At 38.6% G+C, this 223,268-nt stretch overlaps 2 protein-coding genes across 3 annotated transcripts; both read left to right on the top strand.

Annotated features, from left to right (window-relative positions):
• Positions 1 to 330: 330 nt before the first annotated feature.
• On the top strand, positions 331 to 151,057 carry ST8SIA1 (ST8 alpha-N-acetyl-neuraminide alpha-2,8-sialyltransferase 1). Of its 2 annotated transcripts, XM_045467235.1 has the most exons (5): positions 331 to 1,264; positions 50,297 to 50,441; positions 91,793 to 91,902; positions 102,816 to 102,908; positions 150,012 to 151,057. In XM_045467235.1, exons 1-5 carry the CDS (start codon positions 1,029 to 1,031, stop codon positions 150,496 to 150,498), a joined length of 1,071 nt encoding a protein of 356 aa, XP_045323191.1. In that variant the 5' UTR covers positions 331 to 1,028; the 3' UTR covers positions 150,499 to 151,057. The 2 variants fall into 2 exon arrangements, with proteins under 2 accessions (XP_045323191.1, XP_045323193.1); XM_045467237.1 differs by lacking the exons at positions 50,297 to 50,441; positions 91,793 to 91,902 and having other exon boundaries at positions 333 to 1,264.
• A 36,721-nt stretch (positions 151,058 to 187,778) lies between these two features.
• LOC123591094 (sulfotransferase 6B1-like) lies at positions 187,779 to 202,487 on the top strand. The gene is made up of 6 exons (XM_045464865.1): positions 187,779 to 188,166; positions 190,493 to 190,677; positions 192,908 to 193,034; positions 198,577 to 198,671; positions 198,819 to 199,005; positions 201,942 to 202,487. The coding sequence occupies exons 1-6, from the start codon at positions 188,022 to 188,024 to the stop codon at positions 202,058 to 202,060; spliced, it is 858 nt and encodes a 285-aa protein (XP_045320821.1). The 5' UTR covers positions 187,779 to 188,021; the 3' UTR covers positions 202,061 to 202,487.
• The last annotated feature ends 20,781 nt before the right edge of the window (positions 202,488 to 223,268 follow it).

Below are 223,268 nucleotides of genomic sequence, written 5' to 3'. Positions count from 1 at the left end.
GGGTGGGGGCCCAGGAAGGAATAAATCTCCGCCGGCCTCCTCGCGCCTCACTGCGGGTTAATAACCAACCGGTTGTAGAGAGACGAGGGTGACGGTGGCGGAGTGATAGCCCCGGCGCGCCGGCCGCGTGCCGAAGGGTCAGGTTATCAGCCAGTCTCTGCCACACTCAAATATATACATACATTGGGAGAGGGGGGTTATTTTTTATTGTTTGCCTCTATCTCCAGAGAACAAGGGAGGGAGGGAGAGGCGCGCGCTCCAGGCGAGCGTCGCGGATCTGAACGGGTCGAAGGAGGCAAATTTGCGGGTGGGGGAGGGCGGGGGAGACCTTGATTTCCACCAATCCCCGGGCGTTTGTCTGCGAAGTCCGGGGCGCAGCGGAAGGCTGCGGCGCGCCGCTGAATTAACTGATGAGAGCGAGTTCTTTTCTTCTCCGGGAGGGGTGGGGAGCGAGGGTCCTGGCGGGCAAGGCGGAGAAGCCCGGGGCAGGATAGCGGTCCCGGGCCGCGGTGGAAATTTCCAAGGACTTGGCGCGGCGCGGGGAGCGTGTCTGGGGGGTGCCTGGCGGTGAAGCAGCACGGGAGGCGGGGAGAGGCGGCGAAGGGCGCCAGAGCATCTCTCAGAAGCGGACGCCGCGGGCCAGTAGTCTGGGAGGGAGCCGAGCCTCTCCCCGGACCCGCGCCGAGGGCGACAGTGATGCTGCAGAACCGGCGGGAGCGACTCGCCGCGGCCGCTCTCTGCGCTCTCGGAGACCCCAGCGCCCGCCTTCTGCAGGGGAAGCGACCATGACCGTAGCTCGTGATTCGCCCCCCGGCCACTTCCCCTAGAAAGAAACCATTGAAAAAGTTGCATTTAAAAAAATCCTTGCGCTGACCTTTGGGGCCGTGGGGGCCGAAGAAACGTGCGTGCCAGTGCAAGCCAGAAAGCGGAAGGTGTGTGTGCATGGGGGGCCGGCGGTGGGGGGACCCTCTGCTGCCACTTTGCCTAACGCTGTGCTGAAACCGCCCCCTGGGGACCCCGGGGCTGCGATGAGCCCCTGCGGGCGGGCCCGGCGACACACGTCCAGAGGGGCCATGGCAGTACTGGCGTGGAAGTTCCCGAGGACCCGGCTGCCGGTGGGAGCCAGTGCCCTTTGCGTCGTGGTCCTCTGTTGGCTCTACGTCTTCCCAGTCTACCGACTGCCCAACGAGAAGGAGATCGTACAAGGGGTGCTGCAACAGGGCACGGCGTGGAGAAGGAACCAGACAGCAGCGAGAGTCTTCAGGTACTCCTCCCCTTGCAGCTCCTCCCCGCTCGTGTCCTTTACTCCCGGTGCGCCGAGGACAGGGTCACTGGCTAGGACTGCCTTGCAGAGGCATCTCTTTCATCCAGTCCTTCTTGTCCTACCCCCTTTCTTTGCCATTTCTAAACCTGAAGACTTTAGTCAGGGGTCCTTACACCCCTGACCCCAAGAGATGTGCAGACACCTGCTTTGCCCATGTAAAGCCTGAAGCGTTTCTTCCCCAGCCTGAGTTATAGTCAACGATTTGCAGATAACTGGTGGGAAGGAGAATCCAGGCTAACTTTGTCCTTTGTACTTAATGAGAATTTAGCTCTTGGGCGCTGCAGATGTTTGAAACTATACATAACTAGAAGCAGCTAAGAGGCATCTTCCTGAGGTTAGGTGAGTGGTTGGTAACAAATCACTAATGAGGGAGTGATGGACAAATCTTGGGCAGGAAAAACATGGACACCAAGCCAGGATCCCGCTGCTTTGTGCAGTGTGCCAGTGACAAAACACAGAGCCCTTACTGATGCCCTATTAAGAGCTGGGTACTGTGCAATTTTTATTGAAACCTCAACAACTTTCTAATAACAGATATTATTATTCCCATCTTACAAACTACAAACTGAGTCTTCAGAAGGAGGAGTTACTTCCCCAAGGTCATGTCCCTTTGATGTGTGGGAGCTGGAATTTTCATCACATAAGGCTCTACAGCTCTCAGCTCTATTTTTTTTTTCTTTTTCTTATGACTTAGACATCTTGTGGATGCCTTCTGGAGGATGGGAGTTGGGCGTTAGGTAGAGACTTGAAGTCAGAAAACAAACAAAAAAATGCAAGCCAGGTTGGAAATCAGAACTCTGAAGATCGCTCAGAGGTTGTAGTTTCCCTTCCTTTCTGGGAATTTCAGCTGAAGTGTCTAAAAATAAGTCCTTGGCAGCAGGGGTTGTGTAGTTAGATTGGAGGGAAGGCAGTGCGGCTTCCCCTTCCTCTCCACATTTCTGGGTGTGTTGAGGGGACACACCACTGTCAAGAGCCCCTTTCCCCTTCAGTCCCCAGGGCTGAGAAGGCTGAAGCTCTTCCTGAGAGTGTAGTGGTCTGGCTGGAGAGTACTTTCCTTTGATCTGCCTAAGATTTTTCCAAAGCAGTATATGGGCAGCCTAGAGCCAACTGAAACATTTTCACTACCGTTGGTTACAAATGTTCAGAAACATCTATAAATTTCAAAAAACTTTTTAAACATATGGTTTCTTTCTTCTCTGGCCTGCTTCTGGAAAGAAGGTCAAAGAGATAATAGCCAATTCTTTTAGAGGAAGGCAGCTGAATTCTTTAAACTGGGAGGGAAGACTTTCCTTCCCTCTCTTTAGAATTCAGCTATCATTAAGTTTAAAAATAACCTTACACCCCTGAAAAGTTTATAAGGGCTAATTTTCTCTTGCCTTCACAGTATTGATTGTTCGACTCAAAGGCACCCAAAGGGTATAGCATCCGGCAACTCTTTTCTCCAAAGACAGAAAGCACTTTCATTCCAAGAAATATAAGGAAATGAGTTAAGAACTTCCCATTGGTTTGCAATGAAAGAATCCATTTTTTTTTGGATAGGAGGAGGAATAATGAAGCTCTTTTAGAGAATACATTTCTTTTGCAGGACATACTCAAGTGGAAAATGCTTCATATTCTGAGAAACACAGGCTGATCAATTCTGAGACGCATTTGTCCCTTGCTGTCAGTAGCCTGGGGTAATCTTCAGTGTGTTTAGCTGTCATTGAGTCCAGTCTCTGTGTGCCGAGAATTACTAATTGAAGTCCATACACTGTAAAAAATTGCTTTAACACATATCCCTCAAGATGAATGTCTGTAAAACTGTGTAAGAGGCCCCGTTGCTTATTGAAAAGAGTTTGGGCTATGGAGTAGAATTCTACACTAGTAGAATTTCTAGACTGAGTATGCCATGACTAGATAGATAAGCAGCAGAGTATCCTTGGCAAGCTGCTCTCTTTGAGTCTTAGTTTCCTTATTTATAAAAGGGGATAATAACATTTACTCTGCAGGGTTGGTATAGGTTTAAATAAAAAAAACCCTGATGCACATTTACCCAGTCAATGGAATTATTATAATTGTCATGAATTACACCTTTTTGTATATGTTACAACTTAAATAAAGACTGCTGGGAAGCTCATAAGAATTTGAAGCGTTTCACCTGCCAAATTTGCAGAGAAACATTACTGGTCAATATTTTGCTCCTACTGCCTTCTTCTTTACACTGAAGCTAATAATTAGGGACAAGGAGTTTTGAAATATAAAGGTATCCTGGTTTGTTAGGTCAAAAAATTTTTTGTACTCTGCATGCTTAATAAAATCCATTAAAAAAATGGGTGGTTAGTATGTGGGCAGTACTGTATGTTTTTAAAATATTAGATAGGTAAGCCAGAGGCCTTTATGATGTTAAGAAGACACAATTTTTGCAAACAGGTGTCTGTGTTTTCCAGTCTAAAACATCTTCTGCACGGATAGAAATATATGTACAGAAATGTACTGTATGCACTTATGTATGGAGATATGTATATTTATTTACGAACCGTGGAATGTTATGTATACGTATAAAGTCATACACATATTCATATATACATATATACAAAACATTGCAATCAGTCAGTTGACCAACATTTAATGAATGACTACTGTGCACCAGATATCAGGCCCCGGAGGATAGCAGTGAACAGGATTGCTTTCTCTGAGACAGCTTACCTCCTACTAGGGGTTGATTGACAAAAACGAATGAGTAAAGCAATAGGATGATTTAAAGTTCTGTTAAATGCTATGAGGACAAAGGAAAGTGTTTCATTATGCTCTAATTAGAGCATTTCATTAAGCATTAGAATTTCACATTACATTTTGTCCTCTGCGCTTTCATTTACTTTTGTGATTTTCTTCTCTTGGCTCAGACTTCAAGTATGACTTCTTAGCGGGTGTGGGGGAGGGAGCCTTGGCAGATCGCATAGGTCAAGGCAGGAAGAAAGTAACAAAGCTGCAAGAGTTTTGAACTAGATGGGACGTTTTTGTAACCTCCACATGGTAACAGAAAGTTTAAGGGATCAATTGGCCCTATCATAGAAATATTGGAGACTTTCTTTGCAACTCTTGTTGCTTCTGGATGAGTAGCCAAGTAGTAGCCAAAGTGGCATTTGTCTCTTCCATCAGGGCCTTACCCACTTGATTTGCTTCTCAGAAAGAAACTTCAGCTCACAATTTACGTGACAGACTTTATCCTTGGCATCAGACATGGTAACGACGACAACAACAGTAAAACCAACAAATTATTAGGAGCTTATAATGTGCATTGCACTGTGCAATGTGCTTTAAATGTACTGTCTCATTTAATTCTCCTAACAGTCTTGTATAAATGGATACATTATCATCCACATTTATAAAGAGGAACATGCCCACGTCCCTGGCATCAAGGAATTTGCCATAATCCTAGGGACAGGCATATTTGTGTATAGTTAATTAACCAACTGGACATAGGGACATCAAAGAGAGGCAGCATAGTGGAGAGAAAAATTTACGGATTCGGGAGCTGAAAGAACGTGGTTGGAATTCCAGCTGATTTCCTTTTTGGTTGTTCGATCATTGGTAAATTCAACTTAAAGAGCTTCAGACTCCCCATTGTAAAATAGGTTTGTAATACTTTCTTACAAGTTTGCAGTGAAAATTACATGGTCGCATTTAGAAAGTACCTAGAATGCTGCTTGCCACATACCTCTGTTTGTACATGGTTGTTATAACAATCAAGCAAAGTACTGGGGAAGTTCATGGAAACATGGCTTTTAATTCTGCTGGAAGGAGGGAAATCAGAGAAGAGATGGTGTTTGCACTAAGCCTTGAAGGATGGTGAAATAGGGTAAGAGTAAGAGGTGAGGGCAGAAGGATATTCTAGGCAGGGAAGCAGCAAAGGCCGAAGCAGGGAGGTGTAGAAATGCTTGCTGTGCTTCCTGTATAAAAAGCTATTAATTTTCCCACAGAGAACGTAGTAGGAAGGTAGACAGGGAGGCGGGTGGAAGCCAGGTCACAATCTCTGAATGGGCTTAAGGTGTGGTTTATGAAAAATGAACAAACATGCGGTATCCAAGAGCATTGGATGTGTCAGCTCTGAGCAGAGTTGGCACATCACTGTTACTGGTGGATTGGGGGATAGAGGATAATACACGCACGAGCCTTGAACATTCTGTGTATTCACTGGGTGCTAACCATTACTCTAAGCCATGATGTTCCTCTTTCCTTTCCCAAATTCTGAACCAAATACTACTCTAAGCACGTCTAGCTTTATGTGCCAACTTTTCTGTCTGTATTTTTGAATCTGTGTATCCCAGAAGCTTCAGATATTTCTACAGCTGCCCTGGTGGCCACAGAACAGCACTGGGGGTGGAGGGGGTGGGAGGCAGGTACAGCCATCTGTATATATGGGATGTAAGGTTTATGTTTGTTAAATGGGACATTTATGGAATTCACTTTATTTTTTTAAAAAAAAATTAATGTTTATATTTAAGAGAAAGAGAGAAAGAGAGAGAGAATGTGTGCATGAGCAGGAGAGGGGCAGAGAGAGAGAAAGAGAGAGAGAGAATCCGAAGTAGGTTTCGTGCTGTCAATGCAAAGCCCAACACCGAACATGGGGCTTGAACCTACCAACCATGAAATCATGACCTTAGCCAAAGTCGGACACTCAACTGACTGAGCCACCCAGGTGCCCTGGGATTCACTTTAAAAGTAGTTTAAGAAAAAGATAGTTTGGGGCACCAACTTCGGCTCATGTAACGATCTCACAGTTTGTGAGTTCAAGTCCTGCTCTGTACTGACAGCTTCAAGCCTGGAGCCTCCTTTGGATTCTGTGTCTCCCTCTCTCTCTGCCCCTCCCCTGCTCAGGCTCTGTGTCTCTCAGTCTCTCTCTCTGTCTCTGTCTCTCAAAAATAAATAAAACACTAAAAATAAAAAGAAAGAAAACGATAGTTTAATAAATTTTGGTGCTTAAAATAGGCTTCAATTATGTTGTGGATTTACAAATGTGAAAAAAAGTCATTAGCAATAACTTGCGATAGCAAAAATAAATCATGAACTCTGACTGGACGCATACAATGTACCAGGCCTAGTTCTCAGGGCTTATATTTCTTATCTTTTGTTCTCGGAGCTACTTTACAAAGTAGGTATTTGTATGTTCTTTGTGCTATGGATGAGGAAACACAGATTCAGATAGATCCATTCACGAAATGATGGGTCAGTTTTCCAACCCAGAGCTATCTGACTCTAAGCCTTATGCTCGTTCCCTGACAATGTTAGGTAAATGGGGCACTGCTACCCATATCCCTTATGATCTGGCCATGCTTACTTCTCCAACATCATGTTTCATCAACGTTCCTCTTATAGTAGAGTAATGCTGGTAAGGGGTATGGTTCCTTGTAACAAGTCAGGCTATGTTGATCTTACTGGTGTCATTCACTCTGACACTCTGTGGCCTTTCCTTCAAGGCCACGACTCCTTGTCCTTCATCTGACCAATCCTTACTCACTTCTTGACAGTGCATTTACTGGTTAACAGCAAAGGTCCCAAAGTGACCTTTGTGCTGAAATTCTGATTCCACCATTTGCCGTGTTCCTGAGCAAGCCCACCCTCATTGTTCGTTTCCTTATCTGTACAGTGTGGCTTCTTGTAAAATTGCTGTGAGCATTAGGATAGATAATGCATTGAAAAATGCTTTTGGCATATAATTAGTGCTTAGTCCATATTAGCTCTCATCAAGGTAGCCTCTCTTACTCCTTTTTTCCTCTCCAGTTTGTGTTAAAGCTTCTCATTTCTGTTTTTTTTAAATGCCTTGTACATATTATTGCATTTCTTTCATTTTTCAAAAAATATTTACTACGATGTGTCTACCATTATTACCATATAAGATGCTGGAACCATAACTATAGTTCTATAGGTATAGAACTATAAGAATTTCAAGAAATACTTTCTTGAAGTTTATGAGCTACTGAGGGGAGACATAATTAATAAATAGATATACAAGTATCTGGTAGTGACAGGTGCATTTTAGTGTGCTGTATTAGAAGTATCAGTTTGTTTGTCTTCCATTTCTGCTTGCTCATTGATATTTGCATTCCTAGAGCTGAACACAGTTCCTGGCTAGTGAGCTCAATTTTCATTGAGTTATTGTGTGAATGAACGTTTCAGCAAGGTGTGAGACCAGATAGCTAATCAGTCAGTCAGTTAACAAATACTTAATGAGGTCCAATATTCTGCTTGGCTGTGTGGGGATCAAAGGAGGAAATGACATCCTCTCTATTCTGAAAGAGTTCTTACTCTAGAGTAGAGTTTTCTAGTCTCAGCACTACTCACATTTTGGGCTAGATAATTCTTTGTTGCAGAGGGCTGTCCTGTACATTGCAGAACACATAGCAACATCCATGGCCTCTGTCCACTAAATGAAACAGCTAGATATGTCTCCAGATTTAGCAAAATGTCTCTTGGGGGGAGAAATTGCCCCTGCGTGAGAATTACTGCTTTAGAGAAACAAAACCAACCTAGTTCATAGGACTTTTAAAAATCCCAGAAAACATGCAACGAATAGCTAAATCTGGAAACTGCAAACCATAAACACTTTGGCTACTGGAAAAGGAGTGGATGAATTGTACTTTGGTGGATGTCTAGGTCTTGGTTAAAGGAGGGGAGTGAGAGGGGATGCCTTTGGGGAAGCTTGCTTTAAGTAGCTGTCTCTATTGAAAGCTATGTGAGAGCTGGCTAGGGTTCTCACTAGTGCCCCGCTTAGACTCTGGCAGGAGGAGCCACGGGGGTCTCACTCTGTTCCTCCTTTGGTCTCAGCCCTTTGCAAAGGGGCAAGGCCAGAGGGGGACTTTGTCGACCCCGTGATTTACATTTGAGGCAGGAATTCCCTGCCCAAATGACCGAAGCCCACTTCTACAGCCTGCCTGCCTGCTTGGGTTGTTTCTCCATCCCTCATCCTCAGGGTGGCTTTTTCCATTGCTGTGTGCACTCCTAGGCCCAAGGGATGGCCAAGGAGCAGCTCCTTGTGGGAGGCAGAGGCTGTGGAAGGAACTTGGAAATGGGACTGGGGGTTTGCATGTCCCAGTATCAAACTTCCTGGAGTTTGAGAAGTCTAAATTTACACCTGGCATTCCAGTTGGTTATGTGGGTATATTTGTTCAGGGCAAAGGATAGGATAGAACATATTTTTTATCTGTTTGTTGATTTTATTATAGCTTTTAAATATTTAGATACATTTGTGCTTTTGTCCTCTGCCTTGCAAATTGATGTGTTTTTTTTTCAACTTGGAAGTCTGTTAGTCTTCATTTCAGAGAGAAGTATCTAGAGAGCTAGTTGGATCAATTGAATAGTTGTATATGTTAGTGTAGGCTGTGGCCAGTTTGTCTTTTGACAAAGTTGGGTTAGGAAGCCAGAGCTGGTGCATTGAATTAAGAACATACAGATTCTAACCTACTGAATGAGAACGTACAAGCCACCCATGTGGGGGGCGGAGGGCAGCAGGTAGCTCCCTTGGCATCCCAGCTCCCACTCTGGGAAAAGAAAACCCATTCAGGGTCATTTTGATTGAGTATGCAGTTTCAACTCCCCCCCCCCCCCCCCCCCCCGCAAAGGAAGTAGAGTCACAATGTTGATCAGATCCTAGAATGGAGGGGGTAGAATGAGCTGGGGGAAGGGCAGTCCTCTGTCCCAGGGCTTGAATGAGCTGGAGATTGTGAGTAGGATAGCGAGCACGTATTACTTGTAAGGTGGCTGGAACAGAGGTCACTAACATTTTCTGGGCTTAACTCTAAGTGGTTATTTTTAAAGGTTCCCCAGGAAAAAGTAAAGCAGGAACTTATGGCGGGAATTCTAAACTTAAGTTCTTATCTAAATGTCCAGACTGTGGGTGTTAAGCAGGGTTATCGTACTGTAAAATGCTCAGGCAGGAACTCAGAAAAACAAATTTTTTTTCTCATCATAGTTGTAAGTCATCTGGGAAATGATGTTGACTATGTATAATTAATGCATTTTCTCTGATTGAGTTGATAGATTCCTAGTAAACTATAGTACTTTTTAGTTCTTCATTCTATTTTGGCTCTATCAGGAGTTGTGTGACCTTGTGCAAGCTGCTTAACCTCTCTGTCCCTTTGTTTTGTTATCTGAAAAGTGGTATATGATGTGCTCATCTACTTCATAGGTTTATGAGGATAATTGAAGTAATGAGTGTAGAATCCATAACCCTCCTCACCTGCCTGGGTGAGATGACAGGATGCTTATTCCCACCTAGAAAGAGTCCAGACTTTGGGGCCCCAGAGAATCAGGATTTGATCCTAGTTCTGTCATTTATTTCTTAGCTTTGTGACCTTGAAAAATTTACCTGGCCTCTCTCAGCCTTAGCTGTGGATGGCAGTACTTACCTTAAGAGGATTAGGTGTTGAATTATTGCTAATTATTAAGCCATAATAATGAGAAAAGCTGCTTCCTGGGACATATCTTATGCCTATTACTTGCACTTTCAGTAATGGAATATCTAATGAAATGTGACCCTATGACACAGAGTCTTCTTTCATAGAATTAGCGCTAAGGATGCTGTAACATGGCCAGTAGAATTTTAAGGAATAGCACAGAGCCCAGCCATAAATCCCCTATTCATTCATTCATTCATTCATTCATTCATTCACTCATCCACATTTACTAAATGCCTGTTGTGCACCACATTGGTGTTGAGAAACAGTGGTTAAAGTTAAGACATGGTTCCTGATTTTATAAAATTTAGTCTGGTCTAGTGTCATTAGTCAAGTTAGTAAGAAATTGAGTAACGTGGTGTTCCAAGGGTTATGGTTGGTCTGTTTCAGATATTTATGCTGAGTTTCAAAGTGATTGATTTTTCTCCCTTTCTGTTGGACTGTCTTCTAGCTATGGCATTGTGAGAAAGGGAAGCAGCCAAGACCAGGGGAGCTGTGTCACTCCTTTAATTAGGTGCCAGGAGGAAGCTGCAGTGAATTCAGAGTTACACATTCTTTATTATTCAGGGCTTACGTAGCAGAGTACCAGAGCTTTCCAAGTGAGTGTAATGAGAACAGGCTTTTTGGGAACAAATTACTTATTTCAATTATTGGTACAGCAAATATATACAGGACTTTATGTACTCTGTGCTTATTTAAAAAACGTGTAGTGTTCCTTATTTGTCTGATTTTGGAAGTAATAGATACGTACTGTAGAAAAATTTTAAGTGTAGTAAAAAGGAGAAAAAAACCACTCACAATTCCCTCCCTCAGAAGTACTTCATTATGAACCCAGTTTCTTTTGTGCATAGTTGTTTGCATATGTGTATTACATAATTGTGTATGCTTTGTATATTTAGTTTTATATTCCCCTTTATCCACTCAGTGTTATATCTTTGACATTTTCTCATATAATTAAAAGCTTGTGAGAAAATTGCTTTATGATTTTCATTTTGGGCAAACATTATTTACCGTGAGTTTCTTATTTTTTAAATTAATTAATTAATTTTTGGAAAGAGAATTCATGCACACGCTGAGGAAGGACAGAGATGGAGAGAGAAAATCTTTTTTTTTAATTAAAAATATATTTGTTTTAACGTTTATTAATTTTTGAGAGGCAGAGAGAGAGGGGGACACAAAATCCAAAGCACGCCCCAGGTTCTGAGCGGTCAGCACAGAGCCTGACGCAGGGCTTGAACCCACTAATGCAGCTCGAACCCACTAACCGCGAGATCATGACCTGAGCTGAAGTCAGACACTCAACCCACTGAGCCACCCAGGTGCTTCCAGAGAGAGAAAAATTTTAAGCAGGTGCCATGCTGGGCATGGAGCCCAACGTGGGCTCCTCACAACTGTGAGGTTATGACCTGAGCCATGACCTGAGCTGAAATCAAGTCAGATACTTAAGGAGCTGAACCACCCAGGCGCCCCTGCTGTGAGCTTTTTAAATGTTACCATATCGGAAGAAATTACTTTCTTCAAAAGGATCCTTTTCAAGGATATCAAATTTGCATGTTAGATTTTTTCTTTAAATATTTCTTCATATAGATTGGGTAAATCCTGAGCATGTGAAATAAAAAAGCTTCTTTAAACAGTTCCGCTTTCTCAAGTTTGACATTTAAATGATAAAAGCAACAATATTTTCATTTGTAAAAGTGATTGACATTTAATCACCTAGGGACACACATTGCTAATATTTTCATGTGTATTTTCCTAGACTATTCAATGCTTCTCTGTGTGTTTATAAAACAGGAATATAATGAGGGGTGCCTGGTTGGCTCAGTTGGTTAAGCATCCAACGTCAGTTCAGGTCATGATCTCATGGTTTGTAGATTCAAGCCCTGCATTGGGCTCTGTACTGACTTCTCGGAGCCTGAAGCCTGCTTTGGATTCTGTGTTCTCTCCCTCTCTCTCTCTCTGCTCCTCCCCAGCTTGGACTCTGTCTCTCTTTCTCAAAAATAAATAAAAACATTAAAAAATATATAATGAATCTGACAGTGTGTTGTGAATTTTTTAAATAGCAATATATGTAGAGCTACAGCATCTCTTTTTGATGGCTGAGATTTTCTTTTGTTAGGATAGTTAAGATTTATTTAATCCACTGTTACTGTATATTTATGTTGTTGCAATTTCTCACCTTTGTATATAATGCTGTGATGAACATTCTTGTGTATACATCTTAAACATTTAATGTTTATTTTCTTAGTATAAATTTCTAAAAGTAGTTTCTTGACTTCCCCCCACCACCCCGACATCAATTCTTATAACTGGCTTCTTTGGTTGTTCATAGAAAATCTTCAACTTTGGCTAAGGGCAGATTTGAGTTTTCCTCCATTTCAATGTGGACGGTTATTGCATCAATAGAAAGTGTACAATGATTGTGAACATTTAGGGATGCAGTTCTCCTTAGGGAATTTTCAAGAGGTGAAGGCAACTAGGGAAGATTCCCATATAACTGGGTATGAATGGTGGCAGTCCACTCATCGAGCACTATGGAGACCTCTCTATGAGGAATTATTTAGTGCACCGGAACATGTGCTTTCCTCTGTCACAGTTATTCTCTTCAGGACCGTACAGTTGATAACTAGCTCTGTGTTTCATTTTTGTTTAAAAAATGCCTTTATGGGACAATTTATACTATTTTCCTAGGGTTTAAGCAGTTGAAAACTGTAATTGAGAAAGGAAAATTAATTTTTCCTTATGATGAGGTAGAGATTTCAAGGAAAAGGATTGATGTCTTAAATAAAAAAATAAAACAGATGTTATGACTTATTTTAAGAGTCATTTTCCTATTTACTAAAATTGAAAGTCTTGGGCTTGAAATTGGAGCAGATTGTATCCCCCCGGGATATGAGGAATAAGGGTGCAGTAAAAAGGCACAAAAACCCCATGATGATATTTTGTTGGGTTGGTTTTGGAAGTTGAGTGTTGGCAATCGATTGTGTTGACATTGGACTAAATCATCTCTGTCCTCTGTCCTTCTCCTCTCTTGCACCTATTTGAAGCGGCTATACAGACTGTTGCTTTGGTGCTTTAGGGTCAGAGACGGAGTCTTGTTTATATTCGTTGGTCTCTGATCCTTCCTCACATTCTTTACTGTCTAACCAGTATTTCTTTTATGAATGAAAACGTTAGATTGCTTGCAAGGCCTGTAGATGGCTGTACGAATACCTTTAAAAGGAGTTTCATTTATTGCCTAATATTGAGACTCCATGCTCCATTTATTCACTACCAATCATTAATTAACTCCTTTACTCATTCCTTTGTTCAACAAATAACTATTTAGTGCCTTCTTTATGCCTGGCACTGCAGCTAGATGCTGAGAATAAAGTAGTTAGCCAGGAAGACAGGGGCCTTCCCCTCCTAGAATGTGTAAGCACACAGCATACATTATAGAAAGAACAATGATATTCTCCAAAAAATCTCTCAACTCCTTTTTATGGAGGAAAAACAAGCCCAGGTTTAACTTCACTTTCAGAATTTAGCTGTGTCTGTATTTGGGCCAAAGTCCCTCTTCTCGTCCACTCTGGCTTTGGCCTGCATCATGATTGTGAGGTCAGAGGCCTCTGTACAGTTATGATATCTGTATAATATCTTTTGATTCTGGTTAACCTATGCAGCATGTGACATGTAAAGAGAGAAAAAGCCCTTTAAAAAATTGCTAAAAGATACACAAGTCCATGGGGGAAAGCAAAGCTCAATTACTGGGAGAATGAGGCTGGCTGACTTGGCTGGGGATTGTTCACTTTGTTAGCAACTGATCTTGACTAAGGAGCCAGCCTACCATAACAAAGAAGAAGAGAGGGAGTTTGACAGGAAGGGAAGGGGCTGGAAATAGAATTTGGGGTAAAAACACGGTCATTTTATTTTTTCCTAATAACTGCTCCAACCATGCCGTGGTAGGCCTAACTCCTGACCCCACTCCCTGCCCCGCTTAGCTGGCTCTAATGAGTCTTTGGCCAACATGGCCAAATTTTATCAATTTTTATTCATCCCGACTATTGGGACAGTCCATTCTGGTACTTAGCTCAGTTTTGCTTAGTTTAAAGCACAATGAAAACTCTTGTGTCTGCCATCTTTGCCTGCTTTGGCTTTTCCTGAACCTGGAACAGGTGTAGTAGAAGTGTGAAGGGCATTTTCTGAAGCAGAGTCCCACTCTTCCCCATTGGGCAGGGAGGACATGAATAGTCACAGTCCTTTTTCTGTTGATTATTGTGGCTTCTCAGGTGAACCCTGACAGGCTGCCCACATCTCTTCTAAGGGAAAACTGGCCTGGTTCCTTCACCTGGTGCGCAGCCTTCATAGGTGAAATACTGGTAAACACTCCATCCTCTAGCAGCTCCCCATTCTTGCCACACCAAAGGGATTTTTACAGCCCACCGCCTCTCAGCCTAACCATCTCTTTCCATTTCTGTTTCCTTTTTTCCAGCATTGATCTTTTTTTAAATTTATTTTTTTTATGTTTTATTTATTTTTGAGACAAAGAGAGACAGAGTATGAATGGGGAGAGGCAGAGAGAGAGGGAGACACAGAATCTGAAGCAGACTCCAGCCTCTGAGCTGTCAGCACAGAGCCTGATGCGGGGCTTGAACCCACGAACCGTGAGATCATGACCTGAGCTGAAGTCAGGCGCTCAACTAACCGAGCCACCCAGGTGCCCCTCCAGCATTGATCTTAAAAATAAAAGTTATTTTACTAGCAAAAATGGGTTTATTCAGGAATAATGAAGAATTGCAATTTGGGGAAAGAAAGGTGTGGCTAAAACCATAGGCTAGGCCAACCAAGGAGAGGAACATTATTTTATGGAGAAGGAGAAAGTTGAGAGGGTTGTTCTGAAGGAAAGCCCATTGGAGAAAGGCAGGCATTCAGGGTGATGATGATTTCTCATTGGTTGAGTTGCAAGGGTAGTTGATTTCTTGTAAGAGATGCAATGTACATCTTTTCTTGTTGGGGACTGTCATTGATGATTCTTCCCTCTTGATCATTCTTCTGTTTGGGCTGGGGGGGTAGGGGGTAGGGGGGTGGGGGGTGGGGAGGGGGAGGGTGGTCTGTAGTTGAGAATTCCTGAGGTAGAGTAGTATGGTGTGAGGGCTCCCCCTTCTGGCCCCTCGACTCCATTGTAGTGAGGTTTCCCTTTGTTAATTTTCACACTAATAGTGCAGGGCGAGGACAGCATGAGAGCAAGGGTGCAGTAATCAATTCAAGAGTAAAATGCCTGTTTCTCTTTAATGCATATTCTCATTATCTTTACAAGTGATTATTTTTGAGCTCCTCACCCCTCTTCTTCCTTTGTTGGCAAGGAGGGAAAGCACATCCACAGGGGTGGAGAGGCAATAGTGGCATGAAAAAACATGGCCCATACTCCCAAGTTTGTGCCTTTCTCCTGGTCTTTCCCCAGTTTGAGTCAGCTGTGTGCTTCTTGGTCTGGTATCATTTAGAAAACCTGTAGAGAGGTGGCTGGCTTCAACTTCTGGCAGTTTTCTGAACCTAAAACATAGAGTAATTAGCACATGTTGGTCTTAGTTTTGGCTTCTGACCATAATCCCCAGATAAGAAAGAAAAAGCTCATATTTTGTTATACTTATTTCCTGGATAAGTTTTCGTGTCCTCACAAAATTCAGTCATGCAGTTTCTTAAAGGATCCCTGTGGGCTCCAGAAATAGGGAAATGCTCGGTTGGGTCAGGTCTTTCATCTTGAGCAGGTGATCAAGATTTCTTATCACAAACAAGGCGCTCAAGACCCTCCAACCCCCTGTTTTGGGGTCTTGCCACAAATGTCTCCAATTGTCACCATGCCATTTAGAGTCACTCTTCTGCCAATTCTTCCTCATTTCATTTTCTCTCTGCTCAGAAAGCTTGGGGGCAGAATGCCTAGTATGCTGGCTAAGCAGACTCCAGCTGGGGATGGTCAGGTACTCCCAGTCTTGATTTTCTTGGGTGCTTCCTCCTCTTTAGAAAAGGAGAGAAGCCCCACTCCTCAACAGATTCCTCTCACTCCCAGTTTCTCTCTCTGTTGACCAGGGTTGGGGTGTGGTTGTGGTGGTGGGGCTGGATTCAAATCACCACCACCACCACCGCCCCCCCCCCTGCCCAAACTCTGCTAGGGGGCCGACCACAACCACGTTTCCAGTGGCCCTCTGAACTCAAGGCGGGGTTCTTAGCAGCTGTGTCTCAAGTTTTGGACTTCAACTCTGATTGCAGCATACAATCCCACTGAACATTCTGTTACAAAATGAAAGAACCAATAAGGAAGCCAGAAGATTGCTCCTAGTGTATCAGATTTCAAGATTTGTAACTTTTAAGCAGTCTAAAACAATTCTCTGGGCTTTAGAATAGAGATGAACTATGGAAACTTAAGTTCATATTTAATGAACATTTGTCAAGCACCAATGATGTACAAGTACAATGCTAGATGCTTTCATGTACAATATGTCAGTCCATCTAACTCTGGATTTTAAAATCAGATCCATTTTTTTAGGCAATAATGATGATATTTTTAATGGTATAGTTGTTATTTGTTTTGTATCTGCCATATGCCAGGCACTATTTTAAGCATTTTACAGTCTTATCGTTTAGCTTCACAAATACTCTATGAGGGAGATATTATTATCCTGATTTTACAAAGAATCAGTCTGTGAGTAATTATTTCCTTAAGGCCATTTAGATTGTAGGTGGTGCTGACAGCTAGCATTTAATGAGTGCTTTCTATGTGTCAGACCCTCTTTTAAGTACTTTATGTATGTTAACATCATGATAGTAGCCCTGTAAGATAATCCTTTCCCCCCAAAACCACACAAATGTATTATCTTGTATTTCTGTAGGATTGAAGTTTGCCATAAGTCTCAGAGGGTTAAAATCAAAGTGTAAGCAAGCTTCATTCCTTTCTGGAGGCTCTAGAAGAGGATCCATTTCCTTCCTCATCCAGCTTATTGGCAGAGCTCACTTCCTTGGGATTGTATGACAGAGGTGGCCGTCTTCTGGCCAGCTGCTAATTGAAGGCTGGCCTCAGCTTCTAGAGGCCACCCTCATTTCTTGGCTCATGTTTCCTTTCCTCCTCCTTATATGCCTTCAAGAGCAAGTTGGGTCTTTTTCCCCCCCCCCCCCTTTTTTTTAAAGACTTAATTTTTCTAGAGGAGTTTAGGTTCACAGAAAAATTAAGAAGAAGATATGGGGATTTCTTGTATACTCCTAGTCCCACGCATGCGTGGCCACCCCCATTATCAACACCTCCTCCAGAATGCTACCTTTGATACAACTGATGAACCTACATTGACACATTGTAATCACCCAAAGTCTATAGTTCATCTTAGTGTTCACTCTTTCTTTGTGTTGTTCATTCTGAGGGTTTGAACAAATGTGTAATGACATGCATCCATAATTACAGTAACATACAAAATGGTTGCATTGCCCTAAAAATCCACCGTGCCCCACCTTTTTATTCCTCCTTTCTCTCTCAACTCCGGCAACTACTGATCTTTTTACTGTTGCCATGGTTTTGCCTTTTCCAGAACATCATATAGTATGTAGCCTTTTCAGATTGGCTTTTTTCTCTTAGATTGGCTTTTTTTTTCTCTTAGCATTTATATTTCCTCCATGTTTTCTCATGGTTTGATAACTCACTTCTTTTTAGTGATGAATAATAATCCATTGTTTGTATGTACCACAGTTTCTTTATCCATTCAACTACTGAAGGGTGTGTTGGTTGCTTCCAAGTTTTGGAAGTTATGAATTACAAAAACGACCACAAATGGTTTGGCCCCACAGACTTACAGCATTGGCACACTGACTCAATAAATGTTAAATAGCTGGATACATGTCTGAGTGAATATATAGCTGAATAAACAGTTGAGGTTGGTTCCTTGGAGGAGGGAAAATAGATGGTAATAATCTTTGTGTCAATGGTGTGATACTTGGCCCAACTGAATTCCTTACAGAAAGAGTAGGAATGTCTACCCCTAGGCCTCAAGAGTTTCTGACAAGTCTTTTGTATGTGTGCCTCCAATGGATGGTTCAGAAGAATCATTGAAGTAGATTAGGTATGGAAAGGAAGGAGGAAGGAAATAAGTAATGGGGGAGAAGAAGGAAAGGGTGAAGGTGAAGGAAGAGGTTTAGAAAAGGAAGGAAGAGCAATTCACATTCTTTTGATGGTAAAGTCTTCCACTTGTCTGTGATATTTTCTGTGATCTGTTTCTGATATATGGTATCTGTTAGGCAATCGCTGATATCTATGATTAAAAAAAAGCTACTATGGGGGCACCTGGGTGGCTCAGTCCATTAAGTGCCTGACTCTTGGTTTTGGCTCAGTTCATGGTCTCATAGTTTGTGAGTTTGACCCTGTATCTGGGCTGTGTCAGTGCAGAGCCCGCTTGGGATTCTCTCTCTCCCTCTCTCCTCCTCCCCTGCTCACTTTCTCTCTCCCTCTTTCTCTCTCAAAATAAATAAATAAACTTAAAAAAAGTTACTATGAACCTGCGTGTGCATGTTTTTTATGGACATGTTTTCAACTCCTTTAGGTAAATACCACAGAGCATGACTGTGGATTGTATGATAACAGTATGTTTAATTTTGTAAGCAATTGCCAAACTGTCTTCCAGAGTAGCATACCATTTTGCATTCCCACCAGCAATGAATGAGAGTTCCTGTTGCTCCTTGCCAGCATTTAGTGTTGTCAGTGTTCTGGATTCTGGCAATTCTAATAGATGTGTAGTTGTATCTTATTGTTTTAATTTGCATTTCCTCGATGACATATGATATGGAGCATCTTTTCACATGCTTATTTGCCCTCTGGTGAGGTGTCTGTTAAGGCCTTTAGCCCATTTAAAGAAAATGAGATATAGTTGACATACAATGTTATATTATTTTCAGGTGTACAACATAATGATTTGATATTTGTATATTTTGCAAAATGATCACTAAGGTTAAGTCCAGTTAATATCTGTCACCACACAGTTACAAAAAAATTTTTTTTTTTTTTACTTGTAATGAAACCTTTAAGATTTACTCTCTTAGCAACTTTTCAACATACAATGCAGTATTAGGAACTACAGTCATGGTGTTGTATATCGCATCCCCAGACTTATTTATTTTATGACTGCAGGTTTGTACCTTTTGAACATGTCCACTCATTTTGCATACCCCTCACTTCTGTTCTTTGTATATATGATTTTGGTGGGTTTTTTTTGGGGGAGGGCCCATTTTTAAACTGGATTGTTTGTTTTCTTATTGTTGAATTTTAAGTGTTCTTTGTATATTTTGAATAACAATCCTTTATCTTCTTTGCAGATATTTTCTCCCAGGCTGTGGCTTGTCCTCTCATCCTCTTAACATTGTCTTTCATAGAGCAGAAGTTATACATTTTAATAGAGTCCAGTTTAGCACTTAGTTCTTTCATAGATTGTGCCTTTGCTGTTGCATCTAAAATGTCATTGCCATACCTGAGGTCATTTAGGTTTTCTCCTGTGTTGTCTTTTAGGAGTTTTATAGTTTCTGTATTTTACATTTAGGTCTATGATCCATTTTGAGTTAATTCTTGTGAAGGGTGTAAGATCTGTGTCTAGATTAATTTTTTTTTTTTTTTTTGCATGTGGATGTCCAGTTGTTCTAGCACCATTTGTTGAAAAGACTGAAGTAGTCCTATTTTATTGATGGAGAAATGGAAACAAAAAGAACTTAAGGACGTCACTAAAGATTATGCAGTTAGGAAACGGTCTTTCTGGCTCTTGGGCTCATGGGCTTTAAGTAAAGCTCCAGGGCTTCTTACTATACCAGACTGTCCCTTTGCAGTCACACCAACATTGACATGCAGGGCTTCAGTTTAAAGCCTGATGCCTCCTTATATTGCAGTGTCTTAATACAAAGGAAAGAGTCCCAAATAGGAAAATTTCAGTTTATGAAGGTAAATTAATGCTTTGTTTGACTATTGTTAATATCCAAGACTGTTTTTTCTACTCCTCAAGGATCCTGCAAATAAAGCAGTGGGCTCAAGTCATGGGCAAGGTGTTTCTTTCTTCTTCTCTCTGCCTGGCATCTCTGATTCATCCCAGTGGCTTAGTTGTAGAATTTTTTTTTTCTTTTTTCTTTTTTGGCTCTCCTATCTAGCTGTCATAGCCTACTTGGTTATCTCCCATTTATATCTGTGAGATGGATGCCAAGAAACATATCAACTATGCCATCGTTGGGGGGACTAAAATCTATTCAACTGTGAGAAACAGGAGTGGAATAGCCACTGTGTGGAGACTTATCTGTGTCACCTAAAAAAGGAAGTATTCTTTCTTTTCTCTCCATTGCTGAAATCCCCAGAGACTTTTCTTTTGAACTCAGTCACTGTCACTGAAATGGAATTTATGTGACAATATTTTGAGTTATTATGAAAGATAATCTAGAGGTCTGATTTCTGTTTTTTGAAAATTCTTTATAAGGTAATGCATTTTTATTGTCAACATTGAAACTTTATATAAGTATATATTAAGCAAGCATAAAAGTCTTCTCAATCCCATTCCCTATAGGCAAACAGTGTTAATGTTTTGATACTGTCATTATTCCAGGACAATAGGCATAAGCTAGGACTATTTCAAACAAACCAGGGCATATAATTCCCCTCCTGCATATGAATTTTTATATCTTTATCTATAGAAACATCTGGTTACACTCCATGTATGTATTACATAGAGTGATAGCTTCTAATATGGCTCCTAACAATCCCCACCTCCTGGTATTCACATGTCATCCTCTTCCCTTTGAGTGTAAGCTAGGTTTAGTGACTTCTAGAATAGAATAGAATACTGTGGAAGTGATGGTATGTCACTTCTGAGATTAGATTATAAAAATGGTGGCTTCCATTTTGGGTGCTCTCTTTCTCTGTTGGGTCATTTGTTCTGGCCTGCTGCCATGTTGTGAGGACACTCAGGCAATATATGGAACTGAGGCAAGGCACTGGTAAGGAACATGTGGTAAGGAACTGAGGTATTTGGTCAATAGCCAACAAGGAACCAAGGCCATAACCAACCACATCAATGAACTGAAAAGTGGATCGTTCAGCTTTAGTTGACTCTAGCCCCCAATCAACAGCCTGACTACAAGTTTATGACAGACCCTGAGTCAGAACCACCTAGCTAAGACACTCCTGATCCTTAGAAACTGTTTTAAAAAGTAAGTGTTGCTTGAAGCTGCTGAATTTTGGAGTAATTTATTAGATAGTAATAGATAACTAACATTTATTAAGTAATAAATCACGTAAAAATCATTTGTGACAATATTCTCTTTTTCCTACCCACAACATTTGGGTCAATGGATACCTCCTTTAGTATGTGTGGTACAAAGTAAAATTATTTCATTTAAAAAATGTGGAGAAAATATGAAATTCCAGTTTAGGGTTGACCATCATATTTTTTTTTCCTTTTCTTTAAATGAAAAATGACTTAACAAACATCCTGGAAGTATGTTTTTCTGCTTCTGCAATTATCTCTACAGGATAGCTTCTTAAAGGGAAAACTTCAGGGTCATGAAGCAACACATTTAATTTTAAATTGATATTTATGAATTGTCTTTTGTTTGAAGTCATCTGTTTTGTGACTAAGAGCCTACTGGCCTTTCCAGTACTGAGTATAATTAACCTTAAAATGTTTTGTTAATGTATAGGTGAAAAATTGTAATTTTAATTTGTGAGACTGAGATTCATTTTACTTTTTTATTATTATTCCTGACAATTTCCTCTCCTATGAAGGGTACCTCTAGGTCTTTTGCCTATTTTCTTCTTGACTTGCTCATCTCATCCTTTTTGGGTTTCAACCCAATGTGTCTTTGTTAAAACACTGTAGATCTTTGCCATATCTGTTGCACATATTTTTCCCAGTTTGTCTTTTGGCTTACTTATGTTTATGTTTAAAATTTTTTCCTGTGGAAATTTTAAAAATAATCAGGTAATCAACTTCATCATTTTTTTTTCTTTTTTGGCTTTTGAACCTTTATGTCATGATTCCTGTAGCCCAAGGTATTTTCATCTAGTATTTTTATGATTTAGCTTTTTTGTGTGTGTGTTAAAATTTCTGACCTATCTTTGATTTATTTTAGTATAATGAAGTAGAGATCAAGTATTTTCCCTATATGTTCTAGCCTCATTACCCAACAACAAAAACAAAAATCTTACCTCCTTCCACCGATTTGAAATGTCAAGTTTATCCATTCTAGATAATCCTATCTGTATGGGTCTGTTTTGGAAATCCCACTTTTCTTCCATAGCTTTATCTGATTAGTTTTGTTCTACAGCCATACTGTATCAATTACTGTAGCTTTATGGTATATTTTAACATCTCATAAATCATTTTTTTTTTGCCAGAGTTTTCTTTGTACTTCTTTCATATTTTTCTCCTAGGAACAATTGAGATTGCTCTTCAAGTTAAAATGATTTCTGTTGATATTTTTATTTGAATTTCATTAATTGATACATTATTACAAAATTAAAACTTTCTATCCAAGAACAAGATATATTTACTTATATGTTCAATCCTTATTTTATTTCCCTAAACAGAGTATATAGTTTTTTCTTTTAGATTCTGCACATTTCTTTTATTTACTTATTTGTTTATTTATTTACATCCAAGTTAGTTAGCGTATAGTGCCGTAATGATTTCAGGAGTAGATTCCAGTGATTCATCCCCTATGTATAATACCCAGTGTTCATCCCAACAAGTGTCTTCCTTAATGCCCCTTACCCATTTAACGCATCCCCCTACCCATAGCCCCTCCAGGAATCTTCAGTTTGTTCTCTGTACTTAAGAGTCTCTTATGTTTTGTCCCCCTCCCTATTTTTATATTATTTTTGCTTCCCTTCCCTTATCATCTGTTTTATATCTTAAATTCCACATATGAGTGAAGTCTTTCTTCATATGATATTTGTCTTTCTCTGGCTGATTTCACTTAGCATAATACCCTCTAGTTCCATCCACATAGTATTCTGCACATTTCTTATTGCAATTACTCCTAGATATTTTGTTTTTGATGCTTCTATTTTTGTACCAAGAAGCATCTTGTTTTCAGAATTATTTTTGTGATTATTTTTTATATATAGGAATATTACTAATTTTTGTTCATAGCAACTCATCTTATTTAAATTTCTTAGTGTGTTTTTTTCCAGTTTATTCTCTTGGGTTTTCCAAATATGCACTTTCATATTTATGTATCTCACACATAACAATAATCTGTTCTGTTTTCTAGTATTTACTTCTTGAGTCTTGTAGTCTTTAATGGGCATGATTTCAGTGTTTCCTCAATGATTTCAATACTGGGTTTCTTTTGCCTTCCTCTTCTCTGTCTCTCTTCTGTTGAATCTTCAGTTTCTGGTTCTGTGTCTTGGGCAAGTTACTGACATGAAGAAAAGTGGAGCTTGGAAAGGTAGAGAGTGACTGAGCCAGTATGCGGACTTAGGAGTCACTAACTTCAGGGCTCATACTCATCTATTTTCTTTCCTTCCTTCCTTCCTTCGTTCATTCGTTCCTTCGTTCCTTCGTTCCTTCGTTCCTTCCTTCCTTCCTTCCTTCCTTCCTTCCTTCCTTCCTTCTCTTTTCCCTTCCTTCCTTTTCTCCTCCCTATCTTTTTCCTTCTTTCTTTTTCTTCCTTCCTTCCTTCCTTCCTTCCTTCCTTCCTTCCTTCCTTCATTCCTTCCTTCCATCCTTTTCTCCTCCCTACCTCTTTCTTTCTTTCTTTCTTTCTTTCTTTCTTTCTTTCTTCCCCTTTTCCTTCCCACTCCCTCCTTTTATTCTTCCTTCTCTTTCTCCTTCCCTCCTTATTCCCTCCCTCTCTTCCTTTCTCTCCTTGCTTATTATTTATGGATCCTCTAAATCTAGTCACCAAATCTCATCCCAGAGTTTTAGTAGTTGTGGTAGAAATCCCATTCTATTTTAGTAGTTGTGGTAGAAATCTGCAATTGATATAATAAGCATTCAGATATACCATTTTGGCGATTGGAAACAAGGTATGATGGATGTCTGACTTTAAGAACAATGGATTCCATCATATAACTGCCTGTCTGTGAGAGAATTTTTTTTGTGGAGGTGAGGGTCTGCTTGAATTGGTTTGTTTGTTTGCCCTAACTGCTTTCATGTTTTCCACATTGTTCAGACTTCTTAATTTCTCTCATTGCTTCAAGAACTCTTGCTGCATATTCTCTTGTCCTTCACTACTCTAAGGTCCTCAGTTTGACAGGAAACACAGCTCACTGTGAGAGGCTTAAGTCAAATGAAATAGTTTCTGGAAATGTCATCATTTTAGGAAGGAGCACAGGAGGAAGGGAAGGAAAATAGTTTAGATTCTTGTGGGGAAAAAAAGAAAGCAAAAGTTAAAGGAAAAGTTCTCTTCACAAGAGAGGAAACGGTGATAGGTTTAAAAAACTGGTATGTGTTAATTTTGTTATATTTTCTCTGCATGAATCTTTCTTCAGAGAAAGATTGGCTATTCTAAACTAAGTCTTGTTAGTGGGGCATAGGTCTTTCTTGAGTGGTTGGGATGGGGATGTACAAAAAGTAAGAAAAATGACAAAAATAGAAACCTCTTACTTGCAAGTGATAGAATTTACAACTCTGCTTAGCACATCCTTTTTTATTCAAGAAAGCATTGTTAAGTTCCTACTGTGTTGATAGCTTTGAGAAGAGGATACAAAGAAAGGGTAAGGCATTGTCTCTGACCTTCAGGTGCTTTTAGCCAGTGGGTCAGATGAGTAATGGTACTTGGGAGTAGAGAAGAGCTCTCTGCTAGTTCCTGAGGGATGGGTGGGGTTTGAATCAGCTAAGAAACAATGATGGCACATTCTGAGCCTGGGAAAGAGAGCATGAGAAATGGTTTTGTTTGTATGTTGGCGCAGAATGGCTGGCTTCAGCAGATTTATGCCAGTGTGAGAACGAAAGAAAAGATTGAGCAGTTAGGATGAGGTTCAGTGATAGTTCGCGAACTACTGGAAGTTCTTTTGCATGGAAGTAACTGTGATTAGGGGCACAGATCTGATAGTGGCGTGGGGCAGATTGGCAGAGGCAGAAAAGGGGGTTGGGACACAGTCATGCCAAGAGTCCCATCTAAGCACAGACAATGGGACTCGCATACACCGGGCAGATCTAAGAGACTCAACAGAAAACCCTCCAGATTAAAAATGAGTTAGTAGAGTTAATGGTAAAGAAGGAAGATACATAATAAATACGGTTTGAGCCTCAAGTGCTACTATTCAAAACTGGACTGACGGGCAAATTTGACATTATCTATGGATTCTCGTCCTGAGTCATAGAATCTGGGCTGAACTTTTTTTTTCCTGCCAGTTGAGAAAGTTACCATTTTATTTTTTATCCTTAAAGTTTTTTTTCCTGTTGCTAGATGGGATTCTTGATGTGTTCCCATAGCACTTTTGTCTCTTACGTGTTGAGTTATCTTCAAGTGATCCCTCCGGTAAGATGGTCCAGTGAGTGAAAAACCAAAGCTATCACCATGATGGCATAAACTGTGGAAGAGGTTAAAAGCCGGTCAGAAGACATACTGGCTGGCTTCCTTCTCTCTCTTTGATAAATGGGATAACCCTATTTGAGGGTTCTTTGATGACTGAAGATCTATAATGAATGCTAGTAGGAATGAGCATGGAGGAGGGAAAGGCAGGGTGTAAGTCTAGGCTACTTTGTCAATTCCTCTGTTTTGCAGTGGATGTTTGTGCACCTGGTGGGATTGAGCTAGTAGGTGTCTGGTTAGATGGCAGAGGCATACTCCCTAACATACATATTCTCTTCCTTTATTCTTCCTCAGATAAACTAACTCAGTGCTGTGAGGACCACAAAGTGGCCTGCAATGAACTCAAACACAGACACATAGACACATGGAGCAAATACAACCAGAATTTATTTTCAATAGACAAACATTTAAAAAAAATGAAAATCTCTAAATTTGCATTCTAAGCAAATACTAAGATGTACACAGAGCATATCTGCTCATGCCAGGTTATCTGCTTGCCAACTGATCAGCCCATATGGCCCAGGACACCTTCCCACTGGCACCACATGCCTTTGGCTCCGTGGACATCCTAACATATTCTAGATATAAAAGCACCTGTGTGAGAGCTCAAAGTATACTTACCATAAAAATGGTCAAATTGAGCATATGCATAAATCTTTTAATTTTGGTACAAAACTGGTATAATTTTGTGTATATTCCAGTGATTCTATTTTGTTGTTGAACATTAAGGGTATTTATTTGGCTTAGTTGTCTAAGTTCACTGAAATAGGATGACATTTATGGACAAGTGGTTACTCAAACCCTTTGGCACAGGCTGGAATTCTCTTCTTATTTTCAGCTTCCTTGGATATTATCCCATTTCTATCCTGATGCTTTCTGTGTAGAAATAACTCCCCCAGCATGTGTTCTGTGCTTTGACTATTTTCTTTGTGGACAACCTCAAGCGTGTTTACTTGATGGCTTTAATGCACTGAGTTTTCTTGTCCTTCTGTATCACCTAGTGTTACTTTATGTTGGAAAATGAATTCCAATAAAATAATAATAATAATAATAATAATAATAATAATAATAATAATGGCTAACTTTGAGCAATGTGACAGGTTCTATACAAAGGAACTTGTATACATGGTTTTATTTAATTTTCTCTGCTAACCTATGAGACAGATACTATCTTACTCTTATTTCCAGTTGAGAAAACTGAAGCTTAAAGAGTTTATGGGAACCTACCCAAGGTCTCTTATGTATTAAGAGATAGGACCAGAATTCAAAATCAGGGTAGCGTGCTTCCAAAGCTTACTAATCATGGGCTATTACTCTACCAGCACATTTATGTATGACTCATATTTTAACTGTAAGTAATGCAGCTAGGTCTCAAATATAATAGTTGTTTGAAATTTATAGCATAAAAAATTGTCAATGTAAATACTCATCTCTACATGCCAAATGATTCGTCCAGTGATGCACAGGAAACTAAAGCTGTTTGCTAAATCAATTAAAAGTGGTGATTAAAACTCTTAGAGAACCTAAGCAGTGCAACGAATATGGGATGCTCGGTTTAGCAAAGTTTTTTGAATTTGCCCATATTGACTACAGCGCTTTTGAGAAATTCAAGTATCGGGGGTGCCTGGGTGGCTCAGTCAGTTAAGCTTCTGACTGTTTTGGCTCAGGTCATGTCACCATTCGTGAGTTTGACTCCCACATCAGGGTCTGTGCTGACAGTGCAGAGGCTGCTTGGCATTTTCTCTCTCTCACTCTCTGTCTCTCTGCCGCTCCCGTGTTCTGTCTCTGTCTCTCTGTCTCTGTCTCTCAAAATAAATAAATAAATAAGCTTAAAAAAGGAAATTCAAATATCAAAAAAAATTCTTTTTTAATTTGCTTTTTTTCCTCCCATTTCCATGATGCCCTTACACCAGATACAAACATAGTCTGCCTTTTGGTTAATTCCACAATGACTAAGGTAATTTATATTTACAAACAAGAGCAGTAGCAATTGAAAATTACAGCCAATTCCCCACAACACTGATGATGTACTGATAAAACATGTCCTTCATAACAATTGTGGGAATTTCAAAACTGCATGTGTCAGGCACAAAGGAAGCATTGTTACACAGCCAAGTGTTGCACTGCGGCCAGGCTTCTTTGTAGAATGTTGAATGACATCCTTGGTAAACTCTAAAAATGTGGTGAATCTGGTTCTTGAATACTAAGTTTTAATAGCTCTTAAAAATGAATGTAGTAGATTGTTGGTAGTCAGTCTTTTGTCACAAATAAACATCAAATCTGAGAGCCGTGCCATTCATCGATTATAACTCAAGAAGTGTCTGACTGTCTTCATCCCTTCATGTCCTGTCAGTAGGACCTGTTGGTCCAGTATCCTGGCCAGAAGCAATCAGGAAAATAGAGCAGGATGGGGGATTTTAAACTGGTTGGTTATATTTATTTAGAGGAAAAGGAGGATCTTATTAACATTCACCCATTACCTTTAGAGTGTACATTGTAATTTATGGAATATTTCCTCAACTGATCTTGATTTTCATTTAAGGACTTAAAAGTAGGTGTCAGGTGGTTACCTGCATCAGTATTTTACAAACAAGCACCAGAGAAAGAGGGTAAGTGACTTGCCCGGCATCACACTTGCTAACTCCTCACTCTTGAATGTCACTCTCTTGCCATTTTGCCTATGGGATAAAGTCTAACCTTCTTAACTAGCCATATAAAGCCCTTCATAATCTGTTCCTTGCCTACTTTCTAAATTTAATCTCTTGTGCAAACTATGGCGTATTTATTTGCCACATGTATTCTGCATTTCTAATCATGCCAAGTACTTGTGGCTCTGTTAATTGTGTTCGGGATTTCCCACATTTAGGATTTAATGGGCTAGAAAATCACCAAATGAATTAATAAATGGACAGTTCTGATAATTTGATATTTGGCAATTAAGGAAATTATAAAATACCACAGTTTCATTAAAGACTTTACGTGTTAACCTCAAAATATAGAAAGCACACAATCTCAGGGAAATAAAAGGGCTGCTAATTAAAAATAAAATATACAAGCCTCACTGACTGCTTATGTTTTCCCCTTTTTGCCAGAGACTACTGAAAAAATTGTTCGGGACTGGCACTGGCCTGTGGTGTTTGGGAACTTTGTGCCTTTGTACATACAGGCTGTTTTCTCTGTCAGGAATTCTCTACTTTTCCCACGCCACTAGCCTTTGGCCTGTCTGACTAAATCCTCTTAGGCCTTCAATTCTCAGTTTACATGTTGACCTTAGAAAATCTTTTCCCATCTCCCTCCACCTGTTCTCTCCCACCCCACCCCACCCACCCCTCCAGTTACCTCTTCGTAGTGGCATTCTCTGCATCTTCTTCCATGCCCTGAGAAACTGTGCTGGGTTTATTTACTGCTCTTTTGCCACAAGACATGAGATTCTAGAAGGCAGAGGCTGCATCTTATTCAACCCCATTCCTAAAGTTTAGCACATGGTCTTTTGTACACATTCAGTGTGTAATAAGTACTTAACAGATGAATTAATGAATGAGGGAATGAATGAATAACACCTGCGTACCCTTCATGCCATTTGTTTGTGTCTTGTACATCTCCTGTGGCCTGCAGTTTTAAGTGTAGAGGATTTCTTCAAACAAACACAAACACTCATTGAATTGAATTAATTTATGGGTTTTGACCTCACCAGTTCTTTTATTTTTCTTTGTCAAGGAAAACTAATTATGTTCTCCATTATCAGAGTGTCTGGGAACAGTCTGCAGCTGCTGTCTGAAATATCTTCATGGGCATTAATGCTTCTCTCAGCTCTTCTGGTCAGTTTGTGTTTTTCTTTTCGTCTGTTCACTTCTACTTCATGATGTTGATGATCACATTTAAATTTATTATTATGGCAAAGGAATGTTGTGTCATGCTATAAAGTATATATGGAGAATATTCAGCATTTTTTGTAGTCTGATTTTTCTAAATCTACAGAGGTTTAGATGCTTTGCCTTGTCATTGTTGTTGTTTTTATCCTTCTCCTTCTCCATAATCTATACACCCAACATGGGGCTTGAACTCACCAACCTGAGATCAAGAGTCACATGCTCTACTGACTGAGCCAGCCGGGCACCCCTTTATTATTGTTATTTAAAAAAATTGTTTCAAAACAGCTTTTTTTTTTGCCTTTTAAAAAGTTTTGTCAAACAACTTACCCAGAAAAGATAGCAATAGCTTATCGTAAGATTCAGTAGTGATACGAGCACTCTCATTTCAGGGCATGTGATCTCTAAGCAATATAAGTTATCAGGTTGAGCATTTTCCAGCTCACAAGATAACTGTGATTTACATTATTTCACTGACACTCAGTCACAGGGGAACTACTTTTTTGCCTTTCTCACAGAGATGCCTCCTGTAGACAGGGAAGGGCTGAGATCTCTTCTCTAAGGTTGTGCAGCCATGAGAAGCCTAAGCTTCAGTCTGGGCTTGGATCTATACCTTGGAAGAAATATTAGCTTCTCTTCTTGAAGCTCACTGTTCCTTTGCCTTCCCTAACATTCCCTTTTTTAAATGAAAATAAGTCATGTTTATAATAATAATAATAATAATAACCACAAGTACTTATGAACACTTCTATGTACGAGGTACTTTATACACTTTATTTACAATACTTTCAACTTACTTTGTCCCCATTTTATAAATGAGAAAGCTGAAAACCAAAAGGTTAAGAGGTTTGGCCTAAGCCATACAGCATTAAGTGGCAGAGTTAAAGCTGTGTGACCCTAAAGTCTCTGGTCTTTCTGTTATACCATGCTGCCTTACTCATCAGGTGACCTGGATCATAGCTATACGGTTTTGTGCTGCTGCTTAACTCCTGTAAAGAGAAATAAAATACCTGACTCATGGGACTGTTTTGAGAACTAAATGGGATAGCATATATATGAAAGGTCCTGGGATAGTGTCTTGTGTATTATAAGAACTAAGTATTTTTCTTAATTTTTTCTTTTTCCTCTGTGTTGTTCTTTCTCCATCGACCCAACCCTATTCTCCAACCCCAAATTTAGCTATCTCCTGATGGTCCATCATACATCTATTCTCTTTTGTATTTCTCTGGAGATGTTAGTTCTCTTGGGTTAAGTATAAGGAAGGTGGCTGTGACTCAATCTTTCATTATTATTAGAATAAAAAATGTTGGGAACTAAAGTTTGAGCCTTGGCACATAACCACATTTAGGCAAGGGGAAGAAGTGCTGTTTTGTTAGGAAATAGAGAAAAGGCAAATGGAGAGGAGGTGGTTGGGTATGTTGATACACTGCCATAGATATCCAGGGAGGAAAAGTTTGTAGGAAGGAAGGATTTGATCAACAATGTCAAACGCCAGAGTGTTCAGGATGAATAAGAAGTGAGGAAAGGCCATTTGATTTGATTTGGTCATTTGGATGTATTTGAAGTCCTTGGAAAGGGCAATTTCAGGATGGGAGATAGGAAAATGAAAATGTTGATGAAGAAATACAGGCAGTAGTGTTTTGATGTGTTTGGTTTGTAAGAATTCTCAGAGAAAATGTAGCATATTTAAAGATGTAGCATATTTGAGGGAATTTTTCTTTAACTTAGGATAAATATGAGTATTTTTATGAACAGAAGTTAAGGATTCAGTTAAGAAGAAGACTTGGAAGACTCCATCTCCTCCTGAGGCACTGCTTCTAGTAATTCATTTAAACTGCCTTTCTGCTTCTGGGAAACCCTGCCTAAGATAATTGATGATGCAAAAGGATCTTTCTTTTCATTCTGGCTTTTCCATGTCCAAAGATGGCAGTGTATGAACTTGCCTCCTCTCATGGACACACCAAATCTACAGATATGTATGGATCATTTCTCTCTGAAAAAGATCTGAAAAGAGATGAACTGTTTCTCCATAACGAAAATAAAAAGACCAGTAAGACAGGTCTTGGCACACCCTTAAAATGGGGATATATCAAGAATTTCAGGTGGTTTAGACAATCACAAAGGTTTGAGAGACAAGTAGGAGCTAGGGCAAGGTTGAATGAGAAAGTTCATCACTTACACAGGTCCACTTCAAGAATGAGAGAGGTAGCTGTTTTACTTAATACATAGAAGCAAACACAGAGAATCGAGTAAAATGAGGAAAAAGAGAAGTATGTTCCCAATGAAAGAATAAGATCAAAACTTCAGAAAAATACCTTAATGATGTGGAGATAAGTAGATAATTCAAAGTAATAGTGATAAAGATGCTCACCAACCATTCAAGAGAATGGATACACATGGTGAAAATTTCAACACACATAGAAAATATAAGAAAGTATCAAGCAGAAGTCACAGAGCATAAGAATAAAGTAACTAAACTAAAAAAATACACTCAAAGGGTTCAATTGCAGACTGGACAAGACGAATGGGTAAGTTAGCTAGAAGACAAAGCAATGGAACTTATCCAGAGGGAGCAGCAAAAAGAAAAAGAATTTAAAAAAATGAAGCTAACTTAAGGGACCTCTGGGATAATATCAAGTAGAATAACATTCACATTATAGGGGGTCCCTGAAGGAGAAGAAAGAGAAAGAGGAGAAAACTTATCTGAAGAAACAATGGATGAAAACATCTCTAATCTAAGAAAGGAAACAGATGTGTAGGCCCAGGAATACCAGAGAATTCCAAATAAGATGAACTCAAAGAGATCCATATCAAGACACATTATAATTAATGTGTCAGACATTAAAGATAGAGAATCTTAAAAGCAGCAAGAGAAAAATAAGTTGTTACTTATAAGGGGAACTCCATAAGGCTATCAGCACATTATTTAGTAGAAATTTTGCAGGCTAGAAGGGAGTGGCATGACATATTCAAAGTGCTGAAAGGAAAAAAAACCTTCTAACCAAGAATACTCTACCCAGCTGTATTATTATTCAGAATTGAAGGAGAAATAGTTTTTCAGACAGGTAAAAGCTAAAGTCATTCATAACTGCTTTGGTTCATAAACCAACCTTACAAGAAATGTTAACACACCCACAACTAGCATCATACTCAATGGTGAAAAGCCAAAAGATTTTCTAAGATCAGAAACAGACAAGGATGCCCATGTTTGCCACTTATATTCAACATAGTATTGGAAGTCTTAGCTGCAGCAATTAGGCAAGAAAAGGAAAAGTCAACCAAAAAAAAAAAAAAAAAAAAAAGGAAAAGAAAAGAAAACAGCATCCAATTTTGAGAGGAAGTAAAACTGTCACTATTTGCAGATGACATGATACTATATACAGAGAACCCTAAAGACTTCATGAAAAACTGTTAGAGCTAATAAATGAAAGTCAGGATAAAAGATTACTATATGAGGGGCGCCTGGTGGCGCAGTCGGTTAAGCGTCCGACTTCAGCCAGGTCACAATCTCGCAGTCCGTGAGTTCGAGCCCTGCGTCGGGCTCTGGGCTGATGGCTCAGAGCCTGGAGCTTGTTTCCGATTCTGTGTCTCCCTCTCTCTCTGCCCCTCCCCCATTCATGCTCTGTCTCTCTCTGTCCCAAAAATAAATAAACGTTGAAAAAAAAAAAAGATTACTATATGAAAGTCTGTTGTATTTGTGTACACAAATAATGAACTATCAGAAAGAGAAATTAAGGAAACAAATCCATTTACAATCACTTAAAAAAGAATAAAATACCTAAGAATAAAATTTAACCAAGGAGGTGAAAGAACTGTGTATTTAAAACTATAAGACAGTGATGAAGGAAGTAGAAGACACATCTAAATGAAAATATATTTCATGCTAATGCATTGTAAGACTTACTATTATTAAAATGTCCATATTGTTCAAAGCAAGCTACAGATTCAGTGCAATCTCTATCAACATTACAGTGACATTTTTTTTTCACAGAAGTAGAACAAAGAATTCTGAAATTTACATGGAACCACTAAAGACTCTGAACAGCCAAAACAATCTTGAGAAAGAAGAACAAAACCAAAAGTATCATGCTCCCTGATTTCAAACTATATTACACAGCTCTGATATTAGCATAAAAAGAGACACATAAATCAATGGAACAGAATAGAGAACTCAGAAATAAACCACACATTTTTGTTCAAGTAATTTAAGACAAAGGAGGCAAGAATTATACAATGGGGAAAGGACAATCTCTCCAATAAATGGTGCTGGAAAAACTGAACAGCTACATGCAAAAGAATGAAACTGGACTACTGTCTTGCACCACACACAAAAATTAACTTGAAATGGATTAAAAATTTGAATATAAGACCTGAAACCATAAAATTCTTACCCAAAAACCATAGGCAGTGAGCTCCTTGACATCAGTCTTAGTAGTGCTTTTTGGATCTGACTCCAAAGGCAAGGGAAACAAAAGCAAAAATAAGCAAATAGAACTACATCAAACTAAAAAGCTTCTGCACAGTGAAGGAAACCATCAAGAAAATGAAAAGGCAGTCTACTGAATAGGAGAAGATATTTGCAAATCACATATCCAACAAGTGGTTAATATCCAAAATATATTAAGAATGCATACAACTCAGTAAAGAAAAAACTGATGAAAAAAAGGGCAGAGAACCTGAATATACATTTTTCCAAAGAATACACACAGATGGCTAACAGGCCCTTGAAAAGATGTTCAACATCACTAATCATCAGGGAAATGCTAATCAAACAGTAATGAGATATCACCTTACACTTGTCAGAATGGCTATTGTCAACAAGACAAGAAATAACAAGTGTTGGTGAAGATGTAGAGAAAAGAGAACCTTCATGCACTGTTAATGGAATGTAAATTGGTACAGCCACTGTGGAAAACAGTCTGGAGGTTCCACAGAAAGTTAAAAGTAGAACTATACTATGATCTAGCAGTTTCCCTATTGGGTGTCTATCAGAAGAAATGAAAACACTAATTCAAAAAGGTATATGCACTCCTTTGTTCATTGCAGCATTTTCACAACAGCCAAGATATGGAAATAACCTGTGTCCATTGATGGATGAGTGGATAAAGAAGATATGGTATATATTTATGACAGAATAAAACTCAGGCATAAAAAAAAATGATATCTTTCCATTTGTGACAACATGGATAGACCTTGAGGGTATATGCTAAGTGACATGTCAGATAGAGAAAAATAAATACTGCATGATTCCACTTATATGTAGAAATAAAGAACCAAAACAAACAAAACAAAACAAAACCCAGACTTGTAGATGCAGAGAACAGATTGGTGGTTGCTAAAATGTAGGGTGGTTGGAGGTGGGAGGGCAAAATGGGTGAAGGGGATCAAGAGGTCTGAATTTACAGGGATGCCTGGGTGGCTCAGTTGGTTAAGTGTCCGACTTCAGCTCAGGTCATGATCTCATGGTTTGTGAGTTTGAGCCCCACGTTGGGCTCTGTGCTAACAGCTCAGAGCCTGGAGCCTGCTGCGGATTCTGTGTCTCCTCCTCTCTCTGCCCTTCCCATGCTCATGTTCTGTCTCTCTCAATAATAAATGTTAAAAAAAAATTAAAGAAAAAGAAGTCCAAATTTACAGATACAAAATAATAAGCCATGGGGTTATAATGTACAGCATGGGGGAATATGGTCAATAATCTCATATTAACTTTGCTGACAGATGTTAACTAGACTTACTATGTTGATCATTTCACAGTGTATACGAATGTCGAATTACTCTGATATACAACTGAAACTAATATAATATTGTATGTAATTATACCTCGGTAAAAGAGAAGAAAAAGGAGACTCAAAGGTGGTGGAAAGGAGGGATAATTTTAATGTATATAAATTTTGAAGAAATCCTGAGAATATAACATCAAGATCACAAGGAGAAAAATCACATTAATTACATTTTTCTCTATGTGGTTTTATTTTTTGTTAAGTTTTAATTTCATCTTTATGCTTTTTAATATTTTTCAGATTTTCTATACCAAGTATCTATTACTTTTTATTTTTAATAGCTCTTAAATATCAGATTTAAAATGATAAAGTAAAATAAGTTCACAGCATTAAAAAGTTATAGAAATACATAAGATGAAAAAATAAGATGAAAATAAAAGTCCCCACATACCCTAATTCTCCATTTCCATTCTTTAAAGCAACCATCATCACAATGACTCTTGGTAGTACACGTATGTTTTAAAATCAGAAAACATTATCAAACAATCAGTTAAAGAAGTTAAATTTGAAAAAAAAAGGATAATACTGCCTGGCTTCTGATTTCCTGACCCCTCTTGAAAAACTAATAAAATTGTAAGAGAGGACTATAAATAAGAATAAGCTTGTAAAAATGAAGAGAGTGGAAGAGAAGACAATAGCAGAGAAAAGACATCAACAAAATTTTAGGAGATAAAAAGCAGATGTCTCAGTGATATCTGACCAGGAGAGTGCTGAAATCTAAAACTTGAGTGCCTGCAGCTGGGGAAGCCAGCAAGCAGGAAGCCAGTTCATGTTGCAGAATTCCCGAAAGACTCAGCAATTACAGGTGAGTGCTGATGACACTAAAAATGGGAGGATTGGTTGGAAGTGTTCCAGATCTCCTTTTAACCCCAAACACAAGAAGTTGCCCTTGCCCATCTGTGAGAAGACTGGGGATGAAACAGAGACTCTGGACTTGGGACATTGGATGAAAACAAGGGAATTAAGAGAAAGGTTGTGTTACAAAGAGTGAGATCTCAGCTGTACCTTTTCACTTAGCTCCCAGAATGTTATCACCTCAGCTTATACCTAAACAAGAAATTGGCAAGTTCCTCTCTAGGGAAACAGAAAAAGCTGGATACTGACATTTGGGGTTCCTCCCATGAAGTGTCTAGGTCGCAGCCGGATCACACTCTGATGAGGCCTAGCAGTTGGTAATCACTACCCAAGTATAAAGAACTTTCATTCAGTTGAATGTACCTCATTCTTAAATGTAACCAGGCAGCTATGGATCTGTATATATTTCTAGAAAGCCTCTAACATGAAAGAGAGCAAAATGAACCAATAGAAAAAACATACACCAAAAGATGATTGCAGGAAGCAAATAAACACATAACAAATGTTCTAGCTTTGACTCCCACAAAAAAATACATTGCATTTACAAAGATTAAAAAACTATGAAATAAAACTTTTTGAAGATAAAAAAGAACTTTTTTATATTAAAAATGTGGTGATTAAAAGATCAGTAGATGAATTTGTAATACAGTGTTTAGGAAATCATTCCCCCAAAAGTAGAAAAGAAAAATAAGGAAGTGAAAAATGGAAAAAATAAAGATGAGAAGTCTGAATAATAGGAATTCCAGGAAGAGAAATATAAAAGAAAGGGAGGGTAGACGTTATTAAAGAAATAACAGAAGGCTGTTTCCAGAACTGAAGGATCTATTCGTGGTTGCAAGGGACCACCAAGTGTCCGGCAAAATAAATGCAAAAAGACCTATCTAAATGCATATCATTGTGAAATTTCAGAATCCCTCATTTAAGGTCTTAAAATCTTTCCAAGACGAGAAATGATTACAATAAAATGATTACATATGAATGATACTAGATTTCTCAACTAAAATAGTGGAAGCTAGGAAACAATGGGTAACACCTTCAAATCTGAAAAAAAAAATTATTTCTGAACTATGATTTTGTACCCAGCCAAACTAAGAATTGTTTTCAATATTCAAAGGCTCATAAAATGTATTTTGCTTTCACATTTTCTCAAGAGGGAAAGAGAGTATATGCTACACTACAGTGAGGAAGTAACAACAAAGGGAAAAAAATGGATAAAGGAAACTGGGTAATAGAAGGCAGAGAAGAGGTGAATGCAATTCCCAAGATGACCAGTGTTTATCCATGCTGGAGAGGAAATGGCACAAGGCTCTGGAAGAGATGTTTCCAAGAAAAAAAATGGAACAGATTGATTTCCTGATGTATTTGACCACGCTGAGAAAATGTTATAGTTCTTTGAAGAATTAGAAGGGGAATTATTGGAAGGTACATGATACATGAAGCAAATGAAAAAAGTTAGGCAATCACTAACTCCAGGAAGAGCAAATTTTAAAAAGCCTGCAAGAAAGAAAATTGAGTGATCGTATACTGCAGGACTCAGCTCTTAAATTATACTTAGAGATTCATAATGCTATAATAATACTGCTTTAACTGAAAATTTTTATGTAATTCTGTAAGGAATGTGGGGTGAAGAAAAGTCTGCGTATGTCCATTTGGGGTAGGATTAGAAAGTGATATCTTCATCTTCCCTAGTAGTAAGCCATATGATAGTATAAAAAATTGGAAAATAAAAATAGTATTTGAATAATAATCAAAATATGAAAACTATAGCCTTTGTGGTCTAGATATGGGGGTGGGGAATATCAAAGAGAACTCTTGTTTTTGTTGCCTTAGAGTACTTTAAACTCTGTACATACTTTGCTTTGCTAAAAATAAAGATTTTTAAAAAGATGGTGTGTAACATCTTTTTTGAGCAAGAGAACGCTATTAGTATATACCCTTTAATTCAGGAAATACTTTAAAAAATTTATCCCAGGAAAACAATTGTGGGTGTGTCCACAAATCTAAGCATGAGAATATTTACCACAGAGTTGTTTGTAGCATCAATAAACTACAAATAGATTAAATTCCCACTTTAAGAGGGTGAGCACTGAACCCATCTTGTTTAGTGCTGTATCTTGTTTAGTATCTTGGGTTTCTGGGATTGTATCTGACATATACTAGGTACTCAATAAATATTTGTTGAATATTTACTAAGGAAATAGTTGAATTAATTCATAGGAAAAATGCACAAAAAACAATCTGTTAACACTGGTTACCTCTGTGTGGAGGAATTATCTGTTATATTTATTTTTGCCTATTTTTCTAATTTGTATTTTTGAAAATTTCTAAAATAACATTTTAAAGTTATAAATTTCTAAAATAAAAAAAAGATACACTAAAATTTCAAAAGTAACCATTTATAAAGAGGAAAAGGTTGACAGTCCATGGAGTTCAGGCTGAGATAGTCTTAAAACTGAACATTCTGATGATTCAGACCAAAGTACCTCTTAATGGGTCAAAATAACTCTCATTCTTTGGTAAGTGGAAGCATACATTTAAAAATTTTTTTAAATGTTTATTTATTTTTGACAGAGAGAGAGAGACAGAGCACAAGCTGGGGAGGGGCAGAGAGAGGGAGACAAAGAATCCGAAGCAGGCTCCAGACTCTGAGTGGTCATCACAGAGTCCAACGTGGGGCTCGAACTCACAAACTGCAAGATCATGACCCGAGCTGAAGTCGGACATTTAACCAACTGAACCACCCAGGCGCCCCAAATTTACTTTAATTTTAATTTTATTATTTATTTGAGAGAGAGAGAGAGAGGGAGAGAGAGAGAATCCTAAGCAGGCCCTGCACTGTCAGAGCAGAGCCCAATGTGGGGCTCGAACTCTGGAACCACGAGATCATGACCTGAGCTGAAATCAAGAGTCAGATGCTCAACTGACTGAGCCACCCACGCACCCCTGGAAGCATACATTTTTATGTAATTAGAAAAAAAATCTTCCTGACACTAAATTCAAGGAAGAAGTTATGTAGATGAACAAGATCATAGGAACGTAATAGACGTTATCTTCAACTTCAGTTTTACAGAAAATCAAATGTTATTCTTGATGTAGCTCTTTCTTATATTGACCCTCGAAAAAAGGAATAACTTTGTAATGTAACTTGGTGAAGGTATTTCTGCAGAATGGTTAAGTGAGAGATGTCTCAATTTTCACATGGATTACAGTTCCAAAAGTGTTTTTAAGTCCAAAATGACCAGTTTTTAACCCTTTGTTCCCCAGTACATTTCTACCAAATACAGTGTTGGTCTGTCCCTCTGCTTTTTGTTTTATAGCCAATTCAGTACATTTTCTCCAAATGTATTGGAGAAATTTGTATTCATTGAAGGATTTTGAGGCCCCAAGCACTTTCCTTCACGATCTCCTCAGACATTGTGAAGGAGTCCTTAGTAGGTCATCCCTAAACACTTGCCCTGGTACCCTCTAATGGGTAGGTTCAGAGTGGTCTTGAACGAAGGCAAGCATCCCTGGCTTGCGGCACATTTTCATCAGCAGCAGTTGAACATCTCCTTTAAATTTTTTTCAGAATGCCTTACTATTACCCTAAACTATCATGGGGTTAGTAGACATTTGACATCTGTGCTTCTTCTTTGGCATTGAGTCACACATTTCTGACTTTGCCAGTTGGATGCACTCTTGTTAACCCCTAAGCCCTGAATATATCATAGTAGGTTTATTTGGTCTCTACTTTTCAGCCCCTGCTTATCCTTTATCCACAAACTAAAAAAAATTCCATTTCATCTATTATTTTCTTTCTCTTTTGCCAATTGTTGTTTCTTTCTTTATTCGCTCTTTGTCAAATGACTCATCTCATCTATACTTGTAATATCCTTTATTCTCTCATTGCTTTCAGTTTTAAAAAAATCATCTCTACTTTTGTTTCCATTTCCAAGCCTACGCTTCTCTTGAATTGTTGCTGTCACCTCTCTCAATACCTCTGTACTTTTCTGTCCTGATGGGGGTCAATGATATTCACAAAACAATAGAAAACTAAATACAAATGTAGTGAACATAGCAACAAGGTGAGGAGTAATGGATGGATGCGATGAAAATGCCTGCCTGATTGTTTTCACAATATGCTGGTGGTGAGGAGACAACGTTTGATCTGGAAAATCTCTTTGTCCTCATTTATGAAAGGTTACAGGATATTTGAAAATAGTTACTTTATGTAATGCGAATAGCTGACTTTCACGTCACTTGACTTGATATAGAGAAAGAATATAAAGAATCTAGCTCCTTGTAGAAAATCAGTTAACAAACATATCCTTTCATCTCTCTCAAATACTCATTCTTTTTACAGCATAGTTGATGGGAACTAGATGACAGTCAAAGGTTGTTGACAACCTGAAATGCTTATATTCTGTGCTGAGCAAAGTAAGACCCATATGTTTTAGAGAAGGAGGTGGCACCGTTAATATTCTGTTAAGAAAATTGAGAATCCCTGGCTTGTGTTGTTACACAAACTTCCATCCTGTGGAAATGGGTCATAGCACAAAGCCAAAATTTTTCTCAGAAAATAAATTTGAATCTGTTCAAATACTGGCACAGTTACTCAGAGAAATAACAGAAGTGTGTGCCATAAGTCATAAAAAGAGACAATTACAGTCTAGAAAAATGTCAGGACAAATGCTCCAGTCCTGCATCTAGTAGGCAAGCAGAGCTGAGGTGAATTCAGAGAGCTTGACTCCTGAACTTCACCCTCTAGAGTTTACTGTTCCCCTGGTTATCTTAACATTTGTTGATTTCATTCCCAAGTTTAGAAAACTCTGTATAATTTAGTAAACTTATAAGCAGTTTCTGTTGCCTGTGTCTCCTTTTCATTTGCTTTGCCTTCCAATAATGTCTGCTCATCTTTCACAGAAATAATAACTTAGGTGTCATTAGAACAAGAAAAGATGTTTCTGAATAGAGTTCTTATATTTAATACATAATGTCTGGCTTCCTAGTGCAGTTGAGGAGCACCATTGACCATGATTACATAAAGAAATCCCTGCTGCATTCCACCCTGCTGTGTAAACCTGTACATTAGAGATACAGACCAATTATAAATCAGTTTAATCTGTAATTTGGGACATTTGCTCCTTGCGCAAGTTTAAAACTCAGTGAGTATAGAGGTTTATGTGTGGACTGGCATCTCTGATCTGAACCTCATTTTCAGAACCCTGTGGTCTTCTGGACAACTGCCCAGCTACCATCCTGAGTGGACACACACCTGTCCCTTCCTATGCTCCTTCCCAGCCCCCCAAAAGTGAATCATTATATTTCTCCTTTTAGACTTCAGGCCACTGAAAACATACCATCCAAATTTGGTGCATATTCACTTAGCTATTTTGCTGTGATCCTGTTAATAGAGTAAGAGAGAAATAATTTTATTCATAAAGATTAAACATATATAACAAGAAAATATCTTTGTCTTTCAAATCTCTACATTTTTCAAAAGAGGAAAAATATCTGAAAAGGGTATGTATAATGGTTTGTGTAGTGTATAATGTATAATGATTAGAGGGGAGTGAAAACTGAAGAGCCCACAGGTGAAATTGCTCTGGGTAAGAGAGAGATGTGATGGAGAGAGGGTGGCTGGGGCATGGTGAGAGGGAGGGATAGGATTGTGTCTGGGGAGAGACAGGCATCCACTGGAAAATATATGAAGTTTCTGTGGTGTGGTGACCCTGCCCCCTCCATGACAACTTCAGTAAAATCCAAATGTCTTTGTATGGTTTTGGAATTGGATTTATTCTCAAGGATCTGTGCTCAGTGCCACAAGAAGGTTGGTGGTGAGGGTGAAAACCACAGAGACACAACCTTACATGATCCTCTCCCCCTGACGTGTCAGCCCCATGCTCTCTTCCAGCTTCACTGGTTTCCTCCATGTTGTTTGAATATACCAGGTACTCCTGCCTGAAGACCTTTGTACTTGCTGTTGGCTCTACCTGAATGCTCTTTCCCCACATATCCACATGGCTTACATCCTCACCTCCTTCTGGTCTTTACTCAGTTGTCACCTAGTGAGGACTTACTCAGCCTCCTGTTGATAAGACATATTTTATCTTGTTTGTCTGACTTCTTCATTAGAATTTGAGAGGGCAAGGTATTCCTTGTCCCCACTCCCCAATCTGTCCTTAGTGCCTAGAATAACACTGGACACATAGAAAGTACTCAGTAAATATTTGTTGAGTGAATCAAATAATGCCTGCTATCCAAAGGAGCCCAGTTACTTCAGTAAGCAGCAAACAGATGATTCTCAAAATATATTAGAATCTTTCTAGCTATATAGACAAGTAAGCATAAGTAGGAAGACTGACGAAAAGCATTTATTGAAATCTTCCTGGAAAAAATTGATGTTTTTTTAATTCAAATAATGATGTGTACATGTTAAGTACATTACAGAACAAACATATCAGGGAAAACCAGATCATCTTTGATATATTTGTTTTAAAAGTTCTTCCTTTAAGTGTGCTCTTCCTGTTTTAGAGAAATGCAAATTACACATGGCAGTAATCTGACTTTCTTTGGAACACTTTTCTTTTATCACGCAGTCATTTCAAATGTGAAGAATAAAATGCTGCTAAATAAAAGATTATTTGCTGTCTTAAGTGGTACACAAGAACTGTTTTTCTCTGTTTTTGTCACCCTGGCAAATTATCTACAAGATTGGTCTTTGAAGAGACTTTTTATTATATCGGTAGAAAACATTATTTTAAGCAATAACCTAATGAAAGTATTTCTCCTCCACACCATTCAAGACAATTCTTACAGAAAAATAAGATGAATACAAATCTCTTCCATATATTGAGTGTGTTTTTTGAATCTCTTAGGTCAATGATAACAGCTGTTGCAGGGACCATGCTGTGAACATGCCTTTGTCCCAGAGAGGGGGCTGTCCACACTTGCTTCCCCCCTCCTGATGTGGGCAAGGCTCTGCTGCTTGTCCACTTCAGAGCAGCTGACTGCTACAGGTTCTTGTTCCGTGTCCTGGACCCTTCCGTCACAGTGACTCCTGACTTTTAAATTTGGTTCAAAACAGATAATTTAAGACAAAGATTCCTTTAATTTGGGGGGTGGGGGATAGTTTTATGATGGCTCAAACCCTCCTTTCCATAATCGTTGTGAAATCTGCCATTTACTTACTTAGAATACCAGATTTCTGTAGGTCACCAGATTTTTCACTTAAAGAAAAGCTCTGTTTTTATTTGATGCTGTTTAGCTTCTAGACTTTAAAATTTTTTTTTAAATGTTTATCTATTTTTGAGAGAGAGAGAGAGGGAGAGAGAGAGCACAAGTGGGGGAGAGGCAGAGAGAGAGGGAGACCACAGAATCTGAAGCAGGCTCCAGGCTCTGAGCTGTCAGCACAGAGCCTGACACGAGGCTCAGATCCACGAGCTGTGAGATCATGACCTGAGCTGAAGTTGGACACTTAACCGACTGAGCCACCCAGGCACCCCTAGCTTCTAGTCTTAATAGAGTGAACATATAACTTATCATCCAAATATGGACATGCTAAGAATGGAAGGGAGGTAACCATAAATAATTATATCTGGAAAACAATCAACCTAAGATTGTGTGAGGCAAGCTGAGTATTATGGTTCCTAACTATGAAGGATAATAAAATGAATACTTATTGAAACCATGAAATGTGCTAAGTGCTATATACATTTAAGTATATGAAATATATATATATATATACACAAAAATGTATATAATCTCAATTTTTGTTTTTGAGAGAGAGGTGAGAGTGTGAGCAGGGGAGGAACAGAAGGAGAGGGAGCAAGAACATTTTAAGCTGGCTCCACACCCAGTGCAGAGCGCAATATGGGGCTCGATCTCACGACCTTGAGATCATGAGCTTGATATATCAAAATGAAGAGTCGGTTGCTTAATCAACTGAGCCACCCAGCTGCCCCTATAATCTCAATTTCAAAACCATCCTCTGATGTGGAACTTGAGCACATATTCAACCAAGAATCTGAGGCTCTGTGACACTAACGCAAAGAGTTAACATATAATAGTCTAAAAGGAATTTTAGGAACCCGACTCAGGACAGTTTACAATAAGGACTATTGATTTAGCTGTCTGAAGAAAATGCATTGGATACATTTTTGGCCAAAAGCCAGATGTTAAAATCAATAATTGGCTGAAATCAGATAGCACTAGAACAGAAGGCACTTTCTGAAGACAAGATTAAATCGGAAACCTTATCAAATATTTTAAAAGTCAAATTTTGAAAGTTCGACACTATCATGAAGGAAAACAGAATTTATCAGCACCATCAACTGGTGTGCTGCTCTTGTGGTCCCTGTGTGGCGGGTCAGCAATCCTAAAGGGATGCTTAATTTAATCAGACTAACATTTAGTGCACAGTGTAAGGAACTTGGGATTCACCACTCAGCACATCTCAGAAATACTGGACCTGTTATTATTGAGAAATGTTTACCAGTCTATAGCAATTATTTTGACAAGCTTTTGTTTTTTCGGTCTCCATAGACTAAAACCATAAGGAATTGATTTCAATTTGAATTTTGGCTAGTGAGAACAAAACGTGCATTGAGATTCTCTAGTATCTCTAACATTTTCTTCTTCTCTCCCTACTTTTTTTTTATTCATTCAATCAACATTTATTAAGCATCTTTTCAGTGTATTAGCCATCATTTCAGAGATGGGGATACAACATCATGAAGATGATAGTCTCCCCCACCTCCCCCATGGAGTTTACATTCTGGGACTTGGGGAGACAGACAATCAAAACTTTAAACATATAACATATAAATAGTGTTATGTATTTATATGTAATAGAAGAAAACGGTAAGAGGGATATGAAGAATTCTCTGTCATGACTGGGTCATGATGATTTCTCATGATGTTAGTTTGGACTTTTTCTTTCTCATGGAATTTTATAGGGGCAGATTTGACATTTAATACCTCATAATAAGATACAAAGAGTTCCCAACTAGGATTTTTTTCTTGAATAACTCATTTTTGAAGTGGAATTAACTGAAAATTACATGTAGCTCTTAAAGATTAGTTTAATTATTTTGAATGTTAGCACATCAACTATTCTACAAAGATTTGAATTATCATGTAATCTCAACTGTTACTCTGCATTACATTATTATTTAAAATTTCATCAAGATTTGTTGGCTGAAAAATGGTATAGTATTTTTCCTGAAGTTATCTTCCAAACATACTTTCTCTTAACATATCCTTTCACTGACAGTTTGCTCTCCTATGTAGTCAATAATCCTTCATAATTTCAAAGTGCATAAATTAATAACTTTCACAATTAATTTATTATCACAGCATTTTATTCTTACAGTAATAAAGATACATTTAAATTTCACCTGACTGATAGAATTTCAACTTTTAAAGCAAATAAAGAGGGGTGCCTGGGCGGCTCATTTGGTTAAGCATCTGACTTCGGTTCGGTAATGATCTCATGGTTTGTGAGTTTGAGCTCCGCATCAGGCTCTGTGCTGACAACTCAGAGCCTGGAGCCTGCTTCAGATTCTGTGTCTCCCTCTCTCTCTCTGACCCTCCCCCCCACATGCTCTGTCTCTCTCTGTCTGTCAAAAAATAAATAAATGTTAAAAAAAATTTTTAAAACAAATAAAGAGATTTTCACTCTGGTTACTACTAAATTGCTCATTAGAATTTTATTTACTATATATTTTTTTTATTTTTTTTAGAGAGAGGGGGAGAGAGCATGACCAGGGTAAGAGCAGAGGGAGAAGGGAAGAGAGAATCTTAGGTAGGCTCCATGCCCATCTTGGAGCCTGAAGTGGAGCTTGATCTCAGGATTGTGACATCATGACATGAGCTGAAATCAAGAGTTGGACACTTAACTCATTGAGCCACCCAGGGGCCCCTTGTTTTTATTTTTTTATTTCAGTATAATTGACATGCAACGTTACATTAGTTTTGGGTGTACAACGTGGCGATTCAGCAACTCTGTATGTTATGGTATGATCACCACAAGTGTAGCTACCGTCTCTTGTCAATTGTATGCTATTATACCATTGACTATATTCCCTCAGCTGTACCTTTTGCTTATCAGAATTTTAAATTGCATATTTATTTATAAACAATAAACTCTAATGACACTTCTGTGTGTGTTGCTCACATCAATACCCTGTTTAGGTACGATGGTGATGCCACACACACACATTCAGGGATGCCAAAATGGCATTGAATTGGATGCTTGACTACTTGACTATTCAGCCTTTGAATAGCTAGCTGAATATAAAGCTGAAGTGTAGCAGCAGATTTTAGCCAAACAGTGAAACAGTAGTAGAACTCTCATCCCTACTTTCTCAAATGCAGTCACTCTTTGGAAGGGGCCTAATAGGGACAGTCATTGGAGTGACAGCTTCCCAGCCTTCTTATCTCTGGTGACTAAAGTGTTAAATGTGGCATCTGAGAGAGTCTCAGCAAGGTTCATTTTGGTACTGGGCATTATTAACTGAGTGGGTGGGTTTTCACCCTTATTCTTCTGTTGAGTTTCCCCAGAACCGCAGTCTTCCTGCTCGATAGACACAATAAGTGAATGTGGTCTTCTTGGTGTAGTTGATATGCATGGCTTTCATGAGGAGGCATGAGAACCTGAGTGAGTTTTTAGCAGGTGGTTCCCGGGCTTCATATTTACCTTCATGATGCAACTTGGAATCATTTGCTATGAACTCAGCTGAAGCTTGAGCAAGAATAATAAAAAGCATTTAAATTTTGGCTGCACTACTCAACTTACACTCAACCAAAACTTAATAATCTGCAAATTTAAACTTGAACATAAAAATGGATTTACTTTTGCTTTTTTGTCCCTGTGACTTTATTGTCTGTGGCAAAACAGAAGCAAATACTAAGGAGCATCCATGCAAAACATGAGAAAGGGGATGGGAACCAAATTTGCTAAAAATTCTAGAAGCTGGTGTATGTCTTCTTTTCAGGATCACCTGCAGGTTGGATGGAGGTAAAATTCAATATTCAACTGTCAACAATTTCTTAGAGGTAGTGGACTTAATGTTTGTGTTATATACTCTGATGAAGGAATGCATCTTGCTGTCTCATAGCTCTATAGCAGCTCCCCTGCTCAGACGAGTTGCTTCCTTCTTCTTCCTGCCAGCTGCTCCAGGGCTGGAAATCTCAGAGCAGGAAATTCGTTCTGGAACTCTGAGTGTGACTTCATGCTCTTCTCTTTTTTTATTAGAATTTTTTTATGTTTATTTATTTGTTTATTTAGAGAGAGACAGAGAGAGAGAGAGAGAGAGAGAGAGAGAGAGAGAGAGGAGGGGCAGAGAGAGAAAAGGAGAGAGAATCCCAAGCAGGCTCCATGCTGTTAGCACAGAGCCTGACACGAGGATTGAACTCACGAACTGCGAGATCATGACCTGCAGTGGAATCAAGAGTCAGATGCTTAACTGACTGAGCCACCCAGGTGCCCCCAGGTCCTCCTCCTTCTGAACAGCCTCAGCCATCTGTGCACATCTGTAGTGGTGCCAGTTACACCCACCTGCCTTCATAAGTAGTGACTTGCTTGTTGGTTGCCACCTCTTGTGCATGTTCTCTGAAGATGGGTCTGATTTTTAATTCAATTTTATATCCCGAGCACTCAGCACAGTGTTACATGAGAACTCTGTAAAAGTCATTACTACTGTGGCTACTATTACTACTGCTGGTTGTACTTACTGTTTCTACCACTGTTGTTGCTGCAGCTGCTGTTATAACCAGTGTTAGCTGGTGAGCTAGTGGCACCCTCTCAGGCCTGGAGAGTGCATGCACTTTCACATTTTGATCTCTTTTTGTCCACCCTCCAGAGACAGGCATGGCAAGGGAGGAAGATAGGGAGGCTTTCTGAATGAAGGGAAAAGTCTGAAAGTTCATGATAGGAAAACCACTCCCATATTGCAAATGGCAATATGAATATTACAAATTTACTATAGCTCTTGGATTTTTAAAAATATTTGTGCACTTGTGACACTTTCATTTTCTGTTGAGTATTTGGTTCTCCCACGGAAGGTATGATTGCTCTGACCATGGTGATGCTGTAGGAGGAGATGTAAATTTGAGCCCATCTAACACACATTTTATCAACAATGAAGCAAACATTTATTCACCTGATGAACTTGAACAAGTCTTTTGGCCTGAGCTTCAGTTTCATTAGAAATTTAAGATAATGTAATCAACTCTGTCTTGGTGTTTTTGAGGATGAAAAGAGGAAACCCATGTGAAAGGGAAATATAAACTGCCAGGTTCTAGACATAATGAGGTGTTATTATATGGCTGTGGCTGATCTTTCCTCTGAATTTCCAGTAGCACTTTGTACTGAATGGCAAGTTTAGTTGGTTTGGAGGGGAGAGCTATGGTCTGGTTGGACGTACCAGATATGAGGTTAAAACAAAACAAAACAAAACAAAAAACAAAACAAAACAAAACTGGGAGCAAACCATCCCTACCATTCCACTAGTTATGTGGCCCGGGATAGATACCTGAAAAAAGGATCTTAAGGCTTTTTAGCTCAAGGTCATTCACTGTGAGGATGAAGTGGAAAAATACTCTAAAGACACTGGGTACATTGAAGGTGGTTGGCTGGTGTTTACAAAGTATTCCTTCAGGGCAGTGAAAAGTAAAGGTGAATCAAAAAAGTTCTGAGCAGACAGCACACAGAGGGAAAAGCCTAACTCGGACTACTGGTGTGACCTGAGCAAGTCCTGTTCTGGCCATAATCCCATTTCCTCAGATATGAATTGGGTGTGATAATAATAGTTTCCTTAATTATCTCTTAGGGTTATTGTAAAAACTAAAAGTGGCAATATAACACTAGACTCAAAGGTTTAGTTTATTCACCCCACAAAGTTTAGAGTTATGCCTATGATAATTCTCCTTATTTCCAAAAATAATCTTAACCCATCTAGTTTATGTTGACTGAATATAACGCCTAGGATGCTCTTTTGGCAAAATGCTGGCAAGTCACCACGCACTTGACTGCCTCCATTCAGGCCACCTTTTGGGTGGTGAAACATTGATAAAAATTAATGATGATGGAGGAGGAAAGGAAAGAGGCACAGCTGGTGAGACAAATTCTAGCAACTTTGCTAAGATGAAGGCTTTGTTCCTGAGCCCCTCTCCATTATCTTTTCTATGGAAACCTTGGTGAGGAAGAAGCCAACAAGAGTGCTGGAGAAAGCACCATGTGGTAGGGAGAGCATCATGGCCCTGGCTGAGGAGGCCGGCCACGGACACCGACTCTGTGTATTCATTTCTACAATGAAGTTGGGACTGTGTAATAACAACATGTATTGAAATTGTACTGTGTGTGCCACAGGGACATTCTCAGTGAATTCTCAGAAACAATCTCTGAGGCCAGTTGCGAATCCCAGGATGTTCTCCAGTAGACTAAGTAGGTGGCAGAGCTGGGATTTGAACCCAAGTACTCCACATTACCTTCCCCTTTCAGCTCTAAGCTTCTATACGGTGGTGGCCAAAGATGTTTGAGCAAGCAGGTCTGTGTGGGAGCACCACTCAGAAGTGGTTTATGTTAGCAGTTTGTTTTACTGGTCCTTCCAAAGGTAGGGCTGGGGAATCAGCTCTTTTACTCCTGAGAGCTCAGGGAGTAAACGGAGTTGGTTTCTGTCAGGTTTTTAAGCAGAGGGAAGTAAATATTGGCTTGTAGAGTGGTAACAGGGCTTCCATCTGAGGGGCCAGCAGAGGAGCAGCCTGCGAACCAGCCCAGAAAAATGAGGTGACCCAGGAGACCCTGGTGTTGCAGATGCTAAGGGAGTAGGGATCCCTTCCCAAAGGCCACACAGCGCTCCACTGTGTCCAGTACTGCTAAGCTGTCAGACCAGACAAGAGCTGAAACGACCAACAAGATTTTCTGGTTAGAACACAGGTGGCTTTGCCAGCATTTGAAACATATCTTTCATCTCATTCTGTTTCTATTTAGAAGGGTTTTTCCTGCAGGGGTTGTTCTTTTATTTTGCCTCCAGTTTTGGGGAGTGTACCCTCTTTGGGGCCACTGTGTGCATCCCCTACTTCATATAGCACACGTAAAGTCCCTTGTTGCTGAACTCAATCCCCCGAATGTCAAGTCACCATAAAGATGCATTTCTACTCCAGATCCATAGCCCAACAGTCTCCAAAAGACCATCCAGATCTTTTCTGGACCTGGATGTTTAAGTCAGTCAACAAATCTGCAATTACAATGATCATTTTTGCCTTCAGACATATTTTAGCTGCATCTGAAAGCTAATGGATTTTCTTTCTTAAACTTTTTTTTTTTTTTTTTTTTTTTTTTTGTATTTTGAAATATTCCAGTCATGCATTTTGATGGCTGGAAGAGTGAAGTAATAGTAATCTAATCACCCTGGAGACACAGATGCTTTTGTGAGCTGGCACCGAGGTAAGGCTGCACATCTCTGTGGGAATGACAAGTGAATGAGTCTGCCGCTCACTGAACCTGCTGTTCTTTTCTCTCTCTGTTTTCTCTCCTAGGAAACAGATGGAAGACTGCTGTGACCCCGCCCATCTCTTTGCTATGACTAAAATGAATTCCCCCATGGGGAAGAGCATGTGGTATGATGGGGAGTTTTTATACTCATTCACCATTGACAATTCAACTTATTCTCTCTTCCCCCAGGTTAGTATAGAGTTTGTTGCCTTTTAATATAGTTTCCTGTGTGTCTTGATATCATAGGGAAAAGATCGTTGAGTTTGCCTCACTTATCGGATCTCCTTCTTTTCAGCCCCTTTCTTCTCTTCTTCGTTATAAATGTTTTTCTTTATAGCTGTCACGTTTTTCGTGAAGAAATCACAAAACATTTTCATGCAAGGGTAGAAGTAGGCTATTACAGAGTAATAGTTTTCCTAGCCCTTCTGCTTTGGGTCATATGAGACTGAAGAAAGCAAGCAGAGAAGGAAGCAAAGTCAGGAATTGTGGAATTCTAGTGTTTTGAGGTTGGCTGTGGAATGATCTTGAAGATTTGCAATATTGGAATGTTTTCTTAGGACTGGCATTATTCTCAGGGACTGGGGACCATATGCTCCCCAGCAGAAGGAGTCTGCTTCTTAGAGCTCTTGGATCTTAACCCTGTGGTCAGACGCTGCTCTGAAGTGGAGGTGGTGGAAATGGAGAGAAGGAATTCAACCACGTTTGAAGTGGTCTAAATGAAGCCTTGTTTATGTAAGGTTTTTCTTCTTTGTTTCCTGAGCATTCCAATCAAATGCTTTACTAAAATGTATCAGTGAAAGGGAAAAATAGAGAAATCTTTATTTCTAGGGAGCCCTAGTTGGAGGAGGGGGGCGGTGGTTCTTAGGTGAAACCACCATTAGGGAGAAATCGAGAAATGAAGCTTGGCCCCCCCCAAGTCTTCAATCCATTCTTGGTTTGGCCAGATGATTATGCAGAAAGGGAATTCACCATGAGAATTGGAAAACAGGGCTGAAACTTTCATGTATCTGTATTAATAGCAAAGAGTCTTCAAAGGAGGGATCCCATAAAGCTGAGGCACAGGCTCTACCAGACCCAAAGACACACTCTCTATGAAATAGCCCATCTCTGCTAGCTCATCTGTAGGTGTTTTATTCTAACTTAATGGTTTCAGTGTCTAATGATAAGTTTTTTTTAAATGTTTTTTTAAAGTAGGAAATAGAAAGTTGAATATGTTGCCATCATCCACGTGCTTTCTTTCTCTTCTTTATTTGCCTTTGGGAGTCTTCTTAGGGTCAAAGGAAATGACTAAGAGTCGTAAAATGTGATGTTGAATTTCTTCTCCATTTCTAACTACCTAAAGGCCTTGCTAAGTCACCCAACTCTTCTGAGACTCAGCTTTCTCATCCGTACAGTGGGAAGAGCAGTACCTATCCTAACACCTCAGAGTTGGGGTCAGGATCAGTTTAGATAATGCATGTCCATGTCCTTGGAAACCACAAAGCACATGTAAACATTAGGTGTTAATGTTGTCCTGGTTCATATCATTGCATCTTCAGACTGCGAAATGAAGGATATAATTGCATTAGTCAGGGTTTAAGGCAGGGAATGGAAATCTTCCTAGGTATTTTTAGCAGAAAGATATTTCTTATTGGAAATTAGGTGCTTAAAAAAGCATCAGAAGAATGGAGAAGTGGGAGTCAAGAGGTGGGTCCTGGAATTACTTAGTTCAAGAATTTACCACCATAACTGTGGTTTAGAGATTAGAAGGTCCCAGCTGCCGCTGCCATTGCCATTAACATGGTCACAACTGTCTGTGACAGAAACAGTAAAATGGGTTCTGATTCATCTTCTCTTTCCAAATATCCCTCAAGTGCATCTAATGGGTAAGATTAGTTTGCATCTGGAACATTAGTTGCAACAAAGTCCAGGAGAGGCAGTTTTTAAAACAATCAAGCTTCAGCCAGAAGCTAGAAGAAAGATGGAAGAGGGGTGAAGAAGCCAATCCACAGTATCCTTTATGTACAAAACCTGATATCAGCTTGCCATGAATTGAAAAAGATAAGGAAGCAATCTTCTTTAACAGCTCATCAAATAGAAAAATTTTAAAAGAAATCCAAAATAGTCTTTTTATACATGAGGGCTTTCAGTCATCCCAACTGACTTCTAACTTTGTGCTAGCAAATAGATTAGAAGAAAGGAGATGATTAAAGAAATACAAACTAGCCTCCCATCTTATCTGTCAATTGCAGCAGGAAGATAGCAGGAAACATTTGCTTTTTAAAGTGTGTGCACATGAATTCTGTGCCTCTTTATGCTGGTTGCAAGACCAAGAAACCATCCCTGAATAATAAGGAAAAATGGTTTTTTTTTTAGGAAGCAGACGTCATTACATCATTGTGTGTTTGCACAGTCATTACAAAGGGCTAAACTAATTCAACGAGAAGATTTTTTTTAAGTTACTGAGATTCTCAAATTACTAATTTATAGAAATCCTGGAAGATCAGTTTGCATCAATAAAAAGGATGATGTATATCCCTGTGCCCTCACTGCATTATTATTTCTTAGTGAAATTGTTCTACTTTGTTATCAGGAAGCTAAGTTACCAGTTAATTGATAAGCTTCATTCATATTCCAGTGGGAAGAAAGTTGCGTGTGCTGGTTAAGCAGAAATGCAGCTGAGTGGGCTCAGCTCGATTTGTCAGTTGAACGAAGCATTGCTTCTTTCCCTGAATTTCAGCAAAATAATGCCAAATCACTCACTCTCTAACTCAGATGTATAATTTTATATCAATATGCTAATTTTTTAAAAAGTTTATTTATTTTAAGAGAGAGAGAACAAGCAGGGGAGGGGCAGAGAGAGAGAGAGAGAGAGAGAAAGAGAGAAAGAGGAAGAGAGAGAGTCCCAAGCAGGCTCTGTACCATCAGCGCAGAGCCCAATGCTGGGCTCGAACTCACAAACCATGAGATCATGACCTGAGCCAAAATCAAGAGTCAGACCCTTAACTGACTGAGCCACCTCTGCTCCCCTTAATGTGCTAATTTCAATTATATATTATACTTTTCTCCTAAATGCTCATATGTGTTATCCATCATAATTGTTATTATTCCTTCGCCTACCTTTATCCACTGTTTTTTTGCTGTTGCTGTGGTTGTTGCCAAGATGCACTACAAGATCTTATGTGTGGTATGCAAAGTTAGCAGGTCCTGAATCAAGGCTGGAGGATCCAGGGAGCGTCTTATTGAGATCCAGTGTGCTTTGAGACGCCATATTGAATCTTCTTGATTACAATTAGTTGTTTCTTTTTTAAAAATTTTATTTATTTATTTATTTATTTATTTATTTATTTATTTATTTTGAAAGAGAGAGAGAGAGCAAGCAGGAGAGGGGCAGAGAGAGGGAGGGACAACCCAAGCAGGGTTCGCACTGTCAGTGCAGAGCCCAGTGTGGGCTCGATCTCTTGAACTGTGAGATCATGACCTGAGCCAAAATCTAGAGTTGGATTCTTAACCAACTGAGACACCCAGGTGCCCCATACAATTAGTTGTTTCTTATTTGGATCTCCCACAACTTCCTGTAGTTTTATTATCAAATTCATTCAAATCCACCTCATGCTTGTCTACATAACTGTATATCTATATATTGCAGTTTTCTAAAAGCCCTTATCTGCTGATTTCAATACCATCTTGTGAGCTTTTGAGTAGCAAGAGTAGTTTTTTAGTTTTGGGCCTAGTGTGGTGCTTCCCACTTGATATAGATACTCATTTCCAGCTCCTCGTGTTTGCCTAGGACTCTTTGCCTTTGTCCCACCTGGGGTGATTCACTGCAGTGCCCTTGCTTGAACAATTGGAGACCAAGCAGGACATTTCGATGCAGCTATTTCCAAATGACTCTATAATTGTATTTTGGTGAAATGTTTGTTGAATATTATTAGGCTTAAAGGGCTTAATTTTAACCCTTACATAGGTTTTTCTAGAATATTCTGTGTCTTTGTGTGTGTGTGTGTGTGTGTGTGTGTGTGTGTGTGTGTGTGTTTGGAGGGGACAGTGTGATGGTAAGTGTTCCCACTTTGAGAATACCCATATCCCTTGGGTCCCCATTTCCTTCCTGCTTTGCCAAACATTTTCTCTTTTAAGCATGCATGGTCCCATGTGTGTAAATATTGCCTAAATAAATACTATTTTGACCCAAAACATATTTATGCCCAGAAAAAAGCATAAATTTCCTTGGAAATGAGCAAAGGAGCAGCAGGAATGTTAGAAACCACAACTGTGCAGTTATAATCTGAAAAATATTTCCTTTTGGTATAATAAAAACATGGTCAGCTCACCATTCTCTTATATCGTGCTGAATAGTCATGTGATATAAATCACAAACCAGACTGGCCATTTTTTTCTTAGAATATCCACCCAAGGCCATTTGTAAAGAATCACAAAGCATCATTAATACACCCCAACAGACACTCATTTCCAGCTCTTCTGGTTGCCATAAGCTCTCTGACATGTTCCATTCAGCCTGGACCCACATTGCCCTTGGCCCGTGGGAAACTCAGCAGGACATTCTGAAGTAGTTTTGTCCAAATGGCTTTGTATTTGTTAAAATGAAAATACACATTTTCCCCCTCTTCACAGTAATGTGCTTAATAGAATTATCTAAGCTCCTGGATATCCCTGACTCTCACAGTACTATTTTTTCCTCCTAATGAAATTTGGATTATACTGTATAATCTACAGCATTTGGTAACTTGATTTTTCTACTTATCAATATTATTGTGATAATTTTCCAAACACATACCTTTTGACTGGAAGGAAACTAAGGAGACTAATATTTGGTGGGCATAGATCTTTGCCAAGTCTGTGTTGGGTTCCTGTTGTCAGGCTTACATTTGGCTCCTTTATAACAGAAATCTGACACAGAGGCTTAATTGAATAGGTGTTCATTTATCTCCAAAAATAAGGAATTAGCAGATGAGTAGTTGAGGGCCAAGTGATGGCTGTCCGATGCCATTGAGCTCCCAGGCTCCTATCTTGATGCTTGAACATCCTTAGCTGATAGCCAAGGGACCTTCCAGTTTTGGTCCAGGATCCCAGTAGGAAGAAGGAGGAAAGAGAAGAGGAAATATGGACATACCCTGCTGATGTGTCAGTGGTCAGTATTAAATCATGTGGGCATGTCTAGTTGCAAGAGAGGCTGCTGGGAATTTCAGTATTTCAGCTCTAGGCAAATGCCCTACATGTGCTGACCTATCCTGTCTCATGTTATCTCATGCTATCCTAATAGAAGCTCTGTATGGATGTTATTATTATCTGTGTTTCATGGGTGAAACAGACTGAAAAGGGTTAATAAACTTACTGAAGTTTCCAGACCTGGTACGTGGAAAAACCAGGATCTGGAACCTGGCCTATATGATCTCAAACCTTTCATCATTTATCATCTTGCTTGTTTGTTTTTATTTTCTTAAAAAGACATCGGTTCTAGTGAATTAGTTGTTCATTTTTATCACCCAGCCACCTTGAAACCATTTAATGGTTTTTCACTTCTGTTGTATGAACACTCTTAGAGGAAATGGAGAACTTTCTTTTGCGGGTATTTGAGAGAAGAAAATAGAGTGTAGATATGCAGACTGCGAGGTCCTATATGGTACTCTACATTCTTAAATTTTTTTTTTTCAACGTTTATTTATTTTTGGGACAGAGAGAGACAAAGCATGAACGGGGGAGGGGCAGAGAGAGAGGGAGACACAGAATCGGAAACAGGCTCCAGGCTCTGAGCCATCAGCCCAGAGCCTGACGCGGGGCTCGAACTCACGGACCGCGAGATCGTGACCTGGCTGAAGTCGGACGCTTAACCGACTGCGCCACCCAGGCGCCCCTCTATATGGTACTCTAGCTTCCCTCTGAAACTAGTTTCCACTCTAGAACTGTAGTTTCCTTTTGACTTTGAGCTCCCTAGTGCTCTACAAAGAAAGGAGAAATAAGACCAGTTTCATTATTTTTATTTCTATGAAGTGGTTTCCTGGACTCAACTCCAACATGTGTATGTGGGGGCTTCCCACATTACCAGGCAATTCTCAGACACCAGCTGGGTGTCTTCCAATTTGGATCAATTCTGACATGATCTGCCCAGACATAACATCACGTTCCACAGACAAAGGTCTCAGTCCCACAAGACCAGCCTGTCCTTCAGACCCCAATTTCCAAGTCCAAATTGTTACCTGTGCCTCTGACTGAATGGCTACAAATCACACTTTCCCACGACCCCCTCCCTGAGTTTGATTAATTTGCCAGAACAGCTCACAGAACTCAGAAAATCAGTTTACTCACTAGATTACCTGTTTACTACAAAGGATATTAAAGGGTACTAATCAACTAACTGCCATATGAAGAGATACATAGGGTGGTGTCTCCAACAAAGGAGCTTCTCTTCTTGTGACACTTGGGGCCCTGCCTGGTGGCAGGTGGAGGAGTTCTAGTTCATCAACCAGAAGCTCTCTGAACCCCATCCTTTTGGGGTTTAGTAGAGGCTTCATTACATAGACATGATTGATGAAATGATTGACCATTGGTGACTGATCCAACCTCTAGCCTCTCTCCCTTCCCCAGAAATCTGGGCGTGGGTCTGAAAGTTCCAGTCCTCTCTTCATGGTTGGTTCTCTGGCAGCCATCCGTCATCCTTAGGTGCTTTCTAAAAGTCACCTCATTAACATAAACACAGTTGTGGTGGAAAGGGGCTTGTTATGAATAACAAGCAATCCATTCATCTTTATGGCTCTGAAAGGATTTCGGGAACTGAGGGCAAGAGACCAAATATTTAAGGTAACAGGTGCTGCCAATGCTCTTACCACTCAGGAGACTCCAAACTTTTTGGGAACTGTGAGTTAGGACCTGTAGATAAAGAAATATGTATGAGAAATATTTTTGGTCATCTGAATGATGAAATATATATATTTCTCATAAATCACAATATCGCATCTGTAATAGAGAAATCCAGGTTCTCAAAGGGAAGCAAGTTATTCCTTGCACAATCCTGCTTTATTACAGGAATCCAGAACTTGATCCCACTACCATTAAATAGTTCAGATCATTTATTCTGTTGCTCCTGGCCGAGTGCCAGCATTACAGAACTGTGTAAGGGAATGGAATTCAAAGATCTGGGTTCTAGACCTGGCTTTTATATGATATTTATGATTCCAGACAAGTCATGTAACTGTTGCCAGCCTCCATTTTGTTCAGTTCAAGACATAAATAATACCTGGTCTTCATACATCAGTGTGATTACGAAAAGGTTAAAATGAGATTATGGCTGTAAAAGTGCTTTGTAATGAGGGCTCTCTACAAACATATGATAATGTTACTGTTACTATCTGCTAGAGCATTTATGGCATGCAAGCATTTCTTTGGCATTTTGGTAATACTGGAAGCCAATGGAAGGAAAAAAAACACAACTAGAAAAGGAGTCAAGTCAATTTTCCAGTCTGGTGAGTAGTTAGAAGAGATAAATCTGTTGCATTGGGGATTTAGAGATATACAAAGTAGTAATGGAGATTGCTACAGACTCTACGTGTTGTACATCTGCATCATTATATTTGGATACTAATTATGATAAGCAGTGTGAGATAAATGATTACTTTTTAGTGAGTTAAGGTTGGATATCTAAACAATGGGTTCATATCCAGTGTTCCTCCAATTGCTCTGTAATTGAGGAGATAAGGAGAGTGAAGAGTCATGGGACTTCCGAGTAGCTCTTACCTTTGTAGGGAAGGAAAGCAAATGATTAGAAGTGAGGTCATGGAGTTGCCCCACAGCATAGCTTGAAGGTAAACTCTAAGTTTCCTTGTTTTTCAAATGTAGAAATAATTACAAATTTAGACCTTTATTCAATGACAATTCACAGGCTGTCTATGGTTGAGAACAAAATGAAAATTAAATGTAAGGAATGGTCTATTGTGCCAGGGTGCAGGCCTTTCTAAAATATTTGCCAGTGTGCACAGTTTAGCACAGTGACTGATTATGGCTCAGTCTTCTAGCTTCCTGGGAACAACTGAAAAGGATGCATGACACCAATTACCACTGAGTCAAATCTCATTCAGTAGGTCTGATGGGAGTGATAACTTTTTCCAGGAGGTGTTAATATTCCCTATAACATTTTCTTCTTAGGTTTGGTGACGTGACAGAGTGTTTTCCTGCAGAAAAAGCTTGTATATCCTTTTTTTTTTTTCCAGTTGGTTTCTTCATCTTGGTCCTTCTTATAGGCAAAGGTCCAGCTGTAGAAGGGAATTTCCATCCTATTTTGGTTTAGTTCTGAGCATCTGCATACCAGTAGGCCTCTGTTTCATTTCTACTATTGATATGTTTATTTGTACTTCTTAATTATATTTAAGTCATCTCTTAAATGCATAAAGATACATTTGATTAACTTATCGAGAGGTATTGTATCAACACTGACCTTCTCTGGCTTAATTAATTTGGTCAGGGAATGACAAGACACCAGTGAGTACAGAGAACATTTTCTTAATGTTTGTATCTGTTCAATTCACTCTCTCTTTTGCTAATTGGCCTGTAATTTTCACATGGGAGATAGCACAATATTGTCATCATCCCTCATGGCCTGACTAATAATATTCTGTGATCTGCATGGTTCTGGACTTCTGGGTAGACTTGCTAACCAGGATGGGAGAAGAGGCGGGGGTGAGGATAGCAATGGACTTGAAGTTCCCACCTTCTAGGCTGGAGGTTTTGGTAACTGGCAGCTTCTAAGAGGTAATCGCCAGAAGAAGGCAGGACCCACCCTTCTAGAGGCTTTGGAATGGATCACTTAGTCAAGGCAGCCACTCAAGGGAATAAGCTGGGGATCCCCAGCATTGGGGTCAAAATTAGGGACTATTTTTTGAGAACAGGCTGAAACATGGTTCTGGGACTGCACATGAGCTGGGCCCTGATAATCTGGAAAGGCAACCTGAGGCAGTGTTTTGAAAATAAGACAGAAGCCGAGTTCCCAGAGCCACACCTCAAAGTCTAGGTTTGAAGACCACAAGCATAACTTAATGGAGATTTCCACAGCTGTGTCTGACCACTTTGCCAAACCATTCCCCTAATGGCCAGGATTGACCCGCATTTCCCTGGGCTCAGGCTAAATCTACAGATTTGCTGTTTTCTGATTTTCTGTCTGTTTTCAGACAGAAACATTAAGTTGTCTCCCATGCTTAGCTCTTTGGAGACTGCAGAATGGAGGGAGCAGGAGCTAAGTGAAGGAGAGAATCTGGGCAGATTGTCAATTAAGACATTATGTCCGCAGCTTGTTAGAAAAATAGGTGGGCAGATAAGCGTGGTGGAGACATGTAGTAGGTGAGATGGGGTGTGGCTCATTTCTGCTTTCTGTAAAGGAAACAGTGTGCTTTTGGGGGATAACCAACATTTTATATCTGAAAACTATTGCGTCTAGGACTTTTCCCCCTAAATATTTTTTTCTATCTACCCAGCCTTGGGAGTTTTAGCTCTTTGCTAAGAAAAAAAGAAAAGGTGCTGAGAAAAAGCCAATTGCAAATCAAATGTATTTAAAAATCCTTTTTTTTTTAAAGTTTTTATTTATTTATTTTATGAGAAACAGAGACAGTGTGAGTGGGGCAGAAAGAGAGAGAGAGAGAGAGGGAGAGAATCCTAGGCCGATGCCACACTGTCAGTGCAGAGCCTGATGTGGGGTTCAAACTCATGAAACCATGAGATCATGACCTGAGCAGAAACCAAGAGTTGGACACTTAGCCCACTGAGCCACCCAGGCACCCCTAAAAATCTTTTTATCTGAGGTGTTTTGCTACTACTAAAGCACTGGCTAACAGCTTCTTATAAAATATGCATAATCTAATTATTTTGCTTAAATTTTTCTTTCCCTAGGGTTCAGTCTAATCCGATTTTATATACATTTTGCATCTAATCACCTGTTAAAATGATAGCCTATTCACAAAGTATTGGAATTCTGAAATCATAATTTAAATTTACCAATTATTTCTTTTTGTTATAGCCCGACTTAAACTTTGAGGGCAGCACACAAGGTCAATAGGAGCTGAAATACCGACAGTTGTCAGGTACTTCCAGATACCTGAAATGAGGATTGTTGGAGGGTTTCTTCAAATACAAAGGCCTGTGATATTAAGGGACCCAGGAAAAAATATAGTACTTCTGTATGACCCATTACATGTAGAACAAATCAGGAATCTACAAAATAAAGTCAGGGTTGAAATTTAATGTAAAATAAGGCTTTGATGCATCAGAAATTTCCTTTCACATTGGACTTACCACCTTCATGAAAATGGAGACCAGCAAAACTATGCTTTCCTAAAATTTTGATAATTCTCTATAAAATAAATTTTCAACCATTCCTCCAGGTATTTATTGAGCAACTACTGCTGGGTGCTAAAGGCTGTGCTAGTTCCTGGGGAAATAATGGTAAAATGGAGTAAAAACAGACTCAATTCCTTCTCCCACTGGGTATTATCTTCAGTGGCCTAGAGCGTCCCTACCTGTCACATGGTCAGAATTCAACTCCAGCCCTCCCCATCCTGCTTTTTTTCTCTATTGTCTGTCCCAGATAATGACACTATAACCCACTCAGTCACTTAAGCTGGACACCTGGGGCTTAAGTTTGAATCTATCCTCTGTACTAAACCACTATTCAGATCCAATTTTATTTTATAAATATTTCTTGAATTTTCTCCTTCGTTTCTTATCTCTCTACCACCATGTTTGTTTGAGGTTTATCAACATTATATGGACTAATTCAAGAATTCTCTAATAGTTTCACTGTTATGAACTTGCCTCACTGCAGCATCCTTCACCCTACTGCCAACATTGTGGTTATAAAATGTAAGTCTGTTTACCTCTGTTGTGTCACTCCTCAATGTCCACCATGGATGCAAGAGCACGTGGCCAAACAACACACTCCCCAAACCTGCCGGAACAGTCTTTACTGGAGAAAACTCATGGAGAAGGTGAAGTAGCAGCTAGCAGATACTCTGTTGCCTTTTTATGATTAGAAATGATGAAATTCTAGGTGTTCTAGACTCCAGGAAAGGGAACCTGAAACAGGGTTGGGCTTTTTAGTTGTCCAATTAGGAAAGGATGCACTAACCCCTCCGCTGGTGTAATTCAAAGACTGGTGTGATACAATAGTACTGAGATATGGTGGAACCTTGGCTTTCACCTGATTTATCAGCTCAGTGTCCATGGGTAATGAATGGAAAGCTGTCTGGAGCCATGACTGGCAGTATGGGAGCAAACCTTGCAGATGCAGCTTGAGCAGAAGAGGATGTATCAATCAGCTCATGGTTGGACAAGATCTATCCTCTTTCCTGGCATGATAGGAATGCTGAGATCCCAGCCTTGCTGTTGGCCAGGATTGTGGGACTTCAGCACCGGGCCACTGCTGGTTTCCATAGAATTTTACTGGAGGCCACTTCCTTTTCTGGACTGTAGCCAATCAGTCTTGGGCAAGTTAACCTTCTTGTTTAGCACATACAGCACGAAGTTCAAACTTTGTAGGATGGCACATAGGACCTTCACGATCTGAACTCTCAGAGAATGTAAGATAATTTAAATTTATTAATTGCCACCACCTTCTTTCTCCTGCTCCTCATTACTTTATACTCTGTAATTACCAAGTGACTTACATTTCCCAGAACAAGTTGTGCTTTTTCAATTCTTTTTCACATTTGCACATGCTGTTTCCCCCGTGCAGAATGCCCTTCCTTTCCTTGTCTATCTGATGAATTCTTATTTATCTTCTAAGATCCAGCTAAAGCATCTTAATGTACATAAAACCTTCCAAGTTCTCTCTCCTAAATCTCTCATGCCTTGATTAAAAATCTGTTCTTTTTAACCCCCATAATTTGTATATATCTCTGTGACTGTACTACCAAATAACAATTATTTGTTCACATTCTTTCTGCTCAGCCGACTGTGAGCCCCTTGAGGACAGAACCTTGACAGTGCCTGGCACATAGCATAGCAGGTGGTAAACGAAAACGTGCTGAATGAACAATAGAATGGATGGCTAATCTTTCAAAACTTTTTCTACCACACGCATCAGTCTATTTCTTTGGGAGGGAGGTGCTCCTGGCCAAAATGACCCAGGACCAGTTGCTCACAGGCAACAGCATTAGAAGAGGGGGAGGGTCTGGTATTAATAGTAATGCAGGGTGTTGGATGGCGTGTCAAAATGACAGTTCTGTTGGTGCTCAGAACTTCATCCTAATCTTGATATGACAAGTTCATACAGTTTTAAAGTTAAGCTACAGCTTTGGTGTTAGATATGTAGTTACTTTGTTTTTGTTTTGTTATTCTTATACACTGTAAAAACATATTTTTTATTATTTATTTTTATGATGAGGGTTTGTCTCTATCATCTATCTATCTATCTATCTATCTATCTATCTATCATCTATCTATCTATATTGAGAAAGAGAACACCAGCAGGGTAGGGGCAGAAAGAGAGGGAGAGAGAATTCCAAACAGGCTCCACACTGTCAACACAGAGCCCTCCTGACGCAGGACTTGAACTCACGAACAGTGAGATCATGACCTAAGCTGAGATTGAGATCAAGAGTCAGACACTTAACTGACTGAGCCAACCAGGCGCCCCTATTTTATCTATCTATCTATCTATCTATCTATTTATTTACTTAGGTGGTTTCAAGTTTTTATTTAAATTCCAGTTAGTTAACATATAGTGTAATATTGGTTTCAGGAGTAGAATTTACTGATTCATTACTTATCATATAATGCCTAGTGCTCATCACAAGTGCTCTCCTTAATAGTCATCACCTATTTCAGCCATCCCCCACCCACCTCCCCTCCGTCAACCCTCAGTTTGTTCTCTATAGTTAAGAGTCTGTTTTATGGCTTTCCCCCCTTTATGTTCATCTGTTTTATTTCTTAAATTCCACATACGAGTGAAATCATTTGGTATTTGTCTTCCTCTGACTGACTTATTTTACTTAGAATAATACTCTAGCTCAGTCCACATCATTGCAAATGGCAAGATTTATTTTTTTATGGCTAATATTTCATTATATAAATATACCACATTTTCTTTATCCATTCATCAGTTGATAGACATTTGGGCTCTTTTCCATAATTTGGCTACTGTTGATAATGCTACTATAAACACTGGGGTGCATGTATCCCTTCGAATTAGTATTTTTGTATCCTTTGGGTAAATATCTAGTAGTGTAATTGCTGGATCATTGGGAAAACGTATATTATTAAGAAATTGTTACTGAATAAAGCTGAAGGACATTTTGAAGTTTGTGAAGATCATTTCTTTCTCTTTCTTGTATCTATTGTTATTTTCCCCCATTGCCTCTACCATCCTATTTTAGGTGACAATGACCTCTTATAATTTTGCAATAGACTCTTATTGGCCTTCTTGTATCTAATCTGGCTTCCTCTCCAGTCCATTTCCACACTGTAGCCTTTGCATTTTAAAATACAAATCAGATAATGCCATCACTTTGCTCAAAACCCTTGATTAGCTTCCCATTGATTTCAGAATGAGACTATCTCCTCAAGGCCCACGAGGCTCTTCCTGATCTGGTCCCTGCCTGCAGCTCCAGCATGCAATTCCACAGTGTTCCCTGTCACTCTTTACACTTTGTCTTGATTCAGCTCCTTATAAACACTAGACTCTTTTTCTCTAGAGCTTTTCAACACACTGTCTCTTTTTTTCTGGGAGATGCTTGTCTCCTTCTACCTGGTTCACTTATGTTAATCCCTTAGATCTCTTTGAGTATAATTTGCTCAGAGGGACATTCCTCCTAAGCACCAGATGCCTCTCATTTGTAACTTTATATTCAGTTTAAGTATTTGATTCAAGGTTCTCTCTTTCTTTCTCTCTCTCACTAGCTGGGAAGCTCCCCAAGAACAGTGTTTAATTTGGGGGGATAGGGAGCTGTCAGATTTCAATTATTAACCTAATACCTGGGGCATAATGGAGATTGTAAGGAATGAATGAATGAATGATTGAATGGGCTGATTGGTTTTGCTATATAAAATCACTAGCTGTAATTCTGATAGATGTTTTGGTATAAATATAGAGGCTTGGAGTGCATTATCGGAGAGTGGAGTGGAAAATCCCACGTTGTAAGCAATCTGCTCTGGGAAACCTTAGAATAACTGTCTTAGACTGGACCTTAAGAGAAGACTGTAGAGATGGTCCAACAGGGTTACAGTGAGCCCCTTTTATTACTGCAGTTGTTTTGCCCTTGTGTAGTTATTTATCAATGCAGGGTCCCAGGTATGAGACACCACAGCGGAGAAATTGCTGCTCTTTCTGGAGATTTAAAATCACTATCAGAGATTTCAACTTGGCCAGTCTCTGCCCTGTCTAGTTGGAACTAAATGGTGGAAGCAGTGATGGAGCTGAGAGCTGGGGTGACTTCTGGGTCTCCTCCCTGTCATGAGTTGGCACCCCCAGACTCCAGGCCCTGTATTGAAGCCATGGTGCTCTCTGTATTCCTCAGTCTTTTACCCATCAGATACCCCTGCACTAATTTCCCCACAAAATGAATGTGTGGGATTTGTATTTTGAAATCATGGCTATTATAATACCACCATCTTTTAAATTAATATACTGCTTCCCTGCTTGTTTTTAAGTTATCTTGGCTCAGCTACCAAAGGAAAACATTTTTTAGTTTTCGTAGCACTATGGGAGCCAATAGGTTTAGGAAACAAGCCAATTAATATGGCTTCCAAACAACCTCTTGCCAGAGGCAGTAATAGTTTTTTAACCTCTTAGAAATCTAAAGAGGAAAAAAATTTCAGACAGATTATAGCCGCTAGATTACTATGCAGTGTAGGCAGTTGGAACAATCATCCTTTGACTTAAAAACTCCATGACTTTTCTGGAAATTAGTAAAGGATATAAATTAATTCTCTAAGACTTCTTTTTTTCACATCATAATCACGTTTCGTGGAAATGGCCTTGTAATAACAGAAGTAGTGAAATGTTGTGCAATATTCAGAAGGAAGAATGGAACAGGTCAAAAATTAAAAGTAAATGACAATCATAAATTATTTATTTATTTATTTATTTATTTATTTATTTATTTATTTAAAAAAAAGAGAGCACAAACAGGGGAGGGGCAGAGGGAGAGGGAGAGAGAGAATCTTAAGCAGTCTCCATGCCCAATGCAGAGCCTAACTTGGGGCTCGATCTCACAACTATAAGATTGTGACCTGAGTCAAAATCAAGAGTCTGATGCTTAACCAACTGACTCACCCTGGAGCACAGACAATCATTACATTCTTAAGACATTTTGTAACTTTATTGCTGACCATTTCCATAATGGACAAGTAAAGGCAAGGAAAGAATTAGAAGATTAAAATGATTTATGTTTAGGGAAATAAATAGTGGTAAGGATTTTTAAGATGTGAGACGCATGAAGTAAGGGCTGGGAAATTTTGTTGGAAAAAGGCAAACTATTAACATATTAATAAAAATAGTTGTAATAAAGTGTCATAGATAGTGTCATGTCCTTAAAAAGAGTGTCTGAAGGAAACACAAATTTTGTGTTTTAAGTTGTGTTGAACCATGGGAATCTTGGTGAATCACGTTTCCATATGATTGAGAGCAGCTGTGAGTGGAACAGGGGAGGTGGGTATATACTGAATGGGGGCAGGATGGGCAGATGTGGGAAGAGGGAACTGGAAAAATAACAGAAAACAAGGAAGAGAGTAGAGCAATCTGGTTATTGGAGTTTTCATGCTTTAAAGTATACTGATTAGCTATGTCAGTAGCTAATATTTACTGAATGATTTCTAAATGCTGGGCTTGAGATTTTTTATAATTATCCCTTATTTAATTCTCTTAATACCTCCATGGAGGTAGTTTCTTGTATTTACCCTCATTATAATGAAGAGAAATCTGAGGCTAAAAGAGGTTCAGTAACCATCTTAAGGTCACCTGGTTAGTAAGTGGCAGAATATCTGACTATATAATTTGTATGCTTCACTGATATGTCCTCCATGACTTGAGAGCTCTTTCCACGACCTGGGCACTTAGAGGATGATTGACAAATGATTTGATGTATTATGTTATGTGTATAAATATGGAGTCTATATTGTTATTGTTCCATCTGCAAAGTGCTTGAGAAGTGTTGAAGATTAAATTGGCCAACCCCGAACTTTCTATTGCCAGTTCCTCCTTGGGGCTTGGCGTTACACTTAGTACACTTGAAAGGAAATCATTCTAGCCTCCAAAATCACCCTGTGAATGTACATTTTTTTTCTCACTGCGTCAATTATGGGATATGTGAGCCAAATGGTCCATCAAAGCTACTGCCGTCAGAACAATGAAAGCCTCATTTACTTGAGAATCCTACTGGTAAGTGCAAAAGAGAAAAAAGAAATCTATGTATCTACGGGAAATGTAGACATCATGAACTTATGTCCATGTGAAAGGCTACCAAAATTCAAGAGAGACAGGGTGGCTACAAAGAATGGATGCAAATGAATATGGCCAAAAAAATAGAAAAAAAGATATTTAAAAAATTTTAATTAGGTTTTTAATTTTAATTCCAGTATAGGTAACATACAGTGTTATATTGGTCTCAGATATACAACAATTCTTACTCAGTGCTCATCAAGCTAAGAGTACTGTTAACCCCCTTCACCTATTTTACCCCTCACCCCAACCCACCTGCTCTCTGGTAACTCTATAATTAAGTCTGTTTTCTGTTCTTTTTTTTCCCTTTTTTTTTGGTTTGTTTCTTAAGTTGCACATATTAGTGAAATCATATGGTATTTGTGGGTTTTTTTGACTAGCTTACTTCACTTAACATTATATTCTCTAGCTCCGTCCATGTTATTTCAAATGGCAAGATTTCATTCTCTTTTATGGATGAATAATATTCCCTTACGTATATATACCACATGTTCTTCATCTATTCATCTGTTGATAGACACTTGGGCTGCTTCCATAATTTGCCTACTATAAATAATGCACAATATATGTAGGGGTGTATATATCCTTTTGAATTAGTGTTTTTGTATTCTTTGGTAAATACTCAGTAGTGCAATTACTGAATCTAGGGTAGTTTTATCTTTATTTTAATTTATTTTAGAAACCTCCATACTGTTTTCAAGAGTGGGTGCACCAGTTTGCATTTCCACCAACAGTGCATGAGGAGGGTTCCTTTTTCTCCACATCATTGTCAACATTTGCTGTTTCTTGTGTGTGTGTGTGTGTGTGTGTGTGTGTGTGTGTGTGTGTTTTATTTCAGACATTCTGACAGGTGTGAGGTGATATCTCATTGTAGTTGTGATTTGTATTTCCCTGATGATGAGTGATGTTGAGCATCTTTTCATGTGTCTGTTGGCCATCTGTATATCTTCTTTGGAAATATATCTATTCCTGTCTTCTATTTTTCAATTGGATCATTTGTTTTTCGGTGTTAAGTTTTATAAGATTTTTATATATTTTGGATACTAACCCTTTATTGGATATGTCATTTCCAAATATCTTCTCCTGTTCCATAGATTGTCTGTTAGTTTTGTTGATTGTTCCCTTCACTGTGCAGAAGCTTTTTATTTTGATGTAGTCCCAATAGTTTATTTTTGCTTTTATTTCCCTTACCTCAGGAGACACATTTAGAGAAATATTACTATGGCCAGTGTCATAGATATCACTGCCTGTGCTCTTTTCTAGAATTTTTATGGTTTCAGGTCTCACATTTAGGTTCTTAATCTATTTTGAGTTTATTTTTGTGTATGGTGTAAGAAAGTGGTCCCATTTCATTCTTTTGCATGTAGCTCTCCAGTTTTCCCAACACCATTTGTTGAAGAGACAGTCTTTTATCTCTTGCATATTCCTGCCTGTTTTGTCAAAGAGATATTTTAATGACCTTTCAAAGATGTTTCAATTACTAATTATTGTCTTATGACAAGCACATATATGAATGGATATAAACTGCTTGAAACTATTATGCTAAGCAAAGTAAGTCAGTCAGAGAAAGACAAGTACCATATAATTTCCCTCATATGTAGAATTCAAGAAACAAAGCATTTTATTTATTTATTTATTATTTTATATTTTATTTTATTTTTATTTTTAGAGAGAGAGAGAGGGAGAGAGTATGAGTGGAGGAGGGACAGAGGGGAGAGGGAGAGAGAATCCCAAATAAGCTCCACACTCAGTGTGGAGCCCGACACTGGGCCAGGTCCCATGACCCTGGGATCATGACCTGAGCTGAAATCAAGAATCAGATGCTCAACCAACTGAACCACCCAGGCACCCCAAAGCATTTTTATTTTAAGTTAGAAATAATAAAGTTCATTTAATAGTTAATTCAGTTTCTAAATATGTAACATTATAGGTAAGATGTCTAAGAAATATTAATAAAAATCAAATATATCAGAGAAAATTAAATTAAAGAGGGGGTTCATTACATTTTTGTAATTTCTTAGGTTGTGTGGGTATACTCTAAAGCTATAGTTTTTCTATAGTTTGCCAAGGACTTACTATGTGCCAGAATTTTTGCTATATGTTGTGCATGTATTATCATAGAAGGCTTGTATTATTGCCCCCATTTTGCATGTAGAAACTGAGGCTGTGACGTGTTAAGTGACTTGTTCAGATCTCCCAGCTAAAAATTGGTTCTAAACTGTGATTCCAAGCTGAGTCAGAATTTGTGCTCAGACCTGTTGAAGCCAAACTCTGAATTTACCCATTGAAACCACACTGCCTTTCCTCTCAGATTAAATAATACATCATAGAATGATTACAACACAATAAAGTTTCTCCCCTGTATGTCTGAAATAGCTGTGCGAGTATATAAGGAGATTTCCATTGTTTTTCTTATGTACTTACTTGCTAACTTTTATTGATATGACCCAGGTTGTTCAAGGTAGCCAGATATAGAGGTTGAGACAAACATGCTCTCAGGCACAGTGGGGCCAGTGAACCTGGTACAGTTTTTCTGGTAAGTAATTTAGTTAGGTGTATCAAAGGACTTAAATATGTGCTTATTATCTGACCCAGCAATTCTGCATTTAAGGATTTATCTTAAGGATATAATTGGACAAGTGCTCAAGGTTATATGTGTCAGATCAGTGACAGCATGAGGAATCCTATGTGGAATGGGCTAGGAAAAAACAATTTCATGGAAAGGTGGACTTGAAGAGGCTCTTGCAAGCAAGCTTTATTGTCCCGACCAAAGGAAAAAATAGAGTGGGCTGGTCCTGCCTTCCATCTTCACCCTCCTGGATTTGCCACAATTCAAAGATGTTTATAGCAGCATTATTTAACATGGTGAAAAATTAGAAACAACCTAAACTTTTTACAGTAAGGAATTGGTTAAGTTTTGAACCATCTATCCGGTCAAATAGTACACTGGCATTAAAATAAGAATAATGGAAAGATGTCCGTAATACTTTATTAAACAGCATAAGTAAGTTGATCCCATTTTGGCTAAAAAACAACTGTTGTGGCGTCTGGGTGACTCGGTTGGTCAACTGTCCGACTCTTGATTTCGGCTCAGGTCGTGATGTCTCGGTTTGTGAGCTCGACCCCCACATCCGGCTCTGTGCCAACAGCAGGGAGCCTGCTTGGGATTCTCTGTCTTCCTCTCTCTCTGTCCCTCCCCCATTTGTGCGCACGCTCTCTCTCTCTCTTGCTCGCTCTCTCTCTCAATATAAATAAATAAACTTAAAAAAAAAGGAAAACAAACAACTGTTTAGGATGAGAGGTCTCAGTCATAGAGGGCTGAGAAATCACTGTGGGTAATATCTGAGTCTCAATGATATTTTGAATGGAGATTAGGGGACTTCAAAAACCTGTGGTCTGCCTTCTGTCTCTTGGAATCATGAATTTATTTTTTTTATAATATATGAAATTTATTGTCAAATTGGTTTCCATAAAACACCCAGTGCTCATCCCAAAAGGTGCCCTCCTCAATACCCATCACCCACCCTCTCCTCCCTCCCACCCCCCATCAACCCTCAGTTTGTTCTCAGTTTTTAACAGTCTCTTATGCTTTGGCTCTCTCCCACTCTAACCTCTTTTTTTTTTTTTTTTCTTTTTTTCCTCCCCCTCCCCCATGGGTTCCTGTTAGGTTTCTCAGGATCCACATAAGAGTGAAACCATATGGTATCTGTCTTTCTCTGTATGGCTTATTTCACTTAGCATCACACTCTCCAGTTCCATCCATGTTGCTACAAAAGGCCATATTTCATTTTTTCTCATTGCCACGTAGTATTCCATTGTGTATATAAACCACAATTTCTTTATCCATTCATCAGTTGATGGACATTTAGGCTCTTTCCATAATTTGGCGATTGTTGAGAGTGCTGCTATGAACATTGGGGTACAAGTGCCCCTATGCATCAGTACTCCTGTATCCCTTGGATAAATTCCTAGCAGTGCTATTGCTGGGTCATAGGGTAGGTCTATTTTTAATTTTCTGAGGAACCTCCACACTGCTTTCCAGAGCGGCTGCACCAATTTTCATTCCCACCAACAGTGCAAGAGGGTTCCCGTTTCTCCACATCCTCGCCAGCATCTATAGTCTCCTGATTTGTTCATTTTGGCCACTCTGACTGGCGTGAGGTGATACCTGAGTGTGGTTTTGATTTGTATTTCCCTGATAAGGAGCGACGCTGAACATCTTTTCATGTGCCTGTTGGCCATCCGGATGTCTTCTTTAGAGAAGTGTCTATTCATGTTTTCTGCCCATTTCTTCACTGGGTTATTTGTTTTTCGGGTGTGGAGTTTGGTGAGCTCTTTATAGATTCTGGATACTAACCCTTTGTCCGATATGTCATTTGCAAATATCTTTTCCCATTCCATTGGTTGCCTTTTAGTTTTGTTGGTTGTTTCCTTTGCTGTGCAGAAGGTTTTTATCTTCATAAGGTCCCAGTAATTCACTTTTGCTTTTAATTCCCTTGCCTTTGGGGATGTGTCGAGTAAGACATTGCTACGGCTGAGGTCAGAGAGGTCTTTTCCTGCTTTCTCCTCTAAGGTTTTGATGGTTTCCTGTCTCACATTCAGGTCCTTTATCCATTTTGAGTTTATTTTTGTGAATGGTGTGAGAAAGTGGTCTAGTTTCAACCTTCTGCATGTTGCTGTCCAGTTGTCCCAGCACCATTTGTTAAAGAGGCTGTCTTTTTTCCATTGGATGTTCTTTCCTGCTTTGTCAAAGATGAGTTGGCCATACGTTTGTGGGTCCGGATCTGGGGTTTCTATTCTATTCCATTGGTCTATGTGTCTGTTTTTGTGCCAATACCATGCTGTCTTGATGATGACAGCTTTGTAGTAGAGGCTAAAGTCTGGGATTGTGATGCCTCCTGCTTTGGTCTTCTTCTTCAAAATTCCTTTGGCTATTCGGGGCCTTTTGTGGTTCCATATGAATTTTAGGATTGCTTGTTCTAGTTTCGAGAAGAATGCTGGTGCAATTTTGATTGGGATTGCATTGAATGTGTAGATAGCTTTGGGTAGTATTGACATTTTGACAATATTTATTTTTCCAATCCATGAGCAGGGAATTTCTTTCCATTTCTTTAAATCTTCTTCAATTTCCTTCGTAAGCTTTCTATAGTTGTCAGCATACAGATCCTTTACATCTTTGGTTAGATTTATTCCTAGGTATTTTATGCTTCTTGGTGCAATTGTGAATGGGATCAGTTTCTTTATTTGTCTTTCTGTTGCTTCATTGTTAGTGTATAAGAATGCCACTGATTTCTGTACATTGATTTTGTATCCTGCGACTTTGCTGAATTCATGTATCAATTCTAGCAGACTTTTGGTGGAGTCTATCGGATTTTCCATGTATAATATCATGTCATCTGCAAAAAGCAAAAGCTTGACTTCATCTTTGCCAATTTTGATGCCTTTGATTTCCTTTTGTTGTCTGATTGCTGATGCTAGCACTTCCAGCACTATGTTAAACAACAGCGGTGAGAGTGGGCATCCCTGTCGTGTTCCTGATCTCAGGGAAAAAGCTCTCAGTTTTTCCCCGTTGAGGATGATGTTAGCTGTGGGCTTTTCATAAATGGCTTTTATGATCTTTAAGTATGTTCCTTCTATCCCGACTTTCTCAAGGGTTTTTATTAAGAAAGGGTGCTGGATTTTGTCAAAGGCCTTTTCTGCATCGATTGACAGGATCATATGGTTCTTCTCTTTTTTTTTGTTAATGTGATGTATCACGTTGATTGATTTGCGAATGTTGAACCAGCCCTGCATCCCAGGAATGAATCCCACTTGATCATGGTGAATAATTCTTTTTATATGCCGTTGAATTCGATTTGCTAGTATCTTACTGAGAATTTTTGCATCCATATTCATCAGGGATATTGGCCGGTAGTTCTCTTTTTTTACTGGGTCTCTGTCTGGTTTAGGAATCAAAGTAATACTGGCTTCATAGAATGAGTCTGGAAGTTTTCCTTCCCTTTCTATTTCTTGGAATAGCTTGAGAAGGATAGGTATTATCTCTGCTTTAAACGTCTGGTAGAACTCCCCTGGGAAGCCATCTGGTCCTGGACTCTTTCTTTGTTGGGAGATTTTTGATAACCGATTCAATTTCTTCGCTGGTTATGGGTCTGTTCAAGCTTTCTATTTCCTCCTGATTGAGTTTTGGAAGAGTGTGGGTGTTCAGGAATTTGTCCATTTCTTCCAGGTTGTGCAATTTGTTGGCATATAATTTTTCATAGTATTCCCTGATAATTGTTTGTATCTCTGAGGGATTGGTTGTAATAATTCCATTTTCATTCATGATTTTATCTATTTGGGTCATCTCCCTTTTCTTTTTGAGAAGCCTGGCTAGAGGTTTGTCAATTTTGTTTATTTTTTCAAAAAACCAACTCTTGGTTTCGTTGATCTGCTCTACAGTTTTTTTAGACTCTATATTGTTTATTTCTGCTCTGATCTTTATTATTTCTCTTCTTCTGCTGGGTTTAGGCTGCCTTTGCTGTTCTGCTTCCATTTCCTTTAGGTGTGCTGTTAGATTTTGTATTTGGGATTTTTCTTGTTTCTTGAGATAGGCCTGGATTGCAATGTATTTTCCTCTCAGGACTGCCTTCGCTGCGTCCCAAAGCGTTTGGATTGTTGTATTTTCATTTTCGTTTGTTTCCATACATTTTTTAATTTCTTCTCTAATTGCCTGGTTGACCCACTCATTCGTTAATAGGGTGTTCTTTAACTTCCATGCTTTTGGAGGTTTTCCAGACTTTTTTCTGTGGTTGATTTCAAGCTTCATAGCATTGTGGTCTGAAAGTATGCATGGTATAATTTCAATTCTGGTAAACTTATGGAGGGCTGTTTTGTGACCCAGTATATGATCTATCTTGGAGAATGTTCCATGTGCACTCGAGAAGAAAGTATATTCTGTTGCTTTGGGATGCAGAGTTCTAAATATATCTGTCAAGTCCATCTGATCCAATGTCTCATTCAGGGCCCTTGTTTCTTTATTGATCGTGTGTCTAGATGATCTATCCATTTCTGTAAGTGGGGTGTTAAAGTCCCCTGCAATTACCACATTCTTATCAATAAGGTTGCTTATGTTTATGAGTAGTTGTTTTATATATTTGGGGGCTCCGGTATTTGGCGCATAGACATTTATAATTGTTAGCTCTTCCTGATGGATAGACCCTGTAACTATTATATAATGTCCTTCTTCATCTCTTGTTACAGCCTTTAATTTAAAGTCTAGTTTGTCTGATAGAAGTATGGCTACTCCAGCTTTCTTTTGGCTTCCAGTAGCATGATAAATAGTTCTCCATCCCCTCACTCTCAATCTAAAGGTGTCCTCAGGTCTAAAATGAGTCTCTTGTAGACAGCAAATAGATGGGTCTTGTTTTTTTATCCATTCTGATACCCTATGTCTTTTGGTTGGTGCATTTAATCCATTTACATTCAGTGTTATTATAGAAAGATACGGGTTTAGAGTCATTGTGATGTCTGTATGTTTTATGCTTGTAGTGATGTCTCTGGTACTTTGTCTCACAGGGTCCCCCTTAGGATCTCTTGTAGGGCTGGTTTAGTGGTGACAAATTCCTTCAGTTTTTGTTTGTTTGGGAAGACCTTTATCTCTCCTTCTATTCTAAATGACAGACTTGCTGGATACAGGATTCTCAGCTGCATATTTTTTCTGTCTAGCACACTGAAAATCTCATGCCAATTCTTTCTGGCCTGCCAAGTTTCAAAAGAGAGATCAGTCACGAGTCTTATAGGTCTCCCTTTATATGTGAGGGCACGTTTACCCCTTGCTGCTTTCAGAATTTTCTCTTTATCCTTGTATTTTGCCCGTTTCACTATGATATGTCGTGCAGAAGATTGATTCAAGTTACGTCTGAAGGGAGTTCTCTGTGCCTCTTGGATTTCAATGCCTTTTTCCTTCCCCAGTTCAGGGAAGTTCTCAGCTATTATTTCTTCAAGTACCCCTTCAGCACCTTTCCCTCTCTCTTCCTCCTCTGGGATACCAATTATGCGTATATTATTTCTTTTTAGTGTATCACTTAGTTCTCTAATTTTCCCCTCATACTCCTGGATTTTTTTATCTCTCTTTCTCTCAGCTTCCTCTTTTTCCATAACTTTATCTTCTAGTTCACCTATTCTCTCCTCTGCCTCTTCAATCCGAGCTGTGGTGGTTTCCATTTTGTTTTGCATTTCATTTAAAGCGTTTTTCAGCTCCTCATGACTGTTCCTTAGTCCCTTGATCTCTGTAGCAAGGGATTCTCTGCTGTCCTGTATACTGTTTTCAAGCCCGGCGATTAATTTTATGACTATTATTCTAAATTCACTTTCTGTTATATTATTTAAATCCTTTTTGATCAGCTCATTAGCTGTTGTTATTTCCTGGAGATTCTTCTGAGGGGAATTCTTCTGCTTGGTCATTTTGGAAAGTCCCTGGCATGGTGAGGACCTGCAGGGCACTTCCCCTGTGCTGTGGTGTATAACTGGAGTTGGTGGGCGGGGCCGCAGTCCGACCTGATGTCTGCCCCCAGCCCACTGCTGGGGCCACAGTCAAACTGGTGTGTGCCTTCTCTTCCCCTCTCCTAGGGGCGGGATTCACTGTGGGGTGGCGTGGCCCGTCTGGGCTACTTGCACACTGCCAGGCTTGTGATGCTGGGGATCTGGCGTATTAGCTGGGGTGGGTAGGCAAGGTGCACAGGGGCAGGAGGGGCAGGCTTAGGTCGCTTCTCCTTAGGTGATCCACTTCAGGAGGGGCCCTGTGGCAGCGGGAGGGAGTCAGATCCGCTGCCGGAGGTTTGGCTCCTCCGCAGAAGCACAGAGTTGGGTGTTTGCGCGGAGCGAGCAAGTTCCCTGGCAGGAACTGGTTCTCTTTGGGATTTTGGCTGGGGGATGGGCGGGGGAGATGGCACTGGCGAGCCCCTTTGTTCCCCACCAAACTGAGCTCTGTCGTCTGGGGGCTCAGCATCTCTCCCTCCCTTTGTCCTCCAGCCTTCCCGTTTTCCGAGCAGAGCTGTTAACTTATGACCTCCCAGACGCTAAGTCGCGCTTGCTGTCGGAACACCGTCCGTCAGGCCCCTCCGCTTTTGCAAGCCAGACTCCGGGGCTCTGCTTGGCCGGCGAGCAGCCCCTCCGCCCCGGCTCCCTCCCGCCAGTCCGTGGAGCATGCACCGCCTCGCCGCCCTTCCTACCCTCTTCCGTGGGCCTCTCGTCTGCGCTTGGCTCTGGCGACTCCGTTCTGCTAATCCTCTGGCGGTTTTCTGGGTTATTTAGGCAGGTGTAGGTGGAATCTAATTGATCAGCAGGACGCGCGGTGAGCCCAGCGCCCTCCTACGCCGCCATCTTCCCTCCGTCCCTCTGGAATCATGAATTTTCACAAACTGCCTTAAAAAAGGACCTGTTATTTCATGTGGACCTGGCAAGAAGAGAATCTTTCCCCATCTTGGGCTAAAAGTTCCTTAAAAGGTGCATTTTCCTACATCTTTCTTAATAATTTAAGATTTACACTCATCTCTAACCTCCCACTTTGAATACATGTAAGATGGCTAGGACCCTGCCTGGGTTCTAGAGTTTAAAATACTAGAGTCAAGTGTGGCTCTCAAATGTATTTTGTTCAGCTTTTATGGTTTAAAAAATTATTAGAAGTATATTGCCAACATTAAAAACAAGGTTTCACATAGAATTTAGTATTACTTAGAGAAAAAAATTAGAATATCTAGCAGCACTAGGTCCTATGCCCATCAACAGACTATGAGCTATGATCTTTTTGGTTTTGTCACATGTCCTTTGTTTACCCCAGTCCCTAGCACTCCCTGTTGTATTCCTTCTGCTCCACTTATGCTCCCTGTTTGCATTCTGTAGGCATTTGATTTTGGAACTCTGTGTGACAGACTCTATTAGCTCAGCTGTGTATCCTTAACCTTTATACCAGTGGTCTGAAAAAGTTAACAGATTTGCTTCATTGGCTTATATTCCTGGCATTTCTGGGTGAATCAATCAATTAATCAAAACACCTGTGTACTTACTGTGTCCAGCACATAATGTTGGAGCTTTAGATTTTATAAGACATGATTTATACCCTTGAGGGGCTTATTCTCCACTTGTGGAGGGTGAGCATATATACAAAATGGGTAGCAAATAGTACTAAATGCCAAGTGTCTAGAGTGTTGGGTTAAAGGGAGTGACATTGCTGTAGGGTTTTTTGTTTTTCTTTTTTTTTTTTTGTGGCAGTGGGTAGGATTGTGGATGCTGATCCCGGAAGATAAGGAAATAAGGTAGGTCAGGGAAAGTTCTGGAGAAGGAAGACTTCAGGTTGTATTTGAGACTTGGTAGGATCTGGCGGGTCACAGACCTTATTGTGCACACAAATTGTGTAGGGCAACTTCAGCCTCCCACGGTCTACTCACAGTTGAAGTAGAACCAAGGATATGCATCTTTACTATGCATTTTAGGGTGATTCTGATATATGTGGGCAACGCTATAAAAAAGGGGAGAAGATGACTCAAGCAGATAGGGTAAAATAAGCAGAGGTAAGAGTATGAGTGGAGAACTTAGAGGCTATGAAATACAGCTGATTGGAGGCTTATCTGGGCTAGTTCTGGGATATGATTAAGGGAGAGATGCCAGGAAAGAAGGAATGCTTTAGAAACAGCTTCTTTTCCTTTTTCTCACAAGAAAGAATGACAGATACTTTTTCTTATAAAGTTGGGAGGGGAGAAAGCAGAAGGAGCCAGTTATTCTCAAAGAAAATATTCTCTGGTTGATTGCTTCATTTTTCCCCCCATGGAATAGTTATATATGAGACAATGCTAGGTTGGTTTGTTTTTTTAATTAATAATTTAATAGTTAATTAGCCAGCAACTGATCCTGGTCCTGTTGTTCAGGTACTTTATCGAATTGGATTAACAGTTTTAACACTCTGCTGCATTACTGAGTAATTGTAGACTATTTACAGTTGAAAACAAAATAGATGTCTTAATTCAAACCATCTTTTAGTGTAACAAACACTAAGCTGGGGGTCAGAGTTTTTGCCCCAGTACTTCATAGTGACTAGTATATGGCTGGTTGGAGCTCAGTAAATACTAGCCACATGTCCTTACCTGAAATGTGCTTGATATTTGTAGTTCTTCATTTTGGGGGCAGGGATAGGGAGAAAGAGTTTGATTAGGTTAGTAGTTTTCTTCACCATCAAATTCCTTCGGGTGTCTAAGTGTCACTTTCAGAAATAAGAGAAAAACCAAGAGGGATGCCCACCTCAACCTCAAAAGGTCTTCTATTTTATTTTTCTATTTTTTTTTTCAACTTTTATTTATTTTTTTGGGACAGAGAGAGACAGAGCATGAACGGGGGGAGGGGCAGAGAGAGAGGGAGACACAGAATCAGAAACAGGCTCCAGGCTCTGAGCCATCAGCCCAGAGCCTGACGCGGGGCTCGAACTCACGGACCGCGAGATTGTGACCTGGCTGAAGTCGGACGCTTAACCGACTGCGCCACCCAGGCGCCCCTCTATTTTTGTTTTTTAATGGAGGTTTTCTGCATAAGATCTTATTTAAAAAACAGCAGAAGACTTCCATTGTGAAACAGACAAAATAACATCAACAATAATAAGTTTGAAAGTCTCTGAAATATTAAAGAAATGATTTGATTCAATTTCATATATATTTATAAGCCGCTGTGCACAGCTTTAACATATAATTCTCATGACTCATTGAGCATAAATGAATTCTAATGTTCCTCCGATCTGTTTCAATTTTTGAGCAATCCTTGAACTTGCAGGGGGTCTTATTGGACATAATACCTGCAGACACTTCATAGGTCTTAAGGGTGAAAAATGACTTGGCAGGTAGATAGTAGGGTAGGGAGAGTGGGGGGAAGAAGGGGAGGAGGCATTGTAGCAGCCTCAACAAACATAGGGAGACAGGAAATTCAGGCTGTGTTGGAAGAGAACCAACCACAGTAAGTAAAGTGATGTGGAGGGAATATGGAGTGTGAATATAGATGACGTGGTGAGAAAAAAGAAAGAACAGGGAGTTTGGGTTGTTTGTTGGTAGGTCCTGAGTGCCTCAGTGAAGATCTCAAATGTTTTGGTCTGTGGTTGAGGGGCAAACCTAGTACATTTTGTACATTTTTCTTTTGTAGGGGAGTGACTTGCATTAGATTTTGTTTAAAGATTTATTGAGGGATAACTGATACAGAAAGGACTGCACATAGTTAATGTGTATAATTTCATGTGTGTGAAGATGTACAAACACCTGTGACACCATCACTTTTGTTTTGGAGAAAAACTAGCATGTAAGAGGAAAGGATAGATGATGGGCCAGAACTAGAAGCTGACTGACAGTCATGATCCATTTAAACAATTTTGCAATGACGGTGGAAGGAGAAGAACAGAATAGTCTCTGCAGAGGTAGGTGATAGGGTGATGGTATTGAGAGAGGAGCAACAGTGAGTCCAAGATTTCTAGGCTGTCTTGCTGAGAAAATGTTGGTCCATTAAAAATAAAATAACAGTATCGATCACTTACTTTGTGCCAGACAGAACTCATTTAATCCTCACAACAACTGTCTGGGGTGGGTACCATTATTACGAATGAGAACGCCAAGGCACCGAGGTTAAGTAAGTCGCCAGTGGTGCTAGAAGGAACATTAAGTCAGGGCTTGGATGCAGGCAGGTAGACTCGAGGGCAATGCTCGTCCACGGGAAGATGCACTGTATTTACAGAGAAAGATTCTTGAGGTGGTACCTCTACATCGGGATTTGAGAATGCAAGGTGTGGTAACGGCATGAAGCTTGAAGGTTCCCGCTGCTGCTGCTGCTGCTGCCATTTTTTGCTCTTCTTAGAATCACTGGCCGCTACCTTTGAAATATTGGCCTTGCCCTTCATAGTCCTTTCCTTTCCACCACAAAAAAAAATCTCCCAGGTCTGAGAACTTTTGAAATGTGGCCAACCTCTGGCCTAAAGGAGAGGTACGGCCTTCCTCACTGCTTTGGCATTCATGGGTCAGAAACAACGTTGGTAACAAATTTCAATTAACTGGGAGTTGATTATGAATCATTTAATAAATCTACCGAATGGTCCCATGAACTGATGTAATATTTGACTCCGAGAGGTTGTATCCTGACTACAGATTATATGTGAAAAATGCATAATACTCTCTGGAATGCGTGTTATTCTTTATAATGGATTGAATCAAAAATTTTACTGGAGAAATAGTACCCAACATATAAATATATCATGTCATTCAATTTCCAGAGATGCATCCTGTGTAGAAAGCATATTAACACTGAGTTTATCTTTTTTAAAATCACAATTTTATTAATGGAATAAGGAATACAAATCTTAGCAGCAGCTTTCTGGAAATTCACTTTCATGTAATTGAAGGATGATGAATCTTCTTTGTGTGGAGTGGATATGGAAATATTCTATAATTAGTACTTATATATCCCCAGGCAAGGTTTTGGATAATGGTTTTAAAGGTTCAATAATTAAATGTCTGTAATGAGAAGAATTAGTCTCTGAAATAAATTAACTAATTACTAGATATTTTCATCATAAAAAATGCTTACACACGCAAAGTAAGAAAACAAAAGAAATTTTAATTTGGACTTCCAAGGGGCTGGTTAAATGACTGAAAAAAAACAAATACATATTTGTTTTTTTGCTGGAAAGGAACAAAGCTGCTTTTGATTCAGCTGCATCTTGTAATTATTTTGCTTGTTAGTTGGGTCCTATGCTTACTAGGAATTCACTTATGGGAAGTTGTCAATCCTTAGTTGAAATAATAAAGTGGGGTACAGATAGATGTGCATCTGAAGAATATTGTTGGAGGGTTGGGGGCTTAATTGATGCACTGGTTAGAATGTAATTAGGTCCTTGAGCGGGCAGTGCAATTAAATATGTCAAGGAGGGCATAATTAGATGGGTGGCTGAATGGTGTAATTACATTCATAAGAGGGGGGCTGTAATTAGATGTAAGACAGGGGGTGTATTTAGATGCCTAAGTTGAGGATATAATTAACATATGGGTGAGAAATTAAATTATGTGTGTGGGTGAAGCATAATTATGTGTGGGAGTCCATGTGGGTATGTGGGTGAGGGTACATAGAAATGAATGGGTTGGGCTACAATTAGAAGTGCAAGTTCATGTTCTAATGGACAAAACCTTGAGATTTTCATCAATAAGGCAAGCATATGTTTTGACATCATGACTAATAGCAGCTGGCATATAGTGACAGCCTTTCAGGCCTCTTTGAAGGCTTGCAAATCAAAATCTATGCTTTTCTATTAAGACTTGAGACCCACATCTAACACTGACAGTGATTCCTCTTCTTAATAGTGGCACTTGGTGGTGTTCTGAATACTAAGTGGTCTGGTAATTTTTCTAGCTTTAAAACACAACTGCAGACATGGGAGACTTGCTCCCCCTTCCTATCAAAGACAAGAGTTTGGAGGGAGTAGCAGCACAAAACAAACAGGCAAAAAATTTTCCTTTGAATTATGAAGTATGAAAATAAAAGTCCAGCTCTTTTAGCTAAGAGTATCAGCATACAGTTACATGTGTAACAAAATAAGCAAAATTTAGCTTGATAGCCTCACTTTTTTGTTATAAAATATTTATTCAGAAATATTTATGGAATTCTCCCCTCCCAACCCTGCCCCCAAGTGGAAGCAAGCAATGTCGGTTACAGGTGAAACAGGATCAGGAAGTGGTAGAAGGAAGACAGAGGAGGAAGAATCTAGAGGAAGGTAGGTACAAAAGTTATTTGGCTTGTCTGGAAACTAACACTGAAGCAGTGAGTTATGGTGAGCATTTTAATAGTAATCTGATATATTTTGTATTACATTTAAAACAATGGAGTATTTTGTTGCCATCTTCAAAAGCAAGAGAGTATTTAAAAATACTAGTTTGTTGCTTAGATAAATTCTTGAATTTAAAGCTATTTAATTGACCATTAGTTTGCTTAATGTGGTTCAATCTGTTACTCAATTCTCATAATTCTGGGTACTGCACAGCCTCCTCTTGTTTGTTCAGAGTTTAGGTTGTGTCTAGCAGAGCTCCACTATGGACAGAATTGTCAACCTTAAAAATAAAGTAGCCAGTTATTTTATCAACAAAATGAGTCTATTTGGGAACAGCAGAGCAACTGCAGTTTGGGACATGCAAACTGTAATGAACTATAGACAGGTCTGGAGAACAAAGAGGGTTTTGCTTTTAGAGAGATAAGGGAGGAGTTGAGCCGGTGGGGGGGGGGGGTGGTTTTGAATGAGAGTTCATTGGAGGAAAAGGAGAGTGTTCACGGTTGTGGTGACTTCTCATTGGCTAAGATGTAGCAGTTCTCATTGGCTGGGCTGTTGCTGGGCTAGAACAAAATCTTCTTCCTCCTGCTGAGGTAGTAACATAAGCTTCCTCCTGCCAAGATATGTAAAGTAAGCTGCAATTAGTGGTACATGCTTGAGAGCTCTTTCTTCAGGACTTCTGGACTCTGTTTTGAATGAGGTTTTCCTTTATTTATTTTCACAGAATCCAAGTGGGTCCACTACGGGCTTTTAAACTTTTTGGCCCCCTGGTGCTCCCAAGAAGCAGATTTAAGGTTAGTTAGTTATTATAACTTGGATGTAGGGACATTACAGCCTGCCCCCAATATCTGATCTTGCCCTACAGTGGTTCTATGGAACAATTTTTATTCTTTGATTTTTATTTTGTATCTATACAGGATGCTAATTTTTTACATTGTAGACATGCCTCAAAGATAGCCTCTCTCAAAGACCATTGTAACAATTTGTATCAGAGGTGTTCTTGCCAAAATGTTGCATATTCCTGTAAAAATAGTTACTGCAGCATTGTTTAATCCAGTTCTCTATCTACTAAGTGCTTTACATTTTTCTTTTTCTCTGAGTACCTCCTACCTCATCCCCTCCCAGCAAGACAAGCTCAGACTCTAACATGGTTAGTGACTGATGGTGATTAACTCAGTTCCTCATAGAGATAGTGTAATTATCATTCAAGACATCTAGTGGGATATAAGATGAGTAGGCACAGAGTGTCCTCATGTTAGTGATTAAAGTCACTGGCCCTTACTGCTTTGTTGTCTTGTGTGGATTGCGCATGAAGAGGAAGAAGTGAGGCATCTGGCTTTGGAAATGACTCTGGTAAATAATGCTTCATTCACTTAATTATAAAAACCATTCTGGGATGCTCTAGAGCTATTTACATAAGGCACAAAAAACATGGTTTAAATTCTTCAGATCTTAACAGCATTCTTCCAGAAGTCATATTGTAAGCCAGGAATAATTTAGCAGGTAGCATTTGTAATTTGTTTCTGAAAAAGTCTTTGAGCCTGTAACAAATCTTTTCACCTTCATTCATGCCATAAAACATTAAAGACCTAATTTTTGCCCTTTTTTTTTTCTTTCAACTTTCCTAAGATTATCTAATAGGCCAGAAATCTGAACTACTTTTCTTTTTTTTTTAATTTAACTTTATTTTTTATTTTTTAAAAATTTACATCCAAATTAGTATATAGTGAAGCAATGATTTCAGTAGATTCCTTGATTCTCCTTACCCATTTAGCCCATCCCCCCTCTCACAACCCCTCCAGTAACCCTCAGTTTGTTCTCCATTTATAAGTCTCTTTTGTTTTGTCCCCCTCCCTGTTTTTATATTATTTTTGTTTCCCTTCCCTTATGTTCATCTGTTTTGTCTCTTAAAGTCCTCATATGAGTGAAGTCATGATTTTTGTCTTTCTCTGAATGACTAATTTCACTTAGCATAATATCCTCCAGTTCCATCCATGTGGTTGCAAATGGCAAGATTTCATTCTTTTTGTTTGCTGAGTAATACTCCATTGTATATATATACCACATCTTCTTTATCCATTAATCTATCGATGGACATTTGGGCTCTTTCCATACTTTGTCTATTGTTGATGGTGCTGCTATAAACAAGGGGGTGCGTGTGTCCCTTCGAAACAGCACACCTGTATTCCGTGGATAAATGCTTAGTAGTGCAATTGCTAGGTCGTAGAGTAGTTCTATTTTTCGTTTTTTAAGGAACCTCCATACTGTTTTCCAGAGTGGCTTCACCAGCTTGCATTCCCACCAACAATGCAAAAGAGATCCTCTTTCTCCACATCCTCGCCAACATCTGTTGTTGCTGAGTTGTTAATGTTAGCCATTCCGACAAGTGTAAGGTGGTATCTCTTTGTGGTTTTGATTTGTATTTCCCTGATGATGAGTGATGTTGAGCATTTTTTCATGTGTCAGTTGGCCATCTGGATGTCTTCTTTGGAAAAGTGTCTATTCATGTCTTTTGCCCATTTCTTCACTGGATTATTTGTTTTTTGGGTGTTGAGTTTGGTAAGTTCTTTGTAGATTTTGGATACTAACCCTTTATCTGATATGTCATTTGCAAATATCTTCTCCCATTCTGTCGGTTGCCTTTTAGTTTTGCTGATTGTTTCCTTCACTGTGCAGAAGCTTTTTATTTTGATGAGGTCCCAGTAGTTCATTTTTGCTTTTGTTTCCCTTGCCTCTGGAGACATGTTGAGTAAGAAGTTGCTGCGGCCAAGATCAAAGAGGTTTTTGCCTGCTTTCTCCTCGAGGATATTGATGGCTTCCTGTCTTACATTGAGGTCTTTCATCCATTTTGAGTTTATTTGTGTGTATGGTGTAAGAAAGTGGTCCAGGTTCATTCTTCTGCATGTCGCTGTCCAGTTTTCCCAGCACCACTTGCTGAAGAGACTGTCTTTATTCCATTGGGTATTCTTTCCTGCTTTGTCAAAGATTAGTTGCCCATACGTTTGTGGGTCCATTTCTGGGTTCTTTATTCTATTCTATTGATCTGAGTGTCTGTTCTTGTGCCAATACCATACCGTCTTGATGATTACAGCTTTGTAGTATAGCTTGAAGTCTGGGATTGTGACGCCCCCTGCTTTGGTTTTCTTTTTCAAGATTGCTTTGGCTATTCAGGGTCTTTTCTGGTTCCATACAAATTTTAAGATTATTTGTTCTAGCTCTGTGAAGAATGCTGGTGTTACTTTGATAAGGATCGCATTGAATATGTAGATTGCTTTGGGTAGTATCGACATTTTAATGATATTTGTTCTAACTATCCAGGAGCATGGAATGTTTTTCCATTTTGTGTCTTCTTCAATTTCTTTCATAAACTTTCTATAGTTTTCAGCGTATAGATTTTTCACATCTTTGGTTAGATTTATTCCTAGGTATTTTATGGTTTTTGGTGCAACTGTAAATGGGATCAATTCCTTGATTTCTCAATTCCTTCATTGTTGGTGTATAGGAATGCAACCAATTTCTGTGTGTTGATTTTATATCCTGCAACTTTGCTGAATTCATGAATCAGTTCTAGCAGTTTTTTGGTGGAATCTTTTGGGTTTTCCATATAGAGTATCATGTCATCTGTGAAGAGTGAAAGTTTGGCCTCCTCCTGGCTGATTTGGACACCTTTTATTTCTTCGTGTTGTCTGATTGCAGAGGCTAGATTTGAAGTCTCAGTGTCACTTCCTCATAAAGATTTCCTGTAACCTTATAGCACTCTGTGCTTTCCTATCATCCTTATTAAATTCTGTTTTTCCCATTAGCATGTTAGCTCCATGAGTGGGGTATATGTCTGTTTTGCTCACCAGCACATTCTCAGCATTCACAACAGCTTCTGGTTCATAATATTTGTTCAACAAACAGTTGTTGAGTGAAAAGACAAGTTAGACATCAGGTCTATTTAAGAAGAGATACAGGGTCGCCTGGGTGTCTCAGTCAGCTGAGCGTCCGACTCTTGATTTCACTCAGGTCATTATCTTGTGATTCTTGGGATCAAGTTCCATGTTGTGCTCAGCGCTGAGAGTGCAGAGCTTTCTTGGGATTCTCCTACTCCCTCTCTCTCTCCGCCCCTCCCCCGCTCCCGTTCGCTGTCATGTACACTCTCTCTGTCTTTCTAAATAAATAAATAAACATGTAAAAAAAAAAAAAAAGAAGAGGCACAGGTAATGTAGGCCATGGGCCATAATAAAGATAAGAGATATCTCAAAAAACAAAATTTGGAATGTCTTTATTAATTGACTCTTAGAAAATGGCAGATCCATGTTCTTGAAGTTTGGAGATTAAATTATATATCCATTATGACATTAAGAAAGTTCCACTTTAGGCAAGGTACTGCTGAAATAGATTAGGTGTTCAACAAAAATCTGATTAAATAATCAACATACTAAATGAATTGTTGATTATCTGCTCCATGCTTGGTTGGGATATAAAGTGTTGAGCAAAAAAGATTGCTAACTTGTAACAATTCACACACAAAAATGTACATTTAAAAGCTCATTGACTGATAGAAGTAGTACATATATTCAAGGGCCAATCAAAAAATATTTTGTTCAAGTCTATATAACTCTTTGAAATTGAAGGTATTTCATACAAAGATAAACTATATATTATAGTGGTCTAGCAATATAATGGTACATTTTTTCCCCAGAGCATTTAATTTTTTTAGTATACAATAATGTACTAAGGCTATGTATAGGACTTCAGAGTTTCCTGATGATGTTCAATGCCTCACATTATTTTAATTCTCACAGTCATACTGGGAGAGAAATGGGATTGGTATGACCATACCTGACTTACAGTGAGGCACTGGGAATTTGAGGGGACGGGCAATCCAGAATCTGAATTCCAGACAGTTAATATAATATAGTCATTAAGAAGATGGCCATTAATTGATGGTACAGTGATAAGCAAAAAGCTTTGGACAAAGATCCCTCAGGTGAATTAGTGGTCCAGAAATATTTTTAACTCATCCATGTGGTTGATCTGCCTAATCCATCCTTTCATTTAGAGTAGTATTTTGTTGTTGTTGTTGTTTGTTTTTTTAATTGATGTACAGTTGACACACAGTGTTACATTAGTTTCAAGGACATAACATAGTGATTCCACAAGTCTAAACATTATGCTATGATCACTGTGAGTCCCTCTACAATGCTATTGCCATCTGTCCCTAATCAACGCTATTACAGTACCATTCACTATATTCCCTATGTTGGATCTTTTATTCCTATGACTTATTCATTCCATAACTGGAAGCCTGTATCTCCCAGTCTTCTTCACCAATTTTGCTTATCCCCCAACCTTCCTTCCCTTTGGCAACCATCACTTTCTTGTCTGTATTTATGGATCTGTTTCTGCTTTTTGTTTGTTGGTTTATGTAGTTTGTTTTGTTTTTTAGATTTCGCATATAAGTGAAATCATATGATATTTGTCTTTCTCCATCTGACTTATTTCATTTAACATACACTTTCTAAGTCCATCCATATTGTCACAAATGGCAAGATCTCATTGTTTTTTTATGGCTGAGTAATACTCTGTTGTATATATATATATATATATATATATACACACACACACATACATACATACATATACATATATACATACATACATATACACACATATATATACATATATACATATATATATGTATATATATATATATATATATACACATATACATATATATATGTATATATATATATATATATATATATATATATACACACATACACCATGACTTTTTTATCCATTCATATACTGCTGGAAATGGAGTAGTATTTTTTAAGGTTAGCAGGAGGAGCCGTATACTATATTCTCAGATCCAGTGGACATTTTATGTCAGGGATGCAAGGAGATAACGTTTGAAAAGAAAGGAGGAAATGCCGTAATAAAAAAAATACTTGCCAAAATAGTAATATTCATCTTGAAATGGATGACCAAAAGTTCTTTCTATGTACCGTACTCCAAAAGGAGTATATCGTGTTCACATATCCTTCTGGTAAGCACTGACCATTGCCGAAGTTTAGATATTCTGTACCTAAAATAGCATAATGACATTATTATCTCAGTTAAAAAAATTCCACAGTATTTTCTCAATTAAGTTTTTCCTTTCTGTAAAGTTTTGGTGAGCTGTTACTGTTCACTCATGTATTACCAGTGCCCAGAAGAGTATGCACTTAGGCACTTGAGAAATATTTATTGAAATGAAATTGCTAGTGTGAGGGCTAGTAGTTGACCAAATGAAGAAGTGGCAAGCAAATATTAACAGAAACAAATAAACGGCTCCCCCCATCCCTGGGCTTCTGTTCAAGAGCTTTGAAAATTTTTTTTATAGTACATGAATATAATAGTTACATTTTCTAATTGTTAAGATAGAGTTCGATAAAGAACTATTTTCTTGTGTTCCTCCAAACCTATGGAATCTCAGTTTTCTGTGGCTTGAACAAATCCATGAACTGTGCTGGGAGGAGGAAAGGGATGGAAGAAGAAGGGGAGGAAGATGAGTGGGTCACCGAACCAGTAGTTTGATGAGATGCTTCATGTACATCATCTCACCTACTCCCGTGCAATATTATCCCTCTTCTCTGAAGAGGGAACCCTGAGGGGTTGGGCAGCCTGCCCTACCATCGCACAATCCCACAAACTGGAAGTGAGGACGTTGGTGGCACCTAACTTTATGCTGTGGCAACTATTGCTGCTGCTTCTGTGCCCACATTCTTCACCGGAAGCCTGGAGTTGCCAGTTGATCTGGTTCAAAAACTCTAACAACAATGAGGGGGGTTTAAGCTGGTTTTTGCAGGCAAACTAAATATTAGCTGAGCATGAATGAGCTCACACTTTTCAAATAAACTATGTACAAATAGATACGCAAATAAACATGTATAACCCACTGAACTCAGATCAGGCTTTCTATCTACACTGCTGAACCAAATCTATCCTTGTTAAGGTTACCAAGTGACCTCCATGTTGCTAAATCCAGAGGGAAACTTTCAGCTGTTATCTTACTTTATCTATTTGTTAATCTACCTATTTATTATCACAGATCTATTGCATTTGCTGCAATTTTTTCCTTTTATTTTTTGACACTTTTTTTTTGTCTTCCAAGATACCACACTTTTCCTGTGTTTTTTTTCCTCCCATTTTATTGGCTACTCCTTAGTCTCCTTTACTGATTTCTCTTCAGTCTCCTGACTTCTTGTTGGAATGTCCCAGGATTCAGGTCTTTGACCTTTTCTATCTTCTGTCTACACTTCTTCACCATCTAGTCTCCTACCTTTAGCTACATACTGTATGCTGAGCGCTCCTGGCTGTTTTTGTCCAGGAAAGACCAGTTCCCTGACTGTACTCTCATATTTCAATTGCCTACTTGACACTGCCATTTAAATGCCTAAAGGGGGTGGCGCATGGGTGGCTCAGTCAGTTTAGTATCTGACTCTCCATCTCGGTTCAGGTCATGATCCCAGGGTCATGGGATCGAGCCCTACATCCAGCTCTATGGTGACCATGGAGTGTGCTTAAGATTCTCTCTCTCTCTGCTCCTGCCCCCACTCTAAAATTAAAAACAAATTCCTAAAGGGGATTTCATACTTGACATATTTAAAATTGAACTCCAGATCATTCTCCTCAAAACCTGCTCCTTTGTAATCTTCTATACCTCAACAAATGGCAAGTCCTTCTTTACAGCTGTTCTAGCCAAAACCCTTGGCATCATTCTTGATCCCTCTTTTTCTCTTACTCTAATTCTGTTACATCAGCAAATTCTGTCAGCTCTCCCTCCAAAATATCTTCAGAATCTGCTCACTTCTCATCATCCCTACTGCCATCACCCTAGTCCAAGCTACCAGAATCCCTAGTCTACTGTTACAGGAGACTCCTGACTGGTCCCTTTCTTTCTGCTCATGACATCTCATAGTCTGTTCATGCAAAGGCAGAGTGGTTGTTCCAAAATATGGCCTAACATCATTTCTTTGCTTGCCCTGCATTGACTTGATTTTCATCTTAGAATAAAACCTAGTCTTTGTCATACCCTTCAAAACCCTACAGAAGTTATTCCCTAACCTCCCCATGAGTTAACTCTCTGATTTCCTTTCCCACTTCTCTGTCCCTTGCTTACTCATCTCCAGACAATGGGGTCTTTGCTCTTCCTTTTGTACCCCAGGAGGGGTACAAATAGATATGCAAATAATAATATACATATTATATATGTATATTATGTATATTATGATGGCAGAACTCAGTTTGTCTGAGGGATGATAGGACATGTAGACCTTCCTCAAGGTCTACATCAGCGGTTCCCTCCAGATACATCTGTAATGCTCACTACCTCATCTTCAGGGATTTGCTTACATGTCTCCTTTGAGTTCTTCCCCAACCACCCTATTTAAATTGCAGTTCTTCAAAAGCATTTCTTGATTGTCTCATGCCAATGATTTGTTTCTCTCCACAGTCCATGTCACCGTCTGACATACTGTTCATTTTACTCGTTTGACTTCACTTATTATCTGTTTACCCACTAGAATGTAAGCTCCATAGGAACAGAGATTATTACTTATGTCCTGTCACCCAGAATAGTGCCTGGAACATAGTAGGTACTCAGTAAATACTTGTGGAATAAATGAATAGCTGATTTGAGCATAATTGCTTAAACCTACTCCCAACATATTATAGATCTAACCAATGTATTTCTAATGTTGACTTCAAATTCTCCTCAGGAATGACTGAGAAAAATTGCACATATCATCCTGGAACAATCTGGAAGTGTTAGAGTTCTGGCCTTTGTCTGTCCTTCCTCTCTGTATCCTGCTCTGGGGTTCTGTGGACTGTTCTCTGTTGCAGTCATGTAGGGAGTTCTTAATTGTGTGCTGGCAAATACTTGGACTTTACAGTTTAAGTACTGTATCTTTATGAACTATATTTTCATAGCTCTGGCTGTTCCTTTTACATACTAGAAATAGAGGAAGTAAGTTTTTTTCTTGTGCTGCATGAAGTGCCTACCTCAGTTTCACACAGATGCCTGGGATTTTATTTTTCTGGCTTAATTACTTTATGCCTATGTGAAGCCCTTTTATATTCATGTATTTATTCCACTTACTCTCTTGGTATAGTCCATATTATTTGCTTTGAATTCACCCAAAATGGCCTACTTAATATCAGAATAGTTATTTTATGCACCAGTTATGTAGATGTGAGGTCTTCCCCCAAAGAACTCCAACCACTAGGCATTGTTTTAGTAAGCAGGAGATCATTTTCCTGGGGCTTCTTCCTGACCCAGCTGAAAGACACTGGATGACGCATTTCACTTTCAAGGGCTATTGCTAGGTTTTGAAAGTCCCTCATACTATAAATAGCACGTCAGGGAACACTCAGGTACACTGAACATTTTCTTTACACTCCACTTCAATGTTTGCAGGAGGAAAGTCACATGCCGTCTGGTTTGCACAGTCATTTGCCCCGTAGTGCCTCCCAGGTTCTAGACAGACCCACCCAAAGTGTACATTTTCTCATAAACACAGCATGTGCTTTCAGCATACTTTGTGCCTTTGTTTATACTGCTTTCTCTGCCTGGCAAAATCCTATTCATCCTGTAAGATTCATCTCAAGTGAGAAAGCCTTCCCTGAGTTGGCTTGGCAGAAATTTGCCTTTTTCCTCCTGTGTGGGATTCTCCATAGCATTTAGAGCATACTTCTTCTACAACAATTTCAGGATTACGTTAGGGTCTGTTACATAATTTTTTATGTTCACAGTCTCCCTACATCCCAGGCTGTGAGTCTGAGGCCTGTGATTTTTTGTATCTTTGTATTTACCCTGGACAGTTAGCATAAGAAGCACTGAGCAACATTTGTGGAGGGAACTGAGGATTGTAGGAATTAATGAAATTGCACTCAGATAGGGGGATAGAATTCATTTGAGTTTGTTCCAAGTTTAATGCCATTAAAAATAGACCTGGATTTTTCTATTTTCCCTAGGAGACACGATGTACATGGTCAATTTGATACAAAATATGTTATATTTAAAAACACTTCAGGGAATCAAAGTTCCTTTTTCTTCTTTCTTTCTTTCTTTCTTTCTTTCTTTCTTTCTTTCTTTCTTTTAGTTTCAAAGGAACAGGCTAGTGGATTCTTTACAAACTTCTTGGCATCTTTCTTTCCACATGCTCTTTTGCTCTGCCCAGTCTTCAATCAAATTCCTCCAATGGATCTGCTGTAAACAATGATTTTGTGAGCAGTTGTGTGTTCTCTGCAGTGAAAACCCGCCTTGTTTTCTGTTGCTAGGCAACCCCATTCCAGCTGCCCTTGAAGAAATGCGCGGTGGTGGGAAATGGTGGGATTCTGAAGAAGAGTGGCTGTGGCCGTCAAATAGATGAAGCAAATTTTGTCATGCGGTAAGAGAGAGCACCCACAGCGCGGCCTCTGCCTTCTCCCCTTTTCCCCACACCTCCCACAAGCCCTGGGGCCTTTCAAAACTAGTCACTTGTGATTAATCAATTGTAACTGCTCTTTAGCTTCCCTTCAAGTTCATGTACAAGTGAATTTAAGAGAGGGCCGGGGAGCAGGGGAACATGCCCCAAGAAAGTACAAAGCCAAGAAGGGTTCAGAGGTCATGGGGAAACCCAAAAGTAGAAACACTGAGGTTTTGTGTTAGATTATACAGTCAGGTGACAAAAACTTTAAAAATTGATTTAAAAATTGACTGTGAATACACATTTTCATTTACTCATTACACTCTACACCCTTTTCTTCTCTGTTTTTCACAAAAATGTTTGTAAGTAGCCAGTGGGATTTGAAGAGGGATCTGATGATGTGTGTTTGGCTAGGAACACTGGAAGGAAGGAGGGGTCATAACTTTTGTGCAGGGAGGAAGCTTGGTAAAGGGACTGAGTGGTGACATGTCACTTCGAGGGGAAAATAGGAGGCTTCTACAGGGCCATGTAAAAGAATTGCTAAGATGCAGCCAGCCAGGGCTAGAGACCATCAACCTGTAGTGGTGCCATCCTGCACTTGTGGGTGATTTTGACCAGGAGTGAAGACAGCAAGTGATTGGATTAACATGAGTTTGGGACTGTGTGGCTGAGAGGGAGGAAGAATGGGGAGTGACAACATGGAGGATCCTGGCTAGAGAAAGTGTGAGGTGACACACCTTGAAGTCTGGGCTGGTTAGCAAGTGGGCTTTGAGGAGCATGACCAAGAGACGAAGGGCACCAAACGGGGCCAAAGGACAGGGTCATTCAGAGCCCCAAGGGAGTGGGTGGTGGCAAAGATGAAGGAGAGATGGAATCGTAAGAACCGATGTCAAAGAGTGGCCCACTGGAGTATATGATGGCAGAACTCAGTTTGTCTGGGGGATGATAGGACATGTGGCAGAAAAAGAAGACACATGTAATTGCAGAAGTGTAGGAACTTTGAAGCTGTATTGTGGAGATTCTTTCAGGTGGACCCCAAAGCCCAAAGTCTCCCTGAAGTAGGAATAACTATGACCCATGTGCCAGAGGGCTCCAGGGCCAGGAAGGTGGAGGCCTACAGCAACACAGACGGAAGGAAGAAGCTGAGTAAAGGAAGGGGAACAGTGGCATGGGATTTGGTTTTTGTGTTCATGTTTAAGGGTAAATAAATAATGGTCTAGAAATGGTCAAAGGTGGCTAAGAGCACACTAAACCACCTCTGAGCTCAATGGAATAGGGGAGAGTGAAAGCACTCCTTGTGAGTATTTCAGGGGAAGCCATGTACCTGGGGGAGGGCCAAGCTCCCACTCAGAGAACGAGAGTTGGGCTTCTTAGAAGACTTTATCTTTGGTGAAGCCTGTAGCACAGTGGGGAGATTCTTCTATATCTGTCTTTCCTTCATGGATGCGCCCTGCCATAGTTTTTCCAGTGTAGGACTATGTTTTCCTCTCCATTGCAATTATTATTATTATTATTGCAATATATATAAACAATAAGAAAATGTAGAAAATAATAATGTAGTTCTCGTAATTCAAGTCAATACAGCATCTATTTATTGAGCTCCTGCTTTGTTTGGGCCTTAGCTGGGTCTAGAAACAGTATGTTAAACAATTCTGCCTTGGGGGCACCGGGGTGGCTCCATTGTGTAAGTATCCAACTCTTGATTTCAGCTCAGGTCGTGATCTCACGGTTTGTGGGTTCCAGCCCCACATTGTGGCATGGAGCCTGCTTGGAATTCTCTCTCTCCCTCTCTCTCTGCCTCTCCCCTACTCTCTCTCTCCCTCTCTCTCAAAATAAAGAAATACTCATTAAAAACATTAAAAACAAAACCAAAACTATTCTGTCTTGTATTTAGAACCTATAGATGTGCTAGGGCTCTGATAGGGGTAATTCAGAGACAGAGGGTGAGGGATCAGGAACCTTCTGATAAGTGGTGTGTGGAGTGAGCCCTCTCTCCATTTCACCCTGGGGACAGGAAGAGCCTTTCTGAGGCTTTAATGTGGAAAAGATGCCAAGTGCTGCCACAGTGCAGTGAGATGAGGCTGGAGAGATATTTATGCTATGGGAGTGGCCACTTTTTAGGTTGATGGGGAGAGCAAAGGCCCTGGGGCCAAACTCAGGTACCCACTTCAATGCACTGGCATTAGGGAGAGGCTGAGGAGCCAGCAAAGAACACAGTGGGGAAGAGGAGGACAAGCCCTTGCCACAAACTAGCTCTGTGACCTACCGCATGTCATTTATCCTTGCTGGGGCTCAGTTTGCCAGTCTTTATGAGGGAGTTGGAGTGGACAATTCTTCAAGCCTTTCCACTGTGGAAACTGGTTCTATCTGTGATTATATGAATAGCATGTAATTGTAACAGTTTGTGTAGTCTAGTTTATATTTTCAGCTTCCTCTTGAGTATGTTTATTTGCTCTTTCCAAAAACTATGTAAGGAACAAGGAGGAGTGGTTATTATACTCACAGATTCAGGGAATTTAAGTGATTTCAAGAGGCCTTAGTATAATCTGGCAGGAGGCAGTAAAATAAATGTATTTTTATATTATTCCTAAGTGTGTATATGTGTGTGTCACTACATTTAGGAAGATGCATATTTTAAACTTAACGTGTTGAAGACTAGACCTAAGCATTTTAGGAGGTTATCTATATTTATTTATTGTAAATAAAAAAGACTAAGACTGCATTATAGGCCATCAACATTGCTGTATTCAAATTCAGAATTAATGAGTGTTTGTGGTTAGGGTGCATAGCCCAGTATTAAGCATAATGTTCATAGAATAATGGGAGAGGTGAGGACTAAGAATTCAAAGAGTTAGAGCGATGTGTGCATGTGCCTTTGATTTAATTTCAAGAATAGCACCATTTTCTTTTTTTAAATTGAACTATAATCTAACATATAACATTATATTAGTTTTAGGTGTACAACATAATGATTTGGTATTTGTACGCGCTGAAACAATCACCACAATAAGTCTCATTTCCCTATTACCGTATAAAATTACATAATATGCAATAGGGTAATTATTGACTATAGTCATCATGCTCTATGTTACTCCCATGACTTATTTATTTTCTGACTGGAGATTTGTATTTCCTGACCCCCTGTTCCCATTTCTCCCACTCCCATCCCTGTCCCCTCTAATAACACCAATCTGTTTTCTCCATCTATGAATTTTGTTTTGTTTTGTTTTGTTTGTTTGTTTTGTGTTTTTGATTCCACATATAAGTGAAATCACAAAGCATTTGTCTTTCTTTGTGACTTAGTTCACTTATGGTAATACTCTCAAGGTCTATCTGTGTTGTGACAAATGGCAAGATTTCATTCTTTTTTTATAACTGAGTAGTATTCCATTGTATGTATATACCTCATCATCTTTATCCTTTCATCCATTTTTTTAAAGTTTTTATGTACTTATTTTTGTGAGAGAGGGAGAAACAGAGAGCGAGAGAGAACAGGGAAGGGGCAGAGAGAGAGGGAGAGAGAGAATCTCAAGCAGCCTCCATGTTGTCAGCACAGATCCCACAAACTGTGAGATCATCACTTGAGCCAAGATCAAGAGTCAGATGCTTAACCGACTGAACACCCAGGCATCGCTATCCTTTCATCCATTGATGGACACTCTATGTCTTTTGATTGGAGAATTTAGTCCACTTATACTTAAACTAATTATAGGTAGGTATGTACTTTTGTCATTTAGTTCATTGTTTTCTGGCTTTTTCTAGTTCCTCTTTGTTTCTTCTTTTGTACTCTCCCCCATATGGTTTGATACCTTTCTTCAGTGTTATGTTCCAATTCCATTCTTATTATCTTTTGTATATCTACTGTAAGTTTTTGCTTTGTGGCTACCATGAGGCTTACATATATCAGCCTATATATTCAGACTAGTCTATTTTAAGTTGATAGCAAGTTAAGTTTGAATACATACTAAAGCCATACATTTTTAGTCCTCTGTCCATGTTTTGTTTTTGATGTCATGTTTTACATCCTTTTATTTTGTGTATCCTTTAACTAATTATTGTAATTATAATTATTTTTACTCGTTTTATATTTTAACCTTCATGGTAACTTTGTAAATGATTAGTCCATTACCTTTATTATATATTTGCCTTCACCAATGAAAATTATACTTTCATATGTTTTCTTGTTATTAATAAGTGCCCTTCTTCTTCAGTTTAAAGAAGTGCCTTAAATTTTTTTTAATGTTTATTCATTTTTGAGAGACACAGAGATACAGGGCATGAGCAGGGGAGGAGCAGAGAGAGAGGGAGACACAGAATCCAAAGCAGGCTCCAGGCTCTGAGCTGTCAGCACAGAGCCCGAGGTGGGGATCGAACCCATGAACCGTGAGATCATGACCTGAGCCAAAGTCAGACACTTAACTGAGTCATACAGGTGCCCTAAAGAAGTTCCTTTAATGTTTCTTGTAAGGCCAGTTTGATGGTGGTCCTTTAGTTTTTGCTTGTCTGGAAAGCCCTCTATCTCTCCTTCAATTGAATGATAACCTTGCCAGGTAGAGTCTTCTTGATCGGCAGTTTTTTGCTTTCCATACCTAGAATATATCATGCCATTTCCTTCTGATCTGCAAGGTTTCTGCTGAAAGTCTGAATATAGTCTTAAGAGGGTTTCTTATATATATTAAGTTGTTTTTCTCTTGCTGCTTTAAGATTCTATCTTTAACTTTGATATTTTTTAAAAGTTTATTTATTTATTTTGAAAGAGAGAGAGAGAGAGAGAGAGAGAGAGAGAGAGAGAGAGACCAGGGAAAGGACACAGGAAGAGAGAGAGAGGGAATCCCAAGCAGACTCTGCTCTGTTAGCATAGAGGCCAACACAAGGCTCGATCCCACAAACATGAGATCATGACCTGAGCCAAAATCAAGAGTTGGGTGCTTAACTGACTGAGCCACCCAGCACTCCTAACGTTTGACATTTTAACTATAATGTGTCCTCTTGTGGGTCTCTAGATGTATCTTTTTTTTTTTTTTTTAACTCTCTGGACTTTCTAAATCTGAATGTCTATTTCATTCCCCAGGTTAGGGAAGTTTTCAGTAATCATTTCTTCAGGTAAATTTTCTGTCCCTTTCTCTTCTCCTCCTGGTATCCCCCATATTATGCAAATGTTGATCTACTTGATGTTGTCACAGAGGTTCTTAAACTATCTTCACTTCAAAGTTCTTTTTTTCTTTTTTTTCTTTTTGCTGCTTTGTTTGGGTGAGTTCCAATGTCCTGCCTTCCAGATGACTGATACTTTCTTCTATTTCATCTACTCTGCTGTTGAAACCCTCTAGTGTATTTTTCAGTTCAGTTATTGTATTTTTCTACTCTATGACTTCTGTTTGGTATTTTCTTTTTTAAAAATTTTTAAATGTTTATTTATTTTGTGTGAGAGAGAGAGAGAGAGCAAGTGGGGCAGGGGCAGAGAGAGAGGGAGAGAGTGAATCCCAAGCAGGTTTCATGCTGCCAGCGCAGAGCCCGGACATGGTGCTCAGTCCAACAGATGGTGAGATCATGACCTGAGCCAATATCAAGAGTCAGATGCTTAACTGACTGAGCCACCCAGGTGCCCCTGTTTGGTACTTTCTTATATTTTATATCTGTTTGTTGAAATTCTTTCTGTGTTCATCCACTCTCCTGAGATTGGTGAGCATCTTTGTGATCATTACTTTGAACTCTATCAGGTAAATTACTTATCTCCATTTCATTAAGATTTTGTTCTGGGGTTTTATCTTGTTCTTTCAACTGAAGAATATACCTCTTTTCCTCATTTCGCTTGACACTCTGTGTTTGTGTCTATGTATTATGTCAAACAGTAATGTGTTCCAGTCTTCAAAGAATGGTTACAGGAAGATGGGGATCTGTTTTAGTTTGCTGTCTGTTCAGTGACCTGGGGTTGGTTGCCTGCCAGGAACTGTTTCTCTAATTGTTTAAGACCTGTGGGGCCCAGATACACAAGTTCCCCTTGGCCCAGAGCCAGGTGTTTGAGGGGCATCCTTTGTGTGTCCTGCATGCAGCTGCTGACTTTGGAGACACGGGTCTACAAGACAGCGCCGGACTGGAGCATGTCCTTCCACAGGCTTTGGCAGGGCAGGGGAACAATAGGATTCATGCCTGCTAAGTTTGGAATTTTATATCAAAGGAGGGAATTGGAGCACCAGTTCAGGGAAAGTGGTGCCGGCAAGGTAGGAGAGTGCAAAAATAACCCGTGGAATCACCTCCATTCCTGGAGAGAGTTCCAACAGACCCTTGCCCTTCTGACAGATGCTTTAAGATTAGCCCGTGCATTTCATCCACATATGGTCAAGGTGCTTTTCAACTTGCCATTTTCGTGCTGATTCCCAGGGTAAATGAGTCTGTGCACGAGCCCTTTTAAGATGGGAGTCTTAGTTTCCTATAGTCCTTTGGGTCTTCTGGGTATAAGCCATGCTGGTTTTCAAAGCCAGACATTTTGGGGCTCATCTCTCTGATGCAGGTCCCAGGGGTTGGGGTGCATGATCTGGGGCTCAAGTACTTTTCTCCTTAGGGATATGCTCTATAATTGCTATAATGCTATAGCAATTGGTGTGCCCAGGGGAGGAGATGAGTATGGGGTCTTCCTATGCCACCGTCTTGAACACCTGCAAAGAATAGAGCCATTTTCATAATGCACTTAAATTCTTTAAAAACCTCATTTATGGTTTATAATATGAGAGTAATTAAAGGTTGACAATCTGTTTATAAATTATTCTTATTTGACCATTTATGGATCTACTTAGAAATGGTTGCTTCATGCACAATTTTTGGGCACCCTGAGAAAATTGAGGTAGTATCATACATTCAAAATTAAATATTTAGTGAGTACATATGATTAGAAAGCATGTAGTATGTCTGGTATTAGACTATAGGGTGCAGGGACAGTTACAGTGAGAGAACAGATCCAAAAACAGCCTTACCTGCACACAGGGATATACCACATTACTTCAAAGTGTTTTTTCAGTATTAGGATATAATAATATCACACTTTTCTTCGCTTAGGTATTTTCAAGTGCATTTTTAAAATTTTACTTTATTTGTTACTTTTTAACGTTTGAATTTAAATTCTGGTTAGTTAACATATAGTGTAATATTGGATTCAGGAGTAGAATTTAGTTATTCATTACTTATATGTATCACCCAGTGCTTGTCACAAGTGCCCCCTTCAAGTACATTTTCTAATGCTAAAAATTTATTTCTTGTTTTTCTTTTTTTTAAAAATTTTTTAAAAATGTTTATTTATTTTTGAGACAGAGAGAGACAGAGCATGCACGGGGGAGGGGCAGAGAGAGAGGGAGACACAGAATCTGAAACAGGCTCCAGGCTCTGAGCAGTCAGCACAGAGCCCGACGCGGGGATCGAACTCACGGACCACAAGATCATGACCTGAGCCCAAGTTGGACGCTTAACCGACTGAGCCACCCAGGCGCCCCTATTTCTTGTTTTTCAAAGTAAATGTTTGCTCTATAACCCAATACAACACTTAAAAAATAATATTGTTGAATAAAATTTATCTGGAAGGTCTGGAAGCCAGAGGTAATGGTAATTGCATCTTGGAGATGATTTGGGTGGCTCAGAGATACAAGTGAGGGTAACATAATTTTGGTACCTTGGAATTAGGCTCAAATGTGTATTTTGCATACTTAATTATGTATAACATTTTTTAAAGTTTTTATTTAAACTCCAGTTAGTTAACATACATTATAATACTAGTTTCAGATATACAATATAGTGATTCAATACTTCCTCACAATACCTGGTGCTCATCACAACAAGTGCCTTCCTTAATCCCCATGGCCTATTCAGCCCATTCCCACACACACTTCTCCTCTAGTAACCATCAGTTTGTTCGATGTAGTTAAGAGTCTGTTTCCTGGTTTGCGTCTCTCTCTTTTCCTCCTATGCTCAATTGTTTTGCTTCCTAAATTCCACATGAGTGAAATCATATGGTATTTCTCTTTATTTGACTGACTTATTTCATCAGCACAATACTCTTTAGCTCCATCCTCATCACTGCAAATGGCAAGATTTCATTCTTTTTTATGGCTGAGTAATATTCCATTACGTATATGATTACCACTTCTTTATCTGGTCATCAGTTGATGGACACTTGGGTTGTTTTCATAGTTTGGCTATTGTTGTAGATAATGCACAACAAACATCAGGGTGTATCCCTTTGAATTAGTGTATTTGTATTCTTTGAGTAAGTACCTTGCAGTTCAATTGCTGGATGATAGGGTAGTTCAATTTTTAACTTTTTAAGGTAACTCCATATTGTTTTCCAGAGTGACTGTGCCAGTTTGCATTCCTACAAACAGTGCAAGAGGGTTCCCCTTTTTCCTCATCCTCGCCAACACCTGTTATTTCTTGTGTTGTTGATTTTAGCCATTCTCACAGGTGTCAGGTGATATCTCATTGTAGTTTTGATTTGTATTTCCCTGATGATGAATGATATGTATGACATTTTAAAAGTACTTTTATGATTTTTTTTTTCTGTTTAAAGAATACTCTTCACCAAACCCAACCACTTTACTCCCCAATTCAAAGAATATTCATTTCTCATCATTTCTGTGATCAATCTTTCAGGATCATGAGCACGGTTACCAAGACACATTAGCCATTAATATCTGTTAATTGTGCCAACAAACAATAATACAAATTTTGAAACACTTTTACATAATTAAGCCTTATTAGAAACAATTTGTGTTAAATATGCCTTCTTTGTAAATCTATGTAATTATCAATTTAGGAATTGAGGAGCTAAAGTTACAGTGTGCTTTTTCTAAGAAAAGAGCTATAAGGATGTGCCACAGACATTTGCACTTGAAGAGAAAGTTTACCCAGAAGAACTTAAGGCAGACACTTACACCAAAATACAGTGTCATTATTTTGCAGAAATGCATATGTTAAAAGGTTATCTTAATTGTTTTAAGCATTTCCCTGTGTTGTAGGATTTGACAGTCAGTATCCGGGAGTTTTTCTTGAGCTTTTACTATGTGACAGAAGGTATAAAGGAACCCAGACATAGGAGCCATGGGTCAACCTACGGGAATTAAATACTGCTATGTGTCATTAATAATGTCAAAACAAGTTGGCTGAACTCCCCAGCGGTATTCAGGGGTTACAGTTTTTCTGTAACATGTTTGATTCTAAAATGTTATCAAGATCAAATCTTCCTTACGAGATAAATGCCCAAATTTTAGCTTATGTTTTATCCTTGAAATCACCTTCATCTTTGCCAAAGTCAGTTAAATCTTGGATGAGCCTGGTTGGTAATGCTTAAGCTCATTCCCCCACAAGGGTTCTCAGAAACCACACGAGATATGGTGTGACCACTAGGCTCTAGACATCTCAAGAGGAGGCCCTGTGACTTGGCTTCCCCTTCACCCGCTTACAGTGACCATTGTGTTTGTTCTCAGTGGGCACTCAGCAAAAGTCACCAACTGCCTGACCAATTAATCTGTGGGTAGCTGCCTGAAAACCCAATATCTCATTACTGCAGAGCAGATGAAAGGAATATTCCAAATCAACTGAGACAAGTTCCACCCAGGATGCCCTGATGTGGTAGGAGTCACAGAGCAAATACAAGATAACATCAAGGAACTTGAGCTGATCAGCTGAGTGGGTGCATGGACAATTCCATGCCCTGGGGAAATTTGTAGGGCAAATTTAGTAGTTGGGGGAATGGCAGAGCTCTTGTTCACTACAAACACATGAAGTTTTAGTTTGTTGAAATAGTGACAAGTTAGACATGCCCTGATGTGGTAGGAGTCAAGTTAGACCTATGGGTGGAGAGGAGAAAGTAGGACAGAGTAATAAAAGATAACCTAATGTAAAGTACAGATTCATTTAGGGTCTTCATAAATAATATGTATATATTTAGTTATATGTATATATACTTCTGATACATGATATTTTTTAGTTTTTACTATGTGTGAGGTATCAAGCTAGGGACTTCTTACACATTTTTTACGGTAATCCTTAGAACAGCCTCATTAGAAAGGAAAAGCCATTATCCTCATTTTGTGTAATGGGTAAACTGAGGCCAGGCAGATGAATTAACTTGCCTAATGTTCCCCTGGTAGAAAGCCATGGAATTTGGATATGCAGTTGCCACATTTTCCATTGTAAACATTCATAAGACATTGTGGCCAAGGAAAGCAGCCGGCGCTGCTGGGGTGGTGTGTGTGTGTGTGTGTGTGTGTGTGTGTGTGTGTGTGTGTGGTGAGGGAGGGGAGTTATTTTTGTCACCAGGAAACCATCACCTGTACTCTTTCCCTTGGCTGAACTGGGACAGTGGAGAATCAGTGCATTTCTTTAGATAACAAATCACCATGTGTTCACCAGTAGTCAACACATGCATTGGGCATATATTGATTTAGATGGCAGAGTTTGCTTGAATGTACATTGTAAAATTTAGAATTTGGGAAAAGAAAGAAAAACCATAAGCAAATACAATTCTTACCTGTGTCTTGAGGTTTTGGGGTATACAGAGAACACTGTAGTCCTGTGTCCTTAATGTACCACACCCTCTTGAGTTCCAGTTTCAAGCCTAATACTTCCTGTCCTACCACCTCAAAAATATTTTGAATGGAATAGTTAATGTCTCTTTTTTAATAGATCACTTAACTCTCTAGCTGACATTTTCTTTCGTCTAAACAGGACTAGTTTTTATGACTGCACTTTGAAGATGGTTATAGTTAGTCATCTAATGACTATTAAAAGGGAGAGGTGATAAAAATGATTATTTTTGAACTGAGCTAGACCTAGTAAAATTCCCATTTGTCATGAAAACAGACTTGATTTAAAAGTTTGTAAATCATTCTAAAATGTTTTTGTTTCTCTAGATGCAATCTTCCTCCTTTGTCAAGTGAATACACTAAAGATGTTGGATCCAAAAGTCATTTAGTGACAGCTAACCCCAGCATAATTCGGCAAAGGTAAGAGTTTATGACTTTTGTTTGTGAGGAACTAAAGAGGAAGGCCTTTGAAGTATTTAACATCTTAAAGACAGTGAACATAATTCAGTTTGAGAAATAAAGAAGAAACCCATCTGGACAGGCAGGAAAAATGAAGGAGAGAATTGTAAATAAACTAAGCAGGATTATGGGAATCTAAACACTATTTTATGCTTCTTCTGGGACTCCGTTTCTTTCCTACAGAGGTGGTAAAAATAACATGAAAATTCATTGTTTTGCTCAAAAGAAGCAATAGCCTGCTTACTCATTCCTACTACTCTCCAACTTCTTGGCTTTTGTCCCAACTCGTTGATTGGCATTGATTGGTGAACTGAGTTAATATTGGTTTTGTTAAAGAATAAAAACAAAAAATGACCAACCTACTGTACATGTATGCATGAACATAATAATATTGTTAGAATGCACAGGAACTTTTAATCACGCGATGATCTTATACTATGTTACAATCAATCAGATTTAGGAACTCAGATGGAAAATTCTTGCTCCCAAATCAATTCTAGAGATCTTGACAGCTGCTGTGGAAGCTTTGGTGGGTTGGTCTCTAGTTGATGAAGCCGGTCAGTACACTATGGGCTGTTTCTCCAAGGATTATTCATTATAGAGAATGACTCAATCCCTGTGAAAAGAGGAATCCAACATTGCCTCATATTCTCCCATACAGATAACTAGCAATTAGGACTGAAATACCCAGATGTTGTGGGCTCAGCCAGTTGTAATCTAAAGGAGTCCTATCCAAGTGACTAGCACCTGTGTGTCACTTTATAAGCAATGCTGCACCTGCTTGTTTAGGTTTAACAGTAAGCATTCTCACACAATAGATCTTTAGAAATACAACCCAACAATTTTTAATTTTGACAGATACTGTGAAATCACCCTTCTAAAATGTACCATTTGCTTTCTCTTTTGTAAACGATAAGACTACCTGTTTCCCAGTACTAAAAACGACATTATGTACTATTCATCTTTTAAGTTTTTGGCAGTTTGTTAGGTGAGAGATGATATATTACTTTTTACTTAATATGCATTTTTCTGAATACAGCAAAGGCTGAGTGGGTATTGATTATTAGTATTTCCTCTGTGAATTGCCTGCTTGTATTTTTTGCTCATTTTGTGTGATTTTTCTTTTAAAAAATATTTTCTTGTTGATTTATACAAATGGTTTGTATGATAGATATTAACTATTTATATTATAGATATGTTTGCCGTATATGTAGCAAATATTTCCTTCTAGCGTATCATAGATCTTTTAACTTATGTCCTTTCAAAATTTAACACGTTTTATGCAATGAAATTTCCTTTTCCTTTATGGCTTTATTTTTAAATCTTTCTTTGGATGATCCTCCTTATCCACATCCCCTCCATAAAAAAATATTATCTTGTATTTTTCTAGTGCATTTATAGTTTCATTTTTCATATTTAAGAAATTCAATCCATGTGAATATTTATTTTTATAACAATACTTTTATTGTCTTTCAATAAAATAAATATATGTATAGGAGGACACATAATTATGGTAGCAAAAATAAGGTTAGAGAAGATAGCATTATTGATTTCTTTAAAAGAAATTCTCAGCAAGGAACTCTGCTATAGCCTTTGTTAGGATATATTGTTTAGAGTGCATTCTTATCTTTTAAAAAACAGTTTTATTGAGGTATAATTGCGGGTATAACCTGCATGGTTAATGTATATAATTTGATGATTTTGGGCATATGCATACACTAATGATACTTACTACCACACTCAAGGTACTAAACATATCTATCACCTCCAAAAGTTTCCTTGGGCTTCTGTTTTGTGTGTGTGTGTGTGTGTGTGTGTGTGTGTGTGTGTGTGGTAAGAATGCATAACATGAGATCTGACTTCTTCACAAATTGTTGTTCAGTGGATATAAAGTGCATTCTTCTTGACTGCACCCAGAACAAAGAGATTAGTTAGGACAGTTGAGACGCAAGGTTAGAAAGGGCTTTGCAGGAAGTCACGCTTACCTTCTGAGTGCTTTGTTATGGGCTCAGAGAGGAGAGGTTGTTCTAATATGGCAGCAGAGTGTATTAGATGTTCAAATTCACTGCTATTGTTCGCTTCCTTTCTTTGCTGAGTTTTGTAGGTAGATGACAGCAAGGATCTGTTCATGGGGTTACCCCTTCATCAACATACTGCTTCTAATTCCTTGGGCCTCAAATAGTTTTGTTTAAATATCCTTTAAAAGTATTTTAAAAATCCATCATTGTTTCCTTGATCATTTTTAAGTTATCTAATTTTTTGGCATAAGGTTATATTTCACCAAGTATGTACTTTCAGTGTATTCTATATTGTGCATATGCTTTAAATATATATTGCCAAAGTCTCAGAAATGCAGATACAGCTCTTTGGATGTTACCTGCCCTTCTAACAAAGTCAGTGTTCTTTGTTGAAGTAATTCAGAAGTCAAATTGTCTTTCTGTAAGAAAAAGGCTGACCACCTTTTAATTCAAGTAGGTGTTAAAATGTAACCCATATAATCATCTTACTTCTGAATTCTAATTACTCAACATAGAAGTAAGGTATGGGGATTGCCAGTAGTTTATCCTCTGGATAAGATGAAGTATAGCTTCTTTGTATTTCTTATAAGGATCTTTTTGTTCTTTCTCAAGGGACACTCCCTCAGAAACTGTATCTTGGAAATATTTCTTTGTTTGCCTGCCTGAGTGGTTTTTACCCTCTGAGACAATGCATCATTGTAATATTTGGGTGATAGGAGGTGTGCCTTTTGTGAAGTGGAGAAGGGAGAATTATGAAAATGGAGCCTGGAAAAAAGATTGTTGCCTAGGCTGTCGGATTTGTCTCGAGCAAATAAGTTTTAGGAAAGGATATATGTGGAAGTGGAACTTGGAAATTCACAGGGGAAGAGGAGATAAAAATGCAAGCTTCACAAGAACAATGCTGCCAGGGTGTTCATTCAACAAATACTATTTGAAATCTGCTCTGGGACAGGGAGTACTAACTTGAATGACACACGGCTAAAGTTCCCACCCTGGAGTTGCTGACAGTCAGCAGATATTCCCATGATCCTATTGAATGGTCTGTTGAAGAATTTTAGGGGTTCCCTGAACCCCTTCTGAAATTTATACAAAACTTTCATGTATGTGCACATATTTTTTTTTATCAGATTTTTCCATAGTTTCCATTACTCACAAATATTTAAAATTTACTTGGCCTAGCCTGAGCCATTCTACAGTAAAATGATGTAAAAATAGAGATGAGACTTCTCAAAGCTTGTTTCAATACAGTTTTTTCAGTAGAGTTGAAAACTCAATTAGCCATTTACCTGCAACAGGAGTTCAGTATGTATTTGGGAAAATGATTATTATACATAAAAACTGGAACTTAATTGATTGTCCTATTATGACATTAAGAATTCATTTGTAAACTTTGAAGCTCTAACTTGGGAAATGATTATTTGCAGCCACTAACAAAGAGCATCAGGATCCTGAGTGTGTGTGTGTGTTTCCAGGTAGGCATATGAGAGGCGGTAGTACAGGTGTGAGCAGCTTGGAGTCAAGAATCTTTCACCTTGCTCTTTAGACCCTCGCATGTTGTTTAGCATTCAAGACATGCAGAGTAAATGTTTGTGGAATGAATGAATATATTTTAAAAATCTCGTGAAACCAAATTTTACAAATCAAATTTGAATGTGGTTTGATTTATCTTATAAAAAGAGATTTTTGGGGGGCACCTGGGTGGCTCAGTTGGTTAAGTGTCTGACTCTAGATTTCTGTGGAGGTCATGATTTCATGGTTGGTGAGATTGAGCCCCGCATTGGGCTCTGTACTAACAACAGGCTAAAGGAGCCTGCTTGGGATTCTCTCCCTCCCTCTCTCTCTCTCCTCCTCCCTGGCTCTCTCTCTCTCTCTCAAAATAAATAAGCTTTTTTTAAAGAAAATATTTTGTTTTGGTGTCGGTTAAAATATTTATGATCTTAAGATGAGGAGATGAATTTTTTAGTAACAGATATTTCAAAATAGTATTAGTGGAATACTTACCTGGGAAGACTTATTTACTCTTTTTTTAAAAAAGTTGACGTGAGGGGCGCCTGGGTGGCGCAGTCAGTTGAGCGTCCGACTTCAGCCAGGTCACGATCTCGCGGTCCGTGAGTTCGAGCCCCACGTCGGGCTCTGGGCTGATGGCTCGGAGCCTGGAGCCTGTTTCCGATTCTGTGTCTCCCTCTCTCTCTGCCCCTCCCCCGTTCATGCTCTGTCTCTCTCTATCTCAAAAATAAATAAATGTTAAAAAAAAAAAAATTTGGGGGCGCCTGGGTGGCGCAGTCGGTTAAGCGTCCAACTTCAGCCAGGTCACGATCTCGCGGTCCGTGAGTTCGAGCCCCGCGTCGGGCTCTGGGCTGATGGCTCAGAGCCTGGAGCCTGTTTCCGATTCTGTGTCTCCCTCTCTCTCTGCCCCTCCCCCATTCATGCTCTGTCTCTCTCTGTCCCAAAAATAAATAAACGTTGAAAAAAAAAAAATTAAAAAAAAAAAAAAAGTTGACATGAATTAGGAAATAAAATCTTTAGAACAAATGGAGTATAACTGAATGGTGGAATTAGCTTTTTAAAATTTGTACATGCTTAACTTTTAATTCATTAGGAGGACTTGATATGAGACCCCAATATTTATTGTGAGGTTCTTAATATCATATAAAGCCTGGGTAATCTCTTTCCATACAAGTGGAAGAGACTTCATCCAATGGTTATTGCCTCTGCTTTTGCTAAAGACAATTGGGAGTGTAGCAATATTAGCAGGGAGAACAATTCGTGTTTTATTTCTGTACTTTTAAAAAATAATTTGAGCATAGAGGAAAATAACTTTGCTCTAAAGAAGATTATAGCAGTTTCTCTTTAAAATTCTATATGACTCATGTCTCAGATTGTGTTCCTGAAACTTCCATATCTGTTCTGCCGGATGACTTCTTTTTTCTTTTCTCTCCAAACTCAGAGCAGCTTATCAGTGTTTGCATCAAGGCTTGGCAGTCACTGATAGCCGCTCAGTCTAACGTCTGTCATGATAGAAGAGCATTAAAAAGCAGATACTAAAACTGGAACTAGAGAGAGTAGAAGACAGCAGAGATGCTTCTAAAAGGGTAGAGATCTTTATGAAGTTTGTGTCTGGGAGGCAATATTACATACATAATGGCGAGGAACACAAGTTTGGCTTTCAACAGATTTGTGTTCAAATTCTGGTGCCAGTACTGACGAGTGCTTCTACTTGCTGGCTATGTAACGTTAGTTCCTTAACCTCCCATCTGTCAAGTGAGAATAAAATTGTCTTGATGATGGTGAGAGATACAAATGAGGTAATAAACTGTGTCCGGTAGAAGCTGTTCTGGCTGATATCCACCATAGCTATTCAGGAGGACTCTCCTGATGGAATACATTTCGTTCTTGGATAAAACATTTTCAAATGTATTATTGGGGTCATCAAATTTAGGGACTCTCCAAGGGTATCTGCACACCTCTCCCCAAACAAACAAACAAACAAAACCCCACAAAATAGAAAATGTGGGAACTAAAACTAACTATGAGATATAAAATTCTGATCTCAATGCTGAGAGCTGGAGATCAAGCCCAGGACCTACTATGCTCCTGTGTGTCCCACATTAAAGCCCTGTTAAGGGATTTAATGTGATCCCATGTCCTTAGCAGCCCCTAGCTTCCAACAGAAGCACATATTTCTTCTGGAAGAAAACTCTTGGAATTCCCATATATCACTTTCAAATAAATATAAGCTCATGTAGCAAACACTGAAATGCACACAGGCCATTAAAATTAAGAGTCCTCAGAGGCAAAGAGCAAATGACAAATTACAGATACAAATGCCTGAGAATATACTGGAATTGTCGAATGCAGTATATAACTAAGAATGAAATTTTTATAGAACAAAAGGAATAAGCCAATAAGAGAATATCAAAATTAACTACGTAACCCTGAACAAGAGCCAAGTAGAACATTTAGAAATGAAAAGTATGATTGTTGAAATGAATACACATCAGATTAAACATAGCTGAAGGAGAATTGGTGAGCTGGAGTCTAGGATGGAGAAAATATGGAGGCAAGATAACCAAATGTGGAGAATAGAATGAGAAGGGACTACATTAGAGTTGTGGAATTATAAAATAGAGGTAAAGATTGAGACTTTTTTAGAATTAAAAAATAATGTAATCCATAAATACAAGAAACACGAAGCATCAAACACAGTCAATTAACTTTTTTAAAAAAGCAAACCTAGACCATTTTAGTAAAACTGAACTAAAGGTAACAAGAAACTGTAAAAAGCTGCCAGGTAGAAAAGACAGATAACCTGCAAAAGAATGGTAATCAATTAAAAAGCAAACGTCCTCAAATAGTAAAAATGGAAGTGAGAAAGCACCGGAAAAGTACCTTCAAAGCACTGAAAGGAGAAACGATCAAAATAGAGATGAGTACTCAGCAAATTATTTTTCAAAAGAAAAAAAAGCATTTTCTGAAAAACAGACAAGGAGAGTATTTATCACCAGTACACTTTCACTAAAAGAAATTCTAAAGAATGTATCTCAGGAAAAAAAGAATGTTCCTTCAGAAGAAAAAGCTGGTATGCAAAGAAATTGGTAAGCATATGAACGAATCTAAACAAACCTCATGTGCATAAAATAATAATTATACATTGTCTTTGCATATGATTTTGGTTGATGGTGTCAAAACAAAAGATACAACAAAAGTACTGGAAAATAACATCACATAAATTGGGAACGTGAGATCAGAGTTGAAGTGTTTTATTTTATTTTATTTTATTTTTTTAATTTTTTTTTAACGTTTATTTATTTTTGAGACAGAGAGAGACAGAGCATGAACAGGGGAGGGTCAGAGAGAGGGAGACACAGAATCTGAAACAGGCTCCAGGCTCCGAGCTGTCAGCACAGAGCCTGACACGGGGCTCGAACTCACAGACCGTGAGATCATGACCTGAGCCGAAGTCGGCTGCTTAACCGACTGAGCCACCCAGGTTCCCCAGTTGAAGTGTTTTAAAACTCTTGTTTCAGTTTTACTGCACAATAACGCATCACTTTTCATAGCTTAAACAGCAACAATCATTTTCAGTGTGTTTCACAGTTTCTGTGGGTCAGGAGTTTGGGAAGGACTAGGCTGTGCAGATCTGGCTCATGGCCTCTCACCCAGTGGCTGGAGTTGAAATGGCAAAGGATTGGGGAGCAGCTGGGACATCTCTCTTTCTCCCTATAGTCTTAGGGCTCACTATGGGGTCTCTCTTCATGGGCTAATTTGGACTCCCTCACAGCATGACAGCCTCAGGACAGATGGACTGTTTACATGGTAGCTGGCTTCCCCCAAAGCTAGTATCCAAAGAGAACAAAGTGGAAACGCGTGGCATTTTTTAAATTTAAATTAAAAAAAATTTTTTTTAATGTTTATTATTTTTGAGAGAGAGAGAGAGAGAGAGAGACAGAGAGCAAGCAGGGAAAGGGCAGAGAGAGAAGGAGACACAGAAACAGAAGCAAGCTCCAGGCTCTGAGCTGTCAGCACACAGCCCGATGTGGGGCTCGAATTCACAGACCGTGAGATCATGACCTGAGCTGTAGTTGGCTGCCCAACCGGCTGAGCCACCCAGACGCCCCTAAATTTAAATTTAAATTTATTTTTAAATGTTTATTTGTTTTGGGGGGAAGGGGCAGAAAGAGAGGGAGACAGAGGATCCAAAGTAGGCTCTGTGCTGACAGCAGTGAGCCTGATGAGGGGCTCAAACTCACAAACTGTGCGACCATGACCTGAGCTGAAGTCAGACACTTAACCGACTGAGCCATACAGACCCCCAGAAGCACATGACATTTTTATAACCTCACATCAGAAGTGGCTTCTTAGTTCCCTCACACCCAGTGTCAATTCTATCATACTCTTGTTTGAAGCAGTAACACAGGCCCACCAGGTTCAAGGGGGAGGAGTCCTAGCACAGATCCACCTCTTGTTAGCAGGAATATCAAAGTCACATTGTTAGAAGAGTATGTATGATAGGAGACATTGTCATGATCACCTTTAGAAAATATAATCTGCTACAATCTTCCCTTACGCCTAACAATTCATATCCTTCGAACTTTCAAAATAAACTCAGCTCCCCCGGAGGATCCCCCAAGACTCATCCCATGACAGTATCGACTTAAAAAGTCCCAGGATCTCCGTAGAAGTAGCAACAAGAACAGGAACTAGAAAAGCATAACCTAAAACCAAAAAATACAGCAGAGGGGATTAAAAAGGCGAATGCAGATTTTTTTGAAATGTCTGAAGTGAATTTTTGAAAAGGTGGTAAATAAAAATTATTTTAAAATAGGCTTTTCATTATTTTTCTACAAACCCATTCTAAAAACAAAGGGAAAACTCCTGCTGTATACAAATATACATATCATGCTATGGATAATTTGAAAACAATGACACTCTTTAAACATACAAAAATTCACCAGTGTTTCTGTAACTTACCATATGTCTGTACTGATGGAATAGTATGCAAGGAAATTTAGAAATAACATTTATGAATCATTTTTTTTTGCTGACTTTAAAAAATGTTAATTCTTTAAAGAATTAGTTGCTTTTTATACAGTTATACAAAGTTCCTAATGTTTCTTTGGCAATGGGATGTAATGGAATTTTACAACTATATAAAAAATTACCTTTGCTTAAGAAACAGTATTTGCTGTGTGCACATAGTTGACTGACAAAATTATCTACCATCCAGTTCATGAATAATTTTAATAAATAGCAAATGCTCATGTTAGAGTATTAGGTGAAAAAATAAGTATATAAACACGTATATGCTTTAATTATATAAAGTTATATGCATAGAACATCTCTAAGGAAGATTCCTTATTCTAAGGAATAAGTCAACATTTTCAAAATTTGCTGCAAGAGTTGATAATAGGAAAGAATCATTAAAAAAGCAGGCTTTGTGGGGCGCCTGGATGGCTCAGTCGGTTAAGCATCCGACTTCGGCTCAGGTCATGATCTCAGGGCTCCTAAGTTTGAGGCCCATGTTGTGTCGGGCTCTGTGCTGAAGGCTCGGAGCCTGGAGTCTGCTTCGGATTCTGTGATTGTGTCTCCTCTCTCTCTGCCCCTCTCCCATTCACACTCTGTCTCTCTCTCAAGAATAAATAAACATTTAAAAAAATTTTAAAAACAGGCTTTGTTATTTTATATTTTCTCTTAATAAGAACTCATTTTGATGATACAGCCTCCCTGTGAGTTAGAAGGGCAGACTATATGAATAAAACCCCGATTTGTGTGTATGTGTTCTTGTCCCTCCAGATCCAAGTGATACTAGCTTGGACCTCACATTTTGTGTGCTGAATTTAGAAAGTCAGAACGTTCTCTGGTCTTTCTAGTAACATTTTCCTGGGGGCAGTGGAAGTGAGCATGGCACCAGGAACCCAACTCCTGAGGCAGAGGTAGTTATTACGTCAGTGTCCATTTATTTCCTCCCTTCCCTCCCACTCTGTGATCTTCCAATCCTTTAGCATTAAATAGCAGGTCAGAGCAAATGTTACTCTAAAAACATTAATTCATCATTAGTAAATAGATTTTAGAGTAGCCTAAATTCTCCTGGCAATTTCATGCAGGTCCATGGAGAGAGAATAGGTTGCATGCCAGTGATGAAACATTAGGGGGTGCCTCAGCAAAAGTAGCAGTTTAAGAATCTTTACACTGGATCTATATTGACCTGCAACATATTGAGACCACTGTACCAAAAATTTATACCCCTCCCAACCTTCTTTTTAATATTTACTTCAGTTGTATATTTTTGGTGATCAGCAGAATGTCAGTGAGTTTCAGTTGGAGTGGAAGGAAAGGAGAAATTGAAGGCAGATTACTGGAAAGACAGCGTTGGCCGTATGGTCTGAGATAAGTTACTTAACCACTTTGCATATAGCATGGCAGGAAAAATGTTAACAGCACCAGAATTTTGTTTAGAAAGTGTGTTGTGTATGAAACTATTTATTGCTAATTTCTGGGAGTTAGGGAGGATGTGGTATTGATTCCAGAGGTGAATATGAGTAGTAGAAAAGTATAGAGCCATCGGGATGAGCCAGAAGAGAGGAGAAAAAGAAATAAAGAAGGGCTAGAAAAAGGAGAGGTGGTAAGGAGCAGGAGAGAAATCTTTGGGAACCTTAGGCATGTTGTCTAGGAAAGAACTGAAATGTCTAAAACCAATTATAAATTGTTTTTCAGAAACTATGTGTCCTGATATTATTTCCCTGTGACCTTCCCTCTCACCTTCTTTTACTCTTCAGATTTCTGATACACCTATGCATTTGTGTGTGTATAAATGGTGGAGGCACTGTTTCATCTGGAATCAACATGATTTGTGCTCTGAATAATGGCACTTAGGGGCAGAAAATGTAACTTGAAAATGTAACTTTACTAGGAATATTCAGATTGAAATTCTGGGAAGTGCTACACTTTTATTGACTGCATGCCCCCTTTGAAATGTAGAGACACCCTCTTGACTCACAAAGGTATTTCCTTAGAGCTAAGGCATTTGTGCCCCCAGCTTAATTGTGGGAGGCAACCTTAAATGTAAAGTCTGAAACTGGCTAATTACCTTACCAAACTCCATACGTGCTAAGAGCTTCTTTGGACAAGACGGTGGGGGTCCATCTGTGAAGAATTCCATTTCATGGAGTTGATTATATATTCAGTGATTTAAGATTTTTCAGCTATTAATGAATTTTACTAATTAACCTCACCAAAAAAGAGTAAAATAGTAATAATTATTAGTATGTATATGAATATTTCTATAGTCTCTGTGAAAATTACTTTATTGTTAAATTTATATTTGTAATTAATTTTACTGGAGCATATGAACTACGTGGGTTAAATAGAATATAGTTTTGGAAATTATTAATTATAATTGTATCTGGTTATATAATGGTTAAAATCAGTTATATATTCTTATTGAAAAATGCTTATTTCTTAACTTGAATTATAAGAACATGTCTCTTTAAGTTTCTATTATTAAATTGCTTTAATTTTTCAATAGAAAGATTTTTTTAAGATTTAATTTTTTTAAGTGTTTATTATTTTTTTAATGTTTATTTTTATTTATTTATTTATTTATTTATTTTGAGAGACAGAGTGCAAGGAGGGGAGGAGAAGAGAGAGAGGGAGACGCAGAATCAGAAGCAGGCTCCAAGCTCCGAGCTGTCAGGATGTTAAGTGTTTATTTTTGAGAGAGAGAGAGAGCATGTGAACAGGGGAGGGGCAGAGAGTGCGGGATACCGAGACTCTGAAGCAGGCTCCACACTGATAGCAGAGAGCCCAATGTGGGGCTCAAACCCACAAACTGCAGGATTATGACCTGAGCCAAAATCAGACACTTAACCAACTAAGCCACCCAGGCATTCCTAGAAAGACTTTTTTTTTAAATCAGAGTTTTACTGTTTGGCTAGATCTCTAAATCATGATATGCACTTTGACTTAAGTTTCCATTATTAACTTTCCTATCTGGCTCTCTATATGGCACAATGACACACATCTGCACACATAGCAACAACCAAGGAGGAGAGCATCTTAGAACTCAGAGTGTGGTATAAATAATGGACAGAGGCAGAATATAAATTGACAGGACAGATGGCATATTTGATAAATACTATTGTTAAGTACTAATGAAGGGAAAGGCAGAAGGAAGGGATACCATACCCACAAAATACAATTACATATTTTATTGATTATGAGATGTACAATTTTTTATATTTTAGTATTTGTGAGGCAGAGCTGCCTTTTATAGCCTCTGTTGACCTGGCAGAAGCTGAAACATAGTTGATGCTACCTGAGCAAGGAGGACCTTGGTCATAGATGCTCTCATCCTGTCATCTCATTGATGTCTGTGCATTGTTAGTACTGTATATATAGAGTTTGTTTGGCATTTAAAATATCTCTATTTTGTATTTAAAAAAAACATGGAGGGGCACCTGGGTGGCTCTGTCGGTTGAGTGTCCAACTTTGGCTCAGGTCATGATCTCACGGTTCGTGATTTTGGCCGCACCTGGGGCTCTGCACTGTGAGGAACCTGCTTGGGATTCTCTCCCTCTGTCTCTGCCCCTCCCCCACTCATGCTTTCTCATCTCTCTCTCTCTCTCTCTCTCTCAAAATAAATAAGTAAACTTAAAAAAAAAAAAGACATAGAAACAGAACAGAAGGGTGCCAGTTTGATTTGTAAGTGAATTATTATTTCAGAGAAATCATGGAGGCAATTCTATATTTTCTTATAAAGCAGCAGAATAAGAGGGGAGAAAATACCCACAAGTAGATGCAAGTGTATTAGAAGCAGTTACTAAGATGGATGTAAAATGATCTTGTGTGTCACACGCCAAAGGGTGCAAGTGAACGCAGGAAAAATCTTTCAGTTCCTTTAGAATCCATGATGGAGGTCAAAACACGTACAGGCTAGTACAGGACTATCTGTAGCACTATTGGAAAAAACATTGAGTCCTAGATTTAAAAAAAATTTTTTTTCAACGTTTTTATTTATTTTTGGGACAGAGAGAGACAGAGCATGAACGGGGGAGGGGCAGAGAGAGAGGGAGACACAGAATCCGAAACAGGCTCCAGGCTCTGAGCCATCAGCCCAGAGCCTGATGCAGGGCTCGAACTCACGGACCGCGAGATCGCGAGATCGTGACCTGGCTGAAGTCGGACGCTTAACCGACTGCGCCACCCAGGTGCCCCTTGAGTCCTCGTTTTACGGGCAGTGTTCTTCTTTTCTGTATCATTGGTAAATAATATGACTGCATCTTATATGGGATGAAATAAAATTTCTTTTAAATATACAAGACCTGCCTGTTACTCAGAAATTAAGGTGATCAGATAGAAAAGAAAAGGGCATCTGTTTGGAGGAAGAGGCCATGTGAAAGGGAGAATAGCAAGTGGTGTGTAAATGTTAGGTACATACAACTGGTGAAGGAGAGGCAAGTGACATAGGTAGTCACACCGCTCTGATTTTTCGGTGAGAACGTTTGTGACAGACAAGTTAAGTGATGTACTTTAGTCAGATATTAAGTGGCAGAACTGGCTTGGAGGTAGGGCTTTGGATTCTCTTTTCTTGGGAAGTCTTTGGAGAGACACCACCTAGGGGTTTATAGTTGGTATCGCAGCTTTGATAGTTCTGAATATGCGACAAGAGAAAACTCTACGAGGTCCATAAATGACTTTACCATTTATTAAAAAGAAAAGGGAGGATTTATTGATTTAGAAATAATTGGGTGAAACTCCTGAGAAGGCAAAAAAAAAAAAAAGAATGATTTCTGACTTCATAACACTATATCACAAAGTTCTTCCTGCAACGGGAGATATGAAACAGTAAAAGAATACATGTTCAATAAATGTTTCAAAAAAACACCACAGGAAGCCACAAGATTACTACTTAAACATGATGAACCAGCAGGAAAAAGACCACAGGCCACTACAAGTTAATACAGAAAGCTTTTTGATGAAGGCATAATTCACAATATCTCCTATTTCCAGTTGTTTTTTGGAGCTATGTAAAACAGAAGCACCTCCTCGCAAAATAATTGCTTGTAGTGGTAGCTTTAACCCCTAACCATTTCCCATCTGGATAAAAGGCAATTACTTGTTTCCAGGATAAATTGTGATTACCCCTTACCAGGTTCTCTGCTTCTGTAACCTTCCACGCTTTTATAATCAATTCTCACAGCTAAATTATCTTGTGATATTTTAACTGTGAGATATTCTTTAAATTCTTCAAATTACACTCCTTCAAAGGGGCTGAGTCATCGTCCTCTCTTTCAAGCCACCTCTCCAATGCCATGGGGCCCCTCCTCCTATAGACTACTCCTGCCATTTCTCCACTGGTGTGGACCTCCTAAGCTTCCACATGAGGCTTATGAGCCACACTCTCAGCTTGGTGGCTTTTTTTCTCATATTGGAATAGTTTCTGCTCTTTATTGCTGCCGTCACCTCCTGTTAGATGTGTTTACAATCCAAAGAGATGGCAATCGGCTGGCTCTTTCATATACCACCGAGAATTGCCCACCAATGGATAGGCAATCCCATAGCATTTCTCAGCTCCATTTACTTGCCCACTTCCAGACGACTGTACCATATCTTCCCCTTCCTCAAACTCCCAACACCTCCTCCTCATCCATCTCTTCCAGGTCCTAACCTTGCTTTCTACTTCCCTGAGAAAACAGAAGTGATAAGAAGGAAGCCTGCTCTCACCCCAGCATCCTAGTTCCCCATATGAATACAAGACAGTTACTACATGTCTTGTTTCTTCTCCTTTTAAATGTACCTCTTTGTAGTAAAACTTCTAAAATCTTAGCCAGTTGTTTAAATGGCATTCAGCAGTATCAACAATGAATTCCAGTCCTGGAATCTTCTTATATGTTCTAGTATCTACCTGATGCAAGGTTGTCATCCTAGAATCTTCCTTTACCATCATACTAGGGATTTGTTTCACTTTTACCCGTTTTGGATCTCCTAACTCACAAAACCTGTGTCATCTTCTTTCTTGGATTATTGTTTTCATCTTGGTGGTGCCAATTCTCTGATAGCTTCCCAGGAAGGTATAAGGAAATTAAAAATTGGGGCACCTTGAATGTCTGAAATTATCTTTATTCTACTCATACTTGATTGGTATTTTTAGTAGGATTTTATTTTTAGTTTGGAAATCCTTTTCCTTTAGCATTTTGAAGACATTTCTCCAGTGTTTTCTAGATTACAGTGTTGTTTTTGAGAAAACAGATGTCATTTTGATCCCTGATGTTTTGGATATGACCTGGATTTCTGTTTCTTCCTGCATTCCAAACTGGTCTTCTCTTTACTCCCACCCACATACCCTTCCCCTTAACCATCCGTCTCAGTATTTTGAAATTTTATAATGGTGTGCCTCATTATTGGCCTGATTTATTCATTGTGCTGGTACTCACTGGATCTTTTCAATCTGCAAGTTCATGTCCTCCCACTTCAGAAAAAAAAATGTAAGTTATTTCTTTAACTCCACATTGTCAACTGCAATGGTCAATTTTCAGTTCTCACTGTACTTTACCTGTTAGCTCCACATGATACATTTGATCCTTCTCTCTTTCTTGATTCACTTTTCTAACTTAGCCTCCAAGTCAATACTCCTGATTCTCCTGCTGTTTCAAAAACCATTACCCGTTGGTAGATATGCTGGCTTCTTCTCATCTCTTAAACCTGTAAACATTGGAGTGATCCAGGAATCTATCCTCTAACTTCTCTTTTTCTCTGTTTATTCATTTTCTACAGGATTTCTTCTGGTCTCACGGCTTCAAATGCTATCTATTATCTGATGACTCCTAAATTTGTACTGCATCTAGGATCTGTGTAATTATTCTCCAGACTCATATGCCCAACTCTAAGCATGGCTAATCCATTTGGATATCTAATATGAATATGAAACAATCAGTGCAGAACTCCTAAATCCCCCCCTCTAAAGCCCATGTGTTCTGTCATTTTCCCCATCTCAAAAAATGGAAAGTCTATTTTTCCAGTTTCTCAGTTCAAACACCCTGGAGTCCTCCTTGGCTTATCTCTTTTTTCTCACACCTCGCATTTGATTAAATCCACTGCCAGATTATGAGGAAACTACTTTCAAGCATTGTAGCCATTCCTTCACCTTCTCCACTGCCACTACCCTGGTCCAAGCCTCCATCATTTCTCTCCTGAATTGTTGCATTAGTCACCCAACAAATTTTTATGCTTCCACCCTTAGTACTTGTGCCATTTAGTAGCTTATCTCTCAGCTACAACCCACTTTTCTATACTCTGGTGATGCTAGAACCGAGACTCTATGATTCACACTTTTCCTTTGCCAGCTGATTCCCTATGAGGCTTCACAATAGGAGGCACTAGACAGAGACTGGAGAAGGAAGAAGGCCCTTTGTCCTCCCTGTTGGCATCCTGTGGGTTTCCGGTCTCCTTGTGGCTCCTGTGACTATCGCCCTAGCAGCAGCTCTTTTCCAGAACAGTAGCTGATTCCAGTTGGCTGTTTTTTCCAACACTTTCAAACCAGTTGACACACAGATAAAAGACTCTTATTTTGACTTTTAATCATTTGGCATTTGTAATACCACAGCAACCCAATCTGAACATTATAGCCTGTTACATTAGCACAAAGTGGAAGAATTAGTTTATATGTGGCCATCTCAAACTCTTATGCTTCCTTCCTCTCTTTTCAGGCATTCTCTTCCCACATGAGCTTGTTTTTCTCCCTTGAATTTTTGGTTCAGACCATAACAATTATTTTTTTGTGATACTCTGCAGCTCAGGGGGAAAAATGGCAAATATTAATTAATGTGATCAATTGTTTATCTCTTACCTGTCCAGGTGTGAATGTGTTAATGACAGGGCCGGTGATGGAGGAGTTGGAATGTCAGGTCACATCCCCAGCAGGGCATGGGGTCTTTGGAAAAGCATATGCAGTATTATAGTCTAATTATATATTTAAATATTTATATTTGAAAAATTTAAGATATTTCCCTATTACTTTCGCAATTCAAATTATAGGAAGCCCAACCTCAGCAACATTTTTTTTTTCCGTTGTTTGGGATTTGTAGAAGATCTGTGATTCTTTTTTTTTTTTTAATGTTTTATTTATTTTTGAGAGAGACACACACACAGAATGTGAGAAGGGGAGGGGACACACAGAGGGAAACACAGAATATGAAGCAGGCTCCAGGTTTTGAATGGTCAGCACAGAGCCCAATGTGGGGCTCGAACTCACGAACCCGTGAATTCATGACCTGAGCAGAAGTCAGACGCTTGACCGACTGAACCACCCAGGCACCCTGAAGATCTGTGATTCTTAGGAGGGGTCACACACACCTTGGGAAGAACATGAGAATCTGCAAAGGCAGTGACCCAAGGGATCTTAATGCTTGTTAAAGAGAAATTTGGGTTAAAAAAATTCTGAGAAATTCTGCTTTGCAATGGCCTTCTCCCCTATTTTGGTTCCCTTCCTCCTGCTTCAGGTGATGTGATGTTCATTGGTTGCAAGAGTCCAATTCAGATCTTCTCAGTGCCCAGTCCTTATCTTTTCTGCTTAAGATGATAACAAATCACTTCATGAGCAGATCTTTTTTAAAGTATTAATTGGTAATAATGTGCTATTGACCCCCCCCCCCCAACAGTGGTTTTACTGGGACTACCTGGAAGAAACTAAGTGCATTAGCAAATTAGAAAAATTATTTACCTAAGGAACTGCAGACACCTTGACTATCTTGGGGAGTGGGTGTTGGGAGGCATTTTAGGCAAAGGATTAGAATGGAATCTTTCAGTGTTGCTTCTGCCACAACATTTGTATGGCTGGTTATTCCTAGGGCTTACCCTGCTGCCACAAGATTAATGACAGCTTTCAGAAAACTAATGGGAAACAGACTCTATTTTTCAGAATTGCAAGTCCCATCTACTTCTGTCTGCTAACACCAGAGGCTCTTAGAAGGTCGTCTGCTTCTTGGGATTCCGTCTCAGCTCATCGTCCCAGCAAATTTTGTGAAGTAAATAGGCTGCATTTTTTCAAATATTTGCTGGCTAATACCTGTGCCTAATATCAGTAAAAAGTCAGGAAGGCAGAACCATAACACAAATTCTCATTAGATGGAGAAGTTTTCTGATTAGCAGCATTGTGTTACTGTGCAAGAGCTTTCAGTTATTGTTTAAACACATTTCTTCTTATTAACCAAATGTTTGCATATAGAGATTTAAAGCCCTAGCAGATTGAAACTAGGGGTTATTAGTATTTATACTTCTTGAACTCTGCCGCATTTAACACTGCTGTTTTTGGCTTCCTTGAAAGTCTTTTCTCCCTTGCTTCCCAACATACCTCTTTTGTTAGCTTCCTTTGCTGGTTTTTCTTTCATCTATCCCCTTAATGTTGGTGTTCCCCACTGTTACTTCTCAGCTGTCTTTTTTCTTGTGTTGGCTTTCCCTTGGGGAAAACAAGCATGGCCTTTATCCTCAGTCATAACCACCAGTAGTGCAGATCTGTCCCGGGCCTTGGTTCACCTCTGTGCTTCAGGTAGCCTTGTGTCTACCGGATGTCTCCATTTAGAAGCTCCTCAGTTCCAGTACGTCCCCAAAGTGAAATAATTATCATTCTCACTGAATCTTCCTTGTCCCTCTAACGGTGATTAGCACCATCCATCCAGTCAGAGGCAACTGACCTTCAAGTCACCCTCGCACCTCTTCATTCCATCATCTGTATCTACTCAACTGTCAATATAACATTCACATTATTCATTCCCTTTTGTACTGTCTCCTTATTTCCACTGTCATGCCCTTGCCCTTCTTCAGGCCATAACTTAACAATTCTTTGCCAGAGGTCAAATGGTGTCCTAGGATCTCCCTGCAATGTATTTTCCCCACTACAGTACAGATTTGTCTTCTCAAATCCAAAATTAAAATTTTGCCTGGCTCCCCATTACTTTCTAAATAAGTGTCAGTTCATCACCATCACCACCACCCCTGCTGCCCTCTCATTTGCCTCAAACTCCAGCATCACTCACCACTCCCCAAAGATTGTGCTCACCATGACCTCTGCATATATGTGATGCCTTCTGCCTAAATTGCCCTCTTCATGGTCCCTTATTAGGCTTAGCTCTCAAAATGCTAGACTCTACCTTTTTTATTTTTATGTTTGACACTGAGTCAGCCTTCAGCAAGTAACTGGGTTAATATGTCCCATTCTGGTGAAATGCTCTATTCCAACTTTTAAATTAAATCACCATAAAAAATGACCAAAAAAATCACAAGAGGACTAACAAATAAGGATACGAGAAAATCAAACGCTAGAATCTGCAGGGAATTTCCACTAACTGCAGTGAGGAGGGAGTTGAGTTGAGAGTCATAATCCTAAACTAAGACTGCTGAACCAGAATAGCACAGAAATCTGGGAAGAAGATGGGAAAAGACTATGAGTCAACCCCACTCTATCCACTGGCAAAGAAACACAGAAAATCCCAAAGCCATGTGAACTCTTCTTAGCTTGATAGTGTCATGCCTTTCCTTCTCCCCATCAGATCTTCTCTGTCTTCATCCACTTGGGAACCCTACTTCACAATATATACAACTGCCATGGGTAGAGAGTGACAGAGAGAGGCAGTGGTACTTTGCATACTAAGATGTGTAAGAACTTCAGGAAGATGTTCAAGGAGGAAAGATGTGAGGAAGAGCCCTAAGAATAGTCTAGCTGGAGGTGCAATTTTTACCTCCATCACTGGCTGAAGAAGAACTGAAGCCTACATATGATTCCCCAGGAGTCAGACCAGTTGGAGTAGAAGATCCTCCCTCGATCCAGCAGAAACATGAGATGAATGCTTGTAAGACACTGGAAATCAGGCTCAGAGCTCAGCACTTCAGTGTTCTTTGTAGGTCTAGATCCAAGAGAGAAAATGTAGAATCCCCTACCTGATCAGTAACTGCAGGGTAGAGGACACCATGCATCCATTCTGTAGCCAAATATTATTATTATTCTGGATCAGGTTTTATGGTTGTGTGTGTGTGTGTGTGTGTGTGTGTGTGTGTGTGTTTGGGGGTAGGTGAGTGTGGATGTGTGTTTACTGTTTAAGAAAAATAATTTTAAAAATTTCGTATAGATCACCCAAACACTTTGCATCACAAGGGAAAGCAATTTAAAGACCCAGAGAAAAAAATACACAAATAAAAATTCTTTTCCAGAGGGAATAAAAGAAAAACTTCCAAAGTCTTAGCTTGATATACTCAATATGAATTGACCTATTCAGGGCAAGTATGTTGAGGAGAAGAGAGAATGAGCTGAAAGTGGCGATGAAGAGGGAGATGACTGGAAGCAGGCAGAATTGCAAAGAAAACACTCAATGTCACAGTGGACACAGCAAAGAGCAGAATTAGAGTGCAGAAAGTGAAGTTTGCAATATTTCAACTTTAAGAATGTAGAGGGAAAAAAACCCAAAAATGGATATAACAAGACATAAGATTGAGAAAAAGAAAGGAGATCCAACCTATGGGTTACAGGTTTTCCTAAGAAAAATCAAGAAGGAAAAATTAAGCACTCATTAGACCCAATTTAAAAGAATATTAAAAAACTTAAAAAATTTTTTGAAACAGGATCTGAAACAGGTCCATAGATTAAAATCACCTGTCACATTCCAGGTCAGATTAATGGGAAAAAGACCCCCACTAGACATATTCTAACAACATTTTTGCATTTAAAGTATAACAAGAAAAATTCTACAGGTATTCTGTTAGAAAAACATGGTTTACTTATAAAGGAGTAAGAATCAAAGTGGCTTCAGACTTTTCACATCATTAAATTTCAACAGAAATGTCACAGTAGCTATAAAGATTTGAGGAGCCAAATTCTCTATTGAGCCAAGTTGTCATTTATATACAATACAAGGGTTCACAAAATACATTTCTCAAATACCCTTCTTGAATTACTTGGATATTAAAATGCTTTAATATATTAAAGTACAGCTATACTATATAGCTAAGAGGTAACTATTCAAGAATAAGAAACTTGCAGTATAAGATACTAATAGTAATATTTAGAAGTGATTAAAAACGCAGAAACTGAAACAGTGATGTGCTGGTAAATGTTTTAAAACCAGCTCTAGGGGTGGAGAGGAAAGACCTGATTTGTAGTTTGATGACATCTATGGAGTGAGTACTGCCATCAGGGCTGACTTCAGACTACCAACGTGATGTCAGCGTGGAGTTGGGAAGAAATGTGCACAATGGACTTTCACGTGCCTTTAGGAGCCGGCTTCAGTTGGACCAGTTTCACAATTTTGGGGAAGACACTTTTAAATTTCATCTCAGACCATATACCAAAATCAATTATAAACTCATTGTATTAGCTTCTTGGGGCTGCTACAACATATTCCTGGGTGGTTTAAATCAACAGAGATTTGCTGTTTTAGAGCTCTGGAGGTTCAGCCTGGAATTAAGGTATTGGTAAGGGCATGCTCTTTCTGTGTCTCTAGGGGAAGTGTCCTTCCTTGCCTCTTCCTAGCATCTGGTGGTAGCCAGCCATCCTTGGTATTTCTTGGTTTGTAGACTCATTACTCTAACCTCTGACCCCATTGTTTTTTATTTTTATTTTATTATGTAAATCCAAGTTAGTTAACATATAGTCTAATTATGATTTCAGGAATGGGATTTAGTGATTCATCACTTACATATAACACCCAGTGCTCATCCCAACAAGTGTCTCCTTAATGCCCCTCACCCATTTAGCCCATCCCTCCACCCAACACCCACCCCATCAGCAGCTCTCTGTTCTCTGTGTTTAAGAGTCTCTTATGGTTTGTCTCCCTCTCTGTTTATATCTTATTTTTGCTTCCCTTCTCCTATGTTCATGTGTTTCGTTTCTTAAATTCCACATATGAGTGAAATCATATATTTGTCTTTCTCTGACTGACTTATTTTGCTCAGCATAACACACTCTATTCCATCCATGTTGTTGCAAATTCTGCCTCCATTGTTACATGGCGTTCTGTCTCTCTGTGTCTGTATGTGCCTGTTTTCTCTTCTTATGAGGATACCAATCAGTGGATTAGGCCACATCCTAATATGCTATGACCTAATTTCAGTCTAACTAATTGCATCACAAAAACCCTAGTTCCAAAGAAGGTCACATTCTAAAGTTGTGAGTGGGCATGTATTTGGGAGTGTGGGGGTGGGGGTGGGGTTACACACTATTCAACCCAGTATAAGGATTAACACAAAATGTAAGAAACAAACCACATAAAAAATAGCATTGATTGAATACTTATTTTTTTTATGAGGATGCACTACTTTTTCCTGGAAGAAATCATAGGGAGATGTTTCATACATTTGAGTCCAGAAATTTTTAATTTCTTCTTGTCAAAAACATGAACAAAAGTGAAAATCCAACAGTTATTTGGGAAAAACTCATCAGATATAAAACTAAAAGGGTAAATGTCTTTCATATATAAAGATAGTATATAAATAGATATAAAATTACAGTCTCAGGAGATAATTGGATATAAAGGTGGAAAAGTCACAAAGGAAAAATACAGATGGCTCCTGAAATTAGTAAGTGTTCAACCGTATTAATAACTAAATACATTTACATTAAAACAGCAGCACACTATCTATTTTTAACTATTGAAGTGGCAAAAATAAAGAGAAAAGATAATAATGATGGTGTATAGTCTCACGGGGGAATAATGGGAGAATGAATTAATGCAACCTTTCTTCTAGAAAAAGAAAAGAATTGACATGTATCAAGAACCCTAATAATGTTCCTGCCTTTTGAATTAGTAATAACATCTCTAAAAGTCAGTCTGAAAGTAATAATCTTCAAATGTATAAAGCATAATGAAGTAGAAGTCAAAGAAAGTATCAAAGAATTCAGTATCATCTTGAGCAATTACAAGTGCTCTATTGTTGAGGATTTATTGCAGAGAATGTAATCCATTCTAGCTGGTTTAAGCATTAAGGGATTTATTTGAATAGATTTTGAGTTGTCAGGGAGGGTGATGAAACATGAGGGAATGGAGAACAACTCCAAAGCCCCCTGCAACAGAACTGGCTGCAGTGGAGAGAGTGCAGAATCAGGAAGCCCCCGTCACCCTGGGAAGCCCCCACTCCAGCGGCTGGCCCCAGACTTCTGCTACTTTAGTCAGAATCTGACTTCACAAATGGACCCCATCTCTGTCTTCACTTAACTCCGTTCAGAATTCAAGACACATAGGTATCTCATTGGCCGAACCTACATCAAAGCTGGAACTCTAGCTGTAAAGAAGTCTGGGAAATGCAGTTTTAGCTTTCCAGCTTCTGAATAGAGGAAGATACAGAAGGGGGTTGGAATGGATATTGTGTGGTCCAATCCATATATTTGCCGCACTCTAAACCCTCAAAATAAAGGAAGTGCATTCAATGGCTTTAGATGACTTTGGAAATACTCTGCTTAATTTTTTTTATTAAAAAAACCCCAGGAAATAGAAGCATATATAATGTATGATCTTAATTATGTGAAAAGTATTTGGAGACAGAACACTAGAGAAATATGCCGATGTGTTAAAATGTGCATGAGACTATGGGAGATTTTCTTTTACTTAAGTGTACCTTTTACTTTTTCTACAGTGATCATAAAATAATTTTATAATCCTCATCCTCCATTGAAACAAGCAGACAAATGTTTGTTAACTAAATGCAGGAGTTAGTGACACAAATGGGCAAAAAATAAATATCCATAGTTATTTAGTGTGTGGTTTGAATGTTTATAAAGAAATCCAGAAAAAGCTTGTTAATTTCCCTTTAAACTTGGCTTTTTTACAGCAGTCATGAGTTGTGGCTGCTTATAGAATAGTACAGATAACACAGTTTAGCGATTTACATATAAATTTAGGTGTGTATATATTTGTCTTATGTAATAAATAAGTAAATAAATATTTATATATAATATTTAAATATTTATGTTCAAGTACATAACTTTTGGTGATGAATCACTAAGTTCTAGTCCTGAAATCATTATTATACTATATGTTATCTAACTTGGATTTAAATAAATTAAAAAAAAACCCTGAAGTATATAACTTTTGTATTTGGTTCATTAGAGAAACAGGACAATAGGAGATACAGACCTATCTATCTAAATTTTTATATAAAGAGGTTTACTATAAGGAATTGGCTCATGCAATTATGGAAAGTGGGAAGTCCCAGTATCTTTTGTCTGCAAGCTGGAGGAGACCCAGGAAGGCTGGTAGTGTAGTTCCAGTCCGTGTCTGAAGGGCTAAGAACCAGGAAAACTCATGGTATAAGGTCAAATCCAAATTCAAAGGCCTGAGAACTGATGGTGTAAATCCTGGTCTGAAAGTGAAGACTGATATCTCTTCTCAAGCAGTCAGGCAGAGCCAAAATTCTCCCTTCTTCTGAATTTTTGTTCTACTCAGACCCTCAAGGGTGGATAATACCAACCCACTTTGGAGCTGTCTATCTGCTTTATTTAGTCTATCATTCCAGATGCTAATCTCATCTGGAAACACCCTCACAGATACACCCAGGAGTAATATTTAAACAAATATCCAGGCATCCTGTGACCCAGTCAAGTTAACCCATACAATGAACCATCAAAATATACAGAACCTTTTTTCATATTAATATATAAACTAATTTATCAATAATAAATACATAAATAAGTACAGTAATTGCTTGCAAAAAATATTAGGCTCAGAAATACAATGTGTATGGTCTTTTCCTAGTTAACTAGCAGTAGTATTATTTTTCTTTCAAAAGTGCTGCCTTTAATTAAAATTCCATTGGTATTTTGAATGGATAATTTTTACTATTTATCAACTGTAACAAAAATCATAAGTTCTTCAGTGTCTTTTCTTTCTCTTCCTTTGAATATTAGAGGTTTTGTTTTTGGAAAATTAAAGCTTTTCTAATGTAAATCAGTTCCTGGAATAAAACTATCCAAGTAGAACAAAAAGATTTTTTTTTTTTTGTACAATTCTCCTTTGTACAGAGGAAGCTTTTGTTACTAAACATCTATCTCTATCCTGCTTTCCAGCTCAGCATACGACGTAGAGTAAGACTTACCTCAGAGATTCTGACTTAACTGCCTTACCTCATTACAGGAGACCTCTTTCAGGGAGATGCTAAAAGGTATAGACTAAAGGTATGAAAATAAAATGAACCCAATAACAGATATAAATTAAACTAACTTTTTCCTCCCAATTCATTCTTAATATAAATATATTTGGTCTCTTATCCTCGCACATTGAGATTATAGGGCAGACTGTTAATGATTACAATTATGCGATGTTCTGGTTTTTTTTTTAACTTTCTCATTTTTTGAACAGTGGGTGAAGAATGGTGGTATTAGCCATATTTTAGAGAGATAGAAGAATTATTGGTAAAACTTGTTACTCAAAATTCTTGATTAGCACAGGCAGTGACAAAAGACAAAAATGGAAGAAACTGCTATTTGCCCTGCATCTAATATAGGTGTAAATAGGGAAAATGGTTTACTTTAAAGCTGTCGTAATTCACTAACACGTGAATCACAACATGAAATGAAAATAGATGTTCTCTTTGCAACAACTTGTAATATAATTAACTCTTAGGCTCTGTTTTTACCTCGCCACAGAATCAACTGTTTTTGCAGCTTACTGAGGTTTTGTTTGAGGCTGTTTGCAGTTCATGATTTGAAAGAATTGGAGGTGAGATGAAATGAGTGTATAATTAGTTCTTGAAGTTGAAGAGAAAGTGTGAGACACACCTTCTCACCTCCTCTTCTTTGTTATTTTATTCATCTTGCTATTTCTCTCCATCTTTGTTCAACATGGCAGATAAATAATGGGATCAGTACTAGGGAAGGAAGTGATTTTTGTTCTTTTTTCTCTTTGTATCTCAAACTCTATGTCACACAAGCTTTTGATTGCCTGATGTTGTCTTTCCATTTTTTTTGGCAATATTTTTTTTATTCCCCTCCTCTTCTTCTTGCCTTTCCTCCCCCCCCCATTCTTCTGTCCTCTGTGTCTTTTTCCTTTATTCCCCCATTTGCCCTCATTCTTTTTCTTCTTTTTTCTAAGTGATGGTATAAAGTGACCATATTAATAGCATGGATTAGCAGCGTGTGTGTCTGAAAGGACTGTGTACTTCTCCAGGAAGACTGGCATCTTGAGTAAAATCCAGTTTGATGCTGAGAGGTAAATTAAAAAGGGCTGAAGATAGTTGTGCCCAGGGGCGGGCTTGAGATAATATCTCCTCTCCAGTTCTCCATAGCCTGCATGTGATATTTTGGGAATCATGCCATTTCCATATTTCCAGTAGGATGATACAAAAACACTAGAAGTACTAAGAGAAGAAGAAGCCCAAGGTTGCAAAAAGGCAACTATGGATTATTAGGACACCAGAAAGAACCACAGACTTGAGTAGTGGACACCAGCTTGGTGTCCAAAAGAACCAAAAGTACCAGCCACACCTCACAAACATCAGTTCTATACCCCAAGGACCAGATAAAGATCACACCTTAGAGACAGCTGAAGGATCCACCATTTCTGAGGATCCAGAAGGGGGAGCAGCAGGGAGAGACCTTCTGGGAGGGGAAAACCAGCTCTGAAGGAATTTTGCATTTTATTTTATTATTTTTTTAAAAAAAATGTTTGTTTATTTAGAGAGAGAGAGAGAGCACAAGTGGAAGAGAGGTAGAGAAAGAGGGAGAGAGAGAATCCCAAGCAATCCCACAACCCATGAGACCATGATCTGAGCTGAAATTGAAAATCAGACACCTAACCAACTGAGCCACCCGGGGGCCCTGGAATTTTGCATTTTAAATGGATAGAGTATTTACCCAAAGACTGTTTTACTTCCAGAGACACTGAGTTACTTTTAATTGATAAATCTAAGGTAATTGATAAATCTTACTAAGCCATTAGTAAGAATGGGAGCCTCAGAACAAAGTGAAGGCAAGGCAGGGGGTGGGAGGAGCTAGACTTTCCTGAATTGTGTGCAGACTTCAATCCTGATGTTAGAGGTGTATGTTAAAGATGGAAATAATTGTGTTAATAGAGGTCAATTCTGAATGGTGAAATGGTTGTGTAATTATTGTTTCATTTTTTCTTCCCTATCTCTATCATTTGACATACATTTATTGAACATTTACTATGTGTCAAACACATAGTGCTCATCTTTGTGTTCATCTGTATTTCCTAATTTATGTACAATTATACAATTACTATGATTTGATTTTGTAAAGAGGAAAAAATAAAATTAAACATTATTTTAAAATAAGGTCTGATTCTCCTATTGTGGCATTTGAATGATACATGTCCCACTATGTGAATTGTAAACCAGGTCTTGGAATTGACTTCTGTTTCTAAATATGTTTCAAGATTGGTTAACTATAAAATACAAGCTTTTCAGGAATCATTTTGTAGAGCTTATACAGAGCTTAATTCCCATGTAAACCTTTCATTCACAATTTTAGACCTACCATGTTGTGAATATATACAAACCTGCATTCTGTTTGGATCTTCAGAAGTAGAACAAGTTTGCCAGTAGCATCATATCCTAGGATACCAAATGATCATTCCCAAAATGGATTAGAAAGGTTCGTGTGGAAGTCAAATCTGGTAGTTGATTCTGTTTTTGAAAAAATAATCTCTGTCTATAGGAGAGATATTTACCACGCCAAAAACAATGTATCCATGCAGATGGATCACAGACACCCTGACATGGCTGTGACAGCCTGCAAAAGTAGACTTTGCCATTTAGAAGTGGCACATAGTATGAGATATTCCCCTTTGCTTTCCCACAGTTATCAAATACATTCTCTAGTAGCTCTTGCTATTTGTAAAAGATTGGTTAATGATGATTTAATTTTTAAAATTTCTCATTAAGAAGCTCCCCAGATTAGTTGCATCTTTTGGCTTGAAATAGCAAGCATTCAATTTGCCAAATCATCCAGCTAAAGGTTGGGTGGGTGAAACATTGTCTTCCTTTATTTCTTCAGATTTAGTCACGGGCTGTACAGTGATATCAAATGTGTTTGCCCTCAATGCTGTGCTGACTCTTATGTGTAGCTGACCACCTCCTCACTCCTATAGATACTGAGGGGAGAAGGATCCCTGCCTTCACACTCTTCCTGCATTTCCATTTTGAGATGAGTTTATGTCACAAAAAAGTAATTCAGCTTATTTTCTAATATTTGAATTGAGAAATAATCAAGGAAATAGACTCTAACTCTAGAAATACAATAAAATGAATATGCTATGTGATTTAGATTTATGACAGGTTTTATTGGCAAAAATTTTTAATTAAATATGAATTGAATAATGAAATCTATCATTAATTAAATGCGATAACTAAAAAAAATGTGAAATATATTTAAAATGTTCATGCAAATGCAAATGGTTCCATTAATTACTTTAACAATTACGTTATGGAGGACAAATTCTTTATGGTAAAATAGAGATGATGCATTTTATACTATTTTGGAGAGATCTCATTCTCTTATATTTAGCTTTTTTCTTTTTGACTGTGGAAAAGAGAGATTCTTTGATATTCTTTCTACTCTAAGTAAATCTCTGATAAACTATGTGAAATTGACCATTTTCACTGACCCCACATTTATTCTTTCTTTGTTATTTCTAAGTGTTCAGTGACAGTTTGGAATATCAGTAATATATTTAGATTTTTCCACAAAAGAATGAAAAATGACAAGTGAACATATGATTACATGCACCTCAGTATTCCAAAAATGTCTGTGCACACACATACTAGCCATATCCTGCCTAGGAAGTGGCTAACTTGCTTGCTTGGAGCTGGTGTTTATTTTTCTAGAGTTTTTTTAAAGCATAGTTTTCTCATCACTTGTCCTTGCAAAGAGAAGAGGAATAATGATGATGATTATGTGATGGTGATGTTAGTGATGATGATGGTGATAGTGATGGTGATGATGATCATGATGAAAGCTAAAAATTAAAAGAATTTTTGTGTGCCGGGCACTATTCTAAGTGCATCACACATAAGAACTCACATAGTCCTCACAGTGACCCTGTAACTAGGTGTTCTTATTATCTCTATATTTTCAGATGAGAAAATTGAGTCATAAAAAGATGAAGTATCTTGCTTAAGATTGCACAGTTTTCCTGTGGAAAAGACTAATATTCTTTTCAAAGTACCTTCTCTATAATTGGAAGGTTACATGTGAGACCATCATCTATATTAGAAATTTTTTTAAAGATACAATTATGTAAAAACCAATGGGCTTCTAAAATCATTCTATTTTTTTTAAATATAAGATTATTGCTTTGTGCCAACATTGTCATAATTGTTTTTACTTACATGGTGATATTCCGCCAATTAGAATATAACTCATGTAATTTTATATGTCTCAAAATGAATCAATAGCTGCTTTTAAAGTTCAGTGTGGCTTTTATTTTATACTAATATTTACAGAAATAAATATAATTGCTATTATAAGAAGAACTACAAAGGGTGAAATTATAAAAGAACACTTATGGTCAGAAAAACAACAAGCACAATTTTATTTGTTCTAGAAAAAAATGAGATTTTTCTAAATGACTCCTGAGATTAAAAATGATTACATGATTCTAGGAGGGTTGATGTTTGTCAGAAATACCATATTCTGTTTACAAGAAGATGAACTAGTGTCTAATGAGAGATGTGTATTTAAGAATGCTATTCAGTTTCTAATTATCCATTTTCTGGTTTAAGGCAAGGGAATAATTTGCATAAAAACCAGTGAAAGAAAATGTTGATGGATATGAATGCAATCAAAAGTATCTTTTATATTATCTTTGTATTCTTGACGGAGAGAATTTTGTGCTTTTTTCTATTGCATATTTTGGAATGAATTAAATGCATTTTGTGACAAAGATGCAAAAATGCTTAGAAATTCATTCATTCCTGTATGTATTTATTCATTACACAATGAATGGCTACACTATGTCAGGCATAATATTAGGGAACACAAAGATAAAGAACATTAGCCTTTTCTGAAGGAATTCAGTAAAGGAGCCAAGATAATTAAAGAGATGATTTCATAACAAGGTGATAAGTACCTTGATAAAAATGAAATGCTAAAACAATACAAGTTAGGTACCTAACCCAGGCGTGGTGCCATGGAAAACTTTCTGAAACAGATGCCATGAGCTGAGTCCTGAAAGATTACTGACTTAGCGGGGCAAAGGTGGTGTTCACACCAGACAGAAAAAGTAGCATGTGCAATGGCTTAGAGGCATGAGTGGGCATGACCTGTTTGAGGAACATCAAGTAATTAGGTGTGGCAAGGGTAGAGAGTACTGATGAGCAATCAAAAAGAGAGGCTGGGGTTGTAGGCAGGATTATGTCACGAAAGGTTTTGAGTATCCAGATTGCTCAGACAAGCTGAGGACAAGCCATAGAAAAACTGCCTTTTAATGGGTAGTGATGCAATCAAATTGGGACTTGAAACAATTACGTGGGAGCCTTGAGAAGTATGTTTTAGAAACTGAGAGATTAGTTTGGATGCTGTTGTTATGACACACAGGAAGGTTGATGATCTGAAATAAAACCGTGGCACTGAAGATATGTATTAGTTAGGGTGGGTTAACTGCTGTAACAAACTACCCCAAACCATCATGGCTAAATACAATGAAGTATTCTCATTTACATACAGTGAGGGTGTATGGGGAAGGGAAAGAGTTTTGCTTCATGCTGTTATTTACAAACTCAGACTTCTTCCATCTTGTGGTTCCACTATTTTTCTAGGACTGTAGAATCCTTGACTGTACCCTCTTTATTTTGTGTTGCTGACAGAGGAAGGACTAGAGCAAATATTGAGTATCAGGGGGAAATTGTAGGGTCCAGGCTGGAAGTGTCCTACAGTGACTGTCCAGAACTTAGTCACATGGCTCTACCTAACCACAAGGGAATCTGGGAAGTAGTCCTTGTGCATGCCTTGGAAGAAAACAAACTGGGTTTGGTGAGCATGTGCCAATATTTAACTGTTTTTGACCTGTAGAATTGCCCATTTCGTGTGGTTCAGTCTGTAAGTAATAGGACTGAGAAATGGGAAAGTAGAATCAAGATGTTATAACAGGGAAACTTAGTAATGAACTGGGTGTACAAACTTCAGGAAAGGGAAGACTCATAGCTGGGTTGAATCATTGGTGGATGGCTGTTCTATTTGTTCAGACTATGGTTGTTACAAAAGATACTGGAGGGAAGAGGATGAGTTTAAGATACTTCCACTGTTCTCCCCAGCACCTGCTCTCTTATTTTTGTAAGACTTTTGCTAAAATATAACTCTGAATAGCAGTATCCCCCACCCTCTTGTTTCCTATCACTCTGTTTGATTTTCTTCATGGCATTCCCCACATATTGTCCTTTTTGTTGTTGTTGTTTATTGGCTGTCTGTTATTACCCAAATGAAAGCTATAAGAGAACAGAGACTGTGTCTGTATTTTTCACTGCTACTTCCCACAGTGTGTAGAACAATGCCTGGCACATGATTGGTATAAAATAAATCGTTATTGAGTGTGTCATTGAATCAAAATGGAAATGGCCAGCAGTCTGTTGGTCATAGTAAGTGTTAATATTTTTTGAGTGCTTACAAAGGGACAAATACTGTTCTAAATACTTTTCAAGTACCAATTCAATAATAAAACATTCCCACGAACTAAATACAACTAGTGTCTCCTCTATTTTACAGATGAGGAAACTGAGTACATACAGCTTAAGAAACTTGACCAAACTCACATTAGTAAATATTAGAGATGAGATTCAAATCTGGGTAGGTGTTAGGGCTTCAGAATTTTAACCATGATGCTATTCTGCCATGAATGTTAAATAGCTAGACTGGACATGGAAATTAGGAAGCCATTAGTATGAATTTACATGTGAATAGAGATCATCCTGTCCTTGAGATTTTTTAAAAAATTGACTTGGAACTCTTATTCTGTGTCTGCCAAAACATTCAATGTTCTCTATAATATTTCAGGAATTTTCATTAGCTTATATTTACATCATCATTGTTTATTCCAGTTACTGTTTCTTTGAATTGCCTTCAGCTTACTTGTCTCCTCATCTCATCTCCTGTGACTGTTCCCCTCTGTCTGCTCCACACCAAGGCAGACATAGATTAAAACTCCCTCTCCTTGATTTATCCAGAATACCATTTCTAAAGGCATTATGGATATGTAGCAAACTTTATAGAAGGTTTGAGGTAAGAGGGGAGTCGCTGAAAAACATCAAGCAAAGAATATAAAAGGTGCACATCAGGCATCCCTGTTCTTAAAAATGTTTACCACCCTGTCACTGAGAATGTCCCACTTGTGTGCCATCTAAGTCTAACTTCCCAGGGTGTCATTACTCCTCATTCTTTTCTCTCCTTCTCCCTTCATCTCACCCTTCAGTTCTCCCTGCCTCCAAATTCCTGTTAACAACTTATGCAGAAGAGGTTGCTTATCACATATTTCCTTTTCTGCTCCCAGGATGTGCTCTTAGGATTTCACCATCAACACGTCAAGCAACATCTACACCTAAACAAAGAGAATTCTTTTTCCACAAGGAACTCTGGTATTTGTTGTTAAAATATTGTTCACCCCACTACCAGTATGAGTCCCAGTGTAGGTAATGAAAGTGAACAAATCTTGCAGAGGGTACGGGACAATTAAGAGAAGAAGAATTCAGCTACGAATGGAAAGAAAGAAGTCAGGAAGTAGCTATAAAAAGGAGTACTTTTAAGGAAATTTTTGTCTGTTGCTAGTTTTTTTATTTCTGGTTAGGGAGACTTGGGCAAGTGCCCATGTTGGGGAAAGGGCCAAGGAGAGGGAGTGGATGAAGGTACAGGGAATAAAAAAGGATAAAGTGATCTCTGAAGGTGCGAAGGGGTGAATCCCAGATCACAGGTAAATGAATTTATACAAGACAGGAGAGGTCTGTCTTCCCATCAGAGAAAAGCTACACAGTACAATTGAAAGAGTGTTGAATAGAGACTCAGATTGAGCTGAGCTGGAATCCAGAATCTACATTCTGCATTGGAGCTATGAAACTTTGCTAGAGTACTTAACCACTCTTACCCTAAATTTCCTCAACAGAAGAAAAGGGATAATACCCTCTTCACAGAGTCACCACAAAGCTTAGATAAGATAACGTGCTAAGCAAGAATCTTGTAATAGAATTTATTGATTATTTCTGTAATTTGATTATAGGTCTTCTGATTCTTATCCCATACTATTGCTAATGTCATAAATAAACAAGAGGCCATGTATTTTTTGGTCTGCCTCAAAGGGATTTGTGATTCCATGGTCTCATCCTCATTTGGAATTTTGAAAAATTTTTGAGAGTTGACATCAAACTTGTTGCCAACAGGCCAAACCTGGCGGCCATAACTGTTTTACCTGGCTGTTACTTTTTTTTTTTTTCCTTTTTAATTGAAAATCCTTTAGATAAGACATCTATATTCCATTTTCAGATCCACATTTTTATATCTCATACCTGGCCCCTTCACATATTTCCCCAGTCTGGTTGGCCCCTACACACAATTGAGTTTTCAACCCATGATCTAGATTGATTTCTACTAGAATAGCTCATGCCACAGGATACTTCCATATTACTAAATGTTCCAGGTCACATTTTCTGTCTTTACCTCACTTGGTGTCTTCTTGTCTTTGATCACTGTTGATAAACTTCTATAACGTTTTTCTCCTTCTGTTATTGAAGATTCTTCTGGTTTCCTCTCACCTCTCTGCCAGCCTACCCTTTGCTACATCCTTTGCCTACCATTTAGATGATATAATTTATCAGTGTTTTGCATGTTGTCGCATTGCTTTTCTGGGTGATCTCATGGTTCAACATGTCCAATATTGGGTAATAATATGTAATAATTACCTTTAAAGCTACCTTCTCCTATGTGCTACATATCATCATGAAAGGAGCTATCATCATGAAAGGAGCCACCCAACCCCCAAAACTAAAACCACTCTCACACCTAGTTGGGATACATATTTAACAACTGGTACAGAAGAATTCACACCAAATCAGAATGGGCACTGCCTTATATATCTCACCATTGCTTTCCAGCCAAAGATCAGCCCTGCTTGTCCCAGTCACCAAAGCCAACATTTCCTTCCTTCCCTAAAGCTGAGTGGTAAGACCCTCCCTCACCATTTCCCCCATGGACTAATTACACTCCCTTTTCTCATATGGGTAAAATCTCAACCTTGATCAACTGTAGGTCATTCTTTTATCCTGTCCTGTGCCTCATCTCTAGCCATTCCTAAGTCCATAAAGCTTCACCAGAAGCTTGTTTACATTTCCCTGAAAACCATCTTTCTCATCTCTGTGCCTTTGCATACACCACCACATCAGACAAAAATACTCTATCTTCCTCAACTTTGTTTGCATAGCTAACTTCCACTCATTCTTCAAAATTCAGTTCAGATATATCCATCTCTGAAAGGCCTATCCTAAATTGCTCTCTTCTTAGCAACATCCCCAGTCTAGGTTGGGAACCCTAACTCGGCAAATATTTTAAAAGTTTGCATTCCTAGGGCATATTTTAGTATGTACTATGAGAGAATGGAATAGCTGGGTATGATGCATTGTTTGCAATCTGGTAAAATATTTTCCTGTAGAAGAGCCACCCCCATAGGATGAGAAGGTACACAGGAGAAAAGTATTGTGGATCAACACAAAATTAACATTCATTGACAAAGGAAAAGGAAGCAACAGCTGGGTAAACAAACAGCTGCACAAAGAGAGAGAAAAATGACAGTGAATAACCACGAACATGGCAAATGGTCCAAAATATTAGAAAAGCAAGTAAATAAGATGAGGAAATGAGTTAACTTACTGGAAAATTGCTGAAACATTTCAACAGGAAGTAAATAATAAGGAAAGTGTTCAAATAAAATTATTATAGAAAGAAAAATTGGAACAAATATTCTGTGTAAAAGAAGTGGACTTTTAATGAAAGAAGCTTAAGTGAAATTAATCTGAACATTTGTGACTTTTTCTACAAATGTGTTTTGTACTGCACAGGGCACATTATAATAATATTAAAAACTTAATGAATAAAATTACCACACTCCTAACTTTTTGTTGTGTTGAAAAGAGTGAACTAGCAATTCATGATTGTTTTACTTTGCATTTATGTAATCACTAAGGAGACTGACCTTTTCAAAGGAAATGTTTAATAACACAAGTAACACATAAATATTTCGCCTTCTAAAGAATGAAAGCATTCCAGACAAAGCTAAAGTTTCCCTTGACCCTCTACCTGCACCCCCATAGCCACTACCTTCCCTAGAGATAACCACTGTTTCCGGCTTAATGTGTATCTGTCCAACATTTTCCCATGCCCTTACACACATAGATTGAAGCATAGAAAATATATATCTTTATCTTGTGTGATAATCCATGATACAAATTACAGTAGTAATTCTGAAACTTTTCTGTTTTTTGTATAACATTTTATTTTGGAAATATTTCTATTTCAATACAAATGAAGCTATGTCATTAAAAGAATTCCCATATATTATAGTATAGATGGAACATTATTTGTGGTGGACATTTAGGTTTTTCTTAATTTCCTGCATATTTCAGCAAACATTCATGAATATTTACTTGGTGCCATATGCCAGGGACTGTGCTTGGTGTTGTGGATTAACAATCAACAAAACCAAGTCCTCCTTGTGGGCGTTCAAGAAGACACAAATAATAAAAAAAGACATGCATATATAATAAAATGTCATATAGTGATAGCTAGGATGAAGAAAGGCAACAAAGGTGACATATGGGATGGTCAGGAAAGGCTTTTCTGAGGTGCAGTTATTTAAGCCAAGATTTAAGAAATTGTTTGGCAAATACCAAAGGCACCAGCTGAGAAATGAAAGTGCTGAGTCAGAAGGTATCCGTATTGAAAATCCCAAAACATTTTCTGAACTGTTTGTAATAACTCTTGCTCCCATTTGAAGCATAAAAGTACCTATTTCTCACACTCTTTCTACTATTTATTCTCATGTTCCTTAATTTTTACCAATCACACATTGTCACCAATGTGGAAAACTGTTATTTTGCTGTAGCTTTTATTGGTGTAGTTTTAAAAATTGGCATAAATTTATAACTTAATGCTGGTGAGATTGTACACATTTTCATATGTATATTGACCCTTTGAATTTCTTCTTCTCAGACTTGACAGTTCTGTGGCATTGTCCATTTTTCTTTTGTGTTATTTGTCTATTATTAATTTTTTCAGTGTTATTATTTAACTGTGCCAGAAAAGAGAGTCAAGGGACTGGTTCTTTTTTTTTTTTTTTTAATCTTTATTTTTGAGAGAGAGAGAGAGAGACAGAGTGTGAGTGGGGGAGGGGCACAGAGAGAGGGAGACACAGAATCTGAAGCAGGCTCCAGGCTCTGAGCTGTCAGCACAGAGCCCGATGGAGGGCTTGAACCCACAAACCGTGAGATCATGACCTGAGCCGAAGTTGGACACCCAACCGACTGTGCCACCCAGGCACCCCAAGGGACTGGTTCTTAATAACCATCTCACTTTTGTGTGTGTGTGTGTGTGTGTGTGTGTGTGTGTATTAGACATAACTGACTTTTAAAAAATTTGTTATTTATTTTTACTTTTGTCCAAATTGTTTATTTAAATTCCAGTTAGTCAGCATGCAATGTAACATCAGTTTCTGCTGTAGAATTTAGTGATTCGTCACGAACATCACCTGGTGTTCATCGCAAGTGCCCTCCTTGGTACCCATCATCCGTTTAACCCATCCCCCTGCCACCTCCCATCTCACTTTCCAACTCACTTTCTTTATCAGTACCTTCTTTACATTGGTTTTAAGACATACATATGTGTTCTCTAAATATTCACTTTCTCCCATTTATTCTCTTCTTTTAGGAACTCTTAATACACATGTTTTGAAATTTTTCATACTATCTTCTCTGTCTCTTTATATTTTCCATCCAGGTCATTATGGATAGTGTCTTTAGATTTATCTTTCAATACATTAATTCTTTTTTTAAAAAAAAATTTTATCGTTTATTTATTTTTGAGAGACAGAGAGAGGCACAGAGTGTGAGCGGGGTAGGGGCAGAAAAAGGGGGTGGGGGACAGAATCTGAAGCAGACTCCAGGCTCTGAGCTGTCAGCACACAGCCCCATGTGGGGCTCAAACCCATGAATAGTAAGATCATGAGCTGAGCAGAAGTCGGATGCTTAACTGACTGAGCCACCCAGGAGTCCCATCTCTTTTTGATTCTATAATATCTACTGTTTAATCTTTTCATAAAATGTTTATTTTCAAAGGCTGTCTTTTTCAGTTTCAGAATTTCCACTTGGTTCTTTATTAAATCTGCCTGTTCTTTTTGTGTATGTTTTGTTTCATGACTCTGGTTTATGTTGTCAATCTTTAAAAAATTTTATTCAATTTATTTAAACTAAACACAAACAAACCAACAAACAACCAGTGCATCCATTTCTCCCATCCCCGACCCTTCACCTCTTGTAACCACCAGTCCATTCCCTATATCTATGAGCTTGGGTTTTTTGTATTTTGTTTTTCTTAGGTTCCACATATAAGATCTCTGTTTGACTTACTTCACTTAGAGTAATGCCCTGGGGGTCTCTCCATGTTGTCTCAAATAGCAAGGTTTCATTTTTTATGACTAAATTATATATTACTATGTGTGTGCATGCGTGTGTGTGTGTGTGTGTCTCAATTACTTTATCCAGTTATCCATTGATATACACTTGAGGTTGTTTTCATACCTTACCTACTATAAATAATGCTGCAAAGAACATGGAGGTGCATATATCTTTTTGAATTAGTGTTTTTGTTTTCTTTGGATAAATACCCAAAGGCAAATTGCTGGGTAGTTCTATTTTTATTTTTATTTATTTATTTTTTTGAGGACGCTCTATACTGTCCTCCATAGTGGTTTCACCAATTTATATTTCCACCAACAGTACACAAGAATTTTATTTTCTCCACATTCTCATTAACACTTGTTATTTCTTATCTTTTTGATAATGGCCATTCTAACAGATGTGAAGTGATTTCTTATTCTCGTTTTGATTTCATTTCCCTGACAATTAATGATGTTGAGTATCTTTTCATGTACCTGTTGGCCATCTGTAAGTCTCCTTTGAAAAAATGTATATTCAGATCTTCTGCACATTTTTTAATCAGAAGTTTTTTGTGCTGAGTTTATAAGTTCTTTATATATTTTGGATATTAGCCTCATATTGGTTAAATGACTTGCAGATATGCTTTCCCATTTAGTAAATTGCTTTTCATTTTGTTGATGGCTTCCTTTGTTGTGCAGAAGCTTTTTAGTTTGATGTAGTCCCACTAGTTTATTTTTGCTTTTGTTGCTTTAGCTTTAGGTGACAGATTGAAAAAATCATCACCACGACCTATGTCAAGAAGCTTATTGCCTGGTTTCTTTTTTTTTTTTTTTTTTATTAAATTTTTTTTTTTTTTTCAACGTTTATTCATTTTTGGGACAGAGAGAGACAGAGCATGAACGGGGGAGGGGCAGAGAGAGAGGGAGACACAGAATCGGAAACAGGCTCCAGGCTCTGAGCCATCAGCCCAGAGCCTGACGCGGGGCTCGAACTCCCGGACCGCGAGATCGTGACCTGGCTGAAGTCGGACGCTTAACCGACTGCGCCACCCAGGCGCCCCATTGCCTGGTTTCTTCTAGGAGTTTCATGGTTTAAATGCAAGTCTTTAATTCGTTATCTGTTATTTTTACGTATGGTGTAAGATAGTGGTCCAGTTTTATTTTTTTGCATATAGCTGTTCAATTTTCCCAACACTATTTATTGAAGCGACTGTTCTTTCACCATTATATATTCTTCCTTCCTTTGTTGTAAATTGAACATTTATGCATGGGTTAATTTTTGAGATCTTTATTCTCTTTCTTTGATCTAGGTACTTATTTTCATGCTAATACTATATTGTTTTTTTGTTTTTTTGTTTTTTTTTTTGTTTGTTTTTTTATTTTTGGGACAGAGAGAGACAGAGCATGAACGGGGGAGGGGCAGAGAGAGAGGGAGACACAGAATCGGAAACAGGCTCCAGGCTCTGAGCCATCAGCCCAGAGCCCGACGCTGGGCTCGAACTCACGGACCGCAAGATCGTGACCTGGCTGAAGTCGGACGCTCAACCGACTGCGCCACCCAGGCGCCCCTACTATATTGTTTTAATTACCCTGTAATATATTTTGAAATCAGAGCGTGATGCATCCAGCTTTATTCTTCTTTCTCAAGATTTCCCTGGCTTCTTGGGGTCTTTGATGCTTCTATACAAATTTTAGGATTATTTGTCCTATTCCTGTGAAAAATACCATTAGAATTTGATAGGGATTGCATTGAATCTGTATGTTGTTTGGGAGTAGTATAGACATTGTGACTATTATTTCTTTTAATCCACGAGCACAGAATATCTTTCCAATTATTTGTGTCTTCTTCAGTTTCTTTCATAAATGTCTTGTAGTTTTCAATATCGGGTCTTTCACCTTTTTGGTTAAATTTATTCCTAGATACTCCCTTCATTTTGATACAATTTTAAATAACATTGTTTTTAACATTTTTCTAATAGTTTGTTATTAGTGTAAAGAAATGCAACAGATTTTTGTAGATTGATTTTGTGTCCTGCAACTTCACTGATTTTATTTATTATTTCTAACAGTTATTTGATGGAGTCTTTAGGGTTTATGTAATGTCATGTCATATGCAAATAGTGATAGTTTTTCTTCTTCCATTCCAATTAGGATGCCTTTTATTTCTTTTTCTTACCTAATTGCTCTAGCCAGGACTTCCAATACTAAATTGAATAAAGCTGGTGAGATTGGGCATCCCTGTTTTATTCCTGATGTTAGAGGAAAATCTTTCATCTTTTCACCATTGAGAATGATATTGGCTGTGGGGTTCTCATATATGGCCTTTATTATGTTGAAGTACATTCCTTCCTTACCTGCTTTTTGAGAGTTTTTATCATAAATGGATGTTGAATTGTGTTAAATATTTTTTCTGCATCTGTTGAGATGATCGTATGGTTTTTATTCTTCATTTGGTTAATGTGGTGTATCATATTGATTGATTTACAAATGTTGAACTATTCTTGCATCTTCCACCCAGTGATATGCACTTAAGGTTCCTTTGTGTCTTTTCATGACTTGATAAGTCACTTCCTTTTAGTGCTGAATAATATTCCATTATATGGATATAATACAGTTTCTTTATCCACTCACCTTAACAATTCATCTTGATTGCTTCCAAATTTTGACAGTTATGAAAGCTGCTGTAAGCATGCCTGTGCAGGTTTCTGTGTGGACAAGAGTTTTCAGTGCCTTTGGGAAAAATGAAGGAACATGATAACTGGATCTTATCAGAGTATGTTTAATTTTGTAAGAAACCACTAAACTGTCTTCCATAGTGGCTGTACCATTTTGCATTCCTACCAGCAGTGAATGAGAGTATCTGTTGCTCCATATCCTCACAGGCAGTGTTGTCAGGTTCTGGATTTTGGCCATTCTTGTAGATACCTAGTGGTACTTCACTGCTGTTTTAATATGCATTTCCCTAAGGATACACAATGCAAAGCATCTTTTCATATGCTTACCTGCCATCTGTTGAAGTCTTTGGCCCATTTTTTAATCAAGTTGTTCGTTTTCTTATTGAATTTAAAGAGTTCTTTGTATAGTTTCGATAACAGTTCTTTATCAGCTGTGTCTTTTGGGCACTTGTTTCTCCCAGGATATGGTTTGTCTTCTCATTCTCGTGACACTGTCTTTCACAGAGATGTTTTTAATTTTAATGAATTCCAGCTTATGAATTATATCTTTCAGGGATTATGCCTTTGGTTTTATATCTAAAATGTTATTGCTATAGCCAAGGTCACCTAAGTTTTCTCATTTATATTATAGGAGTTTTATAGTTTTGCATTTTACATTTAAGTTTATGATCCATTTTGAGTTAATTTTTGTGAAGGCCATAAAGTCTGTGTCTAGATTCAACTTTTTACGTGTGGATAGTCACTTGTTTCAGCACCCATTTGTTGAAAACGTTATCTTTGTTGTATTGCCTTTGCTCCTTTGTCAAAGATCAATTGACTGTATTTATGGGGTCTGTTTCTGGGTTCTCTGTTCTGTTCCATTGATCTGTCTATTCTTTTACCAGAACCACATTGTCTTGATTATTGTAGCTTTATAGGGAAGCTTGAAGTTGGGTAGCGTCAGTCCTCCAAGTTTGTTATTCTCCTTCAGTATTTAAGAGCGCCTCAGTGGCTCAGTCAGTTAAACATCTGACTTCTGCTCAGCTCATGATCTCACAATTCACGGATTTGAGCCCCACATTGGGCTTTGTGCTGACAGCTCAGAGCCTGGAGCCTTTTTCGGATTCTGTCTCCCCTTCTCTCTGCCCCTCTCCTGCTCATGCCCTGTCTCTCTCTGTCTCTCAGAAAAGAATAAATGTTAAAAAAAATTTAATCCCCATTTTTACCAAAATTATACATGTACATAGTTTTAAAATCAATTAGTGTGGCAAAACTTAACATGGAAAGAAGGAAACTTGTCTCACATTTTCTCAAATAATGTTCTAAGAGATTCATCTTCTCTAGTTGATTTTTCTCCTGTTGTGTTTTACTTTTTTTAATTTTTTTTCGAGCACAAGTGAGAGATATTAATTTATTGATATATATTTTAAATTTATGCTTCAAAGTACTGTAGAAAAATGTAATTACTTTAAAATTCCAAGAGAAAGTATGAAATATATGAAAGTCGACTGTCTCTTGTATCTGAAGTCAGCATAATTTCAAAAACTTAGAGCATTTTGACTTTCATATGTTTCTTGTTGGACTTTAAAGCAGTGTGCTTAACTACAATTTTTAACTTTTCAGTTTATCTATTGATTTCTTATGGAAAAATAAAGATTTCTCTCTCTTAAAGTGCCATTCACAGCATTTTCCTCCATTCATACTTACACTTTCCTAACCTCTCAATTAAGATTTATCACAGTTAATTTAATAGTCAGTGCTTACTTTACTGTTCACATCTGAGACAAAAAGTTTATTTTATGAGTATTTGATATCCTGCTCAATTCTTAATTTTTTCCTGTTAAGTTTTCTCCAAAGCAAAGAAAGGCTTTCCACTCAACAGTCACTAATTCATCTCCAGACTCCCATTAGAGCTATAAATCTTCTTTCAATACTCTCAACATGTAAGTCTATCAGAGGCACTTTTTTGTTGTTGACACATTCTTTCAGGAAGTGCCTTTTTCCTTCCACTAGAATCTGATTGATAGGCTTCTGGGCTGCTCTGTAGCTGTTTTCCTGAAGATTTCCTTTACCAGAATTCATTAATTATCTTTTTAAATTGCCAATAGCTGTTTCTTGTTACCTAAATATTGTTTTTCGTTTTGTAGCATCCTAGTCTTACTTAATGAATGCAGTAAGCGATTAATATTACTAAACAAACCATTACAGATCTTAAGAGTTTTCTTCTGTCCCTTGAATGATACTGGTTTCCTGTGAGTTCTTTTATTCTTCCATTTTGTTCTCTCTCATAGTGGAGTCTTTCCTTCAGCATCTTCTGATCTTAGCTATCTGTTCTTGTTTAACAACTGGAAGCTCTATGCAGAGACTGAACCTATCACAGGTAGGCTTTACCCTTGGTTGAGAGGGTAGCAAGGTGGTTTTCTTCTGGGTGATGCCCAAATGTCATTATATGTCTTTTCTCTTGGACCAGTGTCAATATTCTACTTAGGAACTATAAGCTTGACTACCAATATTGTATGAGTTGAAAAGAATCTTCAGTTTCCCCTGGACTGGGCCAGCTCTGGGCACAGAGTCACTGTTTCTCCCAGGAGGCTCATATTCTCTTCATGCTACCCACAGTGATAATTGACCAGTGCAAGATTTTAGGGTTCAATCTACTTGAATGTTCTAGTGCACATAATCTCAATAATAACCTTGTTGATTTTTCCAAGACACTCAACTTCTCAGTATTTTCTGCCTTTAGGCATGGGGCACTGCTACCTTTTAGAGCAATGCTCAGCAAATTAGCTTATGCTCTGGTTTCTTTCTATAAGCACTTTGTTTTTCAGAGGTAACTCAGATTTGGGGATTCATTGAAGGTTTTCCTTTTTTGTTTTCAAGGTGGATACAGATCTTTAAAAATATATTTTCTTTCATGTCTAGAGACTTGCTGTAAGAGGCAAGAACTGGACCCTTAGCTTTCCTTATTCTATTCAGTTTAGAACTGAAGCTGAAAATTTAACCCTTTTCATTACTTGCAATTCCCTTTGGATTACTTATCTATGCTTTTGTCCATTTTCATGTCAGTATATCAATATCATCAGACTCTATAGTAGTATCAGTATTGAGCTTCTATATTTCTATTTGTTGAAAATATTTTTCAGAGTCATTCCCTTTTTTAAAGTTTATTTATTTATTTTTGAGGTGGCGGGGGAGAGAGAGAGGGAGAGAAAATTCCAAGCAGGCTCCATGCTGTCAGCACAGAGCCTGATGTGGGGCTTGATCTCACAAACCAGGAGATCATGACCTGAGCTGAAATCAAGGGTCAGATGCTAACTGACTGAGCCACCCAAGTGCCCCAGTGTCATCATTCCCTTTTTATTTTAGTTATCTTATTTTCATGGTGATGAAATTTCACATCTTGACATAATCAATTTTGTCAATATTTTCCTTTGTAGAAAGATATTTTGCAAATGGGTGATAAATTCACAGTTGTGAATAAACTTTAAATGTTTATCTTACTTATCTTGAATTTTCTTGTCAAATATGAATCTATTCCCCCTTAAAATTTCAAATTGTTAAGTAGTTAGTTGATATTAATTGCTTAAAATTTCAATGATTTTTGCTTTATTATCATGTATTAAATTTATTTATAAAATGCTGTATTTTTGTTGATACATTTTTATATTTCATGCCCATATTCATTATATATTTAATCATTTCTATTTTTAATAATTCATTGGCCAATCTCACTTCATTTTCTTCTTTTTTTCAATTTAACAGTTTTCCATTTATATAGTACACAACTTTGTGAGCTAAGTTGTAAAAATCAAAAGATGAATAGGATTTTCACTTGTCTTCAAGGAGGACACAGTCTTGGAGGGTAGAATCAGTCCATACTAGAAGTTCCAAGAAGACTGCTCTGAAAGCTTAACTTGGAAGGAAAGAATGAATAATTTTTAGAAGGAGAAGTCTGAGTCTTGATGCTTAAGCAGAACTTCACCAAGGCAATGAATGGATGAGCCAAAAGGAAACTGTCATTGTAAAAAATGAGGACAGGTGCACATACAAGGATGGCTGGAGCATAGGGTGAGGGTATAGAGAGAATCTGAGTATGAGGCTGGAAAGATAAGCTGGAGCACTACTCTTTATAATTCTAGTTGCATTTTTTTTTAATTTTTTTTTTTATGTTTACTTATTTTTGAGACAGAGAAAGACAGAGCATGAACAGGGGAGGGTCAGAGAGAGGGAGACACAGAATCTGAAACAGGCTCCAGGCTCTGAGCTGTCAGCACAGAGCCTGATGCGGGGCTTGAACTCACGGACTGCGAGATCATGACCTGAGCCGAAGTCGGCCGCTTAACCGACTGAGCCACCCAGGCGCCCCTCTAGTTGCATTTTTTAATGTTAGTAAAATTCAAGCCACCCTTATTAAGCTCTTGATCAGGATAGCATTAAATATATTAGGTGTACCATAAATAAGTATTGAGTTGAATTAAGTTCTTAGATAAGGTCATTTGTGGAAGAATGGGGTAGGTAAAAATAACAAAATGGTACATGTAGGCTGGTTCTTTAACATTGACAAAAAATTAAGCCTATAGTAAATTCAAGATGTGTGTTCTTTTTCAAAGTTAAAACTCAAGGAAGACTGCCCTCTTCAAGAATAATCAGTCAGCTTTAAGGCAGGGAACACAAAATCAATTTCCCTGATTTTATTGGAGCTGTCTGTAATTCTCATTAGTGTGTAGTCCACTACAAAGATAGGGATAAATTCTATTAGCCAGCAGAGTGATGTGGAATAGGACCCATTCTGCACAGCAATAAGGAGGAAATGGAAGCAAGAAAGGGAACCGATAGAAGTAGACTAATTGCTCTAGAATGTTGATATGGTGAAATGAAAATCTAGAATCTAGCTTGGGAACCAGTACAAGCATATGGCGAAGTGTCTCATACTAAGTTCTAACTATGTTTAGAAGATAGAAGGGAATAATTTGGTGGAGACAGAAAGATTAAATGTTTTAAAGAGGGGAGATCCACTTTAGAACATGAGTTCTTTAGAAAGTATGAAACGGTTTGTCCCAAGACACAGAAAGGAAGAGGGAGCTCTTCTCCCTGTTAGAATTGCAATAAGGATAAAATTAGAAGATGTAAAGAAAGACATGTTGAAGATAGATACAGAGAGCCAGACAGCTTACCTGGATGGCTTTGGTCTTCTAAATAAGTCTATCCACAGGACACCTGCATCAGAATCACCAGGGAGTGAGCATCCTGGGTCACTCTCATCAGAATCACTAAGCACAACTTAGTAGAGTTGGGAGGGAGGAATTTGTGTTGGTCAGGCTGGTCCAGCTCCAGAATATGTTTAAATGTGCTTCCATGGTTTCTTCTAGGATAGAGTGATTCCACTTAAAAACCCTGTTACCTCTTTTCTGTTTGTCAGGGCCTAGACAAATTTGCTAAAACAGGCTGCTGAATCAAGGACATGAGGAAAACTTGGGCAATTTTCCTCCTTTGGGAAAATTGCTTAAGGAATACTCCTTTCTTGGCAGGCAGAGTTAATGACACTGATTGCACATAAAATCCTGTGGATTTATTTACTCAGAATTTTAATTTCACGTGTTTATGATGAAGCCTGCCAACATGTTATGGCTCCATTCTATTCTTAGATGCTTCTGCTCTACCTGCACATAACGTAAGATGGGTGAGTGCCCTGTGTGAAAGAAAACAAAAGTGGTAAGACCCTAGTGTAGTTCATTGTCTTTTTTCTCTTTTTATACTTGATCTATGTCAACAACCTCCTAACTGCTCTCCAAGTCACCAGCCTCTTCCGTACCCAGATCACCAGAGTTACCTTTTTTAACACAGACTGACAACTACACAAATTATGAAATATTTGTAATGCAAATAGTAAGTGCTGTGAGTACCCACTGCTGTAAAGTTTCCCCATCGCTGCAGAATGAAGTCCAAACAAATTAGAGACATATGAGGTTTTTTGCAACATGTCTTATCTTCAACCACTACCTCTACCATTCCCATCTCCCACCTTCCAGGGAAACAGAATCCTCATTATTGTGTCAGTACACTTTTACCCTTGCCTGTGACCAAAGTGTTTCTTCTAGTTTAGTTGCTATTCTTCATGTTGTTCCCCACAGGAGGTGTGGGACTCAGTGTCATCCCCTGTCTGTAGCTTTCTCAGGCTCCACTCCTCTCCCAAGGCAGGATTAATTATTTTTTCATCTGTATTCCACAGTACTTTATACAAATATCAACTGTTCCATTTACCGCATTATGTTGCACTCATTTATATTTTTGTTCCTGCAATTGGACTTGAATTTTTTGAGACCAAAAATTGGGTCATTAAATTTTTAACTCCCCAGTACCTGACCCATAGGATGTATACCATCAATTTTAGTTGAATGCACTTGAACCAGAGATCCTCTCTTTATTGAACCCAAACTGAAAGAACATAGGAAAAAAGAGTTCTTTGGAGCAAGCAATGTGGTCAACTCTGTCAGCATCATTTGATAGTAGTAACGAGTCTTTTTTTCAGTGTAAAATTATAGTTATAATATTTCAGTTAATCTGAATACTTCTACTATCATAGAATTTCAATGGGAAGAAGTATCGTCAAGGTGGTTCCTTTGATTTGCAGATGAGGAAACCAGTCCTGTGCTTATATCAGATTGGACAAGTAGTTTTTATCCAAATCCTATCCAATAACCAAAACCCTTTGTGAATTTATGAGTATTAAACCATTTTTACATTCCAGGCAAAAAATTCTGGGAGAACAAAATATACAGTGCATTTTAGTTCAGAGGGAATTCTGGTAAGGAATCTTAATCAGAATTTAAGATGTTAGGTTTGGCAGAAGCCAAGCAACTTGATGAGAGATAATTGGTAAGATGAAGGAAGATTTTAATTTTTTAAACTTTTTTATTTATTTTTGAGAGAGAGAGAGAGAGACAGAATGTGAGTGGGGGAGGGGCAGAGAGAGGGGGGGGACACAGAATTCAAAGCAGGCTCCAAGCTCCATCCACACTGTCAGCACAGAGCCCAACCTGGAGCTCGAACTGTGAGATCATGACCTGAGCTGAAGTCAGATGGTTAACCGATTAAGCCACCCAGGCACCCAGATCAAGGAGGATTTTAAATACAAGTGAAGCATTTTTCATCGTTTTCATGTCCTCTGCCTCCCTCCTGCCGAGATAATGTGAACTATCAGGGCCATCAGAAGAATAGAGTGGGTTTTGATGAGTTCCTTTTCTTCAGGTTTAATTGACTTCTTCTCTTTAATAGGTTTCAGAATCTGCTGTGGTCCAGGAAGACATTTGTGGACAACATGAAAATCTATAACCACAGTTACATCTACATGCCTGCTTTTTCTATGAAAACAGGAACAGAGCCATCCCTCCGGGTTTATTATACACTGTCAGATGTTGGTGCCAATCAAACAGTGCTCTTTGCCAACCCCAACTTTCTGCGTAGCATTGGAAAGTTCTGGAAGAGTAGGGGAATCCATGCCAAGCGCCTGTCCACAGGACTTTTTTTGGTGAGTGCAGCTCTGGGCCTCTGTGAAGAGGTAGCCATCTATGGTTTCTGGCCCTTCTCTGTGAATATGCATGAACAGCCTATCAGCCACCACTACTATGATAATGTCTTGCCCTTTTCTGGCTTCCATGCCATGCCAGAAGAATTTCTCCAGCTCTGGTATCTTCATAAAATTGGTGCACTGAGAATGCAGCTAGACCCATGTGAAGACACTCCACTCCAGCCCACTTCCTAGGGACCATGGGAAAAGAAAGAACTGAGCCAGGGTATTTTTGTTAGATTTTTTACATGGCTCCAAAAGGAAATGGTCAAGTCGTTTCATGGATTCACATGGGCCACTTGGAAAAACAAAACAAAACAAAACAAAACAACTACAAACCCCCAAGAGAAACTCTACTTTGATGATGGCTTGGAAGACAAACAAGAAATGAAACATCCTATGAAATATTTTGTAGCAGATTGTGGATTTGCAACTAGTAACACACTGATGGTGTATGGAGTAATGTTGGTGAAACACATTTACATGGTTCTGATCTAGAAGGTGCAGTTCACAAACAAAACAGAACTCTAGCTGCTGAGGCTGAGCAATTAATCAAGGTAGAGTAAAGGAAATGCCAGGGCAAAGTGTTACTGATTATCAACACAATCTGGATTAAAAAAAACCTATCGTATATTATAGAACATAGGTTTTTAAAAAATTAATATTTATTTTTGCCCTATTGAGGGGCAGTGAGTGGGTGATGAGGTAGATTAAAAAAAAACCTTACTGAGTAATAAAGATACGAAACACTACAGCTAGTTATTGTGATTTGTTGAACCAAGTCTATGTTAACTTTAGTCTCCTTCCATTTAAAAAATGTTAAATAAGAATTGCTTCCTCTCCTTTTGTCAAATCTACTTAGACAATGTGAATGAAGCATTGTAGAATTTAGACTGTGTTGGTTCATAGTCTGGATAATGTGAGATACTTTCTCTCCTCAGAATTGAGGGCATAAACTCCATTTTAGGCCTGCATTATTTAAGCCTATTTGTATTATTATGTTATTTCAGTGCAAAAAGGCTGCAAATATGAGTGCATTATTTATTTGCAAATTGGCATAATCGTCTTCCTAATTTAATGCTCAGAGATGAAGTAAAGCACAATGATGTAAGGTTTAGTCTGGAAACAGACTGGAGGGCACATCCCTTTTCTATCTACCATTGTATATTATTCACTCCAAGATACATGCAAACAAAACATGCATATATTTATGTACACACACACACATACACACAGGTAAACAAAGCTCATTCCCATACAAGTAGGAAAGCTGAACCCACATGACCTAGTATGGCAAAATCTGTACCATTGTCAAAGAGCTACAAATGTATATTATGAACTACCCACCTCACCTTGATAAAAGACAGGCCGCTTACTGCTGCTTCTCATAGTGCTCACACCAGCGTCACCCCCAAATGCTTACCCCAAATGAGCAGAATTGTTTTACTCATTCTGACTCTCCCTAACATCTCATGAATGGACCTTGTGTTGAGGGTGGTGACACAAGGCATGATTCATACAAGTAAAGGGATGTGAATTTGTAGATGTTGATTCCCCTGGTAGTAGCAGGTAAGGCTACTCCGAAAGCTTTTTACATCAGCTTTCACACTGCAAACAAACTCTACTGACAGATTACAAGCAGCCAAATGTGTTTACATGTAAGAGGAAGATAAAAGAGGCCTCTCGTTGTCTTTGTGCTTTGGAATGCCTTAATCTAAAGGGAGACACTAGAAATCACTCTTTTCATTCTTTTAAATGTCATCAGAATGTAAGCAAACTATGTCAAAAAGTTCTGCTTCATTTTTAATGGTAGAGACTTAGTATACCACATAAATTAAAACAGGTGACAGTTTTTGGTGGGTTAATTTAAAAGATACTGAGTCAACGAAGCCCTTGGAAAAATTCAACATCATTGGAATAGGCAATTTCTAAATAAGAGTAAATATTGAGGTTATTATAGAAATCAGCTGTTAAAAAATGACTGGTTGACATAACACAGATTATACTGATATTTGGAAAGTTAAGAATTTGAGAGTATTGATATCTTGTAGAACTGATTTGCTATTTTGATTCTATATTGCTGCAAAGAGGTAATGAGACTGTACTATGAGTGAGTTATAGTAAATATGCACTATATGTGAAACCCTAAACCTATTTCCTCTTTAGACCTATTATTATTTAATAATTACCGTAGAAAGGAATACATTTGTACCTATACACTTCATCAAAGGTAAAAGGGCTAATGAAAAACATATATGTCACACGAATTAGTACTTTAACTGATGAAATTGTTAAAATGTAATTAATGAGCTCCCTAAAACCCATACGTCACAGTTCCACTGAAACTGCTATTTGGAGATTTCACATCTTGTTATGATTTCTGGGATAGATTTATATAATATAGTGTGCAATTTTTAGTCTATACATTTGTGGCTTTGGAAAGGCAAACAGAAATGGCCTGAGATGATAATGTTTATTTAGACCAGTACTTCTCAACTGGGGTAATTCCCCTCCCCTATCTGGTGACATTTGGCAAGGTCTAGAAACATTTTTGATTGTCATGATTTGGAAGGTGCTCCTGGCATCTATTGGACAGAGGCCAGGGATCCCACTAAACATTCTACAGTGCAGAGGTCAGCCCCCCACAGCAAAAATTACCCATTCTAGAACATTAATAGTGTCAATGTTGAAAATGCCGGATTAGACCAAAAGAATACTTTGACTGCCCCAACTTTTCTTCACTTAAGGATACATATACATGCTCACATCATTCAAAGTATGACTACCATTGAACGAGAATGTTTTCTTAGAGCAGATTGCAGTTGGCATTATTTTATACTGACAATGCATAGGTGTGCCATCCATATTCCCTTTCTTGTGGTTAGATAGATGTATCCAAACTTAGAAATGTGTGTGTGTGTGTGTGTGTGTGTGTGTGTGTGTGTATAGGGGCATTATAGCATAGGCTATACATATCTGTCCTTCTTGACATACATGTGTCCCTAAGTGAGGATCTCTCCAGAATTATCTTGCAGAATAGTCTGGAATACTCTATTACTATTAAGAAGTTGAACTCTAAGCACCTTTTATTTTATCTGAAACTGAGAACTTCAGAATTGGACCTCATACTTTGCCAAATTTGGTCAATAACATTTTAATATTGCTGACCCTTAAGGTTAGCTGAGAAGATATTCAGGTTATAGTAGACACAGTCAGTAAGAAAATATTTCATCACTTTCAACGCATCTGCCAAAAGAGGGAGTCAACCTCTCTAATCTTTAAATTGCTTTTTATTGACGAAAACTAGGTTGCTCCATGGGGGCAAGAGAGGGGGTGAAGAGACTGAAAATGGGTACCTGATACGAGTTTTTAACTTTTATCAGCTCCAGTTTGAGAATTACACTGATGCTAAGGATCATGAGTAAGGGTGACCTCCATTTAATTTTAATCACACGTTAGCAAAATTAAGATGGGTGAAGGATTAAGTCATTCTCCAAGATAGAAAAGTGATTTTTATATGAAATATTTTTATATGGAAGAGGACAGTGGATACATATGCTTTATATAGAGTATTTGACCAACAGTTTATATAACATTGTGCATCTGAACTGCAACTAACACATGAAGTTAAGGAGTGCCCCTGGGATTTTGCTTCCATATAGTTCACTGTTATTTTAACAAGGTAATATTCCAAAATGATACAAATGACCCCAAAAGGTATTGTTCAGACAATACCTATTGGAGTTTTTGATGTCTCATGACCTTCTCTTGACTACAAACTTTCTTTAGGATACATATAACTTATACCTGGAGCAATGGGCAACACAGTTTAACAATCTACATGGAAAATAATGGAAGAAATCCCAGGATTCTGAATTTGACAAAAATATTCTCAGTCAGAAGCTCTCCAGAAGTGTTATAGACTATTCCAAATAGAAAAAAAAATATCAATGATGTTTTTTCTTGTTACCTACTATCATAGTTTTGTAATTTTATTATAGATAGCTTTCCATTTCTTTGTTTGAAAAATCAGCCATCTGTAATTTTAATTTTTATATTTAAAAATGTTGACTTTGTGAAAATTTTAACCGACAAATCCTTGTTAGGTGAGACCTAAAAGGTCACAGTCCACCAAAAACTTTAGGGAATTCTTATTCCTTTGAAAATTTTTCCCACCAGAACCAGGTAATAATATCTGCTCTGTTTAGAGTTCCAGAGATCAAGAGCTGTAAAGACTTTTGTGAGAACCTGAGGGAAAATATAGGAGGAGTAAGGACTGAGAGCAGTACTGTGCTTTTTATTTCTTCATCTTCCCAGGGTAGAGGCTGACTCTCAGACTCTGACTTTTAGTGAGCACGCATCAAGAAACAGCTACAAGACACCTGAAACGTAGATCAAGCCCCCAGCAAAGTGTGTAGTAACTATAACTAAACATGACCAGCAATTTTAGCAGTTTCAATCCACCGTGTGCCAGGGAGAGGATGAGGCAAGTGGAGAGGAGGAGACAACCCTACTCCCAAGCTTTCAGTACGTAAGTCAGAGAAGTCTCTGCACTTGACCTTGGCTTTCCAGCACTATCTATTTCTGCTGACTACCAGGGAAGCTGGCTTGTCTCTGGGGTCAAGCTTGTAGTCTTGTGACTGGAGAATTGGTGTGGAAATTTGCTAAGATGCTTGAAATTTTACACTGCTGTAAACAGTTTTTTTTTTCCTCTTAAACTTGTGCTCTCTAAATTTGGGTGTCCTGTGACAGAATTCTAGTCACCCTGACCTAATTATGGCCCTGTCAGTGATTATTAAAAATGGAGCTTTTTTTTCTCCATGCAGATGAATTTTCTAAGTTCTTGAAGTCAGGGAGATACCAAGTATAGCTGACCCTTGAGTGACACAGGTGTGAACTGCATGGGTCTGCTTATACATGGATTTTTTCTAATATAGTACAGTACTGTAAATGTATTTTCCTTATGATTTTCTTAATATTTTTTTTCTCTAGCTTACTTTATTGTAAGAAAACAGTATATAATGCAAATAACATAAAATATGTGTTAATCGACTGTTAATGTTGTTGGTAAGGCTTCTGGTCAATAATAGGCTATTAGTAGTTATGTTTTGGGGCAGTCAAAAGCTGTATGCAGATTTTTGACTGCACGGCAGGGTTGGGACCCCCAATCCCACATTGTTCAGGCGTCAACTATTTTCCACCGTTTCTTGTATAGTTTCTTTAAAAGCCCTGGACATTGTTCCAAAAGAATCCAGAAGCTTAGAATGTTTGTTTGCGACTCCTCACCGTGAAGGCAGAATATTTAGGTTGAACACTATAAGAGTCCTATTTTGTAAGAAGAAAGACACTTAACATGAAGCTACAATTGCTGTAGCCTTTTTCCTTCCTATCATAAGAAAATGGATACTACTGGCTTACCCTCAGCCAAGAATTTACCCTCAGTCTCTTGCAGTTTTTACATACATCTTAGAGGTGAGGGATCGAAAGAGACGTGTGGAAGGAAGGCTCATTCAAACATAACACGGCCTCGCTCATCATCACAATACGGAAGAAGTACATATTTCTGTTAAAGCCCATGGCTATAACTTTTCTAAAGCACAAGAGAGGAATTATATTTTATGTCACTTGTTTGCCCACCTCCTGTGTGTTCTTATTGATCCCTACATTGTGCTAAAATCCCTTCTAACTTTGCTTTTCTGTTAAAGCTGTAGGATATAATCAATGATGCAAAGCTGCCTGGGAGTTCTATAGAGCAATATTCAAATATATTGATCATGTCTCTTTCTGCTTCTACATAATTAGATTTTCTCCAGTTATTTGTCATTTTAAAAGTGTATGTGTCACATGATACCAGTAAACAAAATGTGATTTTTATCCAGGGCAGAGAAATTGGGAGTCAGATGTGTCTGTTTTTCTCTGCATAGGAAGCGAAATGGAAAATTGTAATAAAGAAGGGTTTAACCAAAATGAAAAAGAGAAAGAGGAAATCAGGATTTTAATTGTGAAGGACCACTGACAGGGATCTTAGTCTGAAGCTAGGCCCAGAGCACAGAGGCTGTTGTCCTTGAGCGCAGTCCCAAGAATAGAACCTTCCAAAACCTTTTAAAGGAAATATATTGTTATGCAGTAATTATGGCTCATGATGAAAAGACTCTAGAAGAAGCAGTGTGAGAACCAGGTTGTGAGACACTTAGGGAAGAAGATGGAAGAGTGGCACCTGTTTACCTACTTGGACCCTTCTGCCCCTCTTCGAGTTACGCTTTCCTTGGTGTCTATGTTGGGATATACAAAGGCTGCCATTTTCATATCCCCTTTTTATCTCCACTTTGACACATATGCAAGATTATTATTTAGGTCTCCTGTCATGATGAGGCAGCAATGGTAGGAAGTGAAGGTGACCCTTTGAAACACGGTCACCATATGCATGGTGAGAGTTAGAAAGATTTAGATGCATTTTCTCCTCTCTGTTTTAGTGTAAACACACACACACACACACACACACACACACACACACACATACACACACGCACACACACACCTTGCATTATTTATGCCCATTGAAAAGAGAAAAATGTCTGGCTAGGTGGGGGTGGCAGAGGGTGCCTTAACTTTTTCTGGCTTGGCTCCCACTTCCTTTTGTATTTCCTTCATGTACCTGTCTCTTTAGAGGTGTAGCCATGTCTGTTCCAAGGTGTATCTTTACCATCAGCAAGAACTCTTATAACTGTAGTGAATGTGACTATTTTATATAAATGCACAATAGTATATAGGCCTTGGAGATGTCTGATAACTGTATGTAAATATCTTGTGTTGAAGTAGTAGAACCTTCTCATAAAGAGCTCCTTAGGTGATACCTACAGGAGAACTAAGATGATTAGATTCAAATATGTGTTTCTCCAGCAAATACTAGCTTTCATGGAAGCAAGGAAACAATTTGTTTCTGTTTCTCATTCACTCTTAAGCACCAATTCTTTGGGCTTTCTTGTCCGTAAGTTACTATAGATATTCCTCTCATACAGGATTCACAATTTGTAGTGATTGATGGTCACAGGGGTACATCAGAGTCAGACACTAGAGGGAAGGGGAGAGAACAGACAAGTAGAAGCTCCATTGAAAAGCTTGTTTAATTTTTTAAAAGTCTAGAACATTATTAGAACTCTACCACACAGCATAGTTGGTCTAAAAAGTTTTGAAAAAGTTTCTTGCTGGTCTTTTTAAGTTGACTATTGCATCTTATATATCCTTCCACATATGTGAAAACTGTTTTTCAATAGCAAATTTGCAGGGGCGCCTAGGTAGTTCAGTCAGTTAAGTGTCCGACTCTTGATTTCGGCTCAGGTCATGATCTCACAGTTCGTGAGTTCGAGCCATACATCAGGCTCTGTACTGATGGCACAGAGCCTGCTTGGGATTCTCTCTCTCTCTCTCTCTCTCTCTCTCTCTCTCTTTCTGCCCTTTCTCCTTCTCTCTTTCTCTATCTCTCTAAAAATAAATAAATAAACTTAAAAAACTAGCATATTTGCAGATTGGAAGTAAGAGAAAAATAGAAATTCAGATATTCTTTCTCATACAGTGTAGCTTGATTACTGGTCCATGGGGGCAATAATTCTGGAAAAGATCTTAGATTAGACTATAAAACTGAAATAATCTTTGAAGTATACATGGAATTACTTTTTCCTAATGAAGCTAAATTCTGTTGGCAGGAGGTGTGGGGAAAATCAATGCTCTTCATTTCTTCTTTAAGTTTAATATAAAATGTAGCAGGTAAGAAAAAACTTTAACTTGTACTTTTTATAGTGTGACTTGAAAAAAAAGTATCTATCTCAGTTGGTTCTACTGAGCGGTTTCCACAGAATCTAAATGTAATGTCATAGGAGGAGGTTTGCTGTAAAAACATGTCTTTTTCTTTGGTGTGTTCATTGTAATTATGGCTGGTAGTGAGAAGATTCAGTAAGTCTCAATTTCTCTACCTCCCTTACTTGGAGAAAATTTGGAAATGTACCCTGTGAATAAAATGATTTTTTTTATAGTGTGTGAAATCTTTTTATTTCCCAGAAGCGTATGGGTAATTCTGTTTCCTTTTCTCTTCCTTCTATTTTGTATCTATATCAGCTACACTGATTTTTTTCCTTCTAGATGAAAACTCATGCTGCTTGGTGAGAAAATTATTTTAGAAATACAGAATTATAAATGCTATGAATAGAATTTAGAACGCTATTGTTACTCTTATGCAGGTGAAAGGCATTCTCTATTGGGCACAGTAGAAAGAAAATTGAGCATTTATTTAATATGATATATGTACATGAGACTATTTTTTTCCAGTGATAAGATTTTCCCTTTATGTAATGAATCAATATCAGTATGTGTGTCCTAGAGTTCTTTAATAAATTGCTAACAAGATTCAAAATATTTAGATTCCCCTTCTGCTTATATGGGTGACCTTGACACACCTGGGTATGACTTCTTCTCTGAATTATTTAGATAATTGCTTCCAACTCCCATTTCCCTTGGGATCTAGTGGCCCAGTTCTGCCAGACACTCTCAACAAGATGGACATCAGGAAAAGTGACCTTGGTCCATCCTTTATCATACATTCACCTCAGAAATTGATCAAGGTGCTTTGTACAGATCTCCTTATTAACTCTCTTGAGTTCAAGGCACACAACAGACTTTTGGGCTACAGCTATTTTAAGAAGGTCATTCTATTACCTAATGTTAAAACTTCATGGTGTTTAGCTGAATCATTCAGGAGTAAAAAAGGCAGGCCTCTGAAATAAATGTGGGTTACCCTAACCTATTCTCAGACCATATGAGGAAAACAGATTTAACTTGTTTTTACCAACTATCATTAAGTAAAGGAAAATCTAGATATTACTGAGTTCAAGAACATTCAAAAACAGATATTAAGAAATCCAAAGCATTAATTACTCAAGAATCTCTAAACCTAAAAAGAAGGTAATTACAAGTCACAGACTAGATTTTTGCTTGAAAACTTGTTATTTTGGAGATACAGATTCTTGTTGATATAAAGATGTAGGATTATTGAATCGAATCTTGTGATGTTCATTGTGAATGATCTGGAGAACATGGGATGAAGTTGAGAACATATCTAATTATACTTAACACGTATAATTCTAGGTTTGGTGTCTAGTTTCTAAGATTTTGAGAATATGGGAAAACAAGTCTTTTGTTATTTCTTTTATATAGAATTAAAGTTGTTTCTTTCCCCCACAAAGTCATGGTCTCCAGGCATGAATTAAAAAAATCAGTATTTGGGAACATTTTTGTGGTAAATAATGCAATCAAAAGTTAGATTAAAAGGCAATCAAGAGTTTATTGATCTCAAGACAAACTTTAATTAGGAAGATTCCAACCTTTGGGTGTGTAGGGAGAGTAGACAGTAAGAATAGAACATGAGTGTTCATTTGGTGGGTCACTTTCATCAACTTCCCATCGGGTGGATTCCTGATCTCCTGGGAAATGGTGTTCTACTGAGTGCTCAACGTCAGCCTTTGCTATTATTGGCAGGGTGCTCAGCAGTGGTGGAAGCCAGGTTATTGATTCCATGCATAACTTCTGTACCTGCTACCAAACCTGCTTTGTATAGCAGCCCATTGACAAAGTAGTTGGGTAACTGGGAGAAGAGATGAACTGGTATCCATTTAGCATACCATTTTGTCTGCACTTTTTATAAAGGTAGGGCAGTTAATGCCTTGAAAGGCCAAGAGTGACTATCAGTGCTTCCCATCATGGTACATGCAGCAACTTTTGTTCTCACTGAAATAGGTATTTATTTTGGATTTGCCTTTCCTTTCCTTGATGTTTCTGCCAGTACCACCATCTATGAACCTACCAAATGAATTATTTATCATATTGGTATTATATACAACATGACCAGGAAGCACATTTGCCAACAAAGAAGTATAGAAAGGAACTTATGTATATGGAACTAATGAGTATTACTCTTTACCATATCATGAAGAACATTCATTCTCAATGGGAGCAATATTGCCTCCACAAGAAGCAAAAGTTGTTCTAAGGGGCAAAAAGACATTAGATATTATAATGATTCAGAGGAAAAAAACTTAAACGTTTCTTTGGGGGCAGGGTTTGGGGGGGTTAATGAGAAAAGTTAGAGAAATGCTGATCTACAAGCAGTTGCCTAACACAACATTGGCAAGGCCTGACAGAGACTTATTTTAAGTATCATCTGAGAGACAATATCTTAGGGGGTTGTGGTACCATCTTATAAGATGTGATGTGTGTTTTGGACAGTAACCAGTTTTTCCCATATTTAGATACTTGGATCACATTTAGACTATTTGGATCTGGAGACCAAAGAAGGGAAGTAGGAGTGACTCCCACAAGCTGTGATATGTTGTGCTTCTGTGATGGTTTAATTCAAAATACTTTCTAATTACCTTGTGATTCTTCTTTCACCCATGTGTTTTTAGAAGTATATATTCTAATTTCCAAATATATGGGGGGGGGGGGCTTAATGGTATCTTTTGTTGTCTTTTTTGCATTTAATCTTGTCATACTCAGAAAATATACTATGCATGATTTTAACTTTTTGAAACATACTGAGACTTGTTTTATGGCTCAGCCTCCATGGTTACCTTAAAAGGAGGTACATTCTACAGTTGTTACCAAGAGTATACTAAAAATGTTCATTAGGTCAAGTATATCTTCACTGACATTTTATCTATTTGCTCTATCAGTTATGGAAAAAGAAGTTTTAAAGTCTCCATATGTGATATGTCCACTTCTCCTTTAGTTCTATAAATTTTAGCTTTATGTACTTTGCAATTCTTTGCAATATACACTGAGGAGTGTAACTCCAGGCCAAACAACTATGCTGATCATACCAAACCATACATGGCAAGGCTTTGCCCAGCAGGCCTGGGGAGCAGCTGTCCTGCCCACACTGCATTTCTAGCCTAACACCTCCGTTTGAAGACCTCATCTGGGGTCTACACTAAGGAATGTTTCTCCACTCTGACTCAAAACTTTTCCATGCCTAGTTCCTCCCTCCCTCCCATCTGGCCCTCAGGTTTCCTTGGCAGTGAGACAATCCCCCCACTTGCACTGCATCTCCCTATCTCTCCACCAGTGCTACTCCACGAGAAAAAATGAAATCCTTAGGAACCGGTGCCTGTTTTTGCCTCTTGTTTGCAATGTCGTAGTAAGTGAATAAAGGCTTGATTGTTACTTTCAATTTGCCTCATTGTCTTAATTGACCACCTTGATATCTGATTGCTTGAAAGATGCATTCATGACCATTACATTTTCATCATGAGTTAACCCTTTATTATTGCACTTGTAACAATATAAATATTATGATATAAATAAATATAAAGATAAATATTTAAGTAATATCTTTATTTCTGAATTACTCCTTGTTTTGAAGTCTACTTTGTCTGACATTAACAAAGCCTTACAAGATTTCTTATGCTTAATATTTTTATAGTATATCTTTTTCTGTCCTTTTACTTTCATCCTACTGTATTTGTTAATTTTTTTTAATGTTTATTTATTTTTGAGAGAGAGCGAGAGAGACAGAGTGCATGTGGGGGAGGGGAAGAGAGAGAGGGAGACACAGAATCCGGACCAGGCTCCAGGCCCCAAGCTGTCAGCACAGAGCCTGACGTGGAGCTTGAACCCACAGACTGCAAGATCACGGCCCAAGCCAAAGTCGGACACCAACTGAGCCACCCAGGCTCCCCTCTACTGTATTTATTTTTAAAGCGCATCTCTTGTAAACAACATATATTGGCTCTTGGTTAGCTTTGTGTCTATTTTGACCATCTCTACCCTGTAATTGGAATGTCTAACCCCTTTATATTTAACACAGTTGCTGATATGGCTGGGTTTAGGTCTATCATCATGCTGTTTTCTCTTTACTCATTGTGTTCCTTTTTCTTTTCATGCCACTGTCTTGCTTTCTTTTAGATTAATCATGTATTTTATTAGTATTTCATCTGTTAGCTTTTAATCTATGCTTTCATTGCAGTTCTTGCTCTAGGGATTATATAATATGCATTTTTAATCACAGTATAACTTGAATTAATATTATACCACCCCCCATAAAATAAAAGTTTATAATAGGATAAGCCACTTTACCCCTCCTTTCCTTTTCTCCTATTATCAAATGTTATGAACAAAATGTTTGTGTCCCTTGCCCCAATGTTCATAGGTTGACAGCCTACCCCCCAATGTGATGGTACTGAAAGGTGAGGCTTTTGAGAGATAATCAGGCTTAGATGAGGGTCATGAAGGTAGCGCCCCCATGAATGGGATAAATGCACTGCTGAGTGACCAGAGAGCTTGTTTCCTCTCTCTACTCCCTACCATGTGAGTATACAACAAGAATTTGGAAGTTTGAAACCTGGAGGAGAGTCTTCACCAGACTTGACTGTGCTGGTACCCTGATCTTGGACTTCAGACCTACAGAAAGGTGGGATATAAATTTCTGTTGTTTATAAGCCACCCAGTCTATGAAACTTTGCTATAGCTGCCCAAACTGACATGAAGACATCCTGTATATTACTACCATGTATTTTATAAACCCGAAAATATACCATTGTTGTTTTTACTTTAAGTAGGCAGGTATCTTACAAAATACAGGATATTAAAAATGTACTTTGTCATATTTACCCCAGGTACTAATTTCATGTGGAACTGGTATCATCTCTTGACAGCCTGATAAAATTCCTTTAGCTTTCTTTGTCACACTGATAGTAAATTCTCTCACGTTTTGTTTACCTGAAAATTTCTATAATTCGTCTTTAGTTTTGAAGTATATTTTACCAGATATAGACTTTTAGCTTGACAGTTTTTTACTGTTAGCATTTTAAATATGTCATTTCATTTTCTCCTAGTTTGTCTTCCGTTTGACAAAAATTTTGCTAAAGTTATGATTGTATTAAATGTTTGTTTGTTTTCACCCGATAACTTCTTTTAGGTTTTTTTTTTTTTTTTTTAATCTTTGGCTTTCAGCACTTTGACAGAGGTTTCTGCTTTGGAATTAGCAGTAGCAGGGTCCCTAGTTCTAGCTATCACCAGAATGTGTAAACTTATGTGAGTTCCTGTGTTTTAAGTCCTTCTTAAGTAACCTTTTCACATCAAAATCATTACTGGTGGTGGTTTAGTAGAGAGGGTGATTTCAGGTCAAGTAAATTACTGTCGCACTTGAGGATTTTTCCAGTCCCTTCTGCTCCCATTGCCAATAGCTTGACCTCTTCTTCTTTTTCTCCTCCTCCTCCTGATCCTCCTGCCCCTCCCTTCCCCCTCCTCCTCTTCCTCCTTCTTTTTCTCCTTCAATAAATAAGCTACCCAATATCTGTGTAGGAGATGAACATCATACTTTAATTAAAGTGGAATTGGGGTGATAACAAAATTTTAACAACTTTATTTAGAGATAGCTTATGTTCCACACAATTCACCTATCACCTATTGTAAACGTACAGTTTGCTTATTTTTAGTAAAATTTATGGTTGTGAATCCATTACTGGAGTCCAGTTTTACAAAAGTTCTATAATCCCCCAAAAGTTCCCTAGTTCCATTGTATAGTCAATCCCTGCTCTCAGCCCAACATTCTGGATCTGCTTTCATTCTCTATAGCTGTGTCTTTTCTGGAAACTTTATGTAAGTGGAATAATACAATATATAGTCATTTATCTCTGGTTTCTTTCATTTAGCAAATGTTTTTGAAGTTAATCTAATGTTTTGAAGTTAATCTAAATCTAATGTTTTGAAGTTCATCTACGTGAAGTTTGCATGTATCAGTAGTTTGTTCCCTTCTATTTATGAATAGTATTCCATTGTATGCAGTTAACACATTTAGCTTATTAATTCAACTGTTAATGTTAATGTGCGTTTGGGTTTATTTAAATGCTTGCTATTTTGAATAATGCTGCTTTAAAAATTTGTGTGCAGATTGATGATTCACATGGCAAGATTTTCCTTTTAAGAAGCTAGTAAATTGTTTTGCAAAGAAACCATACCATTTTACACCACTTGCCTTGAATGTATGATTGTTTCTTCACATTCTCAACAACACTGGTATTGATGGTCTTTTAAAAAATATCCATCTTAGGATATAATGATGTCTCTAGTTTTAATGTTCATTTCCTTAATGACTAATGATGTTGAGTATGTTTTTGGTGCCCTTATATATCTCCTTTGGTAAAATATCTATTAAAATCTTTTGCATTATACATTTGGTGGAGTTCCTCTTATTACTGAGTTCTTAAATTTTAAACAATACATTTTGTATACATGTCTCTTCCCAGGTATAATACTTACAAATATTTTTTGCTGTCTATGAATTGTTTCCTCCTTTTTTTAATGGTATCTCTTAAAAATCAAGTTTTTCATTTTAATGAAGTTCATTTTATGTTTTTCCATGAAGATAGTGCTTTTGATGTCATCTAAAAATAAAGACATAATTTTCTTTCTTTTAAATAAGTATGCCTTTCACTTCTTATTCTTACCTTACTAAAATGGCTAAAACTGCAAACACAATGTTAAATAGAAATGCTGAGAATGAACATCTCTGCCTTGTTCCTGATCTTAAGTAAAAATGTTTTATCTTTCTAGATTAGTAGAATGCTAGCTGTAGTTTTTTTGTGTATGCCCTTTATCCAAAGGAGAAATTTGGTTTCTATTCCTAGTTTATTGGGAGTTGTTATGAATGACCGTTATTCACTAATGCATTTCTGTGAACTTTTTGAATTGATCATCTTTATTTTCTTTATTATGTTAATGTGGTGTATTAAAATAATCAATTTTGGGGTGCCTGGGTGGCTCAGTTGGTTAAGTGTCTGACTTCAGCCTAGGTCATGATCTCGCTGTTCCCGAGTTGGAGCCCCACGTCGGGCTCTGTGCTGACAGCTCAGAGCCTGGAGCCTGTTTCAGATTCTGTGTCTCTCTTTCTGCCCCTCTCCCACTCATGCTCTGTCTCTCTCTCTCAAAAATAAATAAACATTAGAAAAATAAAATAATCAAGTTTAAGATATTAAACCAATCTTGCATTATTATAATAAACTCCACTTTCTCATGTTGTTTAAAGCTTTTATGTGCTTCAAGATTTGGTTTGTTAATATTTCAGTAAGGGTTTTGTTTCTGTGCTCATGAGGGATAACATTATAATGGTATTTACCTTTAAAAAAGCATAGCAAAAGCCATTCTTAGAGGTAAGCCATTAGAAACATGCCTTTAAAAATAAAGAGCAAGAGTAGGATGTCATATTACTCAACAATTGTCCTTAGGGATTTAGATGGCACAATAAGAAACCAAAAGGAAACAAACATAAAAGAATTTGAAAGAGAAATTCAAAACTCTTCTTTTTGAAAATTGAAAATTGTCATCTAATTCATATACCAAAATTTGACAAATCTGTAAAGTTGATGCACAAATTTATCAAGGCTACCAGACATAAGATCAACATATGAAAGTCAAGTTCATTTTATATCACCAATAATAAAGGGAAAATACAATTTGAAAAACAAAACTATTTACCACAGCAACAAAAATAATGAAATGCCAATCCATAATAAACACAATAAAAGATGCACAGATCTTTTATGGAATAATTATAAAATTTATTGAAAGAGTAAAAAACATGTACATCAGTGGAGAGATGCACTATATTCGTGAGCAGAAAAATTCAATATCTTAAAGATTTCATTATTTCTAACATTGATCTAGACCTATAGAGTTTGTTGTATAACTCAACTTGTAATTTATATGGAAAAGGATAGCCAAGACACCCCAAGTTGCTATAGTATCAGTGAGTTTCTCCTTTAATTGTTAAGGTACATGGGCATGAGATGCGTTGAAAATCAAATTACAATGTGGGTTATGTGAAGTTGTTGGCTACCAATTCCAAGTGACTTTAGTCCAGTACATCATTAACTCAACCTTGATCATCCAGCTATTTTGCCATTTATAAAGAATGGGATTTTTATAAAAGATCTCATTCTTGGGTTTCATATTGTAGCTTAAAATTAAATATATAGAGATATTTTTCAGTCATCAGTAATTATATGAATTATCAGAGGGGCACCTGCAAAATTTCCCATCTCTGGTTTCATTTCTTGGTACCTGATAAGCAATCGTTTTGCATGAATCTCAAGAATAGAATATAATACAGCTCTATCGACCTTCTCAGGTCTTGTAGAAAACTCAGTTGTTTTGTAGCACAGTCTAGGAATATGATCATCATTCCAAAAAATATTCAATTCACACTAATCAATTTACAACCCACTGCATGATTTTCCTGCCATTTGGCATACATAATAGCTTTATGTTTTTATGCCAAATTATGGCTTTCTCTATATACATTTATATGTATAGATATGTAGTTGTTAGTGTATCTTAATATAGATTTTTTTAAGTATTGAAATGGCAGTTAAACTTAACAAAAACGGTACAAGCAAAGCCTGTAATTCAGCTGATGTGGAATTGAGAAGTGCTATAACCAAGTTTGCACATGTGTGGGCAATGACAACGATGTCATGAGTACCACATAACTAAGAGTGATAGGGAGAGGCATCAAGTGTAAGATGTGGTTTGATTTCAGAAGTGTTAAAATGTTAAAAGGTGTCTCTTGGAATCAATAAGACACTTTATCCTCCATTGCTAGGGTGAAAGAAAAGGCAATTTGGAAGCAGGCTGAAGCACAGGTCAGTGCTGCAGCAATGGAGAATTAATGAGTTCTAATATTCTGCAACTGGTCTTTCCCCTCAGAAGAATAAATCAGAGATATAAGAAAAGGACCATGAAAAAGGAGTCAAAGATCATTCCCTTGAAAACTTGTTCACATTCCTGTTCATCTGGGCTCCTTCAGACTGTGGTTTTTGCACACTAGGGGGCTCTAATGTACAATATGTCAAACAAAAACATTGATAGCCTGTTTAAAAAAAAAAAAAGTTTTCTCAACAAATATTTACTGAGCATAAATTGTTAGGGTAAGAGTGAGGAATATAAAAATGAGCCTGTTCTGTACTCATCCTACAGGAGATTTACAATTTGGTAAAGGAAATAAAGCATGCATAAAAGTTAAAATAAAGGGAGGCATGAAAGTGTTGGAAAACAAAAACAAAGAATTGTAAAAAGTCAAAGGAGTAGTGAATTCTCACTTATATCAGTTTAAATTTTTTTGACGTGGTAAAAAATTTAAACATCTCCCTAATGAAGTGGCCACACCCTGTATTTCAAGGGATCCTCCTGAACCGGGTTTGTGGAATGGAGAACACAGGCAGCCACACCTTGCAAGTGCCCTCTAGGTGGCGCATGCGTGTTGACGCTGCGGGCACCGCTTTTCTCTTCCTCCCCTTCTTTCCCTTTTCTTCATAGACTTCCCTTCTTTTTTTGTCTTCTTTCTGGGAATATTCCAGACTATAATGACCTGGCAGCTACTCTAATATATAGCCTTAACCTTGCAGACAAGGTAAATTCTGGGATATCTTTTTTCCCCCGGAAAATTTTGTGGCCATCAAGACTGCTCACTAATATTGCTGCATTTTCTAAAGTTGAGCAGATTGCAATAGGATGTTCATAACTCTCTGAATTATTGAGGCAAATTAGAGCAGGAGCAGAAGCAGGGCTGTAGAAATACTGGCCTCCAACCTTTACCATCACACTCACTCACTGTTGCCCACTTCTTACCCAGACCACATTATGGTCTCACTTTCTGAACTCCTAGACCACCCAAAGTTATAGCCTTGGGGATATTTTAAAGTTTCTTTCAACAATTCAAGAGGTTTACTCAGTTATAGGAGCCCAAGGCAAAAAAAAAATGATTTGATTTCTCATTTTGGCTTACCTTCTTAATGGAGAAACAGCTATTTACAGCTGTCTTATTTATTTATTCAAAAATTTTACCTTAAAAGAACCATCAAATTTAAAAAGTTGTAAACATTGGAGCACCTGGGTTGGTTGAATGTCCAGCTCTTGATTTCAGCTCAGGTCATGATCCCCGGGTTGTGGGTTTGAGCCCACGTGTGGCCCTGTGCTGAGTGTGGAGCCTGCTTAAGATTCAATCTCTCTCTCCCCCTACCCCTCTTCACTGCTCAAGCTTCCTCTCTCTCTGAAAAATAAAAAAAATAAAAAATAAATAAATTTGATAAAGTATGTAGTTGGCATATGGACACATTTGAAAAGTCATCACTACAGTCAACATAATGAGCCTATCAATCACACCCAAAAGATTTCTTGTATTTCTCCTTCCTGCCCCTTCCCACCTTCTTCTGAACCTCAGGCAACTGTTGATCCGTATTCTGTCATCATAGATGCATTTACATTGTTCAGAATTTTGTATAAATAAAATCACACAGAATATACTCTGTTTTCTGGATTTTTTTTAATCTAGCGAAACTATTTTGAGATGCATGCATGTAGTGGCATGTTCATTACATTTTACTGAATAGTATTCTACCACGTGGACATACCATAAATTGTTTATCCATTTACATGCTGATGGATATTTGTTGCTGTTGTTTTTATTTTTGGCCATTACAAATCAAATTGCTATGAGCTGTTGCTTTTCACACGGGGAAATATTTCTCTATCCCCATCTCTCTCTCAAGCATAAGAAAATGAAAGCCTGAAAAGCTACATATTTAAATTATGAATGAAAGACAACATATTTGCTTTGGAAAGCCAAGATAATTTCTAAGTGTTTAATATTTAAAAAAAAAAAGTATATGTCTGTCTCTTTCACTTGGCCCTCTTCACTTATTTACATTACCTCCCCGGCCTCTGTGGGTGTGACCTGACCCTGTAATATTCCAGACTGAGAACAGACCCTTCACTCTGGCATCCAGAACACTCCACAGCAGAGACCCAGTCTGATCTTTTGGCCTCACCTTCTGCTTCTTGTATTCTATCTTCAACCAAAGTTGCAGCTGAACTTTCAAGCACTGTCCGTGAGGCCTAAAATCTCTCTCCTACAGCACCCCCACACAATTTTCAGAAATCATGGCCCACCTACGCTTCGTCTGTGAAAATCTTCCTATCTTCAAATCCTTTGTCAAAGGCCACCTTTCCTCAGAGCCATTACTAATCTGTTCATCAGATGTGCTCTTTCTCTCCTCAACTCCCACAGCACTGTGTTTCCACCTCACTCGGCTTTTGTTGTTACCCACTGGGGATTCTGCCTAGGTTTCTGGAAGGCCTCAAAGGTGCAAATAACATGTTTAGAAAAGGAGGCGAGTGAAGAAGATTTCTTTATTAGGACTAGATAGCAGATATAAAATTCTAATACTTAAAGATTTATTACTCAGGACATTTTACTCATACATGTGTGCACACACATACACACGCAAACATACACGGCCTTGTACAGAGACAGCCAGGAGGATGGCACATAGTGACGACGAACGTAGGCTTTCAAGTTAATATTTGCCACTGACTATGGTGGTCTGGCTAATTGTATTCTTAAGTAGATTACTTAATCCTACTGAGTCTGTGAGTATCACTAAAAAAATATGAGCTTAATAGTATTTCTTATATAGTGTTGTTGAGAGTATTAAATAAAGATGGGCACATAGAACACTACAATGCCTGGCTTGTAACAAGTTCACTACAATTAGTACCTGTTGTGAGAGGGGTAATATTTTTAACATAATATACTGTCCTCTTTTGACTTTCCAAGCACAGGAACTTCACCTCAAAACTGCTAGAGGTGGAGAAAGGGAATTAGCAATTATACAACAGAAAAGGAATAAAAGATCATTTTCTATATTGAAAGTAGAATTATGCATCAAGATATATCCTAGTAAACCAGATTATCATTTTGAGAGAAGATTTAAATACTTCTTTGGGGTACTGGGTGGCTCAGGCCCTTAGCCTCCAACTCTTGATTTCGGCTCAGGTCATGATCTCAGAGTTTGTGAGTTCGAGGCCTGCATTGTGCTCTGTGCTGACAGGGTGGAGCCTGTGTGGGATTCTCTTTCCCTCTCTCTCTCTGCTCCTCCCCTGTTCTCTCTCTCAAAAATGAATAAATAAAAATTGAAAATAAATACTTCCTTAATATTCACTCCCCTACCTTTTTAATTTTTTTTTTTTTTTAGCACATCAAGGTTAGCATTTAAACCTCCTAACCAGGCCTTCAATGTTAGTTATTTTTATGGGGGTCCAGACAGTAAGATCAAGGTGATGAGTCTGCCCCTTCTGGCCCCAGAGGATTGTGGGAAGAAAGTGAAAAAGAAAGGGAGGAGTTCTGCATTTGCATTACTTGCTGATGGCAGTTGTCATTTCTCAGTCACCACTGTCACACATGCTGAAACCCTCCACACATGCTGGTACTTCTATTGGCTCAGTTGCCACACCCATGGGGGTCCCCACATCTCTTTCAGAGAGGAGAAAAGCACTCCTAGGAAGGGGTGCTGGAAGGGGTTTCCTTTCCATACCATTAGAGCTAGTTTGGCAACCTTTTGGATTCTTGAGCTACCAAGTCTCTCTCACAGGGCCATCCAGTGTTGCTTCTACATTTCTTTCTTTCTCGATGGTCAACCAGGCATCACTTCAGCCCTCTTCCATCTCAAGAGGTGTTCACTCAAAGTTTATCTGGCCCTCATCTCCCGTCTCCATTTTTTACAATGAAACTAATTTCATAATTGAGGAAAAATATATGTTCCCAGTAAAAAAAAATCAAGCAATCATTAACATGTGTACAAGCAAGAAACAGACACTTGAAATCCCACCATCCTGAGACAACCACCATTAAAATATGCTTCTTCTGTCTTGTGACTCTTTATGCATATAGACATGCATATGCATATATTATTCATATATATAATTTTGCCTAGTTTATATCATATCATGCTTGCTATTTTGTCAGGAATAATCATCTTGTTCTCTGTTTTTATTGCCTTTTTCTTCCTTTCTTTGTTTGCACACATCTATAACATTCACGTGTCACAAATATTCATATCTTTTTCTTGCTCTATTATCATTTGCACATGTGCACATAGTGTGCCATACACACACATATATAAATTAAGACTTTGGGGGTACTGTTTGCTTTATAAAAACAGGATCATGGGGTGCCTGGGTGGTTCAGTTGGTTAAGCGTCCAACTTCGGCTCAGGTATGATCTCACAGTTCATGAGTTCGAGCGCCACGTCAGGCTCTGTGCTGACAGCTCGGAGCCTAGACCCTGCTTCAGATTCTGTGTCTCCCTCTCTTTCTGACCCTCCCCTGCTCACGCTCTGTTTCTGTCTCTCAATAATAAATAAATGTTAAAAAAAATTATAAAAACAGGATCATATCATGTACACTTTCTTTGTATGCTGCTTATACCTTCAATGCATCTTTTTAATGGTAATATAATATTTCACCGTATGCCTGCATCCAAATTTATACAACCATTTCTTTATTGATAGAAGTAAGACATCTTTTACAGATGATTTCCAATTTATTTATGATGGTTCAACTTATGATTTTTCGACTTTATGATGGTATGAAAGCAATATGCATTTAATAGAAACCATACTTCAAATTTAAAAATTTGGTCTTTTCCCTGGCTAGCAACATGTAGTACATTTCTCTCTCATGATGTGGGCAGTGGCAGTGAGAGGCAGCTCCTGGTCAGCCACGCCATCACGAGGGTAAACAACCAGTACTGATAACCATTCTGTATGCATACAACCATTCTGTTTTCCTGTTCAGTATAGTATTTGACAAGTTACATGGCATATTCAACGCTTTATTATATATTAGGTTTTGTGTTATATGATTTTGCCCAAGTATAGGCTAATGTAAAGGTTCTGAACGTGTTTAAGAGAGGCTAGGCTAAGCTGTGATGCTTGGTAGGTTACACATATTAAGTGCATTTTCAGCTTACAATATTTTCAACTTATGGTGAGTTAATTGGGGCATAGTCATTGTAAAATGAGGAAAATCGTATATAGTTAAACCTTGGTATTTGAGCATAAGTCAGTCTGGAAACATGCTTGTAATCCAAAGCACTTGTATATCAAAGTGAGTTTCAAGAACCATTGTCTCAGTTGTGATCATGTGACATTTGGCACCACGTACTACTCGTGTTACAAGGCATCGCTCCTTTATCAAGTTAAAACTTATTAGAAATGTTTGCGGGTCTTGTGGAACACACGCAGAACAAGTTACTCACAATCCAAGGTGTTATTGTATATTTATTTTCCATTTGGACATGTAGTCGGTCTCAAAACCTTTTATCATTTTTTATTTTTAAAATCAGTTTTTAAATCTTTTTATTATAAATAATAACACTACCTGTCATAGTGTCTGCAAATATTTTTCACAATTTTCATTTACCTTTTGATTTGTGATATCTATTCCCATTAAACACTTATTTTCTATCCAGTTAAATATGTCTTTTTCTATGTCTTATATTCAAACGTTAAACCTCCTCGATCTGTCTTCCATTTATATTATTTTTACCTTATTTCTTTAATTTTTGCTCTGTGTTTTGTGATTTTTCTTTCAGTAGTTCTTATAGGCTACCTATTGTGTATTCCATCACCAAACTCTCCTTTGATTCACTCTCTGAATTTTGTAATTCTAAATCTTTTGTTTTAAAAGGTTTTTTAAAAGGTTTTAATAGATATTCTTAAATATTAATAGAACCTCTTTAAATGTTATTATTTATTTTCTTTTTTAAAATGTTTATTTATTTATTTTGAGAGGGAAAGAGAGAGACAGAGAGGGTGAGACAGAATCCCAAGCAGGCTCCATGTTCAGTGCAGAGCTCAACACAGGGCTTGATCTCAAGAGTGCAAGATCATGACATGAGCTGATTATCAAGAGTCAGACGCTTAACTGACTGAGCCACCATTTTATTTTATAGTGAATAAAATATAAATTTGTCCTTTATGTGAGGTGTTTTTGTAACAAAGGCCTACACATGTAACATTGACTTTGGGATTAGACAATGAGGAGAAGCTTGACAAGCCATCAGGAAACTGTTTCCAAATTCTTGAAGGACAATGAGGAAGTGATTATTGGAGGCTCAATGAGAAGAATGTCAGTCACATATGGAAGAATCATTAGCAATACTATCCCCAGAGTATGCGTTGAGAATAGAAAGAGTCCTTAAGAAACAAGTTACTTTGCTAAGGAGATTTCCAGGAAGAATGTTCAAAGTGATAACTGCCATCTTTTACTGCCTAAAATAAAAATAGAAAGAGAGAGTTGAAACAAACAAACAAACAAACAAAAAACCTGTCCAGTTTTAATTGGAATCTAGTGAAAATAGAATGCATGATGGTTTCCAGCTAGCAAAATTGTCTCAAAGTAAGAGATGACCCCAGAACAAAGACCATACCCATGAGAAGACCAGCAAAACATGGTCTCAGGGTAAAATGAAGTCAAGGATGTGGCCATAAAATCCTTTTTAGATACCTCAGAAAGATTAAAACTTATTTATGCCTCATGGATTTCCAGGGTAGGCAAAAGGTTTTTTAAATGTTTATTTATTTATTTTCAGAGATAGAAACAGAGAGAACACATGGAAGGAAAGGGCAAAGAGAGAGACAGAGACAGACAGAGAGACAGAGAGAAAGAGAGAGAGAGAATCCCAAACAGGCTCCACACCATCAGCGGGGAGCTTGATGTGGGGCTCTATCCCAGGACTGTGAGACTGTGACCTGAGCCGCAATCAAGAGTCAGATGTTTCATTGACTGAGACATTGAAGTTCCACAGCAATAGGTTTTTCAGAAAATTAAGGGACAAAGAAATCTTAAGGGCACATGTCTCAAACCTTATTTGCTAGAAAAATGGTTTCCAAGAAACTTAGAGGCATCATCTCCAAGCACTCTGATGACCATCGCAAAGGAAAAAGTAGCCTATCTTAGAGATATTTATGGGTGTGGCCTTTATGTCATAGTCGGAGCACCAGTCATAATCACAGAAAACCTATATACTGTTTTTTAAACAAGCAGACCAACAAATAAATACACCCATGTGCTAGGACTTCAAGGGAAAGAGGCAATTTAATAGGAAAAGAGCAATGAGGCCATGAGTCAACCTTCTATGGCCATGAGTTAGTCTTAGAAATCAGCTCAGCTCAAAGAGTGTTATTTCTGAATGGAGAGGAAAGATGGCCCAGAGTGCAGAACCAAGAGCCTAGATCACAGAGCTTAGAGACATAGAGAATCACTTGTAGACAAGAGGTGTAGACTCAATAAAATTTCTATTGTCCCCTGACAGCTATGTGCTTCCTATCCTTTGCCTTTTTAAGTGAAAATGTCTGGTACCTTGTTTTGGTCTTACCATTGTATGTTGGATGTGTTTGAGAAGGAAACTTGTCGCTTTAACTCACATATAGATTGGGAGAATCGTAGCCTAGAAGCTGTTCTCAAGGAGTTTCAGCAGAGGGACAGGCCCCAAGGACCTCCACGATATCTGGACCTGATTTAGATAGTGAGAACAAAGACTTCAAGCTTGACCCTGACAATTGATAGAGTGACACCTTGGAGGTCTTGTGAAGGTCGCAAGAGCATTTTACTGCAAGGAGGGAAATGAAACATGGGAAGTCAGAAAAGACTATAAGAGCTAGTTTTGAACAATGGCCCTCAGTCAACTACACTTCCCAGGATTCGTGCTTTGTGTGGTCCTCTCCCACAGAGTCTGGGCTGACCCTGTATAACTCGGGTATATAGAATGTCATTGATGTCACATGACTACCGACACTAGGTCATAAGAAACAAATAATTTCTGCTTTGGCCTCCTGGAATCCTCACTCTTGGAATGCTCCCTTCAAATAGCTGCCATACTGTAAAAAGATCAAACCACATGGAAAGGCCACATGTATAAGCACTCTGATAGATAGCCCAATCTAAGCTCATAGTAAATAGCCGGAATCAACTTCCAGCCTTATGATCAAGCTCTCTTCCATGGAAGACCCAGTCAAGTCTTCAGAAAAATCCAACATTTACTACCATTTGACAGCAACTGCCTGTCAAATCAAACTTTTGTGTGCCTCACACACATCAAATGTAGACAACAGGTTTTCTTTTTTAAAATTTTTATTCATTTATTTTGAGAGAGAGAAAGAGAGAGAGCACATGCAGGTAAGGGACAAAGAGACAGAGAGAATCACAAGCAGGCTCCACACCATCAGTGGGAAGCCTGACGCAGGGCACGATCTGATGACCCTGAGACTGTGACCTGAGCTGAAATCAAGACTCAGATGCTGAACTGACTGAGCCACTGAGACTCTGCAGGAATATGCTTTTCAGAATCTTAAGGGACAAAGAAATCTTAAGGACACATGTCTCAAACCTTATCTGCTAGAAAAAAGTTCTCCAAGAACCTTAGCAGCATTATCTCCAAGCAACTTGATGCCCATCCCAAAGGAAAAGGTAGCCATTCCTAGAGATATTTATGAGTATGGCCTTTATGTCATAGAGGAGCACCAGTTATAATCACAGAAAACCTATATACTATTTTTTAAGCAAGCAGAACAAGAAATAAACAAACACACCCACATGCTTGCTCTTCAAGGGAGAGGCAGATCAACAGGACAAAAGCTATAAGGCGATGAGTCAACCTTCTACAGCCATGAGTCAGTCTTAGGAATCAGATCAGTGCTAAAGTGTTATTTCTGAATGGAGACAAAAGATGGCTCATCATGCAGAATCAAGTGCCTAGATCACAGAGCCTAGAGCCAGAGAATCACCTGTAGGGAGAAGGTGTAGACTCAATAAGTTAATATTGTCCCCAACACTCTCCTGCTTCCTGTACTTTCCCTTTTTAAATGAAAATGTCGTGTACCCTTAGTCCTGTCTTACCATTGTTTTTGGGTGTGTATGAGAAGGAAACTTGTCACTTTCACTAGCAAGTCTTTAGGTTGGGAGAATGGTAATCTAGAAGCTGTGGTAAAGGAGCTTCAGCAGAGGTTCAGGACCCAAACAGCTCCACTGATATCTGGACCTGATTTAGAAAGGGAGATCACAGACTTTGAGCTCGACCCTGAAAACTAGTAGAGTGAGATCTGGAGGTCTTGAGAAGTTTGCAAGAGCAATTTGGAGCTAGGAGTGAAATGAAACATTGGAAGCCAAAAAAGACTATAAGAGCTAGTTTCAAATAAGGGCCTCCAGTCAACTACACTTCCCAGGATTCATGCCCTGTGTAGTCCTATCTCACACTGAGTATGGGCTGACCCTGTATAACTTGGGTATATAGAATGTTACTGATGTCACATGACAACCAACACTAGGTGCATAACAAACAGTTTCTGCTTTGGTCTTTTGGAACACTCACACTTGTAATGCTCTCTTTCAATAGTCAACTGCCATACTGCAAAAAGATTAAGCCACATGGAAAGGCCATGTGTATAAGCATTCTGAACAATGGCCCTCATTGAGTGCTTACACACATGTGAGCTCACATGTAAACATCGAAGCTCACAGTAAACAGCCGGAATCAACTGCCAGCCATGTGGTCAAGCTCTCTTCCATGTCAGGCCCAGTCAAGTCTTCAGAAAAATCCAGTGCTTACTACCATCGGACAACAACTGCCTGTCAAATCAAACTTGTGTGTGCTTCACAGAGTTCATATGTAGGCAAAAGAATATTTTTTTAATGTTTATTCATTTATTTTGAGAGACAGAAAGAGGTAGAGTGCCTTCAGGGAAGGGGCATAGAGAGAGAGAGAGAAGAAACCCAAACAGGTTACACACCATCAGTGGGGAGCCTGACACAATGCATGATCTGATGACCCTAAGACTGTGACCTGAGCTGAAATCAAGACATGGAAGCTTAACTGACTGAGCCACTGAGGATTCCCAGCAACAGGCCTTTAAGAATCTAAAAGGACAAAGAAATCTTAAGGGCACGTCTCAAACCTTATCTTCTAGAAAAAAGGTTTCCAAGAAACTTAGAGGCATTAATCTCTGAGCACCATGATGCTAATCCCAAAGGAGAAGGTACCCTATCATAGACATTTATGGGTGTGGCCTTTATGTCATAGAGGGAGCACCAGTCATAATCACAAAAAACCTATACACTGTTTTTTAAGCGAGCAGAACAAATAAACAAATACACCCACGTGCTTGGACTTCAAAAGGCAGATCAACAGGAAAAAAACTATAACTCCATGAGTCAACCGTTTACAGCCATGACTCAGTCTTAGAAATATATTTAGCTCCTGAAGCTTAATTTCTGAATGGACAGGAAAGATGGCTCATCGTCAGAACCAAGATCCTAGATCATAGAGACCAGAGCCATAGAGAATCACTTGTAGGGAGCAGGAGTAGAATCAATAAACTTACTATTGTCCCCTGACAGCCATGTGCTTCCTGTCCTTTGCCTTTTTAAATGAAAATGTCTTATACCTTGTTCCTGTCTTACCACTGTATGTTGGTTGTCTATGAGAAGAAAACTTGCCCTTTAACTCACAAGTCTAAAGACTGGGAGAATCATACTCTAGAAGTTGTGCTCAAGGAGCTTCAGCTAAGGATGGGCCCCAAGGAGCTCCAGTGATATCTGAGACTGAATTAGATATTGAGATCACAGACTACAAGCTTGACCTAGACAGTAAGAGAGTCAGACTTTGGAGGTCTTGTGAAGGTTGTAAGAGCATTTTGTTTCTAGGAGAGAAATGAAACACTGGAAATCAGAAAAGTTATAAGAGCGAGTTTCAAACTTGGCTTCTAGTCAACTGCACTTCCCAGGATTCATGCCCTGTGTAGTCCTCTGCACCCTGAGTGTGGGCTGACCAGTATAACTAGATATATAGAATTTCTCTGATGTCATATGACCTCCAACACCAGGTTATAGGACACAAACAGTTTCTGGTTTGGTGTCTTGGAACCTTCACTTTTGGAATTCTACTTTCAATAGTCAGTTTCCATACTGTCAAAAGATCAAGCCATGTGTACACATGGAAAGGCCATGTGTATAAGCACTCTGAGAGAGAGCCCCATCTGACCTCATAGTAAATAGCTGGAATCAACTGCCAACCATGTGATAAAGCTCTCTTCCATGTCAGGCCCAGTCAAGTCTTCAGAAAAATCCAGTACTTACTACCATTTGAAAGCAACAGCCTGTCAAACCAAACTTGTGTGTGCCTCAAATACCTCATAGGTAGGCAACAGGTTTTGTTTTTTTCCAAAAATGTCTTCATTTATTTTGAGAGAGAGAAAGAGAGCACATCCAGGGGAGGGGCAGAGAAAAAGAGAGACAGAGAGAGAGAGAGAGAGAATCTCAAACAGGTTCCACACCATCAGCGGGGAGCCTGACGTGGGGCATGATCTGACAACTGTGAGACATGGACGGACCTGAGCCAAAATCAAGAGTCAGATGCTTAACTGACTGAGCCACTGAGGATCCGTAGCAATAGGCTTTTAAGATCTTAAGGGACAAAGAAATCTTAAGGGCACCTGTCTCAAACTTTATCTGCTAGAAAAAAGGTTTCCAAGAAACTTAGAGGCATCATCTCCAAGCACCTTGATGCCCATCCCAAAGGAGAAGGCAGCCTATTCTAGAGATATTTATGGGTGTGGCCTTTATGTCATAGAGGGAGCACCAGTCATAATCACAGAAAACCTAATACTGTTTTTTAAACAAGCAGAGCAACAAGTAAACAAATACACCCATGTGCTTGGACTTTAAAGGAAAGAGGCAGATCAACAGGAAAAAAGCTATAAGGCCATGAGTCAACCTTCTACAGCCATGACTCAGTCTTAGAAATCAATTTGCTCCTGAAGCATTATTTCTGAAAGGAGAGGAAAGATGGCTCAGAGTGCAGAACCAAGAGCCTAGATCACAGAGACTAGAGCCATAGAGAATCACTTGTAGATAAGAGGTGTAGACTCAATAAAATTTCTATTGTTCTCTGACAGACATGTTCTTCCTGTCTGTTGCCTTTTTAAATGAAAATGTCTTGTACCCTTGTTCCTGTCTTACTATTGTTTGTTGGGTGTGTATGAGAAGGTAACTTGTCACTTTAACTCACAAGCCTATAGATTGGGAAAATTGTAGTCTAGAAGCTGTTCTCAAGGAGCTTCAGCAGAGGCATAGGTCCCAAGGAGCTCCACTGATATCTGGGCCTGATTTAGATAGTAGGATCACAGACTTCAAGCTTGACCTTGACAACTAATAGAGTGAGAACTTGGAGCTCTTGGGAAGGTTGCAAGAGCATTTTGCTTCTAAGAGAGAAATGAAATGTTGCAAGTCAGAAAAGACTATAAGAGCTACTTTTGAACAAAGGCCCCCAGTCAACTACACTTCCCAGAATTCATGCCCTGTGTAGTCCTCTCCCACACTGAGTCTGAGCTGATCCAGAATAACCAAATATACAGAATGCCACTGATGTCACATGACTCCCAACACAAGGTCATAAGAAGCAAACAGTTTCTGCTTTGATCTCTTGGAACCCTCTCTCTTTGAATGCTACCTTTCAGTAGTCAGCCGTCATACTATAAGGGCATGTGTATAAGCACTCTGAGAGCCCCATCTAAGCTCACAGTAAATAGCCGGAATCAACTTCCAGCCTTGTGAGCAAGCTCTCTTCCATGTCAGACCCATCAAGCCTTCAGAAAAGTCCAGTATTCCCTACCTTGGACAGTAATGGCCTGTTAAAACAAACTTGTGTGTGCCTTACAGATCTCATACATAGGCAACAGGATTTGTTTTTTTATTTTTATTTTTATTTTGTTTTTGTTTTTTTTAAAAAAAGTTTATTGATTTATTTTGAGAGAGACAAAGAGAGAAACCACATGCAGGGGAAAGGGCAGAAAGAAAAACAGAGAGACAGAGAGAGAGAATCCCAAGCAGGCTCCACACCATCAGCGGGGAGCCTACCACAGGGCACGATCTGATGATCCTGTGACTGTGACTTGAGCCGAAATCAACACTCAGATGCTTAACTGACTGAGCCACTGAGGGTCCCCAGCAATAGGTCTTTAAGAATCTTAAGAGACAAAGAAATCCTAAGGTCACATGTCTCAAACCTTATCTGCTAGAAAAAAGTTCTCCAAGAACCTTAGAGGCATTATCTCCAAGTACCTTGATGCCCATCCCAAAGGAAAGGGTATCCATTCCTAGAGATATGTATGGGTGCGGCCTTTATGTCATAGAGGGAGCACCAGTCATAATCACAGAAAACCTAAATACTGTTTTTTAAGCAGACCAACAAATAAACAAATACACCCACGTTCTTGGACTTCTAGGGAAAAAAGCAGATTAACAGGACAAAAGCTATAGGGCCATGAGTCACCTTTAAGCCATGAGTCAGTCTTAGAAATCAGTTTAGCTTCTAAAGCATTATTACTGAATGGAGAGGAAACATGGCTCAGAATGCAGAACTGAGAGCCTAGTTCACAGAGACTAGAGCCATAGAGAATCACTTGTAGGGAGGAGGAGTAGACTCAATAAAATTTCTATTGTCCCCTGACAGTCATGTGCTCCCTGTCCATTGTCTTTTTATTTTATTTTTTAAAATGTTTTTTTTTTTTTTTTTTGTTTCTGAGTGAGAGAGAAACAGAATGTGAGTGGAAGAGGGTTAGAGAGAGAGGGAGACATAGAGTCCAAAGCAGGCTCCAGGCTCCATGCTGTCAGCACAGAGCCTGACGTAGGGTTTGAAACCATGAACCTGGAGATCATGACCTGAACCAAAGTTGGACACTTAACTGACTGAACCAACAGGCTCCACAGTCCTTTGTTTTTTTTTTTTTGTTTTGTTTTGTTTTTGTTTTTTTGTTTTTAAATTTTTTTTAACATTTATTTTCAAGACAGAGAGAGAGCATGAACAGGGGAGAGTCAGAGAAAGAGGAAGACACAGAATCTGAAACAGGCTCCAGGCTCTGAGCTGTCAGCATAGAGCCCGACGCGGGGCTCGAACCCACAGACCGCGAGATCATGACCTGAGCCGAAGTCGGACACTTAACCGACTGAGCCACCCAGGCGCCCCAGTCCTTTGCTTTTTTAAGTGAAAATGTCTTCTACTCTTGTCCTGTCTTACATTGTATGTTGGTTGTATATGAGAAGGAAACTTGTTGCTTTAACTCACAAGTCTATAGATTGGGAGAATCATAGTCTAGAAGCTGTTCTCAAGGAGTTTCAGCAGAGGGACAGACCCCAAGGACCTCCACTGATATCTGGACCTGATTTAGATAGTGAGAACACAGACTTCAAGCTTGACCCTGACAACTAATAGAGTGAGACCTTGGATGTCCTGTGAAGGTTGAAAGAGCATTTTGCTGATAGGGAGGAAATGAAACATTGGAAGTCAGAAAAGTCTAAAGAGCTACTTTTGAAAAATGGCCCCCAGTCAATAAAATTTCCCAGGACTCATGCCCTGTGTGGTCTTCTCCCACACTGAGTCTGGGCTGACCCTGAATAACTGGGTGTATAGAATGTCACTGATGTCACATAGCTCTTAACACTAGGTCATAAGAAACAGTTTCTGCTTTGGTCTCCTGGGACCCTCACTCTTGGCATGCTCCCTTGAAATAGGCAGCTGCAAAAAGATCAAGCCACATGGAAAGGCCACATGTATAAGCTCTCTGATAGAACACCCCATCTAAGCCCACAGTAAACAGCTGGAATCAACTGCCAGCCATGTGATCATGCTCTCTTCCAAGTCAGGCCCAGTAAAGTTTTCAGAAAAATCCAGTGCTTACTACCATTGGACAGCAACTGCCTGTCAAATCAAACTTGTGTGTGCCTCACAGATCTCATACATAGGCAACAGGACTTGTAGTTTGCAAAAATGTCTTCATTTATTTTGAGAGAGTGAGAGAGAGCATGTGGAGAGGAGGGACAGAGAGAGAGAAACAGAGAGAGGGAGAATCTCAAGCAGGTTCTACACCATCAGTAGGGAGTCTGATGTGAGGCACAATCTGATGACCATGAGACCATGACCTGAGCCAAAATCAAGAGTCAGGTGCTTAACTGACTGAGCCACTGAGGGTCCCCAGCAATAGGCCTTTAAGAATCTTAAGGGACAAAGAAATCTTTTTTTTTTTTTTTTAATTTTTTTTTTTCAACGTTTATTTATTTTTGGGACAGAGAGAGACAGAGCATGAACGGGGGAGGGGCAGAGAGAGAGGGAGACACAGAATCGGAAAGAGGCTCCAGGCTCTGAGCCATCAGCCCAGAGCCCGACGCGGGGCTCGAACTCACGGACCACGAGATCGTGACCTGGCTGAAGTTTGACGCTTAACCGACTGCGCCACCCAGGCACCCCAAGGGACAAAGAAATCTTAAGGGCACATGTTGCAGACCTTATCTGCTAGAAAAAAGGTCTCCAAGCACCTTAGACACATTAATCCCTGAGCACCATGATGCTGATCCCAAAGGAGAAGGTACCCTATCATAGATATTTATGGGTGTGGCCTTTATGTCATAGAGAGAGCACCAGTCATAATCACAGAAAACCTAATACTGTTTTTTAAACAAGCAGACCAACGAATAAACAAATACACCCAAGTGCTTGGACTTCTAGGGAAAGAGGCAGATCAACAGGAAAAAAGCTATAAGGCCATGAGTCAGTCTTAGGAATCAGGTTAGTACCTGAAGCATGATTTCTGAATGAAGAGGAAAGATGACTCAGAGTGCAGAACTAAGAACTTAGATCACAGAGACTAGAGCCATAGTAGGGAGGAGGAATAGACTCAATAAAATTTCTGTTGTTCTCTGACAGCCATGTGCTTCCTGTCCATTGTCTTTTAAATTAAAATGTCTTGTACCTTGTTCCTGTCCTACCATTGTATGTTGGTTGTTTGTATATGAGAAGGAAACTTGTCACTTTAACTCACAAGTCTATAGGTTGGGAGAATCGTAGTCTAGTAGCTGTGCTCGAGGAGCTTCAGCAGAGGGACAGGACCCAAGGACCTCCACTGATATCTGGACCTGGTTTAGAAAGGGAGATCACAGACTTCAAGCTTGACCCTGACAACAAATGGAGTGAGACCTGAAGGTCTTGGGAAGGTTGCAAGAGCATTTTATTTCTAGGAGGAAAATGAAACACTGGAAATCAGAAAAGACTATAAGAGCTACTTTTGCACAATGGCCCCCAGTCAGCTACAGTTCCCAGGACTCATGCCCTGTGTGGTCCTTTCCCCCACTGAGTCTTGGCTAACCCTGTATAACTGAGTATATAGACTGTCACTGATGTCACATGACTCCCAACACTAGGTTGTAAGAAACAGTTTCTGCTTAGGTCTCTTGGAACCCTTACTCTTGGAATACTCCCTTTCAATAGTCACCAGCCGACTGTAAGACCACATGTATAAGCACTCTGATAGAGAGCTCCATCTCAGCTCAGTGTAAAAACCCGGAATCAACTGCCAGCCATGTGATCAAGCTCTCTTGCATGTCAGGCCCAGTCAAGTCTTCAGAAAAATCCACTACTTCCTACCACTGGTCAGCAATGGCCTGTCAAACCAAACTTGTGTGTGCCTCACAGACCTCATACGTAGGCAACAGGATTTTTTTTTAACAAAATGTTTATTCATTTATTTTGAGAGAGAGAAAGAGATAGAGCACATGCAGTGTGGGGCAGAGAGAGAGAGAGAATCCCAAGCAGCCTCCACACCATCAGTGGGGTGATGAGCATGATGCCTGAGAGGTTGAAGCAAAAACTGCTGAAGGGAGCACAGTCAACCCACAGGACTATGAAAGAAAGCAAATTGTTGCTTTTACATCACTACATTTTATAATGGTTTATAACCAGCAACAGACAAATAGGATACTGTCAAACAGTTTTTCCAATATGCTTGTAGCCAATTTATATACTCTTACCAGTAAGCTGTGATGATACCATATGTTGGCAAAGTTATGAATCAACTGTAATTCCTATATTTTGCTGGTCAGAAATTCTGGCGAATATACCTCTGAATCTATCATAAAATTAAATGAAGGTTATAAAAAAAGTCAAATGGCTTCAGAAAAGAATGAGGCCATGGTTTATGATCTTTTTTTTTTTTTTTAAAGAAACTTCAATGCAGTATTCTTTTTTTTTTTTAATGTTTTATTTATTTTTGAGATGGGGAGAGACAGAGCATGAACGGGGGAGGGGCAGAGAGAGAGGGAGACACAGAATCGGAAACAGGCTCCAGGCTCTGAGCCATCAGCCCAGAGCCCGACGCGGGGCTCGAACTCACGGACCGCGAGATCGTGACCTGGCCGAAGTCGGACGCTTAACCGACTGCGCCACCCAGGCGCCCCTTCAATGCAGTATTCTAAAGCATATTGGCAACCTGTCCTACATAAACTGCCTCAGTTTACTCATATGTACAGCAAAAGTAATCCTACATTCCAGCCATGTTGCAATGAGGATTAGATCTGACATGGAATTTAGTAGATATATAACATAGCTTCTCAATGTTTTCAAGGCATCTATGAGAGGAAAAGTCTAGATTCTTCCTCTCTTCTTGATTTTCCTGCAGAAAAACCAATAAAAGTCAGTTGAAAGCTTGGGGAAGGCAGTGGGTGTGATTGGAGGCTGGGAACAGTGTCAGAGTCAGTGTCAGAGGAGAGGAATGAAGTCACCCACCCCACAGTTCCTTTGTCCTTCATCTGATGTGTCTCCTAACAGCCCCAGAGTAAGCAAACATTAAAAAAAAAAAAAAAAAAGGACTGTCTAGGAAAGTCATTACTTCAGGAACCAGGCGGGTAAAGTCCAGCAGGGTCGTGGAGAACAGGGAGTGGTGAGGACTGAAGCAAACAGGATTGAACAAGCCACCACAGTTCAAATGTAACTTTGTAAATGGCAAAATAAACACAAAATCTGCAAACTGAAGCTGTCCTGTGGGATTGCCACATTAGTGATTTTACTTACTCCCTCATCCATTCTATCTAATTGGCCACTAATTCCTAGAGATGCTACCTGGGAAGCACTGTCGCATCTGCTCTTATTTTCTCATCTCCATTTGCTTCTCCTTCAGTTTCTGCCTTTGGTGTGGATCAGCTGCAGCCCACCTCCATATTGTTATCAGATGAGTCTTTCTAATATGGAATCTGATCTCCTCACTCAATGCTTAAGACCTCTGATGGTTCCCATAGCTCTCTGGACAATGTTCAGACTTCTTAGTTCAATGCAAAGGCCTTCCAAGATGCAGCCTGTTCCTTTACCTTTACTTTTCAGCCTTTCTCTGTAAGCCTCTCCCAGGGCCTGTGTTATACTCATACTTAACAGTGTAGACTTTACACATTTTTTTATAAGGCTGTTGTATTATGGACTTGTAAGTGTTCTCTACATATTCTAGACACAAGTCCCTTACCAGATATATGATTTGCAAATATTTTCCTGAATAGATGTTTCTTCATTTGCTTCCTGATTTTGAACCATTTTTAGAGATTTTAATTTTTTTTAATGTTTATTTATTTTTGAGAGAGAGACAGAGAGAGACAGAGTATGAGTGGGGGAGGGGCAGAGAGAGAGAGGGAGACACAGAATCCAAAGCAGGCTCCGGGCTCTGAGCTGTCAGCACAGAGCCCGACACAGGGCTTGAACCCACAAGCAATGAGATCATGACCTGAGCCGAAGTCGGATGCTTAACTGACTGAGCAACTAGGCATCCCCATTTCTACAGATTTTAAATGTTTATTTTACTTTTAAAAGAACTGTCATCATTTCTGGTTGTTTCTTCAGGGAGAGGGTCCACAGAGCTTCTCATGCCAACAGTGTGAGAGTGGATCTTCCCATAATGCTAATTTTAATTTCCATTTCCCCAGCAACTAATGATGTGGAACACTCTTCCAAAGGTTTACTCAGGGGTATGCTCTTTTTATGTTGTTGAGTTGTTTGATTTTTTGTTATTGATTACTAGGAGTTCTTTAAGGAGTCTGGAAATGAGTACAATGTTGAATATATGTAATTACACTATTTTCTTCCAGTTCTGTGGTTTGCTTTTTTACTTTCTTAATAGTGACCTTTAATTGATAGAGGCTCTTAATTTAATCAATCACAAGTATAACTGTTTCTTTAATGGTTAGCACTTTTGTGTATCATATTTAAGAACCTTTATATGCCTAAAGATCATGAAAATATACTTCATATTTTCATCTAGAAGCTTTTTTTCCCATTTAATTCTGTGATATATCTTGAATTTTTCTTTAATATGGTGTAAGGTAAGATTTTTTTCTTCCCCCATATAGATCCAAATGAACAAGCACTATTCATTAAAAAGACCATCTTTTTCTGACTGAATTATACTTTTGTTATGAATCCAGTGACAATTTATGTGTGGGTCTTTTTCTGTACTCTTCATTCTGTTCCATTTATCTATTATGTATCCTTGGGCTCAGGCCACACTGTTTTAGTTACTGTTGCTTTATGGTAAACTCAAATTATCAATGATAATTTAAGTCTTACAGATTTGTTTAAGATTTCGTTGGCTATTCTTCTGCTTTTGTATTTCTGTATAAATGTTTGTCAATTTACACACACGCACACGCACACACACACACACTTGTTGGGATTTTGATCGAGCTGAATTGACTTTATAGATCAATAAGGAGAATTTGACATTTAAATAATATTGAGTCTTCTGGTCCATGGACAAGGCATATCTCTCCTTTTACTTAGCTTTTCTTTAACCAGTTTCAGTAATTGTAGTTTTCAGTGACTTGCACATCTTTTATTAGATTTATTTCTAGAGATTTGAGGTTTTTTTCATATTATTATAAATAGTGGTGTTTTTCAAATTTCATTTTTCAGTTGGTTTTGCTAGAATATAAAAATACAATTTAGTTTCAAGTATTGACCTCATAATCCAGCAACCATGCTCAATTTACATACTCATTCTAATTGTTTGCAGATTCTTTGGGATTTTCTATGTGTATGATTATTCTGAATTTCATTTCTGCCACTATCATAAATATCTTTCTTCTTCAATTATTTCTTCACAGTAGACCTCTACTTTTTTATGCTCAATTAAAATGCTGGTCATTTCCTTGCTGATATACATTTCTTTTGATGATTAGAAAAGTAAACAAAAAAGATTCAACTGTGGGTCACAGAAGTAATTGGGCACTTTGTTGCCATATCTAATCTAATCCAGAATATAGCAATATTAGTGACAAAAGCAAAGAATGACTCAGACAAAAATTTGTTTATTTCAGCATGTATACATCAAAGCTCAAGATGTCTTTTTTCTGGATTGGGTTTCCTGATTTCTGTGTTATCTTTCCTAAAGTGTTTCCTGCAAGGTTTATTTTTAGCCACAGATTTATCTGCCAATTCTAAGAAAAATTTATATTTTCTTGCACCACTCTTCTCCTCTTCCTGCAGCGCAATACATATTAGCTACTTCCTCTACTATGTGTTAATATTAACACGAAGTTCAACTTTTCTAGTCCTTTCCGCAGTGACGTAATCCATGATAGCCACTATAAGTCTTTCCTTATTAAAGCAAAAGGATTTGAATAACTCTAGTCCCTTTGTTTAATAATTACATTCTGAGATCTTGATAGCTTTGTTTGTAAACTATTCTGAATGTCAAGTTGGGAGGCAATATTTTGTAACATGTGTTATCAAGAAAATATTTTGTAACATGTGTTATCAAGAAAAATATGATTTTCACAGTAGACTTTGGCTTAGTTATGGTTTAAAAATTACTCTTCTGAAGAGCTGCAAAGCGTATATATAGATTCCTTTAGCTTAGTAATTCTAGGATTACACTGCCACTGAGCTAGGATTGACATCAAGGATCATCCTTGTTCTGTGCCTCGTGTAAAGTTAGTGTTTAGTAAATACTTTTTGACTGACTTTAAGAAAGATGCCATTCCAGAAGCAGTCAAGTGTTCTTCATAAATTCAAGGGGATCCTCTATTCTACTATGTGTTCAGAAGAACTTCTAAATTCCCTGGATTTTTTCAATGCAAGAGAAGATGATGTGTTTCTGGTGTCCTACCCAAAATCAGGTAAAGTTTATTTTAATGTATTTTAAATGTATAAATACATTTTTAAATATGTGAAATGTAAGAAATAAGAAGAAATATAATAATATTTTTATAAAACATTTATTTTTCAGAATTGTTTCATAGGACATTTAAGTATCCTAAATGCTTACTTTATTTTATTTATTTATTTTATTAAATGTCTATTTGTTTATTTTTGAGGAGAGAGAGAAAGAGAGAGAGAGAGAACAAGCAGGGGAGGGGTGGAAAGAGAGGGAGACACAGGATCTGAAGCAGGCTCCAGGCTCTGCACAGGGCTTGAACCCACAAACTGTAAGATCATGACCTGAGCTGAAGTCAGATGTTTAACCAACTGAGTCACCCAAGAGACCCTAAATGCTTATTTTAATGAAAAAGTTTGACATTAGAACATTGAGAACTGTGTTTTGAGAAAATTCAACTGGAGGAATTAGAGCTTTTACTATGATCTTGTTTCTATTTGATAAAGTATACAGATATTGACATATATAATAAGCATAATATCTGTAACATTATCAAGTTCTCTTCATATTTGTACCAGGCATGGTGACAAATAGTATTAGTTCAATTCATATTTAATCATTGATTTATAAATGAATAATTTTTTCTCCTGGGCTAATAAAAACAAATATAAGTGTTTTTAGTGTTAAATTTTATGCCTTATTCTTCAAAGTTTATTTCCACATATTACACACATGAAAGAAAGGACCATTATGAATAATGTCATCCTGGGAATAGTCAAAATTAATTCGATATTATTTTTAATGTTGAGAGGTGACCAGGATATATAATATCCAACTGCTAGCTACGATTTCCAGACATGTGCAGAGGGGCATACACCTGCTGGCATGGGTCAGCAACTAAGAGCTTAAACCCTTTCCAATTATGTTTGCATTTAGTTCACGTACCTGACTCTGTCAGGCCCAAGAGGCCCTCACAGAGTTCACATAGGGCCAGATCTTCCAGGCGTGTTTTTTGAGAATAAACATAAATCACATACATAACTCTTTTATTGGAAAATACTGCTGCAAATGGAAATTAAATGATTGCCTCCAGAAAATCTCAGTATTCTATGTAGCAGGTCACTCTGTGAATAAATGTACCTTACCCTAAGTTGATATGTTAGTTCAGAAAGTAATTTATGAGACTTTTAAAGTTCTTTGAGCAAGCGGCTAGTTTATACTCTGTATAAACAACCATATATAAAGCTTCCACTGTACGTGTTGGTGCCTGTAAATGGGCATCATTCACCAGGTCCAGAGGTCTCTTCGGCAGCACAAAACTGTATTCTCTCTCCTTCGCTAGAATATATCAATACACTTTTTGAAAATGATAGAAATATCATTATTATATTAGTCGTGTTTATATGAATATTATAAATATTTGACCTATTAACATTATAATCTAAAATAGTCTTTAATTTGAAACATATCGTGCAAATGAGAACCATGTTTAAGTTCTAAATATTTATTCAACTACAGATTAGTTAATGTCGTAACAAATTTGGAGCTAGAATTACAGTGGGATAAGTGGACACTGGCCTGATTTAAACTTTTTAGAAACATTGGTTTCAAATCAGCTAAGCATCCTCCCTACCAAACTTCTACTTCTGGGCTCCAGCTTACTGTTGTCCACAATGTTGGAGCACATCCATATTTGCTTCACATAAACATAAAGTGATATTCCTTCCAGACTTCATGGTAGCATAGGATTGTGTCTTTATGATATTTGAATATAGCATTTGCTCCTTGTTCAAATGCTTTGTCTACACCACTACTCTGTGTTTGCACACAAACAAAAATAAGATCCAGTGTCTATCTTCCAGGGGGGAGTGGGGAGATGGACATGAATATAAGCAATGACATTTCTACTCTGGTAAGTGCTACTTTGGAGGGACAGAGAGAGTAAACAATTGTGCCAGGGGAGCAGGGACTCAGAAGACAGTATATAAAACAGCAAGATGCATGAGCTTGCAGGACCAGTAGGAACTGTATATGGAAAGACCCGTGTATTTGCAAATTGGAGAAGGCGCTAGAGGTAGGGTAGCACGGAAGAGTATTTCAAGCTGAGGAAATGGCTTATGCAGTTTTAAGGTCTCTTCGTGCTCTTTAAAGTGTGATTCTTCCTGAAAAGTGAATTATCTTCTCAAGCGTTCAAACAGGTTTCAGTGAGTGTCAAGAAACAATAATAACTATTTATAGGAAAATTAATGCACTCATAGCTCTTATAAAATCATGCTAATTTTCTATATTTATTTCATCAAGAGTATCACTTAATTTAAAAATGCATTTTGTTTTATTTTTGTGTGAAGGTACTCACTGGGTTGCAGAGGTCATTGAGAACATTCCCAATGTTAGCATGAGCCTAACATCTCCTATTGAGTTGGGAGACATTTCTAAATTTGAAGAGCTAAACATGTATTGTAAGAGAAGAGTTATTCCAACACATTTGAGCTACAACATGCTACCTATGAATATCAAACAAAAACAATGCAAGGTAAGATCAGTGCGTAAGGGCAAAGGCTTGAGAGTACCATAGAATTGGGCTTGGCTTCTTGATCTGTCACTTTCATCCCTAATGGGAAGTGAGAGTCTCTGCACCTGGTTTCCCAAGATGATTACCTGTCCTCTGTTGCCACCTCCCTAGCCTTGAGAGCTTAGGGTTGATGCTGACTTTCCGTGCTCCCACAGGGTCTGTCAGATAGTCAATTCTTCTTGCCATGTTTCTCTACTCTCAATCTTACTTAGACTCCTATGTTTTGTTCCTTATCTTTGTCTCCCCCTTTTTTTTGTTTCCAATCTCTCTTACATGAAATTTATGCTTTTAGTTCATATCATGATATTAATTAATATTTAATTTTTTTCAGAGAACTATTCTACCTTCCCTTCATATCTTTTAGCCACCCCTTAATATTTCTTAGAATATTGTGTATTTATTGAGTATAACTGACATATAACATTGTGTTAGTTTCAGATGTACCACTTAATGACCTGATATTACTACATATTGTGAAATCATTGCCACAATAATTCTACTTAACATGTGTCACTACACATAATTACAGAATACATTCTTTTTTAAAAATATTTTTTAATGTTTAATTATTTTTGAGAGAGAGACAGAGCATGAGTGGGGGAGGGAAAGAGAGAGAGGGAGACACAGAATCCAAAGCAGGCTCCAGGCTCTGAGCTGTCAGCAAAGAACCTGACTTGGGGCTCCAACCCTCGAACCAAGAGATCATGACCTGAGCTGAAGTCAGATACTTAACTGACTGAGCCACCCAAGTGACCCCAGAATACATTATTTTAAAATATGTATTATGTATTAATAGCTTGCATTGCCTTTCCCACTGATAATACTGACATGTAACTTTGGGTATTCTCCAAAGACCCTAAAATACTCTTCTCTCTACCAAAACAAACAAACAAAAATTCCAACCGGATGGCTAAGGCTTAAGATTCTGCCACTTTATCTCTTTTTGTTAAGGCAGTGAATGGATTTTTAAACTGCTTTCAGAGCCTTGGGTTTCTGTGAATCTGCTCAGGGTGCAGAGAGCAATTAAAGAAAGCCTGAAGTGTTGAGTTACTCCTCAATTACCTCTTGAGATGAAGAGAGGGTAATGGGGGCAAAGGGGAGGTAAAGGTGGCTTTTCATCTCTGTGCACGGTGGCCTTTGCACATCTCTCATGTAAAGAGGAGCAGGTGTTCTTCATGTGGATCTTACACGACACCTGGACTATGAACACATTACAGAAAGAAAGATAGCTACATAACAATACCTGGACTATGGACACAGTACAGAAAGATAGCTACATTCAGCATAACTCAGTAAACACTTCATAACCTACATAAAATGTGTACACCTGATTATGAATTTAAGAGCAAGTGGACATCTGATACTCATGACCATGATCGAAGATAGTCCTATTATAGCCAGTGTCTCGCACTGGTTTCCTGAGGTTTTTCAGAAGCTCTTACTGCACTCTGTATGTCGCTATTATATCTTTCATAACACTGCATTCCTTCACATCACTGCAAGTTTTGAGAAACTGGTAGTATTTCTGTCTTACTAGTCATATTTCTCAGACCTTGAACTTTCCACTCCGCCTCGTCTACTGGAAGTACCAAACAAATATTTATTAAATTGAATTAGATTGCAGTTGCAGCGTTTCTGTCAATTAGGAGGGTAGCTCAGATTCCTTACTCTGTGGGGGATTAAATTGTAGAAATATGCAATTCCAAAACATCATTCTTCTTATAAATAAGAATAGACAATTTATAAGAAATCTTAGTGTATTTAAGTCATGTTACAAAACTACTAAAAATTTTTTCCGTTAGAAGTTTTTTATATTAAAAAAGTAATCTTGTCCTACAAATTAATAGAGGGTTTCTCATGTCCGTTGCTAAAAAGATAAGGCCACATGTAGCACATAAATTGGGAAAGTGTGGTCGGTGGCTGGCAGCACCAATGTCATCTGGGAGCTTGTTAGAAATGCAGAATGCCGGGTCTTATCCTGGATCCCCTGAATCAGAATCTGCTTTTTCGCAAGATTCCCAGATGATTCGTACACACATTAAGTTAGAAACACTGGCCTAATCTATGTTTAATAATCTGAGTAAACTAGCAAAAAATTGTGGTTTGTACAGGTAGATTTGGTTGCTTTCATTTAGAAAATGCTTTGTTTTGGGGCTATTCCATCTAAAAATAAACTAATTTGTTTTAACAGATTATCTACATTGTCAGGAATCCAAAGGATACAGCCGTTTCTTTATTCCACTACTACAGAGATAATCCCAATCTCCCTGGCATTGAAACCTGGGCTGGATTTCTAGAGCTTTTCCTAAGAGGAGATGGTAAATATAACAATGATTTTCTATTCATAATATACAGTTCCACTCAACACAAAAGCATTTTCCAAAAGTTTAAATGGACCCTAATGGCCTGCTTTCAGAAATACACTTGAATAGATAATTCTTTTGCTTCTAAGCCATTCTTTCTCACTTTGCTTCCTCAGTCTTTGTTATCACCCACGGGTGGTACGTATTTGCAATTACTTATTGAGCTGGTTGAAATGTTTTAAAAACAGATTAATTCTGATCAAGTATCACTCTTTTTGCATATACCGTCAGTCTTGTCAGTGAAATAATTATGCATTAATTGTAGTTTAGCAAGATACAGCTGAAGCCTAGACATGCAGTCTGAAACATGCCTATGTATACCCACATGGAAAATAAGACAACACAAATAGGGGCGCCAGGGTGGCTTGGGGCCTCTGACTCTTGATTTTGGCTCAGGTCATGATCTCAGGGTCGCGGGAATGAGCCCTGAATCGAGCCCCATGTCAGGCTCCATGCTGAATGTGGAGCCCACTTAAGATTCTCTCTCAGTCTCCCTGTGCCCTCTCCCCCTCTTGCGCTCTATCCAAAAAAAAAAAAAAAAAAAAAAAAAAACAACAGAAGCAACACGCAAAAAATCCTAAACTCCCCCTTCCCCGCAAAAGGGAAAAAACATTCCCCAAATAAAACAAATGAATTGGCCATCTTGATACTTGTCTTTATAAAGATGAACAGAAAGCAATTTCTCCTGAAAATACTACAATGATACGTCATTTGATTGAGCTCTGCAGTGCATGTCGGTTCTGCATGACCATGAATGACCTTTGAATTTACTCCTTTTTCCTTGACTCATTGGTGTCTGGAGCACTTACACACACGCACGCATGCGCGCGCACACATTAGTTTCTAAGCCTGACTTCCGAAACCTTTCATTAAACCAAAATAATATACCAAGACAGTGCAGAATGTAGAAGAGGCATGATTTAGGAACGGTGTGTGCCCACAGGGTCTTATCTCTCTAGGGGGTTGGAGGTAAATCTTCTTAATTGTTAGTTTCACTATTTCACTTGCAAATTGTTAAGCATTTACTTGTTAATTTAAGAGAGTCCACAGAAAGTATAACCTTAACATGAGGACTTAGGGAACTCACTAGCAACAGAGTGTAACACTCCTTTTGCTGTATTCTCTATGGAAGAATATGCTATGCTCACAATATTTCGGCTCCTCTTTTGCAAACATTTAGTAGAATCATAAAGTTTTGGGAATGACAGGTCTATTAAAGGTCATTTGATTGAAACACCCACCTGATGTTTGAATCACCTTTGTAGTATCCCCAAGAATATTGCAGGCTAAACTTGAACTTCTTAACTTGGACAACGGGTTCACACCCCCAGCTCCTGCCCCCAAACAACACACTCCATCTCAATACTGTTAAAATTTTTTAAAAATCTTACTACGTGATCTAGACACTTAGCTAAGTGCAGTGCAACACGATTTCATATCATCCTCACAAGGACACAGGAGCTAGATGTGGCCTTCATTTTACAGGTGAGGAAAGTACGGATGTTGGGAGGCCAGATAACTTGTCCAGATCCATATCTACTAAGGAGCAGAGCCCAGATTTAAATTCAGGTGTCAGCTCCAAAATCTTTGCTCTTAGCGCTGTGGCATAACTCATCAAGCAAGAAAGCTGTTGCCCTCATCATTAATTCTTCTTCCACATGATAGCCTTTTAAATATTTGAAGATAGTTAGCATGCCTCACTCTGCCTCAATTCCATTTTTGGAATAAGCAGAGTTTAAATACATAAATTATTAAAAAAAAAAACAGATCTTGAGTCTGCTTTTTCTCAAGAGAAGAAAAGCCACGTTTGTCTCCAGTTATTATGAACTGGGGCTCACTACGTCTCTCACTGCTGCATGAGCTCTAATATGGCCACATCTCTATTGTTTTGCAGCACCTAGAAGACAAAAAGCATCCTCTGGGTATGGCCTCACTAGGGCAGGGAAAAGCAGGCCTATTAGTGCCCCTGTTGTAGACATTATTTTTCTGTGAGTGTAGCCACAAAGAGGGCAACCCCATCCATGTGCAGGGAAGCAAACTAGCTGTCATAGGGCATCTACCTTTGCTACAACATTATCCAGAGTCATAGCTGAGTACACTGGGAAGGGCAGTGCAGATGGAAAAAAGGTTCCAGATGATTCTTTTATGCCTCATTAGGTATGTTAATAGATTTTTAAGATTTTTAATTGCAAAGGGATCTGCCATGTAAGTATTATACAATCGGATAATCTAGCCTGGGCAAATCCTGTTGACACTTGGGGATAGTCACTGAATCACTAAAGCTTTTATTTATTTACTTGGGTGGGAAGAGTAGCCTCACTTTTTACTATTTATAAGATAAGGTTGTCTGTTTTTCTGTTAAATATATGTGACTGTATTTCAGGGATTTTCTTCAGGGACTTTAAAAAAATGTTTATTTGTTTATTTAAAGAGAGAGAGAGAGCAAACAGGGAGGGACAGAGAGAGAGAGAGGGAGAGAAAGAATCCCAAGCAGGCTCTGCATTGTCAGTGCAGATCCAGACATGGGGCTTGATCTCACAAACCATGAGATCATAAACTGAACCAAAATTAAGAGACTGGATGCTGAATGCCTAAGGACAGGAGGTGGTATAATTCTGTAATTAAGTGGAGGATGTGGAGAAAAGCATTTCCCATAAAAGAAATACTTTACATCTCTGTTTCAGAAGTTATTTTTTCTTTAGGGCCATAGGTCTGGATAATAAGGATTCTGATTAAAGAATTAATGAAAAGTGTAATTCTCTATATTAGTAAGAAAGGCATGACAGCTTACTTAAGACAATTTTGGCTGGCTTAAGTCTTTCTGGAACAAGATGGAGTATAAATTAATTAGTTAATAATAGCATAGCTGCTCTCAAATCAGGCTATGATCTCACAGATTATTCTTCAATCTATTTGGCATATGTTGGAATGCATTTCCTGCTGAAAAGCCATAATGGGCCAAGTCAATTACACATAACCACCAGATGTGACACCAGGCCTCTTTTCCTGTCCAGCCTGCAAGTCACAGAAGCCTAGGTTCCCCCTGACAGTATTGAGGGCTTCCATAGGTGGTGATGTCATCTACCAGGGCTGGTAGGTGGTGGTGATGTCAGCAACTCTAGGTGGTGATGTCATCCACCAGGGCTGGGATGGGCTGCAGCTGCTGAGAGGAGGCGGTGACTCAAGTTGAGTCTGTGAGTGTAGTCTGGGGTACTAGAAACTAGTTAACTTCTTAAATTTGAATAAGAGAAGAATCAATCTTATCCCACCACGTGCTTCTTCCTGGGTAAATGTTGGCCATCCTTAGAAGATAAACTCCTTGGGGCACCTGGGGGTCTCAGTAGGTTGAGCATCTGACTCTTGATCTCACCTCAGGGTCTTGACCTCAGGTCGTGAGTTCAAGCCCCACCTTGGACCTTGGACTCTGCACTGGGTATAAAGCCTATTTTATAGAAGAAGAAAAAGAAGAAGAAGAAGGGAAAGGGGAAGGGGAAGGGAAGGGAGGGGGAGGGGGAGGAGGAGAAGAAAAGAAAACTCCTTAAAACTGATATGGTAATTTGAGTAATTCTAAGATCAAGTATTGCACAAGTCCCTGAAATAGCAGTGAGAATGCTGATGACTGATGTATCAGGACGGTCCTTCTAAACACCCATTCTTATTGTACAGCCTTCTGGGCCAATGGGGTAGAAAACTGGGCTGACACTGTAATGACACCATCGCAGTCCCAGAAGTTCTTGTTTTAAGAATGTCTTATGGTTATTTTCTTGCCCTTAACTTCCTTGGGAACTGAGGCCATGAAAAATTGCAGTTAGTTTGGAGTTAATTAGACTTCAATTTACGTAAAACTTTAATGTTCAAAATGTATATACTGAATATCTGGCAGACACTAATGGCTTAATAAATCCTTATTAAATGAATCAATAGTCATCAGATCTGCAGAAAATTGCTAGTAGAGTGGCTCTTTTATAATTTGGGCATTAGCTAGCATTAAATCTTTGGATAATAAGGATGCATGGAAAGATGTATATGTAGTATTTTAGGTTACTATGTTTCACACTTTAGATTGTCAAGCTAGTCAACTTTCTGTGGTGACAACAAGGTGCTCACGTTTTGTTTTTTATCATCACTGCTTCTGATCACTTATTTTGCATGGTTATATTTTAGTCTCAAGCCCTGGAGATATTTTTAGGACTGTAAAATTAGCAAAGCAGTAAAGAGATAGTATCAACTACTGATAAATCCCTAACACTGTATTTTTCAGCCTTAAACTAAGATGAGTGAATAGAACTCTTTTCTCCCTCCCCCTTTTTTTGAGGAAGTTTATAAACGTTTTATGCTAAGAACTTATAAAAAGCCTGGGACATTACAGGAATAAAATAATAAATTCTCAATGTTTCTTTATTTTTCCCAAGATCCAAAGTAGTTATCAGAACACAATTATTGGGAAAATGTGTATTTCTGCATTTCTGCTGTCATTTTTTTCTGATTATAAAAAGATGTTTACCAAAAATAAGAAAAAACACCACAACCGTATTGAAAGATATAGCAACCCAGCTTCATTTCACAATACTGTATTTAGTTGAAATAGTATTTTTTTTTTAATTTGAGCTCTTCTAAGGAAAACTTTTTAAAAAATATTTAAGATCTTATTTAATTTTTAATTATTGAGTTAATGTTATTAAACCTAATTGTAAGTTTCTTCATAGATAATGAATGACACATTGTTACTGAAGAAGACATGGTATTAACATATATAACTAGCTTTTTTTTCATTTTAAATCCAGTGTAGTTAACATACAACATTATATTAGATTCAGATGTACAACAGAGTGATTCAACAATTTTTTTAACATGTATTTATTTTGAGAGAGAGAGAGAGAGAGTATGTGTGTGCACAAGGTAGGGAGGGGCAAAGAGAGAAAGAGAGAGAGAATCCCAAGGAGGCTCCACACTGTCAGTACAGAGCCCAACGTGGGGCTCTATCCCACAAATCAAATTGTTAGATCATGACCTTAACCGAAATCAAGAGCTGGTCGCTTAACAAACTGAGCCACCCAGGTGCCCCCATTCAACAATTCTTCTTTAAGTTGTTTTTTTTTAATGTTTATTTGTGTGTGTGAGAGAGAGACAGAGAGACAGAGGGAGACAGAGTGCAAGCAGGAGAGGGGCAGAGAGAGAGGAAGACACAGAATCAGAAGCAGGCTCCAGGCTCTGAGCTGTCAGCACAGAGCCTCACGCAGGGCTCAAACTCATGAACTGTGAGGTCATGACCTGAGCCAAAGTCAAATGCTTAACCGACTGAGCCACCCAGGCGACCACCGTTCAAAAATTCTTAAGTAAAATTCTTTCACCTGAAAGTTTGATACCTGTGTGCCTTACTTTGCATACTTTGCTGAAATGGGAAGACCCTGGGACTTCCCATTTCATGATGCTTAGTATTAACTTGCTTCCCAAGTCATGATGCTTAGTATTAACACAATTCACTTTTTTTTTCTAGTTGTATATGGATCCTGGTTTGATCATGTTTTAAGCTGGGAAGAACACAAAAATGACAAAAACATTCTAATTATATTCTATGAAGAAATGAAGAAAGTAAGTCTAATATTTCAACAATCAAAATTTAAGTCAAGTAAATTTAAAACAGGACATCAGTAAATTCTGTTTTCAGGTTTCAGGGAATTAATTTGGTGTTTTGATGAGTTACACTTTCTAAAAAACTTTTTTTTTCTTATTGCTCAGGATCTTTCTAAAAGCATAAAGAAAATAATTAATTTCCTTGGTATAAATGTGAGTGACAGTGAAATTAATAAGATTACTCGGAAAACATCATTCAGTGAAATGAAAAATAATGCGGCCAAAGAAAACTGTGATCCAAATCATACCATCTGTGCCCTCACAACTAATAGGAACCTGGTATTTAGGAAAGGTAAGTCATAACGGGATGTGGTGCTTTGCCTGGGCTTATATTTGGAAGTAGTTCCATTTTACCATTTTAAAAAAATCTCTCATTTCACCATCGTGCACCCTATCTCTTGCACAATGGATTTGTGCATCATTATCCCTCAGTGAACACTTATTAAATGAAGTTCTCAAATTGCATTATTTCTAGACATTGAGATTTCCATGCCCAGTTAGGAACCAGTTGAGAAAGACACAGGTGTCAAACAGATGGAAATAACAAAGTTGCTTGAAGAATGTTCCTCAGCTCTGCAGCCTAGTGCATTTGTTAACAACTTATCCTAAGTTTTGCAAACATGCTTGCTTAGTCACAATCAAATGCAGTTCTGTCCTTGCACTGAAGCAGCCCATTTAGTGCATGGTAGAGAGCGGTATGTGACACATGTTTTCTTCAGAAGAGAGAAGGGAGCTGATGAGTTTTGACAGTGCATTTTTCCAAACTCACCAAATAACTCACCCTGCACCAGTCAGGGGTGTACAGAGTAGCTGGAAGTGTTATCTAAGGACATTCCCCTGCATGAAAACCCAAAGAGAAGGAAATGAATCTTCTCCACTAATTCCTAACATTTAACTTAAAAGTAGTTTGGGTACAACTGGATATAGAATTGTTTTGAAATCCATGTGAGTTTTTAAAAAATATTTTTTAATGTTTACTTATTTTTCTGAGAGAAAGAGAGCAGGGGCAGGGGAGGGGCAGAGAGAGAGAGAGAGGGAGAACTCACAGTGGGCTCCAGGCTCCACGCTGTTAGCACAGAGCCTGGTGCAGGGCTTGAACTCATGGAACTGTGAGATCATGACTTGAGCCAAAGTCAGACACTTACCCAACTGAGCCACCCAGGTGGACATGAAATCCATGTGAGTTTTAATCCAGATACGGGAGAAAAATGTTTTAACATTTTTCAAAATTTCATAACTTATAATGGCAAAATTTTCTGTGTTTAGGTACTCAGATTTCCTACTAGAAAACACAAAGGTGTGTTTTCCATTTTCTGGTTCATCTGAATTTAATTTATTCTAAAGCAAATATTTGCTAACTCACATGGATCAGATATTGCCTTGTTTGCAAATTACTTTTGTCTTTTTTGGTGATTCATTTTTTATTTTCTTATAGTTACAAAACCAGGGCTGAGAGGGAGGAGAGAACTTAATTCAGCAAATATTTATTAATAAGTATTTTCTAAGTGCTAAGATTCAAAAATTGAATAAAATACAGTCTTGTCCTTCAGAAAATCATAATCTAGACAGTAATACAAGGTGATAACAGCTATACCAGTAGTATAAACAAATATGAATAGCAACATGAGTAAGGGAGAGAGAATTTTTTCCTAGCAGAGTGGGTGAGGAGATGACGTTGGATTGGGGACTGGAATCATGAGCAAAAATTTGCCAGAAAAATAACAGAGAAGAAATACATTCCAGCAAGAGCTAGCAGCAAGAAGGATATCATAGAACCACTATGGAATTGCATTGTATTTTCTAGGAAGAGCAGGTAGTCTTCTGTGCGAGAGTGGTATATGATGTGTGGAGCAGAATGAGGGAGATAAAGATTGGGGCCAGAGAACAAAAGCTCCGATGGACATTATGAGGGGGTCCTTTACCCCCACCCCATCCCTGTCTATTTGCTGTTTTAAGAAGGGACCTGAAAATAATAGAGTCAGGTGGAAAGTTGATTAGAAGAGGGTGAAACCAGAGGCAGAAAGTCCAGTAAGAGGTTATTGTAATAATCCAGGTACAAAACACTGAGGGGCATAATTTGGCTAGTGGCAATGAGACACGGTCGGGTGGATCTTAACTCAGAAGTCAGTTTAGGAGCCATCAGCAGTTTGTGGAATTAGGTAAAATTATTCAGGGTGATTGGAAAGGATTGTGGAGAAAGGGTTAGAAGGGGGAGCCCTAGGGACGCTAACATCAATAGGAATGAAACAGCCCAAGACAAGCCAAGAAAGGAAATCAGCCAGAATTCCAAAGAAAGCCAGGATCAAACATGGCTGTTTGTTTATCATTCATGAATTCTGAGAGTGTCTTCCATAGTGGTGTCAGTGGAAGCCAGATTAAGGGAATTGAAGAGATGAGAAAGAAAGGAAGCAGCAAATAAGGACCACTCTTCCAAGAAGTTTGAAAATGGAGGACAAGAGCAAGATGATATGGGAGGGTCAAGAAAAAGATTAGGAGGATTGGGAGAGAGAAGATAAAGGGAAGACAGAAAGAATTTAGAAAAGGATGTGTGAAGGAAGGTGAAACAAGCAGAGATGAGAGAAACAGAGAGATTGGGAGGGATTATAATACAGAGAATGATGAGAAATGAGGAAGTTTTGATGCTCAGTGGAACCCAGTGGAGACCAATTAAGATGAAATAGGTGAAGGGAATTAAGAGTACACTTAATCGTCATGAACACTGAATAATGTATAGAGTTGTTGACTCAATATACTCTACACCCGAAGTCACTATCACATTGTATGTTAAGTGTACTTGAATTTAAAAGAGAGAGAGAGAGGGAGAGAGAGAGAGAGCAATTACGCGGGCCTGTGGTATGTTAGCACAGTTACCGCTTCAGAGGTGCACAGGACAGGGAAAGAAGTGACATCATGTCCACTTTGTCGCTTTTATGTTTCAACTAAGTTTAGGCGAGACATTTCTTGGCTTGCTGTCGTAAAACCTAGGTTATTTATATATTTTAATCTTCTTTTCTTTTTAAGAAATAACTTTTTAAACTGTAAATATTAACATACAACCATTACTGTGGAAATTAAAAGCAACACATAACAAATGAAGAAAAGAATAACCCCCATCTTATCACCAAGAAATGAAATCATTCGTATTTTATTATAAATCTGACAGATTGCTTTTGTGAATGCTATACATTTACATTGGTTCTTCTCTGATACATTTCCAATTTTTTCCAGGAGCGGTGGGTGATTGGATAAACTACTTTACTTCAAAGCAGAAGAGAGTATTTGATGAACTATTCACAGAGAAAATGAAACACAGTGAACTAGCAAGACATTTTGAAGATTCCTCTTAATATAAATGGAAAATGAAGCCACTTTCCGTTTTATGTGATGCAGTACTCGGGGAATACATAAATATATTTTACCAATGTGAAAAGCAGAGATTTCTTTCAGTGAGAAACGGACACTTCATGAATGTGTCAAAGGTTTCATGTATGAGAGACTGTTATTAACATATTTGGTGATAGCAGAGAATTATTAACAAGAGGAAGTTTACAATCTTGGAATGGCTGAATTATATATCTGCTTTCAGGATATTCATAAGGAAAGGAGATTATTTCTATTCAGGGAGAACATATAACTGTGGGTGTTCTATAAACTGCATTAATGTACAACAAAAGTGGAGAGGGATTGTGTAAAATAACAAATGTCTGAGAAGTATTTATTTTCTGCCTATTTGGACATTATGACTTCTAAATAAACATTTTCATTTCAACATTACCTGATGTCTGTGTAGAAATATTCTCCAGTGTCATAACAATGACAAACATAATCTTACTAAGATGGAATACCTACTAGGTAGATTATATCAAATGATCCCAATCTAGTACATGGTGGAAATGAAGAATGAAAAGATACTCTTTCACATTAAAGTGACACTGGCATGGCATTCCAGTATTTTCTTTATCTTTTATAAAGCCATTTAATTACATAATTTCTTGGGGTGCTGGGTGGCTCAGTCAGCTACACATCTGACTCAATTTCAGCTCGGGTCACGATCTCAGTTTGTGAGATCAAGCCCTGCGCAATGGACTTTGTGCTGACAGTGAGGAGGCTGCTTGGGATTCTCTCTCTCCCTCTATCTCTACCCCTCCCCATTTGTGCACACACTCTCTCAAAAATAAATAAATAAACTTTAAAAAAGTTTTAAATTACAAATGTCTTATTTTGTAGTTTTGAAAAATATGAAGTGTTTATGATTTTTTCCAGTATTTTGAATATGTATTCTTTCTCCCAGTAGCATTTTTTAAAATGTACTTTTATTTTTTGAGACAGAGAGAGAAAGAGTGCAAATGGAGGAGGAGCAGAGAGAGTGGGACAGAGAAGTTCAAGCAGGCTCCACACTCAGTGCGGAGCCCAACTTGGGCTTAATCTCATGACCCTGAGATCATGACCTGAGCCAAAATCAAGAGTCAGTTGCTTAGCAGACTGAGCCACCCAGGCATCCTGCTCTCCCAGTAGCATTTTAGGATTAATTCAATCTCTATTTTTGTCTCTCTCCTATGATAGTATTGTTCTGTAGCTTTAGCTTAGAAGACATTGTAATGAAATTTCAGTGAATTTAGTTCATAATTCTTACCTAAATGACAATACATAATTTATGAACATCTACATCATACTGTTTGTATACGTGCCATAATATTTAACTCGAGGCTTGGTGAGAAATCAAAACTGCATATTGTATATGACTCTGAGCTATGAACCTAAAGCGATGGATTGAGTGAGTTAACTCAGACAAACACATTGCTTTTGTACCTCGGTGTATTGTGAATCCTATATTTTAGTAACAAATCTATTGAAGTCTTTTGTATCAGGTTTATCACAATTCAGTAAGCATTAGATAATCATAAATAAATCATAAATCTCCTACATATACATATTTGTTACAAATAAAATGTATTCCAGAGAGGCAATCAGGTGTGATCTAGGTCAAGGGTTCATCTTCATGCTGGAGTTCAAATCACACGTAACTTTCACTGATGTTGATGTGCAGAGAATGATGAAATCATCAAAGCAAGACAAGAAGATCTGATGAGACAGCAAGGGCAGAAGACAATGACTGTGGTGGTAAATGCTCCAAATCCTATGAGGCTATAACATCTTTGCACAAGATTGAAATGATCATTGAGATGGAAAGAACTGACCTAGGACTTCGTTTGATTGTAGTATTTTAGATCTGTAGGGTAACTTCAGGATCGTTGTAATCCAGTTTGGTAGAAAACTGCTTAAAGTCAATCATATATATATATATATATATATATATATACACACACACACAGAATCATATATATATATATAAATATACATATACATATATAATGTATTTATATATGATATATATTGCATATTATATATAATACATTATATATTTATATATAAATAATTTATATGTTATATATTATATATAATATATATTATTTATATATAAATATACATGTTTACATATATATGTGTGTGTATATTTATATATATATATATATATATTTTTTTTTTTTTTAAGAAAGGAAACCTTTGAGATCTGGCAGGACCAATAGGTGCCATAAAGAAGATAACATAAGGCATGTAGGAGACAGTGACTGCAGAGCTTCCCTAGCCGGGGTGTTGGGCCAGGGATTCTGAGGTGGTGACATAGGGGTTTCAGCACGAATGAGGAGTGGGCTCCCTGGGCTTGGAGGCATGGCAAAGGGTTTAGATTTTGTGCTAGCTGGGGGATTTTCCACAGAGCTGAGACCTCCTTACAGACACTTTGACAAGATCATTCTGACCACTAGATAAGGGTGGACCCAGGGGTCAAAGAAGGAGGCAGGGAGAAATGGCTATTACAGTGGCATAGGTGAGAGAAGAGGGGCATGCAGGCAGTGGCTGTAGAAGATGCAATGGAGAGATGGACAATTTCAGGATATAATATGAATATTGAGCCAGTTAACCTAATAATACAGCCATGCAAGACAGAAAAATAGAAGATGAAGCTTAGATTTTTGGTTACTCAACTGAATATCTGATGGTAGTATTTATTCAGATGCAAGGCTTGACAGCAGAATGATTTTGTTGGGGGGATTGTTGGGGGACTACGGATCAAGACTTCTGCTAAGGCTATATGAAATGTCTATCAGACCCTAGGTAATTTGTTGGGGAGAAGAATTTCTGATGATGCTGTTCCCTGGGACCCAGTGGGGGTGGGGTGGGAGGTGGAGCCAGTTCAGTAGGGTTACAGAGCACTATGGAGAGGAGTATCTGCATAGTGATAGCAATAGCTGAGGATGTGCTGTGGACTAATTGCCCTGATACCCATGCCCCCAAGGTTTTCACTTTTTCTTTCTTCTTTTTTATGTTAGCATAACCTGAGCTGAAATATAGAGTCAGATGCTTAACCAACAGAGCCAACCAGGCGCGCCCCATCCCCTTTTCAAAAGTAAATCCAGGATCTCTCCTCCTGAACTCTGACCTCCCCACTTTGTTTTTTCACTTCCTTGGAGCAGACAAAATAACTTATACACATTTCCTCATCCAAATGCCTCTCACTATCCCTCAGTTGATTCATCTGTCATTGATTTTTCATTCTTCTTCCTCCTCTTTTTCTCTGCCCCTCTTCTCTAGTCAGTAAGTAACTGCTAACTAAATCCAGTGATTCTTCTAAGATTTCACTAGATGGCATTTTCCTTCACTGGCCCTCCAGTGGCCCTTCCCTTCCCATTCGTAATCATTCGAGCTTTGTCTTATGAGGTAAATGTCTGTCTCCTATTCCAGTTTGTAAGGCTCTTGCCAGTTACAGCCCATGTTCTGTTCATTTTGGTTCCCTCCACTGCACCCAGCCTGGTACAGCACTCACAGTGGGTGCTTCACAAATGTTCACTGGGAATTGAGTTCACAGATCAGTTTAATTCTACACCTTCCAAAAACCTCAGTTCCGGTACGGCCACCCATTTTGATCTTATGTTTGTATTCCCCTATTAATTCATGTCTGCATTAGTTCTTTTTTTCAACCCGATCATACATTCTCTTCTATTATTACTTAACTATTTACAGTATGTGAGTCTTTCCCTTCCAATTTTATCATATTCTTCCAGAGAGGCCATAGGTAGCTTCTTTGGTGACTGATGCAGCGTATTGCCCTCAGAAATTGTTCAACAAAGATGTGCTGAATGGAATAATAAATGAATGAATGATTTATTTATTTAATATAATTTATTGTCAGATTGGTTTCCATACAACACCTAGTGCTCGTCCCAACAAGTGCCCTCCTCAATGCCCATCACCCACTTTCCCCTCTCCCCCACTCCACATCAACCCTCAGTTTGTTCTCAGTATCCAAGAGTCTCTTATAGTTTGCCTCCCTCCCTTTCTGTAACTTTTTCTTACTTTCCTTCCCCTCCCCCATGGTCTTCTGTTAAGTTTCTCAAGATCCACATATGAGTGAAAACATATTAGATCTGTCTTTCTCTGCCTGACTTATTTCACTTAGCATAATACTCTCCAGTTCCATCCACGTTGCTGCAAATGGCCAGATTTCATTCTTTCTCATTGCCAAGTAGTATTCCATTATGAATGAATGATTTAAAGAATGAATGGACACTTTTCTGTCTCTCTACCTGCTCAGCTTCTTGGGCGTGAATGCTTACAGTCATATTTCATTCTTTTTTTCCCTCCATTTTCCAAATCAAACCAGTTATGAAATACTATTGATTCTTGCTTTTTAATATCTCTTAATCCATTTGGTGTGTAATGAAAGACTTTATCCATCTTCCTTCAAAAGTAAAGGTAAGCAACGACGAATTATAAATGAAAAAGATAGCCTGTAGCTGTCACCCTTCTACAGGGTAAATAAATCTGGTGGAGACCTCTGTGGGCATTTGCATAATGTATGTGTGTTTTTAACCTTACTTTTTAACAGTTGTTTCCTTATAATGTGTACAATTGTAAAATAGAGATACTTTCTTGTTTTCTAGCAGCTCATCCACACATTTATAAAATATTAATTATCAGTGTCAAAGAGGAATAATGTAGCATTTAAATAACATTCATGTTAGTTTTATTTATTTTTAATTCAGTTTAATAAAATAATTATTGATCCTCTTTCTAAATATACAGACCTAGATGGAATTTTCTAAGAGGTTAGCAGGGGAAGATGTAGGAAATGGCCCTTATGGCTATTTTAGAGGTCATTTTTATGGTCTGAGATAACCAGATGACCCAATTGGGTAGCTTTCAGAATATGTCTCCATTTAGTTATCTCTGGTTCTCTAATACAGCAATAATTCAACCCTTTCCATATCTTCATTAGGCCTTCCTGCCCCATTTCCCCATTTACTCAAGATACCCAGAACATTGTTAGAAGAAACGTTATTTCTATATGATTTGCTGAGAAGAAAGACTAAAAAATACCGAAATTGTACTTTCATATTGTCTAGAAGGGTCTCATTCTAACTTAATTTTTTTCCCCTTGGGATTATTATCCCTGCCCTACCTTCATATTATTTAAGACAGTTTCTCAAAGAGTATTCTACAGAATTTGCATGAGCATCACCTCTAAGTTACTTGCTCAAGATTTTATTTGAGAACTATTGCTCACAAACAAGAATTATCAACTCTGTCTGCACAGGAGAATAACTTGAAAAAAAAAAAACCTTTAAAAAAAGTCTCTTCTCTGGACCCCATACCTAGAACTTCTGATTTGATTGGTCTAGGTTAGTTCCAGACACCTGTTTGATTTTAAAGCCTCTCTCAGTGACTTGAGTCTGTAGTTAGGGTTGAGAACCCCGGAGTTAGCAGATTACTGAATTCTGTGCCTGATTCACATCAAGCGCTTGCATGTGGCTGGAATATATTTGTTAACAATTATTATATTTAGTGATTGTTATACAGAATTTTGATGAAGGTGGTCAAGGGGCCACCACACTTTGATAACACTGTCTAGGCCTTCACTGAAGGTTTAATCGGCCACCTTGTATCTGACCTTAGGTAGTTCTTAACCTCTCTGTGCCTTAGTTTCTCCATCTGTAAAATGGAGTAAGTAAAAGTCCTTGCTCTATAAAGGTTTTTATAATAAAAATAATAATATAACAATATAATATAACAATAATAAAATATAACAATATAACAATAATAAAAATAAGTAAAATAAAAGAAGTTAAAACAGAGGTCTTTTATGGCTTGAGGTAATCAGATGACCAAATTGAGTAGCTTTGGGTTTATGTCTCTCTAGTTAGCTCTGGTTCTCTAAGACAGCAGTAATTCAACCATTTCCATATCTTCATTAGACCTTAGCCTTCCTGCCCCATTTCCCCATTCACTCAAGACATGACAAAACACTGTTAGAAGAAACTTTATTTCTGTATGGTTTATTGTGAAGAAAGACTAAAAAATAGAGAAATTGTACTTTGCAAAGAACTTTCTCCAGTGGGTATTAATGTTCAATGTATGAAGGTTGAACAATGAAAGTATGTTATTAAATCTTACTAGACTCAGGTACTTCCAATCAGCTGTTAAAAAAAAAAAAAAAAATGCCATCTTTTTTTAAGCTAGCTCTGTGATGACACCCAGTGGCCAAAATGTTAACCACTAAGATTTTTTTTTTTTTTTTTTTTAATTTTTTTTTTCAACGTTTATTTATTTTTGGGACAGAGAGAGACAGAGCATGAACGGGGGAGGGGCAGAGAGAGAGGGAGACACAGAATCGGAAACAGGTTCCAGGCTCTGAGCCATCAGCCCAGAGCCCGACGCGGGGCTCGAACTCACGGACCGCGAGATCGTGACCTGGCTGAAGTCGGACGCTTAACCGACTGCGCCACCCAGGCGCCCCTCACTAAGATTTTTTAAAATGAAGTCTTTTTCTCAGCATAACAAATACTGAACACTGCATCTAATTGGTCTTTAAACATTTCAAAAACATGAAATAATCCTGCATTAGGAATACCATCAATGAAGTGTGAGCAAGCCAAAATTCTATAGTACTATTCTGGTAGTAGAACTTTCCCAACCAGTTCAGAAGGACAAGCATACCAGGTCATTGAAGGTGACATTCCTAACCATTACTTTCACGCTTGGATAAAGGGATTCGTATCAGTACATAGTAAACAAACAAGACCAGACACAGGAGAATTTAAAAGACTATTAAGACTTCACAATAGTCATACCAGGCACTTTAAAATTAGGAAATAATGAACAACAGTAATTGCTTTACCTAGTTCTCATCCCAAATTGGTATAGGGTGTATTCTGTTTACTCATTTACTCATTCAGGAAACATTTCAAGAGAAGCAGACTCTAAGAGGGAGATTAGTACATGGGGGATTGTGAGTGGGAGTTTTTGGAGCGATGTTTGTAGAGGGAAAGGAAGAAAGGAGGATCAGGCAGAGGGAAGAGATGGGAGCCTCAGCTGACCGCACAGGGAGCTCTGAAGCTAACATGGCCCTTCAGTGTTGTCTTGGGACAAAAAGGCAGGATCTTTATCCTCTGTCTATCCAGTCTTTGGATGAGGGTTATCCTTGGGAATGCAATGCCCATGGATGAAACAACTGTCTTTTAGCTGAAGCAGCTCTGCAGAGGTCTGACCGGCTGAGGCTTGTCTGCTGACAATACTCCCCACAGTCAGAGCAATAAGTCCTCCAATCTCGACGGTGATCTGCATGGCCCATCACAACACCCGCTACACTGAAACTGCATGATGCTCACAAAACAGGCAGGCTTTCTGACTTTGGGGAACTTAAAGATACACATTAAACAAATGAATGCCCAAAAACTCAGGACTATGAAGGAAGACTGGGCTTCAAGAGAATAATTAGCAAGGATGGAATAAAGAGAGGAAGGCTAATGCTTAGCTCTCTGCTAGTCTCCTCATCACAGTAGAAGGGCAAGGAGGATACAAAGGAAAGCGGTAACACTTGGGCTGGGAAGCGTTTACCTTATTCTGTGAGCAGTTTGGCATCACTATAAGTTTTTACGAAGGGAAGAGCAAACACAAAGTAGGCAGTTAACACTGTTAATATAATAGATGGAATTGGAAAGACATTGGGTATTTCTTTCTTTTTTTAAATATGTATTTATTTATTTTGAGAGGGCAAGACAGTGTGCTCAAGGGAGAGACAGAGAGGGAGAGGGAGAGAGAGAATCCCAAGCAGGCTCAGTGCTGTCAGCACAGAGCCCGACTTGGGGTTCAGTCCCTCAAACTGTGAAATCATGATCTGAGCCCAAATCAAGAGTCAAATGCTTAGCTGACTGAGCCACCCAGACTCCCTGACACTGGATATTTTAATGTCAACACAGGAATCAAGCATTTTCTTTCAAAGGTACCCCTAATTTGGTCCTAAATTTCTGGTCTCATTTCTGACCATTTCCCTCTAGATCCTGTAGGTCCTGTGTATAATGGACATCTCCCACTCTCTGAACACAGTATGTGAACCCCACTTCTCTGCTATTATTCTTTGACATCAATGAAATTTTCTGAAGTCTTTAATGCCCAGCTCAAGTTTCACTTCCTCTTGAAAAGCTTTTCCTGTTTCCAGCCCTTTAAAAGTCCCTGTACCTTTATTCTGAGACTAGAATAAAAAAAAATACTTAATGTAACTCACAAGACCCCAGATGACCTGATTTCTGTTGACTCATCTCTCATCCTATTCCCCTATATTTGTCTGCCAGCTTAGGTGGTGAACTTGTGTCTTGTTTACCTTTTTTTTTCACTATATCTTTAATATGACAGATCCTTCATTATTGAATTAAAACAATGTAAATAGCCCTCACAGATAAAATTTCTTTATTGATAGCTTTTCTCCTTCAAAGAACTATAGAGTCTAATCAAGAGTATTTACTTTTGGGGGCACCTGGTGACTCAGTCGGCTAAGTGTCCAACTCTCGATTTTGGCTCAGGTCATGATCTTACGGTTCAAGCAGTCGAGCCCCATGTTGGGCTCTGCGCTGACAGCATGGAGGCTGCTTGGGCTTCTTTCTCTCCCTCTCTCTCTGCCCCCTCCCCATCTCTCTCTTTTTTTCTCTCTCAAAATATATAAATAAATAACTGTAACAAAAAGTAAAAAGAGTATGTTCTTTTCAGTTCATTGATGTACTAAGAAATTTAGAAGATTTCTGCCTTATGATTTTGTAACCAATTGTTCCCAGAGCCCTAAATACCTAAATATATCATAAATATGGCATACGTTTCTCTTACGTAAAATATTTCTTCTTCTAAGCTAAACATCAGTGCATTTGGCAACTATAGAATTAGAAGGACCATAGAGGCAGTGTATTATAAACCTCTCAGCTCACAGTCAAATAAACCAGCTTCACAGTGTCAAATGATTTGAAAAATGTTCCTTAGCTAGTTTGCGACAAAGTTGCGACTAAAATACAAATGTCTTACACAGCAAAGGAAACAACCAACAAAACTAAAAGGCAACCAACGGAATGGGAAAAGATATTTGCAAATGACATATTGGACAAAGGGCTAGTATCCAGAATCTATAAAGAGCTCACCAAACTCCACACCCGAAAAACAAATAACCCAGTGAAGAAATGGGCAGAAAACATGAATAGACACTTCTCTAAAGAAGACATCCGGATGGCCAACAGGCACATGAAAAGATGCTCAACGTCGCTCCTTATCAGGGAAATACAAATCAAAACCACACTCAGGTATCACCTCACGCCAGTCAGAGTGGCCAAAATGAACAAATCAGGAGACTAGAGATGCTGGAGAGGATGTGGAGAAACGGGAACCCTCTTGCACTGTTGGTGGGAATGCAAATTGGTGCAGCCGCTCTGGAAAGCAGTGTGGAGGTTCCTCAGAAAATTAAAAATAGACCTACCCTATGACCCAGCAATAGCACTGCTAGGAATTTATCCAAGGGATACAGGAGTACTGATGCATAGGGGCACTTGTACCCCAATGTTCATAGCAGCACTCTCAACAATAGCCAAATTATGGAAAGAGCCTAAATGTCCATCACTGATGAATGGATAAAGAAATTGTGGTTTACATACACAATGGAGTACTAGATGGCAATGAGAAAGAACGAAATATGGTCCTTTGTAGCAACGTGGATGGAACTGGAGAGTGTGATGCTAAGTGAAATAAGCCATACAGAGAAAGACAGATACCATATGTTTTCACTCCTATGTGGATCCTGAGAAACTTAACAGGAACCCATGGAGGAGGGGAAGGAAAAAAAAAAAAAAAAAAAGAGGTTAGAGTGGGAGAGAGCCAAAGCATAAGAGACTCTTAAAAACTGAGAACAAACTGAGGGTTGATGGGGGGTGGGAGGGAGGGGAGGGTGGGTGATGGGTATTGAGGAGGGCACCTTTTGGGATGAGCACTGGGTGTTGTATGGAAACCAATTTGACAATAAATTTCATATATTGAAAAAAAAATAAAACAAAGGCAATAAAATAAAATAAAATAAAATAAAATAAAATACAAATATCTTATTTGCTAAATCAATCAGCAGCAGCAGCAGCAGCAGCAGCAACATTTAGAGTCCCTACATTAGCCAGGTACTCCTCTAAATATGCTAATTATATCAGCTGATTTAGTCTTCACAATCCTGTGATATGATACTATTCTTAGCTTCAATTGGACTAAAGAAGTTAGGACACAGAGAGGTTGGCTAACTTGCCCAAAGTGCAAAATATTTAATAATTACAATAACAACCCTCAAATAGATCTTTTTCCAGCTTCTCCAAATCCCAAACCCGGACATATCAACATATGTAGTACATTAAAAATGGAACTCCTCCCATTAGGAAGTAGACTATCTCCTGATGCCTTGATCTGGGCTTGATAGCCAGCAACTTACCTCGCTTTGACCATAATCACCCTGGGTAGATCATCCAAACAGAAAACCAATAAGGAAACTGGACCTGAATAAACTATAGAACAAATGGACCTAACAAATATATACAAAACACTCCATCCAAAAGAAGCAGCATACACATTCTTCTCAAGAATATGTGGAACATTCTCCAGGAGAGATAATAAGTTCAGCCACAAAACAATCCTTAACAAATTTAGGAATATTGAAATCATACCAAGTATTTTTTCTGACTATGATGGTATGGAAGTAGAAACCAGTAACAAAAGGAAAGCTGGAAAATTCACAAATATTTGGAAATTAAACACATTCCTGAGAAACAAATAGGTAAAGAAAGAAATATCTTCAGACAAATGAAAATGGAAATATAACATACAATTTACAGGATGTGGCAAAAACGGTTCTAAGAGGGAAAGGTGTGCAGTGTGTACATTAAGAAAGAGAAAGATCTCAAATAAACAACTTATCTTTATTCTTCAAAGAATTAGAAAAAGAAGAACAAAGTCCAAAATTAGCAGAAAGAAGGATATAATAAACATTAGAGCAGAAATAAGTGAAATGGAGATTAGAAAGACAATAGAAAAAAATAAAACTAAGATTTGGTTCTTTGAAAGCAACAAAACAAAATAAAACAAGACAAAACAAAACAAAAACTAAGCAAATTATTGTATAACCAAGAAAAAAAAGAGAGAGGACTCAAATAAAATTATAAGTCAAAGAGGAGGTGTTACAGTGGACACCAGAGAAACACAAGATTGTCAGAGACTAATTATGAACAACTACATGGTAACAGATTGGACAACCTGGAAGAAATGGATACACTCCCAGAAATATACGTTCTTCTAAGACTGGATTCTCAGGCAGCAGCTGGCTAAGTATGTAAAATCTCTTCTGGAAAGAAACTGTGAGATGGGTTTTTTTTTGGCCAGCTCCCTCTGCACTGAGCCCTGGGGGGATAGCTGGATATGTGTTTGTGTGCCTATCAACAACTGCTTGTTTGCTCTGTATATAGTCTTTTAGGTCTTGTGTATACCAGCCTCGTAGGCTTTCAGAGTTAGGTGTTTTGGGGGCCTTTCCTTTGGGTGGAAGTCTTAAAATTGGGGGCACTAAATGTGGGGTCCAAATCCTTCACTCCTTATGGAGAAGTTGGGAGTTGGCCATTGGGAGTTGATGAGTGTATGGCACTAAACCAGGGATGGGGTTTATAGCCAGGCCAGGGTGCCTCAGCCTTCTCTAACAGTTTCAGTGTGGATATGTTCTCAGTTGCCTGGTGTGGAGGAGTTGCTCACTAGTTTCTGGATTTATTTCAATTATTTAATTTATTTCAAAGGGAATTGCTTCATGTGTAGCTGTACATTTCATGTGTCCCATCGTGTGTGTGTGTGTTTGTGTGTGTGTGTGTGTGTGTATTATTAATCCATAAAAAGAGAGGAAATCCTGCCATTTGTGACAACATGGTTAAAACTTGAGGGCATTATGGGGTGCCTCAGTGGCTCAGTTGGTTAAGTGTCTGACTCTTGATTTCAGCTCAGGTTGTGATCTCATGGTTCATGAGTTCGAGCTCCGCATTGGGGTCCATGCTGATGGTGAGGAGCCTGCTTGGGATGTTCTTTCTCTCCCTCTGCCCTTCTCCTTGTGCACTCTCTCTTCTCTCTTCTCTCTCAAAATAAATAAATTAAAAAAAAACTTTAAAAATAATAAGTAATGAAAAAAACCTTTGAGAGCATTATGCTAACTAAAGTTTGTCAGAAAAAGACAAATACTGTATGATCTCACTTATATGTGAACTCTGAAATAAATGAATTAATAAACAGATAGTACATTGGTGTTTGCCAGGGGCAATATGTGATGGTGACCAAAGAGTCCAAAGTTCCAGCTATGAGTAAATTCCACATACAGCATTTTGACTATAGTTAATAATACAGTGTTATTATATATTTAAAAGTTGCTAAGAAAGGAGCATCCTTTTTTTTAAGTTCATTTATTTTGACAGAGAGTGTGTGTGGGTGAGTGTGGCAGAGGCCAAGAGAGGGGGAGAGACAGATCCCAAGCAGACCCAACAACACAGGGCTTGAATTCACAGAGTCAAAACCAAGAGTTGGATGCTTAACCAACTGAGCCACCCAGGTGCTCCTCTAGGACAGTAGATCTTAAATGTTCTCAAAACAAAACCAAAAACCAAAAGAGAAAGAGAGAGAGAGAGAGAAAGGAATGGCAACTATATGAGGTCATGGATGTGCTAACTTTACTGTGGTAATCATTTCCCAACATATACATATTTCAAATTATCATGTTGTAAATCTTAAACTTACACAATGTTTTATGTCAACTCCTATCTCGATAAAGCGGAAAAAAGTAACATATGTAATTCAGATGTATAGAGAAGAAATAAAGTAGGCCAATATATACGCTCACCCATTCTTTCCTCAGCTGTTTCAAGTCTAATGATTGACCCATCAAAGGCATTCTTCATTTCTGTCACTGTGTCTCATTCCTAGCATTTCATTCTGATTCTTCCTGACAGTTTCCATCTCTGTATGGGCATTACCTATTTGGTCTTTCATGTTGTAGACTTTTTCTATCACATCCCTTTACAGGTTAATCACAGCTTTTTATTTATTTCTAGTTTTTAGGTTTATTCATTTAAATTCAAGTTAGTTAACATACAGTGTGGTATTGGTTTCAGGAATAGAATCCAGTGATCCATCACTGCCATATAACACCCAAGACTCATCCCAACAAGTGTCCTCCTTAATGAATCACAGATTTTTAAATTGCCCATCTGATAACTAACATCTGTGTCGTATATGAGTTTGGATCTGATGATTGCATTGTCTCCTTGGGCTCTGCTTTTTCTTGCCTTTTTGGATGCCTTATAATTTTCTGTTCTTGAAAGTCAGATATGTTACCGAGTAATTGGTAGCAAGACAAACAGATCTTTAGTGTGAAGATGTATGTTAATCTTGTTGGGAGTTGGACTGTATTTAATGCTTCTTGTACCTAGATATGTACGAGACTTCAAATACCTTCAGTGTCCTTGTTTTGGCTTTGGGACTTCTTTTGGTATTGCTTTCTCATAAAAGTCTGAGTTTTAAAGCCTTTTCAGCTATAACTCAGTTATTAAACTGGTGAGTTATTGCTGTGGTGTGAAGGTGTGAAAAAAGGGAGCATTCTAAAATCTTCTAAGTCTTGGTTTTTTAGTGGGCTCGTCTTGGGAATATAGCTTTCACAAGGGTTTCTGTGCCTCTTCCATGGGTACAGCTTCTCTCCCAGTGCTCCCACCTGTAGCTTTTATGCTCTGTTTCTTTGTTTTTTTTTTTTTTTTTTTTTTTTTAGTTGTGGTACCTCTATTTAATCTTTTTTTTTCTTTTTTTTTTTTATTATATGAAATTTATTGTCAAATTGGTTTCCATACAACACCCAGTGCTCATCCCAAAAGGTGCCCTCCTCAATACCCATCACCCACCCTCTCCTCCCTCCCACCCCCCATCAACCCTCAGTTTGTTCTCAGTTTTTAACAGTCTCCCATGCTTTGGCTCTCTCCCACTCTAACCTCTTTTTTCCTTTTTTTTTTTTTTTTTTTTTCTCTTTTTTCCTCCCCCTCCCCCATGGGTTCCTGTTAGGTTTCTCAGGATCCACATAAGAGTGAAACCATATGGTATCTGTCTTTCTCTGTACGGCTTATTTCACTTAGCATCACACTCTCCAGTTCCATCCACGTTGCTACAAAAGGCCATATTTCATTTTTTCTCATTGCCACATAGTATTCCATTGTGTATATAAACCACAATTTCTTTATCCATTCATCAGTTGATGGACATTTAGGCTCTTTCCATAATTTGGCTATTGTTGAGAGTGCTGCTATGAACTTTGGGGTACAAGTGCCCCTATGCATCAGTACTCCTGTATCCCTTGGATAAATTCCTAGCAGTGCTATTGCTGGGTCATAGGGTAGGTCTATTTTTAATTTTCTGAGGAACCTCCACACTGCTTTCCAGAGCGGCTGCACCAATTTGCATTCCCACCAACAGTGCAAGAGGGTTCCCGTTTCTCCACATCCTCGCCAGCATCTATAGTCTCCTGATTTGTTCATTTTGGCCACTCTGACTGGCGTGAGGTGATACCTGAGTGTGGTTTTGATTTGTATTTCCCTGATAAGGAGCGACGCTGAACATCTTTTCATGTGCCTGTTGGCCATCCGGATGTCTTCTTTAGAGAAGTGTCTATTCATGTTTTCTGCCCATTTCTTCACTGGGTTATTTGTTTTTCATGTGTGGAGTTTGGTGAGCTCTTTATAGATTCTGGATACTAGCCCTTTGTCCGATATGTCATTTGCAAATATCTTTTCCCATTCCGTTGGTTGCCTTTTAGTTTTGTTGGTTGTTTCCTTTGCTGTGCAGAAGCTTTTTATCTTCATAAGGTCCCAGGAATTCACTTTTGCTTTTAATTCCCTTGCCTTTGGGGATGTGTCGAGTAAGAGATTGCTACCGCTGAGGTCAGAGAGGTCTTTTCCTGCTTTCTCCTCTAGTGTTTTTATGGCTTCCTGTCTCACATTCAGGTCCTTTATCCATTTTGAATTTATTTTTGTGAATGGTGTGAGAAAGTGGTCTAGTTTCAACCTTCTGCATGTTGCTGTCCAGTTTTCCCAGCACCATTTGTTAAAGAGACTATCTTTTTTCCATTGGATGTTCTCTCCTGCTTTGTCAAAGATTAGTTGGCCATACGTTTGTGCGTCTAGTTCTGGGGTTTCTATTCTATTCCATTGGTCTATGTGTCTGTTTTTGTGCCAATACCATGCCGTCTTGATGATGACAGCTTTGTAGTTGAGGCTAAAGTCTGGGATTGTGATGCCTCCTGCTTTGGTCTTCTTCTTCAAAATTCCTTTGGCTATTCGGGGCCTTTTGTGGTTCCATATGAATTTTAGGATTGCTTGTTCTAGTTTCGAGAAGAATGCTGGTGCAATTTTGATTGGGATTGCATTGAATGTGTAGATCGCTTTGGGTAGTATTGACATTTTGACAATATTTATTTTTCCAATCCATGAGCAGGGAATGTCTTTCCATTTCTTTAAATCTTCTTCCATTTCCTTCATAAGCTTTCTATAGTTTTCAGCATACAGATCCTTTACATCTTTGGTTAGATTTATTCCTAGGTATTTTATGCTTCTTGGTGCAATTGTGAATGGGATCAGTTTCTTTATTTGTCTTTCTGTTGCTTCATTGTTAGTGTATAAGAATGCAACTGATTTCTGTACATTGATTTTGTATCCTGCAACTTTGCTGAATTCATGTATCAATTCTAGCACTTTTGGTGGAGTCTATCGGATTTTCCATGTATAATATCATGTCATTGCAAAAAGCGAAAGCTTGATTTCATCTTTGCCAATTTTGATGCCTTTGATTTCCTTTTGTTGTCTTATTGCTGATGCTAGAACTTCCAGCACTATATTAAACAACAGCGGTGAGAGTGGGCATCTCTGTCGTGTTCCTGATCTCAGGGAAAAAGCTCTCAGTTTTTCCCTGTTGAGGATGATGTTAGCTGTGGGCTTTTCATAAATGGCTTTTATGATCTTTAAGTATGTTCCTTCTATCCCGACTTTCTCAAGGGTTTTCTATTTTTTTTTTCAACGTTTATTTTATTTTTGAGACAGTGAGAGACAGAGCATGAACGGGGGAGGGGCAGAGAGAGGGAGAGACACAGAATCGGAAACAGGCTCCAGGCTCTGAGCCATCAGCCCAGAGCCCAACGCGGGGCTCGAACTCACGGACCGCGAGATCGTGACCTGGCTGAAGTCGGACGCTTAACCGACTGCGCCACCCAGGCGCCCCTCTCAAGGGTTTTTATTAAGAAAGCGTGCTGGATTTTGTCAAAGGCCTTTTCTGCATCGATTGACAGGATCATATGGTTCTTCTCTTTTTTTTTGTTAATGTGATGTATCACGTTGATTGATTTGCGAATGTTGAAGCAGCCCTGCATCCCAGGAATGAATCCCACTTGATCATGGTGAATAATTCTTTTTATATGCCATTGAATTCGATTTGCTAGTATCTTATTGAGAATTTTTGCATCCATATTCATCAGGGATATTGGCCGGTAGTTCTCTTTTTTTACTGGGTCTCTGTCTGGTTTAGGGATCAAAGTAATACTGGCTTCATAGAATGAGTCTGGAAGTTTTCCTTCCCTTTCTATTTCTTGGAATAGCTTGAGAAGGATAGGTATTATCTCTGCTTTAAACGTCTGGTAGAACTCCCCTGGGAAGCCATCTGGTCCTGGACTCTTTCTTTGTTGGGAGATTTTTGATAACCGATTCAATTTCTTCGCTGGTTATGGGTCTGTTCAAGCTTTCTATTTCCTCCTGATTGAGTTTTGGAAGAGTGTGGGTGTTCAGGAATTTGTCCATTTCTTCCAGGTTGTGCAATTTGTTGGCATATAATTTTTCATAGTATTCCCTGATAATTGTTTGTATCTCTGAGGGATTGGTTGTAATAATTCCATTTTCATTCATGATTTTATCTATTTGGGTCATCTCCCTCTTCTTTTTGAGAAGCCTGGCTAGAGGTTTGTCAATTTTGTTTATTTTTTCAAAAAACCAACTCTTGGTTCCGTTGATCTGCTCTACAGTTTTTTTAGACTCTATATTGTTTATTTCTGCTCTGATCTTTATTATTTCTCTTCTTCTGCTGGGTTTGGGGTGTCTTTGCTGCTCTGCTTCTATTTCCTTTAGGTGTGCTGTTAGATTTTGTATTTGGGATTTTTCTTGTTTCTGGAGATAAGCCTGGATTGTAATGTATTTTCCTCTCAGGACTGCCTTCGCTGCGTCCCAAAGCGTTTGGATTGTTGTATTTTCATTTTCGTTTGTTTCCATATATTTTTTAATTTCTTCTCTAATTGCCTGGTTGACCCACTCATTCATTAGTAGGGTGTTCTTTAACCTCCATGCTTTTGGAGGTTTTCCAGACTTTTTTCTGTGGTTGATTTCAAGCTTCATAGCATTGTGGTCTGAAAGTATGCATGGTATAATTTCAATTCTGGTAAACTTATGAAGGGCTGTTTTGTGACCCAGTATATGATCTATCTTGGAGAATGTTCCATGTGCACTCGAGAAGAAAGTATATTCTGTTGCTTTGGGATGCAGAGTTCTAAATATATCTGTCAAGTCCATCTGATCCAATGTCTCATTCAGGGCCCTTGTTTCTTTACTGACCGTGTGTCTAGATGATCTATCCATTTCTGTAAGTGGGGTGTTAAAGTCCCCTGCAATTACCACATTCTTATCAATAAGGTTGCTTATGTTTATGAGTAGTTGTTTTATATATTTGGGGGCTCCGGTATTCAGCGCATAGACATTTAAAATTGTTAGCTCTTCCTGATGAATAGACCCTGTAACTATTATATAATGTCCTTCTTCATCTCTTGTTACAGCCTTTAATTTAAAGTCTAGTTTGTCTGATATAAGTATGGCTACTCCAGCTTTCTTTTGGCTTCCAGTAGCATGATAAATAGTTCTCCATCCCCTCACTCTCAATCTAAAGGTGTCCTCAGGTCTAAAATGAGTCTCTTGTAGACAGCAAATAGATGGGTCTTGTTTTTTTATCCATTCTGATACCCTATGTCTTTTGGTTGGCACATTTAATCCATTTACATTCAGTGTTATTATAGAAAGATACGGGTTTAGAGTCATTGTGATGTCTGTATGTTTTATGCTTGTAGTGTTGTCTCTGGTACTTTGTCTCACAGGGTCCCCCTTAGGATCTCTTGTAGGGCTGGTTTAGTGGTGACAAATTCCTTCAGTTTTTGTTTGTTTGGGAAGACCTTTACCTCTCCTTCTATTCTAAATGACAGACTTGCTGGATAAAGGATTCTCGGCTGCATATTTTTTCTGTCTAGCACACTGAAAATCTCGTGCCAATTCTTTCTGGCCTGCCAAGTTTCAAAAGAGAGATCAGTCACGAGTCTTATAGGTCTCCCTTTATATGTGAGGGCACGTTTACCCCTTGCTGCTTTCAGAATTTTCTCTTTATCCTTGTATTTTGCCCGTTTCACTATGATATGTCGTGCAGAAGATTGATTCAAGTTACGTCTGAAGGGAGTTCTCTGTGCCTCTTGGATTTCAATGCCTTTTTCCTTCCCCAGTTCAGGGAAGTTCTCAGCTATTATTTCTTCAAGTACCCCTTCGGCACCTTTCCCTCTCTCTTCCTCCTCCGGGATACCAATTATGCGTATATTATTTCTTTTTAGTGTATCACTTAGTTCTCTAATTTTCCCCTCATACTCCTGGATTTTTTATCTCTCTTTTTCTCAGCTTCCTCTTTTTCCATAACTTTATCTTCTAGTTCACCTATTCTCTCCTCTGCCTCTTCAATCTGAGCCGTGGTGGTTTCGATTTTGTTTTGCATTTCATTTAAAGCGTTTTTCAGCTCCTCGTGACTGTTCCTTAGTCCCTTGATCTCTGTAGCAAGAGATTCTCTGCTGTCCTCTATACTGTTTTCAAGCCCAGCGATTAATTTTATGACTATTATTCTAAATTCACTTTCTGTTATATTATTTAAATCCTTTTTGATCAGCTCATTGGCTGTTGTTATTTCCTGGAGATTCTTCTGAGGGGAATTCTTCTGCTTGGTCATTTTGGATAGTCCCTGGTGTGGTGAGGACCTGCAGGGCACTTCCCCTGTGCTGTGGTGTATAACTGGAGTTGGTGGGCGGAGTCGCAGTCAGACCTGATGTCTACCCCTGGCCCACTGCTGGGGCCACAGTCAGACTGGTGTGTGCCTTCTCTTCCCCTCTCCTAGGGGTGGGATTCACTGTGGGGTGGTGTGGCCCGTCTGGGCTACTTGCACACTGCCAGGCTTGTGATGCTGGGGATCTGGCGTATTAGCTGGGGTGGGTAGGCAAGGTGCACAGGGGCAGGAGGGGCAGGCTTAGCTCGCTTCTCCTTAGGTGATCCACTTCGGGAGGGGCCCTGTGGCAGCGGGAGGGAGTCAGATCCGCTGCAGGAGGTTTGGCTCCTCCGCAGAAGCACAGAGTTGGGTGTTTGCGCGGAGTGAGGAAGTTCCCTGGCAGGAACTGGTTCTCTTTGGGATTTTGGCTGGGGGATGGGCGGGGGAGATGGCGCTGGCGAGCGCCTTTGTTCCCCACCAAACTGAGCTCTGTCGTCTGGGGGCTCAGCAGCTCTCCCTCCCTTTGTCCTCCAGCCTTCCTGCTTTCCGAGCAGAGCTGTTAACTTATGACCTCCCAGACGCTAAGTCGCGCTTGCTGTCGGAACACAGTCCGTCAGGCCCCTCCGCTTTTGCCTGCCAGACTCGGGGGCTCTGCTTGGCCGGCGAGCTGCCCCTCCGCCCCGGCTCCCTCCCGCCAGTCCATGGAGCGCGCACCGCCTCGCCGCCCTTCCTACCCTCTTCCGTGGGCCTCTCGTCTGCGCTTGGCTCCGGCGACTCTGTTCTGCTAATCCTCTGGCGGTTTTCTGGGTTATTTAGGCAGGTGTAGGTGGAATCTAAGTGATCAGCAGGACGCGCGGTGAGCCCAGCGTCCTCCTACGCCGCCATCTTCCCAAGAGTCCTATGCTCTGTTTCTTTGATGTCTTCTCTCCTGTTGACTATGAGGTTTTACCCCTCGTAGGTGGCACGGGAAGGCTGGAATGAGCTGGAGTGAAATGGAATTCCCTTCCGCCAGTTGGGGTAAGCTTGCAGTATTATTACACCAAAGCTTTCTACTGCAGAGTAGACCTTTGTTAGGGAGAAAGATCTGGGATGGTTAGAATAGAAGTAGTAGACTATTCTACTCCTGCCAGGGTCATAGTGGGATCTTTCTTGGATCCTCAGATCCATCGAACCTACTGGCATTCCTGGAGGAAAAGTGTGCCCCACTCCCACCTCCACCCCCAACCCCTACCCATGACTGTGACCCACAGCAGTTTTCCTTCTCATGTTCGTCGATACTTAACCTCCAGAGATTCAGTACTACCAGTGGGGCACTTGGGTTGCTCAGTCGGTTAAGTGTCTGACTCTTGATTTTGGCTCAGTTCATCATCTCACGGTTTGTGAGTTTGAGCTCCATGTCGGGCTCTGCTCTGACAGCATGAGGTCTGCTTGGGATTGTCTCTGTCTCTCTTAAAAAGAAATAAATAAACGTTAAAAAATTACCAGTTAAGTGTTTATATTTGTTTAAAGCACCCAGCAGCTTTTGCTCCAGGTACATAAGTATCAGGTGCTGTATCTGTCTGGCTGTGTCCATTTCTTCAGATTTTGGAGTGGTTGTTTGCTGTTTGACCTCAGTTCTCAGAGAGGTCCAAGAGAAGTCATTGGTTTTCGATTTGTCCAGTCTTTCTGTAAGGAAGGGACTGGTAATTTCTACGTCCTTTACATGTCAGAGCTGAACATTTATTTCCTTGACTAAGATTCCCTTCTATTGGGAACATAGGAAGTAGTTCGGTGAGGACTGAACTGTCTCCTTATACTTGGCTATGGGTCACCAAGATGAAACAGGGACCGCAGAATAATTGTACTATAATCATATACTATGCACAATACTTATGCAAAGTATTTACTTCAGGAGTTATTCTGGCAGGAGTTTGAGGAATGAATGATTTGTGTGGTGATGGAAGGAAGAACTTGAGAAGAAGAGGCTAACAGAGGCATTGCTGGAGAATTGCACAGAATAGTTCAGTCGATTGGGGTGGAGGAACCCACAAGAATCAGTAGGAAATG

Source organism: Leopardus geoffroyi, chromosome B4, assembly GCF_018350155.1.
Source record: "Leopardus geoffroyi isolate Oge1 chromosome B4, O.geoffroyi_Oge1_pat1.0, whole genome shotgun sequence".
Lineage (NCBI taxonomy): Eukaryota > Metazoa > Chordata > Mammalia > Carnivora > Felidae > Leopardus > Leopardus geoffroyi.
Note: the sequence above shows the minus strand (reverse complement) of the source record. Positions and strands in the feature narration are given on the sequence as shown.

Bases quoted from the DNA above. Each gene is read 5' to 3' on its own strand.
- ST8SIA1 (XM_045467235.1), top strand. From the start codon at position 1,029: ATGAGCCCCTGCGGGCGGGCCCGGCGACACACGTCCAGAGGGGCCATG. The intron at 50,442-91,792 runs GTTAGTATAGAG...TTCTGTTGCTAG, and splicing joins CTTATTCTCTCTTCCCCCAG to GCAACCCCATTCCAGCTGCC. The intron at 102,909-150,011 runs GTAAGAGTTTAT...TCTCTTTAATAG, and splicing joins CCCAGCATAATTCGGCAAAG to GTTTCAGAATCTGCTGTGGT.
- LOC123591094 (XM_045464865.1), top strand. From the start codon at position 188,022: ATGCCATTCCAGAAGCAGTCAAGTGTTCTTCATAAATTCAAGGGGATC. The intron at 190,678-192,907 runs GTAAGATCAGTG...TTGTTTTAACAG, and splicing joins TCAAACAAAAACAATGCAAG to ATTATCTACATTGTCAGGAA. The intron at 198,672-198,818 runs GTAAGTCTAATA...CTTATTGCTCAG, and splicing joins TCTATGAAGAAATGAAGAAA to GATCTTTCTAAAAGCATAAA.